The sequence below is a fragment of the Sapajus apella genome, unplaced genomic scaffold (assembly GCF_009761245.1).
Source record: "Sapajus apella isolate SASKATOON/1434 unplaced genomic scaffold, GSC_monkey_1.0 scaffold69, whole genome shotgun sequence".
In the NCBI taxonomy this organism is placed as follows: domain Eukaryota; kingdom Metazoa; phylum Chordata; class Mammalia; order Primates; family Cebidae; genus Sapajus; species Sapajus apella.
The window spans coordinates 5,113,561-5,341,378 of NW_022437009.1; the positions used below are offsets into that span (position 1 = coordinate 5,113,561).

Here is a 227,818-nt window from a genome sequence, read left to right on the forward strand (position 1 = left end):
CCCCCCCCACACCCCCGGTTTCTTCATTAGTTCTTCTCTCTTAAAGTAAGAGTTGCACAGTGTAATCAGTTAACCAAATGTCCATTGGGTGTCTCCCTGCTACACACTACTACTGAGTCTTGTCATCCAGAAGCTTGAAATCCTGTTCCTGGCCATGCCCTTACCTGTTTCTCCCCTCCTTTTTCAAAACAACTGATCATTCATATCTTGTTGAATTTAGCATTTACAGATCCTAGTCTGACTTAGGATGGAATTGAAGCGAGAAACAGAAAGTTATAATGCCCATTTTTAAAAAAAACATTGACAGTAGTTTATAGAATGGTACCCACAAATAGGGTTCCGTGGGCTCTACAAAACTGTAGAGGAAATAATTGCGGACAAGAAGAATCCTTGCCATTCTTCTCTTGAAACCATGGAAATGGATATTGATTTCGCTCAAGTATTTAACTTCTCAGAGAACTATCCAAAAGGTAAAAGTCAGTAATAATATAGTATAAACACTCCAGTGTGTGCTTTGGTAAAGCTATTGAATTACACAGTGAAGCATCGTTTGCACTTAAAAATGGACTGAGAATGAAGTGATGCTCCACTTTTTTTTTCCTTTTTTTGTGAGGCAGGGTCTCTGTCACCCAGGTGTAAAGTGGTGCGATCACAGCTCACTGCAGCCTGGACCTCCTGGGCTCAAGCGATCCCCCCACCTCAGCTTGCCAAGTAGCTGAGACTGTAGGGACACACCACCACAATCAGCTAATTTTCGTGTTTTTTGTAGTGACAGGGTTTCACCATGTTGCCCAGGCTGGTCTAGAACTCCTGAGCTCAAGCAATCCTCCCACCACCACCTCCCAAAGTGCTGGGGTTACAGGCATGAGCTACTGCACCCAGCCAATACTCCATTTTTTGATATATGGTTACTGTTGCAAACATTCAGAGCTTTTCCAACAATAGAAAATTCTTTAGACCACAAGCATATCTAAACAAGTGGTTATATCTGGGATTAACTTGAAATATAAAATTTCAAAGCCAGTGTTGCATCTGGCTTTCACAATTATTCAAAACTGTTCTATAATTCTGAAGCAGGGTAGGTTCTTAAAGCAGAGCCTTGTTATTTGTTACCAATAATAAAACATATTTAAACAATTCATCGGGTGGGAAGCTGGGGAGAGATAGCAAGGGGAGAAATGCCAGATGTAGGTGATGGGGAGGAAGGCAGCAAATCACACTGCCACGTGTGTTCCTATGCAACAATTTTGCATGTTCTTCACATGTACCCCAAAACCTAAAATGCAATAAAATAAATAAATGGGAAAAAAAATTAATCTGGAAATCTTTACCCCATAGTCAACCTTAAGTAATGTACTAAAATGTCATTTGTAACTGGTAATTAATGGTTATAATCATTTGTTAACTTGAGTTAGACACCCAGGGAGTCTGCGGAACTTTTTACCAATTAGTACCCGTTTGAAAGTGGCTGATGAGCGGTTCCTTCTGTTTCAGATCTGTGGCATGATATTCAGCATGGTCCTCTGCTGTGCGATACGAAACTCACGAGATGTGATATGAAGCTACTTCTACATGAAAATTGTAATCTAAAGCTTTCATACCAAATGTCACAAGAGCTGTCTCCCAGCTCATTTTTAATACTGAAATGACATTAGGGTCTAAAATAATTTGCTGTCAATTGTATATCTGCATGAGTATGTATGTCTGGGTCATTACTGGTTTACCCCTTGAGTGAATGCCTATGTATGTTGACTGAGAGCATATTCATGTGTGATCAGCGTGTTTCTAGCATATGCTTTATACATCATGAAATTTGTTTGCTGGAAATTCCTGACTCTTGTTATATAAGAGGAACAACCCATTTCACTACCAGAAAAAGATCAAAAAGCTTTCAGAAACTTTGAGAACTTGGCTGTTTAGAAAAAGCGATAATGGGTCAGTTTCTCACACTGTAGCCTTTGAAAATTAGATGCAGAGAATTCAGAGATTTCTTCTTAATGGAAGCAATAAGCTATAAGAATTGAGAGATTACATCGGAGTGTTAAAACTGACTATGTCTGAGTTGGGTGTAAGGGTTTCCTGAATTTTTTTATATTCGCGCTCTCCTCAAAATACAGTAAACCACAGTTTTAGAACTAAACACATCTGTAAAACCAAATATAGCATGGAAAATCTAATTTGAATAAGTCATGCTTTCCTAGAATTTAAAAATAAAAAAGGCTTCCTCTGGAAAGAGCAGTCACACAGACAATCATGTGCCCTATAAAAGTGAGTGTTTATAGGACTAAAAAACTTTTAACAACTTTTTAAGGAAATATTTTTGGTCTTATGCAAAAACATGTAAATACTGCTTTATTACTTTGCTTTTATGATCCTGCTCCAAACTACTGCAGCCCTCACATCCTCAAAGGGGCTTTTATCTTAAACTCTTCTGTTTCTCTAAATATAAGAACAGAAAGACTAAAGCAAAAGACCTGGCAGTTGAAAATTGTGGGAAAGAGAATTTTTACTGGCACTGTATCTTTGAAATACCTCATAACTTACGTTTACATGTTTTCCTAATTTTTTGTATATTTCTTATATTCAGTTAGAGAATTCTTCTTCATAGATTAAGAACTACAGTTTTCACCACCTAAAATAAGTAAAATGAACTTCTTCATAATTTAACCGTTAGCATCATTTGCCAACCAAAATAAAACAAAGAAAAGCCTCTTTTCCTAGTTGTGTGCAGGCAACAGAAACCAGTTAAGGAAACAAAAATACTTATATACACACAGAACAAAATTTTTGTGTGTGTGCAGATCCCCTGAAAATAAAATTTTGAAGGTGTTTTTAGTCTTAATGCTTCATTTTAAGTTAGTAAACCCAAATTTAGGATTGACATTGGCATATTTTTCGGTAATTTTCAATGTGTTACAATTAGTAAACAGTAGGTTTTTTAAAAATTACATTTTATATGGCCACACATAAATGAAAATATGGGAGGCTTTGGAAACCCCCAAGTGAACTTCTATACATGTGAAAACACAAGTCTTTCAGTGTGCACTAAAAGTGTCACGCTCCTAAAAAACTCCAAAACATTTTGCCAAAAAGATATAACTGCTTGAAATAGTCTCTCTTCCATGAAGAACCACATTTCCCTTTCTGCCATACTTGCTACTGCTACTGATTTTGGAGGAAACTTTTCTAGAAGAAGAAAGGTCAGATTTGAGGCAAGCTAAAAACTTAATTCTACATGGCTACTTTACCGTCTATAGCTAAAGAAAAATTATTTTACAAAAATCGCTTCATGAAATATGTTTGTACCCCAGCAGTTGAGAAATGTGACCTTTTAGGCAGAGAGCAGACAGACAGTCCTGTCTGTTAGCTTTAGTTTATCTCTCTGCCTGAAGACAGGAAACAGGCCCAAGTACGTACTCAGGTTCCTTCCAAACTCAGAAGCATCTCTGATTTCACAAAGTGAGTTTAATTTCCTATCTGAATTAGCAACTTTAAAGAAGACTAAAATAGTTAATAGTGGAAAAATAGAAATAAGTACATTTTTTAAAAATTTAAAGTGGAAGAGAAAGGTTCTGTTCCATGTATGATTAGTGTGCCCCTTTTGGGGGTAAGCTTTCCAAAATATGTACATGTATAAAATTAGAGAATTCCACCACTGAGCGACAGTAGATTTTGTGTGTGTGTGTGTATATATATGTATATACACACACATATATATACACACATGCACATATAAAATCTACTGTCGCTCAGTGGTGGAATTCTCAGTGGTGTATATGTATATACACACACATATATATACACACAGATAAATATATATCTGTGTAAATAGACACACATATAGTATATCTATATATGGATATATAATCCCTATATATCTTGAATCTACAAATATCTTTATACATATATAATTTGAATATATACATGTATGTATATATGGATATGTGTGTGTGTGTGCGTGTATATATATATACACGCACACACATACACATATACATGCATTTTCAGTTATTTCTGTTCCCCTGAATTGATTTGAGATCAGACCCAAACTTGCTTTTAAATGTCTCATGCCAAGGCACTGAATTAAAACGTCTTAATATTGAAATATTTTAAGTGATTTCAAATTAAATTTTCTATATACTGAAATTGCTTGTCTGATTTATCTTAAAGTCCTGTATCTTTCTACAAACCTTCACCCAACTTATCTAAATGTCTAACTACCAATCAAATAATGCAGTAAAAATAAATAAATAAAACAGAGTGGTAACCCTTCTATAATTTGCCATTGGTAGTTGAACTTAAAAGCAACACCCAAGGACTCTTATTGGAATGATAGTCAGCATGGTCTTCTGCCATGCGATATGAAACTCACTGAGAGATACAATCATCTCTCAGTATTCATAGGAGGATGGTTCCAGGACCCCCTGTGGATACCAAAACTCACAGTTTTCCAAGTCCCTCACATAAAATTGTGTCGTATTTGCATATAACCTATGCATATCCTCTCATATACTTTATTTTTTTAATTTTTATTTTTTTATTAATACATAATAGTTGTACGTATTTATGGGGTACATGTGATATTTTAGCATACAATGTGTAATAATCACATCAGGGTAATTGGGATATCTATTATCTGAAACATTTACCATTTCTTTGTGTTGGGAACATTCCAGGTCTTCCAGGTCTTTTGAAATATGTAATAAATTATTATTGTTAACTATAGTCACCCTGTTGCGCAACCGAATATTAGAACTTATCCATTTTATCTAACTGTATTTTTGTACCCATTAATCAACCCCTCTTCATTCCTCCCTGCCTGCTACCCCTTCCAGCCTCTGGTAACCACCATCGTATTTACCACCTCCATGAGATCAATTTTTATAGCTTCCACATGTGACTGAGAGCATGATTTATCTTGATGATATTTGTCTTTCTGTGCCTGGCTTATCTCACTTAATATCCTCCAATTCTATCCGTGTTGCTGCAATTGACAGGATTTTATTCATTATTCAACCATTGTCATTATTGTCATGGCTGAATAATATTTCCTTGTGTATATATAGCACATTTTCTTTATCCATTCATCTGTTGATAGACACTTAGGTTAATTCCATATCTTGGCTATTGTGAATAGTGCTGCAATAAATATGAACATGCAGACATCTCTTTGATATATTGATTTTATTTCTTTTGGATATATACCCAGTAGTAGGATTGCTGAGTCATATGGTAGCTCTATTTTTAGTTTTTTGAGGAACCTCCAAACTGTTTTGCATTGTGGCTGTTGATTGTTTCCTTTGTCGTGCAGAAATTTTTAGCTTGATGTAATCCCATTTGTCAATTTTTGCTTTGGTTGCCTGTGCTTTTGAGGTTTTATCCCAAAAATATTTGCCTACACCAGTGTCCTGAAGCATTTTCCCAGTGTTTTCTTCTAATACTTTCATGGTTTCAGGTCTTACATTAAGTCTTTAATACATTTGAATTTTGTGTAATATTAGGGGTCTGGTCTCATTCTTCTGCATATAGTTAACCAGTTTTCTCAGCACTATTTGTTAAAGAGGCTGCTCTTTCCCCAATGTAAGTTATTGATGCCTTTGTTAAAAGTGAGTTAGCTGTAAATGCATAGGTTTATTTCTGGGTTCTCTATTCGGTTCCATTGGTCTGTGTTTGTTTTTATGCCAATACCATGCTGTTTTGGTTACTATAGCTTTGCGGTATATTTTGAAAGTAGGTAGCATGATGCCTCCAGCTTTTATTTTTTTGCTGAGGATTGCTTTGACTTTGTGTGTGTGTGTGTGTGTGTGTGTGTGTGTGTGTGTGTGTGTGGTTCCACATGAATTTTAACATTTTTTTCCATTTTTTTGAAAAAATTTCATTGGTATTTTGATAGGGATTGCATTGAATCTGTGGATCATTTGGGGTAGTATGGTCATTTTAACAATATTAAGTCTTCCAATCCATGAACATGGAATTTTTTTCCATTTTTTTCTGCTCTCTTGAATTTATTTCATTAATGTTTCACAGTTTTCATTATAGAGATCTTTCACTTCTTTGGTTAAATTTATTCCTAAATTTTTTTGTAGTTATTGTAAATGGGATTACTTTCTTGATTTCTTTTTCAGATTGTTTACTGCTGGCACATAAAAATACTACTGATTTTTGTATTTTGAGTTTGTGTCCTGTAACTTTACCAAATTCATTTATAAGTTCCAACAATTTTTTGGTGGAATCTTTAGGTTTTTCTAAATATAAAACATGCCATCTGCAAACAAGGATGATTTGACTTCTTTCTTTCCTCTTTGGATGCCTTTTCTTTCTCTTGATAAACTGTGCTGGGTGGGACTTCCAGTTCTATGTTGAATAGAAGTGATGAAAGTGGGCATTGTTGTCTTTTTGCACATCTTTTAATTTATGGCCGGGCACAGTGGCTAACACTGGTAATCCCAGCACTTTGGGAAGCCAAGGCAGGTGGATCACATGATCAAGAGTTCAAGTTTGAGACCAGCCTGGCTAACATAGTGAAACCTCGTCTCTACTAAAAATACAAAAATTAGCTGGGCATAGTGGCATGTGCCTGTAATCCCAGCTACTTGAGAAGGTGGGGCACGAGAATTGCTTGAGCCTGGGAGGCTAGAGGTTGCAGTGAGCAGAAATCACACCATTGCACTCCAGCCTGGGCAACAGAGTAAGACCCTGTCTCAAAGGAAAAAAGAAAGAGAGAGAGGGAGGGAGGGAGGCAGGGAGGGAGAGAAGGAGGGAAGAAAGGAAGGGAAGGAAGGAAAGACTTTTAATTTTTAATTTTTCCATGTTCAGTATGATGTTAGCTGTGGTTTTATCTTATATGGCTTTTAATGTTGTGAGGTATGTTCCTTATGTCACCAGTTTGTTGAGAGTTTTTATCATGAAGGATACTTCATTTTATCAAATGCCTTTTCAGTATCTATTCAAATGTTCATATGGTTTTTGTCCTTGTTCCTATTAATGTGATTTGTCATGTGTATTGATTTGTGTATGTGGAATCATCCTTGCATCCCTGAGATGAATCCCAATTAATTGATCATGGTGAATGATCTTTTTAATGTGTTGTTAAATTCTGTTTGCTAGTATTTTGTTGAATATTTTTGCATCTATGTTTATTAGGAATATTTATCTGTCATTTTCTTTGTTGTTATATTTTCATCTGGCATAGCTATCAGGGTAATACTGGCCTCATAAAATGAGCTGTCCGATTTGGGGGAATAATTTTAGTAGAATTGGTGTTGGTTCTTCAAATATTTGGTAAAATTTGGCAGTGAAGCCATCAGGTCCTGGGCTTTTCTTTGATGGGTGTCATTTATTACTGCTTTTGTCTTATTACTTGTTATTAATCTGTTCAGGTTTCTTCTTCATGGCTCAATCATGGTAAATTATATGTATTTAGAAATTTATTCATTTTTTTCTAGGTTTTTCAATTTATTGGCGTATACTACAAAAGTCTCTAATGATCTTTTGTATTACTGTGATGTCAGTTGTAATGTCTCCTTTTATGTCTCTTATTTACTTGAGTCCTTTTTTCTTAATTAGTCTAGCTAAAGTTTGTCGTTTTTTATCTTTTAAAAATATTAATTTTTCATTTTGTTCCTCTTTTGCATTGTGTTTTAGTATTCATTTTATTTATCTCTACTCTGGTTTTTATTATTCTAATTTGGGATTTGGTTTGTTCTTGCTTTTCTAATTCTTTAAGGTACATCATTAGATTGTTATTTGAAGTCTTGCTTTTTTGATATAGGTATTTATTACTATAAACTTCCTTCTTAATACGACTTTTGCTGTACTCCATAGGTTTGGTATGCTGTATTTCTATTTTCATTTGTTTCAAGAATTTAAAAATATTCTTAATTTTTTCATTGACCCATTGGTCATTCAGGAGCATGTTGTTTAATTTTTATGTATTTGTTCAATTTTCAATGTTCTTCTTGTTATTGATTTCTAGATTTTATTCCATTGCAGCCTGAATAGATATTTGATATTATTTCAGTGTTTTGAGTTTGTTGAGACTTGTTTTATGACCTTGCATGTTGTCTTTCCTGGAGAATGTTTTCATGTGCTTGTGAGAAGAATGTGTATTCGGTAGCAGTAGGATGAATGTTCTAAAAATGTCAGTTATGTCCATTTGGTCTAAAGCAAAGTTTACCCTTCATGTTTTTTTTTTAATTGTCTCTCTATATGATCTATCCATTGGCAAAAGTTGGGTTTTGAGGTTCCCTACTGTTATTGTAATGGACTCCATCTGTCCCTTTGTGCTCTGATATTGAGCACAATTATATTTACAATTGTTATATCCTCTTGCAGAATGATCCCTTTACCATTATATAATGACCTTCTTTGTGTCTTTTTAGAGTTTCTGACTTAGAGACAAAGTGTTGGGTCTTGTTTTTTCATTCATTCCGTCACTCTGTGTCTTTTAAATCGGAGAATTTGGTCCATGTTTACATTCAGTGTAATTAATGGCAGGTAAACACTATTGCCATTTTGTTATTTGTTTTCTGGTTTTTAAGTCCTTTATTTTATTCTCACTTTCTCTGTGCTTATTTTCTCTGGTGTTAAGTTTTAATTTCTTGCTTTTTATTTTTACTCTATCTATTATATCTATTATAGGTTTTTGCTTTGTGGTTGTTACAGACAAAAATATCTTATAGTTTAATAACTTGTTTTAAACGGATAACTTTGAAAACAGAGAAAAGAAGCAAACAAACAAGTTTTTAGTTGTTTTTAGAAAAAAACTAAAAAATTCTACATCTTTTTTTTTAGAGGATTAATAGATTTTATTCATCAATTCTGACCATTGAATTAAAAAAAATTGGATATGACCAAAATCTAACTTTGAAATTTAAAAAAACTCTGAGTAGGATTTCCTGTTTTCCTCAGCATCTTAAATTATCCTCTTTTCTTGTACTATGTGCCTCTATCATAGCCTCCCCTATACCCCAGGCCCCTATACCCCAACTCTTGAGCATACTACTTTTTGTACTGGTTCTCTATTTCTCTGCAGTTGTCTGTAACTCTGCCTCCATTTGGACTCTTTTAGGTAAAAATTCTACATCTTAACTCCATCTTCTCCTACTTTCTGACTTTCTATTGTCTCCATTCATAACTTTTTATGCTGCTTATCTCTTTTTTTTTTTTTTTCTGAGACGTAATCTCACTTTGTCACCCAGGCTTGAGTGCAGTGGCACAATCTCAGCTCACTGCAACCTCCGCCTCCTGAGTTCAAGCTGTTTTCCTGCCTCAGCCTTTCTAGTAGCTGGGATTACAGGTTCCTGCCACAACACCTGGCTAATTTTTTTTGTATTTTTAGTGGAGACGGGGTTTCACCATGTTGGGCAGGCTTGTCTCAAATTCCTGACCTCAAGTGATCCACCCACCTTGGCCTCCCAAAGTGCTGAGATTACAGGTATGAGCCACTGCACCCAGCTTTGTGTTGCTTATCTCGCAAAGACTGACATAGTTATTTTTGATTGATTGGTTTTTTAGACTTCATACCAGAGATATGAGTGGTTTACTCACCACAATTACTGTATGAGAATATTCTGAATTTGTGTATTTACTTTTACCAATGAGCTTTATACCTTCAGATGATTTTTTGTCACACTTTAGCATTCTATTCTTTCAGATTAAAGAACTCCCTTTAGCATCTTTTTTAAGTTAGATCTAGTGGTCATGAACTCCCTCACTCCTTTTGTTTGCTTGGCAAAGTCTTTATTTCTCATTCATGCTTGAAGGATAGCTTTTCTGGGTATAGAATTCTCAGTTGAAAGTTTTTTCCTTCCACACTTTGAATATGTCATCCCACTCCCTCGTGGTCTGTAAGGTTTCTGCTGAGAAGCCTGCTGCCAGACATATTGGCACTCCTTTATATGTTATTTGCTTCAAAAGAAAAGCAACTCTTGCTGCTTTTAGAATTCTTTCTTTATCCTTTACCTTTGAGAGTGTGATTATTATGTGGCTTGGGGTAGTCTCATTTGGGTTGAATGTGCTTGCTGTTCTTTAGCCTTCTTGTGACTGGATATGCATAACCTTCTTTAGGTTTAGAAAGTGATTTATTATTATATCTTTGAATAAACTTTCTATCTCATCTTTTTCTCTACTTCCTTTTTAGGCCAGTAACTCTTAGGATTGTCTTTTTGTGGCTATTTTCCAGATCTCATACGTGTACTTCCATCTTTTTGCTTTTTTCTCCTCTGACTTTGAATTTTCAAATAGCCTGTCTTTGAAATCACTAATTCTTTCTTCTGCTTGATCAGTTCTGCTGTTGAGACACTCTGATGATGCTTTTTTTGGTTAATCAATTGTACTTTTCAGCTGCAGGAGTTCTATTTCGTTTTTTTTTATTATTATTATTATTATTTAAATCTCTTTGTTAAATGCCTTTAATAAATTTCTGAATTCTTTCTCTCAGTTTTCTTAAAGTTCATTGAGCTTCCTCAAAATATCTATTTTGAATTTACTAAGTGAGATATCACATATCTCCACCACTCCAGCATTGGTCATTGGCTCCTTATTTAGTCTGTTTGGTGGCGTCATATTTTCCTGAAGTTTTGTGCTGGATGCTTTTGGATGCTTATTGATGTCTTGGCATTGAAGAGTTAGGTATTTATTCTAGTCTTCATAGTCTAGCCTTGTTTATACTCATCCTTCTTCAGAAGGCCTTCCAGGAATTCAAAGGGGGCTTAGTCTTTTCAGTAATGCTGTGTCATTACAGCTATTTCAGCACTAGAGGGTGTCCAAAGCCCAGGTACACTAAGATTCTTTGTAGATTCCTGGATAGTCATCCCTGATGGACTTGGGGAAAATAAGGAAATTCCCTGGATTCACAGGAAAAGGACCTCCCTCTCTTCCATCTCTTTCCCCCAAGCAGGAGTCCCTCTCTGAAGTTGGCCACCTGGTGCTGTTGGAGGGGTGATACAAGCACTCTGTGGCCATTGCAGCTGGCAGTGCACGGAGCTGCATCTGATACCCATGACTTCCCAAACCAGCATAGTGCTGGGGCATGCCAGGCCAATGGCTGCTACTTCTATTGTCTGACTGCACTGGTGTTTATTCAAGGCCCAAGGCCACTTTAGTCAGCAGGTGGTAAAGTCAGCCAAGACTTGGGTCTGTCCTGCCAGGGCAGTGGATTCCCTCCTGTTCTGGAATGGGTTTACAAATATGGTCCAGAAGCAGTGGCCTAGAAATAGGTGCTTCAAGATTCTGCTAGGTGCTTTGTTTTACTGTGACTGGGCTGGTACCCAGTTGCAAGACAAAGTACCCTGTACTTTAACCTTTCGTTCCCCCAAGCAGGAGTCTCCCTCCTTGCTGCACTCCCTGGAATTGGGGTGGGATGACATCAGCATTCTCGTGGCTGCTGCAGCTGGTGTTGTACTAGGTGGCATCCCAATCCCACTGCCTCCAAGACCAGTGCAACACCAGGGTTTGCCCAAAGATGAAAGTCACTGTGACCTAACTGCCACTTGAATTTATCTGGAGCCCCAGACCACTTTAGCCAGCCTGTAGTGAAGCCAGCTGTGACCTGTGTTCCTCCTCCTGCTCCAGAAGATTCCCCTCTGCTCCGGGACTGGTTGAAATGCTCCCTTCTTGAGCATCAGAGAAACTCTGCCTGGTGTTGTATTCTACTGTGTCAGAGCAGCTCTGAGTTCCAACGCAAAATAGCTCATATTTTGTTCCCCCTCCACTAAGCACACAGATTCTCTCTCTGTGCTGCACTGCCTGGGGCTGGAAATGGCGTGGTGTAGGCAATGCAATGCTGTCCTTCCTACCCTCTTTAATGTGTCTTTTCTTTTTACTCTTTTAAAACCAAGTGCTGTGATCCTCTTGCCTGATTTTTTAGTTCTTTTGAAGGTGCTTTATTTTGTAGATGGTTGTTCAATTTGATGTTCCTACAGGCAGGGTGCACAATCACTGCAGGGTTCTATTCTGGCAATTTGCCCCACTTCCTAGCTTCTCCTGTATACTTAAAATCATCTCCAGATTATTGATTTACACAATTTAAAGTAAATGCTGTGTAAATAGTTGTTATACTGTATTGTTCAGGGAATAATAAGAAAAAATTTTAGACATGTTCAGTACAGATGCAACCATTCTTTTTTTTTTTCTTGATCCAAACTATTTCAATCTATAGCTGGTTAAATCCACAGATGCAGAACCCACAGATACTGAGGATCGACTATAATTGTATTTTAATTAATATTTTTCGTGTAAATTGTACCTTTTTTCTCCAGAATAGCTCCTTTGTTATCCATGGTTCAAGCTATAAAGTTGCACACTGATGCAAGGTCCAATGTAGTTCCCCATGCAATCAGCAACAATGATTGTTCTCCTTACCCTGTGAGCAGTGTTTATAGAATTAGCCAGGTGAGAACGAGGCTGGTAGGAAGATGGCAGTGAAGGAGATAGCATGTTTTCCCTTCTGAAACAACTTTATCAAAGACTAAAAGGAAGAGGTACCCTCCTGTCCTGGGTAAAATGCAATTTTCATGGCCACTGGGAAAGCCGCTGGACCTTCAGTAGATGCACCACGCCCCAGCGTTCCCCTTAGACATCCTCTTTGACCACTAGCTCCTCAGTTTTAACAACTTCATTTTCCCCACCCCGGGAGAGAACGCTCATGGCTTTCAAAGCTAGCAGATTAACTACATTGTCTTAGTTTGGGCTCATCTAAATCAACTTTATGTTAAGTTATATTTTAAGAGGGACAAAAGATTTCTACTTTTTTTCAGCATGACCCTTCATTTTTGACTATAACATGTACCAGTAAGCTATCATATGTAAGTTTCTTTTGAAAGGTAAAAAGACTTCACTAAGGCAAAATGATTTTTTTTAATATCCTCATTATAACAAAAAGGCTAAATATATTCCAGGAATCCACTGTTGAAATGGCTTATCTTCCAGGGACAGGGGAAGCATGAAGAACAGAAGTAACATGTCTAGAATCTTGCAGAGCATAATCTATGCTGACTTCATGAAGTTTTTAGCTAACGTGTCAGAAATCCTTCCAAAGCTTTGGTAGTTGTTTGTGGCAGGACGCAGCATGGTCTGTATAATTTGCGATGTTCTTATACTAAATGAAAAACATTTAAAATAAATTACCAGTATAAAGTGCCTAGCATACCTGGCAACTAATGAATATTATCTGTTGTAATTATATTAATACTCTGATAAGGAGAGAGTTTTTGTTTTTTGAGATGGAGTCTTGCTCTGTCGCTTAGGCTGGAATGCAGTGGCACGATCTTGGCTTACTGCAACCTCTACCTCCTGAGTTCAAGCAGTTCTCCTCCTCCAGCCTCCTAAGTAGCTAACTGAGACTAAAGGCATGCACCACCATGCCTGGCTAATTTTAGTATTTTTAGTAGAGAGGGGGTTTCGCCATGTTGGCCAGGCTGGTCTCAAACTCCTGACCTCAGGTGATCTGCCCACCTCGGCCTCCCAAAGTTCTGGGATTACAGGCATGAGTCACTGCACCTGGCCGAGGAAAGTTTTTTGCTAATTATAAGTCAAACAGTTTTCTAGAAATGATGCATAACTGAAGATATTTCAGTATGATACCAGTTACCCATTTGAACACATTTATTTGTAGAATGAATGAATAGCTTTTGATACCTTTCCCAATTCTATTTTAATTCAAAGACTTGATTTCAGTAGCCATAGCTAGAGTCCTTATATTTTTCTCTGGGCCTACTCTACCTTATAAGATGACACCCACACTAATATTTGATTGGTTTTTCACTTTGTTTGGGGGTTACTATTTTGTACATTTGGAAAAATTCTTTTTAAGAATATTGATATGCTAACATGGGCAAGACAAGTCTCTGCTGTCAAGAAGCTTATTGTGGAAAAAAGCAAGCAAGCATATTACCATAGATAAGTGCTGTGATAATCGGTAACGCAGAGTGGTTCCATTCAACCTTGGGGAAAGTGGTCAAGAGAGAACTTTCCTGAATGCTGGGGCCTCTAAGCTGAGTCCTAAAGAACCCATACTAATTAGCCAAGTCAAAAGTAGCAGGAGTAGAAGAAGAAAAGGGAATTGCTGTGGAACAGCATGCAAGAAGAACCTGAAACAGAAAAGGCATGGAAGCATTCAAAGAAAATGAATCAAGTGCTAAGGAGATCAACAGTCCTATTAAAGTGGACTCGAGTGTTATCCTTGCCCTGAGGCCATGGGGAAATTTTTTCACAGTGAGTTACAAAATTAAACTTGAACCTTTCAAAAATAACTCAGTCTTAACATGAAGGATTGCAGGATGGCAAACACCAGAGTCGGAAGATTTATAACTAATGTACTGGTAACCCTACAAGGAGTAGACAGACTTAAGAGGAATTAGATGCGAGGGATAAGAGAAAAAGGAATCTGGAATCATTCCCAGGTCCTCGACTTGGCAGGTAGAAGATAGTGGTGCACGGGAGAAAAGCAGTTTGTGATGATGACATGGGGTGGAGATGATTATTGGATACCAATGAGGACATATAAACAGGCACTAAAAATATGGCCCTGAAGCTCAGGAAAATAAGTCTGGATTAAAACCATAGGAATCAATATAAGAGTGGTAATGCCCATATCTAAACAAGATAAGCCAGCTTATATGATTAAATCCCCAGCAAGAAAGTTTTAAACTTACTTTAGTAAGTTAAAAGCCCAGAACAATTATTTGCTCCCCACCTATTCCTTAATCTAAACCTGGAGAGTATCTCTTAGCTGCCTGTGTTTCTTTAACAATTGCCATCAAAACTGTCTTTAATGAATATAAATTCTTAGGACATCCAAGGCTGAATTAATACAAACCCAGGTTTCTCATATGCTGTACATTTAACAATGTCTGAAGTGTCAATACAACACATATAGTTATCACCACACTGGCCCGTCTTTCACAAAGTTTAGAATCTTCATCCATGCAGAATCAAGCAAAATCACCAAGCAAAAGTACAGTCCAGACCTATGTTACTGCTGACTGCTAAAGACCATGGCATAGATTTTGAGTCATCTTGGAGAAGGACAGTAGAAAGAAAACATATGAAAAAAGGAGAGAATATGGATTTCATCTTTTTGTTGTTGCATTTTAGGTTTTGGGGTACATGTGAAGAACATGCAAGATAGTTGCATAGGTACACACATGGCAGTGCGATTTGCTGCCTTCCTCCCATCACCTATATCTGGCATTTCTCCTCATGCTATCTCTCCCCAACTCCCCACCCTCCAAGGATTTCATCTTAAGACTGATTATAAATGCCATAATGAGGGAAGAGAGAGAAGGGAACCTGTTAGGCAGATAGCTAGAATAGGTCCTCCGTAGAATTCCTTTTGTCTAATAAAGGAACAGCCTGAAAAATCAGGCTGCAAGCATAGACAAGGAGGAAAGGTCCACCACGAAGATGCCTCCTGTGTAATTAGCAAGGGTCACATACATACTGTAGGCTTCAGTGAGCACATTCCTTTCCTTTTTTGAACATATTCAGATAAGGGAGTTTGCGCAGGAGTGGGGGGGCTTGCTTGAAACATGCCCAAGAGGAGTAACACAGGACCTGGCACATCTGCAGTGGAGAATTCCGCCCCCTTCCACATGCACAGTAAGGGAAACTAAGGAACCGAGTAACAGGCTACGAGTCCACATGTGCGCTAAAAGGACAGGGAGGAACTGTCAGGAATTTGTGCCTTGTGCAAATGAAACGCCTAGTCTAACCATTTTTCACACCTTATGTAAATGAAATGTCTTGCCTTGCTAGCCTGTTAATAAAAGCCCTTGTATTCGACTGTAGAATGGCAATTCTCTTTCAGGCCCCTGCTTCTCTTGTGGAGAACTTTCTCCTTTCACTTATTAAACTTTTGCTTCATCTTCACCTAGTCTTCATGCTCCTTAATTTTCTTGGTAGTAAGACAAAGAAATCTGGGTCCTACCTATAAACAACAAAACTAAAACATGGTGGTGCATTGGCAAGGCTGCTACAATGGCATGTATTGCCGTGTGAATCCAGATATGTGAGCACCACTGGGCTCTCTAGGGAAGAAGGGAGGTCAGGGCAGATTGGGACTAACAGTTGTCCTGTATATTGGCCCATAGCAAGTCATTGTTGACCTTACGGAAAACAGTTTCAAGAGGGGATAATATTGGAAGACAAATTATAATGATTGTGAAGAGAATGAGAAGTGAGGAAGTAGTTGGTTAGTGTAGTGGGCTCTTTCACACACCAAAAAAAAAAAAAAAAAAAAAAAAAAAAATTAATATAAAAAATAAAGGAGGGAGAGGGCAAATAACTAGATGGTTGCAAAGGATCAAGAGAGGGTTTTTTTTTTTATTTTGTTTTTTGCCCTTTCTTTTTTTTATGATGGGAAGAGATTTAAGGATGCTTCATAGTGAAAAGAAGGAATCAAGAAAGAGGAAGCAAGAGAAAATACAGAAGCAAACAGCAAGGTCCTAGGGGAGATGAGGAATGGAATTAGGAGCATCTTCTGAAACTAATGGGAAGGATGCTGAATCCATCAGAACTTCTCAGTTGCAAGTGTCAGAAACCCAACTCTAACGGGGCAGAAAAAGGAAGTTATGGTTTCTTCTAAGGGATAAAGCCAGCTTCAGGTTAGGCTCAAATGATATCAACAGGTCTCTCTCTCCGCAGTCTCTTGTGCTCTCCACTAGGTTGGAGAGCTAGCTGTTTCCAAAGGATGCCAAAGATGGCCAGCAGCAACTGCAGGCTCACATTCTATCAGTTTAGGAACCCCAATAGGCCAACCACTTCTCTTTCTAATAGTTCAGGTTTGATCGAGTCTAGTAGCATACCCACCTTCATCATCCCCACTGAAACCACTTGAACTCAAACTGGAGATGAGAGAACCCAAGACGGAAATCAACATGCATCTATCAGAAGAAAGGACATGGATGCTAAACAGGCAGAAGCAGCAGGTAGAAGGAGGGTAGCGGAAGTAGAGAAAGTGAGACGGAGTGGTCTTATAAGTGGGAGTTAACCCGGAGAGATGAGCAAGTAGGGAAGAACCCAACAGTGAACAACAGAGTGGAAGTTGCCTTTATAAAATAATTTTTGTTGCACTGAGACTCAATCTTGCTCATCTTTTTTTTTTAAAGAAACCAATTTCCTCATAAAGGAGAGTTTTTATTATTAATTTCCTTTTATATTTCAGAGTCAAATGAGGAATAAAAGAGACTTTTTAAAAAAAGCACCTAGTCTCAAGTTTCCTCTGCCAAGAATTGACTCCTTTAAACATTGGGTTGAATTTAATGATCCCTTCAGAAGATGTTTCAGTTTCCATCTTTCTCTGATTATACAAGTAATGATTCTTCACCTTCCCATTTCTAATCTCTCTATTCATTCTCCCGCTCTTAAACCCAAAGAACACCAAGATCCTCCAAAACAAACTTATTTCCATATGCCTGAGTTTCTGGATCCAGTTGATGCAAATTGTTGGTCATTCCAATGCCTATGCACTATACTAAGAATTCTCTGCCTTGGACAGCTCCACTGTCAAGAATAGTTTAATACAAAGATGCTCCTTGACTTGTGATGGGGTTACACCCAGATAAACCCTTTGTAAAGTTGAAAAATCATAAGTCAAACCACTGTAAGTCAGAGACCGTCTGTAATTCGTGTTACGGGTGGACTGCCATCAGTGGGAGGAAACACGTTGTCTCTGATGTGCCCAATCTAATATTTTGCAGCTCATGATGGGACAGGCCCACCACACCCATGTCCAGGCCTAGCCTCCTCCCCGCAGGTTGAGCAAGCCCATTTAAGTCATGTCTTCTGATCGGGACTATTTATAAGGGGCCTCCCTAAAGCTCTTGGCCTTTCCACAGTTCAAATCCCTGAAAAAAAATTTTCAGAATCCATGAAGGCATGTGTGACTAGTGCCAGTTAGACTTGAACATTAGACTTTTCACTTATTAGTCAAAGATCTATATTTGGTATACAGTTTTAAGTGGTATGCAGCTTTAAATGTCCATGTTATCAACTGACATGAGAATCCAAAACCCTAGATTAATATAGGGAGACCATGTAAATATCAACTTCAGATATTAAAGTAAAAATAATGTGGGTTCTGACTTCTGCATGTAAATACACATCTATTCCCTCCCCATTGTACTAATCCATCTACAGGACCCCACCACCACCATCACCACCCTCCTCCACCCACCCCATGCACTGTCAGCATACAGACATTTACAATATGCCTAGCTGAGTTTAACTGGTGGCTGTAGAATATAGCAAAGGCAACTGGCCCCACCAACAACTGATTTTCACCTTGGTGGGGGCAGTGTGAATGAAACGGAATGGACAAATAGAGGATATATCATCTTTTTGAGAGCAAGTCTGCAGGACACTAGGTCTGTCTCACTTCAATCATCTGTTGAAACCAAATTCTCATGAAAGAGTACCTAAGGAAGGAAAAGAAAAATAAACAGCTGCTTACCAAGCACATTTACCAGAAAACAGTGTTTCAATATTGATGAAGGTTTAGATTAGAATTTAGGATAATTCTACTCTCTCAAATCCCTTTGCACTTTCCCCCATCCCTAAAGCCTTTCATAATAATAATAGTTTTTCATTATATTAAAAGTCAAAACAGCACCAGTTGCTTTTGGTATAAATGCTGAAAAGCATCTCCTATTACTTGAAGGACTATGAAGGATTTAGACTTCCACATGTAAAATGATCGTGGCCTCTTTTCTAGGCTTTGTAAACTGACTTTTGGGGGTATAACTTTCATAGATCAATTGGCCCACCAGAGTAATTAATTAAAGAGAATAGTTCCTAGACTTCTGAGTTTTGGTGGAGTTTTATCCAGTGCATTTGAATGACAAGGATAAACCACTGCATTGTACCTTCCACGTGCTCCTTATTCCCCACCTCCACGCCAGCCCTGCTTCTAGCCTTGGAAGTAGGTGTCCCTAGTACCCTGACACCATGTATTCCTTCAGCTTTTGATTGCATTACTCTCTCTTCATAACTCTGTAGTGGTCCCACATTTACTTTCTAAGTCATAGAAACCTTCTGGCCCTCTGTTAGGAGAGCCTGCTCGAGGCGAGCTTTTCGGCATTTCATATCTCTGTTTTCCATTTTACCTCCACTCTGCTCTTTCACGTGAAAACCATCCTTCATCTGAGCTTAGAAGGCCTATTCATTCACCTTTTCTTCTAAAACTCCTTAAGTTCACTAACGCCTGTTAGGTATGGGTATGGATTAAATAGTACTCAAAATGAATACAAGATACTGTGAAACATAATATTTCTATTAGCTTTATTTCAGGCAAGCACATTTAACCAAATTGCAAATTATATCACTATTAAAATTAGACAGAAAATCCCATCAGATAAGACTGCTGAGGTTTGGTACAGTAGTTTGTCTTGACGGCCTCATGTATACAGTCACTATAGTCAGTATTGCACTTGCCACACTCACAGCTTAAAGCAACAGGATAAGAAAAATAGGGAGCAACATGAAGTGGGCATCCTGGTATTTCTACAGTCCTGTAGATGAAGTCTCTGTATGTGCAAACATCCTGGGACAGTGCGTATTTGGGAAGAAACAGTTTGCCATTGATATCCTGAGGAAAGACCAAAAAAGAGACCAAAATGTGACAGGACTTTAGGAAACATGTGGATAATGGAAACATAAAACTAAATTCACTTATATTCCTTCATCACAAGTACAACTGGAAAGAATTCCTTAGCCCCATTCTCCAATACTAGCTTAACCACGTTGAATCCTACTGAGACAAAAGAGTCACCCTCCTCTCTTTTATCCTTGATCATGGGAACAAGATAAGGTTTAAGTAAATCTGGGACAAAAAACTGTTACAAAATTATCTGTATCCATTGTGCTGAGTAGATCCACATAATATTGTAACCTGTGTACTCTGCTTCTAAGGAGCCAATAACCATTAGGTTTGGGAAATGAGGTTGTGATTTATTTCATTTCCTTTCTACATAAGAATGGACTTCTTCAAGGCTTACATAATTTGCAGCCAAAAGAAGTGACATGTACTACATACCCGTGTCATGCAATATCCAGCACAGATGGTGGTGTTGATGGTTAGGCAATACGCACACTCTGTCCTTTCTACGTGCATTGTATACTCAGTTGGAATACAAAAAGACATCGCTTGCCCACATGCAAGGCCAAGAAGCATGGACATCAGAAAGACAGCAGCCATGCTAAATCAAAGACAAAATTAAACAACCTACTGGTTAAAATCAGAAAGAGCAAAGAAACCAAGATAAAGTATAACCAAACTTCAATACCATCCCAATGCATATAATCATGCTTATAATTCTACCCATTTCGTCAAGGAAATCACCAGAAAGATAAGGTCCAAACAAGGTTAACTAAAATGACCACTGGTGTTAAGGGGCTAACTCAGAAATCTAGGAACCCCCTGATTTTACTTCTGAACCCTTAGGATATCCCTTTAAGGTTGAAATATGTATAGCTGGAACAAATAAAAGATTATTTTACACAAAAGAGGCATGTAATTTGTTCTCAAAAAGATTAACAGGCAAAAAAAAGAAATATTGACACTCTAAGAAGAATACAATCAAGGATGACAGCTCCATTATGGGTTAGCCAGGAATATTAAATAATTTTTAGATGCGTGAAAGGAAACAGAGGATTCATAGTGCCTCAGTGAGAAACAGAACATGAATCTCAATAGAGCTTGCGTGATGGAGAGCTTGTTCAATATCAATTGGATATCATTATCAATACGTATTGATTGAATATAGTTATCCAGAGGGATAATGATATCAATATCAACATCATTATCCCTGGATAATGTTATGACAAATTATTTTAATTCTACTACTGAGGAAGGGTAATCAAATTTCATACTTTTGGATGTAAGTTGATCACCTCAAAGATTAAGAAGATTTTTTCATATTACAAATATTGTACAGCTAGCTAGATGTGTTTGGATTTTTTTTTCCTTCTCAAGTATCATTGTCAGCAAAGAAAATATGTACCTTAAAGGAGTAGTATTGTTGTCTATGAAGATAAACTTGTTTGCTTGTTCTATTAAATAAATTATAATTTACCAAACATTTTGTTCAATCATCAGAAGTACCAAGATTTCCCCAAATCTGTTCGTTATATCCTAACAGCATCTTTAAGCTGTATACACTAAAACCTCTGTTAATTGAAGCCTCATACGTTCAGCCTTGGTTAACCAGGATTTTTTTTTTCAGTCAACTTATAAGAAACCATGAAAACCACATGACACAGGTTACCAGGGATTTATTTTAAATATCAAATTCCAGAGATTAGTGGTCATTTCAACCAACCTTCTATTCCTAGAATAAGAATTGCAAATAAATTAGATAAACATACATTGAGCATCTGAACCAGGCACTGACAAACACAAACATGTAAGATATGGTCTTTACCTAAAGGAATGACTGTCCAGTGAAGGAGCTAATATGAACACAAATAATAAAAACACAGATTGTTCTAGTGCTCTGAAAGAGTCCAAATTATGACTTTAAGACCCATAATTATCAAAGATTTATGTTTACTTACTTCTTATTACACAAGAAAGTCAACTAGCCCATTTTAGGATGACTTAACTTTTCAAGGTTAAAATAAGAGGAGTTTTTCTCACAAATTCTTTTAAAGGAAATGTTGCATATTCAAACGTTCCTTCGAGGGTTTTTTGTTTTTGTTTGTTTTCAATTTTGTTTTGTTTTGTTTTCTGTTTTTTGGTATTTCAGTTAAGGAGCAAAAACATACAAATTCCTTACTCGTGGAGTCCAGCTTTCTCAAGTGCTTCTCAAATGTGAGCTCCCTCTATGGTACAGAGTTGGTTCCAGTATTTTAGAGACACAGATCTCGAGGATCCTCTGTGGGATCCTAAAATTACTAACTAGCAAATTATATAAAATACTTACCCATCATGATCATTATAGTTCTTGCTTGTTTAGACAGCCAGCTACTGAGTTTTTTCTATAGGAAACAATTAACTTCACATATTTTAACTTTTAGCTCTATAATTCTATATAAAGTAGATATGGTGACCTGGTGATGAAACAATTGGTCTAAAAATTATGAAACAGAGTTCTTAATCTGATCCGGAACAAGTAGACTTAATTAACATTCATAGAACTCTCCACTTTAAATACACAAAGTATACACTCTTATCAGTACTACATCACACGTATTTACAGGTTTAAATGAAATATTGGTTGGCTGCTTGTTAATTATTTTCTTCCCTCATTTTTTTTAATTTTATTTATTTTATTTTATTTTTTATGTCTCTATTATTAAACATAATTACAGGCACACCCATTTTTAGACTGCATTTTAGCCCAGGCAATAAAGCAAAACCCCTGTTCTCTCTCCCTCTTCCTCTTCCTCTTTCTTCCTTTCCTTTATTCTTTTTTTTTCCTTTTTCTTTTTTTTTATTTTCTTTTTCGTTTTTTCAAAAAAAAAAAAAAAAAAAAAAGAAACAGAGTTCTTCCATGAATCTGTGAGAATGTGATTAAAATATGTAATCTATTTTGGTCTTATTTCCTCATCTGCAAAATAGAAAGTGACAAGTACACCTGACGTTTTTTATTTTTTATTTTTTTTAATTGCATCTTAGGTTTTGGGGTACATGTAAAGAACATGCAAGATTGTTGCATAGGTACACACATGGCAGTGTGATTTGCTGCCTTCCTCCCCTTCACCTATATCTGGCATTTCTCCCCATGCTATCTCTCCCCAACTCCCCATCCCCCGCTGTCCTTCCCCTATTTCCCTCCAACAGCCCCCAGTGTGTGATGCTCCCCTCCCTGTGTCCATGTGTTCTCATTGTTCAATACCCGCCTATGAGTGAGAACATGCAGTGTTTGATTTTCTGTTCTTGTGACCTGACGCTTTTTAAAATGTAGGATGAAAATTTGTTTTAGTTTTCCTGTTATTGTCATACTCACTATGGATACTCTATATTTTTTGGAGTTTCTCCTATAAATGTAGAACTCTAAGCTAACAAAAGTGTAAAATGAAAGTGCTAAATTACCAGCCACAGTAGCTGTATAACTTTGTGGGTGTAAAGAAAGCAAGAACTGTTCTTTCTCCTTTACTTCATTATTGCAAATAGTAAAACTTCACCCACAGACTCTTTCTGGACCTCAACTTTCTTATCTATACAAGGAAGGCTTAGAACCCAAAGATGATCGTGAAAGTTTTTGCAGCACAAATAGACTGTAATTCTGTAAGATAAATTAGTGTCAGATCTCTGGCGCTAAGATTGATAAGAGTTAGTGATCTAAATTGTACTTGCGGTTGTGTGCAACTGAGTAATTTAATATCTTTGTGCCTCGATTTTTTTCATATGTCCCTTGCTAAAGTCATAAAAAGAACAATACATGTGAAACACCTGGCACTCTATATAAGATCATATAACTATATAACACGGTACGAATTAGCATTAGTTAATCCCTTCCTCTGTGATCTACCACAATTTCTTCTTTATTGTCATCTGGGTTCTCATCTTTGCAACTTAATTACCTATTCTGACATCATAATAAATAATTTATTGGCTACCTAAACATAGAAGGCATGGTTTCTTTCAGGCAGGGCCTAAATAATGAGAGGCCTTCTTCAGATGCATGACCATGTATGTCCCTACTTTCAACGTATTTTCTCATTCCAAGAAATGTTATTTCTTTAGCTCTTTTCCCCTCTTTTTTTTCTCTTATTTTTGCTCCCAGTGCTTCATTCTTAATAAACACTTTCCTCTCTGCTCTGCTAATTTCCTTCATTAGTTTTTACTCTCCAAACCCCTTACTATGAAAAGAGCTAATTGCCCATCTACGAACCGTCCTGGAACTTCACTAAAGCAGTATATTTTTCTAGAAAGCAAAATGTACTATACAGCACGTGTGTGTGTTGAGCACTATCAAAGGAGGTTTAGCTATTCAATAACTAAAAAGAGCTTGTAATACAGAGCACATTACCCCTGCAGGTACTCAAAAATGAATTTGCTCTAACATTTCCCAGAAGTATATTTTCATAAAAGATGACCATTAATATAGTAATTGAAAGGATTTAATACACATATCATTAAATTGATAACAATATTTAAATCAAAATGAAAACAGAAGAAAGCTATGCATATCAAATATCCTTCCTTAGGGAACTAACCAGTTGTTTCTCTTTAAGTCAATAACTTTTTTTCTTATCCTTGTGTATGGAGCTCACTCACCTTCACCTACTACTTAACAATTTGGAGCAATAATTTAAAATGTTAGAGCCTATTGAAGCAAATTATCTTTCAGCATTTGCCACTTTCTAATAAATGATAAAATTGTGAAAATGAAAAAAAAAACACACTAAAGAACATTTCATTTCACAGAGCCTTTCCACTATAGACACCTACCTTACTTTGCATTGGTGAGCAGATGCTGTGATGACCCAAACTAAAAGCTCTTGGTTCATTTTATACCCTTCAGGATAATCCCCTCTGATCTTCTTGTTTATATAATTGTATTTGATTTACTGCTTTCTTATCTGAAAAACGTCTCTTGAAAATTCATACTTAACTCCAAATAAAATTTATTTAGACAAACAAGCTCACAATATCTTTCCCTGTAAACTCTGACATTATTGAAGCACGCATTTTCCTTTCTCCTGTTTCAAAATAAAATTACCTTTTTAAATATATTCCTTATTAATATTTATTTATATTAATAAAAGATAAATACAGAATGGGAAATACCAAATTCAAAAAACACTCATCATCTAAGTAAGTCTTGGGAATAAAAATTTATCTGGGGCTTAAACGCTCCACGTTTTACCTAAGTGTTCATGTAAAGATATATACAATTACTCCTCATCTAAAAATCAAAGGAAACTTTTATATATAAATCCAGAGCAAATGGCATCTGTTGCCATTTAGAACAAAATGTTTAGTTCAAAATATTTTATTGTTTTTTATTTTGATTTTTTTAAGATATTAAGTAAAATTTACACATGTGAAAGAATGACTATCTGAGGAACATGGCCACACCTGACAGGATGTCATGCTGACCTGGTTAAAATTTTGGCCCTGCCATTTACTTGCTGTATGACATTGGCATGCTTGACTTCTCTTTACTGCAGTTTCTATTAAAAGGTAGTATCACTTCTCTAATGATTCGTGGTGTTGAGCACATTTTCATATGCTCGTTGGCCACATATATGTCTTCTTTCGAAAAGTGTCTTGTTCATGTCCTTTGCCCACTTTTTAACAGGGTTCTTTAGTTTTTGCTTATACATTTGTTTAAGTTCCTTACAGATTCTGGATATTAGACCTTTGCCCAATGCACAGTCTGCAAATATTTTCTCCCATTCTACAGATTGTGTGTTTATTCTGTTGATAGTTTATTTTAATGTTACATCAGGTAACAAAAGTACATGATCCTAGAGAGATGGGCAACAAACAGGGAGAAACTGCCTGGAGAAGGTTTCTGGGTCATAACGCAGATGCTCTTTAGGCAAGAGTCCTGTTTGTCAATTTTTGTTTCTGCTGCAATTGCTTTTGTCATCTCTGTCATGAAAATCTTTGCCTGATCCTATATCCAGAATGATAGTTCCGAGGTTATCCTCCAGGAATTTTTGTACTTTTAGATTTTACATTTAAGTCTTTAATCCATCTTGAATTGATTTTTCTATATGGTGTAGGGAAGGGATCCAGTTTCAATCTTCTGCGATGGCTAGCCAGTTATCTCAGCACCATTTATTGAATAGGAAATCCTTTCCCATTGCTTGTTTCTGTCAGTTTAATTGAGCAAAGAACGACTGTCAAGTCAGGCAGTCCTTAGAATCAGCAGATTCACGGAGCTCTGCTCCTCAGTGTGGGAAGGCAACATTTATGGACAGAAAGTAGAAATGAAATACAGAAACAGATTGATTCCTTTGTAGCTCAGCGCTTGCCTTACTTGGACAAGGTCTGATCAGTGGGCTGCCTGTAATTGATTGAAGCTCAGCTGCTGTGATGAGCTGAAACTCAGCAGTTTGTTACAAAAGTATACTGCTAAGTTAGGCTGTCAGTTAGTTTACGTACTAAGTTAGGTTGCAGTTCATTATGTAGGCACAACCCAGAGGTATCCTCAGGCCATATTTAGTTTAACAGATACATACCTAGAAATGGTCATTCCAGGGGCTCCAAAGTCTTTGGAATGTGAACTACTGTGTAATCAGATAATTTTGAAATCAGGGAAACTGGAAATGAGGGTGCCAACCTAATTTCAGACAAGATGCTAATACAAGAGTATGATACATGGAAGAATGTTAGATGTATGTTTCTAATGGAATTAGTGCCTCCTTTGTATAAAGCATTGATTCAGGAACTCATTTTATAGTGAATTTATATACATATCCCTGGGAGATATGTGTGTGTGTGTGTGTGTGTGTGTGTGTGTGTGTGTGTGTACATATGTAATGGGCAACTGATAGACACTTGGCCTGTTACTAGAAGAATTATAGTAAACATCATGCATTTGGGTAATGATTTTCTTGCTAAAAAAGCCTTAATGTATATGATCTCATACTGTTAAAAAAAAATTCAGGCATGTTTAAATTGTGCTTCTGATCTAGATTTACTTTCTCACCTAAAATAATTATAAAACAGTACAAAATATATAAAATAATGTCTCTATACACATTGGACCTCAGGTAACAAAAGTACGTGATCCAAGAGACATGGGAAACAAACAGGGAGAAATTGCCTGGAGAATTTTCTAGCCCATAGTGCAAGAAAGTTTACCAAGGTAGAGGCCAGAAGCATCACCAAATTAAGGAGATAGACCTGGGAGTCCATGTATCTCAAGGCAGCTAGAGTTCACAAGAAAGACATTATCAAAAAAGAAAACCACAAACTAATAGCCCTCATGAAATGAACATAGATGCAAAACTCTTCACAAAATTTTACAAAACAAAATAAACAATATATAAAAAGGATAATATATCATGGTCGAAGTGGAATTTATTTCAAGAATGCAAGGGTACTTTGCATTCAATCAAGAAAATTCACCATACTAGCAGACTGAAAATAAAAGCCTTGTGATGATCTCAATGGAAACACACACACACATATATACAATCACACAAAAGCATTTAACAAAATCCAACATACATTCCTGAAAAAATTCTCAGCAAACTTGGAATAGAAAACTTCCTAATTTAATAAAAGGCATCAACAAAAAAATTATGATTAATATACTTAATATTGAAAGACAATAAATTTCCTTAAGATCAGGAAAAAGGCAACAGTGTTTGCTTTCTCATCTTCTATTCAACACTACTTAGGTGCAATGTTAATACAATAAGGCAAGGGAAAAAAGCCATTCAGATGGGAAAAGAAGGAGTAAAATTTTATTCACAAACAACATGATCATCTATGTGGAAAATCTTATTGAATCTATAGAAATCTACGAGAACTAATAAACTAATAAATGAGTTTAGCAAAGTTGCAAGATACAAGATTAACATACAAAAATTAATTGTATTTCTACATATAGATATCAAAAATTTTAATCAGATATTGAAATAAAAAAATAATACTATTAGGTTGGTGCAAACGTAATTGCATTTTTGCCATTGAAATTAATGGCAAAAACTTTCGATGGCATTGAAACATTCAATGGCGTTACTTTCAATGGTAAAAATGCAATTACTTTTGCACCATTGCTATTTACAATAGCATTAACAAATATGAAATACCTAAGGATATACCTGGCAAAAAATGTGTAAGAACCATGCATGAAAAACTACGAAATATTGCTGAGAAAAATTAAAGAATACTTAAATAAATGGAGAGATGTATCATGCTCAAAAATCAAAATACTCAATAATGTTCAGATTTCAATTCTCCTCATTTATCTATAGACTCAACATAGCCCCAATCAAAATTCCCGCAGGCTTTTTTGTAATGACTGACAAGCTGATTCCAAAATTTATATTCATATGCAAAAGACATAGAATAGCCAAAATAAACTTGAGAAAATAAGTGTAAGTTAGATGAAGTTGTACTAGCTGATTTTAAGATTGTAAAATTATGGCAATTAAGAAAGTGGTGTTAAGGCAGATCGTTGGAGCAGAATATGGTCCAGTAATAAACCTGTACACATGTGGTTAAATGATTTTCAAGAAAGGTGAAAATGAAATTAAGTAAAGAATGAATGGTATTTTCAACAAATGGTGCTGGAACAATTTGTTATCCATATGTAAAAATAAATAATTTTTTAAATTAAATAAATAACTTTAATCCATATCTTGCATTATATACAAATGTTAACATGAAATGTAAAAACTAAAATTCGAAAACTTCCAGAAGAAAAGCACGGAATAAACCTTTTGTTAGGCAAAACTTGAATCAGGCAAAACTTTATTAGCTGTAACACCAACAGCATGATCCATTTTTAAAAATGATAAATTGGACTCCATCAGAATTAAGAACTTCTCTCTTCAAAAGGCATTGTTAAAAATAACAAAGTCATCTTAGCAAAATGAAAGAAAACTAACTTGCAAATTATACATAAGGCAAAGAACTTGTATACAAAATATATGAAGAACTTGCTATACTTAATTATAAGAAAAGAATTATCCCATTTTTTAAATAAACAAAGTTTTGAATAGACATTTCACCAAAGTATATAGACAGGAAGTAAACAGATGAAAAATTTTCATCATTAGTCTCAGAGATAACCAAATTAAGACCTCAATAACATAGCACTACACACTTCTTAGGCTACCTAAAATTTAAAAATTGGAAACAGCAAGGGTTAGCAAGGAACTGGAGCAACTGAAATTCACATACAATGCTGATGGAAATATGAAAGGATACAAGTTCATCAGTATGGAAGTGTCGCCAAAAGTTGAACATACATCTATCATATGATCCAGCCATTCCACTCCTAAGTATTTAAGAGAAATAATAGGATATGTCCATATATGAACTTAAACAAACATTCATAGCATCTTTATTTTTAATAGCCCCAGACTGTAAACAACCTGAATGTCCATCCACAGGTGATAAACAAATACATCATATATATGCAATAGAATATTTGTCAGCAATAAATAGAAATAAACCACTGATACAGCAGTGACATGAATATCAATAATTATGTTATAGTCTTAATATTATTAAGATAGGAGTACATGGCCTAAAATTCTGTTTATGGCCGGGCACGGTGGCTCAAGCCTGTAATCCCAGCACTTTGGGAGGCCGAGGCGGGTGGATCACGAGGTCAAGAGATCGAGACCATCCTGGTCAACATGGTGAAACCCCGTCTCTACTAAAAATACAAAAAATTAGCTGGGCATGGTGGTGCGTGCCTGTAATCCCAGTTACTCAGGAGGCTGAGGCAGGAGAATTGCCTGAACCCAGGAGGCGGAGGTTGCGGTGAGCCAAGATCGTGCCATTGCACTCCAGCCTGGGTAACATGAGTGAAACTCCGTCTCAAAAAAAAAAATTAAAAAAAAAATAAATAAATAAAATAAAATTCTGTTTATATAAAATGCCAGAAAATACAAATTAATGTAAGACAGAAAGCAGATTAATGATTGCTTGGGGATGAGGAAAGGCAAGGAAGGGAAGGAAAGAGAGATTTCCAAGGGGCGGAGGAATTATTTAGGGGGTGAAAAATATGTTCATTATCTTGAATATGATGATGGTTTTATAGGATATGCATATGTTAAAATCTGTCAAAATATATGCAAGGTTAGGGGTTGAATTATGTATCCCCAAAATTCAAATGTTGACGTTCTAACCTGTAGTATGTCAGAATGTGACCTTATTTGGAAATAAGTTCATTACAAATGAAATTAATTAATATAATACTGTAGTAAAGTACACCACTAGCCAATATGATCGGATACATCTCCTTACAAAAAAGAGGAAATTTGGACACAGACACATGAACAAGGAGAATGCCAGGTGAAGACTGAAATTGTGTTGCCTCAAACCAAGGACTACCAGAAGCTACAACCGAGGCCAGCAGCTTCAGAGGGAGCATGGCCCTGCAGACAACTTGATCTTGGACTTCTGGCCTCTAGAGCTGTAGGAAAATCAAATCTCTGTTGTTTCAAACCACTCGGTTTATGGTTCTTTGTTATGGCACTATTAGGAAACTAGTATATGCAATTTATTGCAAGTCAATTATATCTCAACAAAGCTGATAAAAAGTATGATAGGTGGAAATGATCTGTGTTTACTTTTCAAACTTCATGTCACACCCACCTCCCTCCACCTTTTATTCATTATGTCTCTTTGAACATTCCAAACTTGTTCTTGGAACAGTGCTTTTGTATTTGCTATTCGTTCATTACGGAGCAACCTTTCAACAAGTCTTTGAATGGCTTTCTCCTGATCATCTCAGCTTAAAAATTACCTTCTTAGAAAACCCTTCCTTGACCACCAAGTCGAATGCAGCCTACTGCCACTGCCACTTCTTATCCTGTTATCTCATAGTTTCTTCATTGCACTTAGCATTTTCTGTATTATATTATTTGTTTATGTATTTATTCTGTCTCTCCCTTTCCAACTAGACTGTAAGCAATTTAAATGGAAGCTTTATCTATCTTGCTCATCACCATATCCTCAGAATCCAAACCAGCCTATGCCATATATTAGGTACTCAGTAAATGTTGATTACATAAATAAACGGAAACATAGATCCTATTCTGACATTTTGGATCCATGGAGAGTTTATTGAATGCTCTGATGTTCTATAGATAGTTACAGGCAAAGTCAGGCTAAAATCCAAGTTTCTTGACATTGTTTTTGTTGCATTAAAATTTTAACTCATTTTCAAAGGAAAAAAAACACTCAAATCCTAATTAGCTAAACAGAGAAGTGGCATTAAAATATGAATCAGATTTACTGACATTATCCCCTACCCCAAAGATTGGGCACATCTCTAGCTCCTACTATTCTCTATAACCATAAAATTCTAAAACCCTGGGCAATATAGACACTTTTAAAAAAATCAGTTTAACCATCTTATGTCTGAGTTATCAGTAAGAGTCACATTAAAATGATTTGCAATATGAAACAAAACCTGTTTGATTACTTAATTCTTTTCAATGGTTTTTTCTTAAACAATACAGATAATTGGTAGCAAATAGAGTTCACCCTAATGTGCATATTGATCATTTTATTATTTTAAAGATCTCAAGTGAGAAGACAAAAATTGATTTAATATGTATAAAAATTATGTCGATTTGCTTCTCTCTTTTAGTAACAGATCAAAGCCCCTTATATACCAGAATTACATGAATATATGCAAGTTCCTTTCTATTTCAAAACATTTTTGAAATTAAGGTCATCTATAAATGTTAATAGAAATTGCTAACATCTTCTGTAATCAAATTTGTAATGTTATAAAGTCACAGTAGTATCCAATTTTCCTTGCCTGTATGTCAAAACTAGTTCCTCTATCCCTTAGTATAACATCTTTCATTCTACTTATGTTACATTATATAACCTCTTGGTAATTAGATATTACAGTATTTCTCTGAATAATGTGAGCAGTATTAATTGTACTCACAATAACAGGTGTAACCACTTCTGAGCAACTAATGAATAATTTGCTGTTAATCTCACCCCAAATTTTTTTTTCCCATTTATTTTATTGCATTTTAGGTTTTGGGGTACATGTGAAGAACATGCAAGATTGTTGCATAGGTACACACGTGGCAGTGTGATTTGCTGCCTTCCTCCCCATCACCTACATCTGGCATCTCTCCCCTTGCTATCTCTCCCCAGCTCCCCACCCCCCACCGTCCTTCCCCTATTTCCCCCCAACTGACCCCAGTGTGTAGTGCTCCCCTCCCTGTGTCCATGTGTTCTCATTGTTCAACACCCGCCTATGAGTGAGAACATTCGGTGTTTGATCTTCTGCTCTTCTGTCAGTTTGCTGAGAATGATGGTTTCCAGGTTCATCCATGTCCTTACAAAGGACACAAACTCATCGTTTTTGATGGCTGCATAGTATTCCATAGTGTATATGTGCCACCTTTTCCTTGTCCAGTCTATCGTCGATGGGCATTTGGGTTGGTTCACCCCAAATTTTTAAGCTTTTCTTTTCTTTTTTAGCATACCTTTCATTTCTAAAGGCATTCACAGTATTATTATATGGAAAAATCAATTTAAAATTTAATTAGCAAATTAATCCGTGATAGTGACAGAATAATAAATCCATAGTGTAGTTAACTTCTCTCACTACATATGTATGAGTTTTCCTAGTGTTCAGGATTATCTTCTATTGGGAACAATGGCTATTCAGGAACTCATTAACTCATTTGTTTGGCAGATCTTTATAGGATCTCGACCTCAGTTCAGACACTGCCCTCAAGAAATTCCTTCTTACCAGTAATCTTGTTCACACAGCTGTAAAATAGCAGTCCAGACCTCCCCTTGAGCTCCAGACCCTTGTATCCAACTCCCTACAAGACATCTCCAGTTAGATGTTCCAGGCACTTCAAATTCAGTGAGCACCCTGGATCCCAGGGACTGAGTTATGTGCCCCCTTCTTATACCAGCATATCACCCTCTGGGCTTGCTCCCAGAAGAAAGCAGGAGAACAGCACTAAGCCAGCTATCCTAGCCCAAAATATGAACCAGGTTTGGGGAACGTAAGTAAAGGAATAGAGAGAGGACCGAAATGTGTTTAAGTAAACACATTTTGATTTCAACAAAGTCAAGTGTAGGGAAAAGCTCTTCCCTGCCTGGCACGAGGGGAGGCCTCCAGTCTCTACTCCAGCACTACTAACGACTGTTCTCATTGGTCAGTGCCCAGACTCTTCAGCTTCTCCCCAAAGCCCCACATATCATTTCTGCTTTCACCCATCCAGGATCAACTGCTATAAAAATTTCCCTTCTACTAAAAACAATTAGAAAACAGGGTAAAATAAATAAAACAATTATTCATAGACTTTCGATGATAGGCAGCACAAGGCTGATACTGAAGGAAAGGAAACAAATAAGCTAAGCCCTTTGATTGCCCTAGAAACTTGAAGGCAGCTTCTAGGCTACAGCACAGAGAAGGGGAACGAAACAGAGATGATAGTCTTGAGGAACTGTTAAGACACATATGGAAGTTCAGAGAGGCTGAAATGCCTAGGATTTTTAGGGCAGAGTAATGAAGAGGAGGGAGCTGCCTAGAAAGAAAATCTGGAGATCTGAAAGGGTTTTTTTTTACTGAGTCTTTGACTGATGACCAATTTGTATATGATGGGGTTTTAAACTATGAAGCCAGGAAAAGTTACTGAAAATCAAGAGGCTGAATATTCCTAGAGCTTACTTATGTCTCAAAATAGTTTGTGCTTCCGTAAGCCAGAGTTGAGAGGTATTATAATACATAATTAGGTAGAGTCTTCAGAGAAGTCATGCTTTAAAAGTGAGGATAAATTAACCCTAGAGTTAAGGCTGCTCTGAACTTTCCTGAACAAAGATAAAAAGCAACCTTCAAAAGGGCTGAGTGAATGAAGTAATGTAAATATCTCCCAGAACAAAGTTCAGTATTCCTTAAAAAAACAACAACAAAATATAACTCACTTATTAAAATGTAAAATTAACAATGTCTAGGAGCCAATAAAAAAGTACTAGGCGTGTAAAAAAGAAGAAAAATAAGACCATACTAGAAGGAAAATCAATAAATAAAAGGCTCAAAATGGCAGAAGTAATGAAATTCACAGACAAGAGTCTTAAAATAACTTTTACAAACATTTTTATTAGGCTAAAGAATCTAAACGAAAACATGAACATGAGAAAAAGAGAAGTAAATGGTATAATAAAAGACCCAAATGGATCTTCTAGAGATGAAAAATACAGCATCCAAAATGAAAAAAAAAAAAAAGTCACTGAATTGAACTGAAAAATAGAGTGGATAGTTCAGAAGAAAATAGCAGTACACTTAAAGACATAACAATATAAACTGTGGTAGCCAATCTCCAAGATGGTACCAATGACCCTCAATTCCTGGTACTTGTGTCATTGTGTAATACCAGGATTTGATATGTCTGTGTGATCTTCAGACTGGAACAGAATTGAAGTTACGTGATTACTAAGGCTGTCATAAAAGACATTTCCACTTTCGTCTGCTCACTTAGATCACTTGCTATGAGAGAAGTTAGCCATCGAGTCGCAAAAACACTCAAATGACAGCAACTATGGAGCAGTCCAAATGGCAAAGGACAGAGACCTCCTCCCAACAATCAGAATGAACTTATCAACAATCTGAATGAGCCATCTTGGAATGACTGCAGTCCCAAGACAATACCTTGACTGCAACTCGATGAGGGATACTCCAAGCCAGAACCATTAGCTAAGTCATGTCCAAATTCATGATCCACAGAAATCATTTGATATATGTTTATCATTGCTTTAAACTATTTTTTTTTTTTTTTTGAGACGGAGTTTCACTCTTGTTACCCAAGCTGGAGTGCAATGGCGCGATCTCGGCTCACAGCAACCTCCGCCTCCTGGGTTCAGGCAATTCTCCTGTCTCAGCCTCCTGAGTAGCTGGGATTACAGGCACGCACCATCATGCCCAGCTAATTTTTTGTATTTTTAGTAGAGACGGGGTTTCACCATGTTGACCAGGATGGTCTCGATCTCTTGACCTCGTGATCCACCCGCCTCGGCCTCCCAAAGTGCTAGGATTACAGGCTTGAGCCACCGCGCCCGGCCATTGCTTTAAACTATTAAGTTTTAGAATAATTTGTTGAGCAGCAACAAATACCTAATTCAGAGATTACTTAAAAATAAATAGCATAGGGGAAAAAAGTTTTTAAAAAAACCTTAGTGGAATAATATGAAGCAGAATAAAATACATGTAATTGGGGTCCAGAATAACAGGTGAGAATTGAAGTGGGGGACAAAAAATCTTTGAAAAAATGTGGCTAAGATATTTCCAAATTTGATGACTACAAACTCAGAAATCCAAGAAGTTCAATAAAAGCAAAGTAAAATAAACATTTACAAAACTATTCTGCTTTTCTCTCCTATGATGGAAGATTAGAGGCTTTTCTAGCATGCTTCACCTACTTGGAAGAAGCAAAACAGTGTGTAGAGTTTCACACTGTGATCTTTTATTCAAGAAAGAACATGAGAATTCAACAGAAAAGCAAAGGACACTTCAGATCTCAGGAAAGAGAAGGTAAGCAGGCAGTCTGCACAGCAGCATCTGGCTGAGAAATGTGAGTGAAGACCCAGAACAGGAGAAAGGGAGACAGTGTCCTTCTAGGAGTTAGTCCGTTCTCTCACTGCTGTTAAAAAAAGACCTGGGTCTGGGTAATTTATAAAGAAACGGGACTTAATTTGTTCACAGTTCTGCAGACTATACAGGAAGCCTAGCAGGTTCTGCTTCAGGGGTGGCCTCAGGAATCTTCCAATCATGGCAGAAGTCAAAGAGGGAGCAAAGGATCTCATGCGGCAGAAGCAGTGCCAAGACAGAGGGGAGATGCTGCACATTTTTAAACAACCAGATCTTATGAGAACTCGCTCACTAGCACAAGAACAGTGCGGAAAGGACAATGCTAAACAATTCATAAGAAATACACTCCCATGATCCAACCTTCTCCCACCAGGCCCCACCTTCAACACTATTGACTAGAATTTAACATGAGACTTGATGGGGACACAGACTCAAAGAGTATCACTCTACATTCCACCTTTCCATTGGGGAACTGTGCCATTCAAGGCACAGTAAAGTACCTTGTTCCTCCCAAGCCCTGGAGCTAACTGGGGGAAAGGCCTAGATACTGTGAGAAGGAAAGAAACTGAGAAGTATCCTAGGCATTTTCTCAGATCTGGGACCCAGTTGGAGAATACCATTCTCCATCATTGCTCATCCCAAACTGGGTGGGATAGGTATAGCAGTAGTGCCTACCATGGGCATTAGAGAGTCTTGGGCTGGAGATTGGAGTCCTGAGTCTGGAGTAGGGGAGGAGCTCCCGTAGCCAGAACTGAGGAGCAAGTTTGGAGTGTGCTGCAATTATGGGCACTGGAATTGGGCTCTGTCTCTTCATGGGATCAGAGGAGGAAATTTTCCGGAGAGCTCTGGTTTTGCACAAGTGGTGAAATTTGCAGTCATAAACAGCTTTGCACTCTAAAGCCAATCTGTGTACAACTTTACTGAGGGCCCAACCTTGCTCTCTTGGTCAAAACAAGGAAGTGTGCACAGCTGGATCTGAGGAGTGAGAGATAAGTGAGTACCACACCCACTTGCCTAGTCTAGGAGATTGTGCTACCCCTCCCTTCCCATGCAGGGAACTTCATACAGTGGCTGTTTTTCACTCCTTACCTGGGACTGTCTCCAGGCATTTGGCAACTGCCCCTGGACCCATCAGAGCAGGTACTTGCACCCACCGTTAGGAAACCTGAGTCCAGGCTAGCCCAGTCCAGCTGACCCAGCTTTACCCCCACAATTCCCACTGAGGCTAAGCATAGAACCCAGACCACTGAGCATTCCACAGCCTAGCCCAGTGCCTGGGATACTGGAAAACTTCTCCTGGTAAACAAAGATTAAGATAAACCCAATTGTACCACCATAGTCATCTCTTACCTACAAGTGCCACCTACTGGCCTGGAGGTCAAGCAGCACAACCAAATAAAAAATCTGCTGACACAACTGCACAGCAATTGGGAATGAGAGAAGCTTCTGTGGCCTCCACAGCTCCAGCTTCTCAGGAGACCATAAGCCTGCTCACCAACCTGGTATACAGCTACTATAACTGGCATTTGAGAAAGCTACCAAACTAAGGTTACCTGTAACTAGTCTCTGCCACTGAACACACTCAGAAGCAAAACGAAATGGCCCTACTCAGCATACCTTATAGTCACATGCTCAAGGAGGAATTAAAAAGTCCCATCCATGGCTGGGGAATTGATGTATAGGTCAGAGTGGAAGCAGGTAGGAGAAGCTCCAGCAGAAGGAAACATGACTGCCAAAGTGTTTCAGTTCATCAAGTTTGGCCCAGCCTCAGCTGTTGCAGGAGATGTGGTGAACTCTGCCTTGTATAATGTGGATGCTGCACACAGAGCTGTCATCTTTGGCCAATTCCATGGAGTACAGAACATTGTGGGAGGGAAAACAACTCACTTTCTCATCCCATGGGTATAGAGACCAATTATCTTTCACTGCCATTCTCAACCATGTAATGTGACAGTCATCACAAATAGCAAAGATTTACAGAATGTCAACATCACACTGCACATCCTCTTCCGGCCTTTTGCTAGCTAGCTTCCTCACATCTTTACCAGCATCAGAGAGGACTATGACCGTGTGCTGTCATCCATCACTACAGAGATCCTCAAGTCAGTGGTGGCTCACTTTGATTTGCCAAAGAGAGTTAATTAACCTGAGAGAGCTGGTCTTCAGGCAGGTGAGCAACGACCTTAAGGACTGAGCGCCACCTTTGGGCTCATCCTGGACAATATGTCATTGGTGTATCTGACCTTCAGGAAGGAGTTCACAGAAGTGGTGAAATCCAAACAGGTGGCTCAGCAGGAAGCAGAGAGGGCCAGATTTGTGGTGGAAAAAGGATGAGCAGCAGAAAAAGGCAGCCATAATCTCTGCTGAGGGTGACTCCAAAGCAGCCAAGCTGATCACGAATGAACTCACTGTCCACCATGGAGGATGGCCTGATTGAGCTGCACTAGCTGGAAGCCACAGAAGACATCACATGCCAGCTCTCATGCTCTTAGAACATCACTTACCTGCCAGCAGGGCAGTCTGTGCTCCTCTAGCTGCTTCAGTGAGGGCCCCCGCTGCCTGCACCTCCATGGGCCAACTGAGCCACAGTCCTGATGATTCTTAACACCACATTCCTTCTGCCCTGACCCCAAAAATCACAGTGAAATTTCATGATTGGCTTAAAGTGAAGGAAATAAAAATAAAATCACTTCAGATCTCTTAAAAAAAAAAAAAAAAACAGAAAAAGTCCTGTCCAAATAAAAGTAAATGCAAAAATACGAAATGACTATTTCTTCAGATGAGAAGAAAACAGAGTAACAATATTAAAAGTATAAAAAAGTAGGTTCTTATCACACCCCTCTCCAAAAAAATCACACTAACTCTATAGTAATAGATCTTAACCGAAATGAGATATTTGAAATGCCATGTAAATAGTTCAAAATATTAATTTTAAAGAAGCTCAGTAAGATTCAGAAGAAATATGAAAACTAATTCTAAAAATATCAATTCAGGATATGAATGAGAAATTTACCAAGGAGATAAGTACCTTAAAAAATAGAACGTCTGGAAATGAAAAATTATTGAAGAAATAACAAAATACAGTTGAAATCTCCAACAGTAGACTAGAACAAGCAAAAGAACAACAAAACTTGAAAACAGATCTTTTTAATTAATCCAGTCAAGCAAAAATAAAAAAAGAATAAATGAAACCTTCAAGAAGTATGGGACTATGTAAAGTCTCCAAACATACAAATCATTGGTATTCCAATGGAATACCAATATATAGATTCATGGTATACAATGGATCTTTGTTTACCAGGAGAAGTTTTCCAGTGTCCCAGGCATTGGGCTAGGCTATGGAATGCTCAGTGGTTTGGGTTCTATGCTCAGCTTCAGTGGAAGTTGTGGGGGTGAAGCTGGGTGAAGCTGGACTGGGCTAGCCGTGGGAATACCAATGATTTGTATGAGAGAATAAAAAGCAAAAAGTTTTAACAACTGATTAAGAGAAATAATTGGTGAAAACTTCCCTAGTCTTGCAAGAGATTTAAACATTTAGATACAAGAGGCCCAGTAAACACCAGGAAAAGACATTGCAAGGTGGACTTCATTACAACATGTTGTCATCAGTTTAAAGTAAACATAAAGAAAAAAAATTCTAAAATCAGCTAGAGAAAATCATCTAGTCACCTATAAAGGAAACTTCATCAGACTAACAGTGACCATTTCAGCAGAAACTTTACAAGCCAGAAGAGTTTCCATTTTCAAAGTGCTTAAAGAAAAAAAACTGCCAATCATGAATTTTTTGTCCTGCCAGAACAAGTTCCATAAATGAAGAAGAAATAAATTATTTCCAAGACAAGCAAATGCTGAGGGAATTCATCAGTACTTGGTTGGCCCTATAAGAAATGTCCAAAGGAATTCTAAACATGGAAACAAAAGGTTGTTATTCACCACTATAAAAACTCATGAAGTGTAAAACTCACAGATCTCATAAAACAACCACGTAAAGGAGAAAGAGAAAGAGATCAATAGCAACATGACAGAATGCCACCAAACTACAGGCAGGGGGAAGGGTGGCGGGAAGAAACAAAGAACCTGAAAAGCAACTAGGTAACAATTAATATTATGATAATAATGAAAAGTCACATATCAATGTTAACATTAAATATAAATGAATGAAATGCACCACTTCAAAGATACAGATTAACAGAAGGAATTAAAAAACATGAACCAACTATATGCTGCTTACAAGAAACCCGCCTTCTGGAAAAGACACTTATAGATTGATGGCAAAGTTGTGGAAAAAGCTATTCCATGCAAATGGAAACCAAAAGCAAGAAGCAGTAGCTATATTTACATCAGAGGAAACAGACATTAAACCAACAACAGTTAAAAAAAATACAAAGGTCATAAAATAATGATAAAGGGATCGATTCAGCAAGAGGATATAATGATCACAAATATACATGCATCTGACATCAGATCCCCCAGATTCATAAAATAAGTAATGCTAGATCTAAATAAAGCTATAGACAGCCATACAATAATAGCAGGGGACATCAACACCACACTCATAGCACTAGACAGATCTCTGAGACAAAAAAATCAACAAAGAAAAACTGGGCTTAAATTGAACTTTGGACTAAATGAACCTGAAAACCATTTGTAGAACATTCTACCCTAAAAAGGCAGAATAGACATTCTTCTTATCAGTTCAGGGAACATTCTCCAAGACAGATAACATATTAAGCCACAAAACAAGTCTTAATAAATTTTTAAAAAGTGAAATTATACCAAGTATCTTCTCAGACAACAGTGTAATAAAACTAGAAATCAATACCAAGAGTAACTCTCAAAACTGTACAAATACATAGAAATTAAACATACTCCTGAATGATCTTTGGGTCAAAGACTAAATTAAGATAGAAATTTAAATTTTTTTGAAACAAATGAAAAGGGAAACATAACATACCAAAGCCTCTAGGATACAGAAAAAGCAGTGCTAAAAGGGAAGTTTATAGTGTTAAATGCCTACATCAGAAAAAGAAAGATAACAAAATAACAACCTAACATTGCACCTCAAGGAACTAGGAAAAAAAGGACAAACCAAACCTGAAGCTAGCAGAAGAAAAGAAATAACAAAAATCCGAGCAGAACTAAATAAAATTAAGAACAAAAGAATACAGAGGATTAATTAAGCAAAAATTTAGTTCTTTGAAAGATAAACAAAGTTGATAAACCATTAGCTAGACTAACCAAGAAAGAGGGAGAAGATCCAAGTAAACATAATCAGAAATTAAAAAGGAAGTGCTAAAACTGATACCAGGTAAATACAAAAAATAATCAGAGACTACTATGAACAACTATATGCTCACAAACTAAAAAACCTAGAGGAAATGGATAAATTCCTGGACACATACTACCAACCAAGACTGATTCAGGAAGAAATAGAAATCCTGAACAGACCAATAATGACCAGTGAGACTGAATCAGCAATTTTTAAATCTCCCAAGAAAATAAAAGCCAATGACCACAAGGATTCACAACAAAATTCTACAAAACATAAGAAGAAGAACTGGTACCAATATTCCAGATACTCTTCCAAAAATAATTGATGAGAATAGATACTGGCATTCTATGAAGCCAGTATCATCCTAATTCCAAAGCCAGACAAAGATTAAAAAAAAAAAAAGGAAAACTACAGACCAATATAACCAATTAACATAAATGCAAAAATCCTCAACAAAATACAAGCAAACTGCATTCAAAAGCACATCAAAAAGATACTACACAATGATCAAGTGAGACTTATCCCAGAAATGCAAGAATGGTTCAACATATGCAAATCAACAAAATGTGATTCATTACATAAACAGAGTTAAAAACAAAAACCATATGATCCTCTCAATAGATGCAGAAAAAGTACCTGATAAAATTCAGCGTCTCTTTATCATAAAAACCCTCAACAGACTAGGCATTAAAGGAACATCCTTCAAAATAATAAAAGCAGTATATGACAAACCCACAGGCAATATCACACTGTACAGGTTACAGTTGAAATCATTTCCTAAGAACTAGAACAAGAAAAGGATGCCCACTTTCACCATTCCTATTCAAGATAATACTGGAAGCCTTAGCCAGAGCAATCAAGCAACAGAAAGAAATAAAAGGCATCCAAATTGGAAAGAAGGAAATCAAATTATCTCTGTTGATAATGCGATCTTACAACTAGAAAACCCAACAGACTCCTAACTTTGATAACTGAATTCAGTAAAGTTTCAGAACAACAAAAAAAAATTAATGTACAAAAATCAGTAGTATCTCTATACAATAATAATGATCAAGCTAAGAACCAAATCAAGAAGTCAATCCCATCAACAATAGCAACAACAAAAAAATACCTAGGAATATATTTAACCAAGAAGGTAAAAGCTCTCTACAAGAAAAACTACAAACACTGATAAAGGAAATTATAGATAACACAAACAAATGGAAAACATCCCATGCTCACGGGTTAAAAGAATCAATATCATTAAAATGACCATACTAGCCAAAGCAATCTACAGATTCAATGTAATTTCTATCAAAATATGAATGCCATTTTTAACAGAAAAATACAATCCTAAAATTCATATGGAACCAAAAAAAAGCCCAAATAGCCAAAACAATTCTAAGCAAAAAGAGCAAAGCTGGAGTTATTAGATTACCTGACTTTATACCACAAGGCTATAGTAACCAAAACAGCATCCTACTGGTACAAAAATAGACACATAGATAAATGGAACAGAATAGAGAACCCAAAAATATACCCACATAGTTATAGCCAACTGATCTTTAACCAAGTTGACAAAAGCATATATTGAGTAAAGGACATTCTTTTCAATAAATGGTGCTGGGGAAATCGGATTGCCATATGCAGAAGCATAAAACTGAAGCCCCTCTCTTTCATCTTATACAAAAATCAACCCAAGATGATCTAACAATTTAAATGTAAGATCTGAAACTACTAAAATACTAGAAGAAAACCTAGGGAAAATTCTTCTGGATATTGACCTAGGCAAAGAATTCACAACAATTACAGCCTCAAAAGCAAATGCAGGAAAAACAAGAAGTAGACGACTGGGGCTTAACTAAAAAGTAGGAAAAAAAATAGACGAATGAGGCTTAACTAAAAAGTTTATGCACAACAAAAGAAATAATCAACAGAATAAACAGACCACCTGCAGAATGGAAGAAAGTATTTGCAAACTCTTCAACTGACAAGGAACTAATATCCAGAATCTACAAGGAATTCAAAGAACTGAACAACAAAAAACAAATAGCCCCATTAAAAAGTGGGCAAAGGACATAAATAGACATTTTTCAAAAGAAGACATAAAAATGGCCAGCAAGCATATGAAAAAAATGCTCAACATCCTGAATCATCAGAGAAATGCAAATTAAAACCACAAGGAAATATCATCTGACACTAGTCAGGACAGCTATTATTGAAAAGCCAAAAAATAATAGATGTTAGTGAGTATGCCTACAAAAATGAACACTTATAGACTGTTGGTGGGAATGTAAATTAATACAACCTTTATGAAAAACAGTGGAGATATTGCTCAAATAACTAAACAAACAAACAAACAAACAAAACTACTATTTGATTCAGTAATCCCACTACTGAATATCTACCCAAAATTAAAAGAAATCATTATATCAAAAGGATACCTGCATCTGTTGTATTTGACCGGAGCGTAGAAAGTTACCACAAGACAAAAGTATGCCAGATTGCAGGGTCATTTATTATGCCGGCGACCACAGAGGACTCACGTCTCTCCAACCTGTGGTGCCAAAAGGAGGGTGCCATGATTTTTTATACCCGAAAAACCACCTTGGGAGTGGGGGTGAGGGGCGGGGATGGGGATGATAAGGTTTTGGACATTTCAAGGGCTAGGGGATTCTGTGATTCACCTCAGTGGTTTACAGAAGTCAAGATATACATTTGTTTACACATCACAGATTTTAGCAGTTACTGATAAGAAAAGGTAAGCAGCTTTACATAGTTTTGAAGAACAAACTAGCAGTTTTATTTACAGAGGCCAAGGACAGTAGTTATTGTAAGGAGAAATGGGGCAGCCATTTCAACTTATCTAAAAACAGTTTTGCATTTTATAAAATAGTTTTGCTCCGGTTCTGGCTCTAGGCCAGCACAATATCACACATCCATACGCTTATCACAGTACTATTTAGTAAATAGTAAAGTCATGGAATCAACCTAAGTATCCATCAACAGGTGATTGGATAAAGACAATGTAATATTCCATTGTGTGTGTGTACACACATATACACACACAACGGAATACTACTCAGCCATAAAAAATAAAGAATAAAATAAAAATGCTGGCCAATATGGCCAACTAGAAGCAGCTGGTGTGCACCACACACTCATGGAGAGAAATAGAAAGGGCGAGTAAATACAGCATATTCAATTGAAACATTCACGTGCATGCATTGAGACTCATCAAGGATACAGCTCAAATCATGAGAATGGAGAAAAGCAAGGCAAGACGACCACCTATCTGGGAGAGAAACAGAACCATGGGTGCCTCCCTGGCCCAGGGAAGCAGGGAGTGAGCGAGCGACCCTGGGGATCCATACTTTTCCCATGAATCTCCACAACCCTTGGGTCAGGAGATCCCCTCATCAACACACTCCCCCAGGGTCTTCAGTCTGACATGCAGAGCTCTGTGGAGTCTCAGCAGAGTAGCTGCCTAGGCACACACAGAACCCTGGGAGCCTTAGATATCCAGACTTCCCAGCAAGAGCAGCTGCAACTCTGGCAAGGGGTTGGACGACACCACCATCACGATACACACACACAGATACCCCTAGGAAAGGGGCTGAATACAGCTAGTGCTTGACTTACAACCACAATTGGGTCCAACAGACCGGTCGTAACACAATTTGGTTGTAAGTTGAGTAGGCTATATGTACAGTACTGTGAAATGATGTTATAAAAATCTTTGCCATATTTTATCATAATTTTCTTTCATTATTGTTATATATCATAATTTTCTTTGTTCATTTTATGCCATTTGTATCATCTCTACACCATTTTGTTTCTTATTTTTACATTCATCACATTTAAGTAAAACACTGCATTACCAGTACAACTGGTTTAATATTTGCAAAACATACAAAATTACAAAATACAGGTGCATACAAAAATACAAAATACAGGTGTAAAAAATACCATAGGAAACATTTTCCCAATTGCAAAACATATCAAAATATATAAACATATACAAAACATTTTATTGGCCGCTGGTGCTTGGCCACGGATCGTTGATGTCGTCATCTGAGGCAGCAGTTGGGGTTACCGGAGTTGGTTTTTTCATAAACATGGTGAGCTTTGTCTGAATTGTATGTTTCCTTTTTTCTTCATAAATTTCACAATACGGACGAAACACATCGTGTGCCATCTGTTCAATCCTTGCAAATAGTTCGATGTTTGGGCCCATTGCTTTGAAATGTATAAGAAGTTTATTGGGAGGCGTTTGATGAAAAATATCCAAGACACAAAACACAAATTGCTGTACCGAGTCTGGTATAACAGTTGAAATGGTGCACACGGAGATGGTAGTGCTGCCGGAAGCTGGTCCGCACTGTCGTACGCCCAGCTGGGCAACGTTTGCGCTGCCAGACGGGGAGGAGTCTTGGCTAGCGATTGTGGTCGTAAAATCGAGTGGTTGTAAGTTGCATAGGTCGTAAGTTGATCAATACCTGTACAGGACATCAAGCAGGGATGGGATGCAGGCCCTGCTTCCACAGTACCTTGCAGGATAAGACCCACTGGCTTGGGATGCAGCTAGCCACTGGTAGCAGCATTACACCTCCCTGAGATGGAGCTCCCAGAAGGCAATCTACCATCTTTGCTGTTTCACAGACTTAACCATTGTCTTCTGTGCAGCTGCCCTACAGAAAAGCAGACAGACTGCTTTTTTACATGGGTCCCTGACCCTGCTTCCCCTCACTAGGCGAGGCCTGCTGAGCAGGTCTCCAGCCACACTCAGCAGTGTTTCCCATCCAAAGGGGACCATCATCTTTGCTGTTTCACTGCCTTAGCTCTTGTTGCCTTTGGACTCTAGGGAGTCTGAGGTGACTAAGGACTGGAGTCATCCCCTAGCACAGCACAACTGCCCTACAGAAAAGCAGCCAGGCTGCTTACCCATATAGGTCCTGAATCCTGTTTCTCTTCAGTGAGCAGAAGCTCCTAACCAGGGCCTCATCCCTGCCACTGTTTGAAACCAGCTGGCAGTGGTTTCAACCCTCCCTGAGATAGCACTCCCAAAGGGAGGGGCCAGCTGCCATTTTTGCTGTTACACAGCCTTAGCCATTGTCACCTTCAGCCTTCAGGCTTTGGAGAGTTCAAGGCAACTGGGGGCTGGAGTGGTCCCCCAGCACAGCACAGCACAGCATAGCTGCTCTAGGAAAAAGTGGCCACATAGCTTTTCTCCGGATCCCCAATCCCGTTCTTCCTCACTCAGGGAGAACTCCTGACTGGGGTCTCCAGCTACTCCTGCCTATGTTTTCCAGCCAGCAGCAATTTCAAGCTTCCCTGAGACAGAGTTCCCAGTGGGAGAGGTGGGCCACCATCTTCACTGTTTAGCAATCTTAGCCATTGTTGTCTTCAGGCTTTGGGGAGTTCACAGTGACCAGGGGCTAAAGTGACCCCAGCAAAGCACAGCTGCCCTACAGATGAGCAGCCAGACTGCTTTTTTTACATGTCCGTGATCCTATTCCTCTTGACTAGGTGGGCTTTCCCAACCAGACCCTCAACCCACCTCCTGCCAGTGTGTCCAGGCTAGCAACAGGTTTGTACCTCCCTGGGACAGAGCTCCCAGAGGGAGGGGCAGGCCACTATCTTTGCTGTTTTGTGGCCTTCAGTGTTGAGACTTTTAGGCACTGGAAAATCTGAAGCCACTAAGGACTAAAGCAGACCCCTGGTGTACTGCAGCAGCCCTATGGAAAAGTGGAAGACTGTTATGTGGGTCCCTAATCCTGTACTTCCTCACTGTGGGGGTTCTCCCTGTCTCAGTCTCCAACCGCCCCCACCAGGGCTATCAAGCCAATATCAGCTCTGCAGCTCCTTGGGAGAAAACTCCCAGTGGGAGGGGCATGTTGCCATCTTTGCTGTCTCACAGCCTTGCCCTTGTTATCTCGAAGCACTGGAGAGTCCGTGGGGTCAAGGGGCTTGTCCAGACCACCAGCACAGAACACCCATCTTACAGAAAAGTGGCTGAACTGTTCACACAGGTCATGGTCCTCACTTCTCACTGAGCAGGACTACCTGATCTGGGACTCCAGCACAGCCACCTGCCCCTGCCTGACCACTTCAATCAGAGGCACCCCAGAATTTCTCTAAGGAGGAAATCTCAGCGTCAACCCACACCCCCTCCACTATTATAGCTGCAGTGGTACCACCCTAGCAGTCCTCGGGCTGGGGAAGGAACAAAGGGCCTACATACCACACTGATACATCCAGCACAGCACAGCCACCATGGAAAGAGGTCCACCGCCTCTCCTCTGGGAACCTTCACCCCCAACTCTTCACTTCACCAGGAAGAGCCCCTGGCTCATGACCGAAAAACAGTCACTCCACCCACCACTGAGCATACCTACTGGTAGTGGCCCAGAATTTCTCTAAGGAGAAGCTCCCAGAGGCATCCAGCGGCTCCTCCATCACTGCTACAGCAGCACATCTATCCCTGCTGCCCTTGGTATGGGGAAGAAACACCAAGCCTGAGGGCTACACCCAAGCTTATAGCACAGTCACCATATAGAGAGGAGACCAGTCTCGTCTCTCAGTGACGCTCTGACCTTCTGACAAGAAGAACCCAAGCTCATACCAGCAGGGCAGCTGCCCCACTCCATTGACTGAACATTCCTAGCAACAGCAACTCTGTGTTTCTAAGAGGGGGAACCCCCAGGGGCAATCAAAAGCCTCTCTGCTACTGCCTCTGAAGTGGTACTACCCCTGCTACCCTTGGACTAATGAAGGAGCAACAAGCTGAGTGCCTTATCCACATGTCCAACAAGCTGCAGTGAACCTAAGGTAAGGAGGCCAGTCTGTCTCCCGTGGGTCCTACCCACCCTCCCTGCTTATCACCAGACAGGAAACCCACAGTTTGGGCCCACAGCACAGACCCCTCCATCCCAGACTAATCACACTGAGCCAATGCTGACCTACATCTCTCTAGGATGGGGCCCCTTGGAGACAAGTAAAAGACTCAGCCGTGACCACTACTAAGGTCCCTTCTTCTGCTGCCTCCAAGTTGTGGGGGGAACATAAACCCTGAAATCACCCTTGAGCTGGAGTAGGCAGCCTGTGAGTACCAAGCCATGATCTACAGTCAGGACTCAAGTGGGACAGGAGCCCACACTTTCTGAGCATTAAAGGGAGCATGGCTGCAACTGTGAGGAAATATAGGAAGTAACACAACTGAGCAGAAGCCTACCAACTGACCGCTATGTTGAAGTGCCACCTACTAGATCAAGCCCCAAAGCTTCAACACCAAAAATACCTTACTAACATCCCCTGCTGCCAGTGAAGCCGAAGCTCTAAATAAAGACCCTGTGTAAAGCCTTGATCGTGTGAAAACATCCAGAAAAGAAGTCTATTGACTGTACTCAATCAATATTTAAAGGAACACCTACACACAGAGATTTTAAAAAACAGTGCAAGAACTCCAGCAACTCAAATGGCCAGAGTGGCTTATGTCCTCCAAAAGACTGCACTGGTTTCCCCACAAAAGTTCCTAACCAGATCGAATTCTCTAAAATGACAGAAACAGAATTCAGAATGTGGATAGGAATGCAGATCATCAGGATTCAGAAGACCAGTAAACTTAATCCAAGGAAACTAAGAATCACAATAAAATGATACAGAGGCTGACAGTTGAAATGGCCAGTATAACAAGGAACCTAACGGATCTGACAAGGCTGAAAAACACAGTACAAGAGTTTCACAATGCAATGGCAAGAACTTGAAGACTGGTTCTCTCAAATAAGACAGTCAGACAAAAATAAAGAAAAAATAGTGAAGACGAATGAGCAAAACCCCTGAGAAACATGAGGTTTTATATGTAAAGAGGCAAAATCTATGAATCATTGGCACCCCTAAAAGGGATGGAAAGAAATCAAACAACTTGGAAAACATATTTCAGGATATCAAGCATGGAAACTTTCCCAACCTTACTAGAGAGGTCAACAGTCAAATTCAGGAAATACAAAAAATTCCTGCAATGTTCTGAACAAGAAGACCATCCCAAACACTCATAATCATTAGATTTTCCAAGGTTGAAATGAAAGAAAGAATGTTAAAGGTAGCTAAAGATAAAGGGCACGTCATCTACAAAGGGAACCCTATCAGGCTAAAAGTATACACCTCAGCAGAAACCCTACAAGTCAGAAGAGATTAGAAGCCAATATTCAACATTCTTAAAGAAAAATATCTTCAACCAATAGTTTTATATCTAGTCAATCTAAGTTTCTTACACAAAGGAAAAATAAGATCCTTTAAAGACAAGAAAATGCTAAGGGAGTTAATTACCATCAGACCCACCTTACAAGAGATCTTGAAAGGAGCATTAAATATGGAAAAGAAAGACCATTACCAGCCAATAAATAAACACTCTTAAGTACACAGACCAGTGACACTATACAGCAACCACACAAACAAGCTGACATAATAACCAGCTAACAACATAATGACAAGATCAAATACAGACATATCAATACTGACCTTGACTGTAAACATACTAAATGTCCCAGTTAAAAAACATAGAGTGGCAAGATGAATTAATATAAGTAAATAATTTTAAAAAGCTAGGCCCAATGGTATGCTGTCTTCAAGAAACCTGTCTCACACACAATAACACCCATAGGCTCAAAATAAAGGGATGGAGAAAAACCAACCAAGCAGATGGGAAACAGAAAAAAAAAAAAGCAGAGGTTGCAATCCTAATTGCAGACAAAACAGAGTTTAAAGCAGCAAAGATCAAAAAAGACAAAGATGGGAATTTCATAATGGTAAAGGATTCAATTCCACAAGAAGGCCTAACTATCCTAAATGTATATGCACCTAACAGAGAAGCACAAAGATTCATAAAGCAAATTTTTAGAGGCCTACAAAGAGATTTAGACTTTCTTTTTCTTTTTTTTTTTTAATTGGACCATAGTCTTCTATTTTATTTCTTTTTTTTTTTATTGCATTTTAGTTTTTGGGGTACATGTAAAGAACATGCAAGATTGATGCATAGGTACACACATGACAGTGTGATTTGCTGCCTTCCTCCTCTTCACCTAAATCTGGCATTTCTCCCCATGCTAACTCTCCCCAACTCCCCACCCCCGCTGTCCCTCCCCTATTTCCCCCTGACAGACCCCAGTGTGTGATGCTCACCTCCCTGTGTCTATGTGTTCTCATTGTTCAACACCCGCCTATGATTGAGAACATGCAGTGTTTGATTTTCTGTTCTTGTGACAGTTTGCTGAGAATGATGGTTTCCAGGTTCATCCATGTCCCTACAAAGGACACAAACTCATCGTTTTTTATGGCTGCATAATATTCCATAGTGTATATGTGCCACATTTTCCCTGACCAGTCTATCATTGATGGACATTTGGGTTGGTTCCAAGTCTTTGCTATTGTACACTGTGCTGCAATGAACATTCGTGTGCATGTGTCTTTATAGTGGAACGATTTATAATCCTTAGGATATATACCCAGTAATGGGATTGCTGGGTCAAATGGAATTTCTATTTCTAGGTCCTTGAGGAATCGTCACACTGTCTTCCACAATGGTTGAACTAATTTACACTCCCACCAATAGTGTAAAAGTGTTCCTATTTCTCCACATCCTCTCCAGCATCTGTTGTCTCCAGATTTTTTAATGATTGCCATTCTAACTCTTTACAAAAGAAGACATACATGAGGCCAACAAACATACAAAAAATGCTCATCATCACTGGTCATTAGAGAGATTTAGACTTTCATACAATAATACTCCAATGACAGATCACCAAGGCAGAAATTTTTAAAAAGATATTCAGGATCTGAAGTAAATATTGGACCAAATGGATCTGATAGACCTCTACAGAACTTTCCACTCAAAAACAACAGAATATACATTCTTGTCATTGCCACATGGCACATGCTCTACAATCAACCACACAATGAAGCATGAAACAATCCTCAGCAAATGCAAAAGAACTGAAACCATGTGAAGCACAATAAAAATAGAAATCAAGACTTCAAAAAGCTCAAAACCATGCAATTACGTAGATATTAAAGGCCAGCATCTCAATTTTCTAAAATTGTTTGCCTCAGTTTTCTGGAATTGTTTCAGTAGGAATGACATCAGCTCTTTTTGATATATCTGGTAGAAATCAACTGTGAATTTGTCTGGTCTTGGGCTTTTTCTGGTTGGAAGGCTATTTATTACTGATTTGATTTTAGAGCTAATTATTAATCTGTTCAAGGAATCAATTTCTTCCTGGTTCAGTCTTAGGAACATGTATGTGTCCAGGAATTTATTCATCTTTTCTAGGTTTTCTAGCTCGTGTTCATAGGTGTTTGTAGTAGTCTCTGATGATTATTTGTATTTATGTGGGGTCAGCAGTAATGCCTCCTTTTGTCATTTCTATTTGTCTTTATTTAGATCTTCTCTATTGTCTTTATTAGTCTAGCTACTGGCATATCTATCTTATTAATCTTTTCAAAAATCCAATTCCTGCATTCGTAATCCTTTGGATTTGTTTGTGTGTCTCAATCTCCTTCAGTTCAGCTCTGATGTTGGTTATTTCTTGTCTTCTGCTAGCCTTGGGATTTGTTTGCTCTTTCTTATCTAGTTCTTTTAGTTGTGATGTTATGAGATCAATCAAAGTGTTTCAAATGGGCATGTAGTGCTAGAAATTTCCCCCTTAACACTGCATTAGTGGTGTCCCACACATTCTGGTATATTGAATGTTTGTTCTCATTAGTTTGAAATGATTTATTGATTTTTGCCTTAATTTCATTATTTATCCCCAAATTATTCAGGATCAGGTTGTTTAATGGTTGATTGTAGAGTCTGTGCCATGTGGGAGTTAGAAGAATGTATATCATGTTGTTTTGAGTAGAAAGTTCTCTAGAGAACTATCAGATCCATTTGGTCCAATGTTGAGTTCAGGTCCTGAATGTCTTTTCCCAACTTATTCTATGAGGTCAGCATCATCCTGATACCAAAACCTGGCAAAGACACACCATAAAAATAAAAACAAAAATAAAATAAAATAAAAACTTCAGGCCAATATCCTTGATGAACACTGATGCAAAAATCCTCAACAAAATACTTGCTAACTGAATCCAGCAGCACATCACACAGCTAATCCACCACAATCAAGTAGGCTTTCTCCCTGAGATGCAAGCAAGGTTGGTTCAAAATATGCAAATCAACAAATGTGATTCATTACATAAACATAACATAATTATCTCAACAGATGCAATTGATAAAATTCAATATCCTTTCATGTTAAAAACTCTCAATAAACTAGATATTGAAGGAACATACTTCAAAATAATAAAAGCCATCTATGGCAAACCCACAGCCAATGTCATACTGAATGGGCCAAAGCTGGAAGCATTCCTCTTAAAAGCCAGCATAAGACAAGGATGCCTTTTCTCACCACTCCTATTCAACAAAGTATTAGAAGTCCTAACGAAAGAAATCAGGCAAGAGAAAGAAATAAAGGAATCCAGGTAGGAGGAGAGAAAGTCCAACTATCTCTGTTTGCTGACAGCATAATTCTATATCTAGCAAACCCCATAGTCTTTGCCCAAAAGCTCCTTGATCTGATATAACTTCAGCAAAGTATCAAGATACAAGATCAATGTACAAAACTCACTAGTATACCTATACACCAACAATAGCCAAGCTGAGAACCATACCAAGAATGCAATCTCATTCACAATTGCAACAAAATTAATAGCATATGTGATGAAGGAGGTGAAAGATCTCTAGAATGAGAATTACAAAACACTGCTCAAAGACATCAGAAGCAACACAAACAAATGGAAAAACATTCCATGGTCATGAATGGAAAAAAATCAATACCTAATATGGCATGTTCTGAGGGGGAAAAAAAATCAATATCATTGAAATTGCCCTACTGCCCAAAGCAATTTACAGATTCAATGCTATTGGTATCAAACTACCAATTATATTCTTCAATGAACTAGAAAAAACTATTTTAAAATTTGTATGTAACCAAAAAAATGCTCAGATAGCCAAGGCAATTCTAAGCAAAAATAACGAAGTTGGAGGCATCACATTACCCAACTTCAAACTATGCTACAGGGCTACAGTAACCAAAACAGCATAGTACAGGTGCCAAAACAGACACATAGACCAATGGTACAGAATAGAAGCCCCAGAAATAAGGCTACACACCTACAATCATCTGATCTTTGACAGAGCTGACAAAAACAAGCAAGAGGGAAAGGAATCCCTATTCAATACATGTTGCTGGGATAGCAGGCTAGCCATATGCAGAAGACTAAAACTGATTTTTTCCTTATGCCATATACAAAAATCAACTCAAGATGGATTAAAGACTTAAATGTAAAACTGAAAACTATAAAAACCCTGAAAAACAACCTAGGCAATGCCATTCTGGGCATAGAAGCTGGCAAATATTTCATGATGAGGATACCAAAAGCAATTGCAACAAAAGCAAAAATTGAGAAATGGGTTCTAATTAAACTTAAGAGCTTCTTCACAGCAAAAGAAACGTTCTAATTAAACTTAAGAGCTTCTTCACAGCAAAAGAAACTATCAACAGAGTAAACAGACAATCTACGGAATGTGCGAAAATATTTGCAAACTATGCACGTGACAAAGGTCTAATATTCGGCATCTATGAGCAACTTAAACAAATTTAAAAGAAAAAAACCCATTGAGAAGTGGGCAAAAGACATGAATAGACACTTTTTAAAAGAAGACATACATGCAGCCAACAAGTCATGAAAAAAGTTCAAAGTCACTGATCGTTAGAGAAATGCAAATCAAAGCTACAATACCATCTCACACCAATCAGAATGGCTATTATTAAAAAGTTGGTGCCTCATGCCTGTAATCCCAGCACTCTGGGAGGCCAAGGCAAGAAGATTGCTTCAGCCCAGGAGTTTGCGACCAGACTGGGCAATATAAAACATTACCTCTACAAAAAGTTTAAAAAAAAAATAGCCAGGCGTGGTGGCATGTGTCTATAGTACCAGTTACTCAGGAGGCTGAAGTGGAAGAATTTCTTGAGCCTGGGAGGTGGAGGGTGTAGTAAGCACCACTGCATTCTAGTCTGGGTGACAAAGTGAGGCCCTGTCTCAAAAAAAAGAAAAGTAAAAAATAGCAGAGAAAAGGGAATGCTTATTCACTGTTGATAAGAGTGTAAATTAGTTCAACCTTTGGGTAAAGCAGTGTGGCAATTCCTCATAGAGCTAAGAACAGAACTACCATTCCACCCAGCAATCCCCTTACTGGATATATACCCAAAAGAATATAAATTGTTTTACCATATAGTCACATGCATGCGTATATTGATTGCAGCACTATTCACAATAGCAAAGACATTGTATCAAGCTAAACGTCCATCAATGACAGATTGGATAAAGAAAATGTGGTACATATAAACAACGGAATAATATGCAGCCGTAAAAAAAGAATGATGTCATATCATTTTCAGGAACATGAATGGAAACTGGAGGCCATTTACTCTTTGAGTGATGGTTACACTAAAAGCCCAGACTTCATCAGTATGAAATATGCCCTTGAAACAAAACTAACATTTACACCAATAAAAAACTATTCCAAACTATCATAAGCACTTGGCTGAAAGTTAATGTTAAGAAAAATCTTAAAGGCAACTAGAGAAAAATAACACATTAAGTATAGACAAACAGAGGTAAGAATTACAGCAAACCTCTCGTTAGAAACTAGGCAATCTAGAATTCAATAGAAAATCCCCACTTAAAGTGTTGAAAGAAAAAATCTGTCAGCCTAGAAATGCAATTTCCCACCAAAAACAAAAGCTTTTAACAATGAAGGCAAAATAAATACTTTAAATTAAAGCAAAGATGACAGAATGCATCATCAGCAGATCTGTATTACAAGAAATGTTAAAGGAGGTTCTTTGAGAAAAAAAATAAACAGGAGAAAATTTGATACTACTCAATGAAGAGATGAGTAAATATGTGAGAATATAAAGTTGTTATCATTTTTAATATTAGCAAAAGAGGACTGAAGTGAAAGAAGCCAGACACAAAAGGTCACATATTGGATGAGTGCATTCATATGACATATGTATAATTGGTAAATGCATGGAGGCAAAAAGCTGACTGGTGGTTATCAGAGGCTGGAAAGAGTAGGGAATGGAAATAACAGCTTAATGAGTACAGGGTTTTCTTTTGGGGTGATAAAAATGTTTTGGAACAAGAGAGAGGTGGTTGCACAACATTGTGAATATATTAAATGCCACTGAGCTCTTCATTTTAATGCTTAATTTTCTTGGGTAAATTTAATCAATTTTCTTAAAAAGACAATTGACAGCTTAAAACAAAATTAATAATAATTATTGTGGGGTTTGTAGAAGTAAATTGTCAAGAATAAAAGAGTGGATAGGAATAAGAAATAGAAGTATATTGCTGTAAGTTTCTTACACTATATATTAGTCTGTTCTCATACTGCTAGAAAAAACTACCTGAGACTTGGTAATTTGTGAAGAAAAGAGGTTTGACTCACAGTTCTACAGACTGTATGGGAAAACATGACTGGGAGCCCTCATGAAACCTACAATCATGGCAGAAGATGAAGGGGAAGCAAGCACTTTCTTCACATGGTGGTGGCAGAGACAGCGAGAGAGAAAGAGAAGAGGTAAGTACTCCGATCTTGTGAGAACTTACTATCATGAGAACAGCAAGGGGGAATTCTGTCCCCAAGATCCAGTTACCTCCCACTAGGTCCCTCCTTCACTTCTATATGAGATTGGGTGGGGACATAAATCCAAACCATATTATTCCAACCCTGGCCCCTCCCAAATCTCATGTCTTTCTCACATTTCAAAACCAATCATGCCTTCCCTACAGTTCCCCAAAGTCTTAACTCATCCCAGCATTAACTTGAAATTCCATGTCCAAAGTTTCATCTGAGACAAGGCAAGTCCCTTCCATTCATGAGCCTGTAAAATAAAAAACAAGTTAGTTACTTCAAGAAACATTGGGGGTCCAGGCATTGGGTAAATGTTCCCATTCCAAAAGGGAGAAATTGGCCAAAACAAATGGGCTACATGCCCCATGGAAGTCTGAAACCCAGCAGGGCAGTCATTAAATCTTAAACTTTGACATAATCTCCTTTGACTTCATGTCTCACATCCAGGGCACACTGATGCAAGCAAGGGGTGGGCGCCCATGGCCTTGGGCAGCTCTACCCTGTGGCTCTGCATGGGCTGGCACTGAGTGCCTGCAGCTTTTCCAGGCACAGGGTGCAAGCTGTCGGTGGATCTACCATTCTGGGGTCTGGAGAATAGTGGGCCTCTTCTCACTGCTCCACTATGCAGTGTCTCAGTGAAGACTCTATGGGGGCTCTGATCCTACATTTCCTTTCCACATGGCTCTAATAGAGGTTCTTCATGAGGGCTCCGCCCCTGCAACACCACATGGAAGTCACCAAGGCTTGGGGCTTGCACTATCTGAAGCGATGGCCTGAGCTGTACCTTGGCCCCTTTTAGCCATGGCTGATGCTGGAATGGCTGGGATGCGGGGCACCATATCCTGAGGCTGCACAGAGCAGAAGGGTCTTGTGCCTGGCCCAGGAAACCATTTTTCCCTTCTAGGCCTTTGGGGGTGATAGGAGGGGCTACCTCAAAGGTTTCTGAAACGCCCTGAAGACGTTTCCCCCATTGTTTTGGCTATTAACATTTAGCTTCTCTTTACTTATTCGGATTTCTACAGCCAGCTTGAGCTTGAATGCCTTTCCACAAAATGGATTTTTGTTTTCTACCACATGGTCAGGCCAGAAATTTTCCAAACTTTTATGTTCTGCTTCCCTTTTAAATATAAGTTTCAATTTCAGACCATCTCTTTCTTTATACAAATGAGCATAAGCTTTTAGGAGCATCCAGGCCACATCGTCAATGCTTTGCTGCTTAGAAACTTCTTCTACCAGATACTCTAAATTATCTCTCTCGAATTCAAATTTCCACAGATCTCTAGGGCAGGGGAAAAGTGCTGCCAGCGTCTTTGTTAAAGCATAGCAAGAATGACCTTTACTCCAGTTCCTAATAAGTTCCTCATCTCCACTTGCGACACCCTCAACCTGGACTTCATTGTCCATATCACTCTCAGCATTTTGGTCAAAAGCATTCTCCAAGTCTCTAGGAAGTTCCAAGCTTTCACATATCTTCCTGTCTTCTTCTGAGCCTTCCAAACTGTTCCAACCTCTCCCTATTACTCAGTTCCAAAGTCACTTCTGCGTTTTCAGGTATCTTTATAGCAGTGTCTTACTCTTCTGGTGCCAATTTTCTGTATTATTCCATTCTCACACTGCTAGAAAGAACTACCTGAGAGTGAGTAATTTATGAAGAAAAGAGGTTTAATTCACTCCATTTATTACCTGACCTCCATAAGCCACTACTTTAACTGGAGGACCACAATGATATTTTGGGTCCCCTAGAATCAATGTCAGCTCAGACCCAGTGTCCAGCAGTCCCAGAATGTCTGATCATTTCCTTTTCCCAATGCACAATTACCCTGCTAAAAGGCTAAAGGTTTCCTTGGGGAAGAATGGGAGAAAGATTAACAGCATAAATTGTTGGTAGTGTAGTGGGGTCCTTCCTCAAGGGGACCTGGCCTCCCCATCCATCATTCAAGGGGTCCTGGGTCTGTAAACTGATTCAATTCTGGAAATTGAGTGAGGGGTTGTGATTCTCTGTTTTTATAATTCATATTAGTCTTTTGTCCATTCAACCTGGAAATTTTATGCTTATATAAATTAAGTAACGATGCAGTAGACTTCCTATAAATTTCACTTCTAGCTACACCATGATTAATTAGCCAATGCCAGAGCTCTGCATGTGTCAGACTATTCTGATTGCTGCTTTGCCTCTGCTGTCCATTATGGTAGCTACACCCACCTTGCCTTTGATGGTTGACTGCTGCTACTTGGTTCCTGCCACCTTGGGATCCAATTGCTCTCATTGCGTTTAAATTTTGTAGTCGAATGACTGCAGTTCCTACTGTAAGATCGGGCACACAGAGAGGAGCAATTACAGAGGTCTTCAAGGATGCAAGTGCTTCTCTCACAAGTCTGTTACACAAAGTATTGGTCAAGGGTATGTGCATATCTTCTGAACCCTCCCAGATGAGATGAGGGGATCTAAAGTGACCAATCTACTCCAGCATCCCAATCACCTTAAGCCTTTGGATCTCTTCCTCTACATTAAATCAAAAGAGATCAGGCATTTCCAGCTTGCTCACAGTGGGCTTTCTTTTAATCCATATTTCATCTAACCAAGCAAATAAACTATTAGAACCTTTTTCAACTCCCCAAGCTGCAACATTAAATGCAGAATTCCTGCTTAGTGAGCCCAAATCAATAAATTCAGCTTGATTCAATTCTGTGTTCCTTTCATCATTATTCCACACCCTTAATAGCCATTCCTTTGCCTGTTCCCCAGATTTTTGCTTAGGTAAATTAAAAAATTCAAGGAGTTAATGTAGTTTTAGCTCAGATATGACTTACAGTGGGTGCAATGAGTCCCTGAACTCATCCAGTGGTCATTTCCCCAGTGCCAGAATGCATAATTGCTATAGACATAATTAGCAGCTGGCAGAACCCCCACATTGACTCCCTGACTGGTAGAGTGAGGGCTATTATGGTGGAAAGGGCCAAATGGAAGCCATTAGAGCTCCCTCTACCTAGGAAAATAGTAAATCAAAAACCATATCGCATTCCTGGAGGAATTGTGGAGATTAGTGTTACCATCAAGGACTTGAAAGACACAGGGGTGGTGATTCCCACCATATCCCTGTTCAACTCTCCTATTTGGCCTGTGCAGAAGACAGATAAATCCTAGAGAATGACAGTGGACTATTGTAAGCTTAGCCAAGTGGTGACTTCAAATGCAGCTGCTATACCAAATGTGGTTTCATTGCTTGAGCAAATTAACACATCTCCTGGTACCTGATATGCAGACATTGATTTGGCAAATACCTTTTTCTGCATTCCTGTTGATCAGCCCCACTAGAAGCAATTTGCCTTCAGCCGGCAAGGGCAGCAATATACCTTTACTGTCCTACCTCAAGGGCATATCAGCTCTCCTGCTTTGTGTCACAATCTTGTTCAAAGGCCTTGGTGATTTTTCCATTCCACAAGACATCACACTGGTCAATTACATTTGGACTTGGAAGAAGCATGATTGAATGACATTGGGCTGATTGGATCCAGTGGGCAAGAAGTAGTAAACACAATAGACTTATCGGAGAGTCATTTGCATGCCAAAGGATGAGAAATAAATCTGAGTAAAATTTAGGAAACTTCTACCTCAGTAAAATTTCTAGGGGTTCAGTGGTGTGGAACCTGCCAAGATATTTCTTCTAAGGTGAAGGATAAGTTGCTGCAGTTGGCCCCTCCTACAACTAAGAATGAGGCACAATGCATAGTGAGCCTATTTGGATTTTGGAGGCAACGCCTTATTCATCTGAGTGTATTTCTCTGGCCCACTTATTGAGGGACTTAAAAGGCTACCAGTTTTGACTGGGCTCCAGAACAGAAGGCTCTGCAACAGGTCCAGGCTGCTGTGCAAGCTGCTCTGCCACTTGGGCCATATGACCAGGCAGATCCAATGATGATTGAGGTGTCAGTGGCAGAAAGGGATGCTGTTTGGAGCCTTTATCAGGCCATCAGAGGTGAATCACAGAAGAGGTCTCTAGGATTTTGAAGCAAGGCCCTGTCATCTTCTGCAGATAACTACACTCCTTTTGAGAGACAGCTGTTGGTCTGTTACTCAGCTTTGGTGGAAACGGAACGTTTGACTATGGGTCATCAAGTGACCATATGACCTGAACTGCCTATCATGAACTGTGCTTTTTTACCCATCTAGCCACAGATGGGGTATTGCACAGCAGCATTCCATTATCAAATGGAAGTGGTATATATGTGATCGGGCTTGAGCAGGTCCTGAAGGCACAAGTAAGTTGCATGAGGAAATGGTTCAAATGCCCATGGTCTCCACTCCTGCCACCTGTCTTCTCTCCTGCAGCCTGCACCAATGGCCTAATGGGGAGTTCCCTATGATCAGTTGACAGAGGAAGAGAAGACTAGGGCCTAGTACACAGATGGTTCTGCATGATATGTAAGAAACACTAGAAAGTGGATAGCTGCAGCACTACAGCCCCTTTTCAGGACATCCCTGAAAGACAGGGGTGAAGGGGAATCTTCCTGGTGGGGAGAACTTTGAGCAGTGCACCTGGTTGTGCACTTCGCATGGAAGGTGAAATGGCCAGACATGCAATTATATACAGATTCATGGGCTGTTGCCAATGGTTTGGCTGGTTGGTCAGAGACTTGGAAGAAGCATGATTGAAAAATTGGTGACAAAGAAATTTGGGGAAGAGGTGTGTGGAGGGACCTCTCTGAGTGGTCAAAGACTGTGAAGATATTTGTACCCCATGTGAGTGCTCACCAACGGGTAACCTCAGCAGAGGGGATTTTAATAATCAAGTGATAGGATGACTCTCTGTGGACACCACTCAGCCTCTTTCCCCAGCAACCCATCATTGCCCAATGAGCCCATGAACAAAGAGGCCATGGTGGAAGGGATGAAGGTTATGCATGGGCTCAGCAATATGGACTTCCATTCACCAAGGCTGACCTGGCTACAACCACTGCTGAGTGCCCAATTTGCCAGCACCAGAGACCAACACTGAGCCCTTGATATGGCATCATTCCTTGGGGTGATCAGCCAGCCACTTGGTGGCAAGTTGATTATATTGGACCTCTTCTATTATGGAGAGGGCAGAGGTTTGTCATCACTAGAATAGACACTTACCCTGGATATGGGTTTGCCTGTCCTGCACACAATGCTTCTGCCAAGACTACCATCCATGGATGCACGGAATGCCTCATCCACCATCATGGTATTCCACACAGCACTGCCTCTGACCAAGACATTCCCTTTGTGGCTAAAGAAGTGCAGTAGTGAGCTCATGCTCATGGAATTCACTGGTCTTACCATGGTCCCCATCATCTCTAAGCAGCTGGATTGATATAATGGTGGGATGGCCTTTTTGAAGACACAATTACAACACCAACTGGGTGACAATACTTTGCAGGGCTGGGGCAAAGTTCTCCAGAAGACTATGTATGCTCTGAATCACCAACCAATACATGGTACTGTTTCTCCAATAGTCAGGATTCGTGGGTCCAGAAATCAAGGGGTGGAAGTGGAAGTGACACCACTCACCATCACCCCTACTGACCCACTAGCAAAATTTTTGCTTCCTGTTCTCACAACTTTACATTCTGCTGGCCTAGAAGTCTTAGTTCCAGAGGGAGGAATGCAGCCACCAGGAGACACGACAACGATTCCATTAAACTGGAAGTTAAGATTGCCACCTAAACAGTTTGGGTTCCTCTGACCTTTAAGTCAACAGGCTGAGAAGGGAGTTACACTGTTGGCTGAGGTGACTGACCCTAACTATCAAGATGAGATCAGTCTACTTCTCCACAGTGGAGGTAAGGAAGAGTATGTCTGGAATACAGGAGATCCCTCAGGGCATCTCTTAGTATTATCATGCACTGTGATTAAGGTCGACGGGAAACTACAACAGCCCAATCTGGGCAGGACTACAAATGGCCCAGACCCTTCCGAAATGAAGGTTTGTGTAATTCCACCAGGAAAAAAACCATGACCAGCTGAGGTGCTTGCTGAAATCAAAGGGAATACAGCATGGGTAGTAGAAGAAAGTAGTCATCAACACCAGCTATGACCATGTGACCAGTTGCAGAAACGATAACTGTCATTGTCATGAGTGTTTCCTCTTTCTTTTGTTAAAAACAGGTTTGTGTATGTATAACCTTGTACTAAGAAAATATCTTCATTTTATTTCCATTTTCCTTTATCATGTGATGTAAGATTTATTGACTTCATATTAGCATTTAAGTATTAAATTTATGTAATAGCATTTGAGTTGGGGATTGTGCATTTGCCATTGTATAAAGGATAGTTGTATTATGACATTATTATTGTCTTTATTTGAAGATTATATGTGATTTCAGGAGATGTGTACAGGTTCAAGTTGACAAGGTGTTGACTTGTGATAGTTAATATTGAGTGCCAGGCTGCGCATGGTGGCTCATGCCTATAATCCCAGCACTTTGGGAGGCTGAAGCAGGCAGATCACTGGACGTCATGAATTTGAGACCAGCCTGGCCAACATGGCAAAACCCTGTCTCTACTAAAAATAGAAAATTAGCTGGGCATGGTGGTATGCACCTGTGGTCCCAGCTACTCAGTAGGCTGAGACAGGAGAATCACTTGAGCCCAAGTGGCAGATGTTGCAGTGAACTGAGATCACACCACTGCACTCTAGCCTAGGCAACAGAGCAAGATCTGTCTCAAAAAAAAAAAAATTGTCAACATGATTGGATTGAAGGATGCCAAGTATTGTTCCTGGGTGTGTCTGTGAGGGTGTTGCCAAAGGAGATTAACATCTAAGTCAGTGGACTGGGAAAGGCAGAACCACCCTCAATCTAGGTGGGCACAATCTGATCAGCCACAAGTATAGCCAAAATAAAAGCAGGCAGAAGAATGTGAAAAGGCCAGACTGGTTTAGTCTTCTGGCCTACATCTTTCTCCATGCTGGATGCTTCCTGCTCTCAAATATCAGATTCCAGGGTCTTCAGCTTTGAGACATAGACTGGTTTTCTTGCTCCTTAGTTTGCAGATGGCCTATTGTGGGACCTCACCTTGTGACCATATGAGTCAATACTCCTTAATAACTTCCCCTTTATATATACATCTATCCTATTAGTTCTGCCCCTCTAGACAACCCTAATACATTGACTTTACCAAAGTTTCAGGATACAAATTCACTGTACAAAAATCTCATTACTGACTTCTCCCTGCCACAAGGTGTCTGAAGGACCAGACCATGCCACATTCATAACCTTTTTTTGAATCTTGAGACCCAAACATGGATCTCAAGATCCATGACACAACTATGAGTATGACAGGCCAAGAAAGTAGATGGGCCATCCTGTCATGCTTATCTGGCATATGTCATATACTTGGCCAATCACTGGCCAGAGCTCCCTGTGGTAGCTCTCTTGTGTCTATTTGTGGGAACTACAGCCTTCAATCTACAGTTGATCTTTGACAACACAGATTTGAACTGTATGGGTCCATTTATAGGCAGATATTTTTCCAACCAAACATGGATTGAAAATACATAATTTGGCCAGCCACAGTGGCACACACCTGTAATCCTAACACTTTGGGAGGCCAAGGCAAGCAGATCGCCTGAGGTCAGGGGATCGAGACCAGCCTGGCCAACATGGCAAATTCCTGTCTCTACTAAAAATATACAAATTAGCCAGGCATGGTGGCAAATGCTTCTATTCCTAGTTACTTGGGAGGCTGAGCTAGGAGAATTGCTTGAACCCAGGAGGCAGAGGTTGCAGTGAGCTGAAGCCACACCACTGCACTACAGCCTGGGTGACAGAGTGAGACTCCATTTCAAAAACAAAGAAAAAGAAAAAATATAATTTGTGGGGGTTTGTATCCCATGAATTCTGCAACAACAACATATATGGAGACTTGTTTTATACGTGGGTTTTGCAGGATGAACAATGGGACATGGATTTTTGGTACATCAGCAGGGAACAGAGGGTCCTGGAACCAATCCTCCAGGTATGCCAATCTGGTAATATGTTCTACTGACATTGCGGGTCCTTCCAGTATAGGAAAGTGGTTTCTGAGGATGGAGAAAACACATAGGACCAATTTGTAGCTAGGGAACTTCTGGAGCACCAGTCCTCCTATTTCACTGCCTGTTGAATTTTCAGTTTTATAAACTGAATCAAATTCATTAAAACCCACTGAAGGACCACTTTTTATGGGCATTCACAACGTCAATTTTATAAAAATGAAAGATAACACTTAACACTTGATTTGTGCTAGGCACTTTTCAAAATGCGTATTAACTCATTCCCTCTAGTTGTCGTAATTATCACATTTTACAGATGAAAAAGCCGAGCCATAGCAAGGTTATTCAGAACTGAAATAGCAGAGCTAGCTTTAAAAACTCAAGTAGCCAAACAAGCCTCATACTGTTAAGTGACACATCACATCATCTGTAGTCTGGCCTGAATAATTAGTTTTGACTTAATTAAATATGATAATCCAATAAACTATATTTGTGAGTTAGCTGATTATATAAAACATTATATTCTGCAGATTAAATTCAGCACTATGAACAATACTGTTAGAAAAAAAAAAAAAAAAAAGCAATTCTCTACTTATTGAGACATTTAAAAGCTATTGACTTACAAGAAGTCATTGGGAAAAAATTGATGCATTTTTTTTGACAAATCATAGTTCATACAGGGGGTTCTTTTAACTACGGACATACACATCAAACAAACAACAGAGGAATCATTTTTAAAAATTAAAAAATAAATTGCAAATCACTGAATTAGACAATTTCCAATACAATTTATGTCACTTTTTTAGTAGTTTTATAAGAACATTGTGTAGAATATATCTTGTCATAGAATATATTTTCAACTTTTACTTACGTAATGATTTATACATTTAACACATATTTCCATACCAGCGGTTTTATATTTACTGTCACTCCTAGGCAACATCTATATAAATTTAAAGAATATATTACCATAGACGCATGAATTCCAAAATTGGGTATTTATCCTATAGAAATAAAAACACTAACATTAGCGTTGTTCCTGCAAAACAGAGAAACAAGAGAATTCCCATTATATCAGTTAGGATACAACAGATTATGCCAACAATAACAATCTGAACTCTAAGGGGCTTAACACTGAAAGTCTTATTTCTTACTCATACTACATAAACAAGATGACAACAGAAGAAGAGTGTGATAGAGGGTCTCACACCACAGAAGTAATTAACACACATCACTTCTACCTAAAATTCATTTGTTGAAATGTAGTATCACCAAGGAGAGAGGGGGGTATAATCTTCTCATATGCCTGGGGGAAGAGAAAATTAGATATAAGTGTTCAAAGGTCTATCATACCTTTTAATAGAGAAATAGTGAATTATTATACGTCCATGAAATATTATACAGCCACAAAAAAAAAACCCTGCAACCATACCAGGTGTTCAGAGAGATTTACCATGTTTTAGAGAGATTTCCATAATAATAAGCAAAGCAAGAATCTGAAAAGTATACAAATTATCCCATGTTTGTAATTTAACCCTAACCAGAAAATCCTGTGTATATGCATATATGTGTAAAAATATAACAAACTACTAAATACATTATAACTATGTTTATCTGTCATGGAGAAAAATAAGAAAGTTTACACCCTAGGTTCTTGTTGAGGGTTACCTAAGAGAACGGAAGTTAGCAGAGGGGGACTCGTGTGTGGAGTGGGGAAGAGAGAGATTGAGGGAGAAAGCAAAAGAATAAAAGGAGGTGGGGAGGATCCAAGATGGCTGAAAAGGAGCAGCTACAGAGTGCATTTCCCAGCAAGAACAATGCAGAGGGTGAGTGCTCACTGCATTTCCAAACAAGTTTTCACTGCCCACAGACCAGGAGATTCCTGGGCCGAAAAGAACCACAAGTTTTCAGCACATCTGGTGCCACAGGTTGGTGCATAGAAACTCACACAAATCTGGGCAGCCATTTCAACTGATGCCTGGAATACCTGGGAGACAGAGCCACCAATTCAACTGAAAGGGAGGAGGCTGAGACAGGGAGCCAGGCGATCTGGCTCCATGGGTACCACACCCACAAAACAAGCAATCTGAAACACTCTGGATTGAGAGTTTCACAGCAAGTGCAGCTGGACCCAGGATGGTCCAGCTCAGTGTGGGGAAGGGTGTCTGCCACTACCAAGGCAGTCTGGTGATACCAAGGCAGTTCACACAGCAGCTGGGCAGAGCCTGAGGCAGCTCAGCAATGCCTCTGCTGGCAGACTGTGACTAGAATACTCTGTATGGGGCAGGGCATCTCTGAAAAAAAGGCAGCAGCATGACAGGAACTTATAAATAAAGCCAGCCTTCCTAGGTCATAGCACCTGGGAAAAGAGGTGGTTATGAGTTCCACTGCAACAGATATAAAGGTACCTGCCCAGCAGCTCTGCACAGAACAATGGAGTTCCCAGCACAGCACTTGAGCTCCTATAAGGGACGGACTGTCTCCTTAAGCAGCTCCCTGACCCCCATATATCCAAAGAGACACTTCATAAAGGAGAGCTCAGGCCGACACCTGGTAGGTACCCTTCTGTGACAAAGATAACAGAAGAAGAAACTGGCAGCAACCCTTACTGTTCTGCATCCACTGCAGATGATCTCCAGGCAAGCAGGGTCTGGAGTGGACCTCCAGCAGTCCTACAGCAGAGGGGCCTGACTGTTAGAAGGAAAACTAAAAAACCAAAAGAAATAACTTCATCATCAACAAAAAGGATGTCCACTCAGAGACCCTATCCAAAAGTCACCAACTACAAAGACCACATGTAGATAAATCCAAAAAGATGGGAAGAAACCAGTGCAAAAAGGATGAAAACACCCAAAACCACAACGCCTCTCCTCCTCCAAGAAATCACAACTCCTCACCAGCAAGGGAACAATGCTGGATGGAGAATGAGTCTGATGAATTGACAGAAACAGGCTTAAAAAAGTGGATAATAACAAACTTCTCTGAGCTAAAAGAACATGTTCCAACCCAATGCAAAGAAACTAAGAATCCTGGAAAAAGATTTGATGAAAGGCAAGCGAGAATAAACAGCTTAGAGAAGAATATAAATGAATTGATGGAGCTGAAAAACACAACACGGGAACTTTGCAAAGCATACACAAGGTTCAATAGCCGAATCGACCAAGCAGAAGAAAGGATATCAGAGATTGAAGATCAACTCAATGAAATAATATGAGAAGGCAAGATTAGAGAAAAGAGAGTAAAAAGAAATGAACAAAGCCTTCAAGAAATATGGGATTATGTGAAAAGACCTAATCTATGTTTGATAGGTGTACCTGAATGTGACAGAGAGAATGAATCCAAGCTGGAAAACACTCTTCAGGATATTATCCAGGAAAACTTCCCCAACCTAGCAACGCAGTTCACCATATAAGTCCAGGAAATATAGAGAAGCCACAAAGATATTCCTCAAGAAGAGCAACCCCAAGGCACATAATCATCAGATTCGCCAGGGTTGAAATGAAGGAGAAAATGCTAAGGGCAGCCAGAGAGAAATGTCGGGTTACCCACAAACAGAAGCCCATCAGACTCACAGCAGATCTCTCCACAGAAACCCTACAAGCCAGAAGAGGGTGGGAGCCAATATTCAACATCCTTAAAGAAAAGAACTTTCGACATAGAATTTCATATCCAGCCAAACTAAGCTTCATAAGCGAAGGAGAAATAAAATCCTTTATGGATAAGCAATTGCTGAGATATTTCATTGCCACCAGGCCTGCCTTACAAGAGCTCCTGAAAGAAGCACTAAACATAGAAAGGAACAACCAGTACCAGCCACTCCAAAAACATACCAAATGGTAAAGACCATCGACATAATGGAGAAAATGCATCAACTAACAGGCAAAATATTTAGTTAGCACCAAAATGGCAGGATCAAATTCACACATAACAATATTAACCTAAAATGTAAATGGGCTAATGCCCCAATCAAAAGACACAGATTGGCAAATTGGATAAAAAGTCAAGACCCATTGGTGTGCTGTATTCAGGACACCCATCTCACATGCAAGGACACATATAGGCTCAAAATAAAGGGATGGAGGAAGATTTATCAAGCAAATGGAGAGCAAAAAAAGCAGGAGTTGCAATCCTAGTCTCTGATAAAATGGACTTTAAACCAACAAAGATCAAAAGAGACAATGAAGGGCATTATATAATGGTAAAAGACCAATGCATCAAGAAGAGCTAACAATCCTAAATATATACACACCCAATACAGGAGCACCCAGGTACATAAAGCAAGTTCTTAACGACCTACAAAGAGACTTAGACTCCCACATTTATAGTGGGAGACTTTAACACTCCACTGTGAATATTAGACAGATCAACAAGACAAAAAATTAACAAGGATATCCAGGACTTGAACTTAGAACTGGACCAAGCAAACCTAATAGACATCTACAGAACCCTCCACCCCAAATCCACAGAATATACATTCTCCTCAGGACCACATTGCACCTACTCGAAAATTGACCACATAATTGGAAGTAAATCACTCTTCAGCAAATGCAAAAGAATGGAAATCATAACAAACACTCTCTAAAAGTACAGGGCAATCAAATTAGAACTTAGAATTAGGAACTATCTCAGAACCGCATAACTCTGTGGAAACTGAACAACCTGCTCCTGAATGTTGACTAGAAAAACAATGAAATGAAGGCAGAAATAAAGATGTTCTCTGAAACCAATGAGAATGAAGACACAGCATACCAGAATCTCTGGGACACATTTAAAGCAGTGTCTAGAGGGAAATTTGTGGCAATAAATGCCCACGAAAAAAGTGAGTAAAGATCTAAAATCAACACCCTATTGTCAAAATTGAAGGAGCTAGAGGACCAAGATCAAAAAGAACTCAAAAGCTAGCAGAAGACAAGAAATAACTAAGATCAGAGCAGAACTGAAGGCAATAGAGGCACATAATCCTTCAAAAAATCAATAAATCTAGGAGCTGGTGTTCTGAAAAGATTAACAAAATAGACAGACCACTAGCCAGATTAATAAATAAGAAAAGGGAGTCTTCAAATAGATGCAATAAAAAATGAAAAAGAGGATATCACCACCGATTCCACAGAATTACAAACTACCATAAGAGATTACTACAAACAACTCTATGCACATAAACCAGTAAACCTGGAAGAAATGGATAAATTCCCAGACACTTGCACCCTCCCAAGCCTAAACCAGGAAGAAGTTGAAATGTGGAACAGACCAATAATGAGGACAGAAGTTGAGGCAGCAATTAATAGCCTACCAACCAAAAAAAGGCCAGGTCCAGATGGGTTCACAGCTGAATTCTACCAGACATACAATGAGGAGCTGGTACCATTCCTTCTGAAACTATTCCAAACATTACAAAAAGAGGGAATCCTTCCCAAATCATTTCATAAGACCAACATCATTCTGATACCAAAACCTCGGCAGAGACTCAACAAAAAAAGAAAACTTCAGGCCAATATCTATGATGAACATCAATGCAAAAATCTTCAATAAAATACTGGCAAACCAATTGCAACAGCACATCAAAAAGCTTATCCATCACGATCAAATAGAATTCATCCCTGGGATACAAGCCTGGTTCAATATACACAAGTCTATAAATGTAATCCACCACAAAACAGAACCAAAGACAAAAACCACAAGATTATCTCAATAGATGCAGAGAAGGCCTTCGACAAAATTCAACAGCCCGTTATGCTAAAAATTCTCAATCAACTAGGTATCAAAGGAACATATCTCAAAATAATAAAAGCTATTTATGACAAACCTACAGCCAATATCATACTGAATGGGCAAAAACTGGAAGGATTCTCTTTGAAATCTGGCACTAGATAAAGATGTCCTCTCTTACCACTTCCGTTCAGTATAGTATTGGGAGTTCTAGCCAGAGCAATTAGGCAAGAATAAATAAATAAATAAAGGGTATTTAATTAGGAAAGGAGGAAGTCAAATTGTCTCTGTTTGCAGATGACATGATTGTATATTTAGAAGACCCTATCATCTCAGCCCAAAATTTCCTTAAACTGATAAGCAACTTCAGCAAAGTCTCAGGATACAAAATCAATGTGCAGAAATCACAAGCATTTCTATACACCAATAACAGACTAACAGAGAGCCAAATCATGAACAAACTCCCATTCACAATTGCTACAAAGAGAATAAAATACCTAGGAATACAACTAACAAAGGATATAAAGGACCTCTTCAAGGAGAACTACGAACCACTGCTCAAGGAAATAAGAGAGGACAGAAACAGATGGAGAAACGTTCCATGCTCATGGTTAGGAAGAATCAACATCATGAAAATGGCCATACTGCCCAAAGTAATTTATAGAGTCAATGCCATCCCCATCAAGCTACCAATGACCTTCTTCACAGAACTGGAAAAAATCACCTTAAACTTCATATGGAACCAAAAGAGAGCCCACATAGCCAAGACAATCCTAAGCAAAAACAACAAAGCTGGAGGCCTCATGCTACCTGATTTCAAAGTATACTACAAGGCTACAGTAATCAAAACAGCAAGATACTGGTATATAGACCAACGGAACAGAAGAGAGGCCTTGGAGGCAACATCACACATCTACAACCATCTGATTTTTGACAAACTTGACAAAAACATGCAATGGGGAAAGGATTCCCTGTTTAATAAATGGTGTTTGGAGAACTGGCTGCAGTGTGCAGAAAGCAGAAACTGGACCCCTTCCTGATGCCTTACACTAAAATTAACTTCAATGGATTAAAGACTTAAAATTAAGACCCAACACTATAAAAACCATGGAAGAAAACCTAGGAAAAACCATTCATGACATACGCATAGGCGAGGACTCCATGACTAAAACACCAAAAGCCAAATAGACAAAAAAAGAGCCAAAATAGACAAATGGGACCTAATTAAACTCCAGAGCTGCTAAACAGCCAAAGAAACAATCATTAGAGTGAACTGGTAACCAACAGAATGGGAAAAAATTTTTGCAATCTACCCATCTGACAAAGGGCTAACATCCAGAATCTACAGAGAACTAAAACAGATTTACAAGAAAAAAAGAAACAAACCCATCCAAAAGTGGGCAAAGGATATGAACAGACACTTGTAAATGTAAATTAGTTCAACCATTGTGGAAGACAGTGTGGCGATTCCTCAAGGACCTAGAAATAGAAATTCCATTTGACCCAGCAATCCCAATACTGGGTATATACCCAAAGGATTATAAATCATTCTGCTATAAAGACACATGCACACATATGTTCATAGCGGCACTGTTTACAATAGCAAAGACCTGGAACCAACCAAAATGCCCATCAATGATAGACTGGACAAGGAAAAGGTGGCACATATACACCATGGAATACTATGCAGCCATAAAAAATGAGTTCATGTCCTTTGTAGGGACATGGATGAATCTGGAAATGATCATTCTCAGCAAACTGACACAAGAACAGAAAATCAAACACCACATATTCTCACTCATAGGCGGGTGTTGAACAATGAGAATAGAGGGACACAGGGAGGGGAGCATCACACACTGAGGTCTGTTGGGCGGGTGCCAAGGGAGGGACAGTGCGGGGGTGGGGAGGCCGAGGAGGGATAACAAGGGGAGAAATGCCAGATATAGGTGATGGGGGATGGAGGCAGCAAACCACAATGCTATGTGTGTACCTACGCAACAATCCTGCATGATCTGCACATGTATCCCAGAACCTAAAGTGCAATTAAAAAAAAAAAGAAAAAAAGGAGGGCACTAAGATTTTACATGCTCATAATTATGCATTAGTGTAAATTATGTACATGCATACTGAGATTTAAAGTCATTTTTTAAAACTATCCTTTCCTTTTCAATTTTTTTATTGCTTCACTAGAACTCAAATGACTGATCTTTTGAGATAAAATGAACTTTTTGGTTCCCTTCATCTCTAAACTCTGACTTTGTGACATAAATAATGTTGTCTTATCTATCTCTTGTTTGTCATTTTCTATTTCTAACCCATGGTTGACTTGTCACTGATTAAATTTCCTGATGTACTACAATAGCCTGTGGACTACTAATTATACCGAATTCAGGTTACCTAAATTATTAATAATTTATTTCTAACCTTTATATCAACCAAAGCAACTTGCTCTTTGACATCATTAATTTAAATTTACATGAAATAGAAGACATTTTATTACTGTTAGAGTGATAAAGTTATGAATATTTTTCTCAGGACAGGTATCGGATCTAATCCAAAAATTTGAAACTGCAGTTTTCAACCTAAGACATTTTCCCATTGTAATTGGGTACCCCCATTTTTCTAAGAGGTGATTTAATTTTTTCCCTCTCTTCTCATTTCCCCTGTTCCCTATGTCCTACTTAGCTCTTTAGAAACACAAATATAACCTTTCATCTCCCCATCACCAGACATTCCCTACAGGGGAAGTTCATGTCTGTGCTCTTAGATGGATCTCTCCTTGAGAGCTGACAGTTGATTTACAGACCAACACATGCCCCTCACACCCCACCACAGAATTCTGACCTCCAGGAGGTTGCCTCAGGAGAGCATGTCAAAAGCATGCCCACTTGGACACTTTTACAGCTTACTTCTTCCCAGGAAGGTGCCAAATCAACTGTCAGATAGACAAGGCACTGAGCTAGCAGAGGGACCCTGGTGTAGCAGGAGCAGCAAGGAACAAACCTTGTGAACACCAAACCGAGGAAGGAAGTGGCTTTTTATTCAGCTGGGAGCTGCGGCAGGCAACAGCCTCATACACGAAGCTCCCTGAGTTGCAGCTTCTCTCCCCTTTTATAGGCTTATAATTCTAAAGAGGAAACTGAGGTGGAACTATGTCATTGTCCATTTGCTGAATGTCCGACCTTACAATCTTTTGGCTTCATTGATTTGCTAATTCATATGCAATTCGAGCAGGGACCAGCAAGGGGATGGGGGGTCTTACAGAGACAAGACAAAAGCCACAAGCTGTTTATTGGCAGAGGTGTTTCCAGGAGGGTGCCTGGTCTGTGGAGACGTGGAGTCATGAACCAGTGCCGGGCTCCAGCTGGCAGAGATAGCATTCATTTACAGCTCTTTCAAGGTTAACAGATAGCAGAAATGCTGGGAACTAAAGAGGGAGTCACTTTTCCAGCTCTTTGGTATTTTATTTATTTTTTCCTTCTTCAGTCTCCTTTCCATCTGGAAGCAAGAGGCGGTGGGGGAGGGAGATGAAATTGAAGGAGGCGAGGGGGTCTCCCCTCTCACTGGCACTTGTGCATTTCCTCCCCTATCTTATAAAAGTGCCTCATTTCTATTCCAGAAGTGAAGTAGTATGGGAAGACATCTATATCTGATATCCCACTGTTAACTGGATTCTGCATGTGGCAAGCAACAAACCTGCATTTTGGTTACACTGTCTCTTACCTGAACTATTTCAATAGCTGCAATTGCTTTATCCAGTTCCAATTACCCTTATTTGTCTTCCAAAAGAAAAGTTTTTTTCCTCAAGTCGGGGAATGGATGACAGTTAGGAGACCTTATACTGCATAACCTTTTGTAAAATTTAAATTTAAAAATACTATATTTTTGGCTCCATATGAATTTTAGGATTGTTTTTTCTAGTTCTGTGAAGAATGATAGTGGTATTTTGATGAGAATTGCATTGAATATGTAGACTGCAAAAAAGGGCTCATATAGCCAAAGCAAGACTGAGCGAAAATAACAAATCTGGAGGCATCACATTACCCAGCTTCAAACTACACTACAAGTTTATAGCCATGAAAACAGCACGGTACTGGTAATAAAAACAGGCACACAGAGCCATGGAACAGGATAGAAAACCCAAAAATAAACCCAAATACTTACAGCCAACTGATCTTCAACAAAGAAAACAAAAACATAAAGTGGGGAAAGAACACCCTATTCAACAAATGGTGCTGAGATAATTGGCTAACCACATGTAGAAGAATGAAACTGGATCCTCATCTCTCACCTTATGCAGAAATCAACTCAAGATGGATCAAAGACCTGAAACCATAAAAAGTCTAGAAGATAACATCAGGAAAACACTTTTAGACATTGGCTTAGGCCGAGAGTTCATGAAGAAGAATCCAAGAGCAAAAGCACCACAAAAAAAGGTAAATAGATGGGACTTAGTTAAAATAAAGAGCTTCTGCACAGCAAAAGAAATAATCAGCAGAGTAAACAGACAACCCACAGAGTGGGAGAAAATATTAGCAAACTATATATCTGACAAAGGACTAATATCCGGGATCTACAAGAAATTCAATCAAATCAGCCAGAAGAAAACAACCCCATCAAAAAGTGGGCTAAGGACATGAATAGACAATTCTCAAAGGAAGATATACAAATGGACAATGAACATGAAAAATGCTCAGCATCACAAATTATCAAAGAAATGCAAATCAAAACCACAATGTGATACCACCTCACTCCTACAAGAATGACCGTAATCAAAAAATAATAGATATTGGTGTGGATGTGGTGAAAAGGGAACACTTTTACACTAATGGTGGGAATGTAAACTGATACAAACACTATGGAAAACAGTGTGGAGATTCCTTAAAGAACTAAAAGTAGATCCAGCATTTGATCCAGCAATCCCACTACCAGATATCTACCCAGAGGAAAAGAAGTCATTACATGAAAAAGACACTTGCACATGTGTGTTTATAGCACAATTTATAATTGAAAAAACATGGAACCAGCCCAAATGCACATCAATCAATGAGTGGATAAAGAAAATGTGGTATGTATATACCATGGAATACTATTCAGCCATAAAAAGGAACAAAATAATGGCATTTGCAACAGCCTGGATAGAATTGGAGACCATTATTCTAAGTGACATAACTTAGGAATGAAAAATCAAACATTGTATGTTCTCATAAGTGGGAGCTAAGCTATGAGGACACAAAGGCATAAGAATGATACAATGGACTTTGGGGACTTGTGGGGGAAGGGTAGGAGGGAGTGAGTGATAAAAGACCACTCACTGGGTTCGGCGTAAACTGCTGAGGTGATAAGTGCATTGAAATCTGAGAAATCACCACTAAAGAACTTACCCGTGTAACCAAACACTACCTGTTCCCCAAAGCTTACTGAAATAAAAAAATATTAATACCATATTTAAATAATAAAGTCTTTTTTCTTTTTTTTGCTTATACTCTATTCCATTTCTCACACCATAAAAGTCCAAGCTTTGCAGCATAACACACAAAGTCCTACATGAAGAGATCATGGCTTCGTTCTCCTAACTACTCTTCACTTCATCCTTTATATTGCGATTTCTTCTGTCTTGGTTTTCTCTTGGCCTTCTTACATTCCTATAGCACTCCAATTTATGTCCAAAATCCAGAAGGTCTTCTCTGATGACTGCATTCATGTCATTAAATTATCATTCATTTCTATGTAGTTCTTATGTGTGTGTACTATCAAATTAATTATAATTGATTCATCTGTTTATGTATAAAATTTTGCTCCTTGACTGTGAGTTATTAACAGCAGAGATTATATCATACAGATAACCATAGGTCCAGTTATTTATTTTCTGCTTTCATGCTCCTTAGGATTTCATACAGGGGAATATTCCCTTCTTCTTGAATCACTTTGTTCTCTAGGCTTCTATCATCTCTTACACTTGGTTTTTCCCTCCTCCAGCAGTTCCTCCTTCTTAGCTTCTTTGTGGTTCTTCCTGTATTGCTTCACTTTCTCTTTTTTTTTTGAGACAAAGTCTCATTCTGTCACCCAGGTTGGACTGCAGTGGCATGATCTTGCCTCACTGCAAACTCCACCCCACTCCCGGGTTCAAGACATTCTCCTGCCTCAGCTTCCCAAGTAGCTGGGATTACAGGTGCTTGCCACATCGGCCGGCTAATTTTTGTATTTTTAGTAGAGACTGGGTTTCACCAACTGTGCCAGGAAAGTGCTTGGGATTACAGGCATGAGCCACCGTGTGTGGCCTATTTCTTTACTTTCAAATATTCCTTTACCTCAAGGCTGCTGCTAACTCCTTTCTCTTCTATAACTAACATTTATTACTGTAAAAAGAGTACATTCAGTTCTGTACTTTAAATAAAACCTATATGTCAATGATTACTAAATATCCTTCTGGAGAATTCTAGATTCATTTATCCAATGGTCTACACACTATCTCCACTTGGGTATCTAAAATATCTCAAATATGACATATGCTCAAAACCATACTTCAAAACCAAACCTTGCACCTTCTCTTTCCCTCAGTCCTTATCTCCAGAAATCTTTTTGGTTCCATCATTAAAATACACACAAAATATTACCTCTGACTGAGTCTCACATCTTTGCCCAGCCTAGTGTGGCTAATATTTGTTTTTTTAACAGCCAATAATTTGGCTGAGGCTTCCTCAGGCCATGCATCTTCTAAAGTTTATGGCCTGCAGATATATTAAATGCTCATTTTTGCTTCAGATAAAGCTTATGCACTATTCACTTAAGACCCAGAACTTGCAACCTGTTTCTGTAAAAACAGTAACTTATGTAAAGATAAGGCTACTATATGCTATAATGACCCACCAAGTGAAAACTCCTATGCAGCTACTTTCCAGATAGTGCCACAAAAGCCACACCAGAGTTTCAATATTGGTATGTTAATTCCTCTGAATTGCACTCTATTTCCTTCTCAAAGTGTCCAGCCTATTCATCAAAATACTGGAACTTGCAAATATTCTTCTGAATTTTTAACTTATTAAACTTATCCCTTCACAACAGGACCACTCTTCCACCTGCCCTATAAAACTTGCAGCATGGAAGAGATCATGTGATTCCTGTAGGAAGTTTCACACCTGAGAGAGACAGAATAGTTTGTATCCCACATGCCCACTCCTAAACACATCTGATTGATCCTAAATGCATCAATCAGATTAAGTCAATACTACAAAGAGTGGCTAAAAGGCAGGAAGAGTTTCCTACTAACCTAGAAATAGGCTTTCGCAAACCTTCTTCTTAATCTCCAAAATGCATTCAATGTTTAAAAAGGCATTAGTTAATAATCATGTAATTATCTTACAAAATTTTCATAATTAAATAATCAAATTATGAATTTGCCAATTGTTCATTAAGACTAGTTTTTTTTTTAAGCAGTTTAAAAGTAAAACAATAACATTAGTTATAACTTTTTTTCTGGGACTTTATTGTCAAAATTGAACTCTCTAAAGTGCAAAGAAGAGTCAAACATAGGATACAGGTATTGATCGACTTACCACCTATGCAACTTATGACCATTCAGCTTTACGACCACAATCGCTAGCCACGACTGCTCCGCGTCTGGCAGCGCAAACGTTGCCCAGCTGGGTGTACGACAGTACAGACCAGCTTCCAGCAGCACTACCATCTCGGCGTACACAATTTCAACTGTACATATAGCCTACTCAACTTACGACCAAATCGTGTTACGACCGGTCCGCGGTCCCAACCATGGTTGTAAGTCGAGCACTAGCTGTACTATGATATGCTTTAAGAAAATTTCATGATTTTTCTAGTTTCCAATATTTAATCTTATTTTTAAATCAGACACTCAACATTTAGGTTGTAAAGTTTTACTTATTGTAAGAATCACTAATATGGTATATGTAGGTTTTTCTTAAATATGTATTAATATTTTATTTATTCAACGTGTGTGTGTGTGTGTGTGTAGTTTGTTTGTTTTTTTTTTTTTTTTTTTTTTGAGATGGAGTCTCTCCCTATCGCCCAGGCTGAGTGCAATGGCGTGATCTTGGCTCATTGCAACCTCTGCCTCCTGGGTTCAAGTGATTCTCCTGCCTCAGCCTCCCAAGTAGCTGGGATTACAGGCATGTGCCACCACACCCAACTAGTTTTTTGTATCTTACAGACGGGATTTCATCATGTTGGCGAGGCTGGTCTTGAACATCTGACCTAGTGATCTGCCCTCCTTGGCCTCCCAAAGTGCTGGGATTACAGGCATGAGTCACCGTGCCTGACCTTCAACAAATATTGAGTACCTACTATGGGCAGCATGATTCTAGCCACTTGGAATACATCAATAAGCAAAGCAGACTAAAATCCATTTGTGAAGTTTACATTCTTGTGAGGAGAGACAATGAGTAATGAACATGCCAAATAAGGTATACAGTATGTTAGAAGATACAAGGGAAGTAAGAAGTGCTGGAGGAAGGAGAGGGGTTATAAAACAGGAACATACCGAGCATGTTCAAGGAACAGCAAGGAGAAGCAATCTTCCAAAATTTAAGAGCCTTAACTAACTCATTTTAACTAAAAGTAAGGAAGAACGATATTTGAAAATTTAAAGACTGTGAACTAATTGTGACAGACTGGCTAGTTGTTTACCCTTTTCCCTAATCTCCTGAGAGATAACTCAAATATGGGTCACAGTCTCCCCTGAAGTTAGGTTGTGGCCATATTGACTTGTTTCTGGAAAGTGAAATGTGGGAGGAATTGCTATACATCTCTTTCATGCCCAGGTCATTAGAAACTTCCCATATGGATCCTCCATGGTGTTTCTCTTTTAGCATAAACTTGGAAGCCAGCTTCTGAAGATGGGAGAACGAGAAATTGAAAGGACTCAGGGTTCCTGAATTACTGCCTGGAGGAATGGTTCCCACTAAACAGAAACATTATGTTGGACTTTAGATAAGTTAGAAGTAAATGAATAGTTAGCTACAGCAGCTAGTCTTATTCTAAATATTTGAAAATATATAGCTTAATAGATTAGTCTTATTTTAAATATTTAAATTTAAAATATATTAAATTTATAGACTAATGTATTATTTTAAATACTTGAAAATATTTATATTATTATTTATATTCAAAAATATATAGCTTCAAATGTGAAATTTCACATTTTCAAAACCAATAATTCTCCAAAAATGCTTGCTTAGGAAACTTATTATAAAGTTTCAATTAAGAGATCTGAAGCTAGAACTCCCAAGACCATGGCTAGTTAACAGAATATAATTGTAGTCACACAAATTAAAGGAAGAACAAAATAATTTCTGTAATGTTATTGCATTTTCATTTTTTCTTGGTTAACCTTTTCTACAAACACAATCCATACAATAAGATGATTCAAATTTTACTTCACCATAGTTACTTACAAATAACTCTAAAATCATTTTTATTCACGTATACATTGTTTTCATAAAGTCCATTCACTTTCCTACTCTGAGTCTTTCACACCTACTTTTCTTTCCACAACCTCCAACAGTGTCTTCCCTATCCTCATTCTCAGTGAATGGTGTTAATTCCAGCTTCACTGAGAAAACTGAAACTATGGAATCAAAACTTCTGCAAACTCCCATACACTTACCATCATCATCTTGTACCATATACTCTTCCTTTTTTCCTATTGTTAATGGCAGAAGTGTCTATTCTCTTACTGAAGGCCCAACAGTTTCAATTATCCACTGAGCTCCATCCCTCTTGCCTATTATAAGGCATTCTACAAAAAATTTCCCTTTCTCTCCCACATAATCATTTTCCTCATTCTGAATCTTTCTCTAATTATTTGGATATGCTATTAATTCTTACATCTTAACAACAACAACAAAAAAAACCATCTGTTGATCCACTTCCTTTTCCAGTAACTTCCCCATTTATCATCTTCATGTGAAGTATAACTTCTTGAGTTTATTACAACTGATAGAAATAGGTGTCTCTGCTTACTCTCCTCTTTTTCCTTTAAACCCTTCCAATCAAGCTGCACTTTACAAAAACTGACATTAAGATTACCAGTGACTACACTAATAACATATTAAACAATTTTACTTTAACTCTGATTAGCATTTAACACAATGTATCACTCCCTCCTCTTTGAAATACTTTCTTGGTTGGGTTCCAAGAAACCATAGCCTACATTTTTTTACTACCACTCTGGCCAGTCCTTTGATGACTCCTTCTCATCACTCTGACCTCTTTCCTAGGTACACTCCCTCCAATGACTATACATCCAGCGTTCTCATCCAGGCTGATTGCTTTAAATATGATGTTGACTCCCAAATTTATATCACTAGTCTGGACTTGTCTTCAAGCCTACTTACCATCTCTATTTGGATCTCTAACAGGTATTTCAAACCTAACATGTGCAAAACTACATTGTTCAGGCCAAAAATATTGCCCATTCTTTTTCTTTCATATTCTACCTGTATCTTCAAACTATATCCAAAAGCTGACTATTTTACTCCTTTGCAGCTCTTGCTCCTGTTTAAGCCAATATCATCTTTCACAGGCATTACTAAAATAACCTCCTGTTTATTTATGTCCTCTTTCCAGTCTGTTCTCAATATAGCAGCCAGAAAGATACTGTTAAAACATAAGTTGGATCATGCTGAAAATCATCTACTAATGTCACATATTCAGAGAAGCCAAAGTTCTTACAGTGCCCTACAAGTGCTACATAATCTGCCCACTCAAAATCCTCATCCCATTAACTATCAGGCCTTCTCTTCCTTCTACTCTTCCTTTTGCTCACTATCCTTCCCAATACTGGGCTCTTTGCTGCTTCCCAGATATGTTAGGCACACTCCTACCTCTGGGCTTTTGTATTTCCTATTCCTTCTGTGAGAAATGCTATTCCCTTAGGTAGCCCCAGGCTCAGTTGCTGTTTTAATCATATATTCATTCAAATGTCACTTCTGTAAGGGATATCATACCTAAAACGTAGTCTTCTTCATACTCCTTAATACTCTTCCCTGTTTTTTTCTTCTTAGCAGTTACCATTAACTAATACACTGTGTTTTATTTATTTTTTTAATTGTCTACTTCCCTCACTAGAATGTAAGCTTTAGGAAAACAAAGGTTTCTGTTTTCTTCACTATTACACCCCCAGTATCTAGAATTCTGTTTGACTTTTAGTAAACATCAATAAATATTTGCTTAATAAATGTTGCATAAATGAAATATTTGAGGAAGTTGTACTGGTATAGCCATTTTTTCCTGTCACTAAAAGCCATTTGTCAATTTCATAAAAAAATTAAAAAAATCAAAGCTGCCTCAGAAGTATAAAACCCCACTACAATGCTCTCAAGACTTTAAAAATGAGTAATATTCTCTCAAAATTATAATGATGAGTTGTTTATATGATCTACCAGAATCAATGAGAAGCACTTATTTGCATCCAAAATATTTTAATAGTAAAGAATAAAGAATGACCTCAATAATGCATTCCCAGCATTCAAAGGCTAACTTTACAAATTTGAAAACTTCGTAAAAACAGTTTTCATGAATACAAGAAAAAGTAACAACAAATATAATCATTTAATTATCTGAATATAATGGCAGGTTTTCAGACATGTAGTTTCTTCACATTTAGGCTAAAAATAAAAACACAAATCATTCATGCAAATATTTTTTAAAAGTCTCAACTTCCAGATAAAATTTGGCTCTGGAAAATAAGAAAAAAACATTAACTCTTAAGTTTCATGTTATTAGGTTCTTAATTACACTGATTCTCTGAAATTAAACAAATAACTTTTCTGCTTCTTTTAGTTTTTTTTTCCTATCCAGTTTAGCAATTACAGCCCAACGGTCCTCCCGCATTTTTCTTATAGCTCCAAACTTCAGTGTAGATCCAGGGGTTGTTAGAGATGAAGGGGTCTGAACACAAAATAAAATTTTTAAATTAACATTTTTTAAGTGCAGTTTTTAAAATTTGCTTTCTGAAGTAAAATTTAAAAGCTACCTTTTTTGGTGTTCTGACACAAAGATGAGAAGCTGGTGGATTACTGTTCCTATGTAGTGATTCCAATGTCTCTTCTTCTGAAACCATGCTCTTGAAGAAAAATACAAAAATATAATGTTGGCCTTACCATCATTAATATTATATTATTAACATTTTGTCAACATATCACATGTGAGGAGAACAAAGAGTAGAAAGAGGAGGGATGAAGAAGGGAGAAGGGCAAAAGGAGGAGGAAAGAGAAAGAAGATTATAGCGAGAAGAAAGAAGAACAAACAAAGAAAACAATAACAAAATAAACCAATTGGCCAAGCAAGGACCTAGATTTTTATTCTATTAACTATATTACTGAAAGGCTATGTGAAATACAAGATATATATAGTGAGCAGCATTTCCCTACTGATTTCTATTTCAGTTTCAGAGTCTTTATAATACCATCTTGTCCTCCTTTCCTGACCCTGTTTATTCAAACTCACATTAATAACTTATAATAAGTATTTACAATTCTATAAAAATTATAATATTATCTATGATCTAGCAATTCCACTTCTGGATACATACTCAAAAGAAAAGCAGTGTCTAGAAGAGATCATTGTATACCCATGTTCATAGCAGTATTATTCACAATAATTAAAGCGTGGAAACAACCCAAGTATCCATCTATGGATGAATAAGCAAAATGTGGTGTATACATACAATGGAATATTATTTAGCCTCAAAAAGGAAGAAAATTCTGACATATGCTACAACATAGATAAACCTTGAAGACATTATGCTAAGTGAAAAAAACTAGTCACAAAAGAACAAATCTTGTATGATTCTACTTGATATACTTAGCATAGAGAAAATCATACAGACAGAAAGTAGAATGGTGGCTGTCAGGGGCTGGGGGGAAGGTGGAATGAGGAGTTATTGTTTAATGGGTACAAGGTTTTTGTTGTAATGAAGAGTTATGGAGATGGATGCTGGTGATGGTTACACAACATTATGAGCGTATTTAATATCATTGAACTGTATAATTAAAAATGGTTAAGGTGGTAAGTGTCATGTGTACTATACCAAAATAAAAAATAAAAATTATAATGTCACTTAATTTATGATTATTGTAATTCTCCCACATAATGATAGCTAACATTTATTTAGTACTTTCTGGGTGCCAGTCTCTATTTTAATCACTTTGCATATTTTAATTCCTTTTAATCTTCATAACAATTTTATAAAGTAGGTATACCATTATCCCCATTTTACAGGTGAGGACACTCAGGCACACAAATATTAAGTGATGTACCCTAGATTATACAGCTAGGAAGAGTGGAAGGAAATTCAAATTCAGGGAATCTGACTCCAGAATCTATTCTCTTAATGAACATGAAACACAAGTCATGTAAGCAGTCAGTTCACATTAAAGCCACATTTGACAAAAACTTCAGAGGCTTCACGGATGAAAAATCTCAAACAGATTTTTATAAATCTAAGATTTCAACAGAATTCAATAAATAAGTCATACAGCTACCTTTACAGTATCAATGTGTATCAGTGTGTATCAATTGACTCTCTGTAGCATTCATCTTTTCATGTGTTCATAGCCCATTTAAGCTTCATCTTTGAGAAATGGCTATTCAAATCCTTTCCCCCATTTTTCAGTTGGGTCTTTTCGTGGCTGTTGAATTGTGGGAGTTCTTCATATATCCTAGACATCAATCCCTCATCATATATATGAGTTTTAAATATTTCCCCTCACTATTTACCCTGTCTTTTCACTTTCTTGATGGTCTACATTAATTCACAATAGTTTTTAATTTTGATACAGCCCAATTTTTCTTTCTTTTTCTTTAATTACCAGTGCTTTTGGTGTCATTCATAAAGTTGTTGCCAAATCCAACGTCATGAAGATTTCTACCGTGCTTTCTTCCACAGTTTTATAGTTTTAGCTCTTAAGTTTAGGTCTTTGATCCATTTTGAGTCATTTTTCATATGATATAAAGGGTCCAACTTAATTCTTTTTACATGCAGACAGTCAGTTTTCCCAGTATCCTATGTTACATTGAACGGTTTTGGCACTCTTGTCAAAAAATCAACTGACTATATAGGAGAGAGTTTATCTCTAGGCTCTATTCTATTTCATTGGTCTGCATGTCTGACCTTATACAAGTACTATGCTGTTTTAATTACCAGCTTTGTAGTAAGTTTCAAAGTTGGGAACTGTGAATCTTCCAACTTTATCCTTATTTTTCAAGATTGTTTTAGCCATTTGGGGCCCTTTGCAATCCCATATTAATTTGAGTATTTTTTCCATTTCTGCAAAAAAATTGTTGGAATTTTTACAGAAATTGCATTGAGTCTGGAGACTTGGATACTACTGACATCTTAACAATATTTAGTCTTCCTATCCATAAATATCCATAAACATAGGATGTCTTTCCATTTATTTAGGTCTTTCAAAATTTCTTTCACCAATGTTTTGTAATTTTCAGTGCACAAGTCTTTCACTTCCTTGGTTAGATTTGTTCCTATTTAAATTCTTTTAGATGAGATTGTGAATAGAATTGCTTTATTAATGTCATTTTTGGATTGTTCATTGCTGGTATACAAAAAACATAATCAATTTTTGTAATGTTGATGTTGTATCCTACAATTTTGCTGAATTTATTTATTAGCACTACTAGCTTTCTTAAAGAGTCTTTGCAATTTTCTATGCATAGGATCATATCATCTGTAAAGAGAGGCAGTTTTTCCTCTTCCTTTCTATCTGAATGCCTTAAATTGCTTTTTCTTTTATAGTACCTCTAGTTAGAATTTACAATACTATGTTGAATAGCAGCAGTGATAGTGTGCACCCTGCCTCATTCTTAATCTTAAGGGGTAAGTCTTTCAGTCTTTCACCATTGAATATGATGTTAGCTGGGGGTTTCCATAAATACTTTTTATCATATTGAGAAATTTTCCCTCTATTCCTAATTTTCTGAGAGTTTTTCTACCATGAAGTGTGTTGGAGTTTGTCAGATGCCTTTTTTTGCATCAGGATGATGATATGGCTATTTTTTTCTTTGTTCTATTAATGTGATTTATTACATTGCTTTATTTTCTTATGTTGAACCACCCTGGCATTCCTGGGATAAATTCCACTTGGTCATGGCAAATAATTTTTAATATGCTATTGAATTTAATTCGCCAATATTTTGTTGAGTAGTTTAGCATCCAATTCATAAGAGATATTGATCTGTAATTTTCTTTTCTTGTGGTGTCTTTATCTGCTTTGGTATTAAGGTAATTAATGCTGGCCTCATATAATGAGTTAAGAGGTGTTCCCTCTTAAACTTTTTGGAAGAAGAAAAACTGATGTTAATTTTTTTTTTCTTTTCTTTTCTTTTTTTTTTTTTTTTTGAGATAAAATCTCACTCTGTCACCAGGCTGGAGTGCAGTGGCACAATCTCAGCTCACTGCAACCTCCAAGTCCCAGGTTCAAGCAATTCTCCTGCCTCAGCCTCCCGAGTAGTTGGGACTACATGTTAATTATTTTTAAGGTCTTAACATAATATGTCAAATTTTTATTCTGAAAAGTTTTTTTGCTTTGCCTTTGAATATCCTAATCCTTAAGTGCCTGGCTCTCCAAAGGGTAAAGATGGAAAAAGAGAAAAGAAAAAAAAAAAAAAAGAAAGGTGTGCTTCATGTAAATTCCCAAAAGTTGCTTCAGCCAGAGGGGGTTGAAACACTGAACTGTGATATTTGAAGGACAAGTTCTTACTGCACCCTCTGACACCGGCAAGTCACTCAAGGAACATAAGCATGGCTTTCTGCCACAGGACTGTAGGCTGAGAAGACTGGTAGCTGCTATCATACTTGAGGCTCAAATTGACAAAATTTACTGGAATTTACCAGCTAAACTTCCCCCGGAAGCTATAAACATTCAAATAAGACTGCAGACTTATAAAATAGTTAATTAAGAGAGTTTCTGCCAGTACACTTGTTTAGGTAGAGAGATGGATTCCTGGCACTTCCTACTACACCATCTTCCTGAGGTCATGCTCAACAACTCATTTTTAAATATTGATTTTTATAATTTGAATGTTCAAAATTTAACTATATGAGCTTAGAAAATTACAAAATGACGAATAGTTTCATATAATAATTATAACTAGGAAACTCATGGTGAAATGTGACTTTAGACTAGTTTAAACAATTTTGTGCAATTCTATAATACTGTAATATATTTATTGTGTTGCAAGTTTGTGATGCACCTTTTAGAAATGAAATGATGTCATGTTCAATCATTCTGAGTCTCAGATCAGCTAAGAAACTGGCCTAAATTCAAACTGCTAGAATAATAGCAAGGATTACAATCCTAGAATGTTTAATTCTAAAGCTCCTTTTCTTTCTAATTCTCATTACATTTTTATATATCTAGACTACAGTTTGAATTGGCAGTTATTATTTGCAATGACTTACATTGGCTCTGAAGCCAGACTGTGTTCAAATTTGGCTCCATGTCTTACTATGTGATACTGAAAAATATACTTGTGTGACTCAGTTACCTCATCTGTAAACTGGAAAAAACAGTATATGCTGTTATCTCTTAGTATCCATGGGGGATTGGATCCAGGATCCCTCCATGCATACCCAAATCTGTGGATGTTTATATAAAATAATGTAATATTTGTATATAACCTATGTTCATCCTCCTGTATAGTTTAATCATCTCTAGATTACTTATGATACCTAATACGATATAAACACTATGTAAATAGTTATGTTGTACTGCTTCCTTATTTATATTATTTTCTACTGAATTGTTATTTTTTATTTTTTTCAAATATTTTTGACCTGTAGTTGGTTGAATACACAGATGTGGAACCTGTGAATACAGAAGGCCAACTTTATTTCTAAAGCCTGAAATTGTTATAAGAAATAATTAATCTGCGCTGTATAACGTGTTTATAATAGTACCTGGTTCGCCATTTTAATTGTTAAGATGTTAATCATTATCTATAAAACAAAGAGATACTGAAGTAGGGACTTTGTAAGTTAACTTCAATAATTAGGGTTTTAAGACTTCAACTACTCATTATTCCGGAAAAAATGAAAATAGAGGGTCCCAAAGCAGTAGAAAGGCTTGAAGGATCTTCAAGTGAAAAATGGGAATAATAAAATTAATGAATTTAACTAGGATTTTGTAATTAAGAATTACTGGTGCTTTGCTCCGTTTACTGTGGTATGGTTTACCTTTTTTAAAAAACTAAATGAATCTAAGCTTAATTATCTCAAAAAACTATTATTATACCTTCAAAAAATGGTGGTGTATATGAATGAGAGTAATTAGTGATACAAAGTGTTAGATGAAACAGCCTGCTTAAACATATTGTTCTTAATATATTAACTTCTTTAGAGTGGTAGAAATGTTACGCTTGTCAACCAATACCTCGATATAAATATCAACAAATGATGTAAAAGGAGCATGTATAATACGCAAAATAGAGGGGATGCCTAAATAACAGATTTGGCTACAGCAAAATGAAAAATATTCACCCCATCTGTCTTTTTAAAAATACAGTAAGAACTCCTTTTGACATTCTGCTGGAAAACAAGACAATGATTAATCATATATATGCCCATTGTGCCAAATCAAGTATTTTCAAAGTGCCAGATTTTCTGAAATTTACAGAGACATTATTTGAACACTAATGTCTCTAAAATGCTGCAAAAGCACAAGGATCTGCATTTCAGCAGAGCTCTACTGTATATCAGTATTGCAATGGTAGGTACTATGTAACTATGTTATATATATATCAAGAAAAATTGTATTCAAATTAGTAAGATAAACAAATAATAAACATTATTTGTAAAATTTTTACCAAAAGATCAGTAGTTTCTGAACTATCTGAATTCATATCAAATTCAAAGGCCATTTTTCTCTTTTTATTACTTTCTTCAGGGGGTATATTCAGGTTTTCTCTTTGCTGTAGTTTTAGTTTTGTTGGTGTCTTCACTGTATATGCCTATCCAAAAATAAAAGATAACACATTATCATATCAAATAAAATATGCATTATTAGTAAATGATTTCACAAATAATCTTAAGGCAATTTGAGTCCTTAGCAATCAGAAACCTCCATTACTATTGGCAAGTATGTAAGGCAAACATTTTGGATAAGAATTTAATTCAGATGTTTTTGATACTATAACTTGTCTTTCTTTAAAAATGTTACAATGGCAGACTTTCTTTGCCCTTCCTTTAACTTGCTAAAGAAAGTAAGAGACAGAAAGAGTGAGACAGAGAGGCAGACACACTCCAGCCTCAGCAACCAACAATCTCAGGTGCTTTAATATTTCTAATCACGATCGTAAAAAATAATTGAGTGAACTTTGCTCTCGCCACAAAACTTGTTACTTTATTAGAAAATACACTTGTTTATTTTTATATTGGTAAAGTAATTCACATTAGCCAATGTTTCACATTCTATATTATCTTATAATTTTTTAAAGTATCTTTAAAACATAAGGTCAAAAGCCAAGCACAGTGGTTCACGCCTGTTAATCCCAGCACTTTGAAAGACCAAGGCAGGAGGATTGCTTGAGGTCAGTTCAAGACCAGCCTGAGCAACACAGCAAGACCCCCAACTCTAAAAATTATTTTTTTAATTGAAAAAGGGTAGCCAGTTATAGTGGCCCATCCCCACAGTCTCAGCTACTCAGGAGATTAAAGCAGGAGAATTGCTTGAACCTGAGAGTTCTAGGTAGCAGTGAGCCATGATCATGCCACTGTACCCCAGCCCAGGCAACAGAGCAAAAGCCTGACTCAAAGAAAAAAAGGTGTAGGTCAGAGACATCAGCAAATTCACCCCTCCATAAAAGCCATAAAAATACTGGTAAAAACTTGTCAGAATCAGTTTTCTTCAGAACTCTGGAAATTAACCAAAGACTTACAGCCACTTGGAGAGTGTTTATTCTTTAAAAAAATAAAATAAAATGGTTGAACCTCTTTAAGAACCCCAAGCCTTGTGGTGTCTTAACTTCCCCTGTCCCATCCCCTGCTCTAGCTCTATGTTATACTTAAAGAATAACGCCCCACATTCCTGGTGCAGCCTGGCAGCCACCAGACAGAATAGAACAGAACTGAAGCTCTTTCAAAACTTTATTCCCAAAGAATTGTCATTTTATTTGTCTGGTGGGTCTCTGAAAGATCCCATTTAAAAGGCTGATGGCTGATTATATTCAACCTGAGTGCCCATTAGTGAAAAAATGCCTTCTCCTTGGTGTGTGTGTGAAGTAGAGGGCAGAATTTGTTAAAAATAACAACAAGTGTTTTAACTTTGCAGCAATGTGAAGCAGTGATGAATAGTTTGGACAAACAAGACTAACCAAAAACCTTAAAAACTAGGAAATGAGATATCCATGGGGGCTTCGAAAAGCTCTGACATATTCCTGGAAATACAGAAGGCCATACATATGTGTAGGGCTATCAACAGGCCCAGGAAAGTTCTCAGCAGGCCCTAAGTTTTTACCGCTGGCTAATCTTGAGGTTCTGCATAAGCAGGAATGGAAAACAGAGTTCTCAACTACTTGGCCAATTGTTGAAGGCATGCCCTTGCATACATATAATAGAGACCTTTGACAAAGATTGGGAAATTTATTGATTCTAGGCATTTGAAGAAATTTCTGTCCAAATATTAGCTAAGAGATTAAAAGTAGAGCATCTGCACTGCCATTTAGCATGGCAAAGTTGTATGAATTTGCCATGGATTAAGTGGATGTATGGAAGACAGCCAGAATTGAGACACTTTGCTAGAGTCATCTACTCCAAGATAACTGCTAAGTAAAGGACTACAGATGCAAGGTGATGTGGGGTAAACAGCAAACGGAAGTGGTAACTTCAGCGATATTATAAAATGTCAAGTCAGAATCAGATTTCCTGTGTCAAGGCCTTAAACACTGATAAATAACTAGTAAGTTATGAAATCTGGCCAAGATGACATTAAGTTGTAGACAGTGATTGAAAAAGATGAAACAATTTCATGTTGAAGGCCAGGCACAGTGGCTCACGCCTGTTATCCCAACACTTTGGGAGCCCAAGACAGGAGGATCAGTTAAGGCCAGGAGTTCAAGACCCTCCTAGGCAACACACCAAGACCTTGTCTTTACATTTCATGCTGATACCACAAAAAAAAAAATTGAAACTTTCAAGAAACTAGTTATATATGTGTGTGTGATGCCAGGTATATGCTGATAACAGAATTTTATTTATTTATTAAAAAATTGCTACTAACTTGGAAAATTTAGACACAAACCTTTGGTAATGGTGTAGATAAAATACTTCTGGCAGATGTCCACAGATAGTCTCTTTTATCTTTGGATTTGCCATGATCAACTGATGTGAAATTTCGAGATATAGTTTGTGAAGGAACTGCTTTAGAGTCAAATTTCTGATAAATTTCAGATGTTTCCAATAAATATGTCTGTGTTTTCTGCTTTGAACAACAAGAGTGAATAAAACAATTATTAAATATCATTTTGATTATTTATTTCTTTTAATTAAAGTACAGCAACTAGTAGAAATAATAATGAAATAAGCAAATTTATCCCCAAATTTATCACTGATTAGATAAGTTTGAATAAATTACAGTGATCTTCTTTACCACTTTACTTGCCATTTAAGATGCAAATGTTATCTGCCCCTGCCTATCTTCACCGAGCCTCTATGAAAACAAATAAGACATCTTGGGGGCCATTATCCTTAGCAAACTAATGCAGGAACAGAAAACCACATACCACATGGGCTCATTTATAAGTGGTAGCTAAATCATGAGAACACATGAACGCATAGAAGGAGACAACAACACACACTGGGGCCTATCAGAGCATGCAGGATGGGAGGAGGGAAAGAATCAGAAAAATAATTAATGGCTATAGGCTTAAAAATCTGGGTGACAAAATAATCTATACAACAAACCTGCATGACACAAGTTTACCTATATAAGAAATCTGTACATGTACCCCTCCACTTAAAATAAAAGTAAATTTTGAAAAATGAAAACAAATGAAATTTCTCAACTCTCTATTTGACCAAAAGTTGAGAATCTCTTAAAAAAAAAAAAAATCTGCACTCCTGGTGGCAAAAAGCCCTAATTTATGGTTCATTCCAATAGCCTAGAAGAAAATTTATTCTAATTTTCATTCATTCTCTTTCATACATTAATTCTTCTTTTTCACCTATAAAATATCAGCCTTTTCCTATCCACCAGCCTCACTTGCCTCCAAAAGCAAGGATAATAATTATGAAAGTAAAGAATGAGAAAAAATTTCAGGGAAAAAAATCGACAAAATGGCTATTTGCTTCAATTCTAAATAAATAAATTGCAAGTTTATTCTAAATACTTGACAGTTTTTCAACTCAGTTTCCTCAGTTATCTTTCACTCTACTTTTGTATACAGCTTCTTTTAGCACCTTACCTAGATTTCTATTAAAAGATAGTACTAGTTGCCTTAGTGGGATTTACATGAAACTCATGCTCATCACTTTCGATTTTACCACTTTCTTTGTTTGCCACCATCTCCACAAATACAATCATAGCAATTACTCATGAAAGAAACAATAGAGCACACGCAGAAAAAAGGGACTACAAGGACAAAATTGGAAAGCATGGTGGTTGAACTTTTAGTGCATTTAAATTAGAGCATAGGATAAAGAGTTAATCATATGTACTATAAAAAATCACGGAACTAGGAGCCAAGTACATAATATGGTATTTTCTCCTAGATTTTTACGTCTTTCCAGATGATTTTAAGTAAATCTTCAAGTATCTCCAAGCTTAAATTTATTCATCCATAAATCAAGGGGCTAAATGAGATGGCTTATATCTTTTTTGCCCAGTTCTAGTGATCTGTCATTTCATAATCCTTTTTCTAGCAAGTATGAAATTTGGTAGCATTTTTTTCAGAGTTTCATTTCTGTATCCTTTTCCATACATGTTTATACATCATAGTTGATGACAAAATTTTGATGAAAGCAATTTTTTACTACTCTCTGGATTAATCAGGGTAAACTTCTGGAACCTCCAAAATGTAACTGCTTTCATTGACAAATAGTTACTCCCTACCAAGTAGGATAATGACAATTTAAGGTCACTGCACCACCTTGTGGCCATGTCTGGAATTTAACATTTTCCTGGTAGCCCAAAGAAAACTCTGTACTGAATATGAGAATGCTGAACTATCCCTTTCCAGAACACATTATTGGAACGTGTACTTCCTTACAAGTTACATTCTTTTTTGAAAGAATGTTACATTTACAGTTATATATGTAGACAGAACATTCATAATTTTCTCTGTTGTATTTTTTAAACAAACATTTATAAGGCATGTGATATGTGCCAAGCACTATTCTAAATGTTTTACAAATACCATCTCATTTAATACTCATAACAACTTTAGGAAATAGGTATTATCATTATCCCTTTATAAATGAGAAAATTGAAGAACAAAGAAGTTAAGTAGATTGTCCAAACTCAGAAACATTTGGTAAATTTAACAATTATTATTTATAAGGCTTCTATTTCAGTAGTGTTGGAATAAATTATAGCAAAAAAAAAAAGCCTAGTTAAATTTCTTCATTTATCATTTTGTCATTCTGCAATACATTAAGATGGTTCAATTTGCAACATATACACCCAGACTTTCAGATAAAATATATGGCATTTACTAATCTACTTGATAATGGAAACAAACAGAATGATACATGAATCAGAACACATATTCTATAAGAATATGTGATATATACTTTCATAATACAAACACATTCTAAATTTAGAAAAGAATATTAGAGATTAACCAATTTGCTATATTCATTAGATACTTCCTTAAGTCTATACCTAATCATTCTGGCTAATTTTATTATGATTATAATTTCTCCAAATATAATGTTTTCAACTGTCTAGCACTGTGTCTCGAATAAATGAAGCACTCAATATTCACTCACAGGTTCAATATGTCTTTCCTTTATTCTCTTTCTTTTAACCCAAATTTAATAAAATGTAATGAACTGTTCTCAAACTACTCTGAGTGTCATTTCCTTCCAGTTTTAATTATAATCACAGCAAAGTGTAGGAAGTTAGGAGACTATATCACTATATATAAATAATATTATTAATCATTTTAACTAAAAATGATAAATCAAAATTCTTCTGCAATAACCCTATATTATCAAATAGGTTAGAAGCTGAGGGGTATTCTTCTTCTCTATGACTGATGTTTCCTTCCACATGCAGGGAGTACCACAAGGGTAACATTCCAAAACTCTTCCGTCTTCCTTATTTAGGGGAAAAAATTACTTAATGTGATTGGTGAATTTAAAGAAAAGAAGAAACTGGACACATACAGCTCAGCCTCTTCCTTATTCCTCCTCTTCAGATCTATAGGAATTACACACACATTCTGCTCTACTCCTTTATACCCTGTTTTACAAGAGCAAGCCATTGAGTGGGTAGACTTATGCTAGTCAAGCTCTACTTGTGACAGTAGATAAATCTGTCTAAATTGGGATTTCAAAATTAAGAGACCCTTTTGCCTTCAAATATAAGCTGCATTCTCCAGTTTTTAAAATATTGATACTTAATAAAGTCTTCAATAATAAAAAATACTAATTTTATTCTCCCTTGCCTTTCTCAGTTGGTTCAGAACATAAGTGAGGAAAACAGGATGTCACTTATTAAACCCCTTCAAAACCCAAATTAGACATAATCTAAATAAGCTTTAGAATTATTTATGAAAATATTTTGCCTCTAATATTAAAAAAAATTTTAAGAAACACAGAAGTGCCTAATTAAATTAAAACTATAAAAAGAATTACAGAAAAAGACTGAAACACTCTTTTTTCTTCTTTTTTGTTTATGCATTAGATTGACACTCTCTCTAAATCTCCAAAGGACAAAATTTTGTAATTTTTAGCTAAAATGCTTTTGAGTTAATAAATAACAAGAAACAATTTAGAAAATAAAATTGTATATTTAAAATGTTATTTTCCTACTTATAAACAAAAAAAAAATTCATTTCTAAGTAGATGTTGGAAAATGAATTAATATTTAAAAACTATGAGAATTACATGCTCTTACCTTGTCCTTTTTTTCTTTAAGAGTAAACGTGTTTTCTTTTGCCTCTCTTTTGAGTTTTTCCTATTAAAAATAAATACCAAGTACAAATAACATAATCGTCACTCTAATCACAAATGAATGTTATTATAAAATCTTTCCTACTAAGTATTAACAAAGAAAGATAACTAACCTCTCAATCTTATAAGACAACAAAAAGAAAAAAAGAAAAGTTAGTGTCTTCCTACAGAGATATTATTTGGTTTTGATTATCTTTTTATTCTAATCTGTCTGTAGCGTATATCTATGGACTCGTGAATAAGTCTCTTAAAACTCTGAATCTCAGCTTTCTTATTTGAAAATAAAGTTAATGGAACAAATTACATAGTGAGAGATACACACAAGTAACTAAGCTGTGAAAAGTTGCAAAAAGATCTACAATATTTTGAGCCTTTACAGGCAGAATTAGATTTTTCCATCCCTGTTGAAAAAAGGTGCATTTCAATTGGACTTTCAATAATGAACAAGTTTTCAACAGGGGATAGATAAGGGGTAAAAAGAAAAGCTGAGAAGCAAAAATCAATACATGAATAAATATAGAAAAAAGCACAATACTTAGACAATAATATATAACTTTGCTGAAGAATAGGATATGTATGGTCAAGATAAAAATGGAAAGGAGAGTTGTGATCAGAGTAGAAAGAGTAATATGCTAATATCACTAAATAGAATTTATTCAGTAAAATAAAAGAAAAGCCTGGCCTACATAAACAAATAAGTAGGGTGCCTGTAACATGATAACCATTTGAAGAACAAAATTTTTACAACTCCAGCGAATAATAGAGGTCTTAGAAAAGGAAAATCTCCAAGTGTGCAGAACTTTAGGCAGTAAAACTTGCCCATGATGTCTACGCCAGTATCTATCCTCATTGAATACCTTGCATACACCATGTTATCTCTCCCATAGCACTGTTCCTAACCACAGAACTCACTTCCCTATGAAAGAAGCTGGCAGTAAACTGATATAAGAGTATTTATTGTTCTTATTATGTATCCTATCATCTACCAATGGTTGATCTTCAGTTATAGTCACAATTGGAGACTAAGGGGCTGGAATGCTGTCTTTTAGGACAAAGTACATTCTCTAAACCAGCAATACTGTAATGACTCTCAGAATATGTATCTTGGCTTCTAGAGGGCAGAAGGAAGAAACCATCACCCACAACTGCACTATCTCTGCAATTCTGACTTTTCCTGGTCTGGAGACCTTGGGAAAGTCTGTTCTAATACAACATATGTTTCCAAGGTGTGAAATAGCTCATACAAGAACATGTAGACCAAAGAGATGGCCAGACCACTATGGTTCCTATTTAATCTGAATAAGTAAAATATGCCTATAATATGGCCTGGCAAACTGAGGGTTGACTTGAGCAACCAGAACAGAGAATGACAGCCTTGTGACCAAATTTTGGATCTAAATACATTTATCAGCCGAGAGTCCTTTGAATAAAAAGGAAACCTGGTACTCTAGTGGAAATTTTCTGAAATAATATCACACATACATACTGCATCCTTCCTACTATCTTGTGCACTAAGGATTAAAATGTTAAGACATGGGTAATTGCACATCAACTAACATTAATTCTTGGGGATCTATAATGCCACTATTTTTTCACTAGTCAAGAGTGCAAGCATATCAGGGTCAAGCAATAAATAGAATTTTATCAGCGTCTACTCCATGGTGAGCCTATGGAACCATAAACCTATCTTGTGCTCATTTTTTTTTTTGGATTCTAACTATACAGTTTGAATAAACTCAATAAAAGGAATAATCTTCATGTTAGTTCTGACCACAAAGTGAGAGATTTTAAGTTTGAAAGGACCAACTAGAACACTTTGAATCTCTCCATATCAAGATAGTAAACAAATTTCACATTGCTAGGCAGAGATTAAGGCTCCATCAAATTAATGAAAGATATAGGGAAAATGATTTATCATAATCCCAAAAATCCAATCTATTTTAATTAGAAATTAAGACCATCATCTAGTAATAGTTTCCTTATACCAGTGGGCTTATAGGTAAAGTGGGGATTGTCATATTGACTGAGAACTTGGAAAAAAGTTGCACCTAAAAGATGAGCCGAATCTATGTAACTATAAAGCTCAAGTTAAAGAGATACAGGAATCATAGTTAAAGAATAGAATACACATTTTTATCAATCTTGAAAATGTAAAAAAAAAAACTAAAATTGTATATGCAGGGAAATAAGAAATAGGAGACAGCATTAGATACATTATTTTAAAATATAAAGGTAATCAATAAAATAATTTAAAGACTACATATACCTTCCAAATCAACCAAAGTAAGACACCCACATGTGCACACATGTGCATACACACAAACATACTCTTTAGAGAATAAGAAAGAATTCATATGGAATGAAAAACAAGATGACAAAAACATTATTAAAATATATAATCAACAAGGGATTAATATCCAGAATCTATAGGCAACTCCTACAACTCAACAACCAAAAAATCAGATTAAAATTATTATTAACCCAATTCAAAAATAAGCAAAAGACTTGAATAAACAAATCACCAAAGAAGATACACAATGTCTAACAGGCATATTAAAAATGGTCACCATCGCTAATCATAAGAGAAATGCAAATCATAGCCACGAGATACACCTACACACATTAGGATAGCCGCTATCAAACAAACAGAAAATAACAAATGCTGATGTAGATGCAGAGAAATTGGAATTCTTATGCACTGTTATATGGGAATGTCAAATGGTACAGTCACTATGGCCAACAGAGAGGTTCTCAAAAAATTAATAATACAGTTGCCATATGATCCAAGAATCCCACTTCTGGAAATATATCCAAAAGAATTTAAAGCAAGATCTCAAAGAGACAGTTGCACACTCACACTCATTACAGCATTATTCACAATAGCAAGAGGTAGAAGCAACCCAAATGTCCATCAAGAGAAAAATAATAAGGAAAATATGGTATATAGCTATAATAGAATATTACGCAGCCTTTAAAAAGGACATCCGGTTACATACTACAACATAGATAAACCTTGAGAACATTATTCTAAGTGAAATAAGCTAGTCACATAAATACAAATACTGTATGATTCCATTCATATAAAGTAAAATATTCAAAATCAGATACAGAATGTACAAAGGTGTTGCCAAGGACTGGGAGGAAGAGGAAAAGGAATTCATATTGAATAGGTATAGAGCTTTAGTTTTACAAGATGGAAAACTACTAGAGATCTGTTGCACAACAAGGTGAATGTACTTAACATTACTGAAATGTACATTTAAAAAGTGTTAAGATGATGCACTTAATGTTATATGTTTTTATCACAGTAACAAAGTTTAAGTACAAACCATTCAACTTAAGCATACCAACATAAAAATGCTAAATAAAATATTGGCCAGCATAATCTAACATCACTTTTAAAAATACATCATTACCAAATAGAGTTTATTACAGAAACACAAGAATAATTCAAAACTGATGCTTATCGTATCAATAAATACAATCAGGAAAGCTAACCTATTGGCAGAAAAAAAAAAGACTCTCAGGTTACATGGCTGCCGCTGATGATTTGTACATGTTGCCAGGGAAGTAGGAGGAAAGCTGGCATTGACAGGCCTTACCCAGCTCCCACACAGCCAACAAGGCCAGTCTCACTCCCTCTGTGCTCCCTCAACAGGCCCATTGGCCTGAGAACCACCACCACACCCCTTACAGTGGTCATAGCAAGTGCAACACAGGAAAAGTCTAAGCTCAGAAACACCTAACTCTGCCCCCACCTGATAGTCTTTCTCTACCTGCCCTAGTAACCGAAGACAAAAGACATAAACTAAGGGGAGCTCTATGGTTTCCATTACCTAAGAAACCTAAATACTTATCCAGGTGACATTAGGCCAAGCTTGTAACCCGCCACACTGCCATAGCTGATGCTCTCTTAAAGGCAACACCACATGGCTGGAGGCCAACTAACTCAAGGCATTACAGAAACTCATAACAGACCAACCCTACTCCAAGGAAGGAGAAAACAACAGCTAATTTCACTGCCTGTAACATCCTGACTAACCAGAGATCCGGAGTCTGTTCACATTACAACATCACTGCCAGCATAACCAGCATTTGAGAAAATCAGCACACTAAACTACAACCAAGGACTCTCACAGAGTCCACTTCACTGCCCTGCTACCTCCACCGGAGAAGGTGCTGGTAGCCACGGCTAAGAGACCTGAAGATGAATTACATCATAGTACTCTTTGCAGATACTCCCCACTACCAGCCTAGAGCCTGGTAGCTCTGCTGGGTAGCTAGATCCAGAAGAGTAATGACAGTCACTGTAGTCATGCTTTCAGGAAGCCCCATCCCTAGGGGAAGGGGGAGAGCACCACATCAAGGGATCACCCCATGGAACAAAAGAATGTGAACAGCAGCCCTTGAGCCCCAGATCTTCCCTCTGAAATAGTCAATCCAAATGAGAAAAAAAAAAAAGAAAGAAAGAAAGAAAGAAAAAACAGAGAAACTATCCTGGTAACATGGGAAAAGAAGGTTCTATAACACCATGAAAAGATCACACTGGCTCACCAGCAATGGATGCAAACCAAGAAGAAATCTCTGAATTGCCTGAAAAAGAATTCAGAAGGTTGATTATTAAGTTACTCAAGGAGGCACCAAAGAAAGGTGAAAACAAACTTAAAGAAACTTTAAAAATAATATAGGATATGAATTTTTAAAAATCTCCAAAGAAATAGATCATTAAAAAAAGATCACAACTTCTGGAAATGACACACTCAGAGAAATGCAAAATACACTGGAAAGTTTCAAAAATAGAATTGAACAAGTAAAGGAAAGAACTTTAGAGCTCAAAGACAAGGCTTTCAAATTAACCCAATCCAACAAAGACAAAGAAAACATGGGGAAGGAGGGCTAGCAAGATGGCCAAACAGGAACAGCTCCAGTCTGCAGCTCCCAGCGAGATCAACACAGAAGGTGGATGATTTCTGCATTTCCAACTGATGTACCCAGTTCATTTCACTGGGACTGGTTAGAGGGTGCAGCCCACAGAGGGCAAGAATCAGACTTCAGAAGGTGGGTAGTAAGAAACTTCTGTGAACTAAAAGAACATGTTCTAACCCACTGCAAAGAAACTAAGAACCTTGAAAAAAGATTTGATGAAATGCTAACGAGAATGGACAAAATAGAAAGGAATATAAGTGAATTGATGGAGCTGAAAAACACAACACGAGAACTTCGAGAAGCATGTACAAGTTTCAACAGCCGAATTGACCAAGCAGAAGAAAGGATATTCGAGGTCGAAGATCAACTAAATGAAATAAAATGAGAAGGCAAGATAGAGAAAAAGGGGTAAAAAGGAATGAACAAAGTCTCCAAGAAATGTGGGACTATGTGAAAAGACCTAATCTAGGTTTGATAGGTGTACCTGAATGTGACAAAGAGAATGAATCCAAGCTGGAAAATACTCTTCAGGATATTATCCAGGAAAACTTCCCCAACCTAGCAAGGCAGGAAAACATTCAAGTCCAGGAAATACAGAGACCACCACAAAGATATTCGTCAAGAAGAGCAACCCCAAGGCACATAATCGTCAGATTCACCAGGGTCGAAATGAAGGAGAAAATACTAAGGGCAGCCAGAGAGAAAGGCTGGGTTACCCACAACGGGAAGCCCATCAGACTCACAGCAGATCTCTCAGCAGAAACCCTACAAGCCAGAAGAGAGTGGGGGCCAATATTCAACATCCTTAAAGAAAAGAACTTTCAACCCAGAATCTCCTATCCAGCCAAACTAAGCTTCATAAGTGAAGGAAAAATAAAATCCTTTGTGAACATGCAAGTACTCAGAGATTTCATCACCACCAGGCCAGCTTTACAAGAGCTCCTGAAAGAGACTCTATACATATAAAGTAACAACCAGTACCAGCCACTCCAAAAACATGCCAAGTGGTAAAGAGAATCAACACAATGAAGAATCTGCATCAACTAATGGGCAAAACAGCCAGTTAGCACCAAAATGGCAGTATCAAATTCACACATAACAATATTAATCCTAAATGTAAATGGACTAAATGCCCCAATCAAAAGACACAGACTGGCAAATTGCATAAAAACCCATCGGTGTGCTGTATCCAGGAAACCCATCTCACATGCAAGGATACACAAAGGCTCAAAATAAAGGGATGGAGGAAGATTTACAAAGCAAATGGAGAGCAAAAAAAAGCAGGAGTTGCAATTCTCATCTCTAATAAATTAGACATTAAAGCAACAAAGATCAAAAGAGACAAAGAAGGACATTACATAATGGTAAAAGGATCAATGCAACAAGAAGAGCTAACGATCCTAAATATATACGTACGCACCCAATACAGGAGCACCCAGATACATAAGGCAAGTTCTTAATGACTTACAAAGAGACTTAGACTCCCACACAATTATAGTGGGAGACTTTAACACCCCATTGTCAATATTAGACAGATCAACCAGACAGAAAATTAACAAGGATATCCAGGACTTGAACTCAGACCTGGACCAAGCAAACCTAATAGACATTTACAGAACTCTCCACCCCAAATCCACAGAATATACATTCTTCTCAGCACCACATCACACCTACTCTAAAATTGACCACATAATTGGAAGTAAATCACTCCTCAGCAAATGCAAAAGAACGGAAATCATAACAAACAGTCTCTCAGACCACAGTGCAATCAAGTTAGAACTCAGAATTCAAAAACTAACCCAGAACCGCACAGCTTCATGGAAAGTGAACAACTTGCTCTTGAGTGTTGACTGGATAAACAATGAAATGAAGACAGAAATAAAGATGTTCTTCGAAACCAACGAGAATGAAGACACAACATACCAGAATCTCTGGGACACATTTAAAGCAGTCTCTAGAGGACAATATATAGCAATAAGAGCCCACATGAGTAGCAAGGAGAGATCAAAAATTGACACCCTATCGTCAAAATTGAAAGAGCCAGAGGAGCAAAATCAAAAAAATTCAAAGTCTAGCAGAAGACAAGAAATAGCTAAGATCAGAGCAGAACTGAAGAAGATAGAGGCACAAAAAGCCCTTCAAAAAATCAATAAATCCAGGAGCTGGTTTTTTGAAAAGATGAACAAAATAGACAGACCACTAGCCAGATTAATAAAAAAGAAAAGAGAGAATAACCAAATTGATGCAATAAAAAACGATAAAGGGGATATCACCACAGATTCCACAGAAATTCAAACCACCATCAGAGATTATTACAAACAACTCTATGCACATAAACTAGTAAACCTGGAAGAAATGGATAAATTCCTGGACACTTGCCTCCTCCCAAGCCAAAACCAGGAAGAAGCCGAAATCCTGAACAGACCCATAACAAGGTCTGAAGTTGAGGCAGCAATTAAGAGCTTACCACCCAAAAAAAGCCCAGGTCCAGACGGGTTCACAGCCAAATTCTACCAGACATACAACGAGGAGCTGGTACCATTCCTTCTGAAACTATTCCAAACAATACAAAAAGAGGGAGTTCTTCCCATATCATTTTATGAGACCAACATCATCCTGATTCCAAAACCCGGCAGAGACTCAACAAGAAAAGAAAACTTCAGGCCAATATCCATGATGAACATAGATGCAAAAATCTTCAATAAAATACTGACAAGCCAATTGCAACAGCACATCAAAAAGCTTATCCACCATGATCAAGTAGGCTTCATCCCAGGATTGCAAGTCTGGTTCAACATACGCAAGTCTAAAAATGTAATTCACCACATAAACAGAACCAAAGACAAAAACCACATGATTATCTCAATTGATGCAGAGAAGGCCTTTGACAAAATTCAACAGCCCTTTATGCCAAAAACCCTCAATAAGCTAGGTATTGACGGAACGTATCTCAAAATAATAAAAGCTATTTACAACAAACCAACAGCCAATATCATACTGAATGGGCAAAAACTGGAAGCATTCCCCTTGAAATCTCGCACTAGACAAGGATGCCCTCTCTGACCACTCCTATTCAATATAGTACTGGAAGTTCTAGCCAGAGCAATCAGGCAAGAAAAAGAAATAAAGGGTATTCAAATAGGAAAGGAGGAAGTCAAATTGTCTCTATTTGCAGATGACATGATTGTATATCTAGAAGATCCCATCGTCTCAGCCCAAAAGCTCCTGAAACTGATAAGCAACTTCAGCAAAGTCTCAGGATACAAAATCAATGTGCAAAAATCACATGCATTCCTGTACACCAATAACAGACTTAAAAAAAGCCAAATCAAGAATGAACTGCCATTCACAATTGCCACGAAGAGAATAAAATACCTAGGAATACAACTAACAACGAACGTAAAGGACCTCTTCAAGGAGAACTACAAGCCACTGCTCAACAAAATAAGAGAGGACACAAACAGATGGAGAAACATCCCATGTTCATGGTTAGGAAGAATCAATATCGTGAAAATGGCCATACTGCCCAAAGTAATTTACAGATTCAATGCTATCCCCATCAAGCTACCAATGACCTTCTTTGCAGAACTGGAAAAAACCACCTTAAACTTCATATGGAACCAAAAGAGAGCCCGCATAGCCAAGTCAATTCTAAGCAAAAAGAACAAAGCGGGGGGCATCACACTACCAGACTTCAAACTGTACTACAAGGCTACAGTAATCAAAACAGCATGGTACTGGTACCAAAACAGAGATATAGACAAATGGAACAGAACAGAGGTCTCGGAGGCAACACAACATATCTACAACCATCTGATCTTTGACAAACCAGTCAAAAACAAGCAATGGGGAAAGGATTCCCTGTTCAATAAATGGTGTTGGGAAAGCTGGCTAGCCATGTGCAGAAAGCAGAAACTGGACCCCTTCCTGACACCTTACACTAAAATTAACTCCAGATGGATTAAAGACTTAAACATAAGACCTAACACCATAAAAACCCTAGAAGAAAATCTAGGCAAAACCATTCAGGACGTAGGTGTAGGCAAGGACTTCATGACCCAAACACCAAACGCATTGACAACAAAAGCCAAAATAGACAAATGGGACCTAATCAAACTCCACAGCTTCTGCACAGCAAAAGAAACAATCATTAGAGTGAATCGGCAACCAACAGATTGGGAAAAAATTTTTGCAGTTTACCCATCTGACAAAGGGCTGATATCTATAATTTACAAAGAACTAAAGCAGATTTACAAGAAAAAAACTAACAAGCCCATTCAAAAGTGGGCAAAGGATATGAACAGACACTTCTCAAAAGAAGACATACGTGAGGCCAACAAACATATGAAAAAATGCTCATCATCACTGGTCATCAGAGAAATGCAAATCAAAACAACATTAAGATACCCTCTCACGCCAGTTAGAATGACGGTCATTAAAAAATCTGGAGACAACAGATGCTGGAGAGAATGAGGAGAAATAGGAACAGTTTTACACTGTTGGTGGGAGTGTAAATTAGTTCAACCATTGTAGAAGACAGAGTGGCAATTCCTCGAGGACCTAGAAATAGAAATTCCATTTGACCCAGCAATCCCATTACTGGGTTTATATTCAAAGGATTATAAATCGTTCTACTATAAGGACACATGTACACGAATGTTCATTTCAGCACTGTTTACAATAGCAAAGACCTGGAACTAACCCAAATGCCCATCGATGATAGACTGGACAGGGAAAATGTGGCACATATACACCATGGAATATTAAGCAGCCATCAAAAACGACGAGTTTGTGTCCTTTGTAGGGACATGGATGAACCTGGAAACGAACATTCTCAGCAAACTGACAGAAGAGCCGAAGATCAAGCACCGCATGTTCTCACTCATAGGCGGGTGTTGAACAATGAGAACACATGGACACAGGGAGGGGAGCACTACACACTAGGGTCAGCTGGGGGGAAATAGGGGAGGGACGGTGAGGGGTAGGGAGTTGGGGAGAGATAGCAAGGGGAGAGATGCCAGATGTAGGTGATGGGGAGGAAGGCAGCAAATCACACTGCCACGTGTGTACCTATGCAACAATCTTGCATGTTCTTCACATGTACCCCAAAACCTAAAATGCAATAAAATAAATAAATGGGGAAAAAAAAGTTTAGAGATTGAGAACAATAAAATGGGATTACCAAAAACAGTAAAAAAAAAAAAAAAAAAAAAGGACATTCAGGATAAACAGGGAATAATTTTGGTTATGTACTTTTTCTTCATTTTTTTGCTATTTTAAATAGATAATGCTCTGTATCTTAAAAAAAAAAAAAGATAAAGAAAACTACTGATCAATATCCCTGATGAACATAGATGCACAAATCCTCAACAAAATACTGAGTATAACAGCACATCAAAAGGACAATACACAATGATCAAGTGGATTTCACACCAGGCATGCAGGGACGATTTTACAATATGCAAGTCAATAAGTATGATACATAACAGAAACACAATTAAAAACAAAAATAATATTATTATCTCAATAGATGCAGAAAAAGAATTTGACAAAATCAGCATCCCTTTATAATTAAAACCCTCAGCAAAATCGGCACAGAAGGAACATACCTTTAGGTAATAAAAGCCATCTATGACAAACCCACAGCCAACATTATACTGAACAGGGAAAACTCGAAAGCATTTCCCCTGAAAACTGAAAGAAGTCAAGAATGCCCACTTTCACAACTATCATCAACATACGACTGGAAGTCCTAGCCAGAGCAATCAGACAAGAGAAATAAATAAAGGGCATCCAAATTAGTAAAAAGAAAGTCAAACTGTCACTGTTGACCGATAATAAGATCATATACCTAGAAAACTCTAAAGATCCATCCAAAAAGCGCCTAGATCTGATAAACAAATTTAGTAAAGTTTTAGGATACAAAATCAATGTCCACAAATCAGTAGCACTGCTGTACACCAACAGTGACCAAGCTGAGAATCAAATCAAGAACTCAACCCCTTTTACAATAATTGAAATAAAAATAAAATACTTAGGAATTTACCTAACCAAGGAGGTAAAAGACCTCTACAAGGAAAACTACAAAACACTGCTGAAAGAAACATAGATGGCACAAACAAATGGAAACACAGCCCATGTTCATGGATGGGTAGAATCTATCTATATCGTGAAATTGACCATATTGCCAAAAGCAATCTATAAATTCAATAAAATTCCCATCAAAATGCTTCATCATTCTTCACAGAACTAGAAGAAACAATCGTAAAAAAGAGCCCATATAGCCAAAAGAAGACTAAGCAAAAAGAACAAATCAAAAGGCATCACATTACCCAACTTCAAACTATATTACAAGGCTATAGTCAACAAAACAAAAAACATAATACTGGTATAAAAATAGGCACATAGCCCCATGGAACAGAATAGAGAACCCAGAAATAAACCCAAATACTTATAGCCAACTGATCTGACAAAGAAAACAAAAACATAGAGTGGAAAAAGGATACCCTATTCAACAAATGGTGCTCAGATAATTGGCTAGCCACATGTAAAAGAATGAAATGATCCTCATCTTTCACCTTACACAAAAATCAATTCAAGATGGATCAAAGACCTGAAATCATAAGAAGTCTAGAAGATAACACTGGAAAAACGCTTCTAGACATTGGCTTAGGCAGAGTTCATGAAGAAGAACCCAAAAACAAATGCGCAAACAAAGGTCAATAGATGGGAATTAATTAAACTAAAAATCTTCTGCACAGCAAAAGAAATAATCAGCACAGTAAACAAACAATGCACAAAATGGGAGAAAAATCTTTGCAAACTACACATCTGACAAAAGACTAATATCCAGAATCTACAAGAAATTCAATCAAATCAGCAAGAAAAAAATCCCATCAAAAAGTGAGCTAAGGCCATGAATAGACAATTCTCAAAAGATCTACAAATGGCTGACAAACATATACAAAAATGCTAAACATCACTAATGATCAGGGAAATACAAATCAAAACTACAATGCAATATTACCTTACTCCTGCAAGAATAGACATAATCAAAAAATTAAAAAATAATAGATATTGGTGTGGATGTGGTGAAAAGAGTACACTTTTACACTGCTGGTGGGAAGGTAAACTATACAACCACTATGGAAAACAGTGTGGAGATTCCTTAAGGAACTAAAAATAGATCTACCATTTGATCCAGCAATCCCACTACTGGGTATCTACCCAGAGGAAAAGAAGTCATTATATGAAAAAGACACTTGCACACACACATTTATAGCAGCACAATTTGCAACTGCAAAAATATGGAACCAGCCCAGATGCCCATCAATCAATGGGCAGATAAAATTTGGTATATATATACCACAGAATACTACCTAGTCATGAAGAGGAACAAAATAATGGCATTTGAAGCAACCTGAATGGAATTCAAGCTCATTATTCTAAGTTCAGTAACTTAGGAATAAAAAACTAAGTATCATATGTTCTTACTTATAAGTGGGAGTTAAGGGACTTTGGAAACTCAAGAAGAAGGTGGGAGGGGGATGAGGAATAAAAGACTACACATTGGGTACAGTGTACACTGCTCAGGTGATGGGTGCAACCAAAATCTCAGAAATCACCACTAAAGAACTTATCCAAGTAACCAAACACCACCTTTTCCCCAAAAACTATTGAAATAAAAAATAATAATAATAAAGATAAGAATTCACAAAGTTTTCAAAAAAAAAAAAAAAGAAACACTGAAAGTCTTTCCTCTAAGATCTGGAATACAGCAAGGGTGCCCACTTTCACCACTGTCATTCAAATTAGTAATGGAAGTCCTAGCTATAGCCATCAAACAAGAGAAATAAATAAACAGTATCCAAATTGGAAAGAAAGAAGTCAAATGGTCCTTGTTTTCAGATGATATGAGCCTATATTTGGAAAAACCTAATGAGTTCAGCAAAAAACTATGAAAACTGATAAAGAAATTCAGTAAAGTTGCAGGATACAAAATCAACGTACAAGAATCAGTACCATTTCGACATGCTAACAATGAACAATCTGAAAAATAAGTCAAAAAAGTAATCCCATTTACAATAGCTACAAATAAAATTAAACATCTAGAAATTAACTTACCCAAAGAAATGAAGGATCTTTACAATGAAAACTATAAAACACTGATGAATAAAATTAAAGAGGACACACAAAAAATGGAAAGATACTCCCTGTTCATGGACTGGTACAATCAATTTTTTCAAATATCTGCACCACCCAAAGCAATCTACAGATTCAATGCAAGTGCTATCAAAATACCAATGACATTCTTCACAGAAATAGAAGAAACAACCCTAAAATTTATATGGAACCACAAAAGACTCAGAATAGCCAAAAATATCCTGAGGAAAAAGAACAAAACTAGAGGAATCACATTACCTGACTTCAAATTATACTACACAGTTATAGTAACCAAAATAGCATCGTACTGACATAAAATCAGACACATAGGTCAATGAAACAGAATAGAAAACCCAGAAACAGATCCATGCATCTACAGTGAACTTATTTTTGACAAAGTTGCCAAGAACATACAATAGGGAAAGGACAATCTCTTCAATACACAGTGCTGGGAAAACAGGATATCCACATGCAGAAGAATGCAACTAGACCCCTATCTCTCACCATACCTAAAAATCAAGTCGAAATGGATTAAATACTTAAATCTAAGGCCTCTAAAAGAAAATATTGAGGAAACTTTCCTGGACATTGGACTGGGCAAAGATTTATTGAGTAAAACTCCACAAGTACAGGCAATCAAAGCAAAAATAAGCAAATCAGATCACATCAAGTTAAAAAGCTTCTGCACAGCAAAGGAAACAATCAACATAGTAAGGAGACAACCCACAGAACAGGAAAAATATTTGTAAACTATCCATCTGATAAGGGGTTAATAAGCACAATGCAGAAAGGGCTCAAACACTATGGGAATAAATCTAATAATCCAATTAAAACTGGGCAAAGATCTGAATAGGCATTCCTCAAAAGAAGACATACCAATGGCAAACAGGTATATGAAAAGGTGCTCAATATCATCATTCATCTGAGAAATGCAAATAAAAACTACAATGAGATATCGTCCTACCCCAGTTAAAATGGCTTTTATCCAAAAGTCAGGCAACAACAAATGCTGACAAAGATATGGAGAAAATGGAATTCTCATACACTGCTGGCACAAATGTAAATTTGTACAACCACTATGGAGAACAGTTTGGAGGTTCCTCAAAAAACTAAAAATAGGCTGTGTGTGGTGGCTCACACCTGTAATCCTAGCACTTGGGGAGGCCAAGGCAGGTGGATTCTCTGAGGTCAGGAGTTTGAGCCCAGCCTGACCAACAAAGCAAAAACCTGTCTCTACTAAAAATACAAAAATAAGCCAGGTATAGTGGTGCATGCCTGTAATCCCACCTACTTAGGAGGCTATACCTGGTTACTATAGCTGCAAGGCGGGAGAATCGCTTGAACCCAGGAGGCGGAAGTTGCAATGAGCTGAGATCGTGCCATTGCAGTCTAGCCTGGGCAACAGAGCAAGATTCCATCTCAAAAAAAAACTAAAAATAACCAGCTACTATATGATCCAGACATCCCACTGCCAAGTATATACCCAAAAGAAAAGTCGTACACATACCTAAGAGATGTCTGCACTCCCATGTTTACTTCAGCACAGCTCACAATAGACAAGATTTGGAAGCAACCCAAATGTCGATCAACAGAGGAATGGATAAAGAAAATGTGGCACATACACACCATGGAGTACTATTCAGCCATAAAAAAGAATGAGATCCTGTGATTTGCAACAGCATGAGTGGAACTAGAGGTCATTATGTTAAATGAAATAAGCTAGGCACAGAAAGGCAAAATTCACATGTTCTCACTTATTTGTAGACACTAAAAATTATAGCCATTGAACCATGGAGATAGAGAGTAGAAGGATGGTTATCAGAAGCTGGGAAGGGTAGGAGGGAGAAGTGGAGGGGGCATGTGGGGAAAGGGGAATGGTTAATGGGTATAAAAAATAGAAGGAATAAGATCTAGCATTTGATAGCACAATAGGGTGATTATAGCCAATAATTTAATTGGACATTTAAAATAACTAAGATAGTATAATTGGATTGTTTCTAATACAAAGGATAAATGCTTGAGGTAATGGATACCTCATTCACTATGATATAATTATTTTACAATGTATGCTTGTATGAAAATATCCCATATACCCCAGAAATATACACACCTACAATGTACCCACAAAAATTAAAAATTAAAATAAACTATAGCCCAATAGCTCTCATGAATGTAGATGCAAAAAATCCTCAGATCAAAATGCTAGCAAATCAAATCCAGAAAAATAAAATGAAGATTATATACCATGACCAAGTAGGATTTCTCCCAAGAATGTAAAGTTGGTTTCACTTCTGAAAATCAATTACTGTAATACATAATATTAATGAAATAAAGGACAAAACACACACGATCACCTCAATAGACATGGAAAAAGCATTTCACAAAACCTAACACCCTTTTATGGTAAAACAAAAGAAAACAAAGCAACCTTTAAACTAATTAGTAATAGAAGAAAACTTAGTATGATAAAGGACATCTAGAGATAAACTGAATTTTATCAAAATGAAAACCTTTGTGTTGCAAATGATACCAACTAGAAACTGAAAAAACAACCCAAAGAATGAGAGAAAATATGTGCAAATTGTGCATCATATAAAGAATATGTATCTGAAATAACTCTTAAAACTGAATAATTAAAAGATAAATTGCTAAATAATTTTTATTGATATATAATAGTTACACATATTTTGAAAGTACATGTGATATTTTGATATCTGTATCTGATACCTAATGATCAAAATCAGGATAATTAGGATATCTATCATCTCAAACATTTATCCAAAGTCTTTGATTCCATCAGGGTTTCAGAGACACCCACTTGAGTCCCAAAGCTCCCAAAGTGAGATTTTTGACTGGATAGGTGCAGAATTCTTGTTGTTGTGAGGAGATATAAGTAGGTTACTTTCTATTCCCCATCTTAGTGATGACCCTGAAACAGTCTAATTAACCATTACACAAATTGAATTTATTTAAAAGTCCCTTTCAGAAATCTACAAGCCTAGACAGTTTCATTGGAGAAGTCTACCAAACAGAAAGAAAAATTAACACCAATTTTATACAATTCTTCCTGAAAACAGAAGCGAGGAAAACACTTGCAGACTCATGATTTATCATAACCAGACAAGACAGTATAAAGAAGAAAACTATAGACTAATATTTCTCATGAACTTAGATGTAAAATCCTCAACAAAATATTAGCTGTTTAAATCTAGCACATGCTCTTTTTCTCTCTCTCTTTCACTATCCATATATGTATGTCATAAACCAAATGGGATTTATTCTAGGGAGTAGCATTCAAAAATCAACCAAGGTAATCCACCATATCAACAAGCTAAAAAAGAAAAATCATATGATAATATCAATCAATGCAGAAAAAGCATCTGATAAAATCCAATACCAATTCATGATTTTTAAAAACTCATTAAATTAGTATGGGGGATGACCTCAACTTGATTTTTTAAATATAGAAAAAATCTATAGCTAACATCATACTTATTGGTTAAAAAATTGAATGCTTCTCCCCCTACAATTAGCAATACTGCAAGCATGTATGCTCTCACCACTTACTACTTAGTCTACCACATAGTACTGGAAGTTCTATTCACTCACTGCAATAAGTCAAACAAACAACCCCATCAAAAAGTGGGCAAAGGATATTGACAGACACTTCTCAAAAGAAGACATTTATGTGGCCAACATCAGATGAAAAACAGCTCATCATCACTGGTCATTAGAGAAATGCAAATCAAAATCACATTGAGATACCATCTCACACCAGTTAGAATGGCAATTATTAAAAAGTGAGGAAACAACAGAAGCTGGAGAGGATGTGGAGAAATAGGAATGCTTTTTCCACTGTTGGTGGGAGTGTAAATTCATTCAACCATTGTGGCAGACAGTGTGACTCTTCCTCAAGGATCTAGAACGGGAAATATCATTTGACTCAGCAGTCCTGTTACTGGATATATACCCAAAGGATTATAAATCATTCTACAATAAAGACACATGCACACAAATGTTTATTGCAGCGCTATTCACAATAGCCAAGATCTGGAACAAACCCAAATGCCCATCAATGATAGACTGGATAAAGAAAATGTGGCACATAAATACCATGGAATACTATGCAGCCATAAAAAAGGATGAATTCATGTCCTTTGCAGGGACATGGATGAAGCTGGAAACCATCATTCTCAGCAAACTAACACAAGAATAGAAACCAAACACCACATCTTCTCACTCATAAGTGGGAGTTGAACAATGAGAACATATTGACACAGGGAGGGGAACATCACACACCAGGGCCTGTGGAGGGGTGGGGGCCTAGGGGAGGGATATCATTAGGATAAATACCTAATGTAGATGATGAGTTGATGGGTACAGCAAACCACCATGGCACGTGTATACCTATGTAACAAACCTGCACATTCTGCACATGTATCCCAGAACTTAGAGTTAAATAAATTAATTAAATAAATAAAATAATAAAGTTTTTACAAAAAGACACAGGCCAAAATGTTTGGGATCTAGGGCTAGGCAAAGAATTGTTAGACTTATGATCAAAAGCACAATCTATAAAAGGAAAAACTGAGAAATTAAAATTAAAATTTATCAATATAAAAAACTTTTGTTTGACAAAAAAAGTTAGAATAAAAAGCCAAGCTATAGACTAGGAGCATACATTGGCAAACCACATATCTGATGCTATGGTTTGAATGTTTGCACCCTCCAAAACCGATGTTGAAATTTGGTTGTCACTGTGGTAGTGTTAGGAGGTAGGACATTTGGAAGGTGATAGGGCCATGAGGGCTCTGCCCTAATGGGTGGGAGTAATGCCATTATAAAAAAGCATGTTTGACTCTCTTTTTTCTCTTTGCTTTATTGCCTTCCACCATATGAAGACAGGGCATTTCTCCCTCTGAATGATGCCACAAAAAGACCCTCACCAGATGCTGGCACCTTGATCTTGAACTTCCCATCCTCCAGAACTGTGAGGAAAAATACATTTCTCTTCTTTATAAATAATCCAGTCTCAAGTATTCTGTTATAGCAACACAAATGTACTAAGTCCTCTGACAGAGGACTAACAACTACATTATATAAAGAATTCTCAAAATTCAACAGGTAAAAACAAGTCTAATTAGAAAATGGATTAAAAATAAAAACACAGATACAAACCTCACCTTGAATTGTAGTCCCTATAATGCCCACATGGTGTGGGAATGTACCCAGTGGGAGGCAACTGAATCAGAAGGGTGGTTACCCCCATGCTGCTGTTCTCATGATAGTCAGTTCTCACAAGATCTGAAGGTTTTGTAAGGGGCTTTTTCCCCTTTGCTTGGCACTCATTCTCCTTCCTGCCACCATGTGAAGGAAATGTTTGCTTCCCCTTCTGCCATAATTATAAGTTTCCTGAGGCCTCCCCAGCCCTGTGGAACTGTGAGACAATTAAACTTCTTTTGTTTATAAATTACCCAGTCTCAGGTATGTTTTTATTAGCAGCATGAGAATAGACTAATATACTGTTCAACAGCAGAAAAATGCAAATTAGAACCACAATGAATTATGACTACAAACCTACAAGAATAACTAAAATAAAAAATAGCAAGTTGCTGCTGGCAAGGTTGCAGAGAAACTGGATCATTTATACATTGCTTATGGGAATGTAAAATGGTACCACCACTTTGGAAAATAGTTTGGCAGTTGTTTATGAAACTAATATGCAACTACCATACAATTTAGTAATTGTATACTTAGGTAGTTGTTTCAGAAAAATGAAAACAGGTTTACACCAAAACCTGTACACAGGTGTTCATAACAGCTTTATTTATAATAGCTCAAAACTAGAAACAACTAGTTACCCTTTTCTGGGTAAACTCTTAAACAAACTTTGGTGCGTCCATACCACAGAATACTACTTGGCAATAAAAACTAACAAAAAAATTGTTTACATTTTTCTATCTGCTTTCCAACTTTCTATGTACTCAGATTGGACTAACAACTTTGATAAATCTCCAAGAAACAAAGCCAATCACAAAAGGTTACATAGTCTATGAATCCAACTATATAACATTCTTAAAATGGCAAAATTACAGAAATGGAGAACACATTCGTAATCGCCAGGGGTGAGGTGAGGGAGGTGAATGTGACTATAAAACAGCAACTTGAGGAATCTTTGTGGAGATGGAACTGTTCTATACCTTAATTGTATCAATGTCAATATCCTGGTTGTGATATTGTACTGCAATCTATAAGATGTGACCCCAGGGGAAACTTAATAAAGGACACATGGAATCTCTCTATATTATTTCTAACAACTGCATGTGAATCCACAATCATCTCAAAATAAAAATCTTAATTAAAAGAAACTACACTGGCACCTACATCTTTCCTTCCTTCCCAAAATGTTTTTCATAGTCTGTTTTCTTTACCTTAGAACCTAAGCTCTTTCAAGAACTATTAAATATTTTGTAAAGAAATATCTAAAGTTTAATAACAATACTTCTGCAATTCTAATTTCAAATTATTTTTTCCGATAAATTCAAATATAATATGTATATTTTAGTTTAAAGTAACTAATAGGGCATTTTTTTCAAAGGTATTCTTTATCTTTCTTGGTATGTGTGAGTGTATGTGACTGTGGTTCTTTTTGTTTTTACTTTTCATAAAGGAGCCATACGAAGTGATAACATGCCCAAAATAGACAAAAGTTATTCTGGGATATAAGCACTAGAATTTCATCAATATTTTCCTTTATATTTGTATGTATTACTTACATTCTTATAATGTGTATAAAAGTCTAATTTAACATTATAATTTATATACATATGTATAATTAGCTTTCATCATTAGTCTACAGATTATAATTATACCTTCATTTTATGTCCTCATGTACATTCATAAACACTGACTATATTTTACAACATAAAGAAAATGCCAAAGAAATTTTCAAAAAATAACAATAGTATAGTCAATGCAATAAAAGTAGACATTTTTTAAACAGAAGAAGAACACCTAAAAGAATTATCTCCATAACTGTTAGTCCAATCTGAGTATATGGAAAGTTGGAAAGCAGATGGGCAAACAGTAAACTCTAAGACATGGGTTTATAGGCTATTATTACCCTTTTTGTACTTTTCTATATTCATATTTCATAAAATATAAACATAATGTGTTTTTATTTAACAATATAAATTTATGTATACAATAAATCCCTATATCAATGAGTTTAGACTATACTTTAGTAACAACCCCAAATTTTAGTGGATTACAAGAGAAGTTTATTTCTTAACCACATTACATGTCAATTATAGACTGGTTTCTACTCTACTTGTCATCTGCAGGAATCTAGGCTGAAGAAGCAACTTCTATATCAGTCTCAAGGACAAAGAAAAAGAGAGGCTGGGAAGACCATGTGGTGTCTCTTAAAGCATCTTCTCAGAAATGCCACTTTTGCTCACATTCCATTGGGTAAAACAAAACATTTGGCCAAATCTGAAGTCAGCAAAGTAGAAATGTATAATTTTTCCTTTGGGAGGGACCCTAATAGAAAAGGGCAGCATACATTTTGAATAAAACAATCTATCACAAGGGTAAATTTTTTATGTATATCTATGTACAGGCATATTTGTGTGTGTACATATGTGCACATGTGTGTGTTTATATATTTTTTTCATAGTCAGAAAGAAACACAATATGATGCAAATGGAGGCTCTAAATTATTTTTGATATGCAAATAAAAATAAGCCCTTAAATTTGTTAATAAGGAGTTCAGTGTGACCAAAGTCGAGAAACTGGTTAGGCCAATAGCTAAATTGTAAGAGTTGAGATAAGAGCTGAAAAAACCAGACTAACACTTAAGAAAAGAAGAGAGGCAGTATAGCAGCTGAAGGAGTTTAATGGATGATAGAAATGAGACAGTATAGGAAAGGGATTCAGCCCTGGTAGACCAGAGATGATAATCAAGACCCCATGAGCCTCACATATCAAGGCATATTCTCTCCCCTACCTTTCCATCTCCCTTAATAAGCTGACCCAAGTCACATAGCAGAAGGAGGACCTCTCCTAACTTAGCTGACTAGGCTGAATTCCTAAAGAGCAAAAAAAGAAACTAACCGTTTATCTCTTTGAAGTGATATCTCCCAAGGTTACTAAAAGTGGGACTCTAGCATTCCTAATAAGAACCTGACCATCTTCCGAGTTTACTGAAGTGAGGTTCTGGCACTCCTGATAAGAAATGGAACAGATCCAGTCTGCTAAAGACAAGAAGGACTCCAACACTGACCTTTCACTAATGTTTTCCTCATTATAATCTCATCTTAATACTAAAATCTCCACCCAAGGCAGAGCTTATCCACCATTTTCTGATCATGCAATGTGTATCAGGGCATGATGCTCCATTACACAAGCGCAAAGAAAATTTTCCCTAAATATGGTTGTACATCATTCCATTTTTTGCCTCAGCTTCTAAAATGACAACAGCTGAGCCTCAGGGAGCTAGCACCAAGATCCCTTTCCCATAAACTGCACCCTTGCTGACTGAGCCACAAGCCTATTAAACCTTGCCTGAGAAAAAAATCTCTATTTGGTTTGGTGTTAATTTATACTTACATGAGAGTCAAAGAACTTGGGATACAAGCTACAGTAACAGAAGTCTTATTAATGTTTATTGACTGAAGTAAAAATTAAAGATTGCTGAGGGTTTAATAGCATCAAAGAGTTAAACCATAGAATTCCTCTTCTACTGAAATTGTAGCATAAAAGTAAGCATGAATCTTATTGCAAATCACGGGAAAGCTATTTTGTTATTCCTTTAAAAGACGTTTATTGAAAATGTAAAAATTTTAAAACGCTGTATACTCAGATAAAGATAAAACAAAGATAATTATGGCATAATTAGCCCTTGAAGAGCTTGCAATATAATAAGGGGCACAGAGTAAAATAACCATTTTAACATTAAAAACAAAGTGCTATGAGATTACACACATATATAGTAAGCCCACAACTAGAAGATGAAAGATCTGTGAAATTTTCCAAGGTAGAGAAGGATTAAAGGAATTAAATCCAGGAAACAAAGTAAACAAAGTCTCAGAGGCTTGAAATTGAAAGTGTAAGAAACTGTAAATTAAATTAGAAAAAGCATTTAACTAGAAGATCTATCAAAGCTGTTCCAGAGTGATTAAGAGAACAGGTTTGAAGCCATGCAAAAATAGACCTAGATTTGAATTCTAGTCATTCTGCTCTCTTACTGTGTAATCTTGAATAAATAATGTAACCTCTGTAAAAATAAAGATAATAAAGTATTGCACATAACATTGCTGTAAAGATTAAATTAAATGTAAGCAGGGTACTCTAGTCATTCTGCTCTCTTACTATGTAATCCTGAATAAATAATGTAATCTCTGTAAAAATAAAGATAATAATAAAGTATTGCATATGACATTGCTGTAAAGATTAAATTAAATGTAAGTAGGGTACTAAACACAGTTCCTATCTCATAGAAAGTAAAAAAAAAAAAACTAGTATTTGTCATTTATAGTGTGAATCAATTCACTCTGTAAACTTCAAAACGCTATAGAGATAGCCTTTTTTCTGAAACATGATGAATACCTTCAAAAGAAGCACATCTAAATATATGAACATTTTAATATGAGATAATACTACTCAAATACAGTATAAAGTGTTCCTTTTCTTAAAAACACACATATTTACCTGTGTTTTACATTTACATTAGGAAATATTCTAAATGTTTCTAGAAAAAAGCTTATGGGGAAAAACTATTTTCTTATCCCATTACTGAAATTTATCATATTATTTTATAATATGACATATTTCTAAAAATCCAAAGTTGCCCCTAAACCTTATAATCATTTTATCTGTAACGCCACAAAACCTACTTTTTCTTCTCTTTCTATTTCAAGTTGCTTCTTAACAGACAAAAGTTCATTTCTAAAATTGGATAGTTCAATCTCCTAAAGAAAAAGAAACATGAAGTTTTAAGAGCTTCCATGTATTTCTCAAGACAATGAAAATATAAACTAGTGCTCTGAGTAAATTCAACTTTGTAGAGAAATAAATTCACTCATAAAATATAGATACTTTTAAAGTCAACTAATATAAAGGCTGCTAGCTGAACATAGCTCAAGACCTCATTTAAACAAGTTTTTTAGGCTGGGCACAGTGGCTCATGCCTGTAATCCCAGCACTTTAGGAGGCAGAGGCAGGTGGATCACTCGAGGTCAGGAGTTCGAGACCAGCCTGGCCAATATGCTGAAACCCCATCTCTACTAAAAATATTAATATAAAAATTAGCTGGGTGTGGTGATGCATATCTATAGTCCCAGTTACTCAAGAGGCTGAGGCAGGAGGATCACTTGATGCCGGGAGGTAGAGGTTGCAGTGAGCCATGATCGTGTTAGTGCACTCCAGCCTGGGCAACAAAGACAGGCTCTATCTCAAAAAAAAAAAAAAAAAAACAAGTGTTTTATAGTTTTCTTTAAAGAAAAATTTAACACAAAGTATATCTCTCCTTGTTCTCTCCCAATTTATCCTACTCTCCTCTCCCAATTTCAATCGGAGGTCCAAATTTGTTAATTGGAGTTTATAACATTTCACTTGGAAAAAAGTTTGTTCCACTATTTTGAAAATTAAATTAGAAAAAACATTTAAAGAGAAGGGCTATAAGATCCCTTTCACATTTAAGACTCATTCTATAGATCAAAAATTAGTTTTACTTAATATTATTCTTTACCACCACTCACTGCTAACATTAGGAAAACTGCCATTTTTTCTGTATCTCACCAAAGATGCTGTCAGTGATGTCTGCTCCTGTTCTTTGCTCTTGTAAAGTCCTAATTCTGAGTCTCTTTCTTCAATGATCTTATCATATTGGTGCTATATTAAACAAAGAAGACATTTTAGGCGTATTAAAACTGAATAGATTATAAAATTGGTATTCTAACATTTTATTTAATATTTAATTTAGTATTTAATTATTTAGTATTTAATTTTGCAGAAAAATGATGGTTATAAATTCAGTAATATATATGGGTATATGTATTTCTAATGATTCAATAATATTTTTTATTCAAACAACCTCAACAGTGAAACACTCAACAGTCTTGGAAATAACCTAACAGCAGAAGATGATTCTTTTATTGGAAACATTGAATTTTAAGATTTAAAAATATGACAGAAACATCAAGACTTCTACAAAACTGACTGATTGCAAATCTGGGACAGGAAATATAAGCCTTAAACATTTTGTCATAACTCAAAGAAAGTTATCAGAGAAAATTAAAGTTAAGTCAAAAGAACTTGCCAGCCACCTTGAAGAGGCTCCTGCTGGCCAAACGTGGGAAAATGTGAGTTCTCAATAAGGACACATGCTGCACTGCATTGAAACATACCAAATTTGTTTAAATCCATGAGCTCACAATGTTATTTAAATTATGTTTTAAAATCCTCACTGGTTCCCTCATAATAATCTCTTATTCCAGCAGCTTTTTTTTTTTAATGAATGGGTAGGTATACCCTACTTCTTCCCCAAATCTTAAGAATGAGGCTTAGTTCCTTAACAGATGGATACTCTAAAACAACAATTAAAAATATAAGACACAAACAGATCAAACACTAAGCATTTTATCTATTTTGTCCTTTGATAAAAATTAATTTAGCCTATTATGTGTTAGATATACCTACAGAATACAAATACCAATGAAATATTTATCCTGGGCATGTACTTAAAAATATATAAGGTAGAAAGTGCTATAAGAGACTACTAGGAGAATCCAGAAAAAGAGTGATTACTTCCATTCATCACAGATAATAGAGATTTCCTCAAGGAAGTCACACACAGGCTCAAGTTTGCACGGTTAAGATCTGAACTTAGAGAAATGGGCATCAAAGGTATTCCAGCTACAGTCAGTCACTGTTGCATAGATAATAATCTTTTCTGACAAATAAGAATACTATCTTGAGTTCACCATTTTTAACAGAAATATGGCTCCAATTAATAATTTTCATGATATAAGATGAAAAAAATTACCTTATGTTTTTCCATAAGTGCTACCATTTCAGCTATTTTATGTTGACATCGTATATCAATTTCTTTCTGTAATTTTACTGCTTCATCAGCTATTACTTTTGCTTTCTTAACCTATAAAATAAGCAAAAAAATTTCTTAAAATCAATGCACAAAAGACAAACTTAAGTGTTAATAGTATTCTACTTAAATAAAATGTTATTTAAGTGTTCTACTTAAATAAAATGCAAACTTCAAACACCAGGAAACTGGAAAAACAAGTAGAAAATGCACTGTTTGGGGTTTTTTCAGGGTGTTCTCTGAAGTAAGATGACAGTATAACACTGTGGCAATCATTTCATCCTTTCAAAATAATTATAATACTCAAACACTTAGAATAACAAGGATAGTTTTAGCTTCTATAAAAATAAACTGACCCTAATATAAATTTACTAAACCTTTTTTTAAACCATAGTTTAAAATTTAAGAATTTTTTTACTTTTCTCTTAAAATTCTAATAAAAATATAGATTTTTAGTATAATAAATTCTGAAATTAAGTTTTTCCCACCTCGCCTAAAAGATTTTCTTCTGATATCTTTTTGTCATCAATTTCCTTCTGATAGCTGTCAGTCATTTCTTGAAATTTCTGTTTGGCACTTTCTAGTTCCAACTCTAATGTATTGACCTTTAAGTAAAGAAAAATAGCATGAATATTAGTAAATGCTATGGATTGCTTGAAAATATTCCATATTCATTTTGTGGATTTATGAATTTTAAAAGATTTTTTAAGATTCCTTATACTTTCATATGATGAGATGTGTTTTATTTTCTCAAAATCTATCTTCTCCCCTAAAATATGTATTTAGTCTTGACAAGTAATATAAAATAAGCACCCATGCATTTATTTTTAATGAATTTCTCAACAATATTTACATTGGTTACTCTCAATGAGTTTAATATGCTTTATTAGTATGTCCATTTGACAGAAAACTCACGTGATTCAAAGAAAAGGTATATTCTTTTTTTTTTTTTTTTTTTTCGAGAGAAAGAAAGAAAAAAAATTAAAAAAAAAAAAAAGAAAAAGAATACAGAAAAGGAAGAAAGAGGAAGAGGAAGAGGGAGAGAGAACAGGGGTGTTGCTTTATTGCCCGGGCTAGAATGCAGTCTAAAACTGGGTATGCCTGTAATTGTGTTTAATAATAGAGACATAAAAAAAAAATGAGGGAATAAAATAATTAACAAGCAGCCAACCAATATTTCATTTAAACCTGTAAAAACGTGTGATGTAGTACTGATAAGAGTGTATATTTTGTGTATTTAAAGTGGAGAGTTCTATGAATGTTAATTAAGTCTACTTGTTCCAGATCTGAGTTCAAGTCCTGGATATCGATGTTAACATTCTGTCTCATTGATCTATCTAATATTGATGTTGAAGTCTCCCGCTATTATTGTGTGGGGGTCCAAATCTCCTTGTAAGTCTTATATATCTGGGTATTTCTGTATTGGGTGCATATATGTTTAGGATCTTTAGCTCTTCTTGTTACATTGATCCTTTTATCTTTATGTAATATCTTTCTTTGCTTCTTTTGATCTTTATTGCTTTGAAATCTATTTTATCAGCAAAAATTGCAACTCCTGCTTTCTATTTATTTATTTTAGCTCTCCATTTGGTTGGTAAATTTTTCACCATCCCTTTGTTTTGAGTCTTTATGTATCCTTGCATGTGAGATGGATCTGGATGTAGCATACCAATGGGTCTTGGCTTTTTTTGCCTGTCTGTGTCTTTGGATTGGGGGATTTAGTCGATTTAAATTTAAAATTAATAACAATAAATGTGTGTTTGATACTGTCATTTAATGTTAGCTGGCTGTTTTGCCCATTAGTTGATGCCATTTCTTAAATATGTTGATGTTCTTTATTTTTTGGTATTTTTTAGAAAGGCTGATACTAGTTGTTCCTTTCTATTTGTAGTGGTTCTTTCAGAAGCTCTTGTAAAGCAGGCCTGGTGGTGATGAAATCTCTGAGTGCTTGCTTGTTCACAAAAGATTTTATTTTTCCTTCGCTTATGAAGCTTAGTTTGGCTGGATGTAAAATTCTGGGTTGAAAGTTTTTTTCTTTAAGGATGTTGAATATTGGCCCCCACTCTCTTCTGGCTTGTAGGGTTTCTACTGAGAGATCTGCTGTGAGTCTGATGGGCTTCCCTTTATGGGTAACCTGACCTTTCTCTCTGGCTGCCCTCAGTATTTTCTCTTTCATTTCAACCCTGGTGAATCTGGCAATTATGTGCCTTGAGGTTGGCCTTCTTGAGGAATATTTTTGTGGTGTTCTCTGTATTTCCTGGAGTTGAATATTGTCCTGCCTTGCTAGGTTGGGAAAGTTTTCCTGAATAATATCCTGAAGCGTATTTTCCAGCTTGGATTGATTCTCTTCGTCACATTCAGGTACACCTATCAAACGTAGATTAGGTCTTTTCACATAGTCCCATATTTCTTGAAGACTTTGCTCGTTCTTTTTTATCATTTTTTCTCTAATCTTGTCTTTTTGTTTTATTTCATGAAGTTGGTCTTCGACCTCTGATATCTTTTCTTCTACTTGATCAATTCGGCTGTTAAAACTTGTGCATAGTTCGCAAAATTCTCGTGTTGTATTTTTCAGCTCCATTAATTCACTTATATTCCTCTCTAAATTGTGTATTCTTGTTAACATTTCGTCAAACCTTTTTTCAAAGTTCTTAGTTTCTTTGCATTGGGTTAGAACAAGTTCTTTTAATTCCCAGAAGTTTCTTATCATCCACTTTTTAAAGCCAGCTTCTGCTAATGGAACACAGTCTTTCTCCATCAGGCCTTGTTCTGTTTCTGATGAGGAACTGTGATCCCCTGTAGAGGGAGAGGCGTTCTGAGTTTGGGTATTCTCAGCCTTTTTAGGCTGTTTTCTTCCCTTCGTTATAGATTTATCCATCTGTGGTCTTTATAATTACCGTCTTTATAGTTGGGTTTCTGAATGGACGTCCAACTTGTTGATTCCCGGCGCTAGAATCTGAGCAACCCACTGCTCCGGCCAAAACAGCGGCTTTAAGATTGATGGTGTTTTTCTGACTCTGCACCAAGAACCGCCACACCAAGGCAGCGGCAAAACCGCCTCACCGGCCTCAAGAGTCACGCTGGCGACAGGTGGGGCTCCTCCGCTGGGAATCTCCTGGTGTGTGAGCAACAAAAATGATCTGAAAGTGTGTCGTCCTCTCGTTCTCTGCTCTTTCAGTGGGAGCTGCAATCCCGAGCTGCTAGTGATCAGCCATCTTGGATCTCTCTCAAAAGGTATATTCTTAATGAGATTAATTTTCTATAGAGAAGCAACAACTTCCATTTATATTATTTTCACATACTTTGTATAAATATTTACTGAGTTGTGTAGGTATAATTCATATATACAAATTATCAAGAGGGAAGGAAAGCCCTGAATTAGCACCCTTCATATTCACTGTTATCTTAGATTTTTACTGGAGAGGTGTTATATGGCAAGAATAGGAATTAGGAAGAGGGGTATGAGTAATATAATGATGAATCAGACTGTATTTTATATCCATAAGTCAATCACCAACTTTAAAATATAGACCATTACCAACATTGATAAAAACTGTTAAATGCCCCTCCTTCTTCATTAGTTTTCCCCTATCACCCTTTCAAGTATAACGGACATTCTCAATTTATATTCCCTTACTCTTCTTCATAGATTGCATAATTATGTATCCCTAAAATATATTTCAAGATTTTTTGTTTTTGAACTTTATATAAATGTTTTCTTTTCTGGCTTGCTTTTCTCGTTGAACAGTTACGTTTGAGATATTTATGTGTATAAATACAGTTCATTCATTTTCACTGCTGAGTAGTGTTCCATTGCGTGAATAAACACTGTTTATTTATGTATTCAATTGTTAAGGGCACTGGGTTGTCTCCATTTTGGGGTTGATACACACAATAATGCTATGAATGTTCTTATAAATAAACATCTCCTGGTTTACAAGAATGTAGAATTTCTCTATAGTATATACCTAGGATTGGAATTGTCGGGTCATAGGGCAGGTTACATATTCAACTTTACAAGATGACATTATTTTCCATATGCATTTACCAATTTAAATTCCCAGCAACAGGGTTATGACTTTTCCTGTTTCACAACCTCAGCAAGAGTTGATAGTATCAGACAAAAGTATTTGACTAAGTTTTGTCATTTAATTTGCATTTTCCAGAAAATTATGTAACATGTTTACCTCTTCATGTCTTCTGTTCTGTGACCATTTCTGTTCATATATTTTACTCATTTATCTACTTGGTGCTTCATTTTCTTCTTAATTACATTTAATGGGTTCTAATTTTTTTTTCATTATATATGTAAAGTGGGGATATTCCTCCAACTTTCATGTTTGTTGCTTTCCTTTCCAAGTAACCAGAAATTATTATAGTATATAATAATTTATCAATATTTTCAAATATGGTTGTGTCTTTTTATCTTATTTAGGAAAATTTTCAACACCAGGCCACAAAAATACTTTCCCATATCTTCTTCAAATATTCTGAATCCCTGCCCTTCACACTTATATCCTTAAGGAATTTGTGTTTGTATGCAGAGTAGACATAAACTTTCATATTTTTACGTATGGTCAAATGTTCTAGCACTACATATTTGCAATATCACTCTGTACTGTGTCTAGTTACCATACACCTGGATCTTTTCCTAGGCTTCTCTTTTATTCAACTGATTTTACAACTTCTGTGCAAATATCATTCTGTCTTAACTACCTTAGCTATGGAATTAATCTTTATATCTGGTAGGGCACATTCTCCTACTTTGTTCTTAAAAATTGCTTTAGTTTTTCTTGGCCTATATGATAATTTTTAGTTAAATAGTCCGAGTGTTCTTGAAAAGTATGTTTTCCTCATTTTCGAATACAAAATTATCCTTATTTCTCCAACAGTGTTAAAAGATAGGTATGTTATAGACAAAATTCCAATTCAATGTTGACAGTAAACTTCTCAGTCCATGAAAATACTTTCCTATTGTTTTCTGACTTCTGTCATTGTTTGTTGAGATGTCCATGGCCAATCTGTTATTCCTTCACTGGTGATCTTCCATTTCTCTCCAGCTACTTTTAATACTTCTATGTGCCCAATATTCTTGAATTATAATATACTAAGTCTAGATGTGGATTTCTTTTAATTTTTCTTTCCTGGCATAAATTTTTCTTTCTATATCTGTGACTTCATGTCTTTCATCAATTCTAAATATTCTCATTAGAGGTTGTATAGATATCATTTATATATACAAATGATATGAATGCTTGGGGCCAAAAATGTTTCAGATTTCAGATGTTTTCAGATTTGGAAATATTTACATATACCTAATGAGATATCCCAAGGATGGGACCTATGTCTAAACACAAAACTAATTTATACTTCATATATACCTTATACACATAGCCTGAAGGTAATTTAATACAATATTTTAGTAATTTTGTACATGAAAAAGTATGTGTTAAGTACTTATGCATGGAATTCTCCACTTGTGGCATTATGTCTGTGCTATAAAGCTTCAGATTTGGGAGCATTTTAGATCTTGGATTTTCAGATTAGAAATGTTAAGCCTGTAATTACTGCTTATCCCCAGTTCACTCTATTTTTTCCTTCTTCTTGGACAATACAAAACCCCTAGGGAAAAAAATCATCAAAGTGCATGACAACTGTAATAGTATACTAACATACAAGACATAAGAGATAAAGGAGATAATGTAGTCTAAGGCCAAATATGCCAGTAAAAGAGACAAAGATTGCCAGAGTGCATAAAGTTATAAACTGTGGCTACATGCTATTTATAAGAGACATTTAAAACATAAAGATATATAAAGGATAAGAGTAAACAGATTTAAAAGCTATAAGAAGCAAACACAAAACAGAATACAACTGGTATAGTTATAAAAATAATATAAAATATTGCTCTAAGACAAGAAGCACTACTAGAGATAAAAGAGTTATCTTAACAACAATTTCTATTATATATAAATATATAAAATATATATTAACTATACAGTTGACCTTTGAACAACATGGATTTGAACTGCATCCATTTATATGTGGATTTTTTCAACCAAATTTAAATGGAAAATACAGTATCCACAGGATATGAAACCCACATATATGGAGAACCAACTTTTTATTTGCACAGATTCCACAGGGCCGACTAGGAGATAAGAGTACGCACAGATTGGGCCGGGCGCGGTGGCTCAAGCCTGTAATCCCAGCACTTTGGGAGGCCGAGGCGGGTGGATCACGAGGTCAAGAGATCGAGACCATCCTGGTCAACATGGTGAAACCCCGTCTCTACTAAAAATACAAAAAATTAGCTGGGCATGGTGGTGCGTGCCTGTAATCCCAGTTACTCAGGAGGCTGAGGCAGGAGAATTGCCTGAACCCAGGAGGCGGAGGTTGCGGTGAGCTGAGATCACGCCATTGCACTCCAGCCTGGGTAACGTGAGTGAAACTCCATCTCAAAAAAAAAAAAAAAAAAGAGTACGCACAGATTTTGGTATTCATGGGGGGTTCTGGAACCAATCCTCCATGTATAAACCAAGGGAACAACTATACCTATAAAGTTCTATCATATGTAATAAAAAGGTATATATATTCTAAATAATGCACATCCAATAATGTGGCCTTGAAATAAAAACAAGTTAACAGAACTGCAAATAAGAGAACAGAAATCCACAACCATTGTGTAAAATTTTTAAACACATCTATCTTAGTCAACTATTTAATAAAACACAAAAACTGAGCAGAGATACAGAATCAAAAAAGATACACAAATATAAAGAATATAACTGGTAATCTTTACATAATGGAACACTTCACCCAACATTATTTATGTAATATACATTATTTTCAGGTATGTAAGGCACGTTTATAAAAAGTGACCTCATATATTGAGCCATCAGGCAAATATCAATAAATTTCAAAGTACTAAAGTCACACCAGGGTGTGTTCTCTAATAACAATTTAATTATGCCAGAAATCAGTAACAAAAGCACAACATTTCCCTTAAATTTAGAAATTAAGAAATACATGAGGGCATTGGGCTAAACAACGCTAATTTACTATATATCAAAACCTATAGGACAGCAATACTTAGTGGGAAATTTATAGCCTGAAAATGTGTACTTAGAAAGACTGAAAATTAATGATCTAAGAATTCATCTTAAGATAGGGCCAGGCGCGGTGGCTCACACCTGTAACCCCAGCACTTTCAGAGACCAATGTGGGTGGATCACTTGAGGCCAGGAGTTTGAGACCAGTCTGGCCAACATAGTGAAACTCCATCTGTACTAAAAATACAAAAATTAGCCAGGCATGGCAGCACATGCCTGTAATCCCAGCTACTCAGGAGGCTGAGGCAGGAGAAATCGGTTGAACCCAGGAGGTAGAGGTTGCAGTGAGCCAAGATTATGGCCACTGCACTCCAGCATGGGTGACAGAGCCAAACTCCATCTCAAAAAAAGAAAAAAACTTCCCAAATCGACAAACTCCTGGTAACAGTGATAAAGAAAAAACAAAAGAAGGGACAAATAACCAACATCAGATTAAAAACAGGACATTACTGTTTTTTACAGTAAATGCTACAGACAATTCAGAAACTGTAGAAAATATAGATGAACTGGATGAAATCCGGAAAAATTTTATTTATCAAATTGAAGAAATAGGATAACTAAGTTATGCTGTAACTATGAGTAAATTGTTTCAGAAACTAAAAGCCTTTGCACAAAGAGAACTCTAGGCCCAGTAGCTTTCATTGGTGAGTTCAACTTTAATGAGACATAATATACATGTAATAAAGTGCATGGCTTTAAGTGTAAAGTATAATGAGCTTTGACAAATTGTTTTTTTTTTTTTTTTCGGAGACAGAGTCTTGCTCTGTCACCAGGCTAGCATGCAGTGGCACGCTCTTGGCTCGCTGCAACCTCTGCCTCCGGGTTCAAGCAATTTCACTGCCTCAGCCTCCTGAATAGCTGGGACTACAGGTGCGTGCACGCCCAGCTAATTTTTGTATTTTTAGTAGAGATGGGATTTCACCATGTTGGCCAGGATGGTCTCGATTTCCTGACCTCATGATCCACCCATCTCAGCCTCCCAAAGTGCTGGGATGACAGGTGCACCTCGCCCAGCCAACAAACATATGAGAGAACGTATTCTGTGAGACTTCAGTCTTTCAAAAGTATGGAGACTTGTTTATGGCTTAGCATACAGTCTATTTTGGTAAGCATTCTATATGAATTTCAATAGAATTTATAATTGCAGGTAGAGTGTTCTATAAGTATCAATTAAATCAAATAGTTAGAGTGATGTTCAGATTTTCTATATCCTTCCAGATGTTTTACTAGTTGTTGTATCAGTTGTTGAAAGGGGAGTATTATGAGTATGGCATTTTTCATTGCTTATTTTATTACGGTTTTACTTCATTTATTTTGAAGTTCTATTATTAGGTACAAAGATATACTTAGTTGTTATATCTTTTTAATGAATTGACACCTTTACCATTATAAAATGCCCCTATTGATCTTTAATAATATTACTTGTCTTATATTTGTGTTATTGAAATTCTCTTACTATTCAAAGTGTCACTCTACTTTCATATGCTTACTATTGGCATGATTGTATTTCTTTCTTTTATCTTTTTCCCTTAAACCTCTTTGTGTCTTTATATTAAATACAGTGTGTCTCTAATAGCAGCATATGGTTTGCCCTTGATTTTTTTTATCCAGAATGATCATTTCTGCCTTTTTATTGAAACATTTGTCCATTGACATTTAAAGTAATTTATTGATACGGTTGAGTTCAGGTCATTATGCTATTTGTCTTCTATTCGTATCTGTTTTTTGTTTCTCTGCACTTCCTTAGGAGTTTATCAAACTTTTTTCGTATTCTATTTCATTTTAATTCTTCTATTGGCTTTTTTGCTATTGTTGTGGACTGGATATTCCCACAAAATTCATATCTTGAAATCCTACCCTCAATGTGATAATATAGTAGGGCCCGTGGGAAGTGATTAGATTGTAAGGGTGGAGCCTTCATTAACGAAATTAGTGTCCTTGTTAAAAAAGGATCCCAGAGAGCTCTTTTGCCCCTTCTGCCATTTGAGAACATAATGAGAAGATGGCTGTTTATGAACCAGGAACCAGATACTAAATCTGCCAGTGCCTTGATTTTAGACTTCCAGTCTCCAGTACTATAAGAAAAAAATGTTTATTGTTTATACACCACCCAGTCTATGGTACTTTGTTATAAAAACCTAAACTAAGACAGCTATACTTGGTTGCATTATTTTGTAGTGGTTGCTCTAAGGAGGATAGTATGTATCACTAACCTATCAAACTCTACTTAATAGTTAATAAAGTACTGTTTCATATGTAATATAAAAATGTTACAACAAAATAGCTATATTTGCTCCCCTGTCCTTTGTGTTATGGCAGTCACATAGATTATAAACTGTATAATAGCAATATTTTTTCCTTTAAGCAGCCATATATACCCTTTTAAAATAAAAGAAAAATATATCGTCTTTTAAATTCATCTTAATATTTACCATTTCCAGTGTTTCTCATTTCTTCTACTGATCCAAATTTCCATCTAATGCCATTTTCCTTCAGCTTGGAGAAATTCCTTTAGTATTGCTTAGGGTACAGCTTTTAATGTCATGTTATCTTCATTTTTTATAAAGATTTTTTGCTGCATACAGAATTCTGGGTTGATGGTTGACTTTTGTTAGCATTTTATAAATGTCATTCTTTGGTCATCTGGCCTTCACTGTCCTGATACAAGGTCAACCATCATCTGTGTCGTTGTGCAATGTGACATTTTTTTCTTGCCTGCTTTTAAAAGTTTCTTTTTATCTTTGGTTTTAAAACTTTGACTAAGATATGACTGCTTACATATGGTTTTGTGTCTATCTTGCTTTGGATTTGGTGAGGGCCATGAATCTGCAAGTTTGTTTTATATTAAATGTGGGAAATTTTTGAGAAATTCCTCAATTAATTTTATTTGCCCAGGTCAGGCACAATCACTCACACCTGTAATCCTAGCAATTGGGGAGGCTGAGGTGGGTGGATTACTTGAACCCAGGAGTTCAAGATCAGCCTGGGAAACATGGAAAACCCCCTATCCCTATCAAAAATACAAAAATTAGTTGGATGTGGTGGCATACACCTGTAGTCCCACCTACTCAGGAGGTTGAGGTAGGAGGTTCACCTGACCTCAGGAGGTCGAGGCTGCAGTGTATTGTGATCACTCCACTGCACTCCAGCCTGAATGACAGAGTGAGAGTCTATCTCAAAAATAAAAACTGTATTTGCCCTATTCTCTCTCTCTTCTTATTTGGGGACTCCAATTACACTCTTAAAAACACTTGCTATTGTTCTACAGGCTGCTGACACTTGATTCATTTGTCTTCAATCTACTATTAGGATCATTTGGTTTTGGTTTTGGTTTTTAAGAACATTTTACTTTTCAGTTTTAGAACTTCCATTTGATTATTTTCAGTTTCCATTTCTTCACTGAGATTCCCCATCTGATCTTTCATTATGACCATAGTTTCCTTTCTGTCTTTGAACATGTTTATAATAGCTGCATAAAAGACCTTATCTGCTAATTCCAACATCTGGGTTATTTTGTGTTATTTTTTTATTGACTGATTTTTATACTACTAATTGACATGTGTGTTGTCTTCTGTTTGGGGCTAACAAAAATAATACTGCTATGAATATTTTTGTACCTTTCTCCTGACTTTACCTGGAAGTAGAAGAGCTGAATTATAAGATATATGTATCTCCTACATTTATATAGAATATCAACAATTTATGAAAATCCTTACTTGACTTACTTTTTAATCACATTTACATATTTTTAATTTCAAATAATATTAAAGGAAGGTCTAAGATTTTTATGTTTCCTCCCAAAAAGCACATACTTAATACAATGAGAACTGCTGTTTTCCATTTATAATTCAAAAACTATTTATTGAATACTTACTGTCAGTCATTGTTCAAAGACTTATGAATAAGATTACAAAATATGGCTTTAATATCAGGAGCTTACACTGTAGAGCTTTAATTTGTTTTATCCTGCCCCTTTTGGAGCAGGATAATCACACCTAGACGTAGGGAATATGACCACACACAAACAGCTCATGCATGCACATATATTCTTAAGCTGCTTGAATACAATTTTCATTTTATATTGTTACGGTGTAAATAAGTGGCATAAAATTTCTAAATTCTCATCTATCTATTAGTATTTAAAAAAAACAAAAATAAAGATGCCAAATACCTTTATCTCATAAACATTCAGTTGCTTGCTTTCTGCTATACCTTTTTTTTTCAAGGCCTTATTCTGTTAAAAGTAAAAATAAATATATTTAGTACTAAAGTTATTCAAACCCACCTTTCCACTGATTTTGACTTAAATTACTAAAGGAAGGGAAAGCATTATTCTCTAAAACTATGGTGAAAATATCAGTTTGATTTTGAGAATATTTATAAAAAAAAATACATACCTCCTGCTGAAGTTCTTCAATACGTTTGTTTTTATTTTCAACTTGTTTCCTTAAATTGTTACGCTAAAAAATTATGAGAAATTACAACTATTTTATTCAGTATTCCAGTCAAAACAGGCAATTTCAGACTAATAAAAATATTGCATAAGGTACTAATAAAGACCACTTCAAAATCATGGTAATTCCATTAATATAAAAATTATACTATAATCACAAATTTTAATAAAGATCATCTAAATACAAATGCAATCATAGCTCACTGCAACCTCCAACTCCTGGGCTCAAGTGATCCTCCCACCTCAGCCTCCCAAAGTGCTGGGATTACAAGTGTAAGCCACTATACTCAGCCTCAGTATCCCTTTTTAAAAAAAAAAATTATCTTTGTATGTGAAATTATGAATATGTTAACTAGCATGATTTAATCATTTCACAATGTATACATATATCAAAACATCACTTTGTATGCCATAAATATATATAATTTTTCTCTGTTAAAAAAATCATTTTCATGTTGCTGCTTATATGTCAACATTCATCATTCTTATCTTTATGATGTTTTATCAGCTTTCCCAGTTTATCTTGAATTTTTTGTCATATATAAACATTTATAATCTATTAAATATAGCTTTCACAAACATTTGTTAATTCTGAACTTTGCAACCATCAGAAAAGGATAGGCATTATCTCCATTTGAGAGATGAGGAAACTAAGGCTCAGATAGGTAAAATGTATATGAAGTAACAAATGTCTGAATTAAGGTACCAGATTGGGGGGAAAAAGTATAATGAAATTCAATGTCATACAAAATATCTGGAAATATTTACAGCCTGGATTCTTTCTGGGAATCTGTTTCAACAAGTAAGTTGAAATCCAAATATGGAAAACTGAAATATGCTAAAAATTTGTCATGCATTTCATTTTTTTCCTTAAATCATCACTAATATTTTGTATATTGGCAAAATAAATTATGTTTTAAATTCTTAAGGGAGAATTTTATTTTATGTTAAAAATGAAATTCATGTTTTTCTCCATGACAAACAACAGGCTTAATGATCTGCAATGGCCTCTGTTACAAATTTTTAAGTAGTGAATTACATACCAAGTATTTAGTAGATTAAGTTCATTTTTTCAGGTTGAATTTAACTAATATATATGAACTAAAAGAAAAATCGCTTTTCAGAGAGGTAAATGTGATATAGTGTAAAGAATGCAGAAGACCAACTCTGCTACTTTCTTAGTCATGTAATCTTTTGAAGGTTTTTATCCTTTGGAGGTCTGATTTCCCAATTCATAAAATAAGAGCAATAATGACTTCCAGTTAAGCAAGATAACAAGAAAGAATCTAGAATGCACCTGGTCTATTTAAGCCCTTTAAAATGTTAGCTCATCTCATCCTTGAACTATTCCAATAGTTTTACAGCTCTCAAAAGTGTAAATATAATTTTAACAATCCTCATGTCAAAATTATTCAATGACCTCAAACTCCTAAATATAGCTTATGTGGCCTTAAATGATTCACCCTCATCTTTCCCCACCTTCATCTCTCCATGCTTACCTCTCCCTACCCTCATCTTTCCTCACTCTGCCCACTACCACCATTACCTTACACTCCATCTTTCAGTCACAATGAACTTTTTATAGTTACTTAAATATGCCATGCTCTGATACTTTCAGACTTACCCATACAATGTTTATATATTTTCAACTTAGAATATTATCCTCCCTGCTATACTTGTGTCCACCACCTGCCCTCGACTAATTCCTATTAATCTAAGGCTTCACATTGAATGTGACTTCTTTCAGGAAGCATGCCCTAACTCAAGTTTGGATTACATGTTCTTTCTACAGACTCTAATAGTATCCAAATAGGGGGCCTCTGTTTTGGTCTGGCCAGCACCCTTTCCTACAAGAACTACTCTACTATAAAATCCACAGTAGTCCTGCTCAGGTCATGATATTTGATGGGGGCTAACTCTATCTCTGTGAATGGACATGCAGCTCAGGCTTAGCCAGGTTACTCTATCTCCTAGCTACAATGATTGGCTCAGGATTAAATATGAACTAAACTAGGCCAGAGTTCTCACCAAGATTTTTTTTAGAACTTTCAGGACTACTTTTAATAGCCTTCCTACTAATTCCAATGCCTTTCATCTCTCCCCATTTCATTCTCAAATATTAAAAGGTGTCACCTCCCCATTAAAAAACTTTACTTAGATCACTACTATGTCCCAAATAAATGAAATCCAAATGTAACACCCAGAACAGTATCTGGCACATAGTAGGTGGTCAATAATATTTGTTGAACAAATGAAAAAAAACACAATCAAAGATCTCATAATCTAGATCGAGCTTTCTACTTTGGCACAATTTTCTTCCATTCTGTATAATATATTCTATAATCATGTCACATACCTTGTACTATTCCATTTTTATGACATTCTTCCCTAAGAACCTTATTATCTTAATTTGTTATCATACTCACCAAAGCATGACACAAACTTATTAAACTATTTGTTATCCATATATTTTATATTACTAAAGTATGAGCCTTTTCTTTAGCCTAAAAATGTAAGTATACATTAAATATTGTGCATATGTTAATAAAAAATCAGAATTATGCCACTATTTCTTCTAGATATAGATCACATATTAATAGTAAAATTATCCAACTTTTCCTAGATATTTAAGGTTGATGGCTGATGACAGTCTCTAGATCACTATTATTTGTACAACAGTATACTTTCTTTTTTTTATTTTAGACCATGGTGTTGCTCTTATGATTTGAAATTTGGTAATAAAATTTATTATTAAATATAACATACATTTTCTTCACTCTTGTCCAATTTACATTTAACTTCATCTCTTTTCTGTTTTAGCTCTTCTCTCACATATTCCAGTTCATTTCTAAAAGAAAATGGAAGAGTGACATTATAATAAAAATTACTAGATATAAAGATCTCAAATAATCAAAATAAGGAAGTTTCAAAGACCACATTATTTAACCAAATGTAAAATCCAAAACTGAATACTTCAGAATACAAGTACAAACAAGAGTCCCCAAACATGCGGAAGTCATCTAAACAACTAATGGATTAAATGGAAACTTAAAATATAAAAACAAGTTATTTAGAAAATAATGAACAAGGAAACATTACATATCAAACACTATGTTATAAATTCATCATTGTGTTCAGAAGTAAATTGATGGCTTTAAACGTTTTTATAGTTTTAAAAAAGAGAAAGATAAACTAAATATCAAAATACAAAGCAACAGGGGCAGAGCTGCCCAAGGCCAGAAGAGCCCACCCTTTGTACCAGTGTTCCCTGTATGTCGCATATGGAGTCAAAGGAGATTATTTTGGAGCTTTAAGATTTAATGACTGCCCTGCTGAGTTTCAGATTTGCATGGAGCCTGAACTCAATTCTTCTGGTTGATTTCTCCATTTTGGAATGGGAGTATTTATTCAATACCTGTATGCCCATGGTATCTTGGAAGTAATTAACTTGTTTTGATTTTACAGGTGGAAAGGACTTGCCTTCTCTCAGATGAGACTTTGGCCTTTGGACTTTTGAGTAATGGTGGAATGAGTTATGACTCTGGGGAACTATTTGGAAGGCATGATTGTATTTAGGAATGTGAAAAATATGAGATGTGGGTAGGGGAGGTGCAATGATATAGTTTGGATATTTGTTCTCACCCAAATTTCATATTGAAATATAATCCCCAATATTGGAAGTGGAGACTGGTGGGAGGTGTTTGAGTCAGGGGCAGATCCCTCATGGCTTGAGGATGTCGGCAATAGCAAATTCTTGCAACATTTGGATGTTTAAAAGTGTGTCCTCCCCACCACTCTTGCTCCTGCTTTTGCCATGTGAAGTGCCTGCTCCTTTTTTGCCTTCTACCATGAGTAAAAGTTCCCTAAGGCCTTCCAAGAAGGTAAGCAGGTGTCATCACCATGCTTTCTGTATGACCTAGAGAACTATAAGCCAATTAACCTCTTTTCTTTAGAAATTACCCAGTCTCAGGTATTTCTTTATAGCAATACAAGAATGCTTAGTAGACATGCCTACAAGATCTAGAAAACAGCCTCAAAAGGGCAAATCTAAGAGTCATTGGCCTTAAAGAGGAGGTAGAGACAGAGACGAGGGTAGTAAGTTGATTCAAGGGCATAATAACAGAGAACTTCCCAACCTAGAGAACCATCTAAATATTCAAGGACAAAAAGGTTATTAGAACATCAAGTATATTTAAACCAAAGAAGACTACCTTAAGGCATTTAAAAATCAAACTCACAGAGGTCAAGGACAAAGAAAGAATTCTAAAAGCAGCAAGAGAAAAGAAATAAATAACATGCAGTATGTCAGGCAGAAGACTTTTCAATGGAAACCTTACAGGCCCAGAGATTGTCATGTCATATTTAAAGCGCTAAAGGAAAAAGCTTAGACCCTAGAATAGTATATCCAGTGAAAATATCCTTCAAACATGAAGGAGAAATAAAGACTTTCTCAGACAAACATAAGCTAAGAAATTCCATTAACACCAGATCTGACCTATAACAAATGTTAAAGAGAGTTCTTCCATCTGTAAGAAAAGAATGTTAATGAGCAATAAGAAATCATCTGAAGATATACAACTCACTGGTAACAGTAAAACCAGAGTATTATAACAATGTAATTGTGGACTGTAACTGGTCATATCTCTTTTTTAAGACAGAGTCTCGCTTTTGTCGCTCACTGCAACCTCTGCCTCCCACGTTCAAGTGATTCTCCTGCCTCAGGCTCCTGAGTAGCTGGGATTACAGGCACCCACCACCACACCCAGCTAATTTTTGTATTTTTAGTAGAGACAGGGTTTCATCATCTTGGCCTGGCTGGTCTCGTACTCCTGACCTCTGGTGACTCACCCGCCTCAGCCTCCCAAAGTGCTGGGATTATAGGCATAAGCCACCACGCTCGGCCTATCTTAAATAGGAAGACAAAAAGATGAACTGATGAAAACTAATAACAATTTTTCTAGACATAAATATAATAAAATATAAATAAAAACAACAAAAATTTTGTTGTTTTTATTTATATTTTATAGGGAAACAAAGTGTAGAGTTTTTATTCGTTTTCTCTTTGCTTGTTTATTTGCTTATGCAATCAGTTAACTTGTCATCAGTTTAAAATAGTGGGTTATAAGATATTTGCAAGCCTCACTGTAACCTCAAATAAAAAAAAATACACAACAGATAAAAATGAAAAAGTAGGAAATTAAAACATACCACCAAAGAAAATGCCTTTACTATAAGGAAAACAAGAAGGAAAGAAATAAGAAAGAAGAGACCACAAAACAACCAGAAAACGAATAACAAAATGGCTAGAGTAAGTCCTTATTTATCGATAACGTTGAATGTAAATGGACTAAACCCTCCAATCAAAAGACATAGAGCAACTGAATGGATAAAAAAACAAGATTCAACAGGCTGTTGCCTAACAAGAAACACCTCTTCACCTGTAAAGATACACAGACTGAAAATATAGGAATGGAAAAAGAAACTCCATGCAAACGGAAACTTAAAAAGAGCAGAAATAGCTTTATATATATATATATATATATATATATATATATATATTTGTTTATATGGCTATATTTATGCCATGTTATAGATTTCAATACAAAAACTATAAAAAGAGACAAAGAAGGTCATTATATGATGACAAAGAGATGAATTCAGCTAGAGAACATAACAATTATAAAGATATATACACACAACACTTGAGCACACAGATACATAAAACAAATATTATTAGAGCTAAAGAGAGATAGGTTCCAGTAAAAAATAACAACTGCTAACTTAAACACCCCACTTTCAGCATTGGACAGATCCTGCAGACTTTGATCATCCAAAGAAACATCAAGCAATCTGCACTTTAGACCAAATGAACCTAATATATAGTTACAGAACATTTCATCCAACAACTGTGAATAAACATCTTTCTCCTAAGCACATGGAACATTCCTAAAGATAGACCATATGTTAAGCCACAAAACAAGTCTTAAAACATTCAAAAAATTTGAAATCATATCAAGTATATACTCTTGACTACAATGAAATTGAACTGAAAATTAATAACAAGAAGAATTTTAAAAACTGTAAAAACACATGAAAATTTAAAAATATCCTACTGAATGTTTAGTGGGTCAATAAAGAGATTAAGAAGAAAATTGAAAAATTTATTGAAACAAAGGATAGTAGAAAGACAACACACTGAAACCTATGGGATACAGCAAAAGGAGTTCTAAGAGGTGTGTTTATAAGTGCCTATGTCAAAAAAGTTAAAAAAGTCAAACAACCTAATGGTGCATCTTAAAAAACTAGAGAAAGCAAGAGCAAACCAAACCCAAATTAGTAGAAGAGAAGAAATAATAAAGATCAGGGCAGAAATAAATAAAGAAAGCAATACAAAATATCAACAAAACAAAAAGTTGTTTTTTTGAAAAGATAAAATTGACAAAACTTTAAGAAGATGAACTAAGAAAAAAAAGAGAAGACCCAAATAAATTTTAAAATGGAGATGAAAAAGGAGATAGTATAACCGGTATCTCAGAAATTCAAAGGATCATTAGGGGCTACTCTAAGGAACCATACATCAATAAATTGGAAAACCTAGAAGAAATGGATAAATATCTAGACACATACAGCCTAACAAAATTGAACCATAAAGAAATTTAAAATGTGAACAGATCAAAAGCAAGTAACGAGATCAAAGCTACAATAAAAAGTCTCCTAGCAAAGAAAAATCCAGGACCTGATGGCTTCACTGCTGAGTTTTTCAAAACATTTAAAGAAGAGTTAATATCTATCCTGCACAAACTATTCCAAAAAATAAAGGAGGAGGGATTACTGCTAAACTCATTGTGTAAGGCCAGTATTACCCTGATACCAAAGCCAAATAAAGACACATTAAAAAAAAAGGAAACTAAAAGCCAATATCCCTGATGAACATTGATGCAAAAATCTTCAACAAAATACTAGCAAACCAAATTCAACAATATAGTAAAAGGATCATTAATCAGAACCAAGTGAGACTTATTCCACAAATGTAGGGATGATTCAACATATATAAATCAATCAATGTGATACATCATATCAACACGCTATAGGACAAAAACTATATGATCATTTCTATTGACGCTGAAAAGCATTTGATATAATTCAACATCCCTTCATGATAAAAACCCTCAAAGAACTGGGTACAGAAGGAACATACTTCAACATAATAAAAGCCATATATGGTTGACCCACAGCTAGTATCATACTAAATGGGAAAACACTGAAGGCCTTTCCTCTAAGATCTGAAACAAAACAAGGATGCCCACTTTCACCACTGTTGAATTCAACATAGTACTGTAGGTCCTAGCTAGAGCAATTAGAAAAGAGGAAGAAATAAGGGGCATTCAAATTGGAAAAGAAGGAAAATTATCCTTGCTTGCAGATGATATAATCTTATACTGGGAAAAGCCTAAAGATCCCACCAAAAAAACTATTAGAACTAATAAGCAAATTCAGGAAAGTTTCAGGAAAAAAAAATTAGTAGCATTTTTATATGCCAACAGCAAACAATCTGAAAAATAAATCAAGAAAGTACTCCCATTTACAATAGCTATAAATAAAATTAAACACCTAGAAATTAACCCCACCAAAGAAGTGAAAGATCTTTACAATGCAAACTCTATAAAACACTGATGAATGAAATTGAAGAGGACACAAAAGTAGAAAGATATTCCCTGCTCATGGATTGGAACAATCAATATTGTTAAAATGTCCGTACTACCCAAAGCAACCTACAGATTCAGTGCAATCTCTATCAAAATACCAATGACATTCTTCACAAAATTAGAAGAAACAATCTTAAAATTTATATGAAACCACAAAAGACCCAGAATAGCCAAAGATATTCTGGGTAAAAAGAATAAAACTAGAGGAATCACATTACCTGATTTCAAATTCTACTACACAGCTATAGTAACCAAAACAGCATGGCACTAGTATAAAAACAGAAACACAAACCAATGAAACAGAACAGAAAACTAAGAAACAAATCCATATATCTGCAGTGAACTCATCTTTGACAAAGGTGCCAAGATCACACATTGGGGAAAGGATAGTTTCAATACACAGTGCTGGGAAATCTGCTAGATATCCATATGCAGAAAAATAAAATTAGACCCATATCTCTTACCATATATAAAAATCAAATCAAAATGGATCAATGACTTAAATCTAAGCTCTCACGCTATGAAATTACTAAAAGAAATCATCAAGGGAACTCTCCAGGACATTGGACTGGGCAAAGATTTCTTGAATAACATCCAGCAAGTACAGACAACCAAAGCAAAAAACAGACAAATCAGATCACATCAAGTTAAAAAGCTTCTGCACAGAAAAAAAAAAATCAGCAAAGTGAGGAGACAACCCACAGAATGGGAGAAAATATTTGTAAACTATCCATCTGACAAAGGATTAATACACACAATATATAAGGGCCTCAAATAACTCTATGGGAATAAATCTAATAATCCAATGGAAAAAAATGGACAAAAGATCTAAATGGGCATCTTTCAAAAGAAGACATACCAATGGCAAACAGGTATATGAAAAGGTATTGAACATCATCAATCATCAGAGAAATGCAAATCAAAACTAAAATGAGATATCATCTTACCCCAGTTAAAATGGCTTTTATCCAAAAGTCAGGCAATAAAAAATGCTGGTATGATGTGGAGAAAAGGAAACCCTCATACACTGCTGGGGGGAATGTAAGTTAATACAACTGCTATGGAGAATGGGTTGGAGGCTCCTCAAAAATAGAGCTACCATGTCATCCAGCAATCCCACTCCTATGTATATACCCCAAAGAAAGGAAATCAATGTATCAAAGAGATATTTGCATTCTGTTAATTGCACTGTTCACAATAGCCAAGATTTGAAAGCTACGTAAGTGTCCATCAACAGATGAATGGATAATGAAAATGTGATGCATATACACCATGGAGTACTATTCAGCCATAAAGAATAAGATCTTGTCATTTACAATAGTGCAGATGAAACTGGAGATCATTATGTTAACTGAAATAAGCCAGGTAGAGACAGACAAACTTTATATGTTCATGTATTTGAACGAGATCACACCACTGCACTCCAGCCTGGGCAAGAGAGCAAGACTCCATCTCAAAAAAAAAAAAAAAAAAAGAAAAGAAAAGAAATGGTAAAATCACAAAAGACAAACCTTTCATATAATAAAAATTTCTCTGAAGTTAAAGGAAAACAACAGGTTAGGGAAAATATATGCTATAAATAAGCCACACAAAAGATTAATATATTTTTAGAAGCTTAAGAAAATAACCTCAAAAGATTAGAGGACAATGGGTATAAGCAGATAATTTTTAAAAGAAATTCTAAAATCAAACTTGAAAGCTTTGAAAGCTTACCCAAAAAATAAAAATCACAATATATAAAAAATGACTTATTCTTATCTTTTAAATTATGAATAAATTAAGAATACCCAATATTAATCAAAACATTTTAGGACCAGCATTTTCCTATAATATTTGTTGTATTGTATGGTTTTTAATTGATACAACCTATTGGAAACTATTTAACCATCAAACCATTAAAATCACTATTACTATGATCTAATATATTCTACACTTAAATCTTATCAAATTCAAAATAAGGAAAAAGTATTTATGTGCCAAAATGTTTACTAGTATTATTTATGACAATGAAAAACCAAAAATTTAAATATCCAAAAGAAAATTTGCTCAAATACTGTCATTACATCCACTTGAATAACTGGTAGATGGGCATTAGATGACTGTGTAAACACACAGAAACATTAATAATGTTAAAAATAATATTAAATGGAAAAACCACATGTAAAATTATATATATATAATTATAAGCAATGACCAAATACATGCTTTAAAATATAGAGTGGGTATAAATACTCCATTAGAATATTTCATATGATTAGAAGTAATTTTCAAAATTTCTCTTCTGTATTTTAGGAAATGTAATTAGTATATTTTCTTAATTAAATATTAAATAATTAGAAAGTTTATGATGCTTTAAAATTTCTTTGTCTAATCTCACTAACTTTTAACACTAAGTATAATATAGACATTATTATAATTTTATTTTTTGGCAGGATTCCACAACATTGATATATGTCTAATATTTACTTTATACAATATTCAACATCAGTTCAATTTAAATTAATGATAAAAGTTAATAGAAAAGAAATATCAAAATATTTTGCCAGATAAAAAAGGCCAATTTGTTAGTCTTGCCTTAATTGTGTTTCTGTTTCTTCCAGGTTTTCTATTTGTTTCAACATCCTTTCTTCTTGCTTTTTGCTATTCTAAAGAAATAATGTTGTTTATATCAATTATTTTGTTTTAACAAAAATAAAATTTAAACTACTATTTAAGACCTTTATCTGTTAGCATAAAATTTATTTAGCTATATATAAAGCAAAAAAAAAAAAAATGAGCTTTTCAACTTGTATAGTTCCATACTACTTTTTAATCTTTACTTTATTTTCCCAACAATCTCTATATAACAGTTAACAAAACATGATTCATTTGGTTCCCAGTGCTAGAGTCTGTATCCTTTGTTCATATTGTCACTTCAAGTAATGTTTTCCATTCACTGTTACCTACTGAACTCAAATTCATCTTTAAAGACCAAAATCAATGCCATATTCTTTCTGAAGTCTTCTCTTTATCCAAAGTAGAAGTGATCCTGCGAACTTTGATAACACTTCGTCCCATTAACAACACATATGACAAACTATTTTGCTTAAGTTATGTGAGAAATTACTGTTTTTATTGTCATAAGTTCTTAAAGAGAAAGGGTGATATTTTATTTATCATTGTATCCTCCACAATCTTATATGACTTAAATACCTATTGACTAAATACTTTTTTAAAATCTTGATGCTTAAAATTAGATTAACTTTTTTCTAGGAGTAGCCTCTACGTTAATCAGAGGGTAGTCTCTGTTGCACATTACCACCCTCTAAGACCAATATGCATATTTTTCTTCTAAAACAAAGTTTTAGCTCTAAAGCAATCAGACTTTAAAGTTCAAAGGATCTTTAGAGGTCATCTATTCTAACCTAACTAATTTAAAGGAAACTAAGTAACCAGCACTTTTTTGTAAACTCACATTAATATCTTCTTGCTGTTTCTTGAGTTCTAGGATCATATCACTTATTTCCTGTGCGAGTTCTTTGTTCTCTAGTGAAAGCTTGTTGCAGCATGAAGTTAATTCAGTATTCTTAAGCCTATTTTTTTTAAAAAAGTCATACCAAAATATTTACAAATGAAATGACATAATATGGAATTTAATTCAAAATAACGATAGAGGAAAGGGATGAAGGGCTTGAGGAAAAACACGAAACAAAATTGACCACTGGTTTATAATTCCTGAAGCTGCATGATAGGTTAATCATTACATTATTCCTTCTAATTTACATATTTTTGAAATTTTTCTTTAGTAAATTTTCAAATATCACACAATATATTTCCTTGCATGTTCCCTGTACTCTTATCCTTTCATACTTTCCACAAATTTTGAAGAGTACATTATTTTCTTCAATAATTTTTTCCTATCCATTAGACTGTCTTTTAGAAGTTATTTCAAACTTCTTATAACTTGATTAAAGTAGTACATGAGGCATGAGCTACTATAAAATATTATAAAATATTTTCATTAAAATAAATAAAACTAGGTTTAACTTTTGTGCACAACACCTAACTTGCTCTTAAAAGGTCTCAAATGTTCTACCTCGGAAGAGAAATTATTGCTGTATTGGTTTCATCCAGTATCAATTTTAAATGAAGCCAGAGGAATATGTGTCTCTACACAGTGATTTCAGAAGCATCTATTATCTATTTCTACTTAATGATACTGGAAATTCATTAAAGAGGAGATTGTTTCACTAAGCCATGAAAAGCAAATATATCAAGGGTAACATACATTTACACTAAAGCACAAATAACTAACCAGCCCATTCATTAAAAAGGACCTCTTTTTAGTTAAAATATAAATTTTATACATAAGTTCTATATATTAGTTAATATATGTTTTACCTAGGACCTTTAAAACAATACCATTAAAAGGGTACCAGAAATAGAGAATTAGATGAAAAGGGAGAGGATGCTGCATAAACTGTTTACTTCTCATATTTAATCTTGCACTGAGAAGCCACCAAAAAGGGAAAATCATGCTCACCACCATTAGACTGGCTACCTGAATTTACTTTTCTCTGAGTAATAACACAATAATAATTTCCCCCACTTTCTCTCCAAATTAAGCTTACTAAATAGGTAAAATCACCCAATTAAATATTTTATTCAGACAATGTAAGAAATGAATTTGTATTTTGATACTTTATCAACAAAAACTTATGAAATAATTTAGCAAAACAACCAAAATAACTAGTTAGAACTGAAAATGATTATTTTTATGGGGAACTAAATACCTCTAAGGCAAGTAACGCATTGATGATCTAAAGTGGTTCTCAACTTTGGGGTGTACTCTTTTTTTATGTCAGTGATATGTACTTTCCTTAGCAATGAAATTGGCACATTATTTTGATCTTAAGCATAAAATGCAATTTCAAATCTATTCAAATAAATATTAAATATAATTTACTAAATTATTATTTATTACCAGAAACCTTAGGAATTGAGTGCGTAAGCTATTTTTAGATAGATGGAAAACATACTTCTCATTTTCAAGCTCAGTTTTCAGATCTGTAACCTGTTTTGAATAATACTGTTCACTCGTGGTAATGGCAGTTAACTGTGTTTCCAAATCATGTACGTCTTTCTGCAAAACACACATATATAATGAGGCAAGTGTTTTTCCAATTTTCTGATTTAAAAGGTACAGTCACTGTGTAATTAAGTCATATATTTAGCAAAAATTTGGCAGGTTATATCAAATATTTTAAACTTGAGTAGATTTAAAGTGAATAATCACTACAACGAACAATGACATATTCAATATAAGTAAATTCTATTTTGATACTGTAAAGTTCAACCAGTAAAATATTTATATATTATAAAATATTGTTACTACTCTACCAAGTAATTAATTTCAATTAAAATGTTATATTATCAAAGAGAAATATATTAATTGATGAAATCAGGTAGTATCTTAAAAAACTAAAATGTTCTTATTATAAAAAGACAAGATATAATACTGTCATGGACTGAAAACAAACTTTAAGATACAAATTCTTAAACTATAACATGAACACTATAAAAAGTATTATAAACTAAGAACCTAACTTAATGAAGGCTAAATTTCAAATACACCAATTAAGAAATACTTGGCTAGGCATAGTGGTGTGGTTCTACAATCCTAGCGACTTGAGGGGATGAGCCAGGAGGCCAGAAGTTCAAAATGATAGTGCACAATGATTGTGACTTTGAACTAGTGAGACACTGTCTCAAAAAAAAATACTGAAGACATCAAGAAATAGAACTATTATAAACCATAGCATAATGCATTGTGTTGATATTGTAAATGTTGATATTTTAAATGTTGATCTTTCTCACATTATAATATTGTATAATTTTATAAAATATATAAAATGTATAATATATTATAAAATTGTCTAGATGTGTTTTAAATCAATCATAAATATATTAAATATAATAATAAATGCTTTTGAAAGGAATTTTGTGAAGAAATTTTCACAAAACAATAATCCATAAATCTATATTATAATAACAAAATATTTAAAATAAAAATGTTTCCTTAAACAAACCTCTCTGGTTTGGAGAAGACCAATTAGTTCTTGTTTTGTTTCTTTTAATTCTTCAGCAATCTTCTCAAATTGTTCCTTTTCATATAAAAGCTTTTCCTTTTCTCCCTATTTATAAACATTAACAAATCAGGAGTGCCAAACCATACACATATTCAAAGTAATAGAACTGCCCAAATAGAGCTGTAGAAAGAACTATGAGCTTCCCCTTGGCCAAAATTCTTCAAAAAGAGATAGTCAACATTAAGTAAATTCAAAGACTAAACGTGATGACAGAAAATTTAATGGACAAAGCCCTGGAACACAATCATTAATTCTTTAGTTACAGGCGATTAATTTTTAATCATTCCTTTTACTATCCAACACAGCATATATTTATGAACTCACTTTTTACTTTGTCTTCCCAAGCATGACATCACAACAATTTTATAAAAGGTCTCACAATAAAAGGTTCTATATTATTAACTCTAAGGACTACTAATTGTAGTTAAAGAGTTTGAATTTTATCTATAGACAATGTGGAATCATCATAAGTTTTACTGTAACAATATCATCAGTATATTTGTGATTGTAAAAGATAACACTAGCAATAGTACTGAAGAAAGCTTAAGTAGGGTGAACCTAAAAACAAGAAAGCCAGTAATGAGACTATTGTGCAAAACAAATGCAAGATGAAAAGGGTTTAAATTATGTCAAGGACTATGGAGACAGATTGATAACAATAACCATGCTTACATGTTTTTGAATGACTTCTATATGACTAGCCTTCACTAGATGCTTAAAATATATTTTCATTCCTTATACTACTCTATGGAAGTTAGATGTTTGTGTCTCCATTTGACAGATCAAAAAATAGAAGCAGTCTTTTAGCTTTTAGTATGCCACTATAATCTCATGCCTAGAGATCAACTCTCGCACTGAAAACCACTATAAACTCTGGACAAAATATATAAATATATATGCTGTGTGTGTGTGTGTGTATGTGTGTGTGTTGTAGACAGTGGGGGAGAGAAAGGGAAAGAAAGCAGGAGGGAGAGGGAGAGAGAGAGAAAGAGAGAGATAGAGAAAGACATATATATAACATAAGAATTTTAACAAGTGAAAAAAAAATTAACACAAGTGGCTGGAAGAGGAGCGAGTTTGTCAGTTTTGGGTAGCTTTGTCCCACTGGTGAAATGTCACTGCTAAGCAGTGTGGTATAGGCAGCTAAAACTACAATAGAAACCCCACCATCTCTCTTGCTGGAGGAAGCTGGTAGAACAACGGAAAGGAGCCCTGGGAACCATGACCAGCCGCCAGAATATGAAGAAGAAATCATACAGAGCAAAGAACCACTGAAAGTAATCTCCTGATTCTATGTATGAATACTACATAAATTTAAAAACAACCCATGAAGCATACATTCATTTACAAGTCAAAAGTAGTACATCAAAGGCTCAGAGAATTAAACTAAGATTTGAAGCACCATTCAGAGAAGGTGAAATAAAATTTATTTCTGAATCTAGCAAGCTAACTGATAATAAAACAAAAACATTTACATTATTCAGACGAATATAATAACCTTAACAATGTTCTGAATATAATCCAAAATTACTCAACATACAAAGAACTGGTAAAATGTCAACATTCTCAAGGGAAAAGGCAACAAATATATGCTAACTTCAGTATAACCAAGATGTGAGAACTTCAACAGATGGGAACTCTAATGCAGCTAATTCAATTATACTCAATCAGGTATAGGAAATATTCTTAAAATGAATAAAAAGATAGAAAATCTAAGGAAAGAAAAAGAAAATAAGAACAAATGGAAACTTTAGGACTGGTAAAAAATTTGTGGGGTGCTTACAGGGGCACAATGGAGATTATAAGGAAAGAGACATTGAATCTGGTTATCAGAACAACAGAAATGATAGTCTGAAGAACAGAGAGAAAAAATATTGGAATAAAATAAATAGCACCTCAGGAACCTGTGGAACAATCTGAAAAGACCAAATCAATGTATAATTGTAATCTTAGAAGGAGAAGACAGAAAAAATAGGGCAGAAAAATATTTAAGTGGCCATAACTTCCCATATCTGAAAAAAGTTAAAAATTTACAGATTTGGGCCAGGCACAGTGGCTCATGCCTGTAATACCAGAACTTTGGGAGGCCGAGGTGGGCAGATCATGAAATCAGGAGTTCAACGCCAGCCTGGCCAATACAGTGAAACCCCGTCTCTACTAAAAATATAAAAATTAGCTGGGCATGGTGGTGGATGCCTGTAATCCCAGCTGCTGGGGAGGCTGAGGCAGAAGAATCACTTGACCCAGGGAGGCAGAGATTGTGGTGAGCCAAGATCATGCCATTGCACTCCAGCCTGGGCAATTAGAGTGAAACTCCATCTCAAAAAAAAAAAAAAATTTACAGATTTATGAAGTGCAGTGAATCTCAAATATAATTCAACTTCACTTACATACTGCTGAAAAATCAAAGTTAAGGAGAAAATCTTGAAAGTATGTAAGTTTCTCATTAGAAAACAGAGGATAAAAGACAATATGACATCATCTTTAAGGTGCTGAAAGAAAAAAAACGGTCAACCAATGATCCTATACCTAAAAAACAGAAAAAAAAAATCCTTCCAGAAATGAAGAGTAAATAAATAATATATTCAAAAAGAAAAACTAAGAAAATTTGTCAGCAACAGAAAATTTGTCAGCACTACAAGAAATACTAAAGGAAGTTCTTTAGGCTGAAGGAGAACATTATCGGAGGTAAATGTGGATCTTCAGGAAAAAAATGAAAAATATCACAACTGGTAAATATTGGAGTAAATATAAAAAAATCATTTTCTCCTCAAGTTATTTAAAAAAAATGTATGACTACTAAAGCAAAAATTATAGCACTGTCTTGTCAAAATGTAAATGCATGTAGGTGTAATATATGACAACTCTAGCATAAAGGACAAAGTAGGAAAAGGATATAAATCGTCAAAAAGTTTCAACATTTAACATGAAGTGGTACAACATTAACTCAATATAGACAAGGTAATGGATACATGTTATAACCCCTAGAACAGCCACAAAAATAAATGCAGAGAAGTATAGATAAAATACCAGTAGAAAAATGGAATACCAAGAAATGTTCAAATAACCAAAAAGGAGGCAGAAAATTTAAAAGAGAAACAAAATAAAAGGAGCAAACAGATAACAACTTTTAAATGGTGAATTTAATCTAAGCTACATCAACACTTAAACAACAATTTTTAAAGGTATCAATGGTCTAAATTAGCAGTGATTGTTGGAGTGCGTAAAGAAGGAAGACCCAATTATATGCAGGCTACATATAAACACATATGTACAAATAAAGTCAAATATAGGTGGAAAGCTAGTTAAGAAACATGGAGTGGCTATAATAATATGTTAAAATAGACTTCAGAACAAAAGAATATTATCAGAAATATATCAGAGGACATTTAATTATAATCAAAGGGTCAATTCATCGAGAAGACATGGTAGTTATATATAAATGTGAAGCTTATAGTGGAAGTTCAAAACACGACGCAATCATTGATAGAATTAAAGAGATAAACAATTCCAAAATCATACTAGTTTTAACACTCTTCACTCAATAAATAATAGAATTAAACACAAAAGTTCAGTAAAAATCATATATTTGTACAACACCATCAGCCAACTGAATCCAATTGACATCTATAGAACACTCTACCTAACAATAGCAGAATACATATTACTTTCAGTGCACATGAAACATTCACTAAGATATATCATATCCTGATACATGAAACAAATCTTAACAAATTTTAAAAAATCAAAGTACATTTTCTGACTATAACAAAGTTAAACTAGAAAAGAATAACAAAAAACAACAGGAAATCCTCCAACTGCATGTAAAATAAACAACAGACTTCTAAATGGGATTTTAAAAAATCCTCAAGAGAAATTTTAAAACATTTTAACCTAAATGAGAATACAACATATAAAAATTTGTGAAATGCAGCTGAAAAGGTGACTAGAGGAAATTTATAGCATGCAAATGCTTATAGAAAAGAAAGGTCTCAAAACAGTCTAAACTTTCACCTTAGGAATCTAGAAAGACAGCAAAATAAATTCAAAGCAGCAGAAGGAAGGAAACAATAAAGATATGAGCAGAAAACAATGAGATTGAAAACAGAAAAACAATAGAAAGAATCAATGAAATAAAAACTAATTATTTGAAAAGATCTATAAAATTAAGAAACTTCTATCAAGACTAACAAAAAAAGGGCCAGGCACAGTGGCTCATGCCTGTAATCCCAGCACTTTGGGAGGTCAAGCAGGTGCATCGCTTGAGGTCAGGAGTTCGATACCAGCCTGGCCAACATGGTGAAACCCCATCTCTACTAAAAAATACAAAAAATTAGTAGGGTGTGGTGATGCATGCCTGCAATCCCAGCTACTCAGGAGGCTGAAACAGGAGAATCACTTGAACCTGGGAGGTGGAGGTTGCAGTGAGCCGAGATTGTGTCACTGAACTCCAGCCTAGGTGACAGAATGAGATTCCATCTCAAAAAAGACAAAAAAGAGAAATAACACAAGAAACAATATCAGTAATAAAAATAAAGTAATCCTGCAGACCCTACAGATATTAAAAAGGATAACAGGGAATGCTACAAAAAACTCTATGCACAGAAGTTCGACAACTTGGATGAAATGGACTAATCCCTTTAAAACCAAAAACTACCAAAATCATTCAAGATTAAACAGGTAACCTGCACAGTTCTTTAACAATAAAAACCATTAAATCCATAGTGAAGACCTTGCCAAAAAGAAATCTCTAGGCCCAGGTGGTTTCACTAGGGAATTCTACCAAATACTGAAAGAAGAAATTACGCCAATTCTACACAATCTCTTCCAGAAAACAGAAAAGAAACAAAAGCTTCTGTGGTGCCTAAAACAACTCTATCTTGTAAGCTAATCTACCATGTTAGCTTCTGCTTAACCCCTGTTCCAGAAAGGCCTCTGAGATTTCCAGTTTATCTATTGTTCCTTGTGTACAAGAAGGTACTTCCTGTAAATCCTACCCTTAGGGCATATTCCTATGTATTTCCTCTGAAGCACATGTGACCATCCTCTAAGGTGTATAATCCTTGGGTCTGGGAGATAATGATGCAGGGATTCACCATTTTGTCTTGCCACCACTTGAGACACATATGGCTTCTGTTGGTAAGACCCTATTAAATGTTTCCAAGAAACTGGATTTGTCAGCCTCTTCCTTCCACCTCTAAGCTTCTTTGAACTTTGGGATAGGTTTGCAAATACCTGCCTGTGTGAAACAGCTTTCCAGTTCATTTTACAAAGCCAAAACTACTATTACTATTACTTTGTCTCCAAAACTACTCACAGATAACACAAGAAAAGAAATCTACAGGCCAATATCTCTTATGAACTCAAATATAAAAATCCTCAGCAAAATATTAACAAATAAAATTCAGTAATATAGAAAAAAAGTACATTACACAACACCAAGTGGGGTTTCTCCTGGAAATGCAAGGTTCGTTCAATCTTTGTAACTCAATGAATATACCATATTAATGGTCTAAAGAAGAAAACCACATGATCATATAATTGACACAGAAAAAGCATTCAACAAAATTCAACATCCATTTATAATAAAAACTTTCAGTGAACTAGAAATATAAGGGAACTTTCTACAAAAAACCTACAAGTAACATCATAACTTAATGTGAAACATTGAATGTTTTTCTTTTAGGATCAGTGTACAAGCTCACCACTGCTATTCATCATACTGAAAGTCTGAGCCAGTGCAGTAAGGCAAGAAAAAGAAATCAAATACCTATTTGGTAGTTATTTAAAATATCTGCAAAAAGAGAAATAGTTAGGTATAAACCTAATATAATATTTACAGTACTGTATGCTGAAAACTGCAAAATGTTAATGAAATAAATTATTATAAAGAAGATCTGTATAAATAGAAACGATACTATGTTAATGTACTAGAAGACTCAACATAATATGATGTCAGTTCAACCCAAATTAATATATGTATTTCATACAATTCTACTAAAAATTTCAGCAAGGGTTTTTTAGGTATAGAAAAGCTAATTCTAAAATTTATACAGAAATGTAAAGGAACTAGAATAGCTAAAACAATTTTGAAAATCAATGGAGGAATCATATTACCCAATTATAAGACTTAGTATTAAATCTACAGTAATCAAGACACTGCAGTATTGGCAAATGGATAGACAAATACACCAAAGAAATAAAAGAGAGTTCAGAAATAGATCCATTCACAAACATGGTCAATTGATTTTTTTAATAAATGTGCAAAAGCAATTCAATGGAGAAGGGAGAGTATTTTTAACAATGGTAATATCATCCTACATCAATCCAAAATATTTAAATCTTAAATATCTCTCAAAACCATCCAGTTTTTCTCACTACTAGTACCACCTTCCAGACTAAGACACCATCGTCTCTCCTCTGGCTACTGTGATTATCTGTCTTCTCTTAACTGTTCTACCTTAATATACTATTCTCCCTCAGGCCAAATGTGCATTTTGAAATGCAAATCTGATCAAGTCAGTCCCTGCTAATGTGTCCCATTCCTCTTGGGATAAATACAAAATTCCTTTGATATGATTTACAAGGCCATGAATTGTAAGGCTCCCGTCAGCAGTGGCATCTTTCACTTCATCGTATACTCACCATACTCCCTCCGATGAAAAAAAATCTTAGCATGTTTCCTCTATCTGATATGCTATATTTTTTCTCCAAATTTCAGTTCAGTCCTTACTTCTTCAAAAAAAGCCTCTCCTAACTTAAGTAGTTTAAATTTTTTGGCCTCATGATACTATGAACTAATCCTTTATTGCCCTTATCACCATTGCAATGTTATGTTTCAATGAATGATTTAATTCAAGTGTGACTATTTGATGGCTATAGTTCCGTGAAGACAGTATATGCATCCATTTGCCCCCCACTGTATCCCCAGAGTTTTAGCATAATTAAAACTCAACAAATGTTTGTTTTTGTTTTTGAGACAGAGTCCACTCTGTTGCCAGGCTGTAGTGCAGGGGTTTGATCTCTGCTCACTGCAACCTCCGCCTCCTGGGCTCACGTGATTCTTGTGTCTCAGCCTCCCGAATAGCTGGGACTACAGGCATGCACCACTATGCCCAGATAATTTTTGTATTTTTAGTAGAGGCAGGCCTCATACCCTTGTCTACACAGCCCCAGTACAGGGTTCCTGACCTGTGGTCAGTAAAGAATGTCACTTTCTAACACGCCAGGAGTTCCAAGCGTATCTTGGGACCTTAAGAGGAGAGGATCACCCAATTCAGAGGTATTTGAGGACACAAATCCATGGCTGGGCTTGGCTTTAAAAGTTCTCATCTGAGATTCCTTGTAGAACAGAGTTCCATCAAAGCCAATCTAGAAGTCCTATGTAGAAATAGTTATTCTTGCTGCCCTTTATGGAAATAATCAGGCCAAGTATAACACTAAAGTCTATTTTGCAAACAACTCAGTCCTATCATGATTTGTTGTTGTTGTTGTTTTTAACAAAAATGATGACTAGAGAGAAATTATGTTTCAAAACTTATCATACATTTGTCATTACATTCTAAACTCATTTGTTGTTTTTAAGTTTTTGCCTACACTTTAACCCTGCTTGTTCCTGTGAACCAACCAGCAGTCTCCAGATGCAGTTCAGAAGGAACAAAAGGGGATGGCTAATGTAAAAATCTTGCTAAATATTCTAGTTCTGAGCAATTATCCTCAAATCCGAACAGGTGATGGGAATAAATAGGGTGCCCATCACCCAAAGGTTTCTTTTTTGGGAAAGTATGACCAAGGGAGGTATCCAAAGCCAGGCACCATGAACCCAAATCTTAGCAAGCATAATGATAGTATTGTACCAAACCAAGCACAGAAAGTCAACAGCAAGACAAAAGTATGCCAAATTGCAGGGTCTTTATTGCCAGCGGCCACGGAGGACTCACATCTCTCCAACTTGTGGCCCTGAAAGGAGGGTGTCAAGACCTTTTATGCCCATATACCACCTCCTGGGCAGGGGTGGGGGTGAGGGGCTTCGGACATTCCGAGGGCCAATGGACTTTGGACACTCTGTAAACCACCTCCTGGGTGGGGGTGAGAGTGAGGGGCTTCAGACATTCCGAGGGCCCAGAGGACTTTGGACATTCTGATTGTTACTTAAGTGGTTCACAGAAGTCAAGATAAGCGTTAGTTTACACATTGCCTGGGTAGCGTGGAAATGACAGATCTTAGTTACTTATTACAAGTCGCAGGGGCCAAGATGGCATGGGTTTGGACTGCTTGCCTGTCACATCAGGGTTACAGAGAGCAATTTCAACAGAAAGCTGAGGTACAGTTGAGGTATGCAGTTTTATGGGGCTTTTACCATGTCACAATAGCCACTATTTATCTGGGTATGTCACAGAACATCCTTTATCTCGCTTGTTGGAGGAACATCAATTCCACAGTGTCACCTTAGCATTCAGGTTATGATAAGGAGTCCATGCAACACCCCTGAGACACATTTTGGTCCCAAACTCAATTCCAAGCTTTGGGTCAAAGCACTAGGAAAGAAAACTGGATCCAGAGGCAGACAATAATGGAAGTTAAAAGGCACCATACAGGTGAGAGTGGCTGATTCCTGCCAATTAAGCCAAGCTTCCCATTTTATGGATAAAGTCCATGCTAGTATCTGTGGCATAAATGAGGTCTAGGGAATTCAAAGGCTACTGACAGCAGGGGAGATATAGCATATGTGAATAAGAGCAGATACTTCCACCCTCTAGGCCCTCCGTTAACATGAGTGAAAGCCGCTTAAACACCAATGGGTGTCACCCTGTCATGGCTACCAGGACTCAGGGTTTCAAGGACAGAGGAAAGAAAAAAGAATGCCTCACCTTCCCTCCCTCACATACCCCAGCTATTTGCCAGGAAGAGAAAGGAACCAGGAATGCCTGCTCTCCTGTTTCTAGATGAGTAGCCATTCATCTTCAGTCTGTACCCCTTTCAAATGCATCCTGAACCCCTGGGACTCCTTTGAAAAAACACTTTCTTTTTTCCTTTTTCCTCCTCTGCCTCTCTTCACTGATAGGCAATTGTGTCTCTCTACTATGGGAGGCTCCCCTTATATGCATCCTCCAAACTGAGAAGAGTTAATTTCTCAAACTTTAAACTGATAGGCTTCGAATTGGGCTCAGTGGGAGGCAACCCAGAAGGCTGACTTGCCAGCAAAAGAGTAAAAGTTTTCCTTACCAGTCAGGCTTTTGGCCCCCATCTCCCTGTGCAAACTGGTAAAAGGCCTCAGGATTTTTGAGCTGTCCCACCTTCAAGTTGTTTATATTATTTGAATATGTGTTGATAGCACACTAAGATCAAATTTGCATGTTATGTGGCTGATTGTAAATTTGGTAATTTTGGATGTCATAACCTTTGATACCTCTGAACAATAAAGATGCAATTTTGAATATATGTAATGTATCACTATGTATCAGTATAAAATGTAATCACAGTATGTACGGATACATATTTTCTAATAACCCTGTTTGTGTCTTCTCACCTTCAGGCCGTCAATCTACAAACGGTCATGCAACCAGAGCCTCAGACATTGGCCCCTTTTGCCAGGAACCCTTAGATAGGTCTCTGAGGGAGATGTGACTTCCATTTTCCCAAAACAGCACCCCCTGTCAGCAGGAAAATTGATCTTCGTCATTATCCTTATCCTTATTCTAATGGCAATTAGATGTACTTCTTTGGAGTGGGGAATGAGACAGCCAAGTAAAAAGGTCTCCCTGGAGAACCTCCGGCCAGCCTGTGCACTGGGAGGGCAGGGTGGAGCCTTGGGAACTTCATGCCATTTGCAGGAGGAAGGAGTCTGGCCCCTCTATTTCCTGTATGGTAGCCAGGGATTCAGTCTGTGAGGCGGAAAGCTTGCTGGCAGGACTCTCACTTCTCTTAGAGTCCCTGTTTCCCTTTTTTCACTTTCACCAAATAAAGCATGCCCTACTCAGCCTTCAAAGTGTCTGCAAGCCTAATCTTTCCTGGTCATGTGACAAGAACCTAGTTTTTTCCTACAACAATTAAAAAACCTCCAAACCAGTCCTTGTTCATGCAGAAATGAATCATTATATAAAAGACAATCCTTTCGTATTCATTCAGCAAATATTTATAAAGTGTTACCAAGTGTCACTTCCTGTGCTAAGTACTAGAGTTACAGCATAAACATGACAAAGGCTCCTAACCCTTATCGGAGCATACATTCATTCCACTATTTATTTATTGAACACCTGCTATGTGCCAGATGCTATGCTAAGTAAGGAGGAGTCTAAAGGGTGAATAAAGCCTTTACTAATAATACCAAAAATAAATGAATTTCATTTGTAATAAGTGTTATAAAGGAAAAATTCAGGGTGCTATGGAAATAAGCCATACAAAGACTTAAACCCAGCCAGGAGTGTCAAGAGAGGTTTCAAAAAACAATGACATTTAAGCTAAGACCTGTATAAGTATGCATTAATAAATCTGAAGGCACTGAAAACATTATTATTAGTTACAAAGAGCTTGTGCCAGAGCAATTTAATGAAGGAAAGATAAGTATTTTAAAATAATGCTTTCCAAGGGATAGCAGAACTAGGAGCTGAAAAATCAGGTAGAGATGTGATAGGTAAATACAAAATCAAGTATCAGTCATCATAAACAATATTATCCTCTACATCAGGAGCCAGAAAACTCCAGTATGCAAGACAAATTCAGCCTGCAGTCTCTTTTCCCAGACCCTTGAGCTAGGAATGGTTTATATATTTTTACAAGGTTCTTAAAAAATAAATAAGGCAGAGGAGGCAAAAGCAGAGAAGAGGGAGAGAAGGGAGACCATATATGACCCAGAAACTGTAAAATATTAACTATCTAGTCCTCTACAGAAAGTTTGCTGACCCATGTTTTATACACTGTAATCAATTAAAATATAATGAAATTTTATTCTACATCTTCACTAAACATGATTCTACCTGAACATTAAACATAGGTACTGAATATGTATCATACATCTTTTTCAAAATTGCATCTTTATTGTTCAAAAGTATCAAAGGATACAACATCCAAAATTACCAAATTTACAATCAGCTACATAAGATGCAAATTTGACCTTAGTGTGCTATCAACACATATTCAAATAATATAAACAACTTGATGAAGACAGTTAACAAGGTACATAAAAATTAGTATTAAAAAATAATGGGCCAGATGCGGTGACTCATGCCTGTAATACCAGCACTTTGAGAGGTCAAGGTGGGTGGATCACGAGGTCAGGAGATCGAAACCATCCTGGCTAACACAGTGAAACCCTGTCTCTAATAAAAATACAAAAAATTAGCCAGGCATGGTGGCAGGCACCTGTAGTCCCAGCTACTTGAGAGGCTGACGCAGGAGAATCGCTTGAACCCAGGAGGCGGAAGTTGTAGTGAGCCAAGATCACGCCACTGCACTCCAGCCTGGGCAACAGAGTGAGACTCCATCTCAATAATAATAATAATAATGCAGCTTTACTTAAAACCAAATATATTTTTTATATTTTAGCTGAAGAAAATAGTACATAATATCTATAATACAAGAGTCTAAGTCAAAGGATTCAATATTTTTCTGAAAAGTAATTGCTATATATTAATAGGAAAGACTATACTTACCAAGATTTTTTTTAATTCTTCAAGTTCTACTTCTTTATTCTTTGTAAGCTTAATCATCTCTTCTAAAATAAGCAAAATAAGTAAATAAATACATGTGTTAAAATGCTGGATTAAAAGAATAGGAAAAGAGACAGAAGGAACAAGCACAATACTATGCAAAATTGAAAAATCAGGAGAGAGAAATGCAACTAGTAGAGGAAGTCCAGACCTAATTATTCAAAGACAATAAAAGATAAATACTAATTGTAATGTTTCTATAAATACCATAGTCAAACAACCCAAAGTTCATAAAGCAAAATAAGCAATAAATCTATATAAAATATATTTGAAATGAGGTCAGAATGTACATTTACGTTCAACTCATCCCTATCTAAACATCTGGCCTCTTAATAAACTTAAAAGAAGTGATCCTCTTTCCTCAAGCTACCTCTGAGCATTGTACTTTGGATTCAACATTACCACCTCCTCTGAGACTTTAGCTTCTATACTACCAATATACACAGATTCTATGTAGAGGCATCTTTAATTTCCCATATCTCATCTAAACATTCTATTTGAATATAAACAATATCTGACCTTTCAAGCTGCTTTCAAATTTCTTACTTTGTTTTGCCAACAAATTCCTATTTGTTACCTACACATTTCTTTTTGAACTCCATGTAAAACTAATGCCTATCACCATAATAATAAAATTATCATCTTAAAGATCACCAATAACTATTTTGTGATACAATTCTCAAGTCTTCATCACTGTGGAGTATTTGATACTATTAACTTCTCCCTGTTTTTTCCTCTTTGATTGTCAAGACCTTGCACTATTCATACTTCCTGTTTTCTCTCTAACTCCTGATCTTGTTTTCTTTGCTGACAGCCTTCTTTCTTGACATCCTAAAAGACAAAGCTTTCCAATGTTTTTCTTTCTACACTTCCAGGAGTTCAACATTATCCTAATAAATTTAAAAATCTTTCCAGCCCAAGTCTCCCACATTTTTCAACTTTCTTACATTTTTAAGCTGCCCACAACAAATTAAGCCAAAGAAGAAACTGCCTACAGAGTTCCCGAAAATGTCCAGCTGTCAGCTAAAAATTTATTGTCTCTGAAATATGGTCCTTCCTCACTGTTAAGGATCATTATTGACTACTGGAGATAAAATAGACTTACTGAAAATTTCTCAGACTCTGCACATTTTTAAAAACACGTGTAGGCCGGGTACGGTGGCTCAAGCCTGTAATCCCAGCACTTAGGGAGGCCGAGGCGGGTGGATCACGAGGTCAAGAGATCGAGACCATCCTGGTCAACATGGTGAAACCCCGTCTCTACTAAAAATACAAAAAAATTAGCTGGGCATGGTGGTGCGTGCCTGTAATCCCAGCTACGCAGGAGGCTGAGGCAGGAGAATTGCCTGAACCCAGGAGGCGAGGTTGCGGTGAGCCGAGATCGCGCCATTGCACTCCAACCTGGGTAACATGAGTGAAACTCAGTCTCAAAAAAAAAAAAAAAAAAAAAAACACGTGTAATAATTGTCCACAGTCTTTAAGGAAAATTAATAAAACATAAAATGTCAATATAGAATCCAAAAGAAAAACCTGTCATGTACATAGCTTATTTACCAGAAAGTGTTATTTCAGATAAAAACACCTAATTATTAAAGACTCAAAAATTGATTAAAGACAGTGGACTGAGCATGTCTCTCTATTTTCACCCCAATCTTATAAAATTAGGAAAAAAAATACAAGAAAAAAATATATAAGAAGAACATTAACAAAATAAGAGACTATCATTAACAAATCAGAAAATTAAGGAAACCTTAGGGGAAAAAAAACTCACATTAATTCAATGAAGGCTATGTGGAACAACAAGACCAGGTGACCATCCTCCTACCACAAAGCCCACCTCAAGATAAAGTAAGAACCCTAGGAATTTGGGTGGCATATGAGGTAGTGTTTCAAATAGATTATTATTCCTAAGCGAGATAAACATCCTCTATAGCAAAAGGCAAGCCACTATGCCCACCTTTACCCACAGCAACTCCCACTCACTTCCATAATCAGAAGAATTAGATTATAATTCACATGTGGGAAAAGACGGATACTTATACTTAGATGAGTCAACAATCAGGTACTAACAATTTGTGAAGAAAAGCAAAACAATGAAAAAGAAAGCTCAAAATTAAACTATGAAAAAAACTAAAACCCAAAGAAAAAGAGTTAATAGAGCAAACAGAAACAGGTATTTTACTAAGTATAATGTTCCGACAGGAAACCAAATCCCTGAAATAGATTACCTAGAGCTCTCAGAAATTTAAAATTTGACAACTGAGATTTTTTAAATAGTAAAACAGACATATTTAAAGATTGAATTAGCAAGGGAGAAACAAATACACACACACACACACACACACACACACACACACACACACACACACATATATATATATATATATATATATATATATATTTAGAGAGAGAGAGAGAGAGAGAGAGAGCTCCCAATTCAGGAAAAAGAACAAAGAGGTAGAAAATGTAAGACAAAAGTTTAAAAACAAGAGAGGCTTGAGATGGCTGACTAGAGGCATTTGCCCACTTACCTTCTCCACAAAGAAGAACTAAATTAGTGAGTAGATAATTACACTTCAAATAGATCCTCTAAGAAAGAACTGGAATTCAACAAAGATGTGTCAAGAAACACCTAAGGCAAGGAAGGAGAGGGAAGCTAGGCAGCCTGCTCAGGATAGGCTGAGAGCCTGTAAAGGCTCCCTAAGGCAGGGAAAGGGTAAAAGATAAAGCCTCAGCCATCCACATTCCTTCTGCAATCCTAGCCATTGTAGACTCCTTTAGGACCTGAGATTAACATAGGTAGCTGCCTATAGATCTCACAAAGGCATTGCTCCAGAGAGGGAGTTCTGGGTCCCACCCACCCTTTAAGTCCTAAGCAGTGCCATTTTGTGAGCCCAGCCACCAGGAGACTACAACCTGCTCTGGGGCCCAACAGCCCCTGCATCTTCATATCCCTGGAGCCCCACTAACATCCCCTACCAATACCCACTGCTGAATACTGCCACCAAGACTGAAGTGTACCCCACTGGCAGCAACCCTGCCCCCTACCAACAGCAGGACTGTAGCACATCTTCTCGTGCCCCAGAGAAAGGCTACCCCTCCTGCAGCTGCTACTACTGGCTGCTGAAAAAACCGGTAGTAGCAGAAAAAAAAAAACAGAAAACACCATCAACCCCATGTCACCCCAGCGGCAGGGCCATCACACATTTGCACACACCCCAAGGACAAGCTATCCTACTCACAGCCACAACCACTGCCACTGCTGGCTACCAGGTGAAGCCAGAGCCACTAGCAGCAACCTCATTGCCCCCAGCAGGGGAGGCACATGCCCTAAGTACAGGCTCAAAGACAGCTAATACCTGGGGCTGAAAACACATGCTCCTCAGAAATGTGCCTACAGCTGCTGGCACCAACAGCAATCCCCTCTTCCCTGGCAGCAGGGCCCCAGCACATTTGCGCATCCCTAAAGGCAGGCTCCCCCAGCTTACCACAACTGCTGCAGCACCCACCTGAGTGCTCCACCAGGGACCTAGGGATCACCCACCCCTGCCCACCAGAGCCAGCACCCATAAACACAACTGGGGATCCTGAAGATAGGCCCGCCATGACTATCCCTGCTCCCTCAAGTGCCTAAGTACACTTGTCCAAAAGCCTAGGGATCACACTGCCCCATGCACCACCATTAGCATCTAAGCACTCCTCCTGGGAGGCTGAAGAAGGGTCAACAAGGCCTGCCGCTACCATCACAGCGGGCACTCACCCACATGTGCTGTCTGCAGGGCTGGGGCCTGGCCCGCAGGTCCACTGCAGCCAACACATTGCATCATTTTTATTTCCTTCATAGCACTTATCCGTATTTATAATTAAATATTTGTTTGTGATTATTTGTTTTGTATGTCTCCCCAAGTAGAGTGCAAATCTCATGAGAACAATGACCATGTCTGGTACATTCCTCATTATGTATCCAAGACTAAATAAGGTATAAGTATCTAAGCCTTAGTTCAATAGTTATTATATATGTAATAATCAAAGCAGAAGCAATAGAACATACTAGGAAGGGAATCTGTTATATAATCAAATTAAAAGCAAAGATGAATACAGATATGGAAAAATGAGTACAAGAATAGGACACATTTAGAGCAATAATATTAGACTGAATTGAAGGTGGGCAACAGCATGAAGCAGCAAAGAAAACTGTAACAAGTTAAGAAACTGGGAAAAAAATCACTTGCCAAACATTTCCTGTTGCATTTGGCTTCAACTCACTTAGTATGCAGTACTCTCACTCTTTAAATGAACAATGAAAAGATACCTGATATCTAAATAGTTTGCACTTAGGCAATGAGATGGCTCTAAAATTTGCCACATAGAAAATCAGATTTGTATTTTTAAAGAAACACTCTAGCAGCAATGTAGAAAATGAGCAAAAGAGATTGCTATCCTGGAAACAAAAGGACTGATTCTCAAGCTATTTTAACTATAATAGCACTGGTCAAAGATGTCTGACCTTAAAGATATAAGGAGTAGGGCAGGTTATATCTAAGCAATACATAGGTTAAAAGCGTTTTGAGGATTGAGACTGCTGAGGAAATCATGGTAGACTACTTTAACCAAAATGTAAGCCTAAGAAAATACCATCAAGGAAGAATGTAAAGTGTAGCCAGAAAACAAAGAAGAATGAGAGCTGCTGGGGTAAGAAAAAAGATTATTAAAGAAAGGCAAAGCAAACAGAAGGTTAGTAAATATAGCAAGGGATGACTAAAGATTAGGACAAATGGGGGTAATCTGAAGCACGGTTTGATGATTAATCTTAAAAATAACAATTTTTATACCATTATGTTCTTTACATGCATCCTGAAACTCTAAAACCAAGAAAGAGAAAATGAGAACTTGAACTATTCTAAGACTGTGGAAATCAAGAAAAGGAAAAGATTCAAATGATAGTTAAGAGTTAGAAACTTTTAAGCTAGTTATATTTTTTTGAGTTAGGTGTTAAGGAGCACCAAATAACCAATTAGCAGTGAAGCATAAGGGAAAGAGAAAAGTACAGAATATCCTTCAAGATTTCTGGTTTGGAGACTATATTTTCAGCCAAAGAAGTTGAGTACCTATTTCATTGTTAATGCTATTCTCCTACACATGATGCTTCCTACACTCCTTCATCCTCTACGACTATCCGAAGCCTTAAAGTCTATCTTTAAATTTAAATCTACCTTTTTCATAAAGTTTTTCCAACTATGCAGTACACATTGTTATCTTAGGCTTCCTCTTGGTATCAGTATTAACACACCTCCACAATAAGAAATCTATAAGTATTCACCCCAAATATATAAGTATGTATAAAATACAAATACATATTTATATTTACATAAATGTATAACCAATGTTATACATTGCTTATAAATATAAATTTATAAAATATAAATATGTATCATATTCATTTTTAAACATATTTAAAACATAAAAATAAATAAAAATAGAAATTCTAATATTTTATTCCCTTTTCCTAATGGAAATTTTGCTCATCCCCTCATTTTGGACACCATTATCTTAGGGTTTTATGTATTCAAGCTTTCTCCAACAATAATCAGAGATTTCTCAAAAGGATAATATTTTACTTCTATACATTCCTACAATATCTAAGGCAATACTAAAAAACACACAAGGTTCTATTTCACAATTCTAGAATACTTTTTTCAAATTAGTCATCATATATTTCTCTACTATGAGAAAATCACATGATACAATTGCATATTTAATACAACAAATAGCAGCCACTTTATTTCAATATTAGACTGAATTGTTACAAATAAATATCCATTAAAGACATTTTAAGAAACAAAATTATTCCCTAGCCTAAGACATTTAATTAAACAATTCTTTTTTTTTTTTTTTTTTTTCGAGACGGAGTTTCACTCACATTTACCCAGGCTGGAGTGCAATGGCGTGATCTCGGCTCACCACAACCTCGCCTCCTGGGTTCAGGCAATTCTCCTGCCTCAGCCTCCTGCGTAGCTGGGATTACAGGCACGCACCACCATGCCCAGCTAATTTTTTGTATTTTTAATAGAGACGGGGTTTCACCATGTTGACCAGGATGGTCTCGATCTCTTGACCTTGTGATCCACCCGCCTCGGCCTCCCAAAGTGCTGGGATTACAGGCTTGAGCCACCGCGCCCGGCCCTTAATTAAACAATTCTAAAAAAAAGTAAGTATGGGTATATATAATGATCTAAAACAGTACTTTATGCTCCAAAGAGGGAATAAAAAGTAGAATGGTTTATATTATTTATATTCTAATTTAAAGTTATGCCAAGAAGATAAAATTACTTGCATTTGATAGTGCAATTTTAGATGAGAAAGGGCTAATCTACAGTAGAAAATTATGCATCACAAAAAAAAGCATAAATATGGTTCAAAAATTCAACCAAACAACCTACTCGTGAAATGTAAAACACACATTTCAAATACTAGACAATATTTTAGTTGACAATTATTCTAATTATACAGGTATTTAAATCTAACAATAAAATATTTGCCAATTCATGAATATTTTTAATTTATAAGAAATGTTTTTTCGGCCGGGCGTGGTGGCTCAAGCCTGTAATCCCAGCACTTTGGGAGGCCGAGGCAGGTGGATCACGAGGTCAAGAGATCGAGACCATCCTGGTCAACATGGTGAAACCCCGTCTCTACTAAAAATACAAAAAATTAGCTGGGCATGGTGGCGCGTGCCTGTAATCCCAGCTACTCAGGAGGCTGAGGCAGGAGAATTGCCTGAACCTAGGAGGCGGAGGTTGCGGTAAGCCGAGATCGCGCCATTGCACTCTAGCCTGGGTAACAAGAGTGAAACTCTGTCTCAAAAAAAATAAAAAAAAAAAGAAATATTTTTTCACTAAAATTAGAAAATAATTTGTTGTTTGTAATTTGCCACAGTTATAGACATGAAGTTTTAAGAATATGAAGCAGAGGTTATTAGAATTATCTAATTACATGGTCATAAATTCACAAAATAACTACTGTAGAGAATGTCTCTCCCTTTTGGCCATGAAAGTTGTTGAATTTTAATAACACTTTATTATAAAATAGGATCACATTTTCCTATGAATAGTACATAATCTAACATGACAAACCAATGAAATTTCAAAATTCAATTAAACAACAACAGACATTTCTCACTAAGAATTATTTTCTTCCTTCAAATATTAAAATGCAAATATTATCAAAGAATCTCTACGGGCAAATGACAGAGGGGAAATTATATTTTATTTCAAAACTGTTTATGATTGTATAATCAGCTAATATTATTAAAGTATACACATTATTATCTAAGTCTTACCTAGTTCACTTGATTTCTTTTGAAGCTCCATGGTAAGTATTTTCAATTGATCTTCATTTTTTTCCAATCTTGTAAAATATATCATTTTCAATACAAAATATTATTTTAGTCAGAATTCATCTCATAACTAGCACTGGTGCAACTTAGCAACTGATATATCTTAGAGTAGATTCACCCACTGGATTGTTAAACATTAAGTACCTACTCTGTGCCATATAGTGTAACATTTTAAAATAAAATATTACTATTATAAATACATAATTGTATATTACATCTATGTAATATACATAGATATAACTTAAAGCTTACGATATAAGTTGTCGCTTCCTGTTGATGATAATCAGATTAATGCATCATAGAACTTTGAAAGAGATTACATATGTAACTACTATTATACTGATTTCTGCCTTAATAACAATATAACTATGAGAACATGTATAATTTGCTTAACTTCTCTGGCTTTCTGCTTTCTCAAAGTATAAAACTGAAGTAATAGGGATAGATGCATTTTAGGTAACTTACCATAAAAAAATGAAAAATCACTTGGATAGGTCAATCAAAGATATACAAATTAGGAGAGCTAGAAAAGCTAACTTTTCTCTCACCATGCACAAGCAATGGAGAAAAAATATTGGTAGGCCCAAGCTATGGCTTCAGAGAGAAACTTGCTCTCCTTTATCCTACCAAACTTAATTAACCCTAATGCTAATGAGACAAAAAATAATTACCTAGGCCTCCTAACACAGCTTTATATAAATATTCCCTTAATATAAAGTAGCGAAAAATAGTCTTTTTAACTCTATTTTTTAACTCCAATGAAACTTTTAAAATATTTTCCCACTTTATACATAAGACATCTGACCACAGTTGTTATATGAATTACACATCAGTTGGCAGTGCCATAGAAAATGGCACTGAATATTTAAAGTAAAATTTTTTTATTCATTTATTTATTAAAAATAATAAATATTTTACCTTTGCTGTTCTGTTCTCAGTAATTCTTTCAAGCTGCAGATAGTAGTTTCAAAGTTAGTAACCACAAATGAATGAGCAGTTCTAGCTTTATTAGATTCTTCCATTTGAGCTTCTTTTTCTTCAGTTAGCTGACAAATTGTTTTCGTTGCTATCTGTAAATCTTCCTCTAAAGTATTTTGAGTACTCTAAATGAAATAAAGTATAAAACAAAGGCAATGATCCAAAGGCCTCAACCAAAAAAGCTGAACTCATCTGCTTCCATACATTTACTGCCCCATTCCAACCCCCATATTTTCCTAGCTATTATCCCTCCTCCCCACCCTGAAATGCCCAGCCGTTACTCTTATTTTAATTCACCATTCTCCAAATCCCACCTACAGTTCTAACTCCTCCATGGAGCCTTCCTAGCCAACCCAGCCACACAGTTCTTCCAATTCTTAGAACTATTAATTTATTGTCTAAACCACCCTGTTGGCACCTGTCCAGGGTCTTGGATTTTAATTATACTCTTGATGTTTTTATGCAATGTCTCTACACTATAGCATTTTGTAGACTAGGATTGTGTCTTCTCTATCTATTTGAAGCTCTAGGTCCTTGTACATTGTATTAGTATTTAATAAATATTTGTTGACTGATAGTATGAGACTTATTACACACTAATCAGTTTTTAAATCATACCACACTTCTTTGCAATGACACTTTAATATCTTCTAGTTCTTTGGTCAAATGGTGCTGCTTCTCAATTGATTCTTTTAGGTTTTCACTCTGTAATTCTAAAAGAGAAAGTTGTAAATAGATAGTACTTAGTAGAAGATATATGCCAAGAAAATTAATTATTATTTGTAACAATTAGTCTTTTTCCTCCATTAGATAATAGTCAAAAATCAGGGGGAAATATGCAAATATAGACACACAAATATTGGTCATCATCAAGCTTTATTGACTTTTCAAGACTTTTATCTCCCAGGAACTCAAAAATAAATATTTAAGGATTTACATTTTTTATAATAGCAAAACATTAGAAACAACCTAAATATCCAAAAGTAGACAAATTATGGAGGTACATAAATGGGATGGTATACTATGTAGTCACTGAAAATAATACTACAGATTTTATTGATGGATTACTAATTTGGATATTCATAAAATATAGAAAAGAGTGGGTTTAATATTTAAACACTATGTGTAAAATAAAAGGATACACGCTAAAATATGAAAAGTAATTTATCTCCTAATGGTAAAATTATTCATGATTTTATTTTCATTATTGATTATCTTGACTTTTTTATTTTTCAAAATATTCTCTTTACTTATTAAATGATGAATAAATGCTTTTGACTCCACTTAAGAGACCATTTTTACTAAATACTAAGTCTCAAATACAAGTCTATATACTTTATATGTGCGCACTCATTTTCAAACATCATAAAAACAATAAGGGAAAAAAGAATTTCATTATATTCTCTGGATTCAAATTATATGATTGCCTCTTACTAAGCTACCTGTCCTTGGGCATGATACTTAACCAGTCTGACTACTTTTCCCATCTGGAATATTAGAATAATGGTCATTATTCATATTATGAAGAGTTCCCTGCTGTTAGAAATAAAAAAGATAATTTAACTTAAAATGCTTAAGCACAGAGTCTAATATGTAATCAATAAGTGAAAACTGCTATTATGATGATGCTAATGATGACATATGGTAGAAACTGGACCTTAATATTCACGATATTTACAACATATTGATCAGGCAGGCAAATAAACAGTAATCATGCTGATGGGTACTCACTAGAAGTTCTGGGAGTTTACATAGAGGGGGCACCTAAGCCAAATAAGATCAGGGTTGGAGGTATGGGGAGACAGAAAAATAAAGTTTAAAGAAGACTTCCAGAAAGTAGCAGCTGAGTCGAAACATTTGAAAGACAGTAAAAATTAGCCAAGGTAATGGGAGTTAGGACAGAAAAGATCATGGGCAAGTATAAAGGCATGTACAAAGGAAAACACAGAAGAGATAGAATGACACATTCTGGCATCTAAAGAAAATGTATCTTAGGAGTATAAGGCTTAAAGTATAACAGATAAGTCACAAGAGATATGATTGGAAAGATAATAATGACAAGATCATAACAGGACTTATATGACTTATTCAGAGTCTTCTGATTCATAATTCATGAAGACAATACAAAACAATGAAGGATGTTAAGTAATAGAAGTATGTGGCAAGTTTATATTTTTAAAATTCCATTCTGAAAAAACTACATAGAATAAAAGGGTCAATGGTTCAACTCTGGGGAAAAAATAGAAAAAGTAAATCTGGAGAGAGGGAAATGTTGACTATTGTGGTGTCCATTATGATACTATTTCTTATGGTCTAGATGGTGATAAATGTCTCCTGTGGAAAATCATAAGCACAAGCTAGCCCTTAGGTATGTATGGGAACTGAATGTATACTGCCAAAATGTTTAAAAGAGCTCCAAGCCAAAATTTAGTTTGAAGTTCCCTAGGATTCTAGAAAAAGCAATATGAAAATTTTCTCCATAAAAATATACTGCTAATCCAGGCCTTAAAGAATTTCCACAGATAAAGTTACATGACCTCACACTCAACAAACACAACAGGAAACAAAGCACAATGAACAAAGTCAGCAAAATGAACAAAATGCCACCTTAGATCTGCAAAGATTTCAGATTTTAGAATTATTGGCTGTGAAATTAAAAAATAAGTATTATCATATACTTTATAAACTAAAGGAAGATATCAGTAATCAATAAAATACTAGAAGTGATACATAAATTTGAAACTGAAAACTCCAAGGGGGTAATGATGAGCTTTGCCATGTAAACACTCCTCTAAAAGGGAATAAAAATTCAAGATCAAATATTAAGAATATTAAAGCATTAAACTCCTGAAAAAATAGGAATTTGCCAGGCCAAAAATGAAGAGAAAATAGAAACCTATAGAATTAAGTAACCACAAAACTTGTTTTTGCCAGAGGACATTTACAGACCCTGGCAAAGTTGGTCTTTTGGTTTGAAATACAATGGGATAAAGAATTTAAGATCTATGAAAACCCAAAGGTAACAGAAGGTAGAGGGAGTCTAAGAAGTAAACTTTTGTACAATAAATTGGGACACTTTTGCTGTAAGGAATAAGCAAAAGTAAAACAACTCACAGGCAGATTTGCAGCCCAAGTTCAAATCACCTGAGTGGTTTGGGACACCCCAAGCCTTCAAGCTGACTTAAGATTGTCCCAAATGGATAGAACTACTGTGTACATGGGAAAAAAAAAAAAAAAAAAAAAAAAAGCAAATCCTCCCAGGTGGATGTTAAGTGATCTGCATACTAGGCAGGCCTTAACTTATTCCTACAAGTAATTTTTTCAAGTTAAAAAAAGGAGCATAAAGTCAAAAACAACAAGGCACACAAGAAAATAAGGCACTTTGACTAAAAACTATCATAAACAAGACAGAATGAGAGTCACAAACATTTAAGATAAAAGATGATCAGAAAAGGACTATAAAATAGCTATTGTTCGTATATTTAAAGAAAAGACAACCTAGAAAATAAGTAGAAATAGAAAACTACATAAAGTAGAAGAGCAGGTTAGAAAAAGAAGTAAGAATAACATCTTAAAATAAACATCTTAGTAACTAAAAATAAAATGGAGGGGATTTCATAATGTGTGAGAAATAAAAGAAGAAAATTAGTGAATTACAAGATAAATAAATAGAAATTATCTAGAATAAGGTATAAAAAGGCAAAACTGTTGAAATAGGAAAGAGATTAAGAGTCAAAGAAGAGTTAGAAAATTAATGTAGGTTTTTATTTTGGTTTCTGGTTTGGTTTTTTGTGGTGGTTGTTTTTGTTTTTTGGGGTTTGTCACCCAGGCTGGAGTGCAGTGGAGCAATCATAGCTCACTGTAACCTCACACTCCCGGGCTCAAGTGATCCTTCCACCTCAGCCTCTCAAAATGCAACATGGGTTTTTTTTCTTCAACATTTTTTTCTTACTCAGAAGACGAGGAAACAGAGAATGAATACAATATCTGAAGAGATTGTTGTTGAGAGTTTCCAAGAAACAATAGTAATAGATAGTAATTTAAAGATTTAAGAAGTTATTAAACAAAACTAAGCCTGTACCTTAACATATCATACTGTAAATGCTTCAAAGATGAAGAACATCTGAAAATCCATAAAAGAGGGAAAAGATATTACTAACTTCATAAAATCAACAAAGCCAGGCATGGTGGTTCAAGTCTGCAATCCCAGGACTTTGGGAAGCCAAGGAAGGAGGATCATTTGAGCCCAGGAGTTTGAAGCCAACCTGGGCAACATAGTGAGACCCTGTCTCTATAAAAAATAAAATAAAATTAGCCAGGTGTGGTGGCATGTGCCTGTATACCAGCTACTCATGAGGCTGAGTTGGGAGGATCACTTGAGCCCATGATTGCACCACTGTACTCCAGCCTGGGCAACAGGGTGAGACTCAACAAAAAAAAAAAAAAAAAAAAAAAAAAAGAGGGGTAGGGGAGGAGGGAAGTGGAGGGGAGGGGAGGGGAGAAAGAGAGAGGGAGGAAGGAAGGAAGGGAGGGAGGGAGGGAGGAAGGGAGGAAGGATACTTTCCATGTGCTAAAAAAAAAATGTCTAGAAATAACATACGGTGTGCCAACCTAGAAAGACATATCATGAAAACATATCCTTTATGGATGAGAATGAATAAAAAAATTTTCAGACAAATGGAATCTATGACAGCTAATCACAAACATATTCTCACTAAAGCAGATTCTAAATATTCCTCTTTAAAACAGAAAGAAAATGATCTGAATGAAAAGTTTAAGATGCAAAAAAAAAAAAAAATGAAGAGCAAAGAAATTGAAAAAAGTACATGGGTAAAACCAAATAAATATTGTCTGTATAAAACAGTAATAATAATGTCCTATCTATAGAATTAAAATACACATATTGTAGCACTTTTCACAATAACAGCAATATGGAATCAACCAGTGTTCATCAATAGATGACTGGATAAATATATATATATATACAAATTGGAATACTGTTCAGCCATAAGAAAAAATGAAATCATGTAAAATCTGATTGTTGTCTCCTTAAATTTTTGATAATTAATACTCTAGAAAAAGAAAAAATAAAAAAAAATTTTAAAAAATAAATAAATAAATAAAGATAATTAATACTCTATAGTAGCCAACTAAATGGTTACAAATGGTTATTTTGCAAGTGACAAAACGAACTAGGTAATAACAAGTAAACATTAAAAAGAAAAACAAAAATTAGCTGATCATAATTAATTTAAATGACTATTCCAGGCAGGATGGAGTAGCTAGTAGCATGCCAGCTCTAGCTGGAAACAACCAGAAGAGACAGAATGGAATAATAGGACTAAAAGGGCTGATTCCTAAAAGAAAACTGCTGAGAAGTGAACTGATAAAGTACAACTGACATCTGCTGATCTGGGCATGAGAAAAAGACTAAAATGCTGTCTTAATCCAGGCAGAGGGCTGTTGCTAAGGTACAGAAAAATCAGCTTACTTTTGAGAGGTCTCAAAGAGCTGAAGAAACAAAACTGAAAACTTGAAAAGCCTTATATACTTGGCCAGTTTTCTTTCATTTAGCTCAGCCTCTAAAAGGATTTAGATAATCAGCCCAACACACCCTCAATTTCTCTCTAGCAGAGAAAAGACATCATCAGGAAGCTCCAAGATTTTTCTTATTACAATGTGCAGAATTTAATTTTAAAAATTACTGGGCACACCAAAGGAAAAGAACAAATACCCAAACAGCAAGATAAAAAAGAAAAAGAAAAAAGAAAGAAAATCAAGTAGCAGTTGCCAGGAGTTGCAGGAAGAAGGGAATGGAATGTTATTTTTTAATGGGTACAAAGTTTCCATTTTGCAAGATGAAAAGAGTTCTTGGATGGAGAGTTCTTGGAGAAGATGGATGGTGGTTATGGTTGCATAACAATGTGAAACATACTTAATGCCACAGAACTGGATATTTAAATATGATTAACATGGTAAATTTTATGTTACACATACTTTACCACAGTTTTTAAAAAGAAACAATAGAAATAAACCAACAGATGAGACACATATTGAAAAAACAGAGAATAGGTCCAAGCAGCAGCTTCTCCACTCCTTCTGGAATCTCTCCCTGGTTCAGCCCGCCTGCCTCCACTCCTGCTTCCACCATGTCCATCAGGGTGACCCAGAAGTCCTACAGGGTGTCCAGCTCTGGCCCCAGGGCCTTCAGCAGCTGCTCCTTCACGAGTGGGCCCAGTGCCCGCTCAAGCTCCTCGAGCTTCTCCCGAGTGAGCAGCACTGACTTCCGCGGTGGCCTGGGTGCAGGCTATGCGAGGGCCAGCGGCATAGGCCCGGGAGGCATCACCACCGTCACCATCAACCAGAGCCTGCTGAACCCCATTAAGCTGGACATGGACCCCAACATCCAGGCCGTGCGTACCCAGGAGAAGGAGCAGATCAAGACCCTCAACAACAAGTTTGCTTCCTTCATCGACAAGGTGCGGTTCCTGGAGCAGCAGAACAAGATGCTGGAGACCAAGTGGAGCCTCCTGCAGCAGCAGAAAACGGCTCAGAGCAACATGGACAACATGTTTGAGAGCTACATCAACAACCTGAGGCGGCAGCTGGAGACTCTGGGCCAGGAGAAGCTGAAGCTGGAGGCAGAGCTTGGCAACATGCAGGGGCTGGTGGAGGACTTCAAGAACAAGTATGAGGAAGAGATCAATAAGCGTACAGAGGTGGAGAATGAATTTGTCCTCAGCAAGAAGGATGTGGATGAAGCTTACATGAACAAGGTAGAGCTGGAGTCTCGCCTGGAAGGACTGACTGACGAGATCAACTTCCTCAGGCAGCTGTATGAAGAGGAGATCCGGGAGCTGCAGTCCCAGATCTCCGACACCTCTGTGGTGCTGTCCATGGACAACAGCCGCTCCTTGGACATGGATAGCATCATCGCTGAGGTCAAGGCGCAGTACGAGGAGATCGCCAACCGCAGCCAGGCTGAGGCAGAGAGCGTATACCAGATCAAGTATGAGGAGCTGCAGAAGCTGGCTGGGAAGCACGGGGATGACCTGCGGCTACGAAGACTGAGATCTCCGAGATGAACCGGAACATCAGCCGGCTCCAGGCCGAGATTGAGGGCCTCAAAGGCCAGAGGGCTTCCCTGGAGGCCGCCATTATAGATGCTGAGCATCGCGGGGAGCAGGCACTCAAGGATGCTCGTGCCAAGCAGCAGCAGCTGGAGGAAGCCCTGCAGAAGGCCAAGCAGGACATGGCACGGCAGCTGAGTGACTACCAGGAGCTGATGAACTTCAAACTGGCCCTGGACATCGAGATCGCCACCTACCGCAAGCTACTGGAGGGCGAGGAGAGCCGGCTGGAGTGTGGGATGCAGAACATGAGTATCCACACGAAGACCACCAGCGGCTATGCAGGTGGTCTGAGCTCTGCCTATGGGGGCCTCACAAGCCCCAGCCTCAGCTACAGCCTGGGCTCCAGCTTTGGCTCTGGCGTGGACTCCACCTTCAGCCGCACCAGCTCCACCAAGGCTGTGGTTGTGAAGAAGATTGAGACCCGCGATGGGAGGCTGGTGTCTGAGTCCTCTGAAGTCCTGCCCAAGTGAACAGCTGCAACAGCCCCTCCCAGCCTGCGCCTCCTGAGGCTGCCCCAGAGCCCGGGAGGGAGGTTGCTGTACAGGGGAGCACAGGGAATGGGAGACCCATCCGACGCTCAGCCCTAGCCCTCAGCCCACCCGCGGGGAGTTTACTGCCTGGGGACCCCCCTTGCCCATGCCTCCAGCTGCAAAACAATTCAATTGGCTTTTTTTTTTTTTTTTTTTTTTTGTCCCAAAATAAAGTCTCAGCTAGCTCAGAAAAAAAAGAAAAAAGAAAAAACAGAGAATAGCTATAAAATATCAATGATGAATAAAAGAGGAGAAAACCAGAGAACTGAATTCTTAAATAAGTAATCAAATGGAAACTTCAAAATGAAAAATATATGATTCATTTAAACAATGCAGTAGATGGATTTGAGGCAAATTAGACATGTCACAGGCAGGACTGGGGTAACAGATCAGTAAAAAATATTCACAGTGGAGCACAGAGAAAAACAAGTGGAAGATACATATGGAAAACAATGAAAAGTCATTTAAATGAACACATTTCAGTGGCTTTGAGACTACAGAAATCATATAGAATTATTTATTACTATAACTTGTTTTCAGTTTATATAAGATTAAGTATTCTTTCATTCATCCAACTATTGAACTCATTTTATCTACAAAACAATACTGGGCACACAAAGATACTTAAGACACAATCCCTCCTCAAGACATTCATACTCACAGGGGACAGATAGACAAATGCTTATGCCATTACTAAGAATTTAGCCAACAGATTTGGGGTGGAGAGAAGAGATTCATTTTAAATAGAGGAAGTAGCAAAAAGCATAGGGTGGGATCAAAAGAACACAAAACATAGGGGAAGTTAAACTATTTCAATATATCTGGAGTATACCATATAGTAATGACAGTAAGATGAAATTAGCAGGTATAGATTGGCAGGAACCAGATAATTGTTTGCCATGAATGTTTTGAAAAAAAGAGAATGTTTTGAAGAACAGAAAAACAACAAATGCTGTAAGATCCCTATAATGTTCTGGAAGGTGCATGGTGTTTCACAAACACCATCCATTTCTATTTATATAGATCTTCTTTATAATAATTGAAAAAGTTTGAAAAATATTAAATAATAAGACAGTCTAAATATGACATGACACTCAGGATCCTTCATAAAGGGATTCAAATCTTTTACAATTTCATCTGCCTGAGTTCAATAAGATATTGCCACACCAATTAGTTTACTAAAAATATACTGTAACATTCCTACTTCCTTGACCTGCACAAGCCATTTATTCCACTTATACTGTCTCCTCCAGTTCACTGTCTAGTAAACTTTTAAGCAGTTCAACAAAGTTTTTCCCTAATGCCTTTCTAAATGTCTCTCTAGGAAAAACTAGTAACCCTCTCCATCGTGCTCCCATAGGATTTGTTCATTCAAAAAATAATTTTTGCTGGGCGCAGTGGCTCACACCTGTAATCCCAGAACTTTGGGAAGGCGGATGGATCTGAGGCAGATGGATCACCTGAGGTCAGGAGTTTGAGATCAGCCTGGTCAACATGGCATAATCCAGTCTCTACAAAAATACAAAAATTACCCGGCGTGGTGGTGCTCATGTGTAGTCCCAGCTACTAGGGAGCCTGAGGCAGGAGAATCACTTGAACCTAGAAGACGGAGGTTGCAGTGAGTGGAGATCATACCTCTACACTCCAGCCTGGGTGATAGAGAGACTCCATCTCAAAAAAATAATAATGTGATTAATTTTGAGTGCCTTATATGTGCCAGGCACTGTTCTCGGCACTTGGAATGCAACAGTTCCAAGTCAGTGAACAAGAAAGACAAAGGTCCCTGACTTTGTGGAGCATGTAGTTGAAACATTTGAAAAAGGTAGGAGCATGGAAAAGGGAAAAGAAGAGTACATGTATTTTACAAAAGCTCCCCAGGTTATTCTATTATGCCTTCCTCCAACCGAACCAACTCAGATTGAGAAGTACCGTACTAGAACGCATTACAATAAACTTGTAATAAAAGCCAAAATTTAGAACATAACAAGAGGAATACATAAGGCACATTGTATTATCTTATATAAATTCTTACTTGTCTTTTCCTCTAATTGATTAACTTTATCTCTGGATTCCTCTAGCAGAAATGTTAAATCTTTCATTTTATTTTCTTTCTCAGTGATTTGGATCACTAGTAGTGATACCTAAAATATTTAAACAATACATTATCAATATAAAAAGTTGAATATGACACTTAAACATTTATAATACCTAGAATTATTTTATGTACTTGTCTACATGCTTTTCAGCGGATCTCCTCCAGTTCACTGTCTAGTTTCTACTCCCTGACAGCCAATGCAGTCAGATAACTGGCCCTATCATCTTTGTAAGAGACAGTAACATATCAAATTGAAAAAGGCAATCTCTAAACATGGGTATTGCAGGCACAGGGAAGGGTGAGGGTATATATAATGGAAAAGTCAACATATATAATGGTAAGATTCAGTCTGTCTTTGCTATCCTGCCCAATCTAGCTCCAGAATGCCATCAGCCAAGTTTATATCCCCAAGCAAAAATTTAGAAAGCTCCAGCAAAAAGAAAGTGTTACAAATAATGACATTGAAGAGTCCTCGGCAAAATCACTAGCTGGCCATGCCATCATTTTACAAGGAAGCCCAGCAATCTGTAAGCTCTGCCCATGCGCCTAGAACTCCAACAAGTGTTTTAGTACTTCATTCTGTTTTTGTGGTTATTATCCTCTCCATACTTTCAATTAATTTTTTAAATTATTAAGTAGATACCCCTATTAACCATGTTAGAAGATATCTTGTGGCAAATCAGACAAGAAAAACTGCAAATATAGTGGGAAATAGAAGAGGATACATTATATATATTGCTTTCCATTTGGGAAGCAAAAGACTTGAAACTGATAGAGATGGCATAATAATAATCTGAAACATTCTTGTGAATGCCAAAGGATATAGAGTTAACATTTTCAAGTCTCCCACTACATGACATTAATAGAAAAAAGCATCTGTGTCTTGTTTTCTTGGGCTAAAAAAAGAAAGAAAGAAGCAACAAAATATTTTAGTTTCTCTTCATTGAAGTCATGGATAGTACATGTCAAAACAAAATGCAAACTGTAAGTTGAGTAGTCAATAATCATCTATACATTTTATGAAGTTTTTGTCTGAGCAAAAGTTCTCACAAAATAATATATTTTGAGGCAATATCCTATTACCCATTGATATAAATATTATAGAACAATAATTGATTAAAACCCAAAAATGGCTACAGCAAGCACATATTTGAGTCATTGAAAATTAAGTAAGTGAGTATAAAGGCTAAATATTTAGATATGTATAACATTAAAATTCTCTCACAGTAATTTATCATACATTCAGCAAATATAAACTTCTTTTGAAATTTTAAGTATTTAATGAATTAGCAAAAATAAAGATTACAAAGAGTTGGTTTTTTAAAAAACCTGCTTTTCCTTGTCATTTACTTCCTTCTTGTATTCTTGTTCAAGGTGTTGGATTTTTTCATAATCTTCCTTTACTTTAAAAATAAAACAAATATACTGTAATGTCTTAACGTAATTGTTTAACATTTCTGTTACAAACAAAATTTAAAGTTTTTTTTTGTTTGTTTGTTTTGTTTGTTTGTTTGTTTTTTGAGACGGAGTTTCGCTCTTGTTACCCAGGCTGGAGTGCAATGGCGCGATCTCGGCTCACCGCAACCTCCGCCTCCTGGGTTCAGGCAATTCTCCTGCCTCAGCCTCCTGAGTAGCTGGGATTACAGGCACGTGCCACCATGCCCAGCTAATTTTTTGTATTTTTAGTAGAGACGGGGTTTCACCATGTTGACCAGGATGGTCTCAATCTCTTGACCTCGTGATCCACCTGCCTCGGCCTCCCAAAGTGCTGGGATTACAGGCTTGAGCCACCGCGCCCGGCCCAAAATTTAAAGTTTATTTCACCTCCTTATCTCCAAATTATATTAAACTCTAAACGTTTGAAATGAGCTAAAATTGCTGTTTTCTTGCTTTCTGTTTAGTAAACAGTAAATTTAAATAATAGCAGTTATAATAACCTAAAATTCTACAATTCTTATACATAAAAGTATATTCTTTAAAACATACTAATCTAAAACAACAGGTTTTAAATATATATATAATTTGCTATATATACAATTATTTTAACATGCATACTATACCAAGATATGTAAAAAGAGACCAAATCACATTAAAAAAAAAAATTAGTCTGATTTCATGAAAGATGTAGTTTTAAAACCCAAAACTATTTTTAAGATATACTAATTCCCTGCCACATTCCACAAGATTTAGAGGGGATTATAGAAGTGAAGAAAATAGAAAATAGTTGAGAGCATCAGGCTAAAGAAATCAAAGCATTAGCAGAACCCAATAAAAATATAAATAGCAAAACAATAATATAAAAATTAAGTAAGATCCCTACACTTAAAATGCATTTCCAGTCTGGAATTTTCAGCTTGCACACGAAGTTCCTCAAAAGCTGTTATCATTTTCTGGAATATAAAGTTTAACTTTTAAGAATCATACTTAGATTTTTTTAAATAGCTTTCTTCAATCTATGAAAATATTATCAAATTTGTATCATGCGATCCTTAAATTTAAAATCACACAATGTGGAATAATTAAAACACTGTAATGTGAGTTACTTACTAAAAATGTATTAAGAGGGACTTATGTTAGTTTCCCAGAGGCTTAAATGCACTGGCAACATGTTATATAATATAAAACAGCAGCAAATGGGTTGTCCAGCCACTTACTTAATAGCATGTATCAAAACCTGTAATTTTATATGTGTTTATTTATTTATGTCTTCTCCACTGAAGTGAGGTCTCTCCCCATGAATCCAAAGTTACACTTCCATCATCTGGTATGTGTTCATTCAGCATTCAACAAATCTTGCTTTGTAAAATCAGGTTAATTAATTAATTAATTACTGAGTGCCTATTATGTGCCAGGAACTGTTTTAGGCAATTGGGATAGAAGACAATGTCTCTACCCTACTGGAACTTATAATACAGTGTAAAAAAGAATACAAATAAACACACACACACACATATACATATCAAATAAATGCCATGTAGCTTTAAGTGCTCTTGAGAAAAGCCAAATGGGGTTGAGATATATAGAATAATCAAATAGAAATTTTAGATAAAATATTAAGAGGGGAATAACAAAAAAGCAGAATGAAGTTTAGAAATGTGCATAAGATCTTGGACATAAAAGTTCTGAAAGGGTACAAATTCAAAGAACCACCACCAGAAAGAGCTTAGCAAATTTGAGAAACGTAAAAGATTGACTATAGCAGAAGAGAAAAGTGTAGAATGATAAGAGATGTGGTAACAAAGGTAAACAGGAGCCAGACACCGATTAATAATACTTTATATGTTTTCAAATGAATGGTTATGCAACACAATGTGCTGGTTTCTGAGAAGAGTCTGTAAATATTTGATAAATCAAGTGATGTAACTAACATGTAAATCAAAAAGCTAATACATAACAAAACATTAATGCTCATAGTATAGAACCTTAGGAATTTTATTAGTGATGCAATAATATATCAACAAATAAATAATGATCCTTTTAGTAAGAATAGTTGTCCATATCTTTGTAGCAATTGCTCTAATTTGCTTAGAAATTCCTGTTTAAAATATTCACATTTCATTAACACTCACCTCAATGTTATTATTTAGATCCACATAAACTTGCCTGGTTTCTTCCCGTTCATATTCATCTATTGTTAATATAAAAATTTCAAGATTAAATTTTAAAATAATTAATATGTCAACAAGGCAATATTCAAAATGCCTCATTAAAATATTTAAAATTCTGTGTTAATGATGAACACTGGCTTATCTAAATCATTACTGGGTCTTTTTAAGTTGCATCAAAAGCAGTTTAGGTCCAGTCTGATGTGAAGAAGCTTAGAAGTCACTGCTCCATCCTAACAACAAGTAAAGAGCTAAACAAACTGAAAAATCAACAAAAGAGGGCCCGGCCGCTCTAGGGAGGAGGAGGTGAGAAGATGGCGGACGACCCCAGTGCTGCCACAGGAACATGGAGACCTGGAAGATCAAGAAGCTCATTTAAGAGGTTGGAGGCGGCCCGCGGCAATGGCACCAGCATGATATCCTTGATCATTCCTCCCAAAGACCAGATTTCACGAGTGGCAAAAATGTTAGCAGATGAGTTTGGAACTGCATCTAACATTAAGTCACGAGTAAACCGCCTTTCAGTCCTGGGAGCCATTACATCTGTACAACAAAGACTCAAACTTTATAACAAAGTACCTCCAAATGGTCTGGTTGTTTACTGTGGAACAATTGTAACAGAAGAAGGAAAGGAAAAGAAAGTCAACATTGACTTTGAACCTTTCAAACCAATTAATACATCATTGTATTTGTGTGACAACAAATTCCATACAGAGGCTCTTACAGCACTACTTTCAGATGATAGCAAGTTCGGATTCATTTTAATAGATGGTAGTGGTGCACTTTTTGGCACACTCCAAGGAAACACAAGAGAAGTCCTGCACAAATTCACTGTGGATCTCCCAAAGAAACACGGTAGAGGAGGTCAGTCAGCCTTGCGTTTTGCCCGTTTAAGAATGGAAAAGCGACATAACTATGTTTGGAAAGTAGCAGAAACTGCTGTGCAGCTGTTTATTTCTGGGGACAAAGTGAATGTGGCTGGTCTAGTTTTAGCTGGATCTGCTGACTTTAAAACTGAACTAAGTCAATCTGATATGTTTGATCAGAAGTTACAATCAAAAGTTTTAAAATTAGTTGATATATCCTATGGTGGTGAAAATGGATTCAACCAAGCTATTGAGTTATCTACTGAAGTCCTCTCCAACGTGAAATTCATTCAAGAGAAGAAATTAATAGGACGATACTTTGATGAAATCAGCCAGGACACAGGCAAGTACTGTTTTGGTGTTGAACATACACTAAAGGCTTTGGAAATGGGAGCTGTAGAAATTCTAATAGTCTATGAAAATCTAGATATAATGAGATATGTTCTTCATTGCCAAGGCACAGAAGAGGAGAAAATTCTCTGTCTAACTCCAGAGCAAGAAAAGAATAAATCTCATTTCACAGACAAAGAGACAGGACAGGAACATGAGCTTATTGAGAGCATGCCCTTGTTGGAATGGTTTGCTAACAACTATAAAAAATTTGGAGCTACGTTGGAAATTGTCACAGATAAATCACAAGAAGGGTCTCAGTTTGTGAAAGGCTTTGGTGGAATTGGAGGTATCTTGCGGTACCCAGTAGATTTCCAGGGAATGGAATACCAAGGAGGAGACGATGAATTTTTTGACCTTCATGATTACTAGGTAGTCGATGTGGGTCCGGCAAAACGTGCCTCACCCTCCAGCATCCAACCCAAGGAGAATACCCATGGTGGAATCCAAACAGATCCCTGCCTTACAATTGGAACATTTCCAGAACTTAATCCATGAGCATTGGATATTGAAAAGAAACCGAAACAAAACCAGACCCAACCCTACACTTTGGTTTGTCATGGTGTCAGCGCAGCAGCCTACGACTAAGTTCCTAAATGCCACTTTGGACTAATTTAAAAAAGAATCCCAGTTTTTACTTTTACTTGATGGTGAAATTGGTTGCTCTTGAATTTTATGAAAAAAAAAATGATTTTTTTAACCTTCATACATAGAAGCAAAAATACTTTGCTGTAAATCTTCAAAAGTTAATAGAAGTGAGATCATACTGGTTTGTTTCTTATTTTGCTTGGAGAAAAAATTAAATTGCTGCATTTCGCAGTGACCCATTTACATGGCATTCTCAGCTTAGACTGCATAAGAAGAAATACATATGGTGAAATGTTGGAACCATTTCTCTCTCGGTCTCTGTTTAATGTTGAAAGGGTGAGCTAATAGGAGGCAATTTCAACTTCACTCCCTCACACTACCCCGTCCCCCTCCAGACTGGCAGTTTCAAGGATGCAAATTGCATTGCAAAATCAAACTGACTCATGAAGCATTTGGGCCAGTGCACTGTTTACTTCCATCTGTTTGCAGACACATTTGTGCCCAGCGTTTGGGAGCCCTTTGTATCGATGTTCTGACAAGGTTCCCTATAACCTTAACCTACTCGAAACCAGTTTGGGATAGATATGATGGGGCTTCTGTGCTCTTGCTGGGATTGGGAGAAATAAAACATGTAATTTAAGTGGAAAAAAAAAAAGAGAGAAGTAAAGTCACAGGGCAAACTACTACCCAAAAATTGGAGAAACAGGCAAACATAGAAGCACAACTTACCACGGCAGAAACCCATAAGCAGAAAACTCTGTGGGAACCAGAGTCGGAGAAAGAAAACCTGAGCTATAATTGACACATTGCTAGAAATTCAGTATAAACAAATCTCAGAGATACAGTCTATGGAGGCCATGTGTGGTGGCTCAAGCCTGCAATCCTAGCACTTTGGGAGTCAGAGGTTGGCATGTTGCTTGATGCCAGGTTCTGGCCAACATGGCAAAACTTTATCTCTACTAAAAATACAAAAATTCACTAAGCATGGTAGCACCTGCCTTATAGTCCTAGCTACTCAGAAGGTTGAGACACAAGAATTGTTTGGAACCCAGAAGGCAGAGGTTGCAGTGAGCTGGGTGACAAAGCGAGACTCTATCTCAAAAAAAAAAAAGAAAACTCTGTGGAGACCCAGTCATCAGAGAGGCCCCAAGTTCTTGCAAGTTTTACCTTATGGAACTCTACCAGGTTTCTCGGAACATGGGAAAAACATCTCTTTGTGCTTCTGGCAGGAAAAGCCATTTTGAACTATGCCAATGTATCCTGTTCTTAACAAGGACTCCCTTGAGAGCAAAATCTGTTGGGGATTTGTCAGAGTCTAACTAACCTGGGAGAAGGGAAATACCCAATTCCAGACAGCTGTAGCCTTCCATCTGAAGCAAGGAAAATATCCAACTCCCTCCCCCTCTAGCCTTCCACATGGAAAATGGGAAATTCCCAACTGCAGCCCACTCTACCCACCCTGTCCCATCTAAGAAGGAGAAGGATGCCAAGGCTGTAGAAGTATATATGAAGTTCATAATCTAGAGGCAAAAATTTGCTAAATATCTGAGATCTAACCATAGGTCTATTGAACACTCCTCCCCCTATACCTTACCACCACATTACAATAGTTCCTTTACCTATCATGTCTAGCTAACCAAAAAAATAAAAATACAACCATACAAAAAGGCAAAAAATACACGTTGACAAGACAAGCATCAGGAACAGACTCAGATACAGTTAAGGATGTTAGAATTATCCTAGACCAGTAATTTAGAACAACTATGGTTGCTATAAGGCTCTGGTGGATAAACTAGACATCATCAAAGAATAGATGAGCAATTTAAAGAGAGAGAGAAAATTCTAACAATGGCTCAAAACAAAAATGTTACAGATAAAAACCACTATAACAGAAATGAAGGGCGTGCGGCTGTGGGGGCTCGTGCCCATAATCCCAGCCACTCGGAAGGCTCAGGCAGGATGATTACTTGAGGCCAGGAGCTGGAGACCAGCCTAGACAACATAGCAATACCTGTCTCTAAAAAAATATTAAAATGAAGAAATGAAGGGCTTATTAGACTAGGCACAGCTGAGGAAAGAAATCTCTGAAGCTGAAGATATTTCAACTGAAACCTCAAAAACTGAAAAGCAAAGAGAAAAAAAAAAACAAAAAAGAACAGAACAGAATATTCAAGAACTGTGAGACAACTATGAAAAATATAATGGGAATACCAAAAGGAGAAGAAAAGGAAAAAGGAACACAAAAATATTTGTAACACCGACTTAGAATTTCCCCTAAATTAACGTTAGACACCAAGTCACAAATCCAGGAAGCTCAGAGAACAGAAAGTAGGATAAATGCCAAAAGCACTACACCTATACATATTATATTCAAACTACAGAAAATCAAAGATGAAGCTAGAAGAAAAAAGCATTTTACGTATAGAGGAGCAAAAAGAAAGATTATATCTGACTTCTCCTCAAAAACTATGCAGGCGAGAATAAAATGGAGTAAAGTATCTAAAATGTATAGAGAAAAAAAACAGCAACACAGAATTCTGTAATTGGAGAAATTATCCTTCAAAAGTGAAGAAATAAAGACTCTGACAAAAGTTGACAGAATGTGTTGCCAGTAGACTTGCCCTTCCACGAAATGTAAAAAGAATTTTCCAAAGCATACACAAGTTTCAATAACTGAATTGATCAAGCAGAAGAAAGGATATCAGAGATTGAAGATCAACTCAATGAAATAAAACGAGAAGGCAAGCTAGAGAAAAAAAGAGTGAAAAAAAATGAACAAAGCCTCCAAGAAATATGGGATTATGTGAAAAGACCAAATCTACGTTTGATCAGTGTACCTGAATGTGACGGGCAGAAAGAAACCAAGTTGGAAAACACTCTTCAGGATATTATCCAGGAGAACTTTCCCAACCTAGGAAGGTAGGCCAACATTCAAATCCAGGAAATACGGAGAAATTATTTAAAGAGAAAGAAAATAATTTAGGTAAGAAATTCAGATCTCTATAAAGAAAAAAAGAGCAACAGCTGGTCTCAGTGGCTCACACCTGTAATCCCAGTGCTTTGGAGGCTGAAGTGTGAGGATCACTTGAGGCCAGAAGTTCAAAACCAGCCTGGGTAACTTAGCAAGACCCCATCTCTACTTAAAAAAAAGAAAAGAAAAGAAAAGAAAAAAGAGCATCAAAGCAGAAATAAGTGAAGGCTAAATAACTTTTATTTTTCTTATTCTTTTTTTTTTTTTTTTTTTTCCTTTGGGACGGAGTTTCGCTCTTGTTACCCAGGCTGGAGTGCAATGGCGCGATCTCGGCTCACCGCAATCTCCGCCTCCTGGGTTCAGGCAATTCTCCTGCCTCAGCCTCCTGAGTAGCTGGGATTACAGGCACGCGCCACCATGCCCAGCTAATTTTTTGTATTTTTAGTAGAGACGGGGTTTCACCATGTTGACCAGGATGGTCTCGATCTCTTGACCTCGTGATCCACCCACCTCGGCCTCCCAAAGTGCTGGGATTACAGGCTTGAGCCACCACGCCCGGCCTATTTTTCTTATTCTTAATTGAGCTAACATATAAGTTTGTCAAAAATAATAATAGCAACAATGGGCCAGGTGCAGTGGCCCATGCCGGTAATCCCAGCACTTTGGGAGGCCAAGGCAGGTAGATCACTTGAGGTCAGTTAAAGCCTGGCCAACATGGCAAAACCTCATCTCTACTAAACATACAAAAATTAGCTGGTGTCATGGCACACACCTGTAATTCCAGCTGCGCAGGAGACTAAGGCAGGAGAATCACTTGAACCCGGAGGTGGAGGTTGCAGTGAGCCAAGATCATGCCACTGCACTCAACCCTGGGCAACAGAATGAGACTCTGTCTCAAAAAAAAAAACAAAAGGGCCAGGCACGGTGGCTCAAGCCTGTAATCCCAGCACTTTGGGAGGCCGAGGTGGGTGGATCACGAGGTCAAGAGATCGAGACCTTCCTGGTCAACATGGTGAAACCCCGTCTCTACTAAAAATACAGAACATTAGCCGGGCATGGTGGTGCATGCCTGTAATCCCAGCTACCCAGGAGGCTGAGGCAGGAGAATTGCCTGAACCCAGGAGGCGGAGGTTGCGGTGAGCCGAGATCGTGCCATTGCACTCCAACCTGGGTAGCAAGAGGGAAAATCTGTCTCAAAAAAAAAAAAAGCATTTATAAAAAAATAGCAACAATGCATTAGATTATAAATGCTTACTTATGCTTTTATATTAAAGAAATGAATGACAACAATGCTAAGAAAGATGAGAAGAGGCCGAGCCAGGTGACTCACACCTGTAATCTTAGCACTTTGGGAGGCTAAGGAGGGTGGATCACTTGAGGTCAAGAGTTCAAGACCAGCCTGGCCAACATGATGAAACCTCATCTCTACTAAATATACAAAAATTAGCTGGGCGTGGTGGTGAGCACCTGTAATCTCAGCTATCAGGGAGGCTAAAGCACGAGAATCACTTGACCCCGGGAGGCAGAGGTTGTACTGAACCAAGATGGTGCCACTGCACACCATCCAGTCTGGGCAACAGAGCAAGACTCTGTATCAAAAAAAAAAAAAAAAAAAGATGGGAGGAAAGAATTATAAGGTACTCATACTAACCTTGAAGCAGTATAGGGTTATTTGAAAGCAGATTTGGATTACTTGTAAATACATATTGCAAACTCTAGTGAAATCACTTTAAAAGTAAAAATAGAGTATAACAAATAAGAAAGAAGAGAAAATGGAATCAGATAAGATGGTCAATTAAAACAACAAATGGCATAGAAAGAGTGAAAGACAAAAATAGGAACAAAGAACAGGACAACAAATAGAAAAACAGTAATGAATATGGTAGATAATAATCCAACTATGTCAATAATCACTTTGAATGACAATAGTCTAAATGACCAACTAAAAGATTGTCAGAGTGGATCAAAAAAATACCCAACTATATGTTGTCTATAAAAAACTCATTTTAAATGTAAAAACATATCTAAATTAAAAGTAAATGGATAAAAATATACCACATTAACACTAATCAAAAGAAAGCATATTAACACTAACCAAAAGAAAATTTAAAACTTCTGCTCTACAAAAGATAATGTCAAGAGAATGAGAATACAAGCCACACACTGGGAGAAAATGTCTGCAAAAGAAACATCTAATAAAGGACTGTTATCTATAATAAATAAAGAGTCAAAAGTTGTTAAGTCTTTTTTTCTTATTGTTAAAACTCAACAATAAGAAAACAAGCAACCTGATTAAAAAGTGAGTCAAAGACCTTAACAGACACCTTACAAAAGGAGACATACAGATGGCAAACAACCATATAAAAAGAGTAGCTATATTAATTTCAGACACAGCCAACTTCAGAGCAAGAAAAGTTGTCAGATATAAAAAGAGCCATTTCAAAATGCTTTTAGAGCTGGGCACAGTGGCTTATGCCTGTAATCCCAGTACTTTGGGAGGCTAAGGAGAGAAGATCACTTGAGCCCAAGAGTTCAAGACCAGCTTAGGCAACATAGCAAATCCCATCTCTACAAAAAAAAAAAAAAAACTAGAAAAATTAACCAGGCATGGTGGTACACACCTGTAGTCCCCACTACTCAGAGGCTGAGGTAAGAGGATTGCTTGAGCCCAAGAGTTCAAGACTGCAGTGAACTATGATCATATCATTGTACTCCAGTCTGAGTGACAGAGCAAGACCCTGTCAAAAAAAAAAAAAAGATGCTTTTTGGGTCAATTCTCCAAGAAGATAAAACAATTTTTAACATCTATAGGCCTAGCAATATGGTGTCAAAATACATGAAGCAAAAACTGGTAGAACTGCAAAGAGAAATTAATCCACTTATAATAGTTGAATATTTCAACATCTCTATCAGAAATGGACAGATCCAGCAGGCAGAAAATCAGTAAAACATGTAGGTTGAGTGTCCCTTATCCAAAATGCTTGAGACCAGAACAATTAATGTATCAGATTTCAGATTTTTTTTAGATTTTGGAATATTTGCATTGTGTTTACCAGTTGAGCATCCCCAATCTGAAAATCCAAAATCTGAAATGCTGCAGTGAGCATTTCCTTTGAGCATCATTTTGGCACTCAATTGGATTTTGGAGTATTTTAGATTTGGGATTTTTGGATTAGGGTTGCTTAACCTGTAGTTGGAGATAGACCACATTCTGGGCCATGAAACATGCTTTAACAAATTTAAAAGATTATAAATCATATAGTATCTGCTCTCAGATCACAATGGAATTAAACCAGAAATAAATAACAGAAAGATAGCTGGAAAATCACAAAACACCTGAAGATTAAACAACACACTTCTAAATACCACCTGAGTCAAAGAAGAAATCTCAAGAATAATTCAAAATTATTTTGAACTAAATGAAAATGAAAACACATCTTTTTTTTTCTTTATTAAATATCCATTTGTTTATTTATTTGTCAGTAGAGATGAGGTCTCACTATGTTGCCCAGGCTGCTCTTAAGCTCCTAGGCTCAAGTGATCCTCCTGTCTCAGACTCCAAAAGTGCTGGGATTACAGAGAAAACACATCTTATCAAAATTCATGGCATACAGGAAAAACTGAGAGGAAAATTTATAGCACTGAATGCATAAATTGGAAAAGAATATCTGAAATCAATCTTCTAAGTTTCCACCATAGGCAACTAGAAAGAGAAAAGCAAATTAAATCCAAAGTAAGCAGAAGAAAAGAAGTAATACAAATTAGAGTAAAAACAATGAAAGTGAAAACAGAAAACCAATATTTTTAAAAAATCAATGAAACCAAAATCTGGTTATTTGAAAAGATCAATAAAATCAATAAATTCTATCCAGGTTAAGAAAAAGAGATAGAGAGGTTTCAAATTACTGATACATAAATGAAAGAGGAGACATCACTACAAATCCCATGGATGTTAAAATGAAGAAATATTATGAACAAGTCTATGCCCACAAATTTACTAACCTAAAGGGAATGGACTAACTGTCAAAAGACACAACTGCCAAAACTCACAGAATTAAAAATAGGCAATCTCAATAAGTATCTACTAAAGAAATTAAGACAATAATTAATAACCCTCCAAAACAGAAAGCACCAGGCCTGCCAACTTCACTGGTGAATTCTAAAAACATTTAAGTAAGACATTATACCAATTGTCTACTATCTCTTTCAGAAGACAAAAGCAGAGGAAATATTTTTGAACTCATTCCATGATGCCAGCAGTACCCTAATACCAAAACCAGACAAAGACTTTTATCAGAAAATTACAGACAAATATCGCTCATGAACATAGATGCAAAAATACTCAATAAAATATCAGCAAATCAAATCCAACAGTGTATAAAAGGACCCTGGCACAGTGGCACACACCTGTAATCCCAACTCTAGCTACTCTGGAGACTGAAGTGGGAGGATTGCTTGAGGCCAAGAGTTTGAGACTAGCCTAGGCAACATAGCAAGATCCCATCTCTAAAAAGAAATTTTAAAAACTCTCTGGGTGCAGTGGCACACACCTATAGTCTCAGCCGCTAAGGTGGGTGAGGCAGGAGGATCACTTGAGCCCAGGAGTTCAAGGCTAGTGAGCTATGATCATGCCTGGGAATAGCCACTGCACTTCTAGCCTGGATGACAGAGCAAGATCCAGTCTCAAAAAAAAGGTGTAACAAGAATTACACAACACAACTAAATGGGATGCAGCCAAGGTATTCAAGGCTTGTTCAACATTTTAAATCAATTATTGTAATCCATTACATAACAGGCTAAAAAAATTACATGATCATATCAATAGATATAGAAAAATCGTTTGACAAAAGCCAACACTCATTCATGGTAAGAACTCTCAGTAAACTAGGAATAGAAGGGAACTTGCTCAACCTGGTAAAGAATATCTACAGAAACCTATAGCTAACATCATACTTAATGGTGAGAAACTAGAAGCCTTCCCACTAAGATCAGGAACAAGGCAAGGATGTTCCTTCTCACCATTCTTTTTCAACATTGTACTTAAAGTTTTAATCAATAACAATAAAACAAGAAAAGGAAACAGAGATACAGATTGAGAAGAAAGAAATAAAACTATTTTTGTTCACAGATAACATAACTGTCTATATAGAGAATCTGAAAAAATCAACAAAAAAAAATCCTGGAACTAATAAGCAATTACAGCAAGGCTTCACAATGTTGGGTGAAGCAGCAAAGGAGAAAGGACTTACAGAGTGCCTTCGTAAATTGGTTATGAGTAACATATAAACTGGGAACAACAAAGCACAGCAAACTGCAGGAGGCCTCTGGGGAGGCAAACTTGTCCATGCCTCGTGTTCCAGTGCAGGGTGACCTAGGCTCTGTTACCATAAACATTGTACTCAAGTACATAAAGCCCCTTCACAGCACTATGACGTAGCCAGACTTATAGGCTCCTTGTGAGGCCTGAGTTCTACCAGCTGCACACAGATAATAAGCTAAAGATAACCACATGTTCTTGTTTTGTGAAACTCCTGAAACCACCACTGTTACCAGTCTTCAGAATAACACACCAGTTCCAGCTCACTGATTCACTTCCAGCTCAATGATTCACTCCACCATCACATCACCCTCTCCCCACCATCTCTCCACCCCTACCCTATAGATCAAAGTAACTGTAACCAATAAATAGTGTGAGAGATCAGAGCTCAGGGCCTTCACTGTCTCCTCCAGTAATGAGTGATGACTCCCTGGTCCCACTTTCTCTCTTAATCTTTTTCTCATTCCTTTGTCACCACTGAATTCAGGGTACCTACAGGTGATACGGGGGTTGGTTCCCTACAGCACAATACAAGGGTAATATACAGAAGTCAATCACTTTTTATACACCAGCAATGAATAAGCAGAATTTGAAATTGAAAACGCAATACCATTTACATTAGTATACAAAACAATGAAATAGGTACAAATCTAACTAAATATGTGCAAGATCTATATGAGGAAAACTATAAAATTTTGATGAAAACAATCAAAGAATAATTAAATCAATAGAGAAATATTCCATGATCTTGGGTAGGAAGATTTAATATTGTCAAGATGTCAATCTTTCCCAACATGATCTACAGATTCAATGCAATCTCAATAAAAATTTCAGCAAGTTACATTGTGGTTATCTACAAACTGATTCTAAAGTTTATATGGTGCGGCAAAAGACTCAGAATAGTCAATATGGCATTAAAGGAGAAGAACAAAGTTCAAGACTTACTATAAAGATACAGTAATCAAAATAGTGAGGGATTAGTGGAAGAAAAAAAAAAAGACAAAGAGACCAATGAAACAAAAGAGCCCATAAATAGACCCAAATAAATATAGTCAACTGATCTTTGACAAAGGAGTAACAGCTATGTAATAGAGAAAGATGGTCTTTTCAACAAATGATGCTGAAACAAGTGGACATCTACATGCCAAAATGAAAAACAAAAGAATCTGGACACAGATCTTACACCCTTCACAAAAATTAACTCAAATGTATCTTAGATCAAAATGTAAAATACAAACCAAAAAACTCTGAGATAAAGAGAAAACCTGGATGATCTTGGGTATCATGATGACTTTTTTTTTAAGATACAATACCAAAGATACAATCCATGGAAGAAATAATTCACAAGCTGGACTTCATTAAAACTTCTTCTCTACAAAAGTAAGTATCAACAGAATGAGAACACAAGCCACAGACTGGGAGGAAATGTCTGCAAAAGAAATATCTGATAAAGGACTGTTATCTATAATATACAAAGACTCAAAATTTTAAGTCTTTTTTCTCATTGTTGAGTAAAACTGAACAATAAGATAACAAGCAACCTGATTAACAAGTGGGCCAAAGACCTTAACAGACACCTTGCCAAAGGAGGCATAGAGATGGTAAATCATCAAATGAAAAGATTCTCATCATATGTCATCAGAGAAACACAATTTAGAACAACAATGAGATACCAATACACACCTATTCAAACAGCCAAAATCCGGAACTTTTACAACACCAAATGCTGGTGAGAGTATAGAACAACAGAAACTCTCATTCACTGCTGATAGAAATAAAAAATTGTATATCCACTTTGGAAGACAGTTTGGAAGTTTCTCACAAAACTAAACATACTTTCACCATATGATCCAGGAATTGTGCTCCTTGGTATTTACCCAAAGGAGTTTAAAATGTCCACACAAAAGCCTGCATGTGGATATTTATAGGAGGCTTATTCATAACTGCCAAAGCTTGAAAGCAACCAAGATGTCCTTTAGTAGGTAAAGGAATAAACTGTGGTATGCCTAAACAATGAATAGAATATTATTCAGTGCTTAAAAAATGAGCTATCAAGTGATGAAAAGACATGGAGAAAACTTGAATGAATATTACTAAGTGAATGAAACCAATCTGAAAAGCCTACATACTACAGGATTCCAACTATATAACATTCTGGAAAAGGCAAAATTATGGAGACACTTAATAGATCAGTGGTTACTGGGGTAGGTTGTAGAGGATCAACAGGAAGAACACAAAATATTAGGGCAATGAAACTATTCTGTATTACACTATAATGGCAGACATATTTGTACAAACCCATAGAATATACAACCCCAAGAAAGAACACTAATGTAAACTATGAACTTTGAACAATTATGATGTGCCAATGTAGGTTCATCAGTTGTAACAAATGTGCCACTCTGGTGAGGTATGTTGATAATGGGGGAGGCTATACATGCATGGGGCAAAAACTTTGAAAACTGGACTCTGCATAAACCACCACCCAAGTCCCAGAACCAACCTTTGGTAGTACATACATAAAATAGACCCAGGGCAACACAGCAAAGGCATTGAAAATTGAACTGATACTGGAACTCCCACACTGAAAAGGCAAGACAAAACCTATTCTGAACCTAAGTTAGCTGACTGGCTGACAGAAAATAAATAAACATTCTCTAGGAAATCTTAAGAGGACTCAGAATCTCATAACATAATATTCGAAATGTCCGGGATATAATCCAGAATTAACACTCAATGAACTAGGAAAATGTAACCATTCTAAGTCTCAAATTATTATCTAAGATAGCTGATGAGATAACCAATAAAATTAGGATTTATGGGAAAAAAAGGACCACAAAAATGGACCCCAAGGTATTCTAGATACAGCATTACTGCATACAACTATGTTTATTACATTCACAGAGATAAAAAGTTGAGCTTTAAAAAGTCAGCAAAGAGCTTAAAACTCTGGAAAGTGATATTACATATTTTTAAAGAACCAGCTAGTACTCAACCAGAAAATGTAATAACAGAAATTAAGACACCAACTAATAAATTTTAAAACAGAAAAGAATTAACTAAATAGAAAATCAGTAAACTGGAAAGAGAGGCTACAAGAAATTATGTGGGCCAGGGCAGTGGCTAATACCTATAATCCCAAAATTTCAGGAGGCCAAGGTGGGCAGATCACTTGAGCCCAGGAGTTTGAGACTATCCTGGGCAACATGGCAAAACCCTGTCTCTACAAAAAATACAAAAATTAGCCTGGCATGGTGGTGTGCACCTATAGTCCCAGCTACTTGGGAAACTGCGGTAAGAAGATTGCTCGAGCTTGGGAAGCAGGGGTTATAATGAGCCAAGATGGAACCACTGCACTCCTGCCTGGGCAACAATGTGAGACCCTAAAAAAAAAAAAAAAAAAAAGAAGAAGAAAAAAAGAAAAAAAAAGTATCCTGAGTGGAGTACAGTGAGAAAAAAGATGAAAAATACGTATAGAGTCAGAAATACAAAACAGTGGCCTCATTGTCGTGACCTGAAAAGATTGAACAGGCTCTCATCTCAGGGACTTTGCACTTAACTGCCTGAAAAATTATTTCCCAAAATAGAAGGCTCATTCCCTTAACTTTATTCAGGCCTCTACCCAATGTCACTTAATCAGGAAAAACTTCCCAATTACCCTGTACCAAAATATTCTCTCCTTAAGCAGGTATCATCTAACACATATTTTATATATTCATTAGTAAACTATATCTTCCCCCTCACTAGAATGTATACTCTCTTTTTTTACTTTAACTTCTGGGTTACATGTGCAGAACATGCAGGCTTGTTACACAGGTATACATGCGGTGGTTTGCTGCACCTATCAACCCATTGTATAGGTTTTAAGCCCCACATGCATTAGGTATTTGTCTTAATGCTCTCCTTCCCCTTGCCCCCCATATCCCGACAGGCCCCAGTGTGTGATTTTCCCCTCCCTGTGTCCATGTGTTCTCATTGTTCAGCTCCCATTTATGAGTGGAGAACATGCAATGTTTGGTTTTCTGGTCCTGCATTAGTTTGCTAAGAATGATGGCTTCCAGCTTCATCCATGCCTCTGCAAAGGACATGAACTCATTCTTTTACAGAAAAAATATAAACAACCCCATCAAAAAGTAGGCAAAGGATATGAATAGACACTTCTCAAAAGAAGACATTTATTCAGCCAACAAACATATGAAGAAAGCTTATCATTAATAGTCACTAGAGAAATGTAAATCAAAACCACAAGATACCATCTCAAGCCAGTTAGAATGGCGATTATTAAAAAGTCAGGAAACGACAGATGTTGGAGAGGCTGTGGAGAAATAGGAATATTTTTTTACCCTGTTGGTGGGAGTGTAAATTAGTTCAACCATTGTGGAAGACCGTGTGGCAATTCCTCAAGGATCTAGAACCAGAAATACCATTTGACCCAGCAATCCCATTACTGGGTACATACCCAAAGGATTATAAATCATTCTACTATAAAGACACATGCACACATATGTTTATTGCAGCACTATTTAAAATAGCAAAGACTTGGAACCAAACCAAATGTCCATTAATGACAGACTGGATAAAGAAAATGTGGCACATATACACCATGTAATGTATACTTTTGTAAGAGTAGAGACTTTGTTCACTGCTGTTTTTCATCAGCATCTAGATTTCATAACATAGCAGGCACTAAAAAAAATTTAATGAATGAATAAAAAAAGGTAAAAACACAGTAACAAAAAGACTGGTCAACTACCTAAGGCAGGAATCTGGATACAGTTTACACTAACAACAAGGCAAGTATCAAGACTTTTTTTCTTCTTTTTTTTCTTTTCTTTTCTTTTTTTTTACTCAGCACAAAAACCTGAATAAGTATCAAGACTTTTTTTTAAAAAAAATCTTTTAGCTGGGCACAGTGGCTCACACCTGTAATCCCAGTACTTTGGGAGGCCGAGGAAGGCAGATCACGAGGTCAAGAGATCAAGACCGTGCTAGCCAACATGGTGAAACCCCATCTCTACTAAAAATACCAAAAAAAAAAAAAATTAGCTAAGCATAGTGGTGCGTGCCTGTAGTCCCAGCTACTCGGGAGACTGAGGCAGGAGAATAGCTTGAACCCGGGAGGCAGAGCTTACAGTGGCCGAGATCAGGCCACTGCACTTAGCCTGGCGACAGAACGAGACTCCATCTCAAAAAGAAAAAAAAAAAACTTTCTACATGTCACATCAAGACATACCCCAACTTTACTTTATTAAAGAGATCATCTTGAAAAATGTAACTTCCTCACCATCTGATCTCTAACTTAGCTAAAATCTTAATGTAAGAAAAAAAGAACTATCAGACTTGTCTCTCTAACCCAAGTTATTTTCTGCAAGACAGCCAATGTGCTATTCCTCTACCCTATCACTGTACTTTTCACCACTTTTTATATCTAGGCAGAAAAATTAATCTTGAATGTTGAATACATTGGATATAGTAGAGGAGCTGGCTGTGGTATGCTACATTCTGAAAGACACATATAGTTTTAAAAAGCAAGGTCCTACAGGCAGGGATAAGAATAAAAAAACCTGGCCGGGCACAGTGGCTCACACCTGTAATCCCAACACTTTGGGAGACCAAGGCAAGCAGATCACCTGAGGTCAGGAGTTCGAAACCAGCCTGGCTAACATGGTGAAATACCATTTCTACTAAAAAAATTTTTTAAATTAGCTGGGCATGGTAGTGTGCACCTGTAATATCAGCTACTCGGGAGGCTGAGGCAGGAAAACTACTTGAACCCGGGAGGTGGAGGTTGCAGGTGAGCTGAGATCACACCATGGCACTCTAGCTTGAGCAACAAAAGCAAAATTCCATCTCAAAACAACAACAACAAAAGAATAAAAAAACTAATAGTGGATGTTAGAAATAACGACAATAATAATAATAAAATGGCCAACATTTACTGAGTACTTTGCATTGTTCTAAGCATATTTATTAACATTTACTTCTCAGGACAATACTAAGAGGCTTTAATTAATAAACAGAGTGGCAATCAGAGAGACTACATAATTTATTCAAATTATTCAAGCTCCCCAGGTAGACAGAAACTGAAAGTTTCTGAGCACAGGCTGTCTAATCCTTAAGCCCAAACTGTTAAGTAGTAAGCTGCATAATATAAATTAAAATTTTTAGCTAAGAAAAATAGAGAATATCCTGAAAAAGCAGGTAGACAGTATTTCCCAATGAATTCTCAGCAGAAACAAAAGTAGAGCCAATGTCAAATTAATGGCAAAAATGAAGACTATTATTTTTTATCATCAGTTTTATTTTTGATCAAAATGGGAAATAATCCTACTTCACAATTAAAAAAAATGAAAATGTGTAAAAATTTTAAAGCTGTTCTTTTACAAACATAACACAACCATATTAGAATGTTTTAAAAGGATGTTTCTTTAGAAAAAAATTGAGAATTCTATTTAGATTAAAAATAAACATTGCACCGCTGTTCATAAGTACAATGGCTTTAGCAAAGCCTCTACTGGTATTTTCTATTATGAGCATGGCTATGTATCTTATTCTTGATTCAATTTCCTAGTTATTCCAGATAGAAGTTAGTCTCAAAATCATCCCTTACCTGAAACCAGGATTAACTATAAATATCAAGAATATACCTTTTGAAATATATTACCTTTCAAAAAGTTTTGAGCTTTCAAAACTCAAAGAACTGTGGCTCTCCTTACTACTTACATAATAATAGTCTGAGACACACATAATTGGTTCAAATCAAAATTGGTTCCAAAAAGTAAAAAGACAATTTCTTCCCCTCTTCACCTCTACCAGTAAAATAATAAATTGATAAAATCACATAAAACAAGAAAGATACTTACATTTCTTTGTCTTTTCTGCAGATCTAGCGCAGGTTTCTTTGAGTAGATTACATAAATGCCTTGTAGCATTATTCCTGAAACAAAGGAAAGAGTTTGCCTATGTGTAATCTGATCTCAAAGCAAAATCACATATGTAAGTTATGAAATATATTGTTATAATTTTTAAGAAATTTAAAAAGTATTATATTTGGTATATAACACATATTATTCATAAATGACTATATGAAGAAAAGGTGGGTTGATTGTACTACTAGCAAAGATAATTTAGTAACCCTCCCTTTAAAAGTAAAAGTTCTGGTAACTGGCCACTAAAATAAATAAACAAATAAAAGCGACAGTTCCTTAAAAAGTTTCTACCCAAGTTGCTATCAATAAACTTTCAGAAGACAGGTCCAGATTTGCCTAAGGAAAATAACGAGAATAGGTTGGGCCATTCATTAACAAATTAATGTTGTATATGTCTAACCTTCAAAACACAAAATAAGGTAACTTTCTGATTAGGCATTCATTATGTGAATAATAAGATCTGTGGCTATCTTCACGTTACTAACACATATAGCAGTTAATTTTCTAACTTATCTTTTTTCTGTAGAAATAAACTGTTACATTAAAAAAAAAAAGTAAGAATTAACTTGGAACTAAGTTGAGCCCTATTTTATAAGTACTATACTCAAGGCAGTAGTGAAACAGACAATATACATAGGTAGTTGTAGGTACAGAATTATCAGGCATCTTTTTTGACACCAAGGAATGTTTCTTCCTGATGCCTGACATTTTAATAAGTAAAGTTATTAGTCAGTGACCACAGTTTGCCCAGCACAAGAATCTGTGTCTTCCTTTTTCCATAGCACTCAGGTATAATTCTACTTATAAATTAATATTACATAACATATAGAAAGTGCTCAATAAGTTTTCAAAAATTATTTTAGTTGTAAATTTGGAATTAAAAAATTGTGGAAAGAACAAATTCATTAAATCACTACTTACTCTTTTATTAAATCTTTATTTTCTTGAATTCCTTCTTCTAATTTCAAACTTACTTTTTCATTTCCAAACTAATTTATAAAACAGAAGAATAGTTCACCACATTTTGCTTATTAGCAAAAATAAACATGAATATAATCATTAAGCAGCATTTCTTTACTACTGCACAACATAGTCTAAAGAATTATTTTCTTTCCACATAAAAAGGAAATTTTTTTGTAATAATATGATTTCCCTTAAGACTATGGCCATCAATCTGAAATAATATTGGCTAAATCATCTCCAAAAAACATTCAACAATATTTTAATGCAATATTATCTAAATATTTTGAAGTAATGTTTTTTGTTTGTCCTAACCCAATGTCGCATTTTCTCAACATTTTTTTTACTTTATGCTACACATAAAGTTACAGTTTCAAATTTAAAGTGTGATCTATAACTACTGTATTCTAATATAAGAGAAGATATTTATATCAAACAAAACATCAATAGGAATAAAAATTAAAACTCTTTATAAGTTAGAATCATTAAATCAATCTTTATCTAGAGTGATTTATTTTTTCCCTAATCATTTGCATTAAGCATTATACAACTTATTCTCTATGCTCATTCTTAAAGTTGAAATATATCTAGTATTGACGTAACTTTTAAAAAGCATTATCCTTAAAATATTCATCACAAAAACAAGATCAACTCAAGTTATCCCAAATTATACTCTACTTTCAACGGTATTATAAGATTCACTATTTACAATTCAAAATTTTGTCATACCTGCAGTTCCTGAATGGCTTTTCGCTGTGCTTCAATTATCTTTCTGTTTTCTTGCAACTTATTTTCTTTCTGCCTCAGTTCAGCTTCTATACTTATTTTCCACTTTTTTATCTTTTCAGCCTCCTTATACAGTTTTGAATACACTCTGCTCAATGACTCTGATTTCTATTAAAATAGGTTTCAAAATTAATTGTTCAAAATTCTAATATAACCAAACTACGGCTGACTACTGAAAATATTTATATACTAAGAGTTGAGACCAAATCTCTCCTCAATTTAAGCACTAATAGCATACTGAAAGCCACATTAACTCTTTTAAAACTACTAAGGCAATATTAACTACTTCACTAAAGTTATTGGTCACTTGACTGAATTACACCTTGCTGAATAAAATGAAATGGCTCCTCAAAAGTATTTTAGTTAGTGAGAGAATCTGGCTAGTTAAAAGCTAAAATAAATCACTCTATAAGAAATCTGCAAATCTTAATAATGGTCTTGAAATGCTTTGATTACACAAACAGTTTGAAGATTCACTAAAGGACATGAAGCTTAAAATATAATGAAAAGAAAAATAAAAGTGAACACAAAATATAATTTTCATCAAGTCTGATGTTTTATGCAGAATTCTTGCCTTTTTAAAAATCCACATTATATTGTAAATATCAGTTTTTTAAAATCACATAAATTTCTGCTGGTCTATAACTTTTTCTTATCAAAATATGTAAATAAGTACTATATTTTTACATTCTGTGATACTATAATCACAGCAACAAACAGAATACCTTACCAGGTTATGGAATTTCTCTTCCTTTTAAAGGCATCTATATGCCATAAATAAGAAATATTTTTATAACAAAATCAAAAGTATAACTAAAATCAAAAGTACATATGTTCTACAAATTCCTTACACAATAAACCAGCCAACCAGTCAATTCCATCTATTAATTAAAGGCTGATCTTGTAAACTACTGTCTCAATTCTCAGCCTTTTCATGTATAGCACCCATTCCCTTCTTGAGTTTACAGTTTAAAATTAAATTGCCTCTACATAAATGGAACTTTCACAACCCAAAAAATACAGAAGTGGAAAAAAAGGTTTTAAAGGATATATCTTAATGCATTAATCAAATAATAATCCTTTTGAAGCTTCAAGAGAAATATACATATAGGTAATAAGTTATATTCCAATTACAAGAAGTTTAATATGAATGGGAAATCTTCTGACCTCCAAATCAGAGTCTTTTAGTCCTTCCTGATAGTGACAGTCAGAATTACCAACCTAAAAAAAAAGATGCTTTATAAGAAAATACTACTGATAAAAGCTTCCAAATAATAACAATTAAATACAGAAGACTAGTAATGCAACAACTGAATACTTTTTTCTTCTTCAAATAAGCAGTTCATTACCTAAACAGATTGTATCTATATGTACTATGTTTAACTAACCTGCTGAAGCATGGGCAAGAAATTAACTTTTTGTAAAGCAGGATCTGCAAGATAAAAGACAACAGGTATTAAATATGCCAACATCTTTTTTTCTTTCCTTTTTTTGTTGTGGGAGAGACAGAGGGTCTGGCTCTGTTGTCTAGACTGGAGGGCAGTGGCACCATCATGGTTCACTGCAGCCTCAAAGCCTACATTTCTAGGGCTCAAGTGATCCTCCCACCTCAGCCTCCCTGGTAGCTGGAACTGTGGGCATATGCCACCATGTCCAGCTAGTTTTTGGAGGGGGTGTTGTTTTTTTGTTTGTTTTTTTTTTGTACGGACAGGGTCTCCTTATATTGCCCAGGCTGGTCTCAAGCTCCTGGCCTCAAGTGATCCCCCTGTCTTAGCCTCCCTCCAAAAATGCTGCAATTACATGTGTTAGCCACTGCGTCTAGTTTTATTTTTTATATTAAGTATTATATCTAGCTTTCATGTCAAGGATACTAATATATACTTATGTTATATTTTCAATAACTATGTATATAACAAAATATTTCTATATAAGCTGATGCACTGCGTTTCCAGGCTCCTACCTGAATCAATGTTTTCTCCATTTTTGGAGAGATTAGTCATTGTAAATGGAAACTCAAAATCATCTTCAGTACATTTGTTGAAACTCTAGAAACACAAAGAAGTTTTTAAATATGCTGTTTCATACCACTCTGATACTAACAGTGTAATATATTCATATATAATATACATCTGCTTAAAGTGGTTACTATAATTGCAAACTCTTTAATGTACATACAACGTTTAAAATGTCAAATGCCTTTTCTATATAAACAAAGAAAAATTCTAATTAGGTATTTCCACTTGTAAGATGAAGCTAAACTATAAATTACTCAATATATGGCTTTGTATTCAAGAATAGTAAATCTAATTAGTATGAATGATAGATTTCTTCAATTTATGATTTCCTTGATAGAATTAAAGATTGTCTTCATTGAATAGCATTTAATAATATATTCTTGCCTATAGCAGTCATAATCAATTTTTTGCAGCATATAAAAGTAAAATATTCAATGCATTATTGCATCTCCAATATAAAGACCCACATGATAATTTTTTTTAATAATTTTTTTTTTTTTTTGAGACAGAGTCTCGGTCTGTCGATAGGCGCCAGGCTGGAGTGCAGTGGCGCAGTCTCGGCTCACTGCAACCTCCACCTCCCGCGTTGAAGTAATTCACCTGCCTCAGCCTCCCGAGTAGCTGGGACTACAGGCGTGCGCCACCACGCCCAGCTAATTTTTTTGTATTTTTGGTAGAGATGGGGTTTCACTATGTTGGCCAGGATGGTCTGGATCTCTTGACCTAGTGATCCGCCCGTCTCGGCCTCCCAAAGTCCTGGGATTACAGGCGTGAGCCACCGCGCCCGGTCTTAAAAAATTTTTTTAAAGCTCTGTTTTGCCTGAGAAACTTGGTATAATTCCTCTTATCCAATGATAACTCTATTACATAAATGAATTTCCCTCTTTGTCCTATCCACCAGGAAGCTCAGAGCGAAATCTGAAGCTCAGAACACGAATTATTACTCATGTATAGGCATTTGTCCAAATAGTCCTCATTTTCCTTGACAATTTTCCTAATCTTCTCCTAACATATTCTACTATCACATAGTATATGTCCTATAAGTTGCCTCTAATTAAATGCGGAAAGAAGGAAGATTAAAATAAGCAGGTTCCACAATGTATGCAGAGTTCTACGGCAGCAGCAGTTATTTACATGAACAATGCCTACACAATAATGCTCACTGTTCATGTAAAGCAATGGGATGCAAAATTCTTGGGTAAATGAGACCATCTATTGAAAAGAAACAACTGTAAAATAACACCAGGAACAAAATACACTTTTCTTCATCCCCTAAAGTTAAGAAGAGTCCAATCAAGAGTCACATGGAAATTTACCTTGAAGAAAGTGGAATCTCCTCCTAGGGTCTGAGGTTTCACCGCAGACACCTGGCTGCTGCCTAATCTCGGCGGTATGAACAATGCAAAGGGCTTTTGATTTTCCATTTTCTCCATTCCCGTTGTAAATTTCTCTGCCCCGGGGGACGGGAGGGGAAGGAAAGTTTTTCACCGTGTGCCATTAAATACATTATGTATTCTCTAAAGTGATGTTTTACAAACTAAATGACTAAAGAAGGGAACCCACGGGGCTCTCGCTGCAGTGAGAGTCCTACGAGGTGGCTTACCGCGGGGTGGGCAAGGGGACGACCCTTCGTTTCCCTCCCCCTTTCCCCCCCACCGCCCGCCGCCACCCTGGCAGCCTGAAAAGGAAGCCCGTTCCCTTCTCCAGCGCCATTAAATTCCATCACATCGCCAGGAGGAGCTGTCTTAAGATCCTGGACCGCTACCGAAAAGAAGACGGCGACAGGCAGCGGCGGGGAGGTGCGCTAGCACAATATCGCCCCGCTCGGGGCTCAGTTTCCTGGGAAAGAACTCGGCGCACCTGCCCTCGCCTTGGAAGAACTAGTGGGAAACCGTGGGCTCCATGCCCACGCGAACTGCTTCCTACGGTCTGTGAGGGCAGCAGAAAGAACCAAAAGCTCCGGCCTCAGAACCTCAGAAAAGGCGGGAAACAGCTCAGCCTGAGCCACCCGCAGCGCGTGTGACCCCGGCGGCTGGCGAGTTAACGGCTAAATAACCGTCGCCGCATGGGCTTGCCAGGCTCGCAGCACCTGGATCTCGCGAGATTTCCCCTCTCGCTAGGAACAATTCTCTCTCGGATTCTGTACTTCCTTGGAGTGGAAGTTCTTCAGGGTTCTGCCATTGTCAAAGAATGCTGGGGAAACTGTCAGGCGCTAGGACAGACTAAAGCTGAGAGTGAAAAATCAATTTCTGCCCTCCAAGAAGTCACCATCTTAGGAAGGAAACAGATGGGCAATTACAGTGCCTTATAATCATTTAGGGTGATTTCTATGATGAGGACGTAGGGAAAGTGGCTCCTAGGGTGGGCGGAGGAGTCAGAAGAAGCTCCACAGATGTGGTATGCTTCTGTTACTGCTTCCCATAATGAGCGAATGGAGAGTTGGTTAGGCCAGGCGGTGGCTCACGCATGTACTCCCAACACTTTGGGAGGCCAAGGCGAGAGGACTGCCTGAGCCCAGGAAGAAGTTCAAGACTAGTCTGGGCAACAAAGTGAGACCCTGCCTCCCCTAGAATAGCCTGGTGTGGGGGCGTGCACCTGTGGTCCCCAGCTACTTGAAATACCGAGGCGGGAAGATCGCTTGCGTCCTGGAGATTGAGGCTGCAGTGAGCTAATGATCCTGCCACTGGCTCCACCCTGGGCAACAGGGCCAGATTCTGTCTGAGAGAGACAGAGGAGAAAGAGAGAGGGGTGGGGGGAGGAGAGAGAGGGGGGAGAGGGAGAGGGAGACGGAAAGGGAATGGGAGAAGAAGAGTATTGCGGGCTGAGAGAAAGCGAGCAAAGGCGCTGGAGTTGTGAGATTAGTACAGCTAAATCCAAGAAGAGTGCTGTGTGAGGATTAAGTGAGGAAAATGGCAAGAGATGACACTAGAGATTTAAAGAGCAAGTATTAACTGGGCGCAGTGGCTCATGCCTGTAATCCCAAGAATTTGGGATGCCAAGGCGGGCAGATCACTTGAAGTCAACAGTTTGAGAACAGCCTGGCCAACATGGAGAAACTCCATCTCTAGTAAAAATACAAAATTAGCCAGGCACAGTGGCACACGCCTGTAGTCCCAGCAACTCTGGAGGCTGAGGCAAGAGAACTGTTTGAACCTCCGGGGAGGCAGAAGTTATCAAGATCGTGCCACTGCGTTCCAGCCTGGGCCATAGAGTGAGACTCCGTCTCAAAAACAAAAATAGATCGAGTACTGTATTATAGAAAGGCCTTGGGAAAGTGTGTTTTGATTTTAGACTTTGAGGATGGAGATCTTGAAGAATTTTGAGCAGAAAGGATGACATGATCAAGTTCAGAAGAAAACTTGTAGTGTGAAGAATGGTTTAGGCTTAAGAGACTAGATAGAATAGGGAGACAGTTTTAATAGCCTTGGTGAGACATGAGAACCTGAGCTACGACCTGGACAGTGGAGCTGAAGAGGAGGTGTCAAATGTAAAAAAATATTTAAGAAGTAAAATTAATAGAATTTGATAACTTTTTAATAGTAAGAAGTGAAAGAAAGGGAGAAGTCTATGATGACTGCCTGGTTTCAGGCTTAAGTAACTAGCTATTATCATTACCCTAGTGCTAAGTTACCTAATTTTGAGCAATAAGATAATGACCTCCGTTTTGGATATAATATTGACTTTGTTTTCCAGCTTTCTCTGGGCATTATAATATAATTGATGCTTTTTCTAAGGACTTCAGCAATATTTTTAATAACTCATTTTGTATACAGTAATCAGAAACAATCATTCCTAATGAAATAGAATTTTTGAGCAGGAAAGAATGATCCAGTTTAACTCCTTCACTTTACTATTTAAGGAAACGGAGTCTAGATACCCTGAAAAAGATAAGATACTCCCTCAGAGAGATAATACCAAGAATATACACAAAGTACCACATGGGGCAATAATTGATCTAATTAAAAATTTTCAATTGAGGGTATAAATATAACATTTCAAGTTTTACAACAGTGAAAAATTCAACTATTGTCACTTTTTTCTTTATTGAAAACCAAAATGTTACTCCTGTTATATTAAATTTACCATATTTTGTTAACTTATAATCAGTCTTTCAAAGCAATAGTGCCACCAAATCATTTCTCACTTCCATGTATTTCACATGAAATTTTAATTTAACATATTAACATCCTGTTCATATAAGAATTTAAATATTTGTAGAAAGATTTCTGGTTTTAAGAACTTTGTTTTTTTCTACAAAAGACGTTGGCAAAAATGTCAAAATATTCTGTGCCAGAAGTAAATTATGCTTAATTTCCTAATATACGTTAAAATATTTTAATAATCTGTATTTTATTTTTTCATTATTCTTGCCATCACAAAATTTCTACTTTGTTTTTATAAAACATCTATTTTTATAAGGCATTAAGAAATGGTAAGACTTGAACAAGTCTTTGCTCACCTTTAATAATTCATAAAATGCTATAACAGTAATAGGTTGAAAATGTTACTTCCTTATTCCATCAGTCTGGCTTTAGTTAATGAGGGTCACAAACTCTATTCTTTTCGTTGCTGTGGTTGAGATGGAGTTTCACTCTTGTCGCCCAGGCTGGCGTGCAGTGGCTCTCTGCAACCTCCACCTCCCAGATTCAAGCAATTCTCTTGCCTCAGTCTCTCCAGTAGCTGGGATTACAGGCACACATCACCATGCCCAGCTAATTTTTGTATTTTGTTTTGTATTTTTAGTAGAGATGGGGTTTCGCCATGTTGGTCAGGCTGGTCTTGAACTCCGGACCTCAGGTGATCCACCAGCCTCAGCCTCCCAAAGTGTTTGGTACAGGCATGAGCCACCACACCCGGCCAAACTCTCTTTATTCTGATTACAACCATTTCTACTAGGTAGCCTTTCTTATATCCGTAAATTTATATGTTTTCATTCAATGTTTTAATGAATGATAAAAGTAAAGTTTCTTCAGGTAATAATTTTCTGGCTCCTTTTGAAGGAACCATGGGGAAACAACTTTTGCTTCTTTTGAGTCCAATCATAAAAAGAATCCTAGATATCCCTCAGTGATCATTTTCAAATCTAGTGGTGGATGATAGAAGTTTGTTGTCTACTCCTTCCTCTTCCACTTTGATAGTAGAGTAAAAATTATTCTTCTGCTTAAAGTTCTTTTGAAGTCTCTTTGATTTACATTGGATTTCTGTGAGCAAACCTGTGTTATTACAAAATTCATACAAAATGTTTTTGGTATGACAGATAACATTATAGGGTTAATATTACCTTATATATGTATATATACATATATCATCATAGACTTGTCTTTTTACAAAGAATCCTTCTTTGGGGCAAGTAAGTGCAAAGCAATTACATTTACTACATTACTTTCTCCTTTTCATTCCACAGTTATCTTGTCTACTTAAACATACATAGTCATCCTAGACATAAATTATAAATTAATTTTGCATCTCCAAATGATAAATTTAGACTTTTTAATATTAGAACAATTTTCACATTAATCATATTTTGGAAACAACATAAAATATTAATTCATAAAGCAGTTGAACTACCTTAGCTACAGATTTTTATCTTTGACTTTTACATCATAAGGTCTAGAGAATATCCAGTGATTTTCAAAATCAGCTAAGTCAATTTTTTTCTTATAATCAAGACAAGGCAGTGGATACTCTTTTTATAAAGTGAACAATTTTTTTTTGGCTTGCCATCTTTACACATCTTTGAATCTTCAACTAGCACCTCTAACTGAAGAGCAACAGTTGTCATAAACAACTCCTAAAATTAACCAAATATTAATCTTTATCATTTATTATGTTTGTCATTTTTTCATAAGTGTTTAAAACATACCAATTACATTAAAAGTATATCAGGAGCTGAGGTACAGAAAAAAACAAAAGCCTTAGCCCCTTTCTAAATTATTTCATGATTTTGTTGAGAAACAAGAGCATATCAAAATATGAAGCCATTTAAAGTATATCAAATATTAAAATAATTTGAACTGAATACAGAAATGCAAAAATTATATAAAGAAAAGGAGTCATTAGAATCAGAGGGAATTAATTGTGGGGAGGCTTACTAAAGAGGTATAGTCAAAAGAGGTTTTAGTTCTGAGAAAGGAGAGTACCCTAAAGGAAAAGGGAATGGCAGAGAAGTGAAGATAAGTCATGAAAGGGTGGAAATAAATTCATAAAATTTTACACAGGCACAAGAGGAAATGGTAGTAAAGAATTTCAACTACAGAAATATTTCAAATTAACAAGAATTAACTGTTTGGAAAGACAAAATACAGACTCCTTTAAAGAAAGGAGCCATTCAGGAGTTTGAGAACAACCTAGACAACATAATGAAACTCCATTTCTGCAAAAAAATATAAAAATTAGCCAGGCGTGGTATGTGTGTCTGTAGTCCCAGCTACTTGGGAGGCTAAGGTGGGAGGATCGCCTGAGCTCAGGAGGATCACCTGAGCCCGGGAAGTCGAGGCTTAAGTGAGCCGTGATCACACTACTGCGCTCCACAGACTGAGCAACAGAGTGAGATCCTATTTCAAAAAAAGGGAAAAAAAAGAAGCCATGTCAAAATGGAGTCCATGATATGTGGGAAAAGGGCATGTTTTTAATTACATTCAGAGCAAGAAATAATGAGACTCACAACTTCCTGCATGTATATAATACTGAGGACAACTTGAAACAAGTTATCCTTTTTGGACAGCACAAAATAAAATGGTTATCTAAATAGATGAAGAAATTCTTTAAAAATAAGTGTTCTTAATGCATGTATATCTTTTCAACTGAAAAACATTAGTTTCTACAGAATTGAACTATAGTCTGATATTGGAGGAATAGTAGATAATAAGAGAAATGTTATTAGAAGTCATAATGATTTTCAAAAAGAGGCAGAAAAATAAATTTCATACAATTCGAACAACTTGTTTATAGAACCTCAAAAGGTAAAGCAATAATCAGTGAAACCCAGCATAAATTAACAGAACAACTAATCACGTCAGCTTAATTTCAAGTCTGTCTTGGACAGGATTTAGAGAATGGCAGATCAAGGAAATACTGTAGACAAATTATACATGGAATTTAACACACTGTTTAACAAGTCCTCTTAATATATGCTTAGAGCCAGAATGGAGCTGTAGGTTGCATTCAAGATTGTTGGTGTAAAGTAATAACTGCTTGAGGAACCATACTCAAAGAAAGTTGATAAATAGATGAATGCCAGCCTGTAAGAATATTTTTAGTGGAAAGGCATAAGATTTCATCCTTCATCTAGTTCTAAACAATATTTTAAACCATGATATGGTTCAAATTTGTCAACGTTATCTTAAAGAAATAACCCAAACATCGTATAACAAAAAAATAATTTTAAAAGCTCTTCAGACTGAATATTATGCTGAAATGTAACAAAGGAAAAGTTGACTGAGGATGGACATTAAGACATGCACATGATGTCAGTTCCTGACTTTTCCAATGCTCCTTAGCAGGAAGTGCTAGTATCTTTAACCTGCGAGATCAGCTTTGCAATGTTTTTGAACCAATTTTGAGGACACAGTCACAAACATTGTATTTCTGATTGTAACAGCACACAATGTTTAACATAACCAATACTGGAGCTGGTCAGCATGCCTGGGTTTGAATGTTGGCTCTACCACCTAGTTAGCTATGTGACTCTATGACTTGCTTTCCTCATTCATCAAATGGAATGATAAAATGCCTATTTCATTGTGGTTACAGTGAGAATTAAGTAAGATGTAGAAAATGCTCGGTTCTATTTTTTATTTTTACTAGCTTTCTGTTCAGCTCCCCCCCGAGAGTGAAAACTTGTCTTGAGCCCTAACCTATTTTTCTGGGACCTAAAAACATTCTTAGATCTCACCAGCTCCCCTGAACGTAGAGGACTTGGTCTCCTATGTCTTCAACCTTTGCCTAGGATCGTAATTCACTAATAATCTGGAACCATGAGATTATAACTCATCTGACTCCAAATGACTTCCACTACCTGGGATATCCTATGGTAATCATACCTCAGAGTGTGATTAGGGACCACCCTTGCTAATAAATCTGTCCTTGGCATTCAACTTTTGAACTTTGTAGAGTGAACTGGTTAATAACAGTAAATTAATAGCAGTACATGTACAAGCAAAAGGGGGTAGTCTGTCAATTCTTAGCTCAATATGAGATAATAGTTTCAGGGTCCAGACTTACTAGCAGCCAGTAATATTGAGCTGTGATTAAAACAGAGAAAAAGGGATCTATAGTGCAGCCACCTTTAAAAGCCAATATGCTCTTAACTATATTAATATACCCATAGTATCTAGAAAGACAGAAGTATTTGAATTCCACTCTGCTTTGCACATGTTTGATTACCATGTTTGGTAGTAGACAGGATACTTTAAAATGAGAGAAAGGAATTCATGAGGAACAAGATAACTGCATTCAGATACTTAAAGTATCATCATGTGGCAAGGGAATTAGGACTCCAAAAGAAAGGAAGTAATGTCGTACAGACCTGTTTGTACGGGCTTCTATAACTACTTATGAAACTGAAAAATAGTTAATCAAAAGTATATTAGCTCAATTTAATGATAAGTGTAGTATGAATATCTATGGTAATGGTGGCAGGATCATAAAAACCAAAGTTATGCATTACTTTAGAGGAAACTTGGGGCAACCCTCAATTCACTAGGTCTTGATAATTTCAAATTTTACCTGAACCCGATGCTCCTGTAAAATACCGAAAACTAAAAGAATCCTCCCACCTTTTATGTTCTGGAAAATGGCTTCCTGCAAAGAACTACCTTTCCAAATCTGACTTAGGTAAGATTCATGGATGCCCCTTTGTTTACTTATGACAAAGCCAGACACAGACCATGCAAATTCACATTCTTTGCTTCCTGAATGATTATCTCAAGTGTTTTATCCCCACTGATCAATACAAAAATATATGTATCAATCAAACATTGGTTAACCTTCATTTCTTGCTCCAGGCCCTGAAACTTTGATCCACCCTCAACCTAAGCCAGCAAACATAGCTTTCTGAGACTAGGTTGGAATCGGAGTAAAACATTCTCTGATACATTAACTGATCATATCACCTTTTTATCCTACTCTGTATTCAGTACTTTCTAGCTTTATTTATTCTTTTCTATAAAACTACTTTTTGCCTAACTCTTGAATTGCTTGCATATCTTTTAATCACAGCATTCTTCCTATTGCAATAGTCTCCCTTGCCTGACTGCAAAAGTCCCTTCCCCCCTTGCAATGCACCTTTCAAATAAAATCTCTCCATTGTTCTGTGTTTTATTTGACAGATATAGTCTTAAGCAGACCTGAGTCTAGAGAGATATGCACGTTGTTCTGTGAACACATTTCTCAGATAAATAGGCACCAAATGCTCGAGAAGCAAGTGGACTGACTTGGTATACTCTGTAGGTATCACAAAGTTTTAATGATATGCCGATTACTTTAGTGGGACTCTTGTATTCTATGAAGATAGGAATGTACTGTGCATTTAATACTTTTGGTTCATCATTTTCCAGTTCCATCATTTCAGTTGCATGATTATGGAATGAAACAAAGCTACATAAAAATCCAGGGCTTTCCTGATGAAAACTCCTTTTACTAGAGTAGGGATCTGGACACCCAGGAATTCAAATATAGAGGGATAAACACAGGAGAGAGAGACATAGAAAGATGAAGTGGGAGACTGGAAAGCATATGAATAATATTTGAATAATGTTTATGTTCATATTCCATGATAGCTACACTCATATAGATTCTCTTTTTTCAACTTTGGAATAATTCCTTTAAGTTTATAGGAAAGGGGGACTGATTTCATTTATGGATTGTCTTGGGAGAAAATGAGTTCCCTTTTACATAGGTTTTCAAGCATAGGTTAAAAGACAACTTACTAGGGATTGCCAGGAACTGAATTGTATCCTTCAAAATTCATATATTGAAGCCCTAACCCCCAATGTGATGGAATTTGGAGATGGAGCCTTTGGGAAGTAATTATGTTTAGATAAAGTCATGAGGGGTGGAGCTCTGATGATGAGATTGCTGCCCTTCCAAGAAGAGACACCAGTGAGCTTGCCCTTTCTTCTATCCACTATGTAAAAACACTAAGAGAAGTCAGACAACTGCAAGCTAGGAAAGAGCCTTCATCGGAACCCAACCGAGCTGGTACTCTGATCTCAGACTTCCCGCCTCCAGAATTGTGAGACAATAAATTTCTTTTTAAACCACTCAGTTTATGGTATATTCTTATGGCAGCTCAGGCTAACTAAAGTCGGGCTAAAGTAAAGGATTCAAGATAGTTGGACAGGATAACCTTAAGATCTATAACATCCCTGGAATTTTAATTAATAGGAATCCTTTTGGTGAAGAACTTTGACTAAAGATTTTTGGTTTTATAATAATAATCCATAAGAAATAAAAAGAATATTGCATTGGCATTTATTGAACAAGAGTATAGCTAATTTTAAAAAATGAAGATTTTTATGACAGCTAAAAGTAGATTGAACTAAAGGGAGAAAATGAAGAAATGGCCAGGAAACTAATATAATAGTATAAATGCAAGATAATAAGAGTTTGAACAAGGCTAGATTAGACATGAAAAGAAAACATTAATAGTACTCTTAAAAGCAATTAGCTGGGCATGGTGGGATGCCTATAATCCCAGGACTTTGGGAGGCTGAGGTGGGAGGATCACTGAGCCCAAGAGTTTGAGACCAGCTTGTGCAATAAAGCAAGATTGCCATCTCTACCAAAAAAAAAAAAATTTAACAAGCCAGATGCGGTGGCGTGTGCCTGTGGTCCCAGCTTCTTGAGAAGCCAAGGCAGGAGGTCAAAGCTGCAGTGAGCTGTGAGCTGTGATCATACCACTGCACTCCAGCCCAGGCAACAGAGCAAGCCCTGTCTCAAAAAAAAAAAAAAAAAAAATTCAGTTAAGAAGAAAATATGATTACTTCCAAAATTAGAGCAAGACAATATGGAGCAGGGTCCATGGAAATAATTACTTACATTCATTACTGGCCATTCGAATTGCGCAGCTTGCTAGAGAAATAGCTTAAATCCAAACAAATAAGTAGATGTTCAAAATGACATCCTGAAGAATGCATTAAGTTCTCAGTAAAATAAGAAAATCAAAATGTCCCTCAGAAAAAAGCAAAACACATGGCACTTGCATTCTGCCAACATTTATACTGCCTTACACTTTCTCAGTCTGCACGTACATGGGTCCATTTTCTATGCATGTACATGTCCATTTCACAGTGGCCACCATTCTTGCAACTATATACTGCATTTTTGGTGATGTTATGTGGAAAAAAAAACTAATAACAAAGTTTTAAGTTTTTTACCATAGGTATTTCTAGTTAATTATTTTTATTAATATATGCCTTCATGCTAAGGTAATCAAGCTAACTAAAACATTTCAATAAAATGTTTTTTCTGTCAATAAGATCATTTGATATACATTTATCTGGATAATTGTCTTAATCCTCTCCTGATTAATATATTTTATTCCAAGGTTGTTTCTTTCAGTAATCACATCTGGAAATTAAACTTAAGAGCTCTATTACGTTAAGTCAACTCTCTATTTTACTGTGGTTACATCAGCTAAAAGCATTTTTAAAACTATGCTTTACAGAATATCAAGATTTAATGAAGCATCTCTCAAGACTTCCTTTAAAGAATATGTGATCATGTAAAATAAAACTACAAAGAAAACCTCTTTTCTTCTCTCACATTTCCACTCAACTCACAAAGGAAGAAGTATTCTTCCAAAATTACTTCCCTGTGCATGTCTCTTTTTCAGCATTTTCCCGGATAAGAAAGTGTTGCTAGTTTATTTGGACTGAGACATTGAGGGAGCCACGTTTGGCAGGGGGAGGGAGAGATCTACATTTTGTCTTTCACTTTCTAAATCCATGCATAGTCGTTCCTCTTCATATTTCCTCCTTCAATCCCTGTTCCTATGCAATAAATCCTGCTATCTTTTTCTTCCATTCTAAGCAGTGAAGTCGATAAATTTAGTCAATGACTTCTTAAAGCCCAGCCATAACATCATTTTCTATAGACACTTGAAAGTGGGAGTTCCATGATTTAGATTCAACAAAAAGAGTAAAAAGCCCAACTTTAGGTTTCCAGAACTACGCCTCATTTGTCAATCTAGTTATAAGAGCAAGGGCCTGCATTTCAAGAGTAAGCAAACATGTGCCCAGCTATTCTATTCACAAAGCTGTTCCTTCATTTCCCATAGTCTTCATTTAGCTATTAGCCTGTTTCCCATAGGCTTCATTTAGCTTTGTAAGGGGTGAATTGTAAGATTCTGATGGTGAAACTTCTCTCTGAACCTCTGACAGACGTGTTTTTCTAGTATATTGACCTAATTATTCGCAGGTTCTGTCCCCAAACTGCATTTTTTAATAAAAGCCATGCAGGGGTATTTCAAAACCTCAAAATTTTATCAAGGACTGTTTCACTCTTTGAAAACACAATGGTCTTCACTTTCGGATCTTTAATTTGTTTTTGAAAAGCATTAAAAATATATAGAATCTTGTGTTATTCAATTCAAGTTTCCTCCAAATGCCTGAGTTATAACAACCACATGAAAAGATGTAATAGTAAACATTCAGATCTTTCAACACATCATTTTCTTTTCCAACATAAGATTGATCTAGGAATATGGAAACCTTCTACAATATAAATATCGAATTATACATTTAAATGTAAAAGTCCTCATCAAAAATGAAAAAAACACTACATCTAAACTTTACATTCATTCCATTTTCCTGTCTTTGATCCCAAAGATTGATCTATTTAAACAAAGCATGGCTCTCCCTGCTTTTAATTCTCATACTTTAAAAAGTAAGATTATTCTCACATGCCTAAAGTTTTGTACCAATATTTCAATTTTGTTTTAATCTTATCCTTACCTTTACCTTCACATGTAAGTGCATTATAATGATATCCCGATGCTTTATCACTACAAACTACACAGAGTTCTTCCTGTCCCTTATTTCTCAAGGAAGAATAGGTTGGTCTGGACCTTTTTATTCCAGGATATCCATCTTCAGCATCATAAGCAACCACATAAGTGGGTTTATTTAATTCACAGGAACTAAGTCTACACTGTCCACCACCACTGTACTGTGGATCCAAGCTGTCCCTAAGTGTTGAAATGACCTTGTAAAGATTCAGACTATAAAGCTAGAGGAAACTGAGCAGTAGAATACTGGCAATAAGGTGATTCTTGAAAATCAGTGTCATGCAGCTGATAACTAATTTGTTCTAGCGAAATACCTAGTTTTTAAAACATGAAAAAGAACAAATGGTAAAAAAGTCAAAATTTCATAATTGTTTTCAAATTTCAAAGTGTTTAATGCTCAAAAGCAAAGTTAGTTCAACATCTCCACTACATCCCAGAAGCTTGCTCTCCAGCATGATGGACAGACAGTAAACAACTGCAATACATGATAAATGCTACAATCCCAGAGGTATGCAGAGGTTGCTCAGGAGCTATGAACATTGCTCATAGCTTACATACCAATCCATTCTCCCTCCTTACATGAAAAAGAATATGTCCTAGAGTTTGGAACCAAGAAGTTTTCCCCATCTTCTGCATTGCCCTTGTGTATACAATTAATTTTAGTGTAATCCAGTCAAGAACAATATAAATTAATAAATTATTTCAATCCTTTGCAAAAAAAAACAAACAAAAATACACTTTTACCAGTTATCTGCTTATTTCAAACAAAAGAAAAATTTCGTTTGATTGCCCTTCTTTGCCATTTGTAGCCAGATTTAAATTACTAGTTTCTGTTTTATTTTGTTGTTTATCTGGGTAAATTTACCTAATTCACAGAGTTACTGTAAGAATGAAATGAAATACAGTCATGTACTGCATAAAGACATTTTGATCAATGATGGACCACATATACAACAGTGGTCAAATAAGATTATAATGGGGCTGAAAAATTCCTGTCACCTAGTAATGTCATAATCATCCTAAGGTTGTAGCACAATGCATCACTCACATGTTTGTGGTGATGCTGGTGTAAACAAACCTACCGTGCTGCCAATCATGTAAAAGTATAGCACATGCAATTATGTGCAGTACATAATACCTAATGATGATAATAAACATGTTATTGGTTTATGTATTTACTATAGTTTTTATCATTATTTTAGTGTGTACTCCTAGTTATAAAAAAAAAAAAATGGTTAACTGTAAAACAACCTCAGGCAGGTCCTTCAGGAGGTATTCCAGGAAAGGCGTTGTTAGCATAGGAGATTACAGCTCCATGCTAAGTTTATAAATTAAGAAAGTTATAGTAAGCTAGGATTAATTTATTACTGAAGAAAGAAAATAATTTTTTATAACTTTAGGGTAGCCTAAGTGTACAGTGTTTGTAAGTTCTGTAGCATACGGTGATGTCCTAGGCTTCACTTTCACTCACCATTCACTCACTGACTCACTCAGAGCAACTGCTAGTCCTTCAAGCTCTATTCATAAGTGCCCTTATGATATTCATAAGTGTATCATTTGTTATCATTTGTACAGTATTTTTAGTGAAGCTTTTCTATGTTTAGAATAATCTGTACAATACTTACCATTGTGTTATAATTGCCTACAGTATTAAGGACAGTAATATACTGTACAGGTTTTAGCCCAGGAGCAATATAGGCTAGACCATAGAGCCCAGGTATGTAGTAAGTGATACTGTCTAGGTTTGTGTAAGCAAATACCATGATATTTGCCCAAAGATGAAATTGCCTAACAATGCATTCCTCAGGATGTATTAAGATGCAGCACCTGTTATTAAGTGACACATGACTATATGTAATTAAATGCATGCATATACTATAAAATGATACATAATATCTATCATTATTATCAGAAGCAAACAAACACCAACTTACTTCCTGCTTTCAGGAGAATTACTAAATTTAAAATTTTAAATTTGGATGTAGAAGGATCCAGGAATACTTAAGTGTTCTATGTCTGTAAGTAGTAATATGTATGCTTCCCCTGGTGCTGAATCATTAGATTATTAGACCTTTTTTTTTTTTTTTTAAGATGGAGTCGCTCTGTGGCCCAGGTTGGAATGCAGTGGTGCGATCTCACTGCAACTTCCACCTGCTGGATTCAAGTCATTCTCCTGCCTCAGTCTCCTGAGTACCCGGGACTACAGGCATGTGCCACCACACCCAGCTAATATTTTGTGTTTTTGGTAGGGACAGGGTTTCACTGTGTTAGCCAGGATGGTCTCAATCTTCTGACCTTGTGATCCGCCTGCCTCGGCCTTCCAAAGTGCTGGGATTACAGGGTGAGCCACTGCTCCCGGTTGATTAGACTTATTCTTATCCTCAAAATTCTACCACCAAGATTGGCAAATATCATAATTTTAATTAATTTACATAAATCATTTACAATCTTACAGCATCCAAAGCAATGCTAAGTGTCGAATTGAGGAAGGAGATCCTTAATCACCCTTAATCCTCTTAAGCTTCTAAGACCACTTCCGGATAGCCTTCTGTATTGCATTTCAATAAGAGAGGTAAAATCTAGCAGACCAGGCCACCCTTAATTGCACCCCTATAGACAGAAGGCATGGTATGGAGGAATCTTTCCAGAAAGCATTATTTTTGCTCAAACACGATCAGACCCCCACTTAAGTCACGTAGCCCACGCCTACTTCATGGATCAAGACCTTTTCACATAATTTCTAAGATTGTAGGGCTTTCAAAGGGCAAGGATTTTCTTTGTGGAGGAGCTCGGCTGTTAAGGTATTTTCACCGGCCCCGGCTCCTGGCCAAATAAATCACACTTTCTTTCCAGTTCGGTGTTCGAGAGGTTTGTTTGCAGCCGCTCCTGCTTCCGAATGACAGCCTTATACCATATAAGAAAAAAAGGTTATCAGCAAAACAATGTAGCTTAAAAAAAGAAAAGGAAAAATAAGACCTTTCTTGGATGGCTGTCAAAAGAGACTGTCTCTTTTTCACTACAGTATAGAAAACTGACTGATGTTCCATTGGCATGGAAATCAGAGTTTAAGTTATAAAAGAAAGCTGCATGTAAGATTAAATTTATATTATAATCTTAGTCTTTTTTGCAGAGAATTCCTGTTTCTCCTGCATTCTGTTTTCTTTCTCTTTACCTTTCATAAGAATCTTAGGTTAAGATTAAAATGTCAAACGTGAATAGCTATTGTGAATTGCATTTGCTAAATTGCAGGAAAATTAGTTTGAGCCAACCTCTAAAAATAACTTCAAATTCGCGTGTTAATTCTCTTTTTTAAAACTGAATACAATTTTAGACTATTGTGCTTTTTCTTCTTTACCTTTCATTTTGGCTAAGAATATTTTAGTATTATTGATTTTTGAAGTTAATTATTTTCTTTCTTAGAGAATAATTTACAGTCTTCTGTTCATTTGTTAACTTATTTTTCAGATCTCTATAATTAACCATAATTCTCACAAAAAAAGTCTTATTAACCATTTTTTACTGTAGTTTTTTGTTACATACCATAGCAATGCACTGACTGGTTCAGCAAGACAGTACCCATCAGATGCAGTGACATAAGCATTTGCCATTCTCTGGTCCAGTTCTCACTGCTTCATTCATTTCAGTCAGTGCTGGACTTTTCAGGCTAAAACATGAAAGAAACAAAATTTTTGCAGACTATTTGGAAGTATGATTATCAAATCAGTGTAACTGGATCCGCAGCTTGGGCTTTGCGCTCAGGTTCTTGGGTTCCCTTATTCGAAGAACCGAGCAGAGAAACCTTATCCCAACGGTGTGTGTTCCAGCTCCAAACAAGAGTCCACAGACAGAGAGTGAGCAGCAACGCAGTTTATTGAGCAAGCGACAGTAAAAACTTCCATAGCATGGAAAGGTGGAAGGGGACCCAAGAGGGTTGCCATTGATGGCTAGGGCTGCCTGCGCTTATATCCCCAAGTAATTTTGAGTTGCTGAGTGTTTGTCCCCTAGTCTTGTGTGGGGAGAGGGTTTGTGACCATGCGTCACCTAATCTCTCCTTTGAGTAGCCGAATGTTTGCCCCCTAGTCCTGTTGACAAGGTTTTCTTTAGCAATCCTGCTTGAGGAAATAAGTCCTTTCTGGTTTGATATCTGCATATTTTTCCATCCCTGTCTCTATGGGCTCCACCAGGTGACTGAGTTTTCTCCTGCTTGTTTGTGTAGTTGTGTGTGTGTTGTGTGTGATGTCTGTAAAAATAGTTCTAATTAATTGGCCTAAAAGAACACAAACAATTGGATCAAGTAGTTTTTAAAGGAAACATAAAAGCTGTGGCTCCTCTCAGTTCACATGACTTTAATCTTTGAGAAACAAAAGCAGCCTTTAAGATTATTGATAAAAAGCAGATGTCATCAAAATGTAAATATGTGGACTAAATTATGCAGATCAGGTGCAAGGTTTGCTAAGTGTCATAAACTACTTTCTGGGTTTTGAGAACTATTTGACATGCTGGCTTCATCATTGGTAAGGCCTGGGGACACATAGAACTAACCAGGCCCTTACTTATGCTGGAAGGAGTCAAACTTGGCTGCACCTAACACACAATTAAACAAGTTACCAGGTTTTACATTAAAGATAAAAACTGCTAGGAGTTAGCAATATGACATGTAATTGAAACTACTGAAAATAGATTTACATGTGAGGTGTGTAAGAACAGTAAAATGTGTTTTTTAGTAAAAGGTTATAAAAAGGCATGGAAATATAAATTCTTGCCTAGGGTTAAAGGATTGTGTTACATTAGATAGGGTAAAGCTAAAGGTTCAAACAAAAGTAGTGGAAGGATTGTGGAAATTAATCTTGCAGAGGCAGTCCTCTGTGTGAACATATTGAGTAAATTCAAAATGGTATTATATAGTTTTTCTGTAAATTAAGCATTAAAATAAAAGCACAACAAGGTACTCTTTAGGCATGAATCTGCTCTTTAGCAAAATTTGTAAACGGTTATAAAAGGTTTTTGTTTCTTTACAATTTCTGAGTCATCATTTTAGCAAAATAAATAACTTACTGTAATCCAGAATTCTATTTCATAACATCAAGTGTTTCAAAAATCAAACATATTTAACAACCTTCCCAAAATGAAACTTGAGTTTCAAAATTGTCTTTCCTGATTGTCTGGCTTTTTGGATGAATCAGAGGGCCCCTGAAACATCCAGAAAAGAAGTAAACAGGATTGTTTGACATATTTAGTTACATGAGATTGCCAAAATGACGATCAATCTTATTTAGGTCGTATTTTGGTGAATACTACTAATATATGTTCCAAAATTGTATGGAATTTCTAAAATTCTAATGTCTAAGTATATGTTATCAATCATAATTTAGGTTGTTATGTTAAGTTATTGTAAACCACAGAGATAACCAAACTTCTTTGTCAGTTGGGTTTCTAACTGTGACTACCGTGGACATTTTGTAATTCATAGACAATTACTGTCTTGTAATCCTTTTCAAAAGATGGTTTATAATAGGCTATAGAACTGTAGCAGGTGCTCTCAAATACAGGTTTTTGATAATTTTGGAGATTGTAACATTAGAATAAAGGGAAATATACAGGACTCATGAAGAGCTAAAATGTTCACAAATAACAAGCAAAACAAGAGTTAATTAAATGGACCTAACTCAGGAAATTGAAGCAAATCATTTTTACCTTTGCTTGGAATATTGCTGATCCATGGTTTTTTTTTTTTTTTTTTTTTTTCCCAGAGTCAAGGAAACTTATTTTGAACTATTTACAGCCTTTAATAATTGAGTAAGTTATACTCCTGTAAACAAAATTGGGAACATATTTGTTTCTCTCTGGCTGGTTCCTCTAGAATTCAGAAACTATCTGAGTATTCTTAACTTACAGCAATATAGTTCTTTGCATCAGTGCAATAACAATCCATTTTTCTACACCTGATCTTAGCCAAAAGGCTGAGAAGTGATAAAAATCCATTTTTCTTTTACAACAAAACACAATTGGAGAAACTGGTTCTTCTATAAAGGCTTTGACTGGAAGGGTATTCTTCCCTTTAAGGGATCAAGCTCGACTCGCAGAGTCAATAAAAGCCCAATGGGGAGCATGGCCTCATACCCTTGTCCTTGTACAGGGTTCCTGAGCTGTGGTCAGCAAAGAATGTCACTTTCTAACAGGTCCAGAAGCTCCAAGTTTATTATGGTACCTTAAGAGGAGAGGATCGTCCAATTCACAGGTATTTTAAGATACAAACCAATGTCTAGGCTCAGCTTTAAAAAGTCTTATCTGAGATGCTTTGTGGAACAAAGTTCCATCAAAGCCAGTCTAAAAGGCCTATGTAGAAATAGTCATTCTTGCTGCACTTCATGCAAATAATCAGTCCAAGTATAAGACTAAAGTCTATTTTGCAAACAACTCAGTCCTATCATGATTTGTTTTTTAATAAAACTAGGACTAGAGAAAGAGAAATTATGCTTGAAAACTTATCATACATTTGTTATTAAATTCTAAATTTATTAGTTGTCTTTAAGTTTTTGCCTACATTTTAAGACTAGCCCTGCTTATTCCTGTGACCCAACCAGCAATCTCCAGCTACAGCTCAGAAAGAACAAAAGGGGATGGGTAATGTAAGTCTAGATCAATATTTAAGTTCTAATTCTCCTGAAAATCCTGCCAGGTGATGGGAATAAATAGGATGCCCACAACTCAGAGGTTTCCTTTTAGGGAAAGTAAAACCAAGGTAGCTAACCAAAGCCAAGCACCAAGCACCCAAATCCTAGCAAGCATAACTATAGCCACCAGTTATCTGGTTGTGTCACAAGACACCATTTTCTCTCCCTTGTTGGAGGAGGACTCAGTTCCACAGCTTTACCTTAGCATTCAGCTTATTATGGGTCCATGCCGCCGCACTCTGCAAGACACATTTTGGTTCCAAACTCAATCCCAAGCTTCAGTAAAAACCCTAGGAAAGAAAATTGATCCAAGGGATCCAGAGGCAAACAAAAAATGAAAATCAAAAGGCACAGTACAGGTGAATGTGGCTGATTCCTGCCCTGCCAATTAAGCCACGGCTCCCATTTCATAAATAAAAGCCATGCTAGTATTCATGCCATAAATGAGGTCTAGGGAATTCAAGGCTAATGGCAGTAGGTAGTAGGTAGGATAGAGACATAAGTAAGAGCAGATAATTCCTATTTTCTAGGCCCTCCTTGCTTCATGGGTGCAAGCTGCTTTGGCACACATGGTGGCACCTGCAAAGGTCACCAGGACTCAGGGATGCAAGGATGGAAGAGGGAAAGACAATGTTCTTCCTTATCTCCCTCATGTATGCCGGGTATCTGCCAGGAAGAAAAGAGAACCAGGGACACCTGCTCCCCTCTTTCTAGAAGAGTAACCCTTCATATTCAATATGTACTCCTTTCAAATGCAAGCTGAACCCCTGGGACTCCTTTGAAAAAAATGCCTTTGTTTTTCCTTTCTCCTCCTCTGTCCTCTCTTCACTGATAGGTAACTGTGTCTCTGTACTACAGGACACTCCCCTCAGATGCATCCTCCAAACTGGAAAGAGTTGATTTCCCAAACCTTAAACTAGTAGCTTAAGGATTGGCCTCAGGGAAATGGAGCCCAGAAGCTCAAAATGCTGGCAAAAGGGTAAAGTTTTTTATCAGACCGGCTTTGGGCCTCCCTTGCTCTTTGCAAACTGGTAAAACGCCCTGGGATTTTTGAGCTGTCCTTACCCCTCCCTTTGTTTCATTTTGATACACGTTTTCTAATAACCCAGTTTGTCTTGTCTCACCTTCAGTCCATCAAACTCCATACAGTCATGCAATCGGAGCCTCAGAGAACGGCTTGTGCTGTGAACCCTTAGACAGGCCTCTGAGGGAGGTCTGACTGCCGTTTCTCCAAAGCAGCACCCACTCTCAGCAGGAAGTAGTTAAGATTGGTCTTCATCCTTATCCTTTTCCTTTTCCTTTTGCTTATTCTAACAGTAGTTAGATGTACTTCTTTAAAGGAGAGAATAAGACAGCCAGGTGAGGAGGAGTTTCCCGAAAAACTTCAACTGGCCTGTGCACTGGGAGGAGTGTACATTGCGGTGGAGTCACAGAAGTTCCCACTGTTTGCAGCGAGGGGGAGCCTGGACCCTCCTTTACCTGGGTGCAAACTGGGATTCAGTCTGTGAGGTGGAAAGCACACTAGCAGGGACTCTGGCTTCTCAGAGAATCCCTGTTACCCTTTTTTTTTCTTTTTTGGCCCAGTAAATTCCATTATTCTCACCTTTAAAATTGTTTGTGTGCCTAATTTTTCATGGCCATGTGACAAGGACTTAACTCTTAGCTGAACTAAGGAGAATGTCCTACACCTTCTTATGCTTTTTATTCCTGTTACACCCCAGGGCCAAGTTTTCTTATAGTTTTTGAAGCAGTTTGTCTGCCTGCATAGGGCCTCATTTTGTGGCCCATTGGGGACCCCACTTACTATCTTTTTTTGAGTTAGCGCCCTCATAATATAACATGTAACCTTTTGTTTCTAACTTTTCTCACTCAACATAATGCTTGTGAGGTTCGTCCACATGTACCAGTACTTCTTTTCTTTTTATGGCTGTGTAATAATATTCCATATGATGTATATACCACAGTTTGTTTAGCCATTCTTTTTTTTTTTCTTTCTTGCGCCAGGCTCTCACTCCATAACTCAGGCTGAAGCATAATGTCAAGATCTTGGCCCACTGCAAACTCCGCCTCCCAGGTTCCAGTGATTCTTGGCCTTCCAAGTAACTGGAATATAAACTCACAAATTTTCCCCTCCTCTGTTCTCAAGTGGGTAATTGTGATGAGATAGGACCAAGGTTAAGGTATATATTATATTATAGGACATAATATAGACTACAAAAACTGGGAAAAGTTTGATTCTCCCAAACCTTAGAACAAAAAAAAACTAGTTTTCCTTTGCAATACTGTATGGCCTAAAAATGAACTGGGAATAAATTACAAAAGTCAGCCTTGCAGGAGGTCCTCAGATTAACCTCTTCAGTCTTTTATGAACAAAGAGCAAAGTAAGGAGGACAGGGCTAAGAAAAAGGAGAAACACAGGGAACAAATGCAGGTTACACTATTGGCTGCTTTACAAGCCATCTAGCCCCCTCTAGGTTGCCTTCAGAATACCCTCATAGGTAACTGCCATCAGTGCAGGAAGCCAGGCCACTAGAAGGCAAATGGCCCCAACAGGATAAATGGAAAAAAGCCACACATGGCTTTCACCCTCTGCTGTAGCCTTGAATTCCCTAGACCTCATTTATGGCATGGATACTAGCATGGCTTTTATCTGTGAATTTACATATCATATTACCCTGTTTGTATGAAATATCCAGAATAGGTAAATCCATAGAGATAAAACACACATTGGTGGTTGCCAGGACATGAGGATAACGAGTACACAGCTTATTGGGTATGAGCTTTCCTGTTGGGGTGACGAAATGTTTAGAACTACATGGAGATGGTAACTGCATGATATTGTGAATATACTAAATGCCACTGAATTGTTCACTTTGAAATGGTTAATTCTGTGTTACATGAATCCCACCTGAGTATTTTCAGCTAGGCCCTACAGATGGAACTCATATTAAGCAACCAGAAACAGTGTCCCCTAAAGTACTGATTTTCGCTTTATGTTTAGATCAAATTGAATTCTATTCCATATTTTGGAGTTGTTTTGAATTTAAAAACTAAACTAGATGTGGCTTTCAATCCCCCCCAAAAAGCAGTATAAATTATAGTTACAAGATAAATGGTTAAGTGGTTCTTTTTCTCAAGTGGTTAAAAACATATTTAAGGTTCATAACAGAAAAAGTAAATAATATTTAATATAACTAGATTATTTCTACATAATTGGCTTTTCATTCATGATCCGGTTTTGGACTGTTTATTCCAGTTTAGTAATTAACTATTACCATCCTCATTAATGAAACAAACCAATCACATCTTCTAATCTAAACACTTGTCACACAAAGTCTAAACAAAAAACAGGATCTGGGCAAAGTAACCACTCTTTAAAAGCTACTGCCACTAGTTATAAGATTATTCAAGTTATTTTGTTGTTGTTTTCCATTTATTTTGATAGAATCCTAGAGACCTACAGCATTTCTCTTGGCATAGCAGTTCTAGAGTCTATCTGAATCCTTCTATACAAGGGTAATTATTTTAACACACTTTTAAACACTGATGTGAAAAGGTGAGTTTTCAGCTGCTTATTTATGTCTATAAGTTATTTTTTTAAGTTTCCTATTAATTAAGACACCGTTAGAGACATTTTTTTCTATTCTACTTAAATTTTAGTTGACTGAGTGAAAAGGCATGGGAGACAGTTTAAGATATATTTCTCAGTTCAAGATATATTTCTTGCAGCTGGATGCAGTGGTTCATACCTATAATCCTAGCACTTTAGGAGGCCAAGGTGGGTGAATCACTTGAGGCCAAAAGTTTGAGACTAGCCTGGCCAACATGGTGAAACCCCATCTCTACTAAAAATGTAAAAACTAGCCGAGCATGGTGGTGGGCACCTATAGTCCCAGCTACTAGGGAGGCTGAGGCAGGAGAATCACTTGAACCTAGGAGGTGGAGGTTGCAGTGAGCCAAAATAGCACCACAGCACTCCAGCCTGGCCAACAGAAGGAAATTCCATCTCATTAATTAATTAATTAATTAATAAGATATATTTCTTTCCACACTGCTGTGCCTGACACATCAAGTCCCAGCTACTCAGGCAACTAAGGCAGGAGTATTGTTTGAACCCAGGAGTTCTAGTCAAGTCTAAGCAACATGGAAAAACTCCTGTCTTAGAAAAAATATATCTTGTAAGATGGTACAAGCAAAATTATCCATTTGTGTACCCAAAAACAAAATTAGATTTAATATTCAATTTTTAAAGATTATTTACTGAGATTTAATGAGAATGCTACAATATTTTAAATGGTTTATTAAAAAATATATTGCACTGTTGTAATTCTTTCTTTCCAAAGTTACATATTTTATTGAGTTGAGAATTTTTTTTTTTTTTTGAGACAGTCTCACTTTGTTACCAGGCTGGAGTGCAGTGGTATGATCTCGCCTCACTGCAATCTCCGCCTCCTGGGTTCAAGCGATTCTCCTGACTCAGCCTCCTAAGTAGCTGGGACTACAGGTGTACGTCAACACGCCCAACTAATTTTTGTGTTTTTAGTAGAGACCAGGTTTCATCATCTTGGCCAGGATAGTCTCGATCTCTTGACCTCATGATCCACCAGCCTCCACCTCCCAAAGCGCTGGGATTACAGGGGTGAACCACCACATCCAGCCGAGAATATTATTAATTTAGGAAGATAAGGCAAAAAACTAGAATGCTAATTAGAAGATAAGGAATAATCATGGGCTACTAGCTTTATATACATATGATGCTAGTGACTGGTCATCGATTGAATATGTTCTTTGAGCTGTTTTTCCAACACTTTTCACAATTCACAGCTGCACCCTGCTAGCTAAAGGGGTCAATCTGTAGCTGTGAAACAGGAAAAGGATCCAATCTGTGATTGGTGATTCAATTCATGATCTTTTTTACGTTATCATTCAATTAGACTCTTGGTCTGTGACTATCTTCTTTACTATTGTGTTCCCAGTGCCATCACAGGGCCTGGCTCACAGTAGGTGCTCAATAAGTATTTATTGTATAAATGAATAAATGATAAAGAATGAATGGCTATGGTAACCAACTGGGCTGCCTCTAGGATTCAAGAAAGTCAGAATACAGAAGGCATTATTTATCTTACACCTTCTGTTTTGAAGTCAAGATTTATTCTCATTTTGTAGGAGAAAAACTGAGCACTAGCAGTTGACAATTTGTTTATGCATCTATTAGTACTTCATCTTGCTGGACATGACAGTCTCAATTTCAAGGACAGAAACATTTTCTAAAGTGTTCTAGTTCCAGTTTTCCCACCTAGAGAATTTAGAAAACAATACTGCCCAATATATTTCCGTAATACCAGTCAAAATCTTCTGCATAAATATTACTTTTTCTCCAAGGTATCAAGGTATATGAGGACCTGTTAAGGATCTTATTCTGGGGAGTTGGGGAGGTTGACGGAAGAGGAACACCTGGTTAAATGGCCAGGTGAATCGCCCTTATATAAATTAAAGAACTGAACAATGTAAAGGAGAATTTGTGGTTTCGCCATTTATGATCCTGACAGCATTTACCTGGAAATTTCACCATTAATCTTGGACTGCCAGATATTTTGTATAAATGCACTTTAAAATGTAGAATTAAATACTCTAAGACATTTTTTTCATTATCTCCTCTTTCTTCAAGTAATCATATGTTTGATATATTATAGAAACACACATCATATGTGAAGACTGTTTCATTGCCATTGTCAGTCTGTTTTGTGTAATGGGGCACTGACTGACCAGCTCAGGCTCTAATTGTAAGGGTAAAAAGTTATTCACATTTTTAATGCAGTGTTTATGACTATGTGGCACTTCTCTTTATGTGAATTCTAGAGTTAGAATGGGTATTTTAAAGATTATCTGCAGAGAAGGATGGTTGCTCTTTCTTGTTTTTTAATTACATCAAGTAATTCTTTGTTTCTGTTTTTGTTTTTGGGGGGTTTTTTTTTGTGGTGATGGCTTTACAACTCTGGGAATAGATTAAAAACCACTGAATTGTACACTTTAAAATGGCCAATTGTTAAATATGCGAATTATATTTCTTTTCTTGTTGTTCTTGAGACTGAGTCCCAATATGTCGCCAGGCTGGATGGAGTGCAGTGGCATGATCTTGGCTCACTACAACCTCCGCCTTTCGGGTTCAAGTTATTCTCCTGCCTCAGCCTCCCGAGTAGCTGGGATTACAGGTATGCACCACCATGCCTGGATAACTATATATACATATATTTTATTGCAGTTTAGGTTCTGAGGTACATGTGCAAAACATGCAGGATTGTTGCATAGGTACATACCTGGCAATGTGGCTTGCTGCCTCCATCCCCTCATCACCTATATCTGGCATTTCTCCTCCTGTTATTCCTCCCCAACCTCCCTACCCCTTGCTGTCCCTTCCCTATTCCCCCACAATAGACCCCAGTCTGTGATGCTTCCCTCCCTGTCTCCCTCTGTTCTCACTGTTCAACAACCACCTATGAGTGAAAATATGCAATGTTTGTTTTTCTACTCTTCTGTCAGTTTGCTGAGAATGATGGTTTCCAGATTCATCCATGTCCCTGCAAAGGACATGAGCTCATCATTTTTTATGGCTGCATAGTATTCCATGGTGTATATGTGCCACATTTTCCTTGTCCAGTCTATCACCAATGAGTATTTGAGTTGGTTCCAGGTCTTTGTTATTGTAAACAGTGCTGCAATGAACCTATGTGTGCATGTGTCTTCATAATAGAATGATTTATAATCCTTTGGATATATACTCAGTAGTGGGATTGCTGGGTCAAATGGAATTTCTATTTCTAGGTCCTTCAGGAATTGCCACACTGTCTTCCACAATGGCTGAACTAATTTACACTCCCATCAACCGTGTAAAAGTGTTCCTATTTCTCCACATCCTCTCCAGCATCTGTTGTCTACAGATTTTTTAATGATCACCATTCTAACTGGAGTGAGATGGTATCTCAATGTGGTTTTGATTTATATTTCTCTAATGACCGGTGATGATGAGCATTTTTTCATATGTTTGTTGGCCTCAAAAATGTCTTCTTTTGAAAAGTGTCTGTTCGTGTCCTTCATCCACTTTTGAATGGGTTTATTTGTTTTTTTCTTGTAAATCTGTTTTAGTTCTTTGTAGATTCTGGATATTAGCCCTTTGTCAGATGGATAGATTGCAAAAATTTTTTCCCATTCTGTTGGTTGCCAGTTCACTCTAATGCTTGTAAACAGTGCTGCAATTAACCTATGTGTGCATGTGTCTTCATAATAGAATGATTTATAATCCTTTGGATATATACTTAGTAGTGGGATTGCTGGGTCAAATGGAATTTCTATTTCTAGGTCCTTGAGGAATCGCCACACTGTCTTCCACAATGGAAGACAGATCCCATTTGTGTATTTTGGCTTTTGTTGCCAATGCTTTTGGTGTTTTAGTCATGAAGTCCTCGCCTATGCCTATGTCATGAATGGTTTTGCCGAGATTTGCTTCTAGGGTTTTTATGGTGTTAGGTCTTATGTTTAAGTCTTTCATCCATCTGGAGTTAATTTTAGTGTAAGGTGTCAGAAAGGGGTCCAGTTTCTGCTTTCTGCACATGGCTAGCTGGTTTTCCCAACACCATTTATTAAATAGGGAATCCTTTCCCCATTGCTTGTTTTTGTCAGGTTTGTCAAAGATCAGACGGTTGTAAATGTGTGGCATTGCCTCTGAAGCCTCTGTTCTGTTCCAGTAGTCTATATCTCTGTTTTGGTACCAGTACCATGCTGTTTTGATTACTGTAGCCCTGTACTATACTTTGAAATCAGGTAGCATGATACCTCCAGTGTTGTTCTTTTTTCTTAGGATTGTCTTGGCTATGCGGGCTCTCTTTTGGTTCCATATGAAGTTTAAGGTGGTTTTTTCCTGTTCTGTGAAGGAGGTCATTGGTAGCTTGATAGGGATAGCATTGAATCTATAAATTACTTTGGGCAGCATGGCCATTTTCACGATATTGATTCTTCCTAACCATGAGCATGGAATATTTTTCCATCTGTTTGTATCCTCTCTTATTTTGTTGAGCAGTGGTTTGCAGTTCTCCTTGAAGAGGTCCTTTACATTCTTTGTTACTTGTATTCCTTGGTATTTTATTCTCTTTGTAGCAATTGTGAATGGGAGTTTGTTCATGATTTGGCTCTCTGTTAGTGTGTTATTGGTGTATAGAAATGCTTGTGATTTCTGCATATTGATTTTGTATCCTGAGACTTTGCTAAAGTTGCTTATCAGTTTCAGGAGATTTTGGGCTGAGATGATAGGGTCTTCTAAATATACAATCATGTCATCTGCAAAGAGAGACAATTTGACTTCCTCCTTTCCTAATTGAATACCCTTTATTTATTTATTCTTGCCTAATTGCTCTGGCTAGAACTTCCAATACTATATTGAATAGGAGTGGTGAGAGCGGGCATCCTTGTCTAGTGCCAAATTTCAAAGGGAATGCTTCCAGTTTTTGCCCATTCAGTATGATATTGGCTGTGGGTTTGTCATAAATAGCTTTTATTATTTTGAGATATTTTCCTTCGATACCTAGTTTATTGAGAGTTTTTAGCATAAAGGGCTGTTGAATTTTGTTGAAGGCCTTCTCTGCATCATAATCATGTGGTTTTTGTCTTTGGTTCTGTTTATGTGGTGGATTACGTTTATAGATTTGTGTATGTTAAACCAGCCTTGCATTCTCAGGATGAAGCCGACTTGATCTTGATGGATAAGCTTTTTGAACTGCCGTTTTAATTAGTTTGCCAGTATTTTATTGAAGATTTTTGCATCGATGTTCATCATGGATATTGGCCTGAAGTTTTCTTTTTTTGTTGAGTCTTTGCCGAGGTTTTGGTATCAGGACGACGTTGGTTTCGTAGAATGATTTGGGAAGGATTCCCTCTTTTTGGACTGTTTGGAATAGTTTCAGAAGGAGTGGTACCAAGTCCTCTTTGTATGTGTGGTATAATTCGGCTGTGAACCCATCTGCACCTGGGCTTTTTTTGGTTGGTAGGCTATTAATTGCTGCCTCAACTTCAGTCCTTGTTATTGGTCTGTTCCACATTTCAACTTCTTCCTGGTTTAGGTTTGGGAGGTGCAAGTGTTCAGGATTTATCCATTTCTTCCAGCTTTACTTGTTTATGTGCATAGAGTTGTTTGCAGTAATTTGATGGTAGTTTGTATTTCTGTGGATTCAGTGATGATATCCCCTTTTTCATTTTTATTGCATCTATTTGATTTTTCTCTCTTTTCTTTTTTATTAATCTGGCTAGCAGTGTGTCTATTTTGTTGATCTTTTCACAAAACCAGATGTTGGATTTATAGATTTTTTAAAGGGTCTTTGGTGTCTCTATCTTCTTCAGTTCTGCTCTGATCCTAGTTATTTCTTGTCTTCTGCTAGCTTTTGAGTTTTTTTGATCTTGCTTCTCTAGCTCTTTCAATTTTGACAATAGGGTGTTGATTTTAGATCTTTCCTCACTTCTCTGGTGGGCATTTATTGCTACAAATTTCCCTCTAGACATTGCTTTAAATGTGTCACAGAGATTCTGCTACATTGTTGTCTTCATTCTCATTGGTTTCGAAGAACATCTTTATTTCTGCCTTCATTTCATTGTTTATCCAGTCAATATTCAAGTGCCAGTTGTTCAGTTTCCATGAAGTTGTGTGGTTCTGAGTTAGTTTCTTAATCTTGAGTTCTAATTTGATTGCACTGTGGTCTGAGAGACTGTTTGTTATGATTTCCATTATTTTGCATTTGCTGAGGAGTGATTTACTTCCAATTATGTGGTCAATTTTAGAGCAGGTGTGATGCGGTGCTGAGAAGAATGTATATTCCATGGATTTGGGGTCGAGAGTTCTGTAGATGTCTAATAGGTTTGCTTGGTCCAGATCTGAGTTCAAGTCCTGGATATCCTTGTCAATTTTCTGTCTCATTGATCTGTCTAATATTGACAGTGGAGTGTTAACGTCTCCCACTATTCTTGTGTGGGAGTCTAAGTCTCTTTGTACGTCATTAAGAACTTGCTTTATGTATCTGGGTGCTCCTGTACTGAGTGCATATAGATTTAGGATCATTAGCTCCTCTTGTTGCATTGATCCTTTCACCATTATGTAATGACCTTTTTTGTCTCTTTTGATCTTTGTTGGTTTAAAGTCTGCTTTATCAGAGACTAGGATTGCGAC

At 36.5% G+C, this 227,818-nt stretch overlaps 3 protein-coding genes and 2 pseudogenes across 12 annotated transcripts in view; 3 read left to right on the plus strand and 2 right to left on the minus strand.

The window, feature by feature from the left end:
• TSPAN2 (tetraspanin 2) overlaps positions 1-4,587 on the plus strand; it is a 45,372-nt gene extending 40,785 nt beyond the window's left edge. For 2 of the 5 annotated variants that reach the window (XM_032249640.1, XM_032249642.1), the window contains 2 exons: positions 1,495-1,546; positions 4,364-4,587. In XM_032249640.1, the coding sequence (XP_032105531.1) occupies positions 1,495-1,546; positions 4,364-4,404 (93 nt within the window). In that variant the 3' untranslated portion in view covers positions 4,405-4,587. Of the gene's footprint in view, positions 1-1,494; positions 3,210-4,363 lie in introns of those variants that run through there. The other 3 variants (XM_032249641.1, XM_032249643.1, XR_004260232.1) reach the window with 2 other exon arrangements.
• Positions 4,588-19,252: 14,665 nt separating this feature from the next.
• On the minus strand, positions 19,253-24,544 carry TSHB (thyroid stimulating hormone subunit beta). The gene is made up of 3 exons (XM_032249644.1): positions 24,395-24,544; positions 20,033-20,195; positions 19,253-19,585 (listed from the first exon to the last, which is right to left on the minus strand). Exons 1-3 carry the CDS (start codon positions 24,451-24,453, stop codon positions 19,331-19,333), a joined length of 477 nt encoding a protein of 158 aa, XP_032105535.1. The 5' UTR covers positions 24,454-24,544; the 3' UTR covers positions 19,253-19,330.
• Positions 24,545-80,346: 55,802 nt separating this feature from the next.
• Positions 80,347-199,984, minus strand: SYCP1 (synaptonemal complex protein 1). Of its 4 annotated transcripts, XM_032249648.1 has the most exons (32): positions 199,789-199,984; positions 199,245-199,378; positions 197,874-197,958; positions 197,302-197,345; positions 197,081-197,134; positions 195,857-196,021; positions 195,089-195,156; positions 194,102-194,175; positions 177,071-177,129; positions 175,822-175,891; positions 174,831-174,904; positions 173,439-173,547; positions 164,362-164,456; positions 163,684-163,868; positions 162,709-162,776; positions 155,313-155,374; positions 143,602-143,706; positions 142,552-142,655; positions 140,988-141,105; positions 140,108-140,178; positions 132,594-132,675; positions 129,772-129,834; positions 129,546-129,608; positions 118,751-118,867; positions 118,206-118,316; positions 116,960-117,052; positions 116,056-116,130; positions 93,015-93,074; positions 89,196-89,372; positions 86,764-86,907; positions 80,918-81,007; positions 80,347-80,832 (listed from the first exon to the last, which is right to left on the minus strand). In XM_032249648.1, exons 2-32 carry the CDS (start codon positions 199,359-199,361, stop codon positions 80,695-80,697), a joined length of 2,940 nt encoding a protein of 979 aa, XP_032105539.1. In that variant the 5' UTR covers positions 199,362-199,378; positions 199,789-199,984; the 3' UTR covers positions 80,347-80,694. The 4 variants fall into 4 exon arrangements, with proteins under 4 accessions (XP_032105539.1, XP_032105536.1, XP_032105537.1 ...); XM_032249645.1 differs by lacking the exons at positions 140,108-140,178; positions 140,988-141,105; XM_032249646.1 differs by lacking the exons at positions 140,108-140,178; positions 140,988-141,105 and having other exon boundaries at positions 199,835-199,958.
• LOC116531042 lies at positions 169,823-171,395 on the plus strand (annotated as a pseudogene). The gene has a single exon (XR_004260235.1). The product of XR_004260235.1 is annotated as a keratin, type II cytoskeletal 8 pseudogene (transcript).
• LOC116531043 lies at positions 177,421-179,498 on the plus strand (annotated as a pseudogene). Its single transcript, XR_004260236.1, has one exon. The product of XR_004260236.1 is annotated as a eukaryotic peptide chain release factor subunit 1 pseudogene (transcript).
• Positions 199,985-227,818: the final 27,834 nt, after the last annotated feature.

Bases quoted from the DNA above. Each gene is read 5' to 3' on its own strand.
- TSHB (XM_032249644.1), bottom strand. From the start codon at position 24,453: ATGAACCAAGAGCTTTTAGTTTGGGTCATCACAGCATCTGCTCACCAA. The intron at 20,196-24,394 runs GTAGGTGTCTAT...TCTTTGATTTAG, and splicing joins GCTCACCAATGCAAAGTAAG to CATGGCTGCTGTCTTTCTGA. The intron at 19,586-20,032 runs GTATGTAGTACA...GTCTTTCCTCAG, and splicing joins CTGGATATTGCATGACACGG to GATATCAATGGCAAACTGTT.
- SYCP1 (XM_032249648.1), bottom strand. From the start codon at position 199,361: ATGGAGAAAATGGAAAATCAAAAGCCCTTTGCATTGTTCATACCGCCG. The intron at 162,777-163,683 runs GTAAAATATTTA...ATATTTTACAAG, and splicing joins CTGAGAACAGAACAGCAAAG to ATTGGAAAAAAATGAAGATC. The intron at 129,835-132,593 runs GTATGTTATATT...ATAATTTTTTAG, and splicing joins TGGACAAGAGTGAAGAAAAT to CGTAACAATTTAAGGAAACA.